The 288358-nt window shown below is 47.6% G+C and overlaps 1 protein-coding gene across 1 annotated transcript; it reads right to left on the minus strand.

Annotated features, from left to right (window-relative positions):
* Positions 1-66369: 66369 nt before the first annotated feature.
* Positions 66370-232784, minus strand: EXOSC10 (exosome component 10). Its single transcript, XM_069241235.1, has 25 exons — positions 232301-232784; positions 221329-221465; positions 218434-218557; positions 218069-218173; positions 217384-217549; positions 216359-216467; positions 216181-216256; positions 215931-216041; positions 215674-215817; positions 214650-214840; positions 208410-208566; positions 174360-174508; positions 173603-173653; positions 170000-170111; positions 168818-168868; positions 130765-130843; positions 129768-129874; positions 127755-127847; positions 126955-127029; positions 124906-125002; positions 108146-108219; positions 106945-107125; positions 105658-105719; positions 68867-68943; positions 66370-67448 (listed from the first exon to the last, which is right to left on the minus strand). The coding sequence occupies exons 1-25, from the start codon at positions 232427-232429 to the stop codon at positions 67418-67420; spliced, it is 2688 nt and encodes an 895-aa protein (XP_069097336.1). The 5' UTR covers positions 232430-232784; the 3' UTR covers positions 66370-67417.
* Between the last annotated feature and the right edge of the window lie 55574 nt (positions 232785-288358).

Below are 288358 nucleotides of genomic sequence, written 5' to 3' on the forward strand. Positions count from 1 at the left end.
AAAATTTGCAATTTTCTGAATCTGCAATGTTACCCTATGGGAGAGAAAACATTTACGGCAAACAGGTACTCCACAGCAACTTACAGAATCAATCTTCCAGACTTTAGGTGAGTGTAGGGCAGGCTCCTAGGCCACACTAACAGGTCACAATGGGCGGCACCGAAGCAGTGGGGTGCCATGGTGTAGTTCAGCGTCGGGTGCCCCACTGAAGTCAATGGGGATCGGTCCGGTCAGAAAGATGCTCCAGGTAGGGACTGGGGGACCAGTCTGGGTGAAGCAACACGGGATTCAGTTCAGTCATCTTTGGTCTTCTTCCCCTCGGTCCGGCCGGCTGGGTGCAGAGGTGTACTGGACCATGGGTTTTCATCACCTGAGGCTGTCGCAGTAGAGGGGGGCATGGAGAGAGTGGGTGCAGGCGTGGACTCGAAGTCCAGGCCGACTGAACCAACAAGTGGGCCCAGGTCTCACGAGGCTTGGGGAAATAGGGATGCCTTTGGTCCTCTTCTACTGGGTTGAGGGTGCCCAGGTGCAGAGGTGTACTGGACCATCAGGTTTCTGTCATCAGAGGTGGTCACTGTAGAGGGGGGCCTGCAGAAAGAGGCTGCCGTCAGTGACTGGGAGTTCAATCTTGCCAAACCCAAGGGTGGCCTCATCTCCGGAGGCTCACAGGACTCTGTGGGCATTGTTGACTCCCTTGGACTCGGGCTGCTGGGCTCAGGTGCAGAGGTGCTTTGATGCATTTGGTCACAGTGGTCAGAGGTTGGCTCTGGGTTTTGGTGACCTGGTGAAAAGGGGAGACAGGGCAGTGGGGCCACTGTCCTGAATGGCTTTGTGGATCCTGATGCCCCTCAAAGGTAGGTCTGCTTTGGTGCTGTTGGAGTCCGGATTGGACCACCAACAAGCCTTGGTTGCTACAAGGGGAACAATACTCCAGGTATAGGTGCAGGGAGACTCTGGGTGGAGTCAGCGTCTCAGGTTTTTGGTGAAGTGGCGGGTTGACCTTCTGGGCTCCAAACAATCTTCTCCTGGCTCGTTGGTCCCTTAGAGGGCCCAATGGCCAGTGGCATGGGCAGTGCAGGGGCCCCCAGGGGCCCCAGGACACCCGTTCCCACCAGCCTCTTCCTGGCCAGAAACAGGCTGCCAGGAAGGGGGTCAGAATCCCCAAGGCAGCGCTGCTTGCAGCGCTGCCCTGGCGGATTCTCCCAGCCGGGGGAAAACCGGCGGGAAACCGCCAGACCCGGCTGGGCGACCGCGGCTGTACCGCCGCGGTCGGAATGACGAATGAAGCACCGCCAGCCTGTTGGCGGTGCTTCCGTCATTCGCGACCCTGGCGGTCTATGACCGCCAGGGTCGGAATGAGGGCCTATGTCTGTCAATCAACAAAGACATAGTAGGTTATATTTGCTCCTACAAATATGTCCTCAATTGTAATATAATTGTTAGACCTGACAGCCTTAGAGTGGTCATCCCCCAACATTCTGCCTGCCTCCCTCCACTTTTCTGACAGTTTTTGCTGGTTTTAGGACTCTGCACACTTTACCACTGCTAACTAGTGCCAACGTGCATATGCTCTCTCCCTTAAACATGGTACCATTGTTCATCCCCAACTGGCATATTTGATTTACTTATAAGTCCCTAGTAAATTGCACAACATGTGCCCAGGGCCTGTAAATTAAATGCCACTAGTGGGCCTGCAGCACTCATTGTGCCACCCACATAAGTAGCCCCTTAACCACGTCTCAGGCCTGCCATTACCTTTGACTTGGCATCTAAAAGTACCTGCCACGCCTTAAAGTCCCCTTTTTCTACATATAAGTCACCCCTAAGGTAGGCCCTAGGTAACCAATAGGGCAGGTTGCTACGTAGGTGAAAAGCAGGACATGTACATATGTGTTTTATATGTTCTGGTAGTGAAAAACTCTTAAATTCGTTTTCCACTACTGTGAGGCCTGCTCTTTTCATAGGCTAGCATTAGGCCTGCCATCATATACTTTTTGAGTGGTAGATTCTGATCTGAAAGGGGTAACAAGGTCATACTTAGTATGGCCAGAATGGTAATAGAAAATCCTGCTTATTGGTTAGGTTGGATTTTATATTACTATTTTAGAAATGGCACTTTTAGAAAGTGAGCATTTCTCTACACTTAAAACACTCCATGTCTTACAGCCTGTCTCCAATCAACATCTGGTCTGTGCTGATTGACAGCTTTCTTGTGCATTTGACCCAGACAACCACAAACACAGGACACTCGGTCACATCTGCATTTACCTGCATACTGAATGGGTGTTCCTGGGCTGGAAGGGTAGAGGACCTGACACTTACATTTCAAAGGCCGGCAGCCTTACCTCACACAAAGGACTGATAACCCCCCCCCCCTGCCGGGACCCTGGAAGACAGGACTGGGCTGAAAGGGGAACTTGTGCACTTCAAAACCACTCTTTGAAGTCTACCCTACTTCAAAGGATTTTTGGTTACATAAACTGGGTCTCTGACCCCACCAACACATACACTTCTCAACTTGAACTCTGTCAGAAGACTTGCCTGGCTGCCCTAAAGACTTTCTGGACTGCTTTGCTGAGAAGGACTGCTGCCCTGCTTTTGCCCTGCTGGCCTCTGTCTGTGCTGGAAGGACTATGCCTTCCCTCAAAAGTGCTTTCCAAGGGCTTGGATTGAGTTTGCCTCCTGTTTTGAAGTCTCAGTGACAGCAAAGACTTCAACTACTAGCTTTTTGCTAGTACGAATGACTTCAGCGACGCCGCAGCCTGCGCCTGCTCCGTGTACCTCACTGCACGCAATGACCACAGCCTGCGATGCAAGTCCGACATTGCAGCGACTCCACTGACGTCACTCAGGGTCATCGCAACACTGCGAAGTTGACACATCACATCCTGATGGACCGGAGCCAGCGACCCCACCAGGTCAAAGTAATTGACACATCGTGGACGTTGACACATCATCTCCCCCTGCATCCGGATGGAATGACACCTCACCACCACCTGCTTCACTGCACGGAACCAACATCTCTTTCATCAGAAGCTGTAAGGGACTGACTCTGCACCGACTCCAGCGACGCCTCTTTCTGACTCCGCGCGACATCCTTGTTCTTTGTTTTTAAAAGGTACTGTACCTGGGGGTCCGTGTGACTCTGTGACCGGCACCGATGGTGTCAGATTGTTGGGAACGACTCAGTCAACAACACCGTGATAGCCCCAGTCGGTGCTTTTGTGTTTCTAGGTGCTTTCGTTGGATGTAATCTTTAAAAATTCATAACTTTGCGTGTGGACATTGGATTTTCCTTGTTTCAACAGTATTGTATTCAGATAAATATTCTCTATTGTTTCTAAACCTGTGTAGTATCTTTTTGTGGTGTTTTCATTGTGTTATGGTATAAGTTCTGCACAAATACTTTACACATTGCCTTCTAAGTTAAGCCTGACTGCTCAGTGCCAAGCTACCAGAGGGCGGGCACAGGATAATTTGGATTGTGTGTGACTTACCCTGACTAGAGTGAGGGTCCTTGCTTGGCCAGGGGGTAACCTGACTGCCAACCAAAGACCCAATTTCTAACATTGCTTTAAATTCAATTCTTCTTTCAATCGGCAGCCAGTGCAAGTCCGCTAGCACCGGACGTGCGGAGTTCCTTTTCGGCACACTTAATAATAATCATGCTGCAGCATTCTGAATTGCCTGCAGCTTTTTCTTATATAAGATATGCTGGGCTGCCCAAATACAAGGAATTACCATAGTTCAGGCATGACAGAATAAGGCCTTGGACCACCACCCTTGACATTGTAAAGGGTGCCATGTAAGCGTTTTCCTAAAGGATCTTAATAACCTAAAACATGTACCTGACACCCTTTTACACCGAGAAGCCATGGTCAGATCCTTATCCAAGATAACACCAAGGCTTTTAACTTCAAGTTTGGGGATAGGAGGTTCTCCCAAACATAGATGTTGGTCCCAAAGCAAAGAGTTGTTTCCAACCACCAACACCTCAGTTTTATCTCCAATCTTTAGGCTGCTTGCCACCATCCAGGTAGCCACCTGTTCCATGCATGTGATTAGCTTCTTAGAGGTGGGAGTTGTATTGGGTGACAAAGAGACAACAATCTGACTGTCGTCTGCGTAAGATACCATCGAAAATGTATTGGAGCAGATAATATCAGAAAGCAGACGCACGTATGTGTTGAAGAGCGTAGGGCTCAAAGAAGAACCACAGTCCAACTTATGCGTTTCTGACAAAAAAAAGGCCCTTCCCCTACTTGAAAGCTTCTATTTGTTACAAAAGATGTCAACCATTTTAAAGCAGTCCCTGAAATCCCAATTGCTTTCAGCCTGTCACTCAGAACTGTGTGACACAGTGTCAAAAGCTGCGCTCAAATCCAGAAGGATGAGCGCAACAGTCCCTCCATAGACAAGCACCCTTTTTATGTCCTTGGTTGCCAACAAGAGAGCTGTCTCCAAGCTGCATCCTTGGCAAAAGCCAATTTGTGTGTGATGCAGATTATTGGTTTCCAAAAAAATTTGAAAGTGCCATTTAAGAGTTTCTCTAGAATTTTACATATCTCTGGAAGCAGAGGAATGGGCCTGTAGTTTTCTGGTTTATCCAGATCCAAAGGCACTTCTTTCAATATGGGACAAATAACTGCATGTTTCCATGCATCAGGCACCAGGCCTAACACCAACTAGGAGTTTTACAACACCATTAAAGTGGAAATTGTGGCCTCTCCTCCTTGTAACAGAATGTTCAAATGAGCAGGACCAGGAGGTGATCCTGATTTTATTGTCCTTGCTACCTCTAAAATGTCAGATCTGCTCACCTTCGAAAATGACTCGAGAACTACGACAGGCTTCCTGGCTAGATCACTGGATTGCATTATGCCAAGGGAATCTGGTGTCACTTCAGGAGAATCATAAATCTATCTGACTTTGCCCAAAAAATAGTTTGTCAGCTGCTACTTGGGAGGAGGAGAGCTTTTTCCGGTGACTTTGGGTTTAAAAAATGAGTTGACAATCGCATAAATGTCTTTGGCATGGTGTATCGCTTGTTTGATCTTGGCCAAAAAGTCACACAATTTAGCCCTTCGGATTGCGTAGTAGTACGCTTTCACTGTTTTCTTATCAAGTTTTTTGTTTTCCTCATCTTATAGATGTCTCCATCCCCTCTCCTGTTTTTTGCATTCCTTCTTTAGTTCTCTCAGGTCAGACGAGAACAACCCAGCCCTTACTCTGGTGCATACCGCTTTACCAACTGTAGGAAGTTGGCTCTGTATGTGCTATTTCAAAGTAAGGAATAGCATGCACAGAGTCCAAGGGTTCCCCTTAGAGGTAAAATAGTGGTAAAAAGAGATAATACTAATGCTCTATTTTGTGGTAGTGTGGTCGAGCAGTAGGCTTATCCAAGGAGTAGTGTTAAGCATTTGTTGTACATACACATAGACAATAAATGAGGTACACACACTCAGAGACAAATCCAGCCAATAGGTTTTGTTATAGAAAAATATCTTTTCTTAGTTTATTTTAAGAACCACAGGTTCAAATTTAACTTGTAATATCTTGTTTGAAAGGTATTGCAGGTAAGTACATTAGGAACTTTGAATCATTTCAATTGCATGTATACTTTTCAAGTTATTCACAAATAGCTATTTTAAAAGTGGACACAGTGCAATTTTCACAGTTCCTGGGGGAGGTAAGTTTTTGTTAGTTTTACCAGGTAAGTAAGACACTTACAGGGTTCAGTTCTTGGTCCAAGGTAGCCCACCGTTGGGGGTTCAGAGCAACCCCAAAGTTACCACACCAGCAGCTCAGGGCCGGTCAGGCGCAGAGTTCAAAGTGGTGCCCAAAACGCATAGGCTTCAATGGAGAGAAGGGGGTGCCCCGGTTCCAGTCTGCCAGCAGGTAAGTACCCGCGTCTTCGGAGGGCAGACCAGGGGGGTTTTGTAGGGCACCGGGGGGGACACAAGCCCACACAGAAATTTCACCCTCAGCGGCGCGGGGGCGGCCGGGTGCAGTGTTAGAACAGGCGTCGGGTTCGCAATGGAAGTCAATGAGAGATCAAGGGATCTCTTCAGCGCTGCAGGCAGGCAAGGGGGGGGCTTCCTCGGGGAAACCTCCACTTGGGCAAGGGAGAGGGACTCCTGGGGGTCACTTCTGCAGTGAAAGTCCGGTCCTTCAGGTCCTGGAGGCTGCGGGTGCAGGGTCTTTTCCAGGCGTCGGGACTTAGGTTTCAGAGAGTCGCGGTCAGGGGAAGCCTCGGGATTCCCTCTGCAGGCGGCGCTGTGGGGGCTCAGGGGGGACAGGTTTTGGTACTCACAGTCGTAGAGTAGTCCGGGGGTCCTCCCTGAGGTGTTGGTTCTCCACCAGCCGAGTCGGGGTCGCCGGGTGCAGTGTTGCAAGTCTCACGCTTCTTGCGGGGAGATTGCAGGGTTCTTTAAAGCTGCTCCTTTGGATAAAGTTGCAGTCTTTTTGGAGCAGGACCGCTGTCCTCGGGAGTCTCTTGTCGTCGTCGAAGCAGGGCAGTCCTCAGAGGATTCAGAGGTCGCTGGTCCCTTTGGAAGGCGTCGCTGGAGCAGAGTTCTTTGGAAGGCAGGAGACAGGCCGGTGAGTTTCTGGAGCCAAGGCAGTTGTTGTCTTCTGGTCTTCCTCTGCAGGGGTTTTCAGCTAGGCAGTCCTTCTTCTTGTTGTTGCAGGAATCTAATTTTCTAGGGTTCAGGGTAGCCCTTAAATACTAAATTTAAGGGCGTGTTTAGGTCTGGGGGGTTAGTAGCCAATGGCTACTAGCCCTGAGGGTGGGTACATCCTCTTTGTGCCTCCTCCCAAGGGGAGGGGGTCACAATCCTAACCCTATTGGGGGAATCCTCCATCTGCAAGATGGAGGATTTCTAAAAGTTAGAGTCACTTCAGCTCAGGACACCTTAGGGGCTGTCCTGACTGGCCAGTGACTCCTCCTTGTTGCTTTCTTTGTTCCCTCCAGCCTTGCCGCCAAAAGTGGGGGCCGTGGCCGGAGGGGGCGGGCAACTCCACTAAGCTGCAGTGCCCTGCTGGGCTGTGACAAAGGGGTGAGCCTTTGAGGCTCACCGCCAGGTGTTACAGCTCCTGCCTGGGGGAGGTGTTAGCATCTCCACCCAGTGCAGGCTTTGTTACTGGCCTCAGAGTGACAAAGGCACTCTCCCCATGGGGCCAGCAACATGTCTCTAGTGTGGCAGGCTGCTGGAACTAGTCAGCCTACACAGACAGTCGGTTAAGTTTCAGAGGGCACCTCTAAGGTGCCCTCTGGGGTGTATTTAGCAATAAAATGTACACTGGCATCAGTGTGCATTTATTGTGCTGAGAAGTTTGATACCAAACTTCCCAGTTTTCAGTGTAGCCATTATGGTGCTGTGGAGTTCGTGTTTGACAAACTCCCAGACCATATACTCTTATGGCTACCCTGCACTTACAATGTCTAAGGCTTTGTTTAGACACTGTAGGGGTACCATGCTCATGCACTGGTACCCTCACCTATGGTATAGTGCACCCTGCCTTAGGGCTGTAAGGCCTGCTAGAGGGGTGACTGACCTATACTTGCATAGGCAGTGAGAGGCTGGCATGGCACCCTGAGGGGAGTGCCATGTCGACTTACTCGTTTTGTTCTCACTAGCACACACAAGCTGGCAAGCAGTGTGTCTGTGCTGAGTGAGAGGTCTCCAGGGTGGCATAAGACATGCTGCAGCCCTTAGAGACCTTCCTTGGCATCAGGGCCCTTGGTACTAGAAGTACCAGTTACAAGGGACTTATCTGGATGCCAGGGTCTGCCAATTGTGGATACAAAAGTACAGGTTAGGGAAAAAACACTGGTGCTGGGGCCTGGTTAGCAGGCCTCAGCACACTTTCAATTGTAAACATAGCATCAGCAAAGGCAAAAAGTCAGGGGGCAACCATGCCAAGGAGGCATTTCCTTACACAACCCCCCCCCCCAAACGAAAGAGGATGAGACTAACCTTTCCCAAGAGAGTCTTCATTTTTTAAGTGGAAGAACCTGGAAAGGCCATCTGCATTGGCATGGGCAGTCCCAGGTCTGTGTTCCACTATAAAGTCCATTCCCTGTAGGGAGATGGACCACCTCAACAGTTTAGGATTTTCACCTTTCATTTGCATCAGCCATTTGAGAGGTCTGTGGTCAGTTTGAACTAGGAAGTGAGTCCCAAAGAGGTATGGTCTCAGCTTCTTCAGGGACCAAACCACAGCAAAGGCCTCCCTCTCAATGACACTCCAACGCTGCTCCCTGGGGAGTAACCTCCTGCTAATGAAAGCAACAGGCTGGTCAAGGCCATCATCATTTGTTTGGGACAAAACTGCCCCTATCCCATGTTCAGAGGCATCTGTCTGCACAATGAACTGCTTAGAATAATCTGGAGCTTTTAGAACTGGTGCTGAGCACATTGCTTGTTTCAGGGTGTCAAAGGCCTGTTGGCATTCCACAGTCCAGTTCACTTTCTTGGGCATTTTCTTGGAGGTGAGTTCAGTGAGGGCTGTCACAATGGATCCATATCCCTTCACAAACCTCCTGTAGTACCCAGTCAAGCCAATGAATGCCCTGACTTGAGTCTGGGTTTTTGGAGCTACCCAGTCCAGAATAGTCTGGATCTTGGGTTGGAGTGGCTGAACTTGGCCTCCACCTACAAGGTGGCCCAAGTAAACCACAGTTCCCTGCCCTATCTGGCATTTGGATGCCTTGATAGAGAGGCCTGCAGATTGCCGAGCCTTCAAAACCTTCTTCAGGTGGACCAGGTGATCCTGCCAGGTGGAGCTAAAGACAGCAATATCATCAAGATAAGCTGTGCTAAAGGACTCCAAACCAGCAAGGACTTGATTCACCAACCTTTGGAAGGTGGCAGGGGCATTCTTTAAACCAAAGGGCATAACAGTAAACTGATAATGCCCATCAGGTGTGGAGAATGCTGTTTTCTCTTTTGCTCCAGGTGCCATTTTTATTTGCCAGTACCCTGCTGTCAAGTCAAAGGTACTTAAGAATTTGGCAGCACCTAATTTGTCTATGAGCTCATCAGCTCTAGGAATTGGATGGGCATCTGTCTTGGTGACAGAGTTGAGCCCTCTGTAGTCCACACAAAACCTCATCTCCTTCTTTCCATCTTTGGTGTGAGGTTTGGGGACTAAGACCACTGGGCTAGCCCAGGGGCTGTCAGAGCGCTCAATTACTCCCAATTCCAGCATCTTGTGGACTTCCACCTTGATGCTTTCCTTAACATGGTCAGACTGTCTAAAAATTTTGTTTTTGACAGGCATGCTGTCTCCTGTGTCCACATCATGGGTACACAGGTGTGTCTGACCAGGGGTTAGGGAGAAGAGTTCAGGAAACTGTTGTAGGACTCTCCTACAATCAGCTTGCTGTTGGCCAGAGAGGGTGTCTGAGTAGATCACTCCATCTACTGAGCCATCTTTTGGGTCTGATGACAGAAGATCAGGGAGAGGTTCACTCTCTGCCTCCTGATCCTCATCTGTTACCATCAACAGATTTACATCAGCCCTGTCATGGAAGAGCTTAAGGCGGTTCACATGGATCACCCTCTTGGGGCTCCTGCTTCTGCCCAGGTCCACCAGGTAGGTGACCTGACTCTTCCTTTCTAGCACTGGGTAAGGGCCACTCCATTTGTCCTGAAGTGCCCTGGGAGCCACAGGCTCCAGAACCCAGACTTTCTGCCCTGGTTGGAACTCAACCATTGCAGCCTTTTGGTCATACCAAAACTTCTGGAGCTGTTGGCTGGCCTCAAGGTTTTTGCTTGCCTTTTCCATGTACTCTGCCATTCTAGAGCGAAGGCCAAGTACATAGTCCACTATGTCTTGTTTAGGCTCATGAAGAGGTCTCTGCCAGCCTTCTTTAACAAGAGCAAGTGGTCCCCTTACAGGGTGACCAAACAGAAGTTCAAAGGGTGAGAATCCTACTCCCTTCTGTGGCACCTCTCTGTAAGCGAAAAGCAGACATGGCAAGAGGACATCCCATCTCCTTTTGAGCTTTTCTGGGAGCCCCATGATCATGCCTTTTAATGTCTTGTTGAATCTCTCAACTAAGCCATTAGTTTGTGGATGGTATGGTGTAGTGAATTTGTAAGTCACTCCACACTCATTCCACATGTGTTTTAGGTATGCTGACATGAAGTTGGTACCTCTGTCAGACACCACCTCCTTAGGGAAACCCACTCTGGTAAAGATACCAATGAGGGCCTTGGCTACTGCAGGGGCAGTAGTTGACCTAAGGGGAATAGCTTCAGGATACCTAGTAGCATGATCCACTACTACTAGGATATACATATTTCCTGAGGCTGTGGGAGGTTCTAGTGGACCAACTATGTCCACACCCACTCTTTCAAAGGGGACCCCCACCACTGGAAGTGGAATGAGGGGGGCCTTTGGATGCCCACCTGTCTTACCACTGGCTTGCCAGGTGGGGCAGGAGAGGCAAAACTCCTTAACCTTGTGGGACATATTGGGCCAGTAGAAGTGGTTGACTAACCTCTCCCACGTCTTGGTTTGTCCCAAATGCCCAGCAAGGGGAATATCATGGGCTAAGGTCAGAATAAACTCTCTGAACGACTGAGGCACTACCACTCTCCTAGTGGCACCAGGTTTGGGGTCTCTGGCCTCAGTGTACAGGAGTCCATCTTCCCAATAGACCCTATGTGTTCCATTTTTCTTGCCCTTGGACTCTTCAGCAGCTTGCTGCCTAAGGCCTTCAAGAGAGGGACAGGTTTCTTGTCCCTTACACAGCTCCTCCCTTGAGGGTCCCCCTGCGCCTAAGAGCTCAACCTGATAAGGTTCAAGCTCCAAAGGCTCAGTTCCCTCAGAGGGCAGAACTTCTTCCTGAGAAGAGAGGTTCTCTTTTTCTGACTGTGTTGCAGTTGGTTTCCCAACTGACTTTCCTTTTCTCTTGGTAGGCTGGGCCTTTCTTCCAGACTCCAGCTCTACTTTTTCACCCTGTGCCTTGCATTGTGCTCTTGTTTTTACACACACCAGTTCAGGGATACCCAGCATGGCTGCATGGGTTTTTAGTTCTACCTCAGCCCATGCTGAGGACTCCAGGTCATTTCCAAGCAGACAGTCTACTGGGATGTTTGAGGAGACCACCACCTGTTTCAGGCCATTGACCCCTCCCCATTCTAAAGTTACCATTGCCATGGGATGTGCTTTAGTCTGATTGTCAGCATTGGTGACTGTATAGGTTTTTCCAGTCAGGTATTGGCCAGGGGAAACCAGTTTCTCTGTCACCATGGTGACACTGGCACCTGTATCCCTCAGGCCCTCTACACTTGTCCCATTAATAAAGAGCTGCTGCCTGTATTTTTGCATGTTAGGCGGCCAGGCAGCTAGTGTGGCTAAATCCACCCCACCCTCAGAGACTAGAGTAGCTTCAGTGTGGACCCTGATTTGCTCTGGGCACACTGTTGATCCCACTTGGAGACTAGCCATTCCAGTGTTACCTGGATTGGAGTTTGGAGTGGAACCTTTCTTGGGACAGGCCTTGTCTCCAGTTTGGTGTCCAGGCTGATTACAGCTACGACACCAGGCCTTTTTGGGATCAAAGTTTTTACCCTTGTACCCAGGATTGTTTTGTGAAGAGGCTCTGGGCCCACCCTCCTGTGCAGGTTTTTGGGGGCCTGTAGAAGACTCTTTACTATTTTTATTTTTGGCTGTCTCACCACCTTTCCCCTGGGGAGGTTTTGTGACCCCTTTCTTTTGGTCACCCCCTGTGGAAGTTTTGGACACCCTTGTCTTGACCCAATGGTCCGCCTTCTTTCCCAATTCTTGGGGAGAAATTGGTCCTAGGTCTACCAGATGCTGATGCAGTTTATCATTGAAACAATTACTTAACAGGTGTTCTTTCACAAATAAATTGTACAGCCCATCATAATTACTTACACCACTGCCTTGAATCCAACCATCTAGTGTTTTTACTGAGTAGTCTACAAAGTCAACCCAGGTCTGGCTCGAGGATTTTTGAGCCCCCCTGAATCTAATCCTATACTCCTCAGTGGAGAATCCAAAGCCCTCAATCAGGGTACCCTTCATGAGGTCATAAGATTCTGCATCTTTTCCAGAGAGTGTGAGGAGTCTATCCCTACACTTTCCTGTGAACATTTCCCAAAGGAGAGCACCCCAGTGAGATCTGTTCACTTTTCTGGTTACACAAGCCCTCTCAAAAGCTGTGAACCATTTGGTGATGTCATCACCATCTTCATATTTAGTTACAATCCCTTTAGGGATTTTCAACATGTCAGGAGAATCTCTGACCCTATTTATGTTGCTGCCACCATTGATGGGTCCTAGGCCCATCTCTTGTCTTTCCCTTTCTATGGCTAGGATCTGTCTTTCCAAAGCCAATCTTTTGGCCATCCTGGCTAACTGGATGTCCTCTTCACTGGAGTTATCCTCAGTGATTTCAGAGTTGTTGGTCCCTCCTGTGAGGGAACCTGCATCTCTGACTATTATTTGTGGAGTCAGGGCTTGAGAAGCCCTGTTCTCCCTAAGTAGGACTGGAGGGGGGGAATTTCCCTCCAAGTCACTATCTTCATCCTCTGTGTTGCCATCCTCAGAGGGGTTGGCTTTTTCAAACTCTGCCAAAAGCTCCTGGAGCTGTACTTTGGTAGGTTTGGAGCCCATTGTTATTTTCTTTAGTTTACAGAGTGACCTTAGCTCTCTCATCTGTAGATGGAGGTAAGGTGTGGTGTCGAGTTCCACCACATTCACATCTGTGCTAGACATTATGCTTCTAAAAGTTGGAATACTTTTTAAGAAAATAAAACTGGTTCTAGAATCTAATTCAAACTTTTAACAAACTTTTAAACTCTAAAAGAAATGCTAACAGGGACTAACACAAGGCCCTAGCAGGACTTTAAAGAATTTAGAAAACTTTTCAAATTGCAAAAATCAATTTCTAATGACAATTTTGGAATTTGTCGTGTGATCAGGTATTGGCTGAGTAGTCCAGCAAATGCAAAGTCTTGTACCCCACCGCTGATCCACCAATGTAGGAAGTTGGCTCTGTATGTGCTATTTCAAAGTAATGAATAGCATGCACAGAGTCCAAGGGTTCCCCTTAGAGGTAAAATAGTGGTAAAAAGAGATAATACTAATGCTCTATTTTGTGGTAGTGTGGTCGAGCAGTAGGCTTATCCAAGGAGTAGTGTTAAGCATTTGTTGTACATACACATAGACAATAAATGAGGTACACACACTCAGAGACAAATCCAGCCAATAGGTTTTGTTATAGAAAAATATCTTTTCTTAGTTTATTTTAAGAACCACAGGTTCAAATTTAACTTGTAATATCTTGTTTGAAAGGTATTGCAGGTAAGTACATTAGGAACTTTGAATCATTTCAATTGCATGTATACTTTTCAAGTTATTCACAAATAGCTATTTTAAAAGTGGACACAGTGCAATTTTCACAGTTCCTGGGGGAGGTAAGTTTTTGTTAGTTTTACCAGGTAAGTAAGACACTTACAGGGTTCAGTTCTTGGTCCAAGGTAGCCCACCGTTGGGGGTTCAGAGCAACCCCAAAGTTACCACACCAGCAGCTCAGGGCCGGTCAGGCGCAGAGTTCAAAGTGGTGCCCAAAACACATAGGCTTCAATGGAGAGAAGGGGGTGCCCCGGTTCCAGTCTGCCAGCAGGTAAGTACCCGCGTCTTCGGAGGGCAGACCAGGGGGGTTTTGTAGGGCATCGGGGGGGACACAAGCCCACACAGAAATTTCACCCTCAGCGGCGCGGGGGCGGCCGGGTGCAGTGTTAGAACAGGCGTCGGGTTCGCAATGGAAGTCAATGAGAGATCAAGGGATCTCTTCAGCGCTGCAGGCAGGCAAGGGGGGGGCTTCCTCGGGGAAACCTCCACTTGGGCAAGGGAGAGGGACTCCTGGGGGTCACTTCTGCAGTGAAAGTCCGGTCCTTCAGGTCCTGGGGGCTGCGGGTGCAGGGTCTTTTCCAGGCGTCGGGACTTAGGTTTCAGAGAGTCGCGGTCAGGGGAAGCCTCGGGATTCCCTCTGCAGGCGGCGCTGTGGGGGCTCAGGGGGGACAGGTTTTGGTACTCACAGTCGTAGAGTAGTCCGGGGGTCCTCCCTGAGGTGTTGGTTCTCCACCAGCCGAGTCGGGGTCGCCGGGTGCAGTGTTGCAAGTCTCACGCTTCTTGCGGGGAGATTGCAGGGTTCTTTAAAGCTGCTCCTTTGGATAAAGTTGCAGTCTTTTTGGAGCAGGTCCGCTGTCCTCGGGAGTTTCTTGTCGTCGTCGAAGCAGGGCAGTCCTCAGAGGATTCAGAGGTCGCTGGTCCCTTTGGAAGGCGTCGCTGGAGCAGAGTTCTTTGGAAGGCAGGAGACAGGCCGGTGAGTTTCTGGAGCCAAGGCAGTTGTTGTCTTCTGGTCTTCCTCTGCAGGGGTTTTCAGCTAGGCAGTCCTTCTTCTTGTTGTTGCAGGAATCTAATTTTCTAGGGTTCAGGGTAGCCCTTAAATACTAAATTTAAGGGCGTGTTTAGGTCTGGGGGGTTAGTAGCCAATGGCTACTAGCCCTGAGGGTGGGTACACCCTCTTTGTGCCTCCTCCCAAGGGGAGGGGGTCACAATCCTAACCCTATTGGGGGAATCCTCCATCTGCAAGATGGAGGATTTCTAAAAGTTAGAGTCACTTCAGCTCAGGACACCTTAGGGGCTGTCCTGACTGGCCAGTGACTCCTCCTTGTTGCTTTCTTTGTTCCCTCCAGCCTTGCCGCCAAAAGTGGGGGCCGTGGCCGGAGGGGGCGGGCAACTCCACTAAGCTGGAGTGCCCTGCTGGGCTGTGACAAAGGGGTGAGCCTTTGAGGCTCACCGCCAGGTGTTACAGCTCCTGCCTGGGGGAGGTGTTAGCATCTCCACCCAGTGCAGGCTTTGTTACTGGCCTCAGAGTGACAAAGGCACTCTCCCCATGGGGCCAGCAACATGTCTCTAGTGTGGCAGGCTGCTGGAACTAGTCAGCCTACACAGACAGTCGGTTAAGTTTCAGGGGGCACCTCAAAGGTGCCCTCTGGGGTGTATTTTGCAATAAAATGTACACTGGCATCAGTGTGCATTTATTGTGCTGAGAAGTTTGATACCAAACTTCCCAGTTTTCAGTGTAGCCATTATGGTGCTGTGGAGTTCGTGTTTGACAAACTCCCAGACCATATACTCTTATGGCTACCCTGCACTTACAATGTCTAAGGCTTTGTTTAGACACTGTAGGGGTACCATGCTCATGCACTGGTACCCTCACCTATGGTATAGTGCACCCTGCCTTAGGGCTGTAAGGCCTGCTAGAGGGGTGACTGACCTATACTTGCATAGGCAGTGAGAGGCTGGCATGGCACCCTGAGGGGAGTGCCATGTCGACTTACTCGTTTTGTTCTCACTAGCACACACAAGCTGGCAAGCAGTGTGTCTGTGCTGAGTGAGAGGTCTCCAGGGTGGCATAAGACATGCTGCAGCCCTTAGAGACCTTCCTTGGCATCAGGGCCCTTGGTACTAGAAGTACCAGTTACAAGGGACTTATCTGGATGCCAGGGTCTGCCAATTGTGGATACAAAAGTACAGGTTAGGGAAAGAACACTGGTGCTGGGGCCTGGTTAGCAGGCCTCAGCACACTTTCAATTGTAAACATAGCATCAGCAAAGGCAAAAAGTCAGGGGGCAACCATGCCAAGGAGGCATTTCCTTACACCAACTTTTAGAGAGACCAGCTTTCCAGCTGTTGATTCTATCCATTCCCTAAATACAAGATAGGATTCGCAAACATCACTATCACGTTTAGGGACACATTAACTCAGAGCTCATTGCCAGCTCAGTATGTCCAGATTCACCCATTGCCTCAATGGTTTTCCAAGGACTTTGTCAATTTTAGAAGTTGTAATTTTACGGATGGAGACCTGCACTAACAAGTTGATCAGACCATAATGTTGGTAAGGGAATAGAAACCTTCATAGTCGAAATGTTTAAAAATATAGGATCCAAGAGATGACCTTTACGGTGAGTAACATGGTTCACCAACTGTATGAACTGTAAAGCCAATAGATCTTGGCTAAGATCCTTAGCAAGTGTACTCATCTATCATCAAAATGAATATTTAGGTCCCCTAATAACGTAAAGTTGCCAAAAGCAAGACTATGTGCAGCTACAGTTTCAGATAAGTCCTGTACAAATGTTGCTGCAGGCTCTGGAGGTTGATATAGAAGCACCCTACCTTAGGGCTATAAGGCCTGCTGTAGGGGTGACTTACAAATATTTACAAATATTACAGGCAGTGTTAGGGGTATATAGCATGCAAGCGTTTTAGAACACCTTGTCATGCAGCCTGCAGTGGTAGTCTGTATGAGTTTAGTGCTGGGTCCCTTAGAGTGGCACAAGTTATGCTGCAGCTCTTAGGAGACCCTCTTTAGTGCTATGCCCTATGCCCTAGGTACCAGAGGTACCACTTACTAGGGACTTTCAGAGGTGCTAAAGGCCTGATCACTTGGGGATCAAGTGACCAGTTGTCTGGTTTTTGGGGAAGAAACACTGGCACTGGGGATCTGGTTAGCATGAACCCAGTGCACTTCAGTCAAAGTTGCATCAAATACCAGAAACAAAAATGTAGGAGGGGCTACTGCAAACAAAACCCAGTTTCCTACATCTGGTTGTTGGAAAACCTGCTCTGGGTTTATTGTGGGTACTTGAGAAGAGCCCTAAAAAGACCGGACCTTCTCTCTCTTGTATGCAGCACAAACACGTGGACTCCAAGGGCCAGATGTATTAAAGCATTTTGCATTCGCAAACGTGCGAATGCCCGTTTGCGAATACAAAATGCTATTTCAGAATGTATCAAATACATTCTGAACGCAATTTTAAGGAATCGTTAAAATAGCGATTCCTTAAAATTGCGACCCTGTTTAGAGAGTCGCAAATTGCGACTCTCTAAATTAGAAATCGCAAATAAGGATTCCTTATTTGCGATTCCTTAGCACATGTATGAAGCAATTCCTAAATGCGATTTTGGCATTTAGGAATCGCTAATTACCACCAAGTTGAACTTGGTGGTAACCATGTGCAAAATTAAAAAATGCATTTAAAATGCATTTTTAAATTGTACATGTAAAGCAGACATGCCCTTTTGGCATGTGTGCACCTTACATGTCCCCCCAATTTTTTTTGGGGTGCAGCAGAGGGGGCCTTAGGCCCCCAGCACCCTGGGGTTTTGCATTTCCAAAATTGTGATTTCTGGTTCAGAAATCGCAATTTCAGAAATGCAAAAAATTCGCAGATATGGGCCCATAGGTGCAAATGGGGCCGGTATCGCAATTTGCGAATCGATAATAGCATTTGCGATTTTTAAGAAATCGCTATTACCGATTCGCAAATGTGATACATGGCACTTTGCGAGTCGGAAATAGTGATTTCTTAAAAATCGCTATTTCCGAATCGCAAATGGCCTTGATGATCCATCTGGCCCCAAGTGTCATAAGGCTAACTAAAGCTATAGGAACACAAGTTACAAGAGGTCTTTTCCTGCAGCTACCCAGGTGACCAGTGGCAACTGGGCCCTGCTGATGGCCTCTGCCTAAAACCCTAGGAGTCTCTAAGTGCCTTGCCTGCGGTCCTAGGGGCTTTGTAGTGTACTACTGTGGTGGATTGGGACTTAAAGACTAAGGCGGTCATTACAACATTGGCGTTAAAAGCCACTTACCGCCGTGCAGAAGACCGCCAACACACCGCCACGGCCGCGGAAATCCACCACAGCTATTATGACCCACAGCACGGAATCCGCCAAAATTCAGACACCCACACAAGTCCGCCACACCAAAGGTCAGTGATAAACTGGCGAAAACAAAACCTCCACCGTCACGCCAACAGAAATACGCCCACACTATCACGACCCACAAATCCACACGGCGGTCTTTCAACCGTGGTATTCCATTGGCGGTACACACCGCCGTGCTCAAAATACACACACATCTCCAAAACACAGCCGCATTGGACAATTCCAAATACACACACCTGATACACATACACACACCACTCCCACACATCCAATACAATATAAGACACACACCCACATCACCCACAAACCCTTACGACCACAAATCACCAACGAAAGCCAGAGAGAGACACCACCAGCAACAACACTAGCATCCACAGGCACACAACACCATCACCCACATAACTTCCACGCACCTCACACAACACCCCACTACATATCAGCACACTTATCACCACACACACCACCCCACACATCACCTACACCACCCCATGGCACGGCAAAGACAACCCAGGTTCTCAGAGGAGGAGCTCAGGGTCATGGTGGAGGAAATCGTCCGGGTAGTGCCACAGCTATTTAGAGCACAGGTGCGGCACACCTCCATAGCTAGGAAGATGGAGCTATGGCGAAGAATAGTGGACAGGGTCAACGCAGTGGGACAACACCCAAGAAATCGGGAGGACATCAGGAAGAGGTGGAACGACCTACTGGGGAAGGTGCGTTCCGTGGTCTCCAGACACCACCTGGCGGTTCAGCGGACTGGCGGCGGACCCCCACCTCCTCCCCCATAACTAACAACATGGGAGGAGCAGGTCTTGGCAATTCTGCATCCTGAGGGCCTCGCAGGAGTAGGTGGAGGAATGGACTCTGGTAAGTCAAATCTTAACTATTACATCCCCCACCCTACCTGCATGCCATCACATACCCCACCCTTACCCTCACCCCCATCACTCCTACTCCTCACAAATGTCCCAACATCACAAACCCCACATCCCAACACCAAGCCCTGCATGCAACACCAAAGCATGGACATCCATCACTAAAGCATGCCCACTGCAAATACCCATACACCCCCCTAAACCATCATCACACAAGGTCCCACACAGGAATGCAAGCACTGGGGTACACAGTCACCCACCCATTGCACACCTTGACACACACAGATGCAATAATCATGCCTTTATACCGCTGCAGGACCCCTACCCAACGTCACCGCACAGGAGGGTCCACACATGTCCACACCACCAACAGAAGAGGCCCACAGTGATGACAGCACCTCTGTCCAACTGGATCTAGATGACCAGCCCGGCCCATCGGGGACCTCGGGACAGTCGGTTCCTCACACCCAGTCACAAGCCACTACAGAGCTTCCCCCCTCTGGAAACAACAGCACAGCACCCACCCAGCGGGCCCATACCTACGTCCCCAGGACACGTCAATCAGCAGTGTGTCCACCACTACAGGGAACCCAGGCTAACCCACCACCCCAACAACAACAGGGACCTGGGTTCAGTGGTAATGGGCACACGGTCCAGGGGACGGAGGCCCAGGAACACAGGGGAACTGTGAGGGCTGCTGTGCGACAAGGGGCGGACAGGCCCAGGGAACCCACTCTCCACGAGGCCCTCTCCTCCATCATTGGAGCCTATCACCACTCCCAGGAGACGATGGCAACGGTACTGGCCAAGTTTCAGGAGACCCAGCGCCTGCAGGAGGAACAGTATATGGGCTCCAGGGAGGAACTCAGAACCATCAATTCCACCCTGGGCATTATTGTAAGGGTGCTGGAGGAAGTACTCAACACCAGGAGAGACACTGTGGCACAACAAGGGGCCCCTGACACTAGCATGGACGATGAACTGCCCACCACCTCCGCCGGTGCTAGTGGACAGGACGCCCCGCCACAGGACCACCACACCAGCACCCCACCCCCTGCAGAGGGAGAACCACCTCGCAAACGGTCCCTGAGATCCAGGAACAAGACAGAGAACGATGCCAAGACCCCCACCAAGAAATGAGACCACCCTGATTGTCATCCTACTGTCCCACTTTGTCACCCTGTCCATACTTAAACTGCCCCAGCTCCACTTCCTATGCCCATATGGTCAATGCACCTGTGAGACTAATAGACTGGACTCTGCCATGGACATTCCTCCGCCATCACCCCTTACCATTTTGCTACCCCCTCCAGTTTTGAGCACTAAAATAAACACCCTTAAAGCACAAAACAATCTGGAGTCTGTCTGTGATTTCGGAATACTGTATTAGCAATAACTGTGGCAAAAAGCTCTTACATTTGTAATGTCAACATATCTATGTCACACAGCTCTAGTCCATGAGGAATCAAAGCAGATGTCACACTGTGGGACCCAGATCTGTGAAATCGTAAGGGAAAGTGACAACTCAGTGACCATACACTGGGTGAAAAAGACAGACAGTAGAGAGGCAGTAGTGTTTAAGTACATGTAGTAGGCAGGTTTGTATCCTTACCTGTGTTTCACTGGAAATATTGCTTGATCACAGAGTCCCTGTTGTCCATGTCTTCTTCCTCTGCTTCCTCGTCTTCACTGTCCACAGGCTCCACAGCTGCAACAACACTGCCATCTGGACCATCCTCCTGCTGAAAGGGCACCTGTCGTCGCAAAGCCAAGTTGTGAAGCATACAGCAGGCCACAATGATCTGGCATACCTTCTTTGGTGAGTAGAATAGGGATCCACCTGTCATATGGAGGCACCTGAACCTGGCCTTCAGGAGGCCGAAGGTCCGCTTGATCACCCTCCTAGTTCGCCCATGGGCTTCATTGTAGTGTTCCTCTGCCCTTGTCCTGGGATTCCTCACTGGGGTCAGTAGCCATGACAGGTTGGGGTAACCAGAGTCACCTGCAAATGGCGAGGGACAACTGTTAGACATATACTAACCTGTAGGGATATCCCCAGGTCCAGACAACCATTCCCACTGTCTTCCTACCAGGTGCTCACCTAATAGCCACACATGGTGCCTCTGGAGTCGCCCCATCACATAAGGGATGCTGCTATTCCGCAGGATGCAAGCGTCATGCACTGAGCCAGGGAACATGGCATTCACATGGGAGATGTACTGGTCTGCCAAACATACCATCTGTACATTCATCAAATGATAACTCTTCCTGTTTCTGTACACCTGTTCACTCCTGTGGGGGGGGGACCAAAGCCACAAGGGTCCCATCAATGGCACCTATGATGTTGGGGATATGTCCCAGGGCATAGAAATCACCTTTCACTGTAGGCAAATCCTCAACCTGAGGGAAAACGATGTAGCTCCGCATGTGTTTCAGCAGGGCAGACAACACTCTGGACAACACGTTGGAAAACATAGGCTGGGACATCCCTGATGCTATGGCCACTGTTGTTTGAAATGACCCACTTGCAAGGAAATGGAGCACTGACAGCACCTGCACTTGAGGGGGGATTTCTGTGGGATGGCGGATAGCTGACATCAGGTCTAGCTCCAACTGGGTACACAGTTCCTGGATTGTGGCACGGTCAAGCCTGTATGTGATTATAACATGTCTTTCCTCCATTGTCGACAGGTCCACCAACGGTCGGTACACCGGAGGATGCCGCCATCTCCTCACATGTCTCAGCGGGCGGTACCTATGAAGGACAACAGCGAGCACAGAGTCAAACAACTCAGTGGTACGTACCCACAGCTTACACAGAACACCATTCATACTAAAAAAGTGGCCTGTATGTGTGTTGAGTATAGGCCTAGGTATGTGTGACGCAGTTGAAAATGAAGCCATGTGGGCCCCTGAAATGGCGGCTGCCTGACCTCTAAAGTGGGACAATGGGATGTGAGGTAACTGCGCTGGCGTTGTACACCGTCACGGTAGGCGGTCGAAGACTGCGGCGCAATGGTGCATTGGTTAACATTGGACCCTATGGGTCCCAGGAGCCAATGGCGATGTACGCCGGCGGTGACGGTACGCAGCGCCGCGGACGTTACCGCCATTTTCTATCTGTACAATCACTCGATACCTGATCTTCCACAGGAGAGGACCTACACTGCAAGTGCTGCTGTGACCTCGGTCTGGAAGAGACAATAGCTCGAGTGTCTGGGGAAAGGGCCCCTGCCTTCACATTGGAGGAGTTGGAGAAACTCGTGGACGGGGTCCTCCCCCAGTACACGCTACTCTACGGTCCTCCAGACAAACAGGTAAGTACACTGGGAACATGATGAATGGGCTATGCCTGTGTGAAGAGGGGTGGATGTAAGAAGGAAGGGGGGAGAGTGCGGCATGCATGAAACGACGGTGAGTGCATGTGCCACATGGCAATGGTAGGGATGGGGGCCAATCACTTTGACGGTGCAGTTGGTAATTACTTTCTCTTTCCCCTGTACAAATCATGTAGATCAGCGCCCACCAGAAAAAACATATTTGGCGTGCCATCGCCAAGGACGTCCGGACCCTGGGGGTCTACCACAGACGGAGCACCCACTGACGGAAAAGATGGGAGGACATTCGCTGCTGGAGCAAGAAGACGGCGGAGGCTCAGCTGGGGATGGCCTCCCAACGTGGGAGGGGTGCCCGTCGCACCATGACCCCCCTGATGTTCAGGATCCTGGCGGTGGCGTACCCGGAGTTGGATGGGCACTTGAGGGCATCACAGCAGCCACAAGGGGGTGAGTACACTTGCATTCTGCTGCTTTGCGTGCAGTGGAGGGGTCTGGGTGGGGGAGGTGGGCTGTGGGTTTCCCTAGGCCAGGGCGAGTTGTGTAGGCAAGGTCCCTCCGTAAGGCAGGCCACGTGGCACCCCATCCCACCTCTGTAGAGTGACAACTACACCTAGTCATGCCCCTGTGCCATCTATGTGTGCAGATGTCGTCCATAGCCTAGTAGGCCATTTCCCAGGGATTGAACAGTGGAGCCCAAGAGCGCGGCATAGTGCAGGGGGCTTCTGTGTCTGTCGTGTCCGCCAACGGTAGCGGTAATGCATGCACTCAACATGTCTTTCTTCTGTCGTCCCCCCCCCTTTTTGTGGTCTCCCTGTTCTTGTGTGCATTAGCATCATCAGGCAGAGGAGCAGTGGCACCGGAGCACCAGGGGGCTGCATCCTTCATGGCCATGGAGGGCCACACTATGGAATCGGACTTCACCAGTGGGACGGAGGGCGAGGGGAGCTCCACAGCAGGTACAGGAGCTGAGACCAGTGACACGGACTCGTCCTCTGATGGGAGCTCCCTTGTGGTGGCGGCAACATCTGTGCCACCCCCATCTACAGGTACAGCCGCCACCCCCCTTCCAGCAACGCCCTCCCAGCAGCCCCTCAGCCTTCGCCCCGTGCCCACTCACCCGGAAGGGTGGGCATCACCTTCGCCCCAGGCACCTCAGGCCCTGCCCCAGTCACACCTGCTGCCCTCAGTGAGGAGGCCATTGACCTCCTCAGGTCCCTCACTGTTGGGCAGTCTACCATTTTGAATGCCATCCAGGGTGTAGAAAGGCAGTTGCAACAAACCAATGCATTCCTGGAGGGCATTCATTCTGGTCAGGCGGCCCTTCAGCAAGCTTTTCAGACTCTGGCCTCAGCACTGATGGCAGGCCATTGTCCCTGTGTCTAGCCTCCCCCCTCCAACTTCCTCCACCCAGACCCAATCCCCTGTACCTCAGCCTATCCCAAGCACACCTACAGACCAGCATGCACACATGTCAACACACAAGGGAAGCTCAGGCAAACATAAGCACCACACATCCCACAGGCACTCACGCAAGCATCACACACATGCAGACATACCAACATCCACTGCCTCCACTGTGTCCCCCTCCTCCTCGTCTCCCTCCTCCCTCCCTGTCTCATCTACACTCACACCTGCATGCACTACCTCTACAGCCACTACGTCCCTCTCCAGCACACCCACCACCACACCCTGCTCATGTGCAGTCACCACCCCCACTACCATTCACACTTCCCCTGTGTCCTCTCCCAGTGTGTCTGTGACGCCCCCTCCCAAGATACACAAACGCAGGCACACACCCACCCAACAGCCATCCACCTTCACCCAAAGTCACCAAACGAACACCTCCTACAACCACCACCTCTTCTTCCACTCCAAAACCCCCTCCAGCTACCCGTCCCAGTGTGTCCAAAAAACTTTTCCTGTCCAATCTTGACCTCTTTCCCACACCTCCTCCACCCCGTCCGTCTCATAGGGCCCGAACTAGCCCCTCAGCCACAACATCTCAGGGACTAGTGGTGCCTGTAGTCACCGGAATCTGGGGTGCACCGGCCACCAGGGCAGCCAGTGTGGCGTGGAGCCACAACACAGACAGTCCCCCACCTGTGAAGCATCAGAAGTTGTCCAGTGCCCGGCGGGAGAGGGGGAAGACTCCAGCCACCAAAGCCGTTCCCAGGAGTCCTGGTGGAAGTGTGGAGTCAGCTGTGATACCTTCCAAGGTGGGGAAGGGCCACAAGAAACCCGGCAAGTCTGGGAAGAGCAGCACGGCGGAGAAGACCGCCATCATCCCCGCTGCCCAGGAGGCCACCGCCAGCACCAGCCCAGCTGCCCAGGAGGCCACCGCCAGCACCAGCCCAGCTGCCCAAGAGGCCCCCGCCAGCACAAGCCCAGCTGCCCAGGAGGCCACCGCCAGCACAAGCCCAGCTGCCCAGGAGGCCACTGCCAGCACAAGCCCAGCTGCCCAGGAGGCCATCGCCAGCACCAGCCCAACTGCCCAGGAGGCCACCGCCAGCACCAGCCCAGCTGGGCCATGAAGGACCGCCAGCACAAGCCCTGCTGGGCCGTCAAGGACCGCCAGCAAAATCCCCGCTGGGCCATGAAGGACCGCCAGCAAAAGCCCCGCTGGGCCATGAAGGACCGCCAGCAAAAGCCACGCTGGGCCATGACGGTCCACCAGCAGCTGAGTCCCTGCAATGGAGACCGCCGCCTCAAGCACCGCTGAACAGGGCACCGCCGTCTCAAGCACTGCTGAACAGGGCACCGCCATCTCAAGCACCGCAGAACAGGGCACCGCCGTCTCTAGCACCGCTGAACAGGGCACCGCCGTCTCTAGCACCGCTGAACAGGGCACCGCCGTCTCAAGCAGCGCTGGCCCATGAGCGCCAAGGGCACTGATGCTACTGAGTCCATCACTGGGTGAATCAAGCACTCTGGGCACCATGCCCCCTCCAGAACCAATGGAGAATCACATCCACTACCTCTGTCCTTGGCAGGATAAAGCACTCTGGGCACAAGGCCCCCTCCAGAACCAGTGGAGAGATACATCCACTACCTCTGTCCTTGGCAGGATAAAGCACTCTGGGCACAAGGCCCCCTCCAGAACCAGTGGAGAGATCCATCCACTACCTCAGTCCTTGGCAAGTTGAAGCACTCTGGGCACCATGCCCCCTCTAGAACAAGTGGAGACTGTTATCCACTTGAGAGACTGTGGCTTTGCACTCCTCAGGATTGAACAGTGGGCAAGCCACCCACTGTAGAGACTTGAGAGACTGTGGCTTTGCACTCCCCAGGATTGAACAGTGGGCAAACCACCCACTGTAGAGACTTGAGAGACTGTGGCATTGCACTCCCCAGGATGGAACAGTGGGCATGTGGCCCCCTCGTGGATTTGGCGTCGTGCACTCAAGCAGCTGAGGTGCCCCCCCTTTCCCTCCCCCTGAGGTGCCTGTTTAGTTGCTCTCTGATGCCCCTGCAGAGTTCTCTCCGTCATGGTCGGGGATCTTGTGTGGGCCTCGCCCATACCGTGTGGTCCCAGTGTTCCACGGACTTAATTGGAGCACTACCTGGACTACTATGCTTGGTATATATTTTGTAAATGGTGTATATATATATTTCTGCCTACTTGATTTTAATATATTACAATGGTTACACTCTGTAAGGAAATGCCTCCTTGGCATGGTTGCCCCCTGACTTTTTGCCTTTGCTGATGCTATGTTTACAATTGAAAGTGTGCTGAGGTCTGCTAACCAGGCCCCAGCACCAGTGTTCTTTCCCTAACCTGTACTTTTGTATCCACAATTGGCAGACCCTGGCATCCAGATAAGTCCCTTGTAACTGGTACTTCTAGTACCAAGGGCCCTGATGCCAAGGAAGGTCTCTAAGGGCTGCAGCATGTCTTATGCCACCCTGGAGACCTCTCACTCAGCACAGACACACTGCTTGCCAGCTTGTGTGTGCTAGTGAGGACAAAACGAGTAAGTCGACATGGCACTCCCCTCAGGGTGCCATGCCAGCCTCTCACTGCCTATGCAGTATAGGTAAGACACCCCTCTAGCAGGCCTTACAGCCCTAAGGCAGGGTGCACTATACCATAGGTGAGGGTACCAGTGCATGAGCATGGTACCCCTACAGTGTCTAAACAAAACCTTAGACATTGTAAGTGCAGGGTAGCCATAAGAGTATATGGTCTGGGAGTCTGTCAAACACGAACTCCACAGCACCATAATGGCTACACTGAAAACTGGGAAGTTTGGTATCAAACTTCTCAGCACAATAAATGCACACTGATGCCAGTGTACATTTTATTGTAAAATACACCACAGAGGGCACCTTAGAGGTGCCCCCTGAAACTTAACCGACTATCTGTGTAGGCTGACTAGTTTTAGCAGCCTGCCACAAACCGAGACATGTTGCTGGCCCCATGGGGAGAGTGCCTTTGTCACTCTGAGGCCAGTAACAAAGCCTGCACTGGGTGGAGATGCTAACACCTCTCCCAGGCCGGAATTGTCACACCTGGCGGTGAGCCTCAAAGGCTCACCTCCTTTGTGCCAACCCAGCAGGACACTCCAGCTAGTGGAGTTGCCCGCCCCCTCCGGCCAGGCCCCACTTTTGGCGGCAAGGCCGGAGAAAATAATGAGAATAACAAGGAGGAGTCACTGGCCAGTCAGGACAGCCCCTAAGGTGTCCTGAGCTGAGGTGACTCTAACTTTTAGAAATCCTCCATCTTGCAGATGGAGGATTCCCCCAATAGGGTTAGGATTGTGATCCCCTCCCCTTGGGAGGAGGCACAAAGAGGGTGTACCCACCCTCAGGGCTAGTAGCCATTGGCTACTAACCCCCCAGACCTAAACACGCCCTTAAATTTAGTATTTAAGGGCTACCCTGAACCCTAGAAAATTAGATTCCTGCAACTACAAGAAGAAGGACTGCCCAGCTGAAAACCCCTGCAGCGGAAGACCAGAAGACGACAACTGCCTTGGCTCCAGAAACTCACCGGCCTGTCTCCTGCCTTCCAAAGATCCTGCTCCAGCGACGCCTTCCAAAGGGACCAGCGACCTCGACATCCTCTGAGGACTGCCCCTGCTTCGAAAAGACAAGAAACTCCCGAGGACAGCGGACCTGCTCCAAGAAAAGCTGCAACTTTGTTTCCAGCAACTTTAAAGAACCCTGCAAGCTCCCCGCAAGAAGCGTGAGACTTGCAACACTGCACCCGGCGACCCCGACTCGGCTGGTGGCGATCCAACACCTCAGGAGGGACCCCAGGACTACTCTGATACTGTGAGTACCAAAACCTGTCCCCCCTGAGCCCCCACAGCGCCGCCTGCAGAGGGAATCCCGAGGCTTCCCCTGACCGCGACTCGTTGAACCTAAAGTCCCGACGCCTGGGAGAGACCCTGCACCCGCAGCCCCCAGGACCTGAAGGACCGGACTTTCACTGGAGAAGTGACCCCCAGGAGTCCCTCTCCCTTGCCCAAGTGGAGGTTTCCCCGAGGAATCCCCCCCTTGCCTGCCTGCAGCGCTGAAGAGATCCCGAGATCTCTCATAGACTAACATTGAAAACCCGACGCTTGTTTCTACACTGCACCCGGCCGCCCCCGCGCTGCTGAGGGTGAAATTTCTGTGTGGGCTTGTGTCCCCCCCGGTGCCCTACAAAACCCCCCTGGTCTGCCCTCCGAAGACGCGGGTACTTACCTGCAAGCAGACCGGAACCGGGGCACCCCCTTCTCTCCATTCTAGCCTATGTGTTTTGGGCACCACTTTGAACTCTGCACCTGACCGGCCCTGAGCTGCTGGTGTGGTGACTTTGGGGTTGCTCTGAACCCCCAACGGTGGGCTACCTTGGACCAAGAACTGAACCCTGTAAGTGTCCTACTTACCTGGTAAAACTAACCAAAACTTACCTCCCCCAGGAACTGTGAAAATTGCACTGTGTCCACCTTTAAAACAGCTATTTGGGAATAACTTGAAAAGTATACATGCAATTTTTATGATTTGAAGTTCCTAAAGTACTTACCTGCAATACCTTTCGAATGAGATATTACATGTAGAATTTGAACCTGTGGTTCTTAAAATAAACTAAGAAAAGATATTTTTCTATATAAAAACCTATTGGCTGGATTTGTCTCTGAGTGTGTGTACCTCATTTATTGTCTATGTGTATGTACAACAAATGCTTAACACTACTCCTTGGATAAGCCTACTGCTCGACCACACTACCACAAAATAGAGCATTAGTATTATCTATTTTTACCACTATTTTACCTCTAAGGGGAACCCTTGGACTCTGTGCATGCTATTCCTTACTTTGAAATAGCACATACAGAGCCAACTTCCTACATTGGTGGATCAGCGGTGGGGTACAAGACTTTGCATTTGCTGGACTACTCAGCCAATACCTGATCACACGACAAATTCCAAAATTGTCATTAGAAATCGATTTTTGCAATTTGAAAAGTTTTCTAAATTCTTAAAAGACCTGCTAGGGCCTTGTGTTAGATCCTGTTTAGCATTTCTTTTAGAGTTTAAAAGTTTGTTAAAAGTTTGAATTAGATTCTAGAATCAGTTTTAGTTTCTTAAAAAGTATTCCAACTTTTAGAAGCATAATGTCTAGCACAGATGTGAATGTGGTGGAACTCGACACCACACCTTACCTCCATCTACAGATGAGAGAGCTAAGGTCACTCTGTAAACTAAAGAAAATAACAATGGGCCCCAAACCTACCAAAATACAGCTCCAGGAGCTTTTGGCAGAGTTTGAAAAGGCCAACCCCTCTGAGGGTGGCAACTCAGAGGAAGAGGATAGTGACTTGGAGGACAATTCCCCCCTACCAATCCTATCTAGGGAGAACAGGGTCCCTCAAACCCTGACTCCTAAAATAATAGTCAGAGATGCTGGTTCCCTCACAGGAGAGACCAACACCTCTGAAATCACTGAGGATAGCCCCAGTGAAGAGGACATCCAGTTAGCCAGGATGGCCAAAAGATTGGCTTTGGAAAGACAGATCCTAGCCATAGAGAGGGAAAGACAAGAGATGGGCCTAGGACCCATCAATGGTGGCAGCAACATAAATAGGGTCAGAGATTCTCCTGACATGTTGAAAATCCCTAAAGGGATTGTAACTAAATATGAAGATGGTGATGACATCACCAAATGGTTCACCGCTTTTGAGAGGGCTTGTGTAACCAGAAAAGTGAACAAATCTCACTGGGGTGCTCTCCTTTGGGAAATGTTCACAGGAAAGTGTAGGGATAGACTCCTCACACTCTCTGGACAAGATGCAGAATCTTATGACCTCATGAAGGGTACCCTGATTGAGGGCTTTGGATTCTCCACTGAGGAGTACAGGATTAGGTTCAGGGGGGCTCAAAAATCCTCGAGCCAGACCTGGGTTGACTTTGTTGACTACTCAGTGAAAACACTAGATGGTTGGATTCAAGGCAGTGGTGTAAGTAATTATGATGGGCTGTACAATTTATTTGTGAAGGAACACCTGTTAAGTAATTGTTTCAATGATAAACTGCATCAGCATCTGGTAGACCTAGGACCAATTTCTCCCCAAGAATTGGGAAAGAAGGCGGACCATTGGGTCAAGACAAGGGTGTCCAAGACTTCAACAGGGGGTGACCAAAAGAAAGGGGTCACAAAGACTCCCCAGCAGAAGGGTGATGAGACAACCAAAACTAAAAATAGTAAAGAGTCTTCTACAGGCCCCCAAAAACCTGCACAGGAGGGTGGGCCCAGAGCCTCTTCACAAAACAATGGGTACAAGGGTAAAAACTTTGATCCCAAAAAGGCCTGGTGTCATAGCTGTAAACAGCATGGACACCAAACTGGAGACAAGGCCTGTCCCAAGAAAGGTTCCACTCCAAACTCCCATCCAGGTAACACTGGTATGGCTAGTCTCCAAGTGGGATCAACAGTGTGCCCAGAGCAAATCAGGGTCCACACTGAAGCTACTCTAGTTTCTGAGGGTGGGGTGGATTTAGCCACACTAGCTGTCTGGCCGCCTAACATGCAAAAATACAGACAGCAACTCTTAATTAATGGGACTAGAATAGAGGGCCTGAGGGATACAGGTGCCAGTGTCACCATGGTGACAGAGAAACTGGTTTCCCCTGGCCAATACCTGACTGGAAAAACCTACACAGTCACCAACGCTGACAATCAGAGAAAAGTACATCCCATGGCAATGGTTACTTTAGAATGGGGAGGGGTCAATGGCCTGAAACAGGTGGTGGTCTCCTCAAATATCCCAGTGGACTGTCTGCTTGGAAATGACCTGGAGTCCTCAGCATGGGCTGAGGTAGAGCTAAAAACCCATGCAGCAATGCTGGGTATCCCTGAACTGGTGTGTGTGAAAACAAGAGCACAGTGCAAGGCACAGGGTGAAAAAGTAGAGCTGGAGTCTGGAAAAATGGCCCAGCCTACCAAGAGAACAGGAAAGTCAGTTGGGAAACCAACTGCAACACAGCAAAAGAAAGGGAACCTCTCTTCTCAGGAAGAAGTTCTGCCCTCTGAGGGAACTGAGCCTTTGGAGCTTGAACCTTATCAGGTTGAGCTCTTAGGCCCAGGGGGACCCTCAAGGGAAGAGCTGTGTAAGGGACAAGAAACCTGTCCCTCTCTTGAAGGCCTTAGGCAGCAAGCTGCTGAAGAGTCCAAAGGCAAGAAAAATGGAACACATAGGGTCTATTGGGAAGATGGGCTCCTGTACACTGAGGCCAGAGACCCCAAACCTGGTGCCACTAGGAGAGTGGTAGTGCCTCAGCTGTTCAGAGAGTTCATCCTAACATTGGCCCATGACATTCCCCTTGCTGGACATTTGGGACAAACCAAGACGTGGGAGAGGTTAGTCAACCACTTCTACTGGCCCAATATGTCCAACATGGTTAAGGAGTTTTGCCTCTCCTGCCCCACCTGTCAAGCCAGTGGTAAGACAGGTGGGCATCCAAAGGCCCCCCTCATTCCACTTCCAGTGGTGGGGGTGCCCTTTGAAAGAGTGGGTGTGGACATAGTTGGTCCACTGGAACCTCCCACAGCCTCAGGAAATATGTATATCCTGGTAGTAGTGGATCATGCTACCAGGTATCCTGAAGCTATTCCCCTTAGGTCGACTACTGCCCCTGCAGTAGCCAAGGCCCTCATTGGTATCTTTACCAGAGTGGGTTTCCCTAAGGAGGTGGTGTCTGACAGAGGTACCAACTTCATGTCAGCATACCTAAAGCACATGTGGAATGAGTGTGGAGTGACTTATAAATTCACTACACCATACCATCCACAAACTAATGGCTTGGTTGAGAGATTCAACAAGACATTAAAAGGCATGATCATGGGGCTCCCAGAAAAGCTCAAAAGGAGATGGGATGTCCTCTTGCCATGTCTGCTTTTCGCTTACAGAGAGGTGCCACAGAAGGGAGTAGGATTCTCACCCTTTGAACTTCTGTTTGGTCATCCTGTAAGGGGACCACTTGCCCTTGTTAAAGAAGGCTGGGAGAGACCTCTCCATGAGCCTAAACAGGACATAGTGGACTATGTACTTGGCCTTCGCTCTAGAATGGCAGAGTACATGGAAAAGGCAACCAAAAACCTTGAGGCCAGCCAACAGCTCCAGAAGTTTTGGTATGACCAAAAGGCTGCACTGGTTGAGTTCCAACCAGGGCAGAAAGTCTGGGTTCTGGAGCCTGTGGCTCCCAGGGCACTCCAGGACAAATGGAGTGGCCCTTACCCAGTACTAGAGAGGAAGAGTCAGGTCACCTACTTGGTGGACCTGGGCACAAGCAGGAGCCCCAAGAGGGTGATCCATGTGAACCGCCTTAAGCTCTTCCATGACAGGGCTGATGTGAATCTGTTGATGGTAACAGATGAGGATCAGGAGGCAGAGAGTGAACCTCTCCCTGATCTTCTGTCATCAGACCCAAAAGATGGCACAGTAGATGGAGTGATCTACTCAGACACCCTCTCTGGCCAACAGCAAGCTGATTGTAGGAGAGTCCTACAACAGTTTCCTGAACTCTTCTCCTTAACCCCTGGTCAGACACACCTGTGTACCCATGATGTGGACACAGGAGACAGCATGCCTGTCAAGAACAAAATCTTTAGACAATCTGACCATGTTAAGGAAAGCATCAAGGTGGAAGTCCACAAGATGCTGGAATTGGGAGTAATTGAGCGCTCTGACAGCCCCTGGGCTAGCCCAGTGGTCTTAGTCCCCAAACCTCACACCAAAGATGGAAAGAAAGAGATGAGGTTTTGTGTGGACTACAGAGGGCTCAATTCTGTCACCAAGACAGATGCCCATCCAATTCCAAGAGCTGATGAGCTCATTGATAAATTAGGTGCTGCCAAATTTCTCAGTACCTTTGACTTGACAGCAGGGTACTGGCAAATAAAAATGGCACCTGGAGCAAAAGAAAAGACAGCATTCTCCACACCTGATGGGCATTATCAGTTTACTGTTATGCCCTTTGGTTTAAAGAATGCCCCTGCCACCTTCCAAAGGTTGGTGAATCAAGTCCTTGCTGGCTTGGAGTCCTTTAGCACAGCTTATCTTGATGATATTGCTGTCTTTAGCTCCACCTGGCAGGATCACCTGGTCCACCTGAAGAAGGTTTTGAAGGCTCTGCAATCTGCAGGCCTCTCTATCAAGGCATCCAAATGCCAGATAGGGCAGGGAACTGTGGTTTACTTGGGACACCTTGTAGGTGGAGGCCAAGTTCAGCCACTCCAACCCAAGATCCAGACTATTCTGGACTGGGTAGCTCCAAAAACCCAGACTCAAGTCAGGGCATTCCTTGGCTTGACTGGGTATTACAGGAGGTTTGTGAAGGGATATGGATCCATTGTGACAGCCCTCACTGAACTCACCTCCAAGAAAATGCCCAAGAAAGTGAACTGGACTGTGGAATGCCAACAGGCCTTTGACACCCTGAAACAGGCAATGTGCTCAGCACCAGTTCTCAAAGCTCCAGATTATTCTAAGCAGTTCATTGTGCAGACTGATGCCTCTGAACATGGGATAGGGGCAGTTTTGTCCCAAACAAATGATGATGGCCTTGACCAGCCTGTTGCTTTCATTAGCAGGAGGTTACTCCCCAGGGAGCAGCGTTGGAGTGCCATTGAGAGGGAGGCCTTTGCTGTGGTTTGGTCCCTGAAGAAGCTGAGACCATACCTCTTTGGGACTCACTTCCTAGTTCAAACTGACCACAGACCTCTCAAATGGCTGATGCAAATGAAAGGTGAAAATCCTAAACTGTTGAGGTGGTCCATCTCCCTACAGGGAATGGACTTTATAGTGGAACACAGACCTGGGACTGCCCATGCCAATGCAGATGGCCTTTCCAGGTTCTTCCACTTAGAAAATGAAGACTCTCTTGGGAAAGGTTAGTCTCATCCTCTTTCGTTTGGGGGGGGGTTGTGTAAGGAAATGCCTCCTTGGCATGGTTGCCCCCTGACTTTTTGCCTTTGCTGATGCTATGTTTACAATTGAAAGTGTGCTGAGGTCTGCTAACCAGGCCCCAGCACCAGTGTTCTTTCCCTAACCTGTACTTTTGTATCCACAATTGGCAGACCCTGGCATCCAGATAAGTCCCTTGTAACTGGTACTTCTAGTACCAAGGGCCCTGATGCCAAGGAAGGTCTCTAAGGGCTGCAGCATGTCTTATGCCACCCTGGAGACCCTCACTCAGCACAGACACACTGCTTGCCAGCTTGTGTGTGCTAGTGAGGACAAAACGAGTAAGTCGACATGGCACTCCCCTCAGGGTGCCATGCCAGCCTCTCACTGCCTATGCAGTATAGGTAAGACACCCCTCTAGCAGGCCTTACAGCCCTAAGGCAGGGTGCACTGTACCATAGGTGAGGGTACCAGTGCATGAGCATGGTACCCCTACAGTGTCTAAACAAAACCTTAGACATTGTAAGTGCAGGGTAGCCATAAGAGTATATGGTCTGGGAGTCTGTCAAACACGAACTCCACAGCACCATAATGGCTACACTGAAAACTGGGAAGTTTGGTATCAAACTTCTCAGCACAATAAATGCACACTGATGCCAGTGTACATTTTATTGTAAAATACACCACAGAGGGCACCTTAGAGGTGCCCCCTGAAACTTAACCGACTATCTGTGTAGGCTGACTAGTTTTAGCAGCCTGCCACAAACCGAGACATGTTGCTGGCCCCATGGGGAGAGTGCCTTTGTCACTCTGAGGCCAGTAACAAAGCCTGCACTGGGTGGAGATGCTAACACCTCTCCCAGGCCGGAATTGTCACACCTGGCGGTGAGCCTCAAAGGCTCACCTCCTTTGTGCCAACCCAGCAGGACACTCCAGCTAGTGGAGTTGCCCGCCCCCTCCGGCCAGGCCCCACTTTTGGCGGCAAGGCCGGAGAAAATAATGAGAATAACAAGGAGGAGTCACTGGCCAGTCAGGACAGCCCCTAAGGTGTCCTGAGCTGAGGTGACTCTAACTTTTAGAAATCCTCCATCTTGCAGATGGAGGATTCCCCCAATAGGGTTAGGATTGTGACCCCCTCCCCTTGGGAGGAGGCACAAAGAGGGTGTACCCACCCTCAGGGCTAGTAGCCATTGGCTACTAACCCCCCAGACCTAAACACGCCCTTAAATTTAGTATTTAAGGGCTACCCTGAACCCTAGAAAATTAGATTCCTGCAACTACAAGAAGAAGGACTGCCCAGCTGAAAACCCCTGCAGCGGAAGACCAGAAGACGACAACTGCCTTGGCTCCAGAAACTCACCGGCCTGTCTCCTGCCTTCCAAAGATCCTGCTCCAGCGACGCCTTCCAAAGGGACCAGCGACCTCGACATCCTCTGAGGACTGCCCCTGCTTCGAAAAGACAAGAAACTCCCGAGGACAGCGGACCTGCTCCAAGAAAAGCTGCAACTTTGTTTCCAGCAACTTTAAAGAACCCTGCAAGCTCCCCGCAAGAAGCGTGAGACTTGCAACACTGCACCCGGCGACCCCGACTCGGCTGGTGGCGATCCAACACCTCAGGAGGGACCCCAGGACTACTCTGATACTGTGAGTACCAAAACCTGTCCCCCCTGAGCCCCCACAGCGCCGCCTGCAGAGGGAATCCCGAGGCTTCCCCTGACCGCGACTCGTTGAACCTAAAGTCCCGACGCCTGGGAGAGACCCTGCACCCGCAGCCCCCAGGACCTGAAGGACCGGACTTTCACTGGAGAAGTGACCCCCAGGAGTCCCTCTCCCTTGCCCAAGTGGAGGTTTCCCCGAGGAATCCCCCCCTTGCCTGCCTGCAGCGCTGAAGAGATCCCGAGATCTCTCATAGACTAACATTGAAAACCCGACGCTTGTTTCTACACTGCACCCGGCCGCCCCCGCGCTGCTGAGGGTGAAATTTCTGTGTGGGCTTGTGTCCCCCCCGGTGCCCTACAAAACCCCCCTGGTCTGCCCTCCGAAGACGCGGGTACTTACCTGCAAGCAGACCGGAACCGGGGCACCCCCTTCTCTCCATTCTAGCCTATGTGTTTTGGGCACCACTTTGAACTCTGCACCTGACCGGCCCTGAGCTGCTGGTGTGGTGACTTTGGGGTTGCTCTGAACCCCCAACGGTGGGCTACCTTGGACCAAGAACTGAACCCTGTAAGTGTCCTACTTACCTGGTAAAACTAACCAAAACTTACCTCCCCCAGGAACTGTGAAAATTGCACTAAGTGTCCACCTTTAAAACAGCTATTTGGGAATAACTTGAAAAGTATACATGCAATTTTTATGATTTGAAGTTCCTAAAGTACTTACCTGCAATACCTTTCGAATGAGATATTACATGTAGAATTTGAACCTGTGGTTCTTAAAATAAACTAAGAAAAGATATTTTTCTATATAAAAACCTATTGGCTGGATTTGTCTCTGAGTGTGTGTACCTCATTTATTGTCTATGTGTATGTACAACAAATGCTTAACACTACTCCTTGGATAAGCCTACTGCTCGACCACACTACCACAAAATAGAGCATTAGTATTATCTATTTTTACCACTATTTTACCTCTAAGGGGAACCCTTGGACTCTGTGCATGCTATTCCTTACTTTGAAATAGCACATACAGAGCCAACTTCCTACACACTCATTTTCTATTGTCTTTGCATTCTTCCGGGGGGTTGGGGGGGTGTAACTGTGATGTATTAATATGCGTTAGTGTATGTGTTGAAGTGGGTGGGGGTGGGGGTGTTGCGTGTTGCGTGTGTGTGTCCCTGTTTTTTCCCTCCCCCCTCCCCTGTGTCGTAGGTGCAGTACTCACCGTGGTCTTCGCCGCCGGCGTTCGTGCTCCTGGTAGAGGAGCAGGAAGACTATCGCAGGTAGAATTTGGAGTTCCGGCTCCATGGTGTCCTCGTTCCTCGTGGGGTGTGTAGAGGTGAGCGTTTTCCCTTCGGAATTCCTGTTTCTGCCGCGTTTTTATCCGCGGTGAATCCGCCCCGGAAAAGGTGTCGAATTGGCCTGTCATAATAGTGTGGGCGGTACGTTGTCTCCCGCCTGTCTGTTGGCGGTGACCGCTGCGCTGTTTGTTTATACCGCCGTGGCGGTCTGAGTGTTATAGGCGCTGTCTTTGTTGGCGGTTTCCGCCACGGTCGTAATTGCAAATTTGTTACTGCCGGCCTGTTGGCGGTCTTACCGCCGCTTTAACACCGTCCGCCAGGGTTGTAATGACCACATAAATACAGAAGGTGAAGTCTTTGATCAGGACGAATCTGGCTGGTGTTTCTGATAAGCATTCCATCACAGTCAGCCCCACATTTGCTCCTAGCTTGCAGTCTACTACGACCATTGACTATCATTTTCACTTTATGCTTCTTGGCGCTATTCTTAACTAAAAAAACTTCTTATCTCTGGTTCTAATATTGGATATTTGTCATTTTGGTGTCATTTTGTTTATTAAATGTTACTCTGTTTTACAAATTCATTTTTGCCTTTTTATTGTTTTGTATTTCAACTATACTACTGTTAGGGGTATTGCATAATTGCTTTCCACATTACCCTAAGTTAAGGCTGTTTGCTCTGTGCCATTGAGTTCAGATTAGGTAGGTGAGTTTAAGAGTTCACTCTTACAAGGCTTGTGTTGATGAGGTGGTTGGCCAGCCATACCCAAAATAATAATCCAGTTTCTTCGATTGGTGGCAGCAGTGTGATCGAAGGCGTGAGTTTCGCACTACCACCCAGTGATTTAGGTTAAAATCAAAAATCAAAAATCCCTTAGCTAATTTGACATCAAAAACAACTTTATATTTTTTCATTGACTTCTGATTCTTATTTAGTCATTTTTCTATTTTTCCTAAATTTCATCTCTATCATCCAGTTTTGCACCTGTGATTTTTGGAAGAACGGCAGTGGATCAGAGCAGCTTTGGGAGCCTTAGTATGACAGATCTGAGGAGGATGTGCAAGGAGAGAGGGCTGAGGCAAGTGAAGGAGACCGAGAAAAGGGACTACCAGATTTCCCTCAGAGATTGGGTGGCAGTATGGATGCTTCAGTCCACCCCATAGGAACAAGTGGATGAGGAGGAGGTGGAAGAAATAAGGAAATAAGAGGAAGATGACTATACAGAGGGTTCATTACTAGAGGATGACATCCCCAAGGGAACAGCTTCATCTGCCTTGTCCAGAAGAGGGAGCAGTGTTTGATCCAATTAGAGAGGGACGACGGACAAGTGAAGAGGACTCTCAAATTGCAGCTGGCCACCTTGGCTATAACTGTGGAGAAGAAGGTAGCTGCACCCATGGCCCTGAAGGAGATGAATTTGCTGGCCAATGAGAGGAGCCAGACCTCCGAGTCCAGTGATGATGGTGACAGCAACAGTAAGAAAATGACGCAGCATGGCACCACAAGCCAGCTTGCTGCGCCACTCTGAGCCATTAGAAAAGTGCAGGGATGTGTTGTATTTACAGCAATACATCGCATCCCTGTAGTTTCCTCTGCGCTGCCGCAAGGGTGCCTGCAATGCAGGGAGGATTGTTTATATGCATAAGGGTAACTATAGTTTGTGCACTCGTCATGCGCTGCTACTTATCTCAGATATTATTGCACTTATGACAGCTTTTATAAGATCAATAAAAATATCAATGAAACATTAGGAGTCAAATTATTGAAGAAAAAAATAAGCATGGCGGGGGCGCAAGTTATATTGACTTGAAATAACTAACTATAACTGGTGAATTTTTATGGTTTTGCGCAAGTAAATTCGGAACCTAACTATAATGTCTCTGTAAATATTGTTTTTTTCTGTGAAAATATGTATGGAAAATTTCTCTTACCCAGTGTACATCTGTTCGTGGCATGTAGTGCTGCAGATTCACATGCTTTACAGAAGTTCACCATCTAGTGTTGGGCTTGGAGTGTTGAAAGTTGTTTTTCTTCAAAGAAGCTTTTTGAATCACAAGATTGAGTGACTCCTCCTCTCAGTGATAGTGCGCTTGGGCATTGAGTCCTTTGTTAGATTGTTTTCCTGCAGAAGGGTGAAGTAGGAGTGAAGAATTGTATATGTACATATATATAGTATGTAAAGAAGATGTCCATGCAATGTATATACATATTTACATAAGAAAGTACCACAATGGCTACAGGCTTCCGGGGAGGAGAGCGGGCACATGTGAATCTGCAGCACTACATGCCACTAACAGATGTACACTGGGTAAGTGACATTTTCCATTGGATGGTGTGTGTAGCTGCAGATACACATGCTTTGCATAGACTGAAAATCAGTCCATTCCTAAAATAAGCGGTGGCTAGCCTATAGGAGCTGGAGTAGTTTGAAATAGTGTTTTAAGCACTACTTGGCCAACATTTGCTTGTTGGTAAGATAGCACATCCACATAGTAGTGTTTAGTAAATGTGTGTGGTGTGGACCATGTGCCTGCTGTGCATATGTCTACCATTGGTATATTTCCTAAGAATGCCATTGAAGCTCCTTTTTTTCTAGTAGAATGTGCTTTAGGAGTTACTAATAGTTGCCCTTCAGCTGTAATATAGCAAGTTTGAATACACTTTACTATGCATCTGGCCAATCCTTGTTTTGAAATAGGATTACCCTTATGAGGCTGTTAAAAAGCCACAAAAAGTTGTTTAGATTTTCTAAAACCTTCTGTTCTGTCTATATAATACATGAGAGCTCTTTTGAGATCAAGAGTGTGGAGAGCTCTTTCAGCAACTGAATTTGGATGTGGAAAGAAGACTGGCAGTTCCACTGACTGATTGATGTGAAATGGTGAAACCACTTTGGGTAGAAATTTTGGATTTGTCCTAGGTACTATTTTGTGTTTGTGATTTTAGAAGAAAGGTTCTTCTAAAGTGAATGCTTGATTTTCACTAACTCTCTATAAGGAAGTAATTGCTACCAGGAAAGCAAGTTTACATGCGAGAAATTGAAGAGCGCAAGAATGCATGGGTTCAAATGGTGGACACATAAGCCTTGTGGGAACAATGTTAAGATTCCAGGCAGGAGCTGGTGGGGCTCTAGGTGGAATAATTCTTTAAGGCCTTCCATAAAAGCTTTTATGACAGGAATTCTAAATAGAGAGGTATGCTGTCTGTTTTGGAGGCAGGCTGATATTGCTCTTAGATGAATTTTATTAGACAAATATGCAAGGTTTGCTTTCTGTAAGTAAAGCAAATAAACAATATCCTGTACTGATGCTTTAAGTGGATCAATGTTTTTAGGTTGACAGTAGTATACAAAACATTTCCATTTGGCTGCATAGCACTGTCTAGTTATAGGTTTGCGTGCTTCTTTTAGAATGTTCATACATTCTGATAGAAGCTGTAGATATCAAAATTCTATGACCACAGGAGACAAATCACTAGGTTGAGCACACTGGGATTGGCATGTCTGATTTGACCTTTGTGCTGAGTTAATAGGTCTGGTCTATTTGGAAGTTTGTGATGTGTTACTACAGACAGATCCAACAGTGTTGTGTACCAGAGTTGAAGTGCCCATGTGAGTATGATAGTGGGGGAGGTGTAACTGATTTTGTTGACCAGAAATGGAGTTAGTGGAAGAGGGGGAGAAAGCATAAGCAAATATCCGTGACCAATTGATCCATAGAGTATTGCTCTTGGAACGAAGGTGTGGGTCCTCGGATGTGAACTTTGGGCATTTTGCATTTTCGCTTGTTGCGAAAAAGGCTATGGGGGTCATTCTGACTCCCGCTGGCCGCGGTAACCGCAGGGCCGGCGGGAGCCGCCGAATGACCGCACCGCGGTCAAATGACCGCGGCGGCCATTCTGGCTTTCCCGCTGGGCTGGCGGGCGACCGCCAGAAGGCCGCCCGCCAGCCCAGCGGGAAAGCGCCTTCAACGAGGAAGCCGGCTCCGAATGGAGCCGGCGGAGTTGAAGGCGTGCGACGGGTGCAGTTGCACCCGTCGCGAATTTCAGTGTCTGCTTGGCAGACACTGAAATTCTCAGTGGGCCCCAGGGGCCCCACGACACCCCATACCGCCATCCTGTTCCTGGCGGCCAAAACCGCCAGGAACAGGATGGCGGTATGGGGGTCGGAATCCCCATGGCGGCGCAGCAAGCTGCGCCGCCATGGAGGATTCCCATGGGCAGCGGAAAACCGGCGGTACACCGCCGGTTTTCCGTTTCTGACCGCGGCTGTACCGCCGCGGTCAGAATGCCCAAGGGAGCACCGCCAGTCTGTTGGCGGTGCTCCCGCGGTCCCCGGCCCTGGCGGTCAAGGACCGCCAGGGTCGGAATGACCCCCTATGTCTGCTGTTCCCCACATTTGAAAGTACTGCTAAATTACTTGTGGGTGAATCTCTCATTCGTGTGTTTGTTGCTGCGTCCTGCTTAAGAGGTCCGTTAGTTGGTTGTGTATCATTGGAATATACTCTGCTAGTAGGTGAATGCGATTGTGAATTGCCCATTTCCAAATTGTCTGTGCTAGAAGGGACAATTGGGATGAGTGTTCGCCCCCTCTCCTGTTTTGACAGATAACACATTGTTGTCATGTTTTCTGTTCTTAATAACACTGTCTTGTGCGTGATCTGTGGTTGGAATGCTTTGAGTGCTAGGAACACTGCTAACACTTCCAAGTAGTTTAAGTAGTAAATTTGCTGGACTGAGTCCCATTCTCCCTGTATAATAAGATTGTTGAGATGGGATCCCCAACCTGTCACTGATGCATCTGTGGTGATTATGGTCTGTGGCACAGGGTCCTGAAATGGCCACCCTTTTGATAAGTTGGTGTGATTCCACCATTGCAGAGAGCTGTAAGTCTGGCAATCCTACTACACTAGATCGTGAAGTTGACCCTGTGCCTGAGACCATTGTTGTAGGTGTCTCATATTGAGACATTGATTGGGTACTATTACTTTGCACAATGCCATCATTCCCAATAGCTTCATGATAAACCTTACTGTGTATGTTTGATTGTATTGCAGGTGTGCTATGAGCTTGTGGAAAGCTTGAATTCTCTGTGGGTTTGGGTACGACTAATGCTGACTGTTCAGAATTGCACCCAGATATGATTGTATTTGTGCTGGTTGGAGATGAGATTTTGGGTAATTGATTGTGAACCCCTGACTGTGTAGAGTATCGATTGTGTATTGTGTATGCTGTTGACAGGTTTGAATGGTGCTGGCTTTTATGAGCCAATCATCCAGATAGGGAAAGATATATATGTTGCCTTCTGAGGTATGCTGCAACCACTGCAAGGCATTTGGTGGATACCCTTGGTGCAGTTGTTACTCCAAAGGGTAGCTCTTTGAACTGGTAATGCTTGCCTGCTATCACAAACCTTAGATATTTGCGATGTGCTGGATGTATGGGACTATGGAAATAAGCATCTTTTAAATCTAAGCTGTCACGTAGTCCTGTTTTTGTAGGTGATAATTGTGCCTCATATGTGGGTGATGGTAGTGGAGGTGGTGTGGAAGGAGGAACAGGAGAATAGGGTGGTGAAGGCTGTTTCTGCGTTGAAGTCTATCCCTGTTGTTTGTGCTTGAAGACCTTCTTTGATGGAGGTGCATCTTTTGAAATGTCTCTAAATGTCAATTTCCTTTTAAAGGACGTTGGAGGGGAGGCAATTATTCTTCCTGTGTCCTTCTGAATAATTATCTTTCTTTGTTTGGCGTCCATCACCGATAAAATAAGTTGAATGTCTATGGACTCCTGGGTAGAAGTAGTGTCTTTAATACCCATGGCTCTCGACGCCGCAGTTTTATGTATTGGTCGAACTGAAAGTGCTGACTCCGAACATGGTATAATTCTTTTCAGCTCTGAAGATGGTGCTGTTCTTTTTGGCTCTGAAGATGTGCTTTCAGATTTTCGGCTTGACTCCAAGATTGGTGTAGGAGTCTGTTTGGTTGAAGCCGAATGCACCTTAGTCTTAAATCTCGGTGCCGGACCCGAAGGTTGGTCATCCAGGCTTTCTTTTCAAATCTGATCATGGCCTGAAGGCAGTGGAGGATCAACGACCAGTTCTGGAGTATTTTTAGTCACTTTTGTGTGGTGTGATGGGCAGTTATACTCACGTACTGCACCCAGGCACGTAGTGGCTGTTGTCATCTGAATGTTCTTTGGAGCCAGCGTCTTGGACAGAAAAGACTACCCCTTGCCGAACTTCTTCTTGGGCATGTTCTTCACCGAAAATGTCAGGTGTGTCTTCTATTGATTTTGACGCCATCGCGAGACGACGAGCTCTACGGTCCCGAAGAGTCTTCTCAGATCGAAAAGATCTGCAGGCGTCACAATTGTCTTCTTGATGGTCTGGAGGTAGACAAAGATTGCACACAGAATGCTGATCGTGTATGGAAATTTAGCGTGACACCGAGGTCAGATTCGAAACGGAGTTCGTTCCATCAAACTCACATGGAAGTAGGCCCTTAAAGGACGTTGCCCATGTAAGGTCCCCAGTGGTCTAAATCAGATCGAGTATAGATGGAAACATGATCGAAAACAATAACGACTACAGAATTGAGACTCACTGGATCAAGAGGAAACACATTCGAACCAGACCGCGGAAAGAAAACAATCTTACAAAGGACTCGATGCCCATGCGCACCGAGAGGAGGAGTCACTCGATCTCGTGACTCGAAAAAGCTTCTTTGAAGAAACACAACTTGTAACACTCCGAGCCCAACACTAGATGGCGAACTTATGCAAAGCATGTGTATCTGCAGCTACACATGCCATCGAACATAATTTATTTCTAAAGAAAGAGAAAATGTCACTTACCCAGTAGACATCTGTTTGTGGCATGTAGTGCTGCAGATTCACATGCTTTGCATAAGTCCGCCATCTAGTGTTGGGCCCAGAGTGTTGCAAGTTGTTTTTCTTCAACAAAGGTTTTCGAGTCACAACATCTCGCTACTCCTCCTCTCGGTGATAGTGCGCATTAGCATCGAGTCCTTTGCTAGATTGTTTTCCCGCAGGAGGCTGAAGTAAAGAGTGTACAAATGTATATATATATATATATATATATATATATATATATATATATATATATATATATATACTGTATATATATATGGGAAATCTCACTTACCCAGTGTACATCTGTCCTTGGCATGTTCCGCTGCAGATTCACATGCTGTGCATATACTTCTGCCATCTAGTGTTGGGCTCGGAGTGTTACAAGTTGTTTTTCTTCGAAGAAGTGTTTTCGAGTCACAGGATCGAGTGACTCCTCCTCTTCAGCTCCGTTGCGCATGGACATCGACTCCATGTTAGATTGTTTTTCTGCAGAGGGTAAGGTAGGAGTGATAGAGTATAAAGAAAAGAGATGTCCATGCTAATGGAATGTTATATATATATATATATATACATATGTACAAATGTTTGTTAACTTAAATGGCTACAGGCTGCTGGGGAGGTGGGTGGGTGCATGTGAATCTGCAGTGGAACATGCCATGAACAAATGTACACTGGGTAAGTGACATTTTCCGATCAATGGCATGTGTAGCTGCAGACACACATGCTGCGCATAGACTACAAAGCAGTTAGTCCTCCCATAAAAGCTGTGGTTAGCCTGTAGGAGTTGAAGTTGTTTGAAAAAATGTTCTGAGTATAGCTTGACCTACTGTGGCTTGCTGTGTTGCTAAAACATCTACACAGTAGTGTTTAGTAAATGTATGTGGTGCCGACCAAGTAGCTGCTTTACATATTTCAGCCATTGGTATGTTTCCTAAAAAAGCCATTGTAGCACCTTTCTTCCTTGTGGAATGTGCTTTAGGAGTAACCAAGAGTTGTCTTTTGGCTTTAACATAGCATGTTTGGATGCATCTTACTATCCATCTTGCTAATCCTTGTTTTGAAATGGGGTTACTAGTATAAGGTTTTTGAAAAGCTACAAACAGCTGTTTAGGTTTTCTGAATGGTTTTGTTCTATCTGTATAGTACATTAGTGCTCTTTTAATTTCTAATGTATGTAGAGCTCTTCCTGTCACAGAATCTGGCTGTGGGAGGAAGACTGGCAGTTCCACTGTTTGATTGATATGAAAAGGTGATACCACTTTTGGAAGAAATGTGGGGTTAGTTCGTAGTACGACTTTATGTTTGTGTACTTGTATGAACGGTTCTTCAATAGTGAAAGCTTGAATTTCACTGACTCTTCGCAATGATGTAATTGCGATTAGGAAGGCAACTTTCCATGATAAGAATTGCATTTGACATGAGTGCATTGTGTCAACATCAGGACAGTGCGCGCTCTACGGGCAACATAATGCAATAAACTAACTCTTGTGAAGTGTAATAATTTATGCATTATGTATTAATGCAGTATGTTAACCTTTTGCATTGCAGAGATTCATGTTGAAACATCATTAATGCTGTTTGCAATGTATTGCGTATTTTCAAGGCTTTGCTGCAGTATTACAGGGTGTGGTTAGGGTGTGGTCCCTATTCTAAGCCTTTCTAGAATCCCTTCCTGCAGTCTGGCTGGGTGTGGCACGTGGGTGGGGCCTGGGTCTATTTAAGGGACCCAGCCCAGCTCCACGTGCTAACTATTCAGAGGTCCCGGTGCGGAGCAGCAGCATTTTCCTGAGCTCCTGTTCCGAAGGCCTACCTGGGATTTCTAGGCCCTGTCTTCATTTCCTTTGGTGATCTTCAAGCAGGGCGGTAAGGCGGAGGTCGGGTTAGGCCCCCAACTCCGTTTTCAGAAATACTCGAGTTTTGGGCCTTTTGGTTACATCGTGTGTGCAATGGTTTTCTTGGCATTTAACTCCTGCAGTTCGGATCGGCAGTGTGCACGATCGTATCTTGGCATTTAACTCTTGATGGTTGAATCAGCAACAGAGTACTCAATTTATTCTTGGCATTTAACTCTTGCAGTTCGGATCGGCAGTGTGTGCGATCGTATTTTGGCATTTAAACCTTGATGGTTGAATTGGCAACAGTGTGCACGATTCATTCTTGGCATTTAACTTTCACAGTTCGGATCGGCAGTGTGCGCGATCGTATTCTGGCATTTAAACCTTGATGGTTGAATCGGCAACAGTGTGCACGATTCATTCTTGGCATTCAACTTTCACAGTTCGGATCGGCAGTGTGCGCAATCGTATTCTGGCATTTAAACTTTGATGGTTGAATCGGCAACAGTGTACACGATTCATTCTTGGCATTTAACTTTCACAGATCGGATCGGCAGAGTGCGCAATCGTATCCTGGCATTTAAACCTTGATGGTTGAATCGGCAGCAGTGTGCACGATTCATTCTAGGCATTTAACTTTCACAGTTCGGATCGCCAGAGTGCGCAATCGTATCCTGGCATTTAAACCTTAGTGGTAGATTCGGCAGCAGTGTGCGCGATTCATTCTTGGCATTTAACTTTCACAGTTCGAATCGGCAGAGTGCGCGATTGTATCCTGGCATTGAAACCTTGGTGGTTGAATCGGCAGCAGTGTGCGCAATTCATTTTTGGCATTTAATGCTTGTAGTTCAGATCGGCAGTGTGTGCGATCATGTTTTGACATTTGAACTATGATGAACGAATCGGCAGCAGTGTGTGCGATTCATTTTTGGCAATTAAAACTTGCAACTCAGATCAGCAGAGTGCGCGATCGTATTTTGACATTTGGATCCTGATGGTTGAATCAATTGTAGAGTGTGAAAGTCATTTTTGGCATTTAACCCTTGTGTTTCAGATCGGCAGAAAGCATGATCCTTTCTAGACATTGAAATCTTGATGCACAGTTTTGATATTTAAAGTGTATAATAATTCTTAAGCAATTGAATCTTGAAGATCTAGACAAAGTGTGTCCTTGCAGTATCATTCATGAGCTTATCACAGTTTATTCCTAAAAACCAATGTGTTCATTGATTATTGTTATAGTGTGCCTTTGCCGTATCATTCATGAACCTAATTCATATTGTTCCTGAAAACAAATGTGTTTATTGATCACTGTTATTAAGTAGTTTCTAGTCAAAGAATAACTTGAGTTAGTTCAAGGTTCAGAGCCTCAGATTGTATTCTAAAGAAACACTCATATGAAAGCTTGCATAATCCTTATTTATTTTCCAGTTACTCTGAGCTAATAAGGTTATGATATATAAAGGCTCTTGATCATTCATGGTATCAGTCCATAACTATCCTGAACAAAGCTTATGAAAGTCAAAGTGTATAATCTGATTATTGTGTTCTTAACTTTTCCTTCCACAGGTCTCCTTCCACGCTGTTCCCAACCTAAAACCCCTTCCCCCACTTGGCCATTCTTTAACTCTATGCTATAACGGCTAGTAGAGTTTGGAGCTGCCAAGAGGTGGACATATTGGGAACAGGTGCAAACACTGAGGGTCCAGACTCCCTGACACATAGGTTCAAATGGTGGACCCAAAAGTCGAGTAAGCACTATGTTTAAATTCCAAAAAGGAACTGGAGGAGTCCTAGGTGGAATGATGCGTTTTAAGCCTTCCATGAAGGCTTTAATAACAGGTACTCTAAATAAAGAGCTGTGCTGAACATTTTGCAAATATGCTGAAATTGCAGTAAGATGTATTTTTATGGAAGAAAATGCTAAATTAGATTTTTGTAAATTAAGTAAATAGCATACAATATCTTGTATTGATGCTGTAAGAGGGGCAATCTGTTTAGATTGGCAATAATATACAAATCTTTTCTATTTGTTAGCCTAGCATTGACTAGTAGTGGGTTTTCTTGCTTGTTTAATCACTTCCATACATTCTGATGGTAGCGGTAAATACCCAAACTCTATGACCTCAGGAGCCAAATTGCCAGATTGAGTGTGTTGGGATTTGGGTGTCTGATCTGTCCTTTGTTTTGTGTCAACAGGTCAGGTCTGTTTGGTAGTTTGGAGTGTGGTATTACTGATAGGTCTAATAATGTTGTGTACCACAGTTGACAAGCCCACGTTTGCGCTATGAGTATCATATTGAGTGTGTTTTGATGCAATTTGTTGACTACAAATGGAATGAGTGGGAGAGGGGGGAAAAGCATAAGCAAATATCCCTGACCAATTCATCCATAGAGCATTGCCCTTGGATAGGGGATGTGGGTGCCTGGAAGCGAAGTTTTGGCATTTTGCGTTTTCGCTTGTGGCAAACAGATCTATGTTTGGTGTTCCCTATTGTCAAAAGTATTTTTGAAGTACTTGAGGGTGAATCTCCCACTCGTGTGTTTGTTGATGATTTCTGCTGAGAACATCTGCTAGTTGGTTGTGTATCCCTGGAATGTTTTGTGCTACCAGGTGAATTTGGTTGTGTATGGCCCATTTCCAGTTTTTTTGCGCTAGGAGGGAGAGTTGGGACGAATGAGTCACTCTGCTTGTTTAGGTAATACATGGTGGTCATGTTGTCTGTTTTGATTAAGACATTCTTTTGTTTGAGAAGGGGTTGAAAAGCTTTGAGTGCTAGGGAGACAGCTAACAGCTCTAAGTGATTTATGTGTAGCTGTTTGTGTTTGGCATTCCATTGTCCTTGGATGTTGTGAAAGTTGAGGTGAGCTCCCCAGCCAATCATTGATGCATCTGTTGTAATTATGGTCTGAGGCACAGGGTCTTGAAAAGGCCGCCCCTTGCTTAGATTTGTGGAATTCCACCACTGAAGGGACATGTATGTTTGGCTGTCTATCAACACTAGATCTTGAAGTTGACCGTGTGGCTGTGACCATTGTTGTGCAAGGCACTGTTGTAAGGGCCACATGTTTAGTCTTGCATGTGGGACGATTACAATACATGACGCCATCATCCCTAATAATTTCATGACAAATCTGACTGTGTACTGTTGACCTGTGTGTATCTGTGCGATTATATTTTGGAATGCTTGTATTCTTTGCGTGTTTGGACTTGCTAGTGCTTTTTGAGTATTTAGAATTGCACCTAAATATTGTTGTATTTGCGACTTTTGGTAATTTATTGAGAACACTATTGTGTGCAGGGTTTGTATTACGTAATGCGCATGGTTTTGACATTGCGTATGACTGTTTGATTTTATCAGCCAATCGTCTAGATATGGAAAGACATGTATATGTTGTCTTCTTAGAAAGGCTGCGACTACCGCTAGGCACTTTGTGAATACCCTTGGAGCTGTTGTTATTCCAAAGGGTAACACTTTGAACTGATAGTGCTTTCCTTGAATGACAAACCTGAGATATTTTCTGTGCGCAGGGTGGATGTGTATATGAAAATACGCATCCTTGAGGTCTAATGTTGCCATGAAATCGTGTTTTTGGAGTAGTGGGATAACATCCTGGAGAGTTACCATGTGAAAGTGTTCTGACAAGATGTTAAGGTTGAGGGTCCTGAGATCTAATATTGGCCTTAGGGTGCCATCCTTTTTGGGAATCAGGAAGTACAGTGAATAAACTCCCGTCCCTACTTGATTTTGTGGCACTGGTTCTATTGCTTGTTTGAGTAATAGAGATTTTACTTTTTCCTGTAACAGACTGATGTGTTCTGTGGATAGTTTGTGTGGTTTTGGTGGAATGTTTGGGGGAGTTTGTATCAATTCTAGGCAATAACCATTGCGGATAATTGATAGTACCCAATTGTTTGTGGGAATGTTTTGCCAATTGGTGTGGAACTTTTTTTTGTCTTCCTCCCACAGGGGAAGTGTGGAGGGGAATGAAACAAGTCACTGTTTAGTGTGTTGTGAGGCTTTTTTAGGTGTTTGACATTTCCCCCTACCTCTGGGGTACTGCCCTTGATATGTGCTCTTAAAGCCACCTCGTTGTTATTGAGGTTGGTAGGCTGGTTTTGGCTGCGATGTGGATGCCTCTGCAGTTTGAGCCCTAAATCCACCTCTAAACTGAGGTTTCCGAAAAGATCCCCTGTATTGTGTGGTGTTTTTGCGGTGTCTGAATCCTTACGCAATTTTTCAATTGCAGTGTCCACTTCTGGGCCAAAAAGTTGTTTTTTGTTGAACAGCATATTCAACACCACTTGTTGGATTTCGGGTTTGAACCCGAAGGACCTGAGCCATGCATGCCCCCTGATTGTTACAGCAGTGTTGACGCTCCTGGCAGCTGTGTCTGCTGAGTCTAGGGCAGACCTAATCTGATTATTGGTGATGGCTTGCCCTCCCTCCATTATCTGCTGTGCCCTCTTTTGATGTTCCTTGGGGAGATGCTAAATTATATCTTTCATCTCATCCCAATGGGCCCTGTCGTATCTAGCCAACAACGCCTGTGAGTTGGCTATTCTCCATTGGTTGGCTGCCTGGGATGCTACCCTCTTTCCTGCAGCATCAAATTTTTTACTCTCTTTGTCTGGTGGGGGTGCATCACCTGACAACTGTGAGTTTGCCCTCTTTCTGGCAGCGCTTACCACAGCTGAGTCTGGAGGGAGTTGCTGAGTTATATAGACAGGATCAGAGGAAGGTGGCTTGTATTTTTTTCTACTCTGGGAGTTATTAGTCTTGCTTTGACAGGCTCGCTAAATATTTGATCAGCATGTTTTAGCATGCCCGGGAGCATAGGGAGCGACTTGTATGTTGTATGCACGGAGGAGAGTGTATCAAACAAAAACTCGTCCTCCAACGGTTCAGTGTGCATAGTGACACTATGGTATGCTGCAGCCCTAGCTAAAACTTGATTGTACCCTGTACTATCCTCAGGTGGTGAAGGCTTAGAGGGATAGCAAACAGGGTCATTGTCGGGAATGAGGTCTGTATCATAAAGATCACATCGGTGTACATTGTCTTGCTGCGAGTCATACAAATGTGATGGTGACTGCATTTGTGTAGGACTGGTAGTAGGAGAGATATACAGGTGTGGAGAGTGAGGAGGAGAAAATTGAGGAGGTGGTGGTCTCTCCTTTGTCTTTGGCACTTTGGCTGGTGGCTGTGCAGTTTCCAATTTCTCCTGAAAAGCTAATTTCCTCTTAGGTTTTAGAGGAGGTGCTGCTAAGATTCTGCCAGTTTCTTTATGGATATGAATCCTGGCTTGCTTTTCGTCCATTACTTCCAGTATTGGCTGTATTTGGGAGTCCTCCTCAGAAGTTTTATGGCTATTAGTGATTTAGAAAGTCCATGCTCCTCGGTGTAACCTGCTCTTTTCGGCTCAGAAGCTGGCTTTTTCGGTATCAAAAATAATGGCTTTGTGGATGGTCTCAGAGTCGAAAGGGATTTCCGAAATTTTGACTTGGAAGAGCGGCGTTTGCTCGAGTCGGAGCTTTTGGTCACTGGGTGTCTTCTTTCGGGTCGAGCCATGGCCTTCTGGCAGTGGCGTCCCCAAGGCCTTATATTTCTATTTAGGTAGTACAGGGGCAGGCGTACTCATGTGCTGTCCTGCCGTGACCGGTCTGTCTTCCTCTGATTTCTGGTGGGAGTCGGATCCTCGAACGGAGACTGCGGTCTGCATGATCTCTTCCTCTTTGACGTTGAGATGTTCGGAGCTTTTTGACGCAATCTCGAGCCTTCGTGCTCTTCTGTCCCGAAGTGTCTTTTTGGATCGAAAGGATCGGCAGGCCTTGCAATTTTCTTCCCGATGATCTGGGGAAAGGCAAATATTACAGACGAGGTGTTGGTCGGTACAAGGGATTTGGCGTGGCACGAGGACAGAATCGGAATGGAGTCCGATCCATGAGGCTTCCACGTGGTCGGCCCGACCAGGCCTGAGTTGGGTGCGCACGCCCCGAAGGGCGAGTAGAGAGGTCTCTTCCGACGGTACCAAAGTGTCGATAGAAGATTTCACCTGGATCGATACAATACCGACGAAAAATGAAGCGTTTTCAGAGTTTTCCGACTTGAACTATCAGAGCAAAAGAAAACACGTCCGAACCTGATGGCGGAAAGAAAACAATGTAACATGAAGTCGATGCCCATGCGCAATGGAGCCGAAGGGGAGGAGTCACTCGATCCTGTGACTCGAAAACACTTCTTCGAAGAAAAACAACTTGTAACACTCCAAGCCCAACACTAGATGGCAGAAGTATATGCACAGCATGTGTATCTGCAGCTACACATGCCATCGAACATATATATATAGGTCGCCCCTAAGGGGCATGTTAATCGACCCCAACGATTACAATCGGATTGTATGTGAGACTGGAAAAGCCCTATTGAGAACTATACTGACATTTATAGAAGGAAGAGAGAAGTTCAGATAGTACCAAACCGAGCTCTATCGGAGTGAGAGAAAACACCTCTGAACCATACGGCGAAAAGAAAACAATCTAACAAAGGACTCAATGCCCATGCACACTATCACTGAGAGGAGGAGTCACTCGATCTTGTGACTTGAAAACCTTCTTAGAAGAAAAACAACATGTAACACTCCGTGCCCAACACTAGATGGCGGACTTATGCAAAGCATGTGTATCTGCAGCTACGTATGCCATCGAACACACACATATATATATATATATGTATATATATATATATATGGTAAATGTCACTTACCCAATGTACATCTGTTAGTGGCTTGTTCCGCTGCAGATTCACATGCTATGCATAGTCTGCCATCTAGTGTTGGGCTCGGAGTGTTACAAGTTGTTTTTCTTCGAAGAAGTGTTTTCGAGTCACAGGATCGAGTCTCCTCCTCTGCGTCTCCATTGCGCAGGGGCATCGACTCCATATTAGATTGTTTTTCCGCAGATTCCATGCAAATGGAATATATATATATATGTATATATATATATATATATATATATATATATATATATAAATATAACAAACCAAGGCCCTTTCAGGGTTAGAGTGACGCATAAATTATGCAAAAAACAAAGGCGAACTCTGGGAAGTTCCCAATTTTAGGTGGAGAGCTGCTCTAGTAAGGAGCACCCTGCGACACCAGCGACACTCTAGATTTCCTCACCTCAAATGTCTGCTTATCTAGCAAAGTTTTTAAGCATAGGATCAGCACAGTGCTATCCTCGCTGAGCTAGATAGTGACAAAGTCTTTTGCCATTTGTACAGCAAAATCTTTAAGCATAGGATTGACACAGTGTCATCCTCGCCGAGCTGTAAAATGACAAAAGCCATTTACCACTCAAGGCACAGTATTACAGCTTTGGACTGGTCAAATACCGTCCAAGCAAACCTGGAATGAGTAAAGCAACCCCTGACACGTGTTTTGCTCTCATTAGAGCTCTTCAGAGGGGTATAGCTTTGTCCAGACACAAGGGAGCACCCAGTATAAGTCAAACCTGGACCCTGGACCCCGCTCCTCCCCCCATCCTCTCGCGAGTTTCAGATATTGTTGTACCTCCCCTCACAGAAATACTGAATCGTTCCCTATCGTTAGGTCTTCTACCCCCTCTTTTTAAGCCTGCCATTATTAAGCCTCTGTTAAAAAAACAGAAATTGGACCCATCTCTGCTGGAGAATTATAGACCCATTGCTCTTCTCCCTATTTCAACAAAAATTTTGGAGAAACACGTTAATCACCAATTAACCAGCTACTTAGAGACCCATGAACTCCTCCACCCCACCCAAATGGGTTTTAGAGCCCATCATAGCACAGAGTCAGCCCTCCTTGCAGTGAATGAGTCAGCCAGGCAGCTTTTGGACCAAGGGTCCCATGTGGCCATGATTCTGCTTGATCTCAGCGCTGCTTTTGATACAGTGGACCACAACCTTCTCTGCCGCAGGCTCTCAGAATTGGGGATAGGAGGCCTGGCATTGTCCTGGCTGTCCACTTTTGTCAAAGGCAGATCTTTTCAAGTCCTGGATCGAGCCTACTTCTCTGACATTTTTCCTTTGACTTGTGGAGTTCCTCAGGGCTCTTCTTTGAGCCCAACTCTTTTTAATGTCTATTTATCCCCGCTGGCTAAGGTGATCGCTCCCTACAATTTGTCTTTGGTCACCTACGCCGACGATACTCAACTTGTGGTGTCCCTATCCAGCTCCGGGGACTCGTCGGCAGCTAACCTCTCGTGCTGTATGAAAGACATTGGAGCTTGGATGGTCCAGTCTAAGCTCAAATTCAATGACAGAAAGTCAGAAGTAATCGTACTAGGCAATTCCCCCCCAGCTCTTTCGCTTCCGCTGTACTCTGAGGCTTTCAATAATCTTCCTCCCCCTAAGGACCAGGTAAAAAGCTTTGGTTTCTGGGTGGATTCTCGTCTGACCATGGATTATCAAGCAAAAAGAGTCTCCTCTATATGCTTTGGCATCTTAAGAGTTCTTAGGAAAATCTCGATTCTTCTTCCCCCTATGGCCAGAAGAATCCTCGTTCAAACTCTTATCCTCTCCCGGTTGGATTATGGGAACTCACTTTTTCTCAGCGCCCCGGCTTATGTTATAAAAAGGCTACACAGTCCAGAACGCAGCCGCCCGGCTTCTTGTCAATCTTCCCAGACATGTATCCGCTAAACCTGCTCTTTCCTCGCTTCATTGGCTCCCTTTCAAGCAACGTACCTATTTTAAGGCCCTATGCATTGTTCATAGAGCTCTTCAACATAAGGGCCCAATGTTCTTTAGAAAGCGGCTATGTCTTTATGTTCCTTCTCGAAGTCTGAGGTCCTCCTCCTCCTCTCGTCTTGTGACCATCTTGAGGTCCAAGAGAGCTTGGGGGGCCAACTCCTTCCTTACCAAGGCCGCCCGTCTTTGGAATGATCTTCCTTCCGATCTACGTCAGGAACATTCAGAACTACTTTTTAGGAAAAAACTCAAGACCATTCTTTTCTGTAGGTAGCGCTCTCAACTCTCCTAGTGACAGCACCGGTCAGGTTAGGTTAGGTTAGCTCTGGGATGCCTTCGGGTCACTACGCGCTTTATAAATTCTTAAACTAAACTAAACTAAACCAAGGCCCTTTCAGGGTTAGAGTGATGCATAAATTAGGCAAAAAACAAAGGAGAACTCTGGGAAGTTCCCAATTTTAGGTGGAGAGCTGCTCTAGTAAGGAGCACCCTGCAACACCAGTGACACTCTAGATTTGCTCACCTCAAATGTAAGTATAAGTTTGAGTTTGTTTTGACGCAGTTTGTTGACTAGAAAAGGAATGAGTGGGAGAGGGGGGGAAAAGCGTAAGCAAATATCCCTGACCAATTGATCCATAGAGCATTGCCCTTGGACTGAGTGTGTGGGTACCTGGATGCAAAGTTTTGGCATTGTGTGTTTTGGGTTGTGGCGAACAGATCTATGTTTGGTGTCCCCCACTGGCAAAAGTATTTTAGTAATACCTGGGATGTATTTCCCACCCGTGAGTTTGCTGGTGATCCAGACTGAGATTGTCCGCTAATTTATTGTGAATGCCTGGGATGTATTGCGCTATTAGGCGAATATTGTTGTGAAGTGCCCAATGCCAAATTTTTTGCGCCAGGAGCCAAAGTTGTGATGAGTGTGTTCCCCCGTTTGTTTAAGTAGTACATTGTTGTCATATTGTCTGTTTTGACATGAATGTGTTTGTGAGCTAGAAGAGGTTGAAAAGCTTTTAGTGCTAGAAAGACTGCTAGCAGCTCTAAGTGATTTATGTGTAGCTGTTTTTGCTCGTTGTCCCACTTTCCTTGTATATTGTGATTGTTGAGGTGTGCTCCCCACCCAATCATTGATGCATCTGTTGTGAGAATGGCGTGAGGCACAGGGTCTTGAAAAGGCCGCCCTTTGTTTAAATTTATGGGGTTCCACCACTGAAGAGAATAGTGTGTTTGGCAGGGTATCAACACTAGGTCTTGGAGGTGACCCTGTGCCTGCGACCATTGTTTTGCAAGGCACTGCTGTAAGGGCCGCATGTGTAATCGTGCATTTGGTACAATTCCGATAGGAGTTTCATCACAAATATGTCTGTGTAATGCTGATTTGGTTGTATTTTTGGTACCATGGTGTGGAATGCTTGTACCATTTGTGGGCTTGGACTTGCAATCGGAGAGGGAGAGAGAGAGGGAGAGAGGGAGGGAGAGAGAGAGGGAGAGAGAGGGAGAGAGAGGGGGGGAGAGAGAGAGAGAGAGAGAGATATTACGTAACATGTCAGATTTTGACACTGCTGTTGATTGTTGGCCTTTATTAGCCAATCGTCGAGATATGGGAATACATGCATGTGTTGTCTTCTTGTGTATGCCGCTACCACGGCAAGGCATTTTGTAAATACTCGGGGGCTGTTGTTATCCCGAAGGGTAATACCTTGAATTGGTAATGTTTTCCTTGTAATGCAAACCTGAGGTATTTTCTGTGAGATGGATGGATGGACGGACGGGTATATGAACATACGCATCTTTTAAGTCCAGTGTTGACATGTATTCTCCCTGTTTTAGTAATGGGACTACATCTTGTAGTGTCACCATGTGAAAGTGTTCTGATTTGATGTATAGGTTGAGAGTCCTGAGATCTAATATTGGTCTTAGTGTTTTGTCCTTTTTGGGAATAAGGAAGTACAGGGAATAGACCCCTGTTCCTTTTTGTTGATGAGGTACCAGTTCTATGGCCTGTTTTGTTAATAGTGCCTGCACCTCTGTAACAATGTTAGCTATTGCGACGGTCGTTTGTGCGCTCTTGGGGGAATATCTGGAGGAAAATGTGTGAATTCTATGCAGTAACCATGTTGGATAATTGATAGAACCCATGTGTCCGTTGTTATGTTTGACCATTGATTGTGGAACATTTCTAGCCTTCCTCCCACAGGGGATGTATGTTGGCGGAAGGTGATGGCAAAGTCACTGCTTGGTGTTAGTGCCTTGCTTGGTAGACTGGAATTTTCCCCTGGAACTTGGAAATTGCCCTCTGAAGGACCCTCGAAACCCCCCTCTCTGATACTGTGACTGGTATGAGGGCTTTGTCTGTGAGGTGGATGGTTCTGATGGCTGTGGACTGAAACCCCCCCCGATACTGCGGTTTTCTAAATGTCCCTCTGTATTGGGATGAGTAAAGCGATCCCATCGCTTTGGCTGTATTGGTGTCCTTCTTCATCTTTTCTATGGCCGTGTCCACTTGTGTGCCAAATAGCTGTTGCTGGTTGAATGGCATGTTGAGGACCGCCTGCCGAATCTCCGGTTTGAAACCTGACGATCTAAGCCATGCATGGCATCTAATTGTCACTGCAGTGTTTACTGTTCTTGCGGCAGTATCGGCTGAATCCAATGCAGACCTGATTTGATTATTGTTTATTGCTTGTCCTTCCTCTACCACTTGCTGAGCTCTTTTTTGGTATTCCTTGGGGAGATGTTGAATGATGTCGCTCATCTCATCCCAATGAGCTCTGTCATATCTTGCGAGGAGGGCCTGGGAGTTCGCTATGCGCCACTGATTCGCTGCTTGTGGCGCTACTCTCTTTCCTGCCGCGTCAAACTTTTTACTCTCCTTATCTGGAGGGGGTGCATCTCCAGATGACTGGGAGTTGGCCCGTTTTCTGGCTGCGCTGACCACTACCAAGTCAGGGGGCAGCTGCTGGGTGATAAATACCGGGTCTGATGGTGGTGCTTTATATTTCTTTTCCACCCTTGCCGTTATGGGCCTTCCCTTCACGGGCTCCTGAAAAATATTTTGGGCATGTTTAAGCATGCCTGGGAGCATGGGTAAGCTTTGATACGATGTATGCGTAGAGGACAAGGTATTAAAAAGAAAGTCGTCCTCAAGTGGTTCGGTGTGCATACTCACATTGTGGAAAGCAGCAGCCCTAGCCAAAACCTGTGTGTAGGAGGTGCTATCTTCAGGTGGAGAGGGTTTAGACGGATAGCACTCCGGGCTATTGTCTGACACAGGGTCATCATAAAGGTCCCATGCGTCTGCATCTTGACGCGACTGCACAGTGTGTGTGGGTGACTGTGCAGTGGGTGTGGCAAGAGGAGAAACAGTTCTTTGAGGAGAATGCGGAGGAGAAGGTGCTGGGGAAAACTGGCATGGCGGAGATTGCTCTCTGGGCACTTTAGCCTTTGGCTGCTCAGTGTCCGAACATGCTTGGAAAGCCAGTTTCCTTTTAAATTTAAGAGGAGGTGCTGTTTGGATTTCCCAGTATCCTTGTGGATCTGTATCCTTGTTTGTGTCTCATCAAACTCCTCCATTTGCTGAAGTTCTTACTCGAATCTGTGTCTTTCTTTCATCTGTTTTGAAAGTCCATGTTCCTCAGTATATGAGGCATTTTTCGGCTCCGAAGCCATTTTTTTCAGCACCGAAATGCCCGTGCTAATAGTAGGCCTCAGTTCCGAAAGACTCTTTTGAGGTTTCGACTCGACGTCGAACTTTTTCGGAGACGGTGTCTTTGCTCGAGTCCGAGGACCTCGACGCAGATGTGGCCTTTTTCGGTGCCGAAGGTGTTGCTTGGTCACCGCCTGATTTTTTGTGGGTAGAGCCATGGCCTTCCGGTAGTGGCGTCCCCGAGGGCTTTTGTTTAGTTTTGGACTGACTCTGGGCTTGGGTCAGGGCAGGCGTACTCACGTGCTGGCCTGCAGTGGGTGGTCGGTCTGTGTCAGAGTCGTTCGAATCGGAACCTTGGATGGAGATGGCCATCTCCTCTTCCTCGACGCGGAGGTGCTCGGTACTTTTCGACGCCATTTGCAGTCGTCTCACCCTTCGATCCCTCAAGGTCTTCTTTGAACGGAAGGACCTGCAAGCCTCGCAAGTATCTTCTCGGTGGTCCGGTGACAAACACAGATTACAGACCCGGTGTTGATCTGTGTGGGGATACTTGGCGTGGCACCGAGGGAAGAATCGGAACGGGGTCCAGTCCATGAGGCTTCGACGCTTGTTGCAGTCGGGCCCACCAGGCCCAGGATGGGCGCGGGTGCCCCGAAGGGCAACCAAAGATGTGTTTCTCAGGTGCTGAGGTGTCGATGGAAGCTAGTTTGCGATCGAAAACAATACCGACGATTTTTCGGTGAATTTAGTCTTTTTCCGAATCAAATAACCGGAGCGAAGAGGAACACGTCCGAACCGGATGGCGGAAAGAAAACAATCTAAGATGGAGTCGATGCCCATGCGAAATGGAGCCGAAAGGGAGGAGTTTTTCTTCGAAGAAGTCTTTTCGAGTCACGAGATCGAGGGACTCCTCCCCTTTCGGCTCCATTGCGCATGGGCGTCGACTCCATCTTAGATTGTTTTCCCCACAGAGGGTGAGATAGGAGTTGTGTATACAGTAATAGTGCCCATGCAATGGAGTAAATATGTATGTACATAATGTGTTTTAAAGTGATATATTTACAAATTTACAAATTTTCAAGATCAATATTTCTCAACTTAAAACGGCTACAGGCTCCTGGGGAGGTGGGAGGGCGCATGTGAATCTGCAGCGTCTCATGCCACGAACAGATGTACACTGGGTAAGTGACATTTTCCGTTCGATGGCATGTGTAGCTGCAGATACACATGCTGTACATAGACTAGTAAGCAGTTATCTCCCCAAAAGCGGTGGTTCAGCCTGTAGGAGTTGAAGTTGTTTGAAATAAAGTCTGTAGTACTGCTTGTCCTACTGTGGCTTGCTGTGTTGTTAACACATCCACGCAGTAATGTTTGGTAAATGTATGAGGCGTAGACCATGTGGCTGCCTTACATATTTCAGTCATTGGTATGTTTCCTAGAAAGGCCATCGTAGCACCTTTCTTTCTAGTTGAGTGTGCCTTTGGTGTAATAGGCAGTTCTCTTTTTGCTTTTATATAACAGGTTTGAATACATTTAACTATCCATCTGGCAATGCCTTGTTTGGATATTGGATTTCCTGTGGGAGGTTTTTGGAAAGCAATGAACAATTGTTTTGTTTTACAAAAAATGTGTTTTGTTCTATCAATGTAATACATTAGTGCCCTTTTGATGTCTAATGTATGTAATGCTCTCTCAGCTACAGAATCTGGTTCTGGAAAGAACATTGGGAGTTCCACTGTTTGGTTTAAGTGGAACGGTGCTATGACTTTAGGTAAGAACTTTGGATTTGTTCGTAGAACTACTTTATGCTTGTGTATTTGAATAAAGGGTTCTTGTATGGTAAAGGCTTGTATTTCACTTACTCTTCTTAGAGATGTGATGGGTATTAGAAATGCTACTTTCCACGTTAAGTATTGTATCTCACATGTGTGCATGGGTTCAAAAGGTGGACCCATGAGTCGTGTTAACACAATGTTGAGGTTCCACAAAGGAACTGGTGGTGTTCTTGGTGGTATAATTCTTTTCAAACCCTCCATAAATGCTTTTATGACTGGGATTCTGACTAATTAAGTTGAGTGTGAAATTTGCAGATAAGCTGAAATTGCAGTGAGATGTATTTTAATGGATGAAAAAGCTAATTTAGACTTTTGTAAGTGTAGTAGGTAGCTTACGATGTCCTTAGCAGATGCGTGTAATGGTTGAATTTGATTATTATGGCAGTAATAAACAAATCTTTTCCACTTATTTGCGTAGCAATGTCTTGTGGTTGGTGTCCTAGCTTGTTTTATGACCTCCATACATTCTTGTGTAAGGTCTAGGTGTCCGAATTCTAGGACTTCAGGTGCCAAATTGCTAGATTCAGCGATGCTGGATTTGGTTGTCTGATCTGTTGTTTGTGTTGAGTTAACAGATCTGGTCTGTTTGGCAGTTTGATTATGAGGCACTACTGAGAGGTCTAGTAGTGTTGTGTACCAAGGTTGTCTTGCCCAAGTTGGTGCTATTAGTATGAGTTTGAGTTTGTTTTGACTCAATTTGTTTACCAGATATGGAAGGAGTGGGTGAGGGGGAAAAGTGTATGCAAATATCCCTGACCAACTCATCCATAACGCATTGCCCTGAGACTGATCTTGTGGGTACCTGGATGCGAAGTTTCGGCATTTTGCGTTTTCTTTTGTTGCAAATAGGTCTATTTGTGGTGTTCCCCAACTTTGGAAGTAAGTGTTTAGTATTTGGGGGTGAATCTCCCATTCGTGGATTTGTTGGTGATCCCAAGAGAGATTGTCTGCTAACTGATTCTGAATCCCTGGAATAAACTGTGCTATTAGGCGAATGTGGTTGTGAATCGCCCAATGCCATATTCTCTGTGCCAGGAGACACAACTGTGTTGAGTGTGTTCCTCCCTGTTTGTTTAGGTAATACATCGTTGTCATGTTGTCTGTTTTGACAAGAATGTGTTTGTGGCTTATTATGGGTTGAAATGCTTTTAATGCTAGAAATACTGCCAGTAGTTCTAAGTGATTTATGTGAAACTGTCTTTGCTGAGTGTCCCATTGTCCCTGGATGCTGTGTTGATTGAGGTGTGCTCCCCACCCTATCATGGAGGCATCTGTTGTTATTACGTATTGAGTCACTGGGTCTTGGAAAGGCCGCCCTTGGTTTAAATGTATATTGTTCCACCATTGAAGCGAGGTGTATGTTTGGCGGTCTATCAACACTAGATCTAGAAGTTGACCCTGTGCCTGTGACCATTGTGATGCTAGGCACTGTTGTAAGGGCCGCATGTGCAACCTTGCGTTTGGGACAAGGGCTATGCATGAGGACATCATGCCTAGGAGTTTCATCACCATTTTGACTTGTATCTTTTGTCTTGGATATATGGCTTGTATTACATTGTGAAATGCCTGTACCCTTTGTGGACTTGGAGTGGCAATCCCTTTTGCTGTGTTGATTGTGGCCCCTAAGTATTGCTGTGTTTGACACAGCTGAAGGTGTGACTTTGTGTAGTTGATTGAGAAACCTAGTTTGTGGAGGGTTTCTATAACGTACCTTGTGTGTTATGAACACCGTTCTAGTGTGTTGTTTTTGATTAACCAATCGTCTAGGTACGGGAACACATGTATTTGTTGCCTTCTGATATGTGCGGCCACTACTGGCAGGCATTTTGTAAAAACTCTTGGCGCAGTTGTTATTCCGAATGGCAACACCTTGACTTGGTAATGTACTCCTTGGAATACAAACCTTAAGTACTTTCTGTGTGAAGGATGTATCGGTATATGGAAATATGCATCCTTTAGGTCTAGAGTTGTCATGTAGTCTTGTTGTTTGAGCAGTGGGATTACGTCCTGTAATGTCACCATGTGAAAGTGATCTGATTTGATGTAGGTATTTAACGTTCTGAGATCTAATATAGGTCTTAGAGTCTTGTCCTTTTTCGGTATGAGAAAGTACAGAGAGTAAACTCCTGTTCCTTTCTGATGAATTGGTACTAATTCTATTGCTTCTTTTTGTAGCAACGCTTGGACCTCTAGTCCTAGAAGGTCCATGTGTTGTTTTGACATAGTGTGTTTTCGGTGGGACGTTTGGAGGGAATTTGAGAAATTCTATGCAATAACCATGCTGGATAATTGCTAGGACCCAAGTGTCTGTTGTTATTTCCTCCCAATGTTTGTAAAACTTGTTCAGTCTGCCCCCCACAGGTGTTATGTGTTGGGGATTTGTGACTTGGAAGTCACTGCTTGTTTTGAGGAGTTTTGGGACTTTGGAACTTCCCTCTACTCTTTTGGAATTGTCCTCCTCTATATTGTCCCCAAAAACTTCCCCGCTGATATTGACTCTGATAAGTGGGCCTTGTTTGTGAGGTTGTGGGTTCTGTAGTTTGTTCTCGAAACCCCCCTCTAAACTGCATTTTGCGGAATGTGCCTCTGCTCTGTGGAGAGTAGAGTGCGCCCATGGCTTTGGCCGTATCAGTGTCCTTTTTAAGTTTTTCAATAGCAGTGTCCACCTCCGGCCCAAACAACTGCTGTCCGTTAAAAGGCATATTCAGCACGGCTTGTTGTATCTCCGGCTTGAATCCTGACGTACGCAGCCATGCGTGTCTCCTTATGGTTACAGCAGTATTTACTGCCCTAGCAGCTGTATCTGCTGCATCCATTGCTGACCGTATCTGATTGTTCGAGATACTTTGTCCTGTTGTGCCCTTTTCTGGAACTCTTTGGGTAAGTGTTCAATGAAATGTTGCATTTCGTCCCAATGAGCCCTATCATATCTTGCCAGCAGTGCCTGTGAGTTAGCAATGCGCCATTGGTTGGCCGCTTGTGCTGCAACCCTTTTCCCTGCGGCGTCGAACTTGCGACTCTCCTTGTCTGGAGGTGGTGCGTCTCCTGAGGTATAAGAGTTTGCTCTCTTGCGAGCTGCCCCTACTACCACAGAATCTGGTGTTATATACCAGGTCTGTTGGCGGTGGCTTGTATTTTTTCTCCACTCTTGGAGTTATGGCCCTGCCCTTCACAGGCTCCTGAAACACCTGTTTGGAGTGTTTTAGCATTCCCGGTAGCATAGGAAGGCTTTGTTATTGGCTATGAGTGGAGGATAGTGTGTTAAATAAAAAGCCATCCTCAATAGGCTCTGCATGCAGGGTGACATTATGAAATGCTGCTGCTCTTGACGCCACCTGTGTAGGCTGTACTGTCCTCAGGTGGTGACGGTCTCGCTGGGTAACAGTCTGGACTGTTGTCTGACACTGGCGCATCATAAAGATCCTATGCGTCGGGATCATCCTGACTCATTCCAGTATGAGTTGGGGACTGCATCAGTGGTGGAGTGGCTACCGGTGATGTGTGCGTTGAGCGTGGTGGAGATGGTGGCGGTGTTATTTGTCTTGCCACCTTTGCCTGTGGCTGCTTGTCTTTTTCTTGAAAGGCAAGTCTTCTTTTCATCCTAATTGGGGGAAGTGTACTTATCTTCCTTGTGTCCTTTTGGATGTGGAGCCTTCTCTGAGTGTAGTCTGGCTCCAGTGACTCTAGTTCTTGTCCGAACTTATGTCCTTTCATTTGTGAGGACAGTCCCTGTTCCTCTGTGTAGGAACCTGATTTCGGTTCCGAGGCCAGATGTTTCGGAATGGAAACTTTTTCGGCTGTCTTTTTCGGCTCCGACGACACTTTCTTTATTTTCAGTGTCCCGGTCTCTCGGTGCCGACTCGTTTGGGTGCCGCCCTCTCGGTGCCGAACTTGCTCGGACCCGCTGTCTCGGGGTCGAGTTTGCTGTGTGCCGGTATCTCGACCGGAGTTGGATGTCTTCGACACATGCGTGCCCTTTTTCGGTGCCGATGATCGGTCACCTATTTTTCGGGTTAAGCCATGGCCTGCTGGCGGTGGCGTCCCCTGGGCTTTTGCAGTCTTCTCATGAGTTTTGTGTGTCGGCGTCTTACTCACGGTTTTAGACGTCTGCTCGGGATCAACCTCGTCCGAGTCCGACTCCTCGATGGAGAAGGTTTCTTCTTCCTCCTCCAAGTGTCTTTGTCCTGTCGGCGCCATCTGCAGTCTTCTCGCTCTTCGGTCTCTTAATGTCTTCCTCGACCGAAATGCTCGACAGGCTTCACAAGTATCTTCTTTGTGTTCTGGAGACAAACACAAGTTACAGACCAGGTGCTGATCTGTATAGGGATACTTGTTGTGACATTTGGGGCAGAAGCGGAATGGGGTCCGTTCCATTAGCCTTGAAGAGACACGTGGTCGGGCCGACCAGGCCCCGACGGGGGATCGAAAAACCCCAAAGGGCCACCGGAGCTCTTCAGAAATCGGTGTTGATTTGTTGTAACTAACCCGATACTGAACGCAAACAATACCGTCGATTTTTCCGAGATTCTAACTATCTTTCTGAACCGAAACGCAGAGCGAAAAGGAACACGTCCGAACCCGATGGCGGAAAGAAAACAATCTAAGATGGAGTCGACGCCCATGCGCAATGGAGCCGAAAGGGAAGGAGTCCCTCGATCTCGTGACTCGAAAAGACTTCTTCAAAGAAAAACAACTTGTAACACTCCGAGCCCAACACTAGATGGCGGGATGTGCAAAGCATGTGTATCTGCAGCTACACATGCCATCGAACATATATATAAACACACACACTTTTGAGGTGAGCAGATTTAGAGTGTCGGTGGGGTGTTGTAGAGTGCTTCATAAAAATGGAGCTGCTCTCCACCTAAAATGTGGGAACTACCAGGAGTAAGTGTTTTTTTTACATAATTTATGTGGCACTCTAAGCCTGAAAAGGTATTGCTTTGACTTACACTGGGTGCTTCCTTGTGCCTGGACAAAGCTATACCTCTCTGACAAGCTTTAATAAAAACAAAACATGTGGCATCAGTTGCTTTTATTCATTCCAGGTTGGCTTGTATGTTATTTTACAAATCCTAATCACCATGCTAGTGGAGTCTGTCAGAGAATAGTGTAGAACGATCTGTATGCCCCATGTGTTGGCAGGCATCAGACTCTCCAAGAGGCCGTTCCAGGTAGGAACCACAGAATCACAGCTGTTTGTGCTACTGCAACCAGTAAGTATGAACATTGCTCATCCCGTGCCATGAAACCAGAGAAGTGTGAGCATGACTCATCCTATACTGCTGTGAATAAGAAGTATGACTGCAGCTCATTCCAGGATGCTGTGACCAAGAAATGGAACTGCAACTCATCCTGTGTTGCTGTGACCCAGATACTGGTGAGGTCCACTTATACCTTCACACCACAAACAGCACCCTAAAGCTGGTGTGAGGGTGAGTGACCAGTTCCACCCCATGGGGATACCGTGACTCCTAAGATACCTAAAATTCCTGGTGGATGAGCCTCTGACCTCAGCTCCTGCCAACCCCTCCCTTCCACCTTCCTCTGCAACCCCCAAAACCTCACTGGAGCTGAAGAAGGCTGCGTCTGACTGGGTAGCTCGCTCTCTCCCAGAACTAGGAGAGAAACAGCCTCACCCCTGCACTTCAGAGACCTACATTGTGATAACTTACCAAAAACTAACAAGAACTGAGATAAACTGAGTGCATTAAACTTACTAGAGGGGGATAGCCTGCAACAGAACATTGATTCATGCTGATAGAGACTCCTTTACTTACCAAGTGGGAAGAACCTCCAAGTTTAGTAAAAGAGGAGGGAACAGGAGAGATGTGGGTAGCAGACAGAGGTGCAGGAGTCCCAGTACCCAGTTCACTAAACTGTGCCTGTTCACTATTAATTGTTTAGTATTAAGTTTTTGTGTGTAATAAAGTAAAACACTGGGTTGAACAAATAGTTATTGCACTGCTAGGTGATTGAGGAGTTTTGGGCTTTAGCACCCACACACGAACCCTTAGGAGAAACTTTGACAGCCCTGCACCACTACCACACAGTCAAGTGCTGAGGAGATTGTACTTTGCCAGTTTGCAGAGCCATCCTGGAGGAACCTCCAGGACATCAGAGGCTACAAACATCAGGTTAATCGGAGGATGTAGCTTAAGAGTATATTTGGATGACCACCTAAAGCTCTACCTTACGGCTAAAACAAAAGTTGAACAGCAGCCTTAAACAAAATTTGAATGCAGGTGAAAGGGTGGGTCCCATATTATCCCATTGTGGAGTGGGTTTGAAAGAACCCAAATTTCACCTCATGTACGATCAAATGAAATCATTGTAATGTCCAGGGTAGAGCTGTCTAACTCTGGCTAAGTAACCCAGCAGACTTCGTTGATCTCTGGTGTCTTCAGATAGACAACTAAGCAAGCACAACACTGCATCGACGCCGTGCCTTCACCCATAAACTGGGCTATCATCTCAGAAGCCTAGAAATATGAATTCAGTTCCATTCGCTGTTCGGAATGGGAAAGAGGACATTTGTTGTCATCCAGAAGTGCTACTGAATACATTCTCAAGAACCTTCACCAACACTAGTAATGTTGATTTGGAACAGGAATTGCAAAATGTGAGTTATTAGCATTAAACTGTTCTGGGAGCAGCACTACAGAGGATTCCATTACACTTGACAGGTAGAAAGATGCTAGCATTGTGGAAGCCTCACAATTGTTTGGGCCTTATAGTGTGGTGAACTGACTGAATGAGGTGCAATGTTGAATGTTTGGTAATAAATGTTAAATCGTCATTGCACACACAGATTTCACAGACTGACGCGGGGAAGGCAATCATAGTTTTGCTTGGGATCATTAGTGACACAGGTAGGACATGCACACAAGTTAGAACTCTTACACTGTGGACCCTATCATCATTTAAAGCAACAGCATTATTTTAGAGAAGCCTTTCCCTATCCTGTTTGCAGTGCACACAATTCCCAACCAGGCAGGAACGAGAGAGGAGGATGGAAAGAGAAGATCAACACAGGTTTTAGGAGCGGGAATAGGTGCAGTAATCAGAGGAAATTATTTCAGAAGGTTTAAAAAAAAAGACAAATCCTAACAAGTCTGCAGTATGGAATTATTTAAAAAATAAAACATCCGTTTCAACCACTGAAAATAGTTAAACCTGTGCGTGTAGCACACATGCTTTTTTGTGTTGCTTAAGAACAGTTAACATGACTGCGACAGCAGCTTCTCTTCAGAGACAAAAGAACAGGCTTTTGTGCAAATTTAATGAGGCAGATAGGCAGCTCCTCGTCAATGGCAGGACTAGAGAACTGACATATCCCCCACAATAATAATTTTAAAAAAATCCACCTGGACTCAGTGCCCCTCCTCCCCACACTTCTCAGAGTAACCCACTGCATTTTTCATTCCTCCATTCGCCTAAGCAAAGGTAGATTTGTAACAAGGGAAGTTACCAATGAGTATAATTACTATTGTTTCTTCCATGATAGGTTAATGTATGACGCCCAACCATTTGATCACATTTCCATGAAGAACATGACAAAGCAGAAAAAAGATATTCTTTCTGAACATATTGGGCAGCATAGAACTAGAGTCATTGTGTGAATCACAGTAGATGGCCGGAGTCCACCCTTTTGAACACTTCCAAGCACTCAAAAGAGGTCAGTAATATTCCGAAAAACAGAAATTAATTTGACGTTGAAATCAACATTGTGTTAGACTGATAGCCTTGTCCTCTCAGGAGTGCTTGACCAGCACAAACTCCTTGACACAGATGATCTCTCGCCGTTTCCATCGAGCAGGACTTGCTTGGGCAACTGCTAGGCATGACACAAGAGCCTGCAAAGCTCAGTAAAAGTACATATTCATTTGTTCTGGCTGCTCGACATGCCTGTTCAAGTCAATGTGAGCGAGGGTGTGCTGGTAGGTGATTCTACACATCAGGAGAATGTGGGGTAGGGAGTTATAGGAGGGACACGATAACTGCGAACATAAAACTAATTTGATGCTAAAAAACAGAGAAGCCGGCTGCTTCCCTGGAGTGGATTTTAATTAAAAACAGAATCCAGCACAAATCCTGCAGCACCAGCAGCTCCGGAATTCTCTGCTCAGATGGTCTCATAATGTCGCCCCTTTGGTTCCAGATACTATCTCTTCGGCCAGCTGTGCTTGAAACCCCTGTGGTAAAAAAGTAAATGGGTGAGAAAACACTACCTGCAGACTTTCTTCCCAACGCAAGCAATGTTTAAAAAGCATATAGTGAACTTCCTCTTCTTACGTGAATGATATACTGATCTTACCAAACATAGGATTGCAGCTTTATTTGACCCAGTTCTCAGCCCTGCCTTGGATGTGTAGTGTTAAACGTCACCATGTGGAAAACTGCCAAATTAAATATGTATGGTTTATCCCTTTTCCTTTTGCCCTAACCCCTCAAAATCATAGTTCTGTGCGTTTGCTCTTTAACTAATGTTGGCAAACTGTCCGAAAATTCATGCCAAAATGAATTTAGACAGGAGGACCTGGGCCAGTTCTTCAGCTTTGCAGGGTAAACAAGAGCCAACATGTCAAAACTGTGTCACTTCAAGGACTGCTCCTTTTCCAGTTATTTATGGTTGTTTACTAAAGATGGAAATAGGAACTCTAGGTCGGAATATGATGCTTACAGAATAACAATGGACACGAAACATGCTTCGAGAAGTGATATCCTTCAATGCCAGAATTCACATCCCTCTAGAGCAGTCTTCAAACTTTTAAATGGGGCGCCACACCAGTTGAAAAATAAAAATCATTGGGCCCCCCCTTCAGAATTTTTCATAATGATTTTATAAAGATGGCAATGTTTAAATATGTCTAGACCTATTTAAACATTGCAGTTAAGTACTGTTACCCTTTTAAAAATGCAATAACATGCCTTTGCGTAAAACAAAGGCCTGTTATCTGTATAATGCTTCTTTTAGCCAGTTTGGCGTCCCCCCCACCCCCCTGACCACTTGAGGCCCCTCTAGGGGGGCCCGCCCCCCAGTTTGAAGACCTCTGCTCTAGAGACAGATGTCATACACAGCCTGGGAGTAATGTGCTGCCATTAGCTCATGTGCTACTCCCATCCAAGCACAGTACTAGAGAACAAATTCTCATTTAAGCCACAAACACTGGGAAGGACAGGCTAGCAAGGCATCTACTCTCTGAAGGTAACAACCCCCCGCCCCCCCACTTGTGCTCAGAAGGCATCAAGTGGGAATCTTATTTGGAACTTGCAAAATACTTCTACTACATGCATGCTTCACAGCAGTTTGTGGTTCTTTTTTCAACCAACAAATAGTATTTCCCTCCTTTTACAATCATCTGATCTTCAAGCAAAACATACCACCATAGAAATGCCATTTGCTGTATAACACTTTGGGGAACTATCTGCCACATGTAAGGGGTGGGGAGACTACAAGTGCAAGGTTCTTGTTCTTCTAGTACCAGCTTAAGAGTTTTACGCAATGGGATGGGTGGTCTTAACAGAGTTTTAAGAAAGAGGAAAATGGAGTGATTATTAGGCCATCCATGACGACCATGTCACCTTAAAGAAACCAATGCTTTAGCAGTACCTTTCTGACTTTCCTCCTGTAAATGACATGCTGCGGTTTCCGGCTGACGAGTTATGTTTTTTAGCTCCCAAAAATTTCTGTGGAAGAAAAAAAATGTAAATCAATACAACATTTATTAATGAGAGGTTTGAGATCTGCTCTTAACATGGTTTGGATGGGTACACACCAATTAGAGCAGCTTCTATTCTATGTCACTTTCCAATTCACATACAGGATAATGCTGTGATAAAAGCTTTCCCAGAGACACCACTCCTGCTAAAGGTCAGATGCACAAGGTAACACCCACACCCGCGAAAGCACCAACTTTTTAACATTGTCCAATTAATTATGGTACATGATTTTACACATACATTTTTTGTAGCAGGAATAACTGTAACATGAAGTACTTTAAAGAGAGAAAGGTGTCTTGGAGAAACCTCATTACAAAAATCATGATGCCATGGAGGATGGAGTAGTTGTAGGTGTGACGGTAATAAACAGCAAAGTGTACAGCTGGTTTTTACATAGTTATACGGTAAATGAATTGGCAGAACTACACTATACTGTTTGCGTGGTGCTGCAGGAATAGTAACCTAGGTCTCAAGATACCAATGTGAGCACCCTAGCTAATCAATCACAGTTCCTCCCCTTTGCCCACCAAAGAGAGAAAGTTGGTCATTTTAACAGCAAATTAGATTGGAGATAGTTAATAGCCATAGATTACTAAAGTCAAATACCAATACCACACCACAGATTATTATGATGAAGCTACAAGAGGGTTAGCTTATGCACAAATCAGGCTTCTCTCTGGTCAACACCACCATCCCTCAGCATCCCCCCTTTAAAATGCCTTTCTGGCGCACCCCTAGATTTTCTCTCCTGCAGCTTCTTCTATCTTCTTGCTAATGAAGGCTGTGACTACAACATCATCTGCCTTGGGGTCAAGGGAGCACTTTCCCATGGCCCCTCTGAAATGCGCAGGAATATTTTGGCATTATAAAACATAGACACTAACAGCTCTCAGCATAATGCGGAGTACCGGATGTAGGAAGTTGGCTCTGTATGTGCTATTTCAAAGTAAGGAATAGCATGCACAGAGTCCAAGGGTTCCCCTTAGAGGTAAGATAGTGGCAAAAAGAGATAATACTAATGCTCTATTTTGTGGTAGTGTGGTCGAGCAGTAGGCTTATCCAAGGAGTAGTGTTAAGCATTTGTTGCACATACACATAGACAATAAATGAGGTACACACACTCAGAGACAAATCCAGCCAATAGGTTTTTATATAGAAAAATATCTTTTCTTAGTTTATTTTAAGAACCACAGGTTCAAATTCTACATGTAATATCTCATTCGAAAGGTATTGCAGGTAAGTACTTTAGGAACTTCAAATCATCAAAATTGCATGTATACTTTTCAAGTTATTCACAAATAGCTGTTTTAAAAGTGGACACTTAGTGCAATTTTCACAGTTCCTAGGGGAGGTAAGTATTTGTTAGGTTAACCAGGTAAGTAAGACACTTACAGGGCTTAGTTCTTGGTCCAAGGTAGCCCACCGTTGGGGGTTCAGAGCAACCCCAAAGTCACCACACCAGCAGCTCAGGGCCGGTCAGGTGCAGAGTTCAAAGTGGTGCCCAAAACACATAGGCTAGAATGGAGAGAAGGGGGTGCCCCGGTTCCGGTCTGCTTGCAGGTAAGTACCCGCGTCTTCGGAGGGCAGACCAGGGGGGGTTTTGTAGGGCACCGGGGGGGACACAAGCCCACACAGAAATTTCACCATCAGCGGCGCGGGGGGGGCCGGGTGCAGTGTAGAAACAAGCGTCGGGTTCGCAGTATTAGTCTATGAGAGATCTCGGGATCTCTTCAGCGCTGCAGGCAGGAAAGGGGGGGGTTCCTCGGGGAAACCTCCACTTGGGCAAGGGAGAGGGACTCCTGGGGGTCACTTCTCCAGTGAAAGTCCGGTCCTTCAGGTCCTGGGGGCTGCGGGTGCAGGGTCTCTCCCAGGTGTCGGGACTTTGGATTCAAAGAGTCGCGGTCAGGGGAAGCCTCGGGATTCCCTCTGCAGGCGGCGCTGTGGGGGCTCAGGGGGGACAGGTTTTGGTACTCACAGTATCAGAGTAGTCCTGGGGTCCCTCCTGAGGTGTCGGTTCTCCACCAGCCGAGTCGGGGTCGCCGGGTGCAGTGTTGCAAGTCTCACGCTTCTTGCGGGGAGCTTGCAGGGTTCTTTAAAGCTGCTGGAAACAAAGTTGCAGCCTTTCTTGGAGCAGGTCCGCTGTCCTCGGGAGTTTCTTGTCTTTTCGAAGCAGGGGCAGTCCTCAGAGGATGTCGAGGTCGCTGGTCCCTTTGGAAGGCGTCGCTGGAGCAGGATCTTTGGAAGGCAGGAGACAGGCCGGTGAGTTTCTGGAGCCAAGGCAGTTGTCGTCTTCTGGTCTTCCCCTGCAGGGGTTTTCAGCTAGGCAGTCCTTCTTCTTGTAGTTGCAGGAATCTAATTTTCTAGGGTTCAGGGTAGCCCTTAAATACTAAATTTAAGGGCGTGTTTAGGTCTGGGGGGTTAGTAGCCAATGGCTACTAGCCCTGAGGGTGGGTACACCCTCTTTGTGCCTCCTCCCAAGGGGAGGGGGTCACAATCCTAACCCTATTGGGGGAATCCTCCATCTGCAAGATGGAGGATTTCTAAAAGTTAGAGTCACTTCAGCTCAGGACACCTTAGGGGCTGTCCTGACTGGCCAGTGACTCCTCCTTGTTTTTCTCATTATTTTCTCCGGCCTTGCCGCCAAAAGTGGGGCCTGGCCGGAGGGGGCGGGCAACTCCACTAGCTGGAGTGTCCTGCTGGGTTGGCACAAAGGAGGTGAACCTTTGAGGCTCACCGCCAGGTGTGACAATTCCTGCCTGGGGGAGGTGTTAGCATCTCCACCCAGTGCAGGCTTTGTTACTGGCCTCAGAGTGACAAAGGCACTCTCCCCATGGGGCCAGCAACATGTCTCGGTTTGTGGCAGGCTGCTAAAACTAGTCAGCCTACACAGATAGTCGGTTAAGTTTCAGGGGGCACCTCTAAGGTGCCCTCTGGGGTGTATTTTACAATAAAATGTACACTGGCATCAGTGTGCATTTATTGTGCTGAGAAGTTTGATACCAAACTTCCCAGTTTTCAGTGTAGCCATTATGGTGCTGTGGAGTTCGTGTTTGACAAACTCCCAGACCATATACTCTTATGGCTACCCTGCACTTACAATGTCTAAGGTTTTGTTTAGACACTGTAGGGGTACCATGCTCATGCACTGGTACCCTCACCTATGGTATAGTGCACCCTGCCTTAGGGCTGTAAGGCCTGCTAGAGGGGTGTCTTACCTATACTGCATAGGCAGTGAGAGGCTGGCATGGCACCCTGAGGGGAGTGCCATGTCGACTTACTCGTTTTGTCCTCACTAGCACACACAAGCTGGCAAGCAGGGTGTCTGTGCTGAGTGAGAGGTCTCCAGGGTGGCATAAGACATGCTGCAGCCCTTAGAGACCTTCCTTGGCATCAGGGCCCTTGGTACTAGAAGTACCAGTTACAAGGGACTTATCTGGATGCCAGGGTCTGCCAATTGTGGGTACAAAAGTACAGGTTAGGGAAAGAACACTGGTGCTGGGGCCTGGTTAGCAGGCCTCAGCACACTTTCAATTGTAAACATAGCATCAGCAGAGGCAAAAAGTCAGGGGGCAACCATGCCAAGGAGGCATTTCCTTACACAACCCCCCCCCAAACGAAAGAGGATGAGACTAACCTTTCCCAAGAGAGTCTTCATTTTCTAAGTGGAAGAACCTGGAAAGGCCATCTGCATTGGCATGGGCAGTCCCAGGTCTGTGTTCCACTATAAAGTCCATTCCCTGTAGGGAGATGGACCACCTCAACAGTTTAGGATTTTCACCTTTCATTTGCATCAGCCATTTGAGAGGTCTGTGGTCAGTTTGAACTAGGAAGTGGGTCCCAAAGAGGTATGGTCTCAGCTTCTTCAGGGACCAAACCACAGCAAAGGCCTCCCTCTCAATGGCACTCCAACGCTGCTCCCTGGGGAGTAACCTCCTGCTAATGAAAGCAACAGGCTGGTCAAGGCCATCATCATTTGTTTGGGACAAAACTGCCCCTATCCCATGTTCAGAGGCATCAGTCTGCACAATGAACTGCTTAGAATAATCTGGAGCTTTTAGAACTGGTGCTGAGCACATTGCTTGTTTCAGGGTGTCAAAGGCCTGTTGGCATTCCACAGTCCAGTTCACTTTCTTGGGCATTTTCTTGGAGGTGAGTTCAGTGAGGGCTGTCACAATGGATCCATATCCCTTCACAAACCTCCTGTAATACCCAGTCAAGCCAAGGAAGGCCCTGACTTGAGTCTGGGTTTTTGGAGCTACCCAGTCCAGAATAGTCTGGATCTTGGGTTGGAGTGGCTGAACTTGGCCTCCACCTACAAGGTGTCCCAAGTAAACCACAGTTCCCTGCCCTATCTGGCATTTGGATGCCTTGATAGAGAGGCCTGCAGATTGCAGAGCCTTCAAAACCTTCTTCAGGTGGACCAGGTGATCCTGCCAGGTGGAGCTAAAGACAGCAATATCATCAAGATAAGCTGTGCTAAAGGACTCCAAGCCAGCAAGGACTTGATTCACCAACCTTTGGAAGGTGGCAGGGGCATTCTTTAAACCAAAGGGCATAACAGTAAACTGATAATGCCCATCAGGTGTGGAGAATGCTGTTTTCTCTTTTGCTCCAGGTGCCATTTTTATTTGCCAGTACCCTGCTGTCAAGTCAAAGGTACTTAAGAATTTGGCAGCACCTAATTTGTCTATGAGCTCATCAGCTCTTGGAATTGGATGAGCATCTGTCTTGGTGACAGAATTGAGCCCTCTGTAGTCCACACAAAACCTCATCTCTTTCTTTCCATCTTTGGTGTGAGGTTTGGGGACTAAGACCACTGGGCTAGCCCAGGGGCTGTCAGAGCGCTCAATTACTCCCAATTCCAGCATCTTGTGGACTTCCACCTTGATGCTTTCCTTAACATGGTCAGATTGTCTAAAGATTTTGTTCTTGACAGGCATGCTGTCTCCTGTGTCCACATCATGGGTACACAGGTGTGTCTGACCAGGGGTTAAGGAGAAGAGTTCAGGAAACTGTTGTAGGACTCTCCTACAATCAGCTTGCTGTTGGCCAGAGAGGGTGTCTGAGTAGATCACTCCATCTACTGTGCCATCTTTTGGGTCTGATGACAGAAGATCAGGGAGAGGTTCACTCTCTGCCTCCTGATCCTCATCTGTTACCATCAACAGATTCACATCAGCCCTGTCATGGAAGAGCTTAAGGCGGTTCACATGGATCACCCTCTTGGGGCTCCTGCTTGTGCCCAGGTCCACCAGGTAGGTGACCTGACTCTTCCTTTCTAGTACTGGGTAAGGGCCACTCCATTTGTCCTGGAGTGCCCTGGGAGCCACAGGCTCCAGAACCCAGACTTTCTGCCCTGGTTGGAACTCAACCAGTGCAGCCTTTTGGTCATACCAAAACTTCTGGAGCTGTTGGCTGGCCTCAAGGTTTTTGGTTGCCTTTTCCATGTACTCTGCCATTCTAGAGCGAAGGCCAAGTACATAGTCCACTATGTCTTGTTTAGGCTCATGGAGAGGTCTCTCCCAGCCTTCTTTAACAAGAGCAAGTGGTCCCCTTACAGGATGACCAAACAGAAGTTCAAAGGGTGAGAATCCTACTCCCTTCTGTGGCACCTCTCTGTAAGCGAAAAGCAGACATGGCAAGAGGACATCCCATCTCCTTTTGAGCTTTTCTGGGAGCCCCATGATCATGCCTTTTAATGTCTTGTTGAATCTCTCAACCAAGCCATTAGTTTGTGGATGGTATGGTGTAGTGAATTTATAAGTCACTCCACACTCATTCCACATGTGCTTTAGGTATGCTGACATGAAGTTGGTACCTCTGTCAGACACCACCTCCTTAGGGAAACCCACTCTGGTAAAGATACCAATGAGGGCCTTGGCTACTGCAGGGGCAGTAGTCGACCTAAGGGGAATAGCTTCAGGATACCTGGTAGCATGATCCACTACTACCAGGATATACATATTTCCTGAGGCTGTGGGAGGTTCTAGTGGACCAACTATGTCCACACCCACTCTTTCAAAGGGGACCCCCACCACTGGAAGTGGAATGAGGGGGGCCTTTGGGTGCCCACCTGTCTTACCACTGGCTTGACAGGTGGGGCAGGAGAGGCAAAACTCCTTAACCATGTTGGACATATTGGGCCAGTAGAAGTGGTTGACTAACCTCTCCCACGTCTTGGTTTGTCCCAAATGTCCAGCAAGGGGAATGTCATGGGCCAATGTTAGGATGAACTTCCTGAACAGCTGAGGCACTACCACTCTCCTAGTGGCACCAGGTTTGGGGTCTCTGGCCTCAGTGTACAGGAGCCCATCTTCCCAATAGACCCTATGTGTTCCATTTTTCTTGCCTTTGGACTCTTCAGCAGCTTGCTGCCTAAGGCCTTCAAGAGAGGGACAGGTTTCTTGTCCCTTACACAGCTCCTCCCTTGAGGGTCCCCCTGGGCCTAAGAGCTCAACCTGATAAGGTTCAAGCTCCAAAGGCTCAGTTCCCTCAGAGGGCAGAACTTCTTCCTGAGAAGAGAGGTTCCCTTTCTTTTGCTGTGTTGTAGTTGGTTTCCCAACTGACTTTCCTGTTCTCTTGGTAGGCTGGGCCATTCTTCCAGACTCCAGCTCTACTTGTTCACCCTGTGCCTTGCATTGTGCTCTTGTTTTCACACACACCAGTTCAGGGATACCCAGCATTGCTGCATGGGTTTTTAGTTCTACCTCAGCCCATGCTGAGGACTCCAGGTCATTTCCAAGCAGACAGTCCACTGGGATATTTGAGGAGACCACCACCTGTTTCAGGCCATTGACCCCTCCCCATTCTAAAGTAACCATTGCCATGGGATGTACTTTTCTCTGATTGTCAGCGTTGGTGACTGTGTAAGTTTTTCCAGTCAGGTATTGGCCAGGGGAAACCAGTTTCTCTGTCACCATGGTGACACTGGCACCTGTATCCCTCAGGCCCTCTATTCTAGTCCCATTAATTAAGAGTTGCTGTCTGTATTTTTGCATGTTAGGCGGCCAGACAGCTAGTGTGGCTAAATCCACCCCACCCTCAGAAACTAGAGTAGCTTCAGTGTGGACCCTGATTTGCTCTGGGCACACTGTTGATCCCACTTGGAGACTAGCCATACCAGTGTTACCTGGATGGGAGTTTGGAGTGGAACCTTTCTTGGGACAGGCCTTGTCTCCAGTTTGGTGTCCATGCTGTTTACAGCTATGACACCAGGCCTTTTTGGGATCAAAGTTTTTACCCTTGTACCCATTGTTTTGTGAAGAGGCTCTGGGCCCACCCTCCTGTGCAGGTTTTTGGGGGCCTGTAGAAGACTCTTTACTATTTTTAGTTTTGGTTGTCTCATCACCCTTCCCCTGGGGAGTCTTTGTGACCCCTTTCTTTTGGTCACCCCCTGTTGAAGTCTTGGACACCCTTGTCTTGACCCAATGGTCCGCCTTCTTTCCCAATTCTTGGGGAGAAATTGGTCCTAGGTCTACCAGATGCTGATGCAGTTTATCATTGAAACAATTACTTAACAGGTGTTCTTTCACAAATAAATTGTACAGCCCATCATAATTACTTACACCACTGCCTTGAATCCAACCATCTAGTGTTTTCACTGAGTAGTCAACAAAGTCAACCCAGGTCTGGCTCGAGGATTTTTGAGCCCCCCTGAACCTAATCCTGTACTCCTCAGTGGAGAATCCAAAGCCCTCAATCAGGGTACCCTTCATGAGGTCATAAGATTCTGCATCTTTTCCAGAGAGTGTGAGGAGTCTATCCCTACACTTTCCAGTGAACATTTCCCAAAGGAGAGCACCCCAGTGAGATCTGTTCACTTTTCTGGTTACACAAGCCCTCTCAAAAGCTGTGAACCACTTGGTGATGTCATCACCATCTTCAAATTTTGTCACAATCCCTTTGGGGATTTTTAACATGTCAGGAGAATCTCTGACCCTATTTATATTGCTGCCACCATTGATGGGTCCTAGGCCCATCTCTTGTCTTTCCCTTTCTATGGCTAGGAGCTGTCTCTCTAAAGCCAATCTTTTGGCCATCCTGGCTAACAGGAGGTCATCTTCACTGAGAGCATCCTCAGTGATTTCAGAAATGTGGGACCCTCCTGTGAGGGACTCACTATTTCTGACTAACACAGTTGGAGACAGGACTTGAGGGGTCCTGTTCTCCCTATTTAGGACTGGAGGAGGGACATTGGCCTCCAAGTCACTAATTTCTTCCTCTGTGATGTCATCATCAGAGGGGTTGGCTTTTTCAAACTCTGCCAACAGCTCCTGGAGCTGAATTTTGGTAGGTCTGGAGCCAATGGTTATTTTCTTTATATTACAGAGAGACCTTAGCTCCCTCATCTTAAGATGGAGGTAAGGTGTGGTGTCGAGTTCCACCACCTGCATCTCTGTATCAGACATTATTCTGCTAAGAGTTGGAATACTTTTTAAAGAATCTAAAACTGTTTCTAGAATCTAATTTCAAACTTTTAACAAACTTTTAAACTCTAAAAGACAATGCTAAACAGGGACTTAACACACAAGGCCCTAGCAGGACTTTTAAGAATTTAGAAAAATTTCAAATTGCAAAAATGAATTTCTAATGACAATTTTGGAATTTGTCGTGTGATCAGGTATTGGCTGAGTAGTCCAGCAAATGCAAAGTCTTGTACCCCACCGCTGATCCACCAAAGTAGGAAGTTGGCTCTGTATGTGCTATTTCAAAGTAAGGAATAGCATGCACAGAGTCCAAGGGTTCCCCTTAGAGGTAAGATAGTGGCAAAAAGAGATAATACTAATGCTCTATTTTGTGGTAGTGTGGTCGAGCAGTAGGCTTATCCAAGGAGTAGTGTTAAGCATTTGTTGCACATACACATAGACAATAAATGAGGTACACACACTCAGAGACAAATCCAGCCAATAGGTTTTTATATAGAAAAATATCTTTTCTTAGTTTATTTTAAGAACCACAGGTTCAAATTCTACATGTAATATCTCATTCGAAAGGTATTGCACGTAAGTACTTTAGGAACTTCAAATCATCAAAATTGCATGTATACTTTTCAAGTTATTCACAAATAGCTGTTTTAAAAGTGGACACTTAGTGCAATTTTCACAGTTCCTAGGGGAGGTAAGTATTTGTTAGGTTAACCAGGTAAGTAAGACACTTACAGGGCTTAGTTCTTGGTCCAAGGTAGCCCACCGTTGGGGGTTCAGAGCAACCCCAAAGTCACCACACCAGCAGCTCAGGGCCGGTCAGGTGCAGAGTTCAAAGTGGTGCCCAAAACACATAGGCTAGAATGGAGAGAAGGGGGTGCCCCGGTTCCGGTCTGCTTGCAGGTAAGTACCCGCGTCTTCGGAGGGCAGACCAGGGGGGGTTTTGTAGGGCACCGGGGGGGACACAAGCCCACACAGAAATTTCACCATCAGCGGCGCGGGGGCGGCCGGGTGCAGTGTAGAAACAAGCGTCGGGTTCGCAGTGTTAGTCTATGAGAGATCTCGGGATCTCTTCAGCGCTGCAGGCAGGAAAGGGGGGGGTTCCTCGGGGAAACCTCCACTTGGGCAAGGGAGAGGGACTCCTGGGGGTCACTTCTCCAGTGAAAGTCCGGTCCTTCAGGTCCTGGGGGCTGCGGGTGCAGGGTCTCTCCCAGGTGTCGGGACTTTGGATTCAAAGAGTCGCGGTCAGGGGAAGCCTCGGGATTCCCTCTGCAGGCGGCGCTGTGGGGGCTCAGGGGGGACAGGTTTTGGTACTCACAGTATCAGAGTAGTCCTGGGGTCCCTCCTGAGGTGTCGGTTCTCCACCAGCCGAGTCGGGGTCGCCGGGTGCAGTGTTGCAAGTCTCACGCTTCTTGCGGGGAGCTTGCAGGGTTCTTTAAAGCTGCTGGAAACAAAGTTGCAGCCTTTCTTGGAGCAGGTCCGCTGTCCTCGGGAGTTTCTTGTCTTTTCGAAGCAGGGGCAGTCCTCAGAGGATGTCGAGGTCGCTGGTCCCTTTGGAAGGCGTCGCTGGAGCAGGATCTTTGGAAGGCAGGAGACAGGCCGGTGAGTTTCTGGAGCCAAGGCAGTTGTCGTCTTCTGGTCTTCCCCTGCAGGGGTTTTCAGCTAGGCAGTCCTTCTTCTTGTAGTTGCAGGAATCTAATTTTCTAGGGTTCAGGGTAGCCCTTAAATACTAAATTTAAGGGCGTGTTTAGGTCTGGGGGGTTAGTAGCCAATGGCTACTAGCCCTGAGGGTGGGTACACCCTCTTTGTGCCTCCTCCCAAGGGGAGGGGGTCACAATCCTAACCCTATTGGGGGAATCCTCCATCTGCAAGATGGAGGATTTCTAAAAGTTAGAGTCACTTCAGCTCAGGACACCTTAGGGGCTGTCCTGACTGGCCAGTGACTCCTCCTTGTTTTTCTCATTATTTTCTCCGGCCTTGCCGCCAAAAGTGGGGCCTGGCCGGAGGGGGCGGGCAACTCCACTAGCTGGAGTGTCCTGCTGGGTTGGCACAAAGGAGGTGAGCCTTTGAGGCTCACCGCCAGGTGTGACAATTCCTGCCTGGGGGAGGTGTTAGCATCTCCACCCAGTGCAGGCTTTGTTACTGGCCTCAGAGTGACAAAGGCACTCTCCCCATGGGGCCAGCAACATGTCTCGGTTTGTGGCAGGCTGCTAAAACTAGTCAGCCTACACAGATAGTCGGTTAAGTTTCAGGGGGCACCTCTAAGGTGCCCTCTGGGGTGTATTTTACAATAAAATGTACACTGGCATCAGTGTGCATTTATTGTGCTGAGAAGTTTGATACCAAACTTCCCAGTTTTCAGTGTAGCCATTATGGTGCTGTGGAGTTCGTGTTTGACAAACTCCCAGACCATATACTCTTATGGCTACCCTGCACTTACAATGTCTAAGGTTTTGTTTAGACACTGTAGGGGTACCATGCTCATGCACTGGTACCCTCACCTATGGTATAGTGCACCCTGCCTTAGGGCTGTAAGGCCTGCTAGAGGGGTGTCTTACCTATACTGCATAGGCAGTGAGAGGCTGGCATGGCACCCTGAGGGGAGTGCCATGTCGACTTACTCGTTTTGTCCTCACTAGCACACACAAGCTGGCAAGCAGGGTGTCTGTGCTGAGTGAGAGGTCTCCAGGGTGGCATAAGACATGCTGCAGCCCTTAGAGACCTTCCTTGGCATCAGGGCCCTTGGTACTAGAAGTACCAGTTACAAGGGACTTATCTGGATGCCAGGGTCTGCCAATTGTGGGTACAAAAGTACAGGTTAGGGAAAGAACACTGGTGCTGGGGCCTGGTTAGCAGGCCTCAGCACACTTTCAATTGTAAACATAGCATCAGCAGAGGCAAAAAGTCAGGGGGCAACCATGCCAAGGAGGCATTTCCTTACACCGGATATGACAAAATATTCCCAGATGTGCTATGGCTTTGGAAAAGCGCCAATTGTGACCAAATGGCGAAGGTCACTTAGAAAATGCTTCCGGGGATTGGATTAGCTACAGTTTAGAGAATTTCCTAAGAGTGTCTGCATGGCTTTCGGGAGAAAATATGCTCTGGTTTCTGCTAACAACTTCCCTACTTTTTGGAAGCCTTAAAATTTGGAACACAGAACAGTGTAATTTATTAGAAAATCCTTACGAACACTTACACACAAACCGGGTTCTTACGTCATTTGCCTGAAGAACAGAGCAGCAGCAAAGGGAGTTAAAATGGCCACTATTAACCTAGTATCTGCTACAATCAAATCTAATGGGATGGGATGGAAACTTCTCTTCATTCATACACATCCTTGACATGGGGTGGGGGACTAGACTGCTGGAAAGAGCCATTTGAGTACTGGGAAATTACACAGGGAGGGAGTTGAGAGAAGTAATGAAAACTTACTTGAAAGAGCAAATGCAGTGAAAGGGTACACAGAAGGTATTTAGGAACAGGAACAAATGTAGGAATAACGAGATGAGGAAGGAAATTAAAGCAATTGTTTATAAGCACTGGAAAAAACAATCTCTGCAAATATTTACAGGGCAAAAAACAATAACCAATCTTTAAAAACATTGGAAAACGCTGAAAAGAGCACCAGAATTCACCACAAATAGAACTGAAAAGAAGAAAGCCAATGTATGAATGCTTGTCAATTTGTTAGCAGAGCTGTGGGCAGAGAAGCAATGTTTAGTAGCATTCTATCAAGTTGCGGGTGATGCGGTGACTTTTTTTCGGGTTCTTATTGAAGCATGATGTGTCATGTAATATACCCTGAACAAAGAAGGTATGTGGCGTTTGGGCAATCCAGCATGCATGCTATGAAATGAAAATGTCACTTACCCAGTGTACATCTGTTCGTGGCATCAGTCGCAGTAGATTCGCATGTTCTGCAATAGCTCGCCATCTGGTGTTGGGCCGGAGTGTTACAAGTTGTTTTTCTTCGAAGAAGTCTTTCGAGTCACGGGACCGAGTGACTCCTCCTTTTGTCTCCATTGCGCATGGGCGTCGACTCCATCCTCGATTGTTTTTCCCCGCAGAGGGTGAGGTAGGAGTTGAATTGTAGTAATAGTGCCCATGCAATGGAGTGACTAAGTATGCACTTATTTAAGGTTGAGATGATACATATATAAATAATTGAAGGTAACTTCCAAACTGCTACAGGCTCCCGGGGAGGCGGGTGGGCACATGCGAATCTACTGCGACTGATGCCACGAACAGATGTACACTGGGTAAGTGACATTTTCAGTTCGATGGCATCTGTCGCTGTAGATACGCATGTTCTGCAATAGACTAGTAAGCAGTTATTTCCCCAAAAGCGGTGGATCAGCCTGTAGGAGTGGAAGTAGTCTGAAATAATGTCCTTAATACAGCTTGACCTACTGTGGCTTGTTGTGCGGATAACACGTCTACACAGTAGTGCTTGGTGAATGTGTGAGGCGTAGACCATGTGGCTGCCTTACATATTTCTTGCATTGGGATGTTTCCTAGAAAGGCCATGGTAGCACCTTTCTTTCTGGTTGAGTGTGCCCTTGGTGTAATGGGCAGCTGTCGTTTAGCTTTAAGGTAGCAGATTTGGATGCATTTAACTATCCATCTGGCTATACCTTGTTTTGAAATTGGGTTTCCTGCATGAGGTTTTTGAAATGCAATAAAGAGTTGTTTAGTCTTTCTGATGTTCTTTGTTCTGTCAATGTAGTACATTAATGCTCTTTTGACATCTAATGTATGTAGTGCCCTTTGAGCTACGGTATCTGGCTGTGGAAAGAACACCGGAAGTTCCACTGTTTGATTTAGATGGAACGGTGAAATAACCTTTGGCAAAAATTTAGGATTGGTCCTTAGGACGACTTTATTTTTGTGTAGTTGTATAAAAGGTTCCTGTATAGTAAACGCCTGAATCTCGCTTACTCTTCTCAGGGAAGTAATGGCGATGAGAAATGCCACCTTCCAGGTTAGGAACTGTATGTCGCAGGAGTGCATGGGTTCAAAAGGTGGACCCATAAGTCTAGTTAGGACAACATTTAGGTTCCATGAAGGAACAGGTAGTGTTCTTGGTGGTATAATTCTCCTAAGGCCCTCCATGAATGCTTTAATGACTGGTATTTTATATAGGGAAGTTGAATAGGTAGTCTGCAGGTATGCAGATATTGCTGCAAGGTGAATCTTAATGGAAGAGAAAGCTAGGTTAGATTTTTGTAAGTGAAGCAAGTAACCCACTACATGTTCTGGAGTTGTGTGTAATGGTTGTATTTGATTAATATGGCAGTAGCAAACAAACCTCTTCCATTTACTTGCATAGCAGTGCCTGGTGGATGGCCTTCTTGCTTGTTTTATGACTTCCATACATTCTTGGGTAAGTTGTAAGTGCCCGAATTCTAGGATTTCAGGAGCCAGATTGCTAGATTCAGCGATGCTGGATCTGGGTGTCTGATCTTTTGGTTGTGCTGTGTCAACAGATCTGGCCTGTTGGGCAATTTGATGCAGGGTACCACTGATAGGTCTAGCAGCGTTGTGTACCAGGGTTGCCTTGCCCAAGTTGGTGCTATCAATATGAGTTTGAGTTTGTTTTGACTGAGTTTGTTTACCAGGTAAGGAAGGAGAGGGAGAGGAGGAAAAGCGTAAGCAAATATCCCTGACCAGTTCATCCATAGGGCATTGCCTTGGGATTGTTTGTGTGGGTATCTGGATGCGAAGTTTTGGCATTTTGCGTTCTCCCTTGTCGCAAACAAGTCTATCTGAGGTGTTCCCCAGAGTTTGAAATAAGTGTTCAGTATTTGGGGGTGAATTTCCCATTCGTGGACCTGTTGGTGATCTCGAGAGAGATTGTCTGCGAGTTGATTTTGTATCCCTGGTATAAACTGTGCAATTAGGCGAATTTGGTTGTGAATTGCCCAATGCCAAATTTTTTGTGCTAACATGCTTAACTGCGTGGAGTGCGTCCCTCCCTGCTTGTTTAGATAATACATTGTTGTCATGTTGTCTGTTTTGACGAGAATGTATTTGTGAACTATTATTGGTTGGAAAGCTTTTAGTGCTTGAAAAACTGCAAGAAGTTCTAGGTGATTGATATGCAGTTTTGTTTGATGTACGTTCCATTGTCCTTGTATGCTGTGTTGATCGAGGTGTGCTCCCCACCCTGTCATGGAAGCATCTGTTGTTATTACGTATTGTGGCACTGGGTCTTGAAAAGGCCGCCCCTTGTTTAAATTTATGTTGTTCCACCACAGAAGCGAGAGGTAAGTTTGGCGGTCTATTAACACCAGATCTAGAAGGTGACCCTGTGCTTGAGACCACTGTGATGCTAGGCATTGTTGTAAGGGCCTCATGTGCAGTCTTGCGTTTGGGACAATGGCTATGCATGATGACATCATGCCTAGGAGTTGTAATACCATCTTTGCTTGTATCTTTTGTGTTGGATACATGCGTTGTATGATGGTGTTGAAATTTTGAATTCTTTGTGGACTTGGAGTGGCTACTCCTTTTGATGTGTCTATTATGGCTCCCAGGTATTGTTGTACCTTGCGTGGCCGAATCTTGGATTTTGTGAAATTGACGGTGAACCCTAGTTTGAAGAGGGTTTGTATGATATGATTTGTGTGATTTGAGCACTCTATTAACAAATGGGCCTTGATTAGCCAGTCGTCTAGATATGGGAACACATGTATTTGCTGCCTTCTGATGTGTGCAGCGACTACCGCTAGACATTTGGTAAAGACTCTTGGTGCGGTTGTTAATCCGAAAGGCAGTACCTTGAATTGGTAATGTATTCCTTTGAATACAAACCTTAGGTATTTCCTGTGCGATGGGTGAATTGGTATATGGAAATAAGCATCCTTGAGGTCTAAAGTTGCCATGTAGTCGTGCAGCTTTAGCAATGGCAATACTTCTTGTAGTGTGACCATGTGGAAGTGGTCTGATTTGATGAAAGTGTTGACTACTCTGAGGTCTAGGATTGGTCTCAGTGTTTTGTCCTTCTTTGGTATCAGAAAGTACAGTGAGTAAACTCCTGTGTTTATTTGTGTGTTTGGCACTAATTCGATTGCATTCTTTTGCAATAGTGCCTGCACTTCTATCTCTAGGAGATTGGAATGGTGTGTTGTTAAATTTTGTGCTTTTGGTGGTATGTTTGGAGGGAACTGTAGAAATTCTATGCAGTAACCATGTTGGATAATTGCTAGAACCCAAGTGTCTGTAGTGATTTTCTCCCATGCTCTGTAATAATGACCTATTCGTCCCCCCACTGGTGTTGTGTGGAGGGGGTGAGTGACATGTGAGTCACTGTTTAGTAGTAGGGGTTTTGGGGCTTTGGAATCTTCCTCTATTTCTAGGGAATTGCCCTCCTCTATATTGTCCCCGAAAACCTCCTCTATACTGTCCTTGGTAACTGGACGGTGTGGCTTGTGAGGTGCTGGCTTGTGTGCTTTGACCCCGAAACCCCCCTCGAAAGGGCGTTTTACGGAATGAGCTGTAATTCCCTCTGCTCTGCGGGGAGTAGAGTGCGCCCATGGCTTTGGCAGTGTCCGTATCTTTTTTGAGTTTCTCAATGGCTGTGTCCACTTCTGGACCGAACAGTTCTTTTTCATTAAAAGGCATATTGAGAACTGCTTGTTGAATCTCTGGTTTAAATCCAGACGTTCGGAGCCATGCATGCCTTCTGATAGTTACAGATGTATTAATTGTCCGTGCAGCTGTATCTGCAGCGTCCATGGAGGAGCGGATCTGGTTGTTGGAGATGGCCTGTCCCTCCTCAACCACTTGTTTTGCCCTATTTTGGAAGTCTTTGGGCAGATGTTCAATGAGATGTTGCATCTCGTCCCAGTGGGCTCTGTCATAGCGCGCAAGTAGTGCCTGGGAGTTCGCGATGCGCCACTGGTTTGCAGCTTGTGCTGCGACTCTTTTACCAGCTGCATCAAACTTGCGGCTTTCTTTATCTGGGGGTGGTGCATCTCCAGATGTGTGAGAGTTGGCCCTTTTCCTAGCTGCTCCTACAACAACAGAGTCTGGTGGCAGCTGTGTTGTGATGAAAGCCGGGTCTGTAGGAGGCGGCTTATACTTTTTTTCCACCCTTGGTGTGATTGCCCTACTTTTGACCGGGTCCTTAAATATGTCTTTTGCGTGCCGGAGCATACCAGGGAGCATAGGCAGGCTTTGGTAGGAGCTGTGGGTGGAGGAGAGTGTGTTGAACAGGAAATCATCCTCGACCTGTTCTGAGTGGAGGCTTACGTTGTGAAATTGTGCTGCTCTAGCCACCACCTGAGAGTACGCGGTGCTGTCTTCTGGTGGAGATGGTTTTGTAGGGTATGCCTCTGGGCTGTTATCTGACACTGGGGCGTCGTATAGGTCCCATGCGTCCTGGTCTTGGTCACCCTGGCTCATGGTGGTGTGAGCTGGGGAGTGTGATGGCGTTTGTGCTGGTGAAACGTTAATCACGGGCGGAGGAGAGGGTGGTGGTGTAACTCTTTTCACCACTTTTGGTTGTGGTGCTTGTTCCGTCTGGAACTCCAACCTTCTCTTTCTCCTAATGGGGGGAAGGGTGCTTATTTTTCCTGTCCCCTGCTGAATGAAGATACGCTTTTGCGTATGGTCCGCATCAGTTGCTTGTAGCTCTTCCTCAAACCTATGCTTCTGCATTTGGGAGGTTAGCGAGTGCTCTTCTGTATAAGAGCCTGAAGCTGGGTCGCTTGCAGTTTGTTTCGGCGTCGAAACTGTGTCTGCGTGTTTTTTCGGCTCCGAGGTGACTTTTTTCCTTTTCGGGGCCGAAACCTCTCGGCGTCGATCTGTTTCGGTGCCGCTGTCTCGGCGTCGAGCCGTGTCCACACCGGCATCTCGGTGTCGAGGCTTGTCTCCAGCACTTTCTCGGTCCCGAGAAGGCTGCGTGCCGGTGTCTCGACCGGAGTCGGACGATCTCGGCACTGTTTGGGCCTTTTTCGGTGCCGACGGTCGGTCACCGATTTTATGGGTTGAGCCATGGCCTGGTGGCAGTGGCGTCCCCTGGGCCTTGTAAATGTTTCTTTGTGTGGTTTTCGACGTCTTACTCACGGTTTGTGTATCGTCGAATCCTTCGGAGTCTGAGTCTTGGATCGAGAAGGTACCTTCCTCTTCCTGTTCCTCGAACTCCCGTCGGGCTGTCGGTGCGGACGCCATTTGAAGTCTTCTGGCTCGACGGTCTCGGAGTGTTTTTCGGGACCGGAACGCACGACAGGCCTCGCAGGTGTCTTCGCTGTGCTCAGGTGACAGGCACAGGTTGCAGACCAAGTGTTGGTCTGTGTAGGGGTATTTATTGTGGCATTTGGGGCAGAAACGGAACGGGGTCCGTTCCATCGGCGTTCTTCAGCACGCGGTCGGGCCGACCAGGCCCCGACGGAGGATCGAAAAATTACCCCGAAGGGCACCGGAGCTCTTCGATCTTCGATGCGGTGTTGAATGTAAGTATGCCGATCCCGAACGCAACAATACCGACGAAAATCTTCCGAAATTAACTATTTTTTCTGTTCCGAAACTCGGAGCGACAGGAACACGTCCGAACCCGATGGCGGAAAAAAAACAATCGAGGATGGAGTCGACGCCCATGCGCAATGGAGACAAAAGGAGGAGTCACTCGGTCCCGTGACTCGAAAGACTTCTTCGAAGAAAAACAACTTGTAACACTCCGGCCCAACACCAGATGGCGAGCTATTGCAGAACATGCGTATCTACAGCGACAGATGCCATCGAACGGTCAGTTATTATTTGCAGTGGTTAAAGGTGGAATTGCTCTTTCAAAGAGGTGTTAAAAATGGTTGAGAAAAAAAGGTAATAATGATGATTGTAATGATCAGGAATCAAAAAGCAATAGACAGGACAAGAAAGATATGACAAGAAAAGATGAGTCAGGTGATACGGTGAGAGAAAAGGGTAGGAAAACGTAATAGTGAAATTGTAGTTAAGATGACAGCACACCAACATCTTGAGTGTTACGCTTCATTTCTGGCTGCCTCAATCCTTCCGCATCTGAAGAGTGCACAAGCGTGTCCCTTCACAATAGGGTCAAAGGCTTTCTGGGCGAGCTAGATGAAAATGCTCTTTGGGGCCTGAGAGCACTGCACTGTTAAGTGACCGCCAAAGTTGACTGTAGCCCCGCAGAACCATGACAGCCACCTCTGCAACCGGCCTCTAAGCCTGCTTGATGAGGAGTATGGTGGCTTCAAGAAACAAGACAGGAGATGTATCTGTAAAAGCCCGGGAAGCTGACACCCAAGTATCAGCAGGAAAAAAGGTGTCTGAACCAAAGTGAGGAGCTGCGGAGAAAGTCCGAGCACACATTCAGCAGTCCACTGCTCCAGGGATATGCAAGTGATGCCACAGGACAGAAGCCCGGCTGCAGCTTTTCAGCAGTAGCCTGGGACATGAATGGGCCCTAGCTTGCATGAAGAGCTGAGTCCCCTCACAAAAGGGGATGTCAGACCCACAACCTTAGAACACAAGCATTTTCAATGCAACAGGTCTCGCATTTGCTCGAGTTAGAGCTATTAGCGTTGTAAAGAGGAAAAAAAAAACGCAGCGCGATCGCACTATGTAAAATGCAGCACGATCGCGCTGCGTGGAAAATAAACAGATAAAGTAGTCCAGACCCAAGGCTGAAAACATCGGGCCTCGTATGTTTTTAGTAGTTTACCGGTGCTGTGTAGGTGGGCTAAGCACAGGAAAAGGCATGACATACGCATGCCTTTCACAAATGAAAGCAAGCGGATTTTAAAAGGCAGGCCCACAAACCAATGTAAGTGACTGATGTGACATGGGCGTGGTTTGAAGCCCAAAGAGAGATTACAGAATGGACGGAGCGCTTTGCGCTCGCCCATAAAGATGACACACTGGATCACAACTTTAAAAACAATGACTCTCTGGACATGGCTCCACTGCAAGCACTGCTGCGATGCTCCTCCCTACTTCATAAGCTAATCTTCTCTAATCATTCCATGCGTCCCCCATGGGCAGACAAAAAGTGAGCATGTCAAAGAAGCTTCTCCCCAATGTGGGGGTGAGATAAGCGCACCTGGAATATTTATAGTGAGAAGCTTTTGGTGGTTACAGGACCAGTCAATCTGGAGCAAGGAAATCAGATGTGAAAAACCATTGGAGCTTAGAAACAAGCACCTGTCAGAGGCATGGCTGGAGAAGAAAAGCACATGCCTGAAACCATGAAGAGTAAAGTTAAGGGCACAATAAACAGCTATCTCTGACAAGCCATGCTACAAACAGCACTCTACTACAGCAGAGATGGTGACTAATGTGACCAAGGCTCTCACAACAGAAGATGAGAGGAATGTCTGGCAGAGTCCAAAATAGGGATTGCAAAAAACCTGAGGGACATCTCAAACCGGCACGCCGTAATAAACCAAGATGTATTTAAAATAAAAACAGATCTACATTCCCTAAATCAACAGCTGGAATCTACAAGTCAATCGGACCCTGCACCCTACTGTAGCTAGACTTGAATCTCAAACCCAATACTTACAAGATAAGAGTGAATAACTGGACAACAGGTCTCACGGGGGAAAAAAACAGAATGTGAATCCCTCACAAGGAAGTGGAAAGAACTGCCTTCTACACCTTCTTGACAGACCTGTTCAGAGAAATTGTAAAGGGTGACCAAACTACTGCCATGGGGATCAAGTGTGCAATAATGGGAAAAAGACAAAAGACCCCGGCACCAGACCTACTGATATAGAAACCAAGATATCAGACGAAAGACTGAAAGAGAATTCTCTGCTTCAGACTAGAAAAGCAAACTAAGTCATGTTTCAGAGCAACAAACTAACCCTTTACAAAATGTATCACTGACAAGTCTGCAGCGTAAACAGGAAGTTTTAGGAGCTCACCCAAGAACTTTATAAAAATCAAATTTAATGTAGATGGGTCTTTCCATCAGGCTTTCAGTTCATTTGGCAAAGTAGAAAAAGGGCAGTGCAAGATATGGTCTTTCCAGGGGCACACTCTTCAAACGAACAGGTATCAGAGGAAGACGCTGATCCGAAGCAGATCGAAAAGAAGTAGACAACTCTAGGTCCAACCCTGAAACCTCAGCGCAACAAAACAAGAAGATAAGAATCCTCCATCACAGACACTCCTGAACATGTTTATAAACTGAAGTGATACATGGCGGGAACTGTAGAAGATTGAGGTCAGACAAAGTCAATCTCAATGACAGACTGGAGTGAGTGACTGTTCCTCGACCAGTTTTGCTGTGGGTGGAGGGGGTCGGGGCTTGGAATGTGTGAACTGAGGTGCAGAGATGGAGCTGTGCCCGAGGTCCCAGTACTGGAGCGGCAGAATGTACTGACTGGAAGAACTGAGGTGCTCTGGCAGACGTGTGTGGGGTTTCTGGCACTGGCATAGCTGAGGGGCTTAGAGTGTGTGAACTGAGGTGCACTGATGGAGCTGCGCCGAGATCCCTGTACTGAAGTGGCAGAAAGCACGTACTGCACGAAGAGAGGTTCTTTGGCAGACAGCGTGTGTGGGTTTACTGGCACTGGCAAGGGCTTGGAGCGTGTGAACTGAGGTGCACTGATGGAGCTGCGCCTTAGGTCCCAGTACTGAAGCAGCAGAGAGTACTTACTGCGTGAACTGAGGCGCTTTGGCAGTCAGCATGTGTGGGGTTCCTAGCACTGGCACAGCCGAGGGATTGGAGAGTGTGAACTGAGGTACACTGATTGAGCTGCAAGTGGGATCCCAGTATGGAGCAGAAGTGGGAACTGTCTCTAATGATTGCGGAGCTCTGATAGAGTTGGTAAAACAAATCCAAGCCAAGGAAGGGTGCAAAGAGCCCACAAAGGCTAATGAGACCACGATAACAGCCTGATTTATAGCCTTGTTTACAGCTAAGCTCAGAGCAAGAATGCTCTAAAAATTAAAAGGGAAGCTTCACTGAATAGGAGCAGGAAGCAAAGTAAAACTTTTTTTTTAAAGTCCCCTACAGACTAGATAAACAGGACAAAATGTAATTATGCAGTAGTTGGTCCCTGCTCCCACACAGAAGGAGGAACAAAGAGGCATGACTGACCACTAGCAAGCAAGGATTTTTAAATGACACAAACTAACAAATGCAATAACTGGAAGCCCACAGAACAAGTATACAAGAGGTCATACGCTTACTCTCGACCTAACAACAGAGGTGCTCAAGACAGCCAGAGCTCCCTGGGCTTCACCAACTAAAGAATGAGAAAAGGACAATCTAGGGGCTCCAGGGTTAAACTTCTATCATATAACATAAATAGTTTAGTTAACAAGTTAAGAGAGGTGCAAGCCTGACAGCAGTGCTACAGTACAGGCCTGACAACCTAATGCTTTAGAAGACTCATTTGATGAACTCTAACTGTGGTAGATTTAGCAGATAAATTCGGCTTCAACTTGTTGTTTCATGATGGTTTCTCCAGGGGAATCGATATGAATGGCCATATTACTGAACCGAGAACTGCCCTTTCAGCTAGACTGGGTTTAGTGGAACCACAAAGACAGATGCAAGTTATTAGGAACACTAGGGAGATTAATAATGAAGTTTATATCGGTCTATGTCCTTCCACCATTAATAGGAGAATTTCTATGCAATGCAGGCACAGTCATTCTGGAGGTGCCACTAAGCTTCACAGTGATAGGAGGGAACTTCAGTGGGATCATGGATAAAACTTTGCGTGGGGACTGGATGGGCCTTCTTAACTTGCAGGTTTTGCAACCTCTAAGCCCTAAATTATGTTAAAGATACCAGAAAGTACACATTCTTTACTAGGGCACAAAAATCATCCACCCACCGTTTTTTTATTCCCAAAGCAGATAAAGTCAAAGTTACAGGAGTATAGATACAAACAAGAGGGTTATCAGAGTGTGCATCTGTACAACTGGTAATAGGGGACAAAAACACTAGCCTGCAGGAAATGTGGCAACTTAAGGCTTGGTGGCTTACCACGGAAGAGCTTATCAAAGCCCTTAGAGAAATGACAGAACATATTTACGGCTCAATGAGAGGTCAGTGAACTTACCAAAGACTGCTGAAAGTTTTTAAGACAGTGAGGACGGCGGGAGCTATCTTTCATCTCACAACTTAAGAGGGACAGGCGGAAGTTCGGCCGAATGGAACCTGACATTCTAGAGCTATAGGTCAGATAATGTGAGACAGAACAGGAAAAGCATCTAAACCAGTTGGATGACTCTAAAGTGCAATACTGACATTTTGATAGATGAGGCAGAAGATATAGCACAAGGTTGTGTTTAAGCATGGTAAAAAGAGGAAAATATTTCCATTCTGACTAAGTCAGACAGGAACAGGGCAGATACATACAGGACGCACAAAATTATACAGGACTAATAGTGGAATACTGAGGTGATGGCAAAAGTCCAATGTTATCATGGACTATGCAGATAGCGGCCTTAGGCAAAACTGGGCACAACTTTGAAGCTTGTAAACCATCTCCCAACAGCCACAAGCTCAGAAGACGAGAGGGAAACATTTTTGTTGAAGAAGTCCTGCAAACCATTGCACAGTTGAAATCAGGGAAATCACCTAGTTATCTTTGGTATTTTTCAAATGCTACTTACGTTTGTTGGTGCCAAACATTTTATCAATACTTACCATTTCAAGACACGAAGCTTCTCTGCTTTCCGAACTTTGGGAGGCAGTCACAAGCAATATACTTAAACCTGGTAAACCACTAGCCATCTGCAGAGCCTGCAGACCGTTCTCTAATCAACACAGAAGCAACAATTCAAGCCAAGATATTGACCAGGAAACTTATATGGGTGATCCGCTTCTGATCCATAGAGACGAACAAACGCCCAAAAGATCTACTTACCACACCATCAGGACAGTGTTCAGGGCATTAGAGTTGACGTAAAGGCTAAATGTGTCATTGCTAAGGCATAAGTGATTCCAAGAATGTATTGTACAACCTAGGTGGAATTAAATCTTTTTGGTCCTAGGTTACATGAACTTCTGCCCTCTATTTATTTCAAAGACAAGTCTGCAGTGTCACAGGCTGATGGCTCAAATGGGGGTGAATGGAGCCCTGTTGGCATCATTTCAGATTGGTCGAGTCACCTCTAGAGGATGTTCCTCTCACCACTACTAGTCAGCTGGCCATGGCAGAATGTATCCAAGGAGCCAGTAATATCATACAGTTTAGAAGTGGTCCTGGTGTAGAAGAACATGTCTCCATTTTCCTCAGTAGTCAGCTAAGATCCTAAAGTTTAAAACATTTTGAATGTATTTGGGACCACACAGGAACAAGGGTGAGCCGAACTAGAGGAAACCTATTTCTGTTGCAGAGACTAGGTGAGGTAGTAGAATGGAAAATAAAATCAAAAAACTGCTGAGGGCCACAGGGGTAGCTATGGGTGTAGGTAGCCAAAACCCACTGACCAGCGTGTGGGCAGATAATGACAAACCAATCTTAAAAGGACTGTAGTGAGATTTCCATTGTAACCCTAAACTTCTGTCAAAGCTGGGTAGGGTGGCTTGAGTGAAAACTCTGCCACTCCCACAGTTCCTACATGTTCTGCAGAAACTCTCAAACTGTATGTTCACTTTTCATATCTAACCTGTATGATTCAGGCGTTCACTTGAAATACAAGATGCCAAGCATATCTGTGGTCAAAAGCTGCCAAATTACCCTTGAAAGAGGCCTGGGAATGGTAGACATAACTACATATCATTGGGCTTCCCACCTAATTGTTATAAACTGAATATATGAGCCAAGCTTAGTTAAGTCTATGCTCGTCAAGGGACTGGTCAGGGCATTCACTGTACATTTGCCTTCGAACAGTTGGAGAGGTCCAGGAAACCTCCTTTCACACACGGCCTAGAGCAAAAAAGCAGGAGAAAATAATAAAGAAGCCCCGTGTCCCTTTGCCCGCCCATGCTAGCACAAAGGTCAACCGACAGTAAGCAATGCAAAAATCAGTGCAAGTGACTGTTAATCTGTAAAATCATCAACGTGGCTTTGACAGTTTTCACAGGTAGCCAGACTGATACGAAGAAGCAGTGACAAACTGATGTGCACTAGGCTGAAAGGGGGTCTCTATCACAGCTGGAGCCTAACCGAGTCTGCGTTCATAAATTTGACATTCCCACTGCACAGTGGGGGCTCCAGGAAGAAGACACTTGCTGGGAGTGGAAAAACACCACCATATTGGACAAGTGGGCAACAAGCCCCACCTCACAATATCAGCTGAGACGCAGGCAGCAAGCGCCAAAGTGAGAATCGTTTCAAAATGCTCAAGGTTTCTTTTACTGCTTTGCCTCAAAGGCATTTATTTCAGAGTGGACTTTTTCCCCTAAAGAGAATACAAGTTCTTCTTTTCTTCACTGGGAGCTTGGTGGTGGTGTTCCTTGCCTCCAGTGCTTACCCCCAAGATGTCAATTTCTCCTCCTTCCTCTCTTCCCCAGTTTCCTGGCCTCATAGAATTATATTCCCAGTCCAGTAAATCGATCAGCTGTTACACACTTGGAGTCTTACCATGGCCTGATCTGCTTACCTTGAGCTCGAGCCTAGATTCTCACGGCCCATGTGAGACTCCCCCAGCCAAACGCCAGCAGTGTGACCTGTTCTCAGGTATCTGGATACTTTCTTTTCTCCAAATACCCCATTCACTTTATGCTTCAGATGCTTTATGGCACTGGTCCCCAACCTTTTGACTTCTGTGGACCCACACTATCACTACTAGAACCCTACAACCTCCACTTTATCATTATTGGAATCTGGGGACCCCCAAAGAGTCATTAATAAAAGCTGGGGACCTAATATGTTAATATTTTTTTTAATGTTTTAAGCAGTCGCAGACCCCCTGAAAAGGCTTTGCTGACCCCAGGGGGTCCCCGGACCACAGGTGGGAACCACTGCCTTATGGCATAAGGCATCTGTGGCATTAACTGTAACAGATACCTCCCCTACCTTAGTACACCCCTCCATCACATTGTATTTAAGTTGGATTGTACAAAAGGTTAATCAAACAGACTTCGATTGCTTGGAATGTGTATGTTCCTGGTGATAATAAAAAAAAAAATTGTGCTTTTGGGATGGGACAGAAGCACTGGATGTGTATGTTGGGGTAATAGTGCAGAGCATGGTAAAACAAGAATGTTGGGTCTTTGGAAACGTCTAGGAGCACTGAAATTGTTCAGCATAAGCATATCCTATGCACCATATTTTCAGAACACTGCATTTTTGTTTTTGACTAGAGAAGAGTTGAAGGGGTGTCAAGAGGGCATGTGCGAGTTTTCAGTCAGTTACTGGAAAGATCTGTTAATTACACATCGCTTTATTAGCACTGAAGTAGGCACATAGAGCTATTCAATTGGTTAAACTAGCGACTGTGCCTGTTTAGTAGCCTCTGCTGGGACTACAGGATCCTAAATTCCTTAGCAGCAAAGATAGTGCATATGTGATTGGTGAAGTTAGTGAACGAGTGCCAAGTGTCCGTGGGGACAGGATGGTGGCATGTCTCTAAGCAGAAACACAGCAGCCTATTATAATGTAAAACCACCACCCTTGCACAGCTCTGCAACTCTGTAATCCCAAACCACACATACGTCCCTGTCTGTGCTCGGCTGTGCTGGAAAGATAGGCACACCTTTATAGAGAGATCTAAAACAGTCAAATGTGACAGCAGATGTATTTAAAATTCTCCTGCTTACCTCTCCCTCCAAAATCTCTTGCCATCACTCCCACTTGAGCCTGAACTTACCTTCTCTCTCGTTCGTCCTTTGGCTAAGCAAATAGCTTCATTGTACATTCCTTTGATAATTTACAAGTTTAACTGTACGTATTCGAGCTAAATAGGACGTTGAATAGTTCCATGGTGATACTGGGATGATACCGGGACAAATGGTGATGCCTGAACCTTCATACCTGGGGGTGGGCTGAAATACTTGGTTGAGAATAGTAATGAAAATGTCACTTACCCAGTGTACATCTGTTCGTGGCATCAGTCGCAGTAGATTCGCATGTTCTGCAATAGCTCGCCATCTGGTGTTGGGCCGGAGTGTTACAAGTTGTTTTTCTTCGAAGAAGTCTTTCGAGTCACGGGACCGAGTGACTCCTCCTTTTGTCTCCATTGCGCATGGGCGTCGACTCCATCTTCGATTGTTTTTCCCCGCAGAGGGTGAGGTAGGAGTTGAATTGTAGTAATAGTGCCCATGCAATGGAGTGACTAAGTATGCACCTATTTAAGGTTGAGATGATACATATATAAATAATTGAAGGTAACTTCCAAACTGCTACAGGCTCCCGGGGAGGCGGGTGGGCACATGCGAATCTACTGCGACTGATGCCACGAACAGATGTACACTGGGTAAGTGACATTTTCAGTTAGATGGCATCTGTCGCTGTAGATACGCATGTTCTGCATAGACTAGTAAGCAGTTATTTCCCCAAAAGCGGTGGATCAGCCTGTAGGAGTGGAAGTAGTCTGAAATAATGTCCTTAATACGGCTTGACCTACTGTGGCTTGTTGTGCGGATAACACGTCTACACAGTAGTGCTTGGTGAATGTGTGAGGCGTAGACCATGTGGCTGCCTTACATATTTCTTGCATTGGGATGTTTCCTAGAAAGGCCATGGTAGCACCTTTCTTTCTGGTTGAGTGTGCCCTTGGTGTAATGGGCAGCTGTCGTTTAGCTTTAAGGTAGCAGATTTGGATGCATTTAACTATCCATCTGGCTATACCTTGTTTTGAAATTGGGTTTCCTGCATGAGGTTTTTGAAATGCAATAAAGAGTTGTTTAGTCTTTCTGATGTTTTTTGTTCTGTCAATGTAATACATCAATGCTCTTTTGACATCTAATGTATGTAGTGCCCTTTCAGCTACGGTATCTGGCTGTGGAAAGAACACTGGAAGTTCCACTGTTTGATTTAGATGGAACGGTGAAATAACCTTTGGCAAAAATTTAGGATTGGTCCTTAGGACGACTTTATTTTTGTGTAGTTGTATAAAAGGTTCCTGTATAGTAAACGCCTGAATCTCGCTTACTCTTCTCAGGGAAGTAATGGCTATGAGAAATGCCACCTTCCAGGTTAGGAACTGTATGTCGCAGGAGTGCATGGGTTCAAAAGGTGGACCCATAAGTCTAGTTAGGACAACATTTAGGTTCCATGAAGGAACAGGTAGTGTTCTTGGTGGGATAATTCTCCTAAGGCCCTCCATGAATGCTTTAATGACTGGTATTTTATATAGGGAAGTTGAATAGGTAGTCTGCAGGTATGCAGATATTGCTGCAAGGTGAATCTTAATGGAAGAGAAAGCTAGGTTAGATTTTTGTAAGTGAAGCAAGTAACCCACTACATGTTCTGGAGTTGTGTGTAATGGTTGTATTTGATTAATATGGCAGTAGCAAACAAACCTCTTCCATTTACTTGCATAGCAGTGCCTGGTGGATGGCCTTCTTGCTTGTTTTATGACTTCCATACATTCTTGGGTAAGTTGTAAGTGCCCGAATTCTAGGATTTCAGGAGCCAGATTGCTAGATTCAGCGATGCTGGATCTGGGTGTCTGATCTTTTGGTTGTGCTGTGTCAACAGATCTGGCCTGTTGGGCAATTTGATGCAGGGTACCACTGATAGGTCTAGCAGCGTTGTGTACCAGGGTTGCCTTGCCCAAGTTGGTGCTATCAATATGAGTTTGAGTTTGCTTTGACTGAGTTTGTTTACCAGGTAAGGAAGGAGAGGGAGAGGAGGAAAAGCGTAAGCAAATATCCCTGACCAGTTCATCCATAGGGCATTGCCTTGGGATTGTTTGTGTGGGTATCTGGATGCGAAGTTTTGGCATTTTGCGTTCTCCCTTGTCGCAAACAAGTCTATGTGAGGTGTTCCCCAGAGTTTGAAATAAGTGTTCAGAATTTGGGGGTGAATTTCCCATTCGTGGACCTGTTGGTGATCTCGAGAGAGATTGTCTGCGAGTTGATTTTGTATCCCTGGTATAAACTGTGCAATTAGGCGAATTTGGTTGTGAATTGCCCAATGCCAAATTTTTTGTGCTAGCAGGCTTAACTGCGTGGAGTGCGTCCCCCCCTGCTTGTTTAGATAATACATTGTTGTCATGTTGTCTGTTTTGACGAGAATGTATTTGTGAACTATTATTGGTTGGAAAGCTTTTAGTGCTTGAAAAACTGCTAGAAGTTCTAGGTGATTGATATGCAGTTTTGTTTGATGTACGTTCCATTGTCCTTGTATGCTGTGTTGATCGAGGTGTGCTCCCCACCCTGTCATGGAAGCATCTGTTGTTATTACGTATTGTGGCACTGGGTCTTGGAAAGGCCGCCCCTTGTTTAAATTTATGTTGTTCCACCACAGAAGCGAGAGGTAAGTTTGGCGGTCTATTAACACCAGATCTAGAAGGTGACCCTGTGCTTGAGACCACTGTGATGCTAGGCATTGTTGTAAGGGCCTCATGTGCAGTCTTGCGTTTGGGACAATGGCCATGCATGATGACATCATGCCTAGGAGTTGTAATACCATCTTTGCCTGTATCTTTTGTGTTGGATACATGCGTTGGATGATGGTGTTGAAATTTAGAATTCTTTGTGGACTTGGAGTGGCTACTCCCTTTGATGTGTCTATTATGGCTCCTAGGTATTGTTGTACCTTGCGCGGCAGAATGTTGGATTTTGTAAAGTTGACGGTGAACCCGAGTTTGAAGAGGGTTTGTATGATCTGATTTGTGTGATTTGAGCACTGTATGAACGAATGGGCCTTGATTAGCCAGTCGTCCAAATATGGGAACACATGTATTTGCTGCCTTCTTATGTGTGCAGCGACTACCGCTAGACATTTGGTAAAGACTCTTGGTGCGGTTGTTAATCCGAAAGGCAGTACCTTGAATTGGTAATGTATTCCTTTGAATACAAACCTTAGGTATTTCCTGTGCGATGGGTGTATTGGTATATGGAAATAAGCATCCTTGAGGTCTAAAGTTGCCATGTAGTTGTGTAGTTTTAGCAATGGCAATACTTCTTGTAGTGTGACCATGTGGAAGTGGTCTGATTTGATGAAAGTGTTCACTACTCTGAGGTCTAGGATTGGTCTCAGTGTTTTGTCCTTCTTTGGTATCAGAAAGTACAGTGAGTAAACTCCTGTGTTTATTTGTGTGTTTGGCACTAATTCGATTGCATTCTTTTGCAATAGTGCCTGCACTTCTATCTCCAGGAGATTGGAATGGTGTGTTGTTAAATTTTGTGCTTTTGGTGGTATGTTTGGAGGGAATTGTAGAAATTCTATGCAATAACCATGTTGGATAATTGCTAGAACCCAAGTGTCTGTAGTGATTTCCTCCCATGCTTTGTAATAATGACCTATTCTTCCCCCCACTGGTGTTGTGTGGAGGGGGTGAGTGACCTGTGAGTCACTGTTTAGTAGTAGGGGCTTTGGGGCTTTGAAATCTTCCTCTATTTCTAGGGAATTGCCCTCCTCTATATTGTCCCCGAAAACCTCCTCTATACTGTCCCTGGTAACTGGACGGTGTGGCTTGTGAGGTGCTGGCTTGTGTGCTTTGACCTCGAAACCCCCCTCGAAAGGGCGTTTTACGGAATGTGCTGTAATTCCCTCTGCTCTGCGGGGAGTAGAGTGCGCCCATGGCTTTGGCAGTGTCCGTATCTTTTTTGAGTTTCTCAATCGCTGTGTCCACTTCTGGACCGAACAGTTCTTTTTCATTAAAAGGCATATTGAGAACTGCTTGTTGAATCTCTGGTTTAAATCCAGACGTTCGGAGCCATGCATGCCTTCTGATAGTTACAGATGTATTAATTGTCCGTGCAGCTGTATCTGCAGCGTCCATGGAGGAGCGGATCTGGTTGTTGGAAATGGTCTGTCCCTCCTCAACCACTTGTTTTGCCCTATTTTGTAAGTCCTTGGGCAGATGTTCAATGAGATGTTGCATCTCGTCCCAGTGGGCTCTGTCATAGCGCGCAAGTAGTGCCTGTGAGTTCGCGATGCGCCACTGGTTTGCAGCTTGTGCTGCGACTCTTACCAGCTGCATCGAACTTGCGGCTTTCTTTATCTGGGGGTGGTGCATCTCCAGATGTGTGAGAGTTGGCCCTTTTCCTAGCTGCTCCTACAACGACAGAGTCTGGTGGCAGCTGTGTAGTGATGAAAGCCGGGTCTGTAGGAGGCGCCTTATACTTTTTTTCCACCCTTGGTGTGATTGCCCTACTTTTGACCGGCTCCTTAAAGATGTCTTTTGCGTGCCGGAGCATACCAGGGAGCATAGGCAGGCTTTGGTAGGAGCTGTGGGTGGAGGAGAGTGTGTTGAATAAGAAATCATCCTCGACCTGTTCTGAGTGGAGGCTTACGTTGTGAAATTGTGCTGCTCTAGCCACCACTTGAGAATACGCGGTGCTGTCTTCTGGTGGAGATGGCTTTGTAGGGTATGCCTCCGGACTGTTATCTGACACTGGGGCGTCGTATAGGTCCCATGCGTCCTGATCTTGGTCACCCTGGCTCATGGTGGTGTGAGCTGGGGAGTGTGATGGAGTTTGTGCTGGTGAGACGTTAATCACAGGCGGAGGAGAGGGTGGTGGGGTAACTCTTTTCACCACTTTTGGTTGTGGTGTCTGTTCCGTCTGGAACTCCAACCTTCTCTTTCTCCTAATGGGGGGAAGGGTGCTTATTTTTCCTGTCCCCTGCTGTATGAAGATACGCTTTTGCGTATGGTCCACATCAGTTGCTTGCAGCTCTTCCTCAAACCTATGCTTCTGCATTTGGGAGGTTAGCGAGTGCTCTTCTGTATAAGAGCCTGAAGCTGGGTCGCTTGCAGTTTGTTTCGGCATCGAAACCCTGTCTGCGTGTTTTTTCGGCTCCGAGGTGACTCTTTTCTTTTTCGGGGCCGAAACCTCTCGGCGTCGATCTGTTTCGGTGCCGCTGTCTCGGCGTCGAGCCGTGTCGGCACCGGCATCTCGGTGTCGAGGCTTGTCTCCAGCACTTTCTCGGTCCCGAGAAGGCTGCGTGCCGGTGTCTCGACCGGAGTCGGACGATCTCGGCACTGTTTGGGCCTTTTTCGGTGCCGACGGGCGGTCACCGAATTTATGGGTCGAGCCATGGCCTGGTGGCAGTGGCGTCCCCTGGGCCTTGTAAATGTTCTTCTGAGTGGATTTCGACGTCTTACTCACGGTTTGTGTATCGTCGAATCCTTCGGAGTCTGAGTCTTGGATCCAGAAGGTACCTTCTTCTTCCTGTTCCTCGAACTCCCGTTGGGCTGTCGGTGCGGACGCCATCTGAAGTCTTCTGGCTCGACGGTCTCGGAGTGTTTTTCGGGACCGGAACGCACGACAGGCCTCGCAGGTGTCTTCGCTGTGCTCAGGTGACAGGCACAGGTTGCAGACCAAGTGTTGGTCTGTGTAAGGGTATTTATTGTGGCATTTGGGGCAGAAACGGAACGGGGTCCGTTCCATCGGCGTTCTTCAGCACGCGGTCGGGCCGACCAGGCCCCGACGGAGGATCGAAAAACTACCCCGAAGGGCACCGGAGCTCTTCGATCTTCGATGCGGTGTGGAATCTAAGTACGCCGATCCCGAACGCAACAATACCGACGAAAATCTTCCGAAATTAGCTAATTTTCCGTTCCGAAACTCGGAGCGACAGGAACACGTCCGAACCCGATGGCGGAAAAAAAACAATCGAAGATGGAGTCGACGCCCATGCGCAATGGAGACAAAAGGAGGAGTCACTCGGTCCCGTGACTCGAAAGACTTCTTCGAAGAAAAACAACTTGTAACACTCCGGCCCAACACCAGATGGCGAGCTATTGCAGAACATGCGTATCTACAGCGACAGATGCCATCGAACTTTTGTGTTCTAGGGCCGACTATCATCCTGGTCCCTAACGATGCTAGGGCTACCGAAAAGCACTGCATCTCAGCACCTCGCTGTGTGGATGGTTCTTATGCTGGCGATGTGGCTGGGATTTGTTTTTGTATAAAACGCATTTTATTGTTCAGGATTGTGGAATGTTTTGAAAACGTGGAATTGTCCTATAGACATAGTGCGGCAATAGACTTCCAGCCCTGCAAAGAAAACCACTTGCCCCATGTACTCTGTAAAAGTTAGAAGGGCAAGCAAGGCTACATTAGTAGTCAACTGCAACTGCCAAAGTAAATGTGCCCTCCTCAGCATCTTTGTTCTCGCAAACTCCCTTGTTATGAAGTATTCCTTGCAACGCTGTTTGCTTGCTTTCAACATTGTGCCATTTGCCTTTCCACGGAGCCATTATCACTCCCATTTATTCATCGTAGGATGCATAATCCTGCTCACAAGGTATTCACACACAACACTGCCGTGCTACACATATAGATGTACACTGGACACACTGAAATGAATACATCTATGGATACATCCACTGCCCCACCACCTCTCACTATAAATTCATTGCATCTTGCTCACTACAGGCTCTGTGCCTCTTGCCCACTTTGACTACAGGTTCTCCTCTACTCCTCCCCACTCAGGAGAGGTTTAATGCCACCTTGCTCTCCATTCTTTCATCACAGACTGTTCACTTTCTGCCTAATGCCATCCAGAAGCCCTGCACACTGCATCCACAGTAACACCAGTAGTGAATACATGTTGTAAGAAACTGCATGTGTTGAAACATGCACTGTGACCAGTGCACTGATAGAAATGCAATGATGGCACGGATGGGCAAAGCAAAAGTATGAGTTTTAAACTTGCATCTATGGACAAACACTTGCACATATAATTTTAAGGATGCCACAATGTTAATGGGCAAAACTGAGTATAAGTCAGGCCCAGGCAGAAGACAAGTGATCCGCAGGAACAGGGAAAGCATCACAACTGGAGAGATACAACGGTGGCAGAAACCACCTGATACAAAGGAGGTAGTACATAGCACAATGGGGTTTGGGGTTTATCAGGTTCAAGAAGGAAGTAGAGGGGAGCGGCTACTTACACAAAGGTCTACAATAGCTGGGCGTGTAGGATGGAGTTAACAATCAGCCAGCTTGGACAGTGCAGGTCTGAGAGCGGGTATTTGTTTCAATAGCATAACGCCTGTATCACTGAAGGGGATGTCATGAGACTCGCAGATGATACTGATGGAAAGAACAGACACTAAAAGCTGTATATTATTAAAAGGATCAACAGGCAAGATGCAAGAGAGGAGAGATGGCCGGGAATTAGGATAAGGACAGCTGGAGAGGTTCACCGCCAGAGCAAGGACTATATTCAAGAGGAATTGAGGGGGCAGTTGTCTAGCATTGGGAAAATGCACATAGGCACTGATGAAAACCTTAGTGAAAAGGCAGTGTCAAGTCCAGAAATATCGGGGGACGTGGGAGGGAAACAAGACTGATTTGGGAGCGTTTCTATTTCACTTGCCAGAGTGCAGGAAGTGACTGGACAACAGCACAAAAAAGAAAAGCAGAGGAGCTGCTCATATCTAATGGAGGCAGAATAAAAAATGGTGAGGTAGAATCAGCTAATTGGCGAGGTGGGTCAAATGTTTAAGACTTACTGCTGACAACTGCTATGATCTGCAGACTACGAGTTCAGAATCTGGCAATTAAGGTTTTGCTTCACCCTTATAAGTTTGGCAGATGGAGTACTAATAATTAAACAATGTAAGCGCTATCATTTATAGGGCAAACATGGAAGTTGATTATTAAGCACTATATATAAAACCAAATTATAGTGAGGGTTGGAAGGTGAGGAATAGGTACTGGGGAATAGCACGTCGGTACTAAGTACCACGGGTGTTTACCGGGGCTGTACAAACTGTCCTTAGAGTATAATAATCTTAACGAGAGGGAGACACAGAGGTAAAGGAACAAACTGTTTGTGATGAAGTGAAGCAGGGTAGGAAAGGGAAGAGGCAAAGTCAGAAAAGGAATATGCAGGATGGCTTACTGAGCTGAGGCTCGCCACTCAATGTGTAAGGTTGTGAATTGAAATCTAAGGAAGCAGACAGCCCTCTGAAGTCAATAAATGGAGTATCCTTAATTTGAGCATCAGTAACATCTGTTGATAGTAGCGCTTAGAAACTGAAGGGCTACATAAAAACAAGTTATTAATGAGGGGTGCCTTAAAAGAGCAGAGGGCAAAGGCACAGAGGTAGAGTTGAGAATTGTGCAAGCTCAGTGAAAGAGGAAGATCAGGGTGAGGGGTAGAAACACCGGATGTTAGCTTACAGAGAGCTATCGAGGGATACATATGTACAGATTATAGAGCGCAGTGGCTGGAGGAGTAAGGGAAATCAAATAATAACGGGCCAGTGGCAGAGTCTGTGGGTGCGTGTTGGGCACAAAGGGGTACTCCGGAGCTAAGGGACCTTCCCGAGCGATAGTTTGTGGCTTACGGACTCGAAGTAGAAAAGTGAATGGGCAAAATCCGAAGGTAGGCAAGATGGCGTAATGCATAAAACTGTCTGCTGACAACCAGTGAGGTCAGGCGTTAAAATCTCGGCGGGGCAGACTCTACCTTCCATCCTTCTAAGGTCGCTAAATAGCACTGGATTAAGCAGTAGTAAGGTCTCTTATTTATACCGCTTGAGAAGAGCGCAAGTGATGTGTGAAGCACTATAATATTAAAAAAAAGTTACAAAGGAGAACTCGGGAAGGGCTCGGATGAGTACTGTAGAAGGCGGTTGGGCAGCTGAAAGTTTAGTGAGTGGCGTGAGGAAGAGATGGGGCTTGGACCAAGCAAGTGAATAATACCAAGCAGATCTGAAGGGCTTCCGAGAAGAGCATAAACTGTTGCCCCTGAACTTCTAGCTCAAAAGGGGCAGGTGAGTATATCCTCCTCATTCCAGGCGTCCTGAATGAATCCAAACATGGGCTCATTGAGCAAAAGGGGCCCCAAGGGAACAGCCATCATCTTAAACTCGGAAGAGGTTTAAGCTCAAGCAATCTAGTTGAAGCCACTTAAGGCAGTAGAGGCAAACACCTGGGCTTGGCCTCCAGCAACCTTGTGGGGAAAACTATTTGAAATCAGACACCTCTTCTCATCTCAAAAGACCGAGCACTTAAAGAAATACAAATGGAATGTGCCTAGTGACACCAGCTCTACTTCCTACAGCTCCCCCTTCTGTTTTTAAATGTGAGATTACATCCATCAATCAAGAAGAAGCAGGAGGAACGGCATGTATGCAGAGGTTGTTGAAATAGCTTGAGATATGAGTGTATTGCTTCCCTGTGCACTGTATCCAGTCTAATGCGTAATCACCCATGAGGCTTTGATTTCATGCCCTGCTCCCTCCCGTTGCTCTCACTAGCAGACTCAATAATTTCTCACTTAGAAATTTCCTCTGACTTCTATCATAACTTATGTGACTCAATTGTTCTTCATTCTCTGGCACCTTCCTTGCCTCCAGCCGCTTTGCCTCTCCTGTGCTCACCTTCCAGTCCATCCAACCACACACCCAATGTTGCCACCCACAATGCACCACAAGCAGGTGACATACACATCAGGCTCATCCTTGGTTACCTTTGGCTGTCGCCTGCTTTCTGCTAAGCTGGTCTTGGCTCTACCCATTCCCCTCCCTCCTTCCAGCATTCTAGGGCAGCCCTAGGCTAGCAGGACGGGTCATACAACCAATTTAAAATGGTACGTTATCAATTGCCCATGGTATCTTAAAGAAGAACCAACAATGCTATTTATAGTACTTCAAAATAAACCAAAAATCTTAAAAGAGCAAAGGGAACGCATGTGTGTCAATGGCAAAGGGAAGAGAAATAAGCCAATGAGAATGGGAGCAGCTGAAGGGTATCCAAGGACAGGTATCTGGAGGAAGTGGCGTCCCTACATACTCTGTAACTGGCTCATCACCCGAGGTCAGAGTGCCAGGTGTCATGAGCACAGTAGGTGCTCCAACTGCGTAATTAGGTACTGTCAGAGCAGTTTCGCCATTGCCTTAAAAGTGGATAATGTTGTGTCAGCATGGGACATTTTGTAAACACTAAGAAGTGCCCACAAACGAAGTAAGATGGTTGCCTACCTGCCTGAGGCTGCAACAGAAAAAGAAAAGACGTCTGCTCTATTTGCACTGCCTGAGCTCTATGGAGATTTTGATACCGCAGGCATGCACATCGTGCTGTATCTATTCTCATAACTTTGCACTTTTGGAAAACTGAGAGATTTAACATGCATGCCATATTGGTATCATGAGAAGGTCTTCCCTGCGTGACACTTTGGGAACTGCCAGAGTTGAGGTGATCTCTGCAATGTACATCTTGCTGAGTACTGGTGAAATCTACACTTACCTTGCCTGTGGGAGCCTGGTTGTTGGGATCAAACGGGGTCTGCTTCTTGGATGCACTGCCACCTTAGAAAGAAAAAGAAGGGGATCTTTGTCACCAAATGTACAGTAAGGCAAACATAAAGATCAAGCAGTCACGTATGCATGCACATGGTATTTGTATAGTGAACATATAGCCACTGAACAGTGTCAAAGGCAAAGATATAGTCAACCAGTGATAGGAGAGAGAACTGGAATCACAAGAGTACTGGTAAAGCATGAGGATGTAGGGTTCTTTAAAGAGGTGTGCCTTCAGCTCTTTCTTAAATTGTGATGGCTTTGGATATAATGCAACTGGCTTTAAAGATGGTGTAAGACATCAAGGTCAGGATGGAGATGATGTGGTTACATCTCTCCAGGTCGTGAATGAGACGTGCTGCAGCACATAACATGCAATCAAGGAGAGCCATTGTTGAGTCTGGAGTATTTGAAGAAAGTTGTTGCCACCATTCAGATGTGAGAATACAAGGGTTTGAATAGTAGTTCACTTTCTGGGAGAAAGAGTTTGATTTTCGTTAGCAGAGAGGGCTGGTACCATGCTCTCTGTGTTTCCTTGGCAATGTGTTTCTGGAAGGGAAGGATGGTTTACAGGGTGAATGCAAGTGACTCGGAAATGCGAGCTGACTCGATCCAGGTCTGTTATTCAGCCAGGTTTGTATTAATTATTATTATTTTTTGTATTTGGCAAATAACAGGAATTCAGTCTTAAGCTTCACACAGGCACTGGATAGACAGGTCTGGATGAGGTTCATGCAGTGTTTGATGTGATGATGGCAGTCTGGAACGGATGGGACTCAAAGTTGTACATCATGGGCACATCTGTGAATTTTAATGCTGTTAACAAGGACAAGAGCCCTAATGGCTCGATATAGGTAGAGGTTGGAGATGATGGGGACAAGCTGAATCAATGAGAGCTTGCAGAGGTGATAGTGATCTTCTAGGAACCAGAGTGATAGTTTGAACAAACTGGTGCTGGTTGAATAGGGAGGAGGAGAAAGAGTGAAGCACAATACCAATGGATCCCATTTAAGACTTCCCGGGGGTGGATAAGGGTGCGAAGGTTCGACTGTATTGTAGCCGGTGACCGGTCTAGCAAAAACAAGAGCCAGAGATCATCTTTATTCTGCAATCAGTAAGGTACCACTCCGATCTGTAAGGCAGCCGTAACTCTGACACATTCAAAGGCATTCACTCTCAGGGCACAGGAGAGTCAGTCAATGTATGTGGGTAAGATGCACACCTACACCCTTACCTGCAAAAGCCTTGAAGTCAGACTTGCTGTAGTCAAACGGTGTGAACTCTTTGGGTGGCACGCGCTCCTCTTGCTCTGGTTGCAATGCCTCAGAACCTTTTGACCGTTTTTTCCCTGGTTTTGGAGTTTCTGTCCCAGGCTCACTCGCCATGCGTTCCCTTTTCTTGTTCGAGTTCTCTTCCTGTGAGACATAACGATGAAACAAGCTGAGTTATGAGGGGCTCAGTTGTAAGTTTACCTAAATGCTCGATTCTCTGCGTGTAATTCTAGGTTTTAACTGCTCTAATAGCACAATAAATACGCAAAAATCTGCGCCGTGTGGGGGCGAGATTGGGACAGCGTAATAAGATTTGGGGCAACAATAACAACGTGGCAATGTCTAACATCTTGTATGGGCAGACAGAATGGTGAAGTAGTTACCCCTAGTGATCAAATGATGGCCCAGCTGCGGTTTTGAGGGTGTAGCCGTGCAGCACAGGCCCAGTAAATATATAGACAGATTCAGGGTTGTCGAAATAGCAATTTCCGACCTGTATTTGCATATTTTTACTACTGTTAAAAACTAACCGTCACATAATGGGGAATAACTGCAAATCCATTTTGTCCATTTGCTGATCCCAATGCTGTGTGGTTTTAACCACACATTCAGCACCTGCTTATAGCAGGTGCTAAATGTCTGCAGGAGAGGGGTGCGGAGGGAGGGGGCAAGAGGATGTTGCTGGGCAGGGGAGACCATTACATACCCCCCTGTGCCTTGGAAGGGTTCTGGGCTGCACTACAAGTTGATTCTATCATCCAGATTTGTGGGCCATTATCACCTGGTCCATTGCTCCCACACCCGGGAAATCAGGGTGTGAGAACATCAGGCCACTCATGATTAAGCAAAGGTAATTTTCACTAGATAATTCCACTCTAATCAACACGTAATTATAACAAAAGTGTTGGTTTGTCTCTGCCACAGGAGAGAACATGGACAAGGGAGTACACAGAAAGCATGATCATAAAGACCCATAACTCTAGGAGTTTAACAAGCACTCTGCAGCAATTAAGCTCTGAGTCAAGAAAGACTTGCAGAATTCTGGTATTTTGACTTTTCGAAGTATAGAGCATTTGCTAGGATACTATGGTGCAGGGCTGTGGATGCCGCATGTCTCTGACTTGGCACCACGGACAAAGGAAGTTACTACATAGTGTTACCTACCATTGCTTGCTGACGGACTGGAATGATGGCCTCTGCTGCAGTCTGGTATTTTGCTTCAGTTTGCATCCGTGCAGCTGAAATACATTGTATAACTATTAACGAAGCTCAGTGATCATCATTTTCTCGGTGGATCTATAAATCCGATGGAACAGGATTACTCCTCCTGGGAGGATGCCAATTCCAAACCTGCACCCACGTTCATCATTCTGAATTATGTTGCTCAGCTACCAACACAGCACAGAAAAGATGGGTATCCAAAACGTCCTGGCCAAATCATAGAGATTATTCTGCAATGACTCCCCTTACAACTGAGTAGGAAACACCGCGCTGCCTGTTCAACTCAAACCCCCCCCACCCCCAAAAAAAAGAGCTCCATCACATACATACCATCTTTAAAAAAAAAAAACTTAGCAGACACCTCCCTCTGCCTCCTCCACCATCAACTTTACCTTCCCCTTGGACCCAGCAAGTTCACAATACACCCCTAGATCTGAGCTCCTGACCCCCCCCCCCCCCACCCCCACCCACCCTGTCTTCCTCTCACCCTGCAACCTACTCCAGTCAAATTAACTTACCTTTCGTTGATACGGCCTTCTGGATATTTTCCAAAAACCTAGTCAGATTGCTTTTACCTGCACACAGCTCCCCGACCCTCTCCCTTTACCATCCCAACCTCCTTTCTTACAAGTCACTTCCCACTATCAATCTCTCATTCACTGTATTCCTCACCTCACACCTTCCTCTTGTATACATAGCTTTTAGTGTCACCCACTCATGCCACTCCCTTTATGTTAATAATACAATAGCAAATGCTCCACAACACAGCTGACAACTCTACCGCACACCCCTTTAAGAAACATCAGCAAAGGTATGCCTCACCATCCCACAATTCTAGTCTCAAAACCTGCAATGCACCCCTCCTAAAATCATACTCCACACATCACTGCGCCATATTTATCCATCAACGAGCACCCAAAGCTTCTCCAAAATCCTAACGCTCCTGCTCTTCTACTCCCAGCGTCCAAACCAAATGAAAACAAACACATGCGAGCCACAGAGGCGAAACAAAGGCCCCTGCGGTGCCTGGAAAGGGGAGGTGGGCGAGCTCCAGTGGGCCCCTCAGCACAGTACACTGTGCACAGGTTGTGGGCCCCTGACTTGGTCCAGCGGGGAGGGGCCCTCCTCCAGGGACTTTGCAGGGGCCCACCTCAAGTTTCGTTACGCCACTGGCATCCCAGCTGACACCCTATTCTGGTACTGTGAAATTTAAAGATAAAACATTTACAATATAAGTGTAATGCTAGCCGATTAGCACTACCAGCTTGAACAAGAGTCAGGCTTGCTACCAGCCCCCCTCTTTCAACTACACAAGCATGCCAACTGAGAGCCTGATATAACTGAAGAGAACCTGTCAAGGTAGTCAACTATCTGTTGTGTCACTGACTAGGATCAACGATAATATTACAAACTAAAAAAATACACACGGAAGTTCACAAGTTATAGGTAACTGAAGTAGTCCCAACTCGCCCTGTAAAGTAAGTAGAACTTGTGCCCCCGCCATGTAGGTGTTGTCCTAAATTATGTTATTTCAAATGTCAGTGATGTTAGCAATGCGGTCATTGAACAGGTCATAAGTGATGCAATCTGTGAGTATAAGCAGTGTATGGCGAGGACATGCATTATAGTTACTTCAGGGGGCAAATTACAGTTACTTCATTTAACTATAACTTGTGAATTTCAGTGTTTTTAGTTTAAAATGTTATGTTTTCAGTGACATTTTCACCTAACTATAACATAAGTGTAACCTTTGTTTTTTCAGTGATTTTTTTTTTACTATATCCAACTATAACTGCCACTATAACCTTTGCTTTTTCCAGTGAATTTCTAGAATGTTTTAATGAGAAGTCACCACAACATATACAACTGGTCTACTGGCTTTGTCAAGGGGCTACTACATCAAAATACAGGACAAGCCTATTGGTTTTGTCAGTCAGGACATCAAGTCAGGAGATCATTACAATATATATATCTGACAATAAACATTTAAGTAAAGCATTTGTAATCAAAACATTAAACATGTGTTGGAGTATTTCTTTAGCACTTCTTAAGCCACATAAAATAGTCATAAGACCAACCCCAAAGGGTATAAGTGTATTGCCAGGCTGAAGAGGAAAAACTCTTGCTCTGGGAATGCTGAGAAATTTTATCAGCATTTCCTGGGACTATGTATGTAGACCCCAGGAAACATACAGTAGTTTCTGAAAATTATTTTGTTTTGGGGGGGGGTGGGGTTGCACCCCCTGAAACCCCACCCCTCAACATTTAAATACATTTTTGGTGGGTGTCCTGGTCCCAGCAAAGACACCCACAGCTTGTTTTCTTTTTTGGGGGGCTGCAGGGGAGCCCTAGGGCCACCACTGACTCCCCTGCCCAAATTTTTCTTCAGTGAGTACCCCAGGGCACACACATCCTTTTCTCTAGTTAAAGGCTAATGCGGGAGGCCCCTGTCCCCTGCGGCCCCACTGCCATCACCCATCCCAGGTGTGGCGGGAGCCGGCTTGAGTAGACTGCTCTCGCCCGGCAGGATCAGCTTTGGTTTTTGCTCCCACCGGGTGAGAGCAATCTTGTATTTTCTGCCTGTGTGGACAGGGAGTTGAAAAGCTCCCTACCTGAGCTCTCTCAGGTAAGGAACAAGTGTTCCGGGGATAGGGTAGGACCTACTGGACACTTGGTCAGGGCCCTGGTGTCCCTACAGCCATACAATGGGAAAGGAGTGCACACCCTCCCCAAATATATGTTTAGGGGTCCTGGGGCCTTTAGATGGCACGGAGAAAGACCCTCCCACACCAAGCCTAGCATGGCAGGGTATCGCTATATCTTTGTTGATGTTGAGTCACCCAATCAGATATTATCTATTCATATATTGGGTCAGCGGATCCTCCGCAAAGTGAAATAATTCATACATTTTGGAGGATTAATTTCTCTAAAACTACTGAACATATTTCCACCAAAAAAGCATGCTTTCTGGGTAAAGATCTGTCTGCCAAATTAGGTAAACTTCCGTTTAGGCATTTTGGCTGTAGCTGTGTCTAATTCTTCAATAGAAAATTGCATGGGGAAAACTTGTTTTGGGACCCCTACTATTTCTCAGCCCCCGGCTTTACAAATCACCCCGAAACATTCCAGGAAGGAGCAGAGGTGGATGAGAATATTCTTGGGGAAAGTTTTGTTAACAGTCGTCAAACGACGTCTGTAGGAAGTTGGCTCTGTATGTGCTATTTCAAAGTAAGGAATAGCATGCACAGAGTCCAAGGGTTCCCCTTAGAGGTAAGATAGTGGCAAAAATAGATAATACTAATGCTCTATTTTGTGGTAGTGTGGTCGAGCAGTAGGCTTATCAAAGGAGTAGTGTTAAGCATTTGTTGTACATACTCACAGGCAATAAATGAGGAACACACACTCAGAGACAAATCCAGCCACTAGGTTTTGTTATAGAAATATATAATTTCTTAGTTTATTTTAAGAACCACAGGTTCAAATTCTACATGTAATATCTCATTTGAAAGGTATTGCAGGTAAGTACTTTAGGAACTTTGAATCATTACATTCGCATGTATATTTTTTACATAAAACACAATAAGCTGTTTTAAAAGTGGACACAGTGCAATTTTCACAGTTCCTGGGGGAGGTAAGTTTTTGTTAGTTTTGTCAGGTAAGTAAATCACTTACAAGTCTCAGGTTTGGGTCCAAGGTAGCCCACCGTTGGGGGTTCAGAGCAACCCCAAAGTTACCACACCAGCAGCTCAGGGCCGGTCAGGTGCAGAGGTCAAAGAGGTGCCCAAAACGCATAGGCTTCAATGGAGAGAAGGGGGTGCCCCGGTTCCGGTCTGCCAGCAGGTAAGTACCCCGCGTCTTCGGAGGGCAGACCAGGGGGGTTTTGTAGGGCACCGGGGGGGGGGACACAGGTCAGCACAAAAAGTACACCCTCAGCAGCGCGGGGGCGGCCGGGTGCAGTGTGCAAACACGCGTCGGGTTTGTAATGGTTTTCAATGAGAGATCAAGGGATCTCTTCAGCGTCGCAGGCAGGCAAGGGGGGGGCTCCTCGGGGTAGCCACCACCTGGGCAAGGGAGAGGGCCACCTGGGGGTCACTCCTGCACAGGAGTTCCGTTTCTTTAGGTGCTGGGGGCTGCGGGTGCAGAGTCTTTTCCAGCCGTCGGGAAATGGAGTTCAGGCAGTCGCGGTCAGGGTGAGCCTCGGGATTCCCTCTGCAGGCGTCGCTGTGGGGGCTCAGGGGGGACAACTTTGGTTACTCACAGTCGTAGAGTCGCCGGAGGGTCCTCCCTGAAGCGTTGTTTCTCCACCAGTCGAGTCGGGGTCGCCGGGTGCAGTGTTGCAAGTCTCACGCTTCTTGCGGGGAGTTGCAGGGGTCTTTAAATCTGCTACTTGAAACAAAGTTGCAGTTCTTTTGGAGCAGGGCCGCTGTCCTCGGGAGTTTCTTGTCTTTCTCGAAGCAGGGCAGTCCTCAGAGGATTCAGAGGTCGCTGGTCCCTTGGAAAGCGTCGCTGGAGCAGGTTTCTTTGGAAGGCAGGAGCCAGGCCGGTAAGTCTGGAGCCAAAGCAGTTGGTGTCTTCTGTTCTTCCTCTGCAGGGGTTTTTCAGCTCAGCAGTCCTCTTCTTCTTGTAGTTTCAGGAATCTCAAGTTTTAGGTTCAGGGGAGCCCTTAAATACTAAATTTAAGGGCGTGTTTTAGGTCTGGGGGGTTAGTAGCCAATGGCTACTAGCCCTGAGGGTGGGTACACCCTCTTTGTGCCTCCTCCCAAGGGGAGGGGGTCACATCCCTAATCCTATTGGGGGAATCCTCCATCTGCAGGATGGAGGATTTCTAAAAGTTAGAGTTACCTCAGCTCAGGACACCTTAGGGGCTGTCCTGACTGGCCAGTGACTCCTCCTTGTTGTTTTCTTTGTTTCCTCCAGCCTTGCCGCCAAAAGTGGGGCCGTGGCCGGAGGGGGCGGGCAACTCCACTAAGCTGGAGTGTCCTGTGGTGCTGTGACAAAGGGGTGAGCCTTTGAGGCTCACCGCCAGGTGTTACAGCTCCTGCCTGGGGGAGGTGTTAGCATCTCCACCCAGTGCAGGCTTTGTTACTGGCCTCAGAGTGACAAAGGCACTCTTCCCCATGGGGCCAGCAACATGTCTCTAGTGTGGCAGGCTGCTGGAACCAGTCAGCCTACACAGATAGTCGGTTAAGGTTTCAGGGGGCACCTCTAAGGTGCCCTCTGGGGTGTAGTTTACAATAAAATGTACACTGGCATCAGTGTGCATTTATTGTGCTGAGAAGTTTGATACCAAACTTCCCAGTTTTCAGTGTAGCCATTATGGTGCTGTGGAGTTCGTGTAAAACAGACTCCCAGACCATATACTCTTATGGCTACCCTGCACTTACAATGTCTAAGGTATTGCTTAGACACTGTAGGGGCACAGTGCTCATGCACTGGTGCCCTCACCTATGGTATAGTGCACCCTGCCTTAGGGCTGTAAGGCCTACTAGAGGGGTGACTTATCTATACCTGCATAGGCAGTGAGAGGCTGGCATGGCACCCTGAGGGGAGTGCCATGTCGACTTACTCGTTTTGTTCTCACCAGCACACACAAGCTGGCAAGCAGTGTGTCTGTGCTGAGTGAGGGGTCTCCAGGGTGGCATAAGACATGCTGCAGCCCTTAGAGACCTTCCTTGGCATCAGGGCCCTTGGTACCAGGGGAACCACTTACAAGGGACTTATCTGGATGCCAGGGTGTGCCAATTGTGGAATCAAAAGTACAGGTTAGGGAAAGAACACTGGTGCTGGGGCCTGGTTAGCAAGCCTCAGCACACTTTCAATTCAAAACATAGCATCAGCAAAGGCAAAAAGTCAGGGGGGTAACCATGCCAAGGAGGCATTTCCTTACAACGTCCAAGTCATAAGCAAGCCAAAAAATCAATTTCCTATGGAAACATGCTTCTAACTAGACCTACCTAGTGGCTATTGCCACTGGGTAATTACAATCATCATGAAAACTGTCTCCTCAAAACAGTATCAACAAAAACAGGTCTAATATCTTGCCTCCCTTAACACTATTTTCTTCACCATAACTCAGGAAGGCAACCAGAGTTTACTATGCCCAAGGATATTACAACTGTTGAGTCATCTGCAATTGATGCCTGCCAGACAACCACCATTTGGCCAAACTTAATAGACCCTCCGTTAGGAAGAAATATCAAGAAGCATTGACAAAGCCAATAGGTCTCACCCACTCAAGAGCTATTGGCTTTGGCAATGCGTTTTTGCCATGTTGTACAACAGTATGGCTGTTGTTCAACTGTTAGTGGTGTTGAGTGTCCTAGAGTGGAGTGGCGTTGTTGTGTGTGGGGGGGAGAGAGGGGTAGAGTGTTGTAGACTGGATGTGTTGGAGTAGGGGGAACAGAGCATCGCAAAGCTGAGTAGAAGGGAGTAGAATTCAATGCTTCAGTGGCAGAGTGCTGTAGAGTGCAGTAGCGTGGAACAGGGTGGAGTGGATTGAGGTAGCAGGCGGTTTAGATTGGGGTGGATTGGGTTGGGATACAGTGGGTTAGACTGAGTGGGTGGACTAGATGGGTGGATTGGTTGGAGTGGGGTGGATTGAAATGGGGTGAAGTGGATTAAATTGGTTTGGGGTAGGTGGACTGAATTGGAGAGAGAGGACTAGGGTGAGGTGGACTGGATTAGAGAAGAGTGGTATGGAGTGGGATGAATTAGAGTGGGGTGTATTGGAGTGGATTGAGCGGGGTGGACTGGACTGGAGAGGCTGGATTGGACTGAAGTGGGGTGGATTGGAGTGGGGTGTATCAGATTGGGGTTGAGTGGGGGTAGATTTCAGTAGAGTGGAGTAGATTGGATTGCAGTGGCTTGGGGTGGATTGGAGAGGGGAGGGGTGAACTATGGTGGTTTAGATTGGAGTGGGGTGGATTTGATTCGGGGTGGGTTGGTTTGGGTTGGTGTGGAATGCATTTGTCTGGGTAGACTGCATTGAGGTGGGGTGAAATGGATTGAGTGGGGTCTATTGGACTGAAGTGGGGTAGAATAAAGTGAGGTGGAATGAAGTGGAATGGAGTCTGGTGAATTGGAGTGGATTGGATTTACATGGGGTGGTGTGGATTGGCGTGGAGTAGATTGGATTGCAGTGGAGTGGTGAAGGAAAGTGGCCCTTTGTTACATGGCCAACCCCCACTTTTTGTCTGTATTCAATACTTTTGACTGAAAGTGCACTGGGTTCCTGCTCCCCAGTGCTGGATCTCTTTCCATAAAACTGCAATTGGTCTCCAACTGGCAGTACCTTTGGCCACCTTATACGTCCGTAGTAAATGGTACCCCTGGTACCTAGGGCATGGGTACCAAAGAGGGTCCCAAAGGGCTACAGCATGTATTGTGCCACACTCAGGGACACCTCACCTAGCACATGCAGTCTGCCACTACAGGCTGGGTGCCTTGGTGCAGCTAAAAGTGAAAACACAACATGGCAGAGATCCTGTGTGCCATGTCCCCTAAACACTGCATGCAATATATGTAAGTTACCCCTAGAGCAGGCCTTACAGCCCTAAGGCAGGGTGCATTATATTACATGTGAGGACATATCTGCAAGAGCAGATATGCCCCCTGCTATGTCTTTGTTGATTCTCTGTCATAGTGAGTGGACAGGGAAGTCATTTTAAGTACATGTGCTGGACATTGTTCAATAAAAGTTCCCCAGCTACACAATGGTTTCATTGGAAACAGGTATTATGGTATCAAACATCTTGTATTAATAAACCCTTACTGATGCCAGTGATGGATTTATTAATACATACACGCAGAGGGGACTTAGAGGTTCCCTTCTGAAAACCTACCAACTACAAGTGTGTTGACTGACTAGTTTTTGCCACCCTGCCACCACCAGACATAATTCTCACCCCCTAGGGCAGTGGTCTCCAAACTTTTTAATGCAGCCACCCCCCGCCTCCCCAGAAGCTGGAAAATAAAAATCATTGGGCTCCCCTCAGAATTTTTCACATATATTTTATAAAGATGACATTGTTTGAATACGTCTAGGCCTATTTAAACATTGCAGTTAAGTACTGTTACCTTTTTTTTAAATGCAATAACATGCTTCTGCTTAAAACAAAGGCCTGTTATCTGTATAATTCTTCTTTTGGCCAGAGTCTGGTGCCCCCCTTGGATCAGTTGGGGCCCTCCTAGGGGGGCCCACACCATAGTTTGAAGACCTCTGCCGTAGGGTGACAGCTTGTGCTCTCGGGCGGTCAGAAACAAAGCCTGCCCTGTGAGAGGTGTTTACACACCCTACCCAACAGGATGGCCTGTGAATCTTCATTCCAAAGCAGAGAACTTCAAAGAAGCCCAACACCCCTGCTATGCAGATCTGGCTCCTCTCAAAGGAGAGATGTTAACCCCCCTACCCCGGGGCCAGTTATGCACCGGGACAGGTGGGAAATTTAAGATTTAGGTAGGTGTGTCCAACCCCAAGATGAGCTGCGTGATGTGGACACAACATTTAGAAATCTGCCATCTTGGTGATGGCAGAATTAGGAACTCTGGGACAGGGTTATGTCCACTTCCAACAGGGGGTATAGTGACCTCAGGGTTAAGGAGCCCATTGACTACTACCCTACACTCCCGTAAGTGCCCATAAATTCAGCATTTATGGGAGCCCTGGCATCAAGAAACCAGATTCCTGCTGACCTACGAAGGATAATCAAGAGCCGTAAAAGCAAAGCCTGAGGAAGAAGCACCTAACTTGGCCCCAGCCCTGACGGCCTGTCTGCTGTTCCCGACAATGTGCGCCAAAGTCGACTCGTCCTGCAAGCTGCTCTGCCTCCAAAAGCATGGGAGAAATACCTACCTTCAACAAAGACCCAGGAATTCCTGTGGATAAGCGGAGCTGCTTTCCTGCGTCTTGTAGGCACCCCAAGAGAACTGCATGGACTCCGGACCATGAAAACCCAATACCTGAAAGCACCATTACACCCGTGTCACCTAGCCCGAGCTGAAGCGGGCCAGCTGTGCCAATGTGGTCCGCCAGCCCTCCAGAGACAAAGCTCACCTTGGACTTGCCCACTGTGGACTCAGCCACGCCACTTGCAGTCTCTGCCTGCAGGCCCCCCTCAACCGTGAATGCTCTTGGTGCAGAAAACCTGACGCCTCAGGTCACATCTGCACCCATCGCCCGTGGCCTGTGGAGAAGAGGACTGAAGGTGTCTCTCCGTCGCTGAGCATCTCAAGACTTGATCCCACCTGTTGGTTCCCATTTGACTCGACTCCCTGTCCAGATCTGTAGCCTCTTTTCAACTGGACCAATCCCCATTGGCTAACATTGGGCATCCGACCCCATACTACACCTCTGGACCCGGCCGCCCCAGTGCCACCCAGTGTGACCTGTTGGTGTGGTTCTGACCCCTGCCCAATACTTACCTTAAGTTCAGGAGGTTGGTACCATAAGTCACTGTACTGTACCTGTTTGCCATATTTGTTTTTCCTCCACAGGACAACACTGGAGCTTCCAAAAACTGCAGTGTACACCTTTCAAAATTGTAAAGATTTTTCTTGTAAAACGTAACTACCTGACCGTATCGATTCTGGTGCCTAAACATATATAGAGGTCCTTGTTATTTTTGCAAATTGGTATGGATCTCCTTATTGAGTCACGCGTCTCATTTATTGACCGTGTGTAAGGAAATGCCTCCTTGGCATGGTTGCCCCCTGACTTTTTGCCTTTGCTGATGCTATGTTTACAATTGAAAGTGTGCTGAGGCCTGCTAACCAGGCCCCAGCACCAGTGTTCTTCCCCTAACCTGTACTTTTGTATCCACAATTGGCAGACCCTGGCATCCAGATAAGTCCCTTGTAACTGGTACTTCTAGTACCAAGGGCCCTGATGCCAAGGAAGGTCTCTAAGGGCTGCAGCATGTCTTATGCCACCCTGGAGACCTCTCACTCAGCACAGACACACTGCTTGCCAGCTTGTGTGTGCTAGTGAGAACAAAACGAGTAAGTCGACATGGCACTCCCCTCAGGGTGCCATGCCAGCCTCACACTGCCTATGCAAGTATAGGTCAGTCACCCCTCTAGCAGGCCTTACAGCCCTAAGGCAGGGTGCACTATACCATAGGTGAGGGTACCAGTGCATGAGCATGGTACCCCTACAGTGTCTAAACAAAACCTTAGACATTGTAAGTGCAGGGTAGCCATAAGAGTATATGGTCTGGGAGTCTGTCAAACACGAACTCCACAGCACCATAATGGCTACACTGAAAACTGGGAAGTTTGGTATCAAACTTCTCAGCCCAATAAATGCACACTGATGCCAGTGTACATTTTATTGCAAAATACACCACAGAGGGCACCTTAGAGGTGCCCCCTGAAACTTAACCGACTGTCTGTGTAGGCTGACTAGTTCCAGCAGCCTGCCACACTGAGACATGTTGCTGGCCCCATGGGGAGAGTGCCTTTGTCACTCTGAGGCCAGTAACAAAGCCTGCACTGGGTGGAGATGCTAACACCTCCCCCAGGCAGGAGCTGTAACACCTGGCGGTGAGCCTCAAAGGCTCACCCCTTTGTCACAGCCCAGCAGGGCACTCCAGCTTAGTGGAGTTGCCCGCCCCCTCCGGCCACGGCCCCCACTTTTGGCGGCAAGGCTGGAGGGAACAAAGAAAGCAACAAGGAGGAGTCACTGGCCAGTCAGGACAGCCCCTAAGGTGTCCTGAGCTGAGGTGACTCTGACTTCTAGAAATCCTCCATCTTGCAGATGGAGGATTCCCCCAATAGGGTTAGGATTGTGACCCCCTCCCCTTGGGAGGAGGCACAAAGAGGGTGTACCCACCCTCAGGGCTAGTAGCCATTGGCTACTAACCCCCCAGACCTAAACACGCCCTTAAATTTAGTATTTAAGGGCTACCCTGAACCCTAGAAAATTAGATTCCTGCAAACTACAAGAAGAAGGACTGCCTAGCTGAAAACCCCTGCAGAGGAAGACCAGAAGACGACAACTGCCTTGGCTCCAGAAACTCACCGGCCTGTCTCCTGCCTTCCAAAGAACTCTGCTCCAGCGACGCCTTCCAAGGGACCAGCGACCTCTGAATCCTCTGAGGACTGCCCTGCTTCGAAAAAGACAAGAAACTCCCGAGGACAGCGGACCTGCTCCAAAAAGACTGCAACTTTGTTTCGAGGAGCAGCTTTAAAGACCCTGCAATCTCCCCGCAAGAAGCGTGAGACTTGCAACACTGCACCCGGCGACCCCGACTCGGCTGGTGGAGAACCCACACCTCAGGGAGGACCCCCGGACTACTCTCCGACTGTGAGTACCAAAACCTGTCCCCCCTGAGCCCCCACAGCGCCGCCTGCAGAGGGAATCCCGAGGCTTCCCCTGACTGCGACTCTCTGAAACCTAAGTCCCGACGCCTGGAAAGGACCCTGCACCCGCAGCCCCCAGGACCTGAAGGACCGGACTTTCACTGGAGAAGTGACCCCCAGGAGTCCCTCTCCCTTGCCCAAGTGGAGGTTTCCCCGAGGAAGCCCCCCCCTTGCCTGCCTGCAGCGCTGAAGAGATCCGTTGATCTCTCATAGACTAACATTGCAAACCCGACGCTTGTTTCTACACTGCACCCGGCCGCCCCCGCGCTGCTGAGGGTGAAATTTCTGTGTGGGCTTGTGTCCCCCCCGGTGCCCTACAAAACCCCCCTGGTCTGCCCTCCGAAGACGCGGGTACTTACCTGCAAGCAGAACGGAACCGGGGCACCCCCTTCTCTCCATTATAGCCTATGCGTTTTGGGCACCACTTGGAACTCTGCACCTGACCGGCCCTGAGCTGCTGGTGTGGTAACTTTGGGGTTGCTCTGAACCCCCAACGGTGGGCTACCTTGGACCAAGAACTGAACCCTGTAAGTGACTTACTTACCTGGTAAAACTAACAAAAACTTACCTCCCCCAGGAACTGTGAAAATTGCACTAAGTGTCCACTTTTGAAATAGCTATTTGTGAATAACTTGAAAAGTATACATGCAATTGAAATGATTCAAAGTTCCTAATGTACTTACCTGCAATACCTTTCAAACAAGATATTACATGTTAAATTTGAACCTGTGGTTCTTAAAATAAACTAAGAAAATATATTTTTCTATAACAAAACCTATTGGCTGGATTTGTCTCTGAGTGTGTGTACCTCATTTATTGTCTATGTGTATGTACAACAAATGCTTAACACTACTCCTTGGATAAGCCTACTGCTCGACCACACTACCACAAAATAGAGCATTAGTATTATCTCTTTTTACCACTATTTTACCTCTAAGGGGAACCCTTGGACTCTGTGCATGCTATTCCTTACTTTGAAATAGCACATACAGAGCCAACTTCCTACACCGTGTATTTGCAGAGGTCTCACACTCCTCTCTGACAAGCGTAAGTCTGCCTGACCACACTTCTCCCTAAAAAGAGCACCTTGGGATTGCTAGAGCAAGCCCTTATCCACTAGTAAGGGAACCTCCTGGACTCTGCACAGTATACCTCCTTTTGGAATACTATATAGGAGAGACTGCTTCCTACAGTGGATTGGAGTGGAATGATGTGGATTGGAGTGTGTGGGGTGCAGTGAACTGGATTGTGTGGGGTGGGGTGGACTGGAGAGGAGTGGGGTAGATTGGATTTGGCTGGATTGGGGTGACTAGGTTTGGTGTGGGGTGGATTAGATTGGTGTGTGGTGGACTGAAGTGGGGTGGTGTAGATTAGATTGGGGTGGGGTAGATTGGAGTAGGTGGGCAGACTGGACTGCAGTGGAGTGGAGTGGATTAGACTGGTGGATTGGGTGGGTTAGAGTGGACTGGGATAGACTGGAATGGATTGGAGTGAGGTGGATTGTATTGAGGTGGGGTGAATTCGGTGTGGTGAAATTGAGTGGGGAAGATTGGACTTGAGTGGGATGGGATAGAAAGGAGTGGGGTGAAATGGAGTGAGTGGGGGGGATTGGTTTTCGTTTGACTGGGGTGGATTGGGTCGGAATTGGGGTGAGATTATCAGGACTAGGTAGGGTGGGCTGGATTGAGATGGATCGGAATGGAGTGGGGTAGAATGGAGTGGGGTAGAATGGAGTGGGGTAGAATGGAGTGGGGTAGAATGGAGTGGGGTAGAATGGTTTCGGGTGAGGTGGACTGGATTGGGGTGGGGTGGATGGAGCGGAGCAGATTGGAGTGGGACAGACTGTTTTGGTTTGGAATGGGCAGATTGGATTGGTGCAAATTGTTTTGGATTGGAATGGGCTGATTGGAGTGAGGCAGATTGTTTTGGATTGAAGAGGGCAGATTGTTTTGGATTGGAGTGGCGCACATTGTCTTGGAGTGGATTGGAGTGGGGTGGACTGAACTGGGGTGGGGTGGATTGGGTGTAGTGTGGGGTTGAGTGGAGTAGGGTGGATTGGAGTGGGATGCATTGCATTGAGCTGGTTTGGACTGGAGTGGGGTGAAATTGAGTGGCGTGGATTGGACGGGAGTGGGGTGGACTGGACGGGAGTGGGGTGGAGTGGAGTGGACGGGAATGGAGTGGATTGGACGGGAGTGAGGGAAATTGGATGGTTGTTTTGGTTTGGAGTGGGCAGATTGGAGTGGTGCAAATTGTTTTGGATTGGAGTGGGCTGATTGGAGTGAGGCAGATCGTTTTGGATTGAAGAGGGCAGATTGTCTTGGATTGGAGTAGAGTGGGGTGGACTGAACTGGGGTGGGGTGGATTGGGTGTAGTGTGGGGTTAATTGGAGTGGAGTAGGGTGGATTGGAGTAGAGTGGGGTGGGGTGGATTGGGTGTAGTGTGGGGTTAATTGGAGTAGAGTAGGGTGGATTGGACTGGAGTGGGGTGAAATTGAATGGGGTGGATTGGACTGGGGTGGATTGGACGGGAGTGGGGTGGACAGGACGGGAGTGGGGTAAATTGGACGGGAGTGGGGGGAAATTGGACGGGAGTGGGGGGAAATTGGACGGGAGTGGGGGGAAATTGGACGGGAGTGGGGGAATGTTGGTCTGGAGTGGGGGAATGTTGGTCTGGAGTGGGGGAATGTTGGTCTGGAGTGGGGGAATGTTGGTCTGGAGTGGGGGAATGTTGGTCTGGAGTGGGGGAATGTTGGTCTGGAGTGGGGGAATGTTGGTCTGGAGTGGGGAGGGGTGGAAAGTAGTGGGGTGGATTGGATTGAGGTGGATTGCATTGAAGTGGGGTGATGTGGGGAGGATTGGAGAGGAGCGGATTGGAGTGGGAGGGATTGTTTTGGATTGGAGTGGGGAAGACTGGAGCAGGGCAGATTGTTTTGGAGTGCAGTGGAGCAGATTATTTTGGATTTGAGTGGGGATGATTGAAGTGGGGCTCAATGTTCTGGATTGGAGCAGACTGGCGTGGGTCAGATTATTCTTGAGTCGAGGGGGGCAGATTGTTTTGCACTGGAGTGGGGGCAGATTGTTTTGCACTGGAGTGGGGGCAGATTGTTTTGCACTGGAGTGGGGGCAGATTGTTTTGCACTGGAGTGGGGGCAGATTGTTTTGCACTGGAGTGGGGGCAGATTGTTTTGCACTGGAGTGGGGGCAGATTGTTTTGCACTGGAGTGGGGGCAGATTGTTTTGCACTGGAGTGGGGGCAGATTGTTTTGCACTGGAGTGGGGGCAGATTGTTTTCGATTGGAGTGGGGCAGATTGTGGTGGATTGGAGTGGGGTGGGGTGGACTGGGGAGGGAGTGGGTGGATTGGAACATGGTGAGGTGGATTGGACTGGAGTAAGGTGAGGTGAATTGGATTGAAGTGGTGTACATTGGATTGGTGTGGGTGGACTGGAGTAGGTGAGGTGGATTTGAGTGGGGCACACTGGAGTGGGGCAGATTAATTTGGATTGGAGTGGGGCAGATTAATTTGGATTGGAGTGGGGCAGATTAATTTGGATTGGAGTGGGGCAGATTAATTTGGATTGGAGCGGGGCAGAATGTTTGGATTGGAGTGGGGCAGAATGTTTGAATTGGAGTGGGGCAGAATGTTTGAATTGGAGTGGGGCAGAATGTTTGAATTCGAGTGGGGCAGAATGTTTTGAATTGGAGTGGGGCAGAATGTTTTGAATTGGAGTGGGGCAGAATGTTTTGAATTGGAGTGGGGCAGAATGTTTTGAATTGGAGTGGGGCAGAATGTTTTGAATTAGAGTGGGGCAGAATGTTTTGAATTAGAGTGGGGCAGAATGTTTTGCATTGGAGTGGGGCAAGTAGAGTGGGGTAGATTGGGAGGATTGGAGTATGGTGGATTTTATTGTGGCGAGTGGTTTGGATTGGAGTGGGGTATATTGGATTGGTCTGAGGTGGACTGGGTTGAGTGGGGTGGATTGAGCTATACTGCACGATTACATGTTAAAGCGTAATTTCAGAAATTACACATAAGAAACAATGTTACCATGCAATATTTAGAACAAGATAATCGTCATGCTTTGAAAACAGAACCCACAAGCAAAAACAAAAGAAAACACGAGTGTAAAGTGAGAAAAGAAGCCTTGGCAATATAAAAGTTAACTATAGAAAAAAAATCTTTTCACTTTTATCTGCCCTGCTAGACACGTTTTTGCCACTCATAAGCCTTGCACTAAAAAGAAACAAAATAGTACCTCAATCACATAGGGAGCAGTGGATGGACACTAATTATGTTGACTCAATCAGTGCTTGGTCCCTGCTCAACACAGGAATGGAAATGATGCTTGGCAGGCAGTGATAAATTACAAGACTTTAAATAAGAGTGGCAGGCAAGCCAAGAAATGATAAACGGGTAGGCTCCAAGCCCTTACTGCTTACAAGAGTGTCTCGCAAGCAAGACGCATGCGCTAGCACATGCTCTCACCAACTTAACCCTAAAAAAGGATGCTCATCGATTAAAGATCGAGATAATAAACTGACACTGTGGGTAGGCCTGTACCTAAGAAGCCCCTTTACTGTCTACTATGACCTACAACATGCTTAGAGGCAACCAAATAGACATCGCTTTGGTGCTTGCCAAACATAACATTGCTATGACCTGAAAGTTGTCGACACCCCCAATGGTTAGATTGTGGCTCCAAGATTTGAAGAAATTGGTTATATATTGAAATAGATGCACTATCCTGGGATTGCAAAGCGAGGACCTTGCTTCTCTAAGTGGGATCGATATCTATAAGAAGTGGAAGAGAAATCAGACGACAGGCTGCACAGAGGGCAAGGTCCGTGCTTCCATACTGGGGGTATTAGATAATTTTTACTGGGTGGATGCCACGAACCCTAAGGACACCATGAGACATTGCATGCTACCAAGGTGAAGGAGTATTGCACCTCTTTATGTTTTTGCAACCTCAAAAGTTTCATCCTTATGTTCGACCAACTCTGCTTGATACAGTGCCCCAATTATTCAGTGTTGCCTGATTTGTTTTTTCATGATTGTTACAGCATGGTTATAAGCTGCATCCTTTTGGTAAACATTTTGCAAAATGTTGCTTGCACATCTTTGTATATTGCATACACCCTCCTTTCTATGTAATTGTGTGCTGATGATCATAATTTGAGTTTTATTGGTGCATTTCCACTCTGAAAGACATGCTGGAGGGGTGCATTTGACAGCTGGCTGCCAACATTTAACATAGCATTCTAAATTGGGCATTTATCTGAAAGTTGTTACAATGCCAGACACCTCCAACTACACCCAGAAAAAAAAGACACCTCTCCTTACCCATCTTCTGCTGTTGTGCTCTCTGCCTTGCCTCCTCTTTTGCAGAGGCTTCTTTTTTGAGCTGTGCTTGGCTGACCAACTTCCACCGGTGACTTATCTATGAGGAGGAAATTGGGTAAGAGAGTATCTCTGCACTGCATTGATAAAACAGTTCCCAGGACAGAATAACATAGAAATGAATTGCTATAGCAAAGTGACACCACAGTAGAGAACCACCATACACAGCGAACAGGTTTAACAGATGCATTTATTCAGTTAACAGCGGTCAGTCAACATATTTGAACATCTGTGCAGGCCCTTATAACAGACTGACAGAGCAGAACATTTACACAATGCTCCAAAACAGGAGTTTTGGAGTGCTCTCACGCAGTAGACCAACAAAGGGTAGAGATTGGGAGAGGAGGCTGATGCAGGAAGAACTGAAACAGAAGTGTAACACAATGTATGGATAAAGCAAAGCAGCAACATATAAAGCAAGTACACAACAGAATGACACCTTGAAATGCATAAAGAATTAACTGCCTTCACGCAAAATATTGACAGTATTAGAGTCAAAATACCTTCACAGTAATCCACTGAGAGAGCACACCACATAAGAACACACTAAGGTACAACTATCCAAAGCAAGAATATGGGTAAGTTCCTTCATAAAACGTTATATGACAGAGCACTAGTGCACAACATTCATAAAAGATTTTATGACAGAGCATTATTGCACAATGGAGTGGATTAGAATAGGACCAGCAATTAATTCAATGACTTGGCAGCTCTGCCATTGACAGGCAACGGATTGCTGACAGCGGTGGGACCCAATGGACTTCGTACAATTGCTGGGGCCATGGAAGAGAGGTAAGAGACACACACACATTCTACCTTAGCCATATGTGTACCCCCCCACTGCACAAAACAGTCAAACAATAACCCACTGCCATTCCAACACAACATAACCCGTACATGCCGAAAACATACATTAACATACATCCATGACACAAAATACACACACCATTGAAACTGCACCCACAAACCACAAACAATACAACTAAACACACTGTTACACACACATGCACAACTACACACATTACAACATTCGCCACACAACCCAACTCACCTGAATGTGTCACACGATAACAACAGTCTCACATGCAAGTGACACACATACAGACAACCACATCACCCACCACAGCTCCCTCCACCTCAACAAGCCAATTGCATCACATTGCATACACATATATTAACTCACAGACAACTCACAGCACAACATGACAGGTCCCCTGGCAATATGCACACATGGACACAGTTGAAAGGTGTTAATGTACAGTCATTGTGGTTCTAGCATTCATTTGGCAATGAATACTGGTACCATAATGACAGTTGTGTATGTGTGCGATATGTGTTGTGTAAGAGTGTCCCCATCTGTGTCTGATCCACTTGTGTCCCCCCCACATATGCATGTCACTAGGATTTAAAAAAAAATTACTTTGCCATGGATATGCCTGCAGTGGCCCGACCTCCCGTACAGTGCTCACCCAACGTACCCTGGCAATGCAGCATCCCTTCCTTTGTGCCCAGTGCTAGTTGGGTGGTGGTAGTAGGGAGGGAGAGGCAATAGGGGGTGGTTCATGTTTTATTTGAAGATCAGTGGCAGCATTGACGGCAGTTGGTGTCATGTCGTTTCCAGTCGAAGATGGGGGTGGAATGGGGAAAATCCATCAGTTTCATCCCCTTCCTCCCCTCCAATCCACCACCCCAGACAAAGGTTGGACAGACACTTTTTTCTTGGCAGTAAGGCACATCCAAATCTGCAAGGCAGGTAGGGTGTCTGGGTTACCGTACGCATCCCCTTTTCCCTCTCCCACCGTCGGCACCGGCGGTATTTCTTGGCATAGACAGCCCTGCAAATGCAGGCTTTCGTCTACAAGGCCACCAACATCTAAATACAGTGGTGGACTGTCACAGCGGCGGACGAGTTTCCAGTCAAACAGTCAATGGCAGGACTGTTACTGCCAAGACCTAAATCAGTACGTTTCTCATTTAAATTGATCCACTCACCTCAAAGATCTTAGTCGAAGGGTCAAACTTAGCAGCCTGTGATATGTGAGCACTGGTCTCCTGTTGTGGAAGATACTGAAGAACAAAGGGAAGACATTAAAATTAACCTCAACTTGAGTACAATTGCCTGTGGCATCGGAATGTAAGCTCACTAAAGGTCACAGGGCAAGGTCAACGTGAAGCAAGAAAAGCACTCAAAACACATCTCATGCAAGTCCACAGCGGTGAGAAGCACTAACTGGAAGATACTGTGTGAAAAAAAAATATTTTTTTTAAAAAACGCAGAAAAAAATAAATAGTGCAAGTGTTCCTCATGAAGCACCAAAACCGGAGCACAGTGAGGCAAGGAGGAGATTTTGCACCACGCCCATTAACCATTAAGTACAATGAAAGAATCACTGCCAATCGCACTTCACCTGTATGCAAATGACTGAAAGCAATATAGCGAAGTGTAATTAAACATAATAGGTTAAGTAAGCACTGAAGACAAAGTGAATAAACAATGCTTATGGGGTGAATAGACACAATGCTTTGAGCAAGCAGAAATGTGGTACCATCAAGGAAATGTTACAGAAGTAACAGATTAGACAGGAACTTTTGTGGATTTCTTTTATCATTAGGATCTTTCTTAGGCACTTGACCGATCGTCAAATATATATGACCAAGATATTCCCTAGGACATGCTTCAAAAACACCTTCCATCTTGTTCTCTCTAGTTAAGTTGAGTGTATAAAAGCAGCTACCAAAACATGGCAAAAGGCATGTACCTTTGAATGTTCATGTACTGAAAAACAACTCACCATTCTGAAAGGGTTCTCAAAGGATTCCATTATACTCCTAGCCTTCTTCTGGGCCACAGTTATGTCCACCTTCTCTTCAACCTCTTCGGAATCCTGGAACAAAAACAATTTTGACTATCTCCTAGATGAAGGACATACTTAGAAGTAATCACACATTTTTACTTTCAAGTTATCTAAGGTGAATGTTTGTAACTTATAAGAACGGGCAAATGAATTTACTAACTTTACAAGTACATTACTCTGTAGAGAAATGTTTGTAGCTCATGAAGACTCAGGAAAATGTACTCTGTGCAACTAATTTGGCAGATTCAGCACCTAGCATTAAAGACTTCTATTAAATGTTGCAGTGACACCTGGCAGGTCACAATCATTATTTTTGCAAGTTCATTCTCCCTGTCCGATAAGTAAAAGCCAAAGCCTATGCTGCGTGGACTCATGAAATGGCAATCACAGGAAATGTAATATGATAACATATGCTTATTGAGTAATTTATTTCGATATAATTAGGGCATACAAAGATGGAATGTAAAATTAAACACTCAAGAATGACAGAATAAAGCCAATAGAATAACACATAGGATAAACTCAATTAGCTTTAAAACCATTACAACATGTTTACAGTCCTTTATACTCAAAAGCATCTTTAAACGCAGCTCTCAAAAATGTCAACCAGAATAAATACATGGCAAATTTAATGTCACCAAGGTAATGAAAGCAGCTGTACACTTTCCAAGAATAACTGAATGTAACACTGGGCACAGAACCAAGCACCTGGACCCCAAAAATGAGAGAAAAAAATCTAACTTCCATACAAATCTACCCAGATTAAAAAAAACACAAAAAACACACAAAAAACAATTGCATTTGCAGAAGAAGCAAGTTTCTCTGGGGCCCAGACAGCAAAGTTCTGTAAAAAAAACAAAATCCTACTGTTAAAGGTTCTCTTGAACACAGGAAGACAAACGAAAAGGACATTCTGGACAGAAAGGGACTAGTACTAAGATTAACAACTGCATTTGCACATCAGAGCAACAAGTGAGCTTTGTGTTTGCAGAGCTGAACACTCACCAAATAAACGCAAGGAGTTGCAGCAACAACGCTAAACCTATTGGTATAGTATGAAACCAACCACCTACAGTCAAACATGTTTTGGTTTGCAAAGAATGAACAGAATTAATGAAATGAATAATAGCTGTGAGGCAGTCAATTCATAGCTGTCTATTAACAAGAGTCAGCACTCCTGCATGTTGTTCTGGATAACGTTAGAAGGAAATTGTAAATTAACATTTTGCAGGGCTGGAGGTAAGCTGGGCACAATTTATAACCATAATAAACATACCTTAATGGTGCCAAATATCTAACGAATTTGCTTATTGATGGCAAATTCAGACAACGGTATGTGTGACCAGAAGCTCCCTCCACTGTAATTGATGGCCTTGAGGCCCCGAAGGGACCATTTTGAACCCAGAGCATTCTCGGAAATGAATACTAGTAGTCTGCTTTCTAGGACACACTACTGGAGATTACTTTGACATATTTTATGTAAATTTCGATTTTTCATCATTTCTCTTTTCTGTTTTTCAATTGTTTATTAGTTCTATTTACAAACCACATACGAAATGCTTGTGTTGAGTTCAAATCACAAATAGCTTTTAGCCTGTGAGAAAGCAAACAGCTATCAATAAAAGGCAGATCTGGCTCTTTTTGGGAGCCTAGAAGGGACACAAGGGTTTAAAAGTATATGATTAAGATTTATAAACAACACTAGCTCTGATCAGGCAGATTGATGGCTCAAACTGAATAGGATTCCTTTTTGCAAGGAAGCTGCTCTAACAGCGGCACCCTGGTTTTAGTTAATCATCTGTTCCCTTACATGTTAACAAACCATAGGTCACAAACACCTCTGGCTACAGGTTGTGTTTCAAGTACACGCCCTGCACTAACTGTATCTGTGGCCCACCCTCAGTGTCTCATGCAAGATTTTTGATGCACCCCAAACCCGGAAGTACTCACACTGAATATGCTGATGCAGGCCCGGGCAAATAAGGAGCTGGACGGCGGAGCCTTCTCCTTCTCTTCCTCAGAAAACAGACTTCCCCGCTTCAGAAGTAGTGCTGGTTCTAAAAACAGACAAAGTGTGTCAGCTCCCTGATTTTTTGCCAATCCTCCTCTTGGCAACTCACAGAGAATCTTTCTAGTGCTATTATTATCTCCGTCTTCGCTTGACATCCCAAACAACCCCTCCCAACCACAAGCTCGTACTGCATGCTGCTCTCCTACAATATCGACCGCGGATGTCATCTGTACATTAAAAACTCTGTTTTCAAATGTAATTTTGCTACGGATTCTCAAACTTAGTCCTCACAGCCAACCAGTAGTCCACCACATCAGTCTTCCAATGGCATCTCAACACTGATCTATGTCCTCACACGGCACTACAACTGTGGTCTCAAACGTCATCCTGACACATCATAGCATCAGTCCTGGAGTGGCACTCTTCCACCGAACGCTCGGACTAGGTCCTCGTGTATCACCCAGCTAATACTGAAAACAGTACTTACATGCTAACTTGACACATTCAAGTCCCCAATGCAGCCCACTGTCATCAGCATCCTACAAACTGTCACGACGTGGAACTGTGTTACTGCCACAAACCCCGGCATCCCAGCAGAGGTTCAGCATCTCCGTTTTCACACTGCAGTCACATGGAACTATCACTTTGCCCCCAATGTAGTATCCTGTTCCTAATACCATAATAGAGCCATGGCCTTTCTTTACGACACTTGGAATGATTAGCGCCTTTTTAGGCTTCTTTGAACTTACTTTCTATACAGCCACGGTTAGAAAATCCCACGGCTGGGCTATCCTCTGAAAAAACCCACAGTTACACCAGCTGATCTCAGTTATCCCCATTTCCTACACAACTTCAAATGATTATTTGCCAAAGCTGCCAATATCCACGTACTTGTCATCTCTGTTGAAGTTAAAACATCAGTTTATGCTGTTGTACCTGAGCTAGGGGGATTTTGGGCTTCATAGAAAGCTGCCTGGGATCCATCATGAGGGCCAAACAAAAGAGACTCGTTCCTCTGAAGCAAAAAGAGAGGAAAGAGGTGTTGTTATAGAAGTCACATAATAAAATGAAGCAGCCAAGCCATGTGCACGGGGGGGTGGGGGGGGGGGAGGGGGGGAGCGAGCGGCTCAGCAACAGCTGGGTAAGACAACAGTAGGCAGTCCTAACTGTTTTACAACTGCAGACAACTCTGCTTCCAAAAATGGTTTCTGCAGCGAGTTAACATATAGACCTCAATTGTTTGCTTAAATACGAGCCATACTATGGGGCATATCTCTCCAAACAACAATTAAAATTGGCATAAATACAGCTATTGAGTTGTAGGAAGTTGGCTCTGTATGTGCTATTTCAAAGTAAGGAATAGCATGCACAGAGTCCAAGGGTTCCCCTTAGAGGTAAGATAGTGGCAAAAAGACATAATACTAATGCTCTATTTTGTGGTAGTGTGGTCGAGCAGTAGGCTTATCAAAGGAGTAGTGTTAAGCATTTGTTGTACATACACCCAGGCAATAAATGAGGAACACACACTCAGAGACAAATCCAGCCAATAGGTTTTGTTATAGAATGAAAATGTCACTTACCCAGTGTACATCTGTTCGTGGCATCAGTCGCTGGAGATTCACATGTTCTGCATAGCTCGCCATCTGGTGTTGGGTCGGAGTGTTACAAGTTGTTTTTCTTCGAAGAAGTCTTTCGAGTCACGGGACCGAGTGACTCCTCCTTTTGTCTCCATTGCGCATGGGCGTCGACTCGATCTTCGATTGTTTTCCCCGCAGAGGGTGAGGTAGGAGTTGTGTTGTAGTAATAGTGCCCATGCAATGGAGTGACTAAGTATGTACCTATTTAAGGCTAAAATAATATATATACAAATATACAAGGTTGAAGCTAACTTCCGAATTGCTACAGGCTCCCGGGGAGGTGGGTGGGCACATGTGAATCTCCAGCGACTGATGCCACGAACAGATGTACACTGGGTAAGTGACATTTTCAGTTCGATGGCATCTGTCGCTGTAGATACACATGTTCTGCATAGACTAGTAAGCAGTTATCTCCCCAAAAGCGGTGGTTCAGCCTGTAGGAATGGAAGTGGTTTGAAATAACGTTCTTAACACGGCTTGACCTACTGTGGCTTGCTGTGCGGATAGCACGTCTACACAGTAGTGCTTGGTGAACGTGTGTGGCGTAGACCATGTGGCTGCCTTACATATTTCTTGCATTAGGATGTTTCCTAGAAAGGCCATGGTAGCACCTTTCTTTCTGGTTGAGTGTGCCTTTGGTGTAATGGGCAGTTGTCGTTTTGCTTTAAGGTAGCAGATTTGGATGCATTTAACTATCCATCTGGCTATACCTTGTTTTGATATTGGGTTTCCTGCATGAGGTTTTTGGAATGCAATAAATAGTTGTTTAGTGTAGGAAGTTGGCTCTGTATGTGCTATTTCAAAGTAAGGAATAGCATGCACAGAGTCCAAGGGTTCCCCTTAGAGGTAAAATAGTGGTAAAAAAAATAGATAATACTAATGCTCTATTTTGTGGTAGTGTGGTCGAGCAGTAGGCTTATCCAAGGAGTAGTGTTAAGCATTTGTTGTACATACACATAGACAATAAATGAGGTACACACACTCAGAGACAAATCCAGCCAATAGGTTTTTGTATAGAAAAATATCTTTTCTTAGTTTATTTTAAGAACCACAGGTTCAAATTCTACATGTAATATCTCATTCGAAAGGTATTGCAGGTAAGTACTTTAGGAACTTCAAATCATAAAAATTGCATGTATACTTTACAAGTTATTGACAAATAGCTGTTTTAAAAGTGGACACTTAGTGCAATTTTCACAGTTCCTGGGGGAGGTAAGTTTTTGTTAGTTTTACCAGGTAAGTAAGACACTTACAGGGCTTAGTTCTTGGTCCAAGGTAGCCCACCGTTGGGGGTTCAGAGCAACCCCAAAGTCACCACACCAGCAGCTCAGGGCCGGTCAGGTGCAGAGTTCAAAGTGGTGCCCAAAACACATAGGCTAGAATGGAGAGAAGGGGGTGCCCCGGTTCCGGTCTGCTTGCAGGTAAGTACCCGCGTCTTCGGAGGGCAGACCAGGGGGGTTTTGTAGGGCACCGGGGGGGACACAAGTCCACACAGAAATTTCACCCTCAGCAGCGCGGGGGCGGCCGGGTGCAGTGTAGGAACAGGCGTCGGGTTCGCAATGTTAGTCTATGAGAGATCTCGGGATCTCTTCAGCGCTGCAGGCAGGCAAGGGGGGGATTCCTCGGGGAAACCTCCACTTGGGCAAGGGAGAGGGACTCCTGGGGGTCACTTCTCCAGTGAAAGTCCGGTCCTTCAGGTCCTGGGGGCTGCGGGTGCAGGGTCTCTCCCAGGCGTCGGGACTTTAGGTTCAAAGAGTCGCGGTCAGGGGAAGCCTCGGGATTCCCTCTGCAGGCGGCGCTGTGGGGGCTCAGGGGGGACAGGTTTTGGTACTCACAGTATCAGAGTAGTCCTGGGGTCCCTCCTGAGGTGTTGGATCGCCACCAGCCGAGTCGGGGTCGCCGGGTGCAGTGTTGCAAGTCTCACGCTTCTTGCGGGGAGCTTGCAGGGTTCTTTAAAGCTGCTGGAAACAAAGTTGCAGCTTTTCTTGGAGCAGGTCCGCTGTCCTCGGGAGTTTCTTGTCTTTTCGAAGTAGGGGCAGTCCTCAGAGGATGTCGAGGTCGCTGGTCCCTTTGGAAGGCGTCGCTGGAGCAGGATCTTTGGAAGGCAGGAGACAGGCCGGTGAGTTTCTGGAGCCAAGGCAGTTGTCGTCTTCTGGTCTTCCTCTGCAGGGGTTTTTCAGCTAGGCAGTCCTTCTTCTTGTAGTTGCAGGAATCTAATTTTCTAGGGTTCAGGGTAGCCCTTAAATACTAAATTTAAGGGCGGTTTTAGGTCTGGGGGGTTAGTAGCCAATGGCTACTAGCCCTGAGGGTGGGTACACCCTCTTTGTGCCTCCTCCCAAGGGGAGGGGGTCACAATCCTAACCCTATTGGGGGAATCCTCCATCTGCAAGATGGAGGATTTCTAAAAGTTAGAGTCACTTCAGCTCAGGACACCTTAGGGGCTGTCCTGACTGGTCAGTGACTCCTCCTTGTTTTTCTCATTATCTTCTCCGGCCTTGCCGCCAAAAGTGGGGCCTGGCCGGAGGGGGCGGGCAACTCCACTAGCTGGAGTGTCCTGCTGGGTTGGCACAAAGGAGGTGAGCCTTTGAGGCTCACCGCCAGGTGTGACAATTCCTGCCTGGGGGAGGTGTTAGCATCTCCACCCAGTGCAGGCTTTGTTACTGGCCTCAGAGTGACAAAGGCACTCTCCCCATGGGGCCAGCAACATGTCTCGGTTTGTGGCAGGCTGCTAAAACTAGTCAGCCTACACAGATAGTCGGTTAAGTTTCAGGGGGCACCTCTAAGGTGCCCTCTGTGGTGTATTTTACAATAAAATGTACACTGGCATCAGTGTGCATTTATTGTGCTGAGAAGTTTGATACCAAACTTCCCAGTTTTCAGTGTAGCCATTATGGTGCTGTGGAGTTCGTGCTTGACAAACTCCCAGACCATATACTCTTATGGCTACCCTGCACTTACAATGTCTAAGGTTTTGTTTAGACACTGTAGGGGTACCATGCTCATGCACTGGTACCCTCACCTATGGTATAGTGCACCCTGCCTTAGGGCTGTAAGGCCTGCTAGAGGGGTGTCTTACCTATACTGCATAGGCAGTGAGAGGCTGGCATGGCACCCTGAGGGGAGTGCCATGTCGACTTACTCGTTTTGTCCTCACTAGCACACACAAGCTGGCAAGCAGGGTGTCTGTGCTGAGTGAGAGGTCTCCAGGGTGGCATAAGACATGCTGCAGCCCTTAGAGACCTTCCTTGGCATCAGGGCCCTTGGTACTAGAAGTACCAGTTACAAGGGACTTATCTGAATGCCAGGGTGTGCCAATTGTGGATACAATGGAACATTTTAGGTGAAGGAACACTGGTGCTGGGGCCTGGTTAGCAGGGTCCCAGCACACTTCTCAGTCAAGTCAGCATCAGTATCAGGCAAAAAGTGGGGGGTAACTGCAACAGGGAGCCATTTCTTTACACAAGCCCCCCCCAGCCCACAGGCCAGGAGACTCAGCCAACGCTGGAAGAGTCTTCCTAGTCTGTCAGGCGAGGAAGAGTAGAGGAAATGGCTGGTTTGTTGCAGGGCCTACTCTGCCTTACATCCTCCTGTTCAGGTCATTCCCTCTGGGGAACTGACCCACTTCCACAGTGATAGGACCTAGTCTGAACTGCCTCTTGTCTGTGCTTTTTATGTCTTCACCCATTCTCTCTATTTTGAGGTCAGAGGTATCCACCTCTGCTAATCTTATCTTAGCCAGGGTCACCCCTAGCTTACCCAAAGAGGTTACCCAGAGCTGGAGTAACCCCACCATGACCAACAGGGTCAGGGGGCCTAACTTGTTATTTGGCATGGGGTCAGACCACCATGCCAAGGATAGTGCAGCCATAAAGGCTAACACCCAGCAGAGGCCACTGACAGCTGTCAGTGCCCAGAACCACACCTTTAGCTCTTCACCTAAAAGGGAAGGGGCTAAGTTACAGGCTTCTTTGGGTTCAGTTTGCCTGTCTGCTGTATTAGAGTGGGGGGTTACCACATCTTGTAGTAAACACCCTTCTTCCACTCTTTCTTCTGTTAGCTGAGGAGCCACCCACTCAGGTTTAACAGTTGCCTGACTAGCCAGGACTTCTTGTGGGTCAGGTTGGACTTTATCAGGGCCATTTTTGGAGTTCTCCCCTACTGGAGCAGAATCTCCTTGGCTTGCTGTAACCTTGGCTAAAGGTTGTCCACCCTTCCTACTCTGTTTTCTTTTCTTCTTCTTCTGGGGTCTGCTTGCATTTACTGCAGAGGCAGGACTTCCAGAATCCTTGGGAGAGGACTGGCCCTGGACCAGTTCTTCTCTTAGGCTCTGACTAACCTCTGGGTAGTCATTTCCAAGGAGACAATCAAGGGGGAGGTCTGTACTGACTACCACCCTTCTCCAGCTAAAAGTTCCACCCACTTCTAGGGGCACAAGAGCCACAGGCCTATTAGTGACCCTGTCTGGGCTAACTCTTACTCTGGCCATCTCACCTGGGATGTACTGGTTTGAGAGCACCAGCCTGTCATGCACAATAGTGTGACTGGCACAAGTGTCTCTCAGGGCAGTGGCTGGGATTCCATTCACCTGTAGGTGGTGGAAGTGTCTACTTCCCTCTGGAATCTCCAACTCACCTGTTGGGCCCATTTTCCAGTTGAAAGCTATGAAGACCTCCTCATCTGAGGAGTCATCTCCAATGGCTACACTGGTTACCCCTGGAATTTTGTTCTGGGGTTTGTTTTTGGGACAAGAAGTGTCCTTGGTGTGGTGCCCAGACTGTTTACAGTTGTGGCACCATGCCTTAGTGGCATCCCAGTTCTTACCCTGGTACCCACCTTTGTTTTGGGTTGTGTCTTGGGGCCCACCCACCTGTTCTGGTTTTTGGGGGCCTACAGAGGACTCTTTTTCTTTTTTTCTAGTGTCACCCACTTTCTCCTGGGGAGTTTTTGTAACCCCTTTCTTTTGGTCACCCCCAGTGGAAGTTTTGGTTACCCTAGTCTTGACCCAGTGGTCTGCCTTCTTTCCCAATTCTTGGGGAGAAATTGGACCTAGGTCTACCAGATACTGATGCAACTTTTCATTGAAGCAGTTACTTAAAATGTGTTCTTTCATAAACAAATTATAAAGCCCAACATAGTCACACACTTCATTTCCAGTTAACCAACCATCTAGTGTTTTTACTGAGTAGTCTACAAAATCAACCCAGGTCTGGCTCGAGGATTTTTGAGCCCCCCTGAACCTAATTCTATACTCCTCAGTGGAGAATCCAAAGCCCTCAATCAGGGTACCCTTCATGAGGTCATAAGATTCTGCATCTTTTCCAGAGAGTGTGAGGAGTCTATCCCTACACTTTCCAGTGAACATTTCCCAAAGGAGAGCACCCCAGTGAGATCTGTTCACTTTTCTGGTTACACAAGCCCTCTCAAAAGCTGTGAACCATTTGGTGATGTCATCACCATCTTCATATTTTGTTACAATCCCTTTGGGGATTTTTAGGATGTCAGGAGAATCTCTGACCCTATTTAAGTTGCTGCCACCATTGATGGGTCCTAGGCCCATCTCTTGTCTTTCCCTCTCTATGGCTAGGATCTGTCTTTCCAAAGCCAATCTTTTGGCCATCCTGGCTAACTGGATGTCCTCTTCACTGGGGCTATCCTCAGTGATTTCAGAGGTGTTGGTCTCTCCTGTGAGGGAACCAGCATCTCTGACTATTATTTTAGGAGTCAGGGTTTGAGGGACCCTGTTCTCCCTAGATAGGACTGGTAGGGGGGAATTGTCCTCCAAGTCACTATCCTCTTCCTCTGAGTTGCCACCCTCAGAGGGGTTGGCCTTTTCAAACTCTGCCAAAAGCTCCTGGAGCTGTATTTTGGTAGGTTTGGGGCCCATTGTTATTTTCTTTATTTTACAGAGTGACCTTAGCTCCCTCATCTTAAGATGGAGGTAAGGTGTGGTGTCGAGTTCCACCACAGTCACATCTGTGCTAGACATTTTGCTTCTAAAAGTTGGAATACTTTTTAAGAATCTACAACTGGTTCTAGAATCTAATTCAAACTTTTACAAACTTTTAAACTCTAAAAGAAATGCTAAACAGGATCTAACACAAGGCCCTAGCAGGTCTTTTAAGAATTTAGAAAACTTTTCAAATTGCAAAAATCAATTCCTAATGACAATTTTGGAATTTGTCGTGTGATCAGGTATTGGCTGAGTAGTCCAGCAAATGCAAAGTCTTGTACCCCACCGCTGATCCACCAATGTAGGAAGTTGGCTCTGTATGTGCTATTTCAAAGTAAGGAATAGCATGCACAGAGTCCAAGGGTTCCCCTTAGAGGTAAAATAGTGGTAAAAAGAGATAATACTAATGCTCTATTTTGTGGTAGTGTGGTCGAGCAGTAGGCTTATCCAAGGAGTAGTGTTAAGCATTTGTTGTACATACACATAGACAATAAATGAGGTACACACACTCAGAGACAAATCCAGCCAATAGGTTTTTGTATAGAAAAATATCTTTTCTTAGTTTATTTTAAGAACCACAGGTTCAAATTCTACATGTAATATCTCATTCGAAAGGTATTGCAGGTAAGTACTTTAGGAACTTCAAATCATAAAAATTGCATGTATACTTTACAAGTTATTGACAAATAGCTGTTTTAAAAGTGGACACTTAGTGCAATTTTCACAGTTCCTGGGGGAGGTAAGTTTTTGTTAGTTTTACCAGGTAAGTAAGACACTTACAGGGCTTAGTTCTTGGTCCAAGGTAGCCCACCGTTGGGGGTTCAGAGCAACCCCAAAGTCACCACACCAGCAGCTCAGGGCCGGTCAGGTGCAGAGTTCAAAGTGGTGCCCAAAACACATAGGCTAGAATGGAGAGAAGGGGGTGCCCCGGTTCCGGTCTGCTTGCAGGTAAGTACCCGCGTCTTCGGAGGGCAGACCAGGGGGGTTTTGTAGGGCACCGGGGGGGACACAAGTCCACACAGAAATTTCACCCTCAGCAGCGCGGGGGCGGCCGGGTGCAGTGTAGGAACAGGCGTCGGGTTCGCAATGTTAGTCTATGAGAGATCTCGGGATCTCTTCAGCGCTGCAGGCAGGCAAGGGGGGGATTCCTCGGGGAAACCTCCACTTGGGCAAGGGAGAGGGACTCCTGGGGGTCACTTCTCCAGTGAAAGTCCGGTCCTTCAGGTCCTGGGGGCTGCGGGTGCAGGGTCTCTCCCAGGCGTCGGGACTTTAGGTTCAAAGAGTCGCGGTCAGGGGAAGCCTCGGGATTCCCTCTGCAGGCGGCGCTGTGGGGGCTCAGGGGGGACAGGTTTTGGTACTCACAGTATCAGAGTAGTCCTGGGGTCCCTCCTGAGGTGTTGGATCGCCACCAGCCGAGTCGGGGTCGCCGGGTGCAGTGTTGCAAGTCTCACGCTTCTTGCGGGGAGCTTGCAGGGTTCTTTAAAGCTGCTGGAAACAAAGTTGCAGCTTTTCTTGGAGCAGGTCCGCTGTCCTCGGGAGTTTCTTGTCTTTTCGAAGTAGGGGCAGTCCTCAGAGGATGTCGAGGTCGCTGGTCCCTTTGGAAGGCGTCGCTGGAGCAGGATCTTTGGAAGGCAGGAGACAGGCCGGTGAGTTTCTGGAGACAAGGCAGTTGTCGTCTTCTGGTCTTCCTCTGCAGGGGTTTTTCAGCTAGGCAGTCCTTCTTCTTGTAGTTGCAGGAATCTAATTTTCTAGGGTTCAGGGTAGCCCTTAAATACTAAATTTAAGGGCGGTTTTAGGTCTGGGGGGTTAGTAGCCAATGGCTACTAGCCCTGAGGGTGGGTACACCCTCTTTGTGCCTCCTCCCAAGGGGAGGGGGTCACAATCCTAACCCTATTGGGGGAATCCTCCATCTGCAAGATGGAGGATTTCTAAAAGTTAGAGTCACTTCAGCTCAGGACACCTTAGGGGCTGTCCTGACTGGTCAGTGACTCCTCCTTGTTTTTCTCATTATCTTCTCCGGCCTTGCCGCCAAAAGTGGGGCCTGGCCGGAGGGGGCGGGCAACTCCACTAGCTGGAGTGTCCTGCTGGGTTGGCACAAAGGAGGTGAGCCTTTGAGGCTCACCGCCAGGTGTGACAATTCCTGCCTGGGGGAGGTGTTAGCATCTCCACCCAGTGCAGGCTTTGTTACTGGCCTCAGAGTGACAAAGGCACTCTCCCCATGGGGCCAGCAACATGTCTCGGTTTGTGGCAGGCTGCTAAAACTAGTCAGCCTACACAGATAGTCGGTTAAGTTTCAGGGGGCACCTCTAAGGTGCCCTCTGTGGTGTATTTTACAATAAAATGTACACTGGCATCAGTGTGCATTTATTGTGCTGAGAAGTTTGATACCAAACTTCCCAGTTTTCAGTGTAGCCATTATGGTGCTGTGGAGTTCGTGCTTGACAAACTCCCAGACCATATACTCTTATGGCTACCCTGCACTTACAATGTCTAAGGTTTTGTTTAGACACTGTAGGGGTACCATGCTCATGCACTGGTACCCTCACCTATGGTATAGTGCACCCTGCCTTAGGGCTGTAAGGCCTGCTAGAGGGGTGTCTTACCTATACTGCATAGGCAGTGAGAGGCTGGCATGGCACCCTGAGGGGAGTGCCATGTCGACTTACTCGTTTTGTCCTCACTAGCACACACAAGCTGGCAAGCAGGGTGTCTGTGCTGAGTGAGAGGTCTCCAGGGTGGCATAAGACATGCTGCAGCCCTTAGAGACCTTCCTTGGCATCAGGGCCCTTGGTACTAGAAGTACCAGTTACAAGGGACTTATCTGAATGCCAGGGTGTGCCAATTGTGGATACAATGGTACATTTTAGGTGAAGGAACACTGGTGCTGGGGCCTGGTTAGCAGGGTCCCAGCACACTTCTCAGTCAAGTCAGCATCAGTATCAGGCAAAAAGTGGGGGGTAACTGCAACAGGGAGCCATTTCTTTACATTTAGTCTTTCTGATGTTTTTCGTTCTGTCAATGTAGTACATTAATGCTCTTTTGACATCTAATGTATGTAGTGCCCTCTCAGCTACGGAATCTGGCTGTGGGAAGAACACTGGTAGTTCCACTGTTTGATTTAGGTGGAACGGTGAAATAACCTTTGGTAAAAATTTAGGATTAGTCCTTAGGACGACTTTATTTTTGTGTATTTGTATAAAAGGTTCTTGTATTGTAAACGCCTGAATTTCGCTTACTCTTCTTAGAGATGTAATGGCGATGAGAAATGCAACCTTCCAGGTGAGGAACTGTATTTCGCAAGAGTGCATGGGTTCAAAAGGTGGACCCATGAGTCTTGTTAAGACAACATTTAAGTTCCATGAAGGAACAGGTGGTGTTCTTGGTGGTATAATTCTTTTAAGCCCTTCCATGAATGCTTTAATGACTGGTATCCTATATAGGGAAGTTGAATAGGTAGTCTGCAGGTATGCAGATATTGCCGCAAGGTGTATTTTAATGGAAGAGAAGGCTAGGCTAGATTTCTGTAAGTGAAGCAAGTAACCCACTACATCCTTTGGAGTTGCGTGTATAGGTAGGATCGGATTATGATGGCAGTAACAGACAAACCTCTTCCATTTACTTGCATAGCAGTGCCTAGTGGACGGCCTTCTGGCTTGCTTTATGACTTCCATACATTCTTGGGTAAGTTGTAAGTGTCCGAATTCTAGGATTTCAGGAGCCAGATTGCTAGATTCAGCGATGCTGGATCTGGATGCCTGACCTGTCGGTTGTGTTGTGTTAACAGATCCGGCCTGTTGGGCAATTTGATGTGGGGTACTACTGATAGGTCTAGCAGTGTTGTGTACCAGGGTTGCCTTGCCCAAGTTGGTGCTATTAAAATGAGTTTGAGTTTGTTTTGACTCAATTTGTTTACCAGATAAGGAAGGAGAGGGAGAGGAGGAAAAGCGTAGGCAAATATCCCTGACCAGTTCATCCATAGGGCATTGCCTTGGGACTGCCTGTGTGGGTATCTGGATGCGAAGTTTTGGCATTTTGCGTTCTCTCTTGTTGCAAACAAGTCTATTTGAGGTGTTCCCCAGAGTCTGAAGTAACTCTAAGGTTTAGAACTTGGGGGTGAATTTCCCATTCGTGGACTTGTTGGTGATCTCGAGAGAGATTGTCTGCAAGTTGATTCTGGATCCCTGGAATGAACTGCGCTATTAGGCGAATGTGGTTGTGAATTGCCCATCGCCATATTTTCTGTGCTAGAAGACTCAACTGCGTTGAGTGTGTCCCCCCCCGGTTTGTTTAGATAATACATAGTTGTCATGTTGTCTGTTTTGACAAGAATGTATTTGTGAGTTATAATTGGTTGGAAAGCCCGCAATGCGTGAAAAACTGCTAGCATTTCTAGGTGATTTATGTGCAGTTTTGTTTGATGTACGTTCCATTGTCCTTGTATGCTGTGTTGATCGAGGTGTGCTCCCCACCCTGTCATGGAAGCATCTGTTGTTATTACGTATTGTGGCACTGGGTCTTGGAATGGCCGCTGTAGGAAGTTGGCTCTGTATGTGCTATTTCAAAGTAAGGAATAGCATGCACAGAGTCCAAGGGTTCCCCTTAGAGGTAAAATAGTGGTAAAAATAGATAATACTAATGCTCTATTTTGTGGTAGTGTGGTCGAGCAGTAGGCTTATCCAAGGAGTAGTGTTAAGCACTTGTTGTACATACACATAGACAATAAATGAGGTACACACACTCAGAGACAAATCCAGCCAATAGGTTTTTATATAGAAAAATATCTTTTCTTAGTTTATTTTAAGAACCACAGGTTCAAATTCTACATGTAATATCTCATTCGAAAGGTATTGCAGGTAAGTACTTTAGGAACTTCAAATCATCAAAATTGCATGTATACTTTTCAAGTTATTCACAAATAGCTGTTTTAAAAGTGGACACTTAGTGCAATTTTCACAGTTCCTAGGGGAGGTAAGTATTTGTTAGGTTAACCAGGTAAGTAAGACACTTACAGGGCTTAGTTCTTGGTCCAAGGTAGCCCACCGTTGGGGGTTCAGAGCAACCCCAAAGTCACCACACCAGCAGCTCAGGGCCGGTCAGGTGCAGAGTTCAAAGTGGTGCCCAAAACACATAGGCTAGAATGGAGAGAAGGGGGTGCCCCGGTTCCGGTCTGCTTGCAGGTAAGTACCCGCGTCTTCGGAGGGCAGACCAGGGGGGGTTTTGTAGGGCACCGGGGGGGACACAAGCCCACACAGAAATTTCACCCTCAGCAGCGCGGGGGCGGCCGGGTGCAGTGTAGAAACAAGCGTCGGGTTTGTAATGGAAGTCAATGGGAGATCTAGGGATCTCTTCAGCGCTGCAGGCAGGCAAGGGGGGGGTTCCTCGGGGAAACCTCCACTTGGTCAAGGGAGAGGGACTCCTGGGGGTCACTCCTCCAGTGAAAGTCCGGTCCTTCCGGTCCTGGGGGCTGCGGGTGCAGGGTCTCTCCCAGGTGTCGGGACTTAGGATTCAAAGAGTCGCGGTCAGGGGAAGCCTCGGGATTCCCTCTGCAGGCGGCGCTGTGGGGGCTCAGGGGGGACAGGTTTTTGTACTCACAGTCTTAGAGTAGTCCTGGGGTCCCTCCTGAGGTGTTGGATCGCCACCAGCCGAGTCGGGGTCGCCGGGTGCAGTGTTGCAAGTCTCACGCTTCTTGCGGGGAGCTTGCAGGGTTCTTTAAAGCTGCTGGAAACAAAGTTGCAGCTTGTCTTGGAGCAGGTCCGCTGTCCTCGGGAGTTTCTTGTCTTTTCGAAGCAGGGGCAGTCCTCAGAGGATGTCGAGGTCGCTGGTCCCTTTGGAAGGCGTCGCTGGAGCAGGATCTTTGGAAGGCAGGAGACAGGCCGGTGAGTTTCTGGAGCCAAGGCAGTTGTCGTCTTCTGGTCTTCCTCTGCAGGGGTTTTTCAGCTAGGCAGTCCTTCTTCTTGTAGTTGCAGGAATCTAATTTTCTAGGGTTCAGGGTAGCCCTTAAATACTAAATTTAAGGGCGTGTTTAGGTCTGGGGGGTTAGTAGCCAATGGCTACTAGCCCTGAGGGTGGGTACACCCTCTTTGTGCCTCCTCCCAAGGGGAGGGGGACACAATCCTAACCCTATTGGGGGAATCCTCCATCTGCAAGATGGAGGATTTCTAAAAGTTAGAGTCACTTCAGCTCAGGACACCTTAGGGGCCGTCCTGACTGGCCAGTGACTCCTCCTTGTTGCTTTCTTTGTTCCCTCCAGCCTTGCCGCCAAAAGTGGGGGCCGTGGCCGGAGGGGGCGGGCAACTCCACTAAGCTGGAGTGCCCTGCTGGGCTGTGACAAAGGGGTGAGCCTTTGAGGCTCACCGCCAGGTGTCACAGCTCCTGCCTGGGGGAGGTGTTAGCATCTCCACCCAGTGCAGGCTTTGTTACTGGCCTCAGAGTGACAAAGGCACTCTCCCCATGGGGCCAGCAACATGTCTCTGGTGTGGCAGGCTGCTGGAACTAGTCAGCCTACACAGACAGTCGGTTAAGTTTCAGGGGGCACCTCTAAGGTGCCCTCTGTGGTGTATTTTACAATAAAATGTACACTGGCATCAGTGTGCATTTATTGTGCTGAGAAGTTTGATACCAAACTTCCCAGTTTTCAGTGTAGCCATTATGGTGCTGTGGAGTTCGTGTTTGACAAACTCCCAGACCATATACTCTTATGGCTACCCTGCACTTACAATGTCTAAGGTTTTGTTTAGACACTGTAGGGGTACCATGCTCATGCACTGGTACCCTCACCTATGGTATAGTGCACCCTGCCTTAGGGCTGTAAGGCCTGCTAGAGGGGTGTCTTACCTATACTGCATAGGCAGTGAGAGGCTGGCATGGCACCCTGAGGGGAGTGCCATGTCGACTTACTCGTTTTGTCCTCACTAGCACACACAAGCTGGCAAGCAGTGTGTCTGTGCTGAGTGAGAGGTCTCCAGGGTGGCATAAGACATGCTGCAGCCCTTAGAGACCTTCCTTGGCATCAGGGCCCTTGGTACTAGAAGTACCAGTTACAAGGGACTTATCTGGATGCCAGGGTCTGCCAATTGTGGATACAAAAGTACAGGTTAGGGAAAGAACACTGGTGCTGGGGCCTGGTTAGCAGGCCTCAGCCCACTTTCAATTGTAAACATAGCATCAGCAAAGGCAAAAAGTCAGGGGGCAACCATGCCAAGGAGGCATTTCCTTACACAACCCCCCCCCCAAACGAAAGAGGATGAGACTAACCTTTCCCAAGAGAGTCTTCATTTTCTAAGTGGAAGAACCTGGAAAGGCCATCTGCATTGGCATGGGCAGTCCCAGGTCTGTGTTCCACTATAAAGTCCATTCTTCCCTGTAGGGAGATGGACCACCTCAACAGTTTAGGATTTTCACCTTTCATTTGCATCAGCCATTTGAGAGGTCTGTGGTCAGTTTGAACTAGGAAGTGAGTCCCAAAGAGGTATGGTCTCAGCTTCTTCAGGGACCAAACCACAGCAAAGGCCTCCCTCTCAATGGCACTCCAACGCTGCTCCCTGGGGAGTAACCTCCTGCTAATGAAAGCAACAGGCTGGTCAAGGCCATCATCATTTGTTTGGGACAAAACTGCCCCTATCCCATGTTCAGAGGCATCAGTCTGCACAATGAACTGCTTAGAATAATCTGGAGCTTTTAGAACTGGTGCTGAGCACATTGCTTGTTTCAGGGTGTCAAAGGCCTGTTGGCATTCCACAGTCCAGTTCACTTTCTTGGGCATTTTCTTGGAGGTGAGTTCAGTGAGGGCTGTCACAATGGATCCATATCCCTTCACAAACCTCCTGTAATACCCAGTCAAGCCAAGGAATGCCCTGACTTGAGTCTGGGTTTTTGGAGCTACCCAGTCCAGAATAGTCTGGATCTTGGGTTGGAGTGGCTGAACTTGGCCTCCACCTACAAGGTGGCCCAAGTAAACCACAGTTCCCTGCCCTATCTGGCATTTGGATGCCTTGATAGAGAGGCCTGCAGATTGCAGGGCCTTCAAAACCTTCTTCAGGTGGACCAGGTGATCCTGCCAGGTGGAGCTAAAGACAGCAATATCATCAAGATAAGCTGTGCTAAAGGACTCCAAGCCAGCAAGGACTTGATTCACCAACCTTTGGAAGGTGGCAGGGGCATTCTTTAAACCAAAGGGCATAACAGTAAACTGGTAATGCCCATCAGGTGCTGTTTTCTCTTTTGCTCCAGGTGCCATTTTTATTTGCCAGTACCCTGCTGTCAAGTCAAAGGTACTTAAGAATTTGGCAGCACCTAATTTGTCTATGAGCTCATCAGCTCTTGGAATTGGATGAGCATCTGTCTTGGTGACAGAATTGAGCCCCCTGTAGTCCACTGTAAGGAAATGCCTCCTTGGCATGGTTACCCCCTGACTTTTTGCCTTTGCTGATGCTATGTTTACAATTGAAAGTGTGCTGAGGCCTGCTAACCAGGCCCCAGCACCAGTGTTCTTTCCCTAACCTGTACTTTTGTATCCACAATTGGCAGACCCTGGCATCCAGATAAGTCCCTTGTAACTGGTACTTCTAGTACCAAGGGCCCTGATGCCAAGGAAGGTCTCTAAGGGCTGCAGCATGTCTTATGCCACCCTGGAGACCTCTCACTCAGCACAGACACACTGCTTGCCAGCTTGTGTGTGCTAGTGAGGACAAAACGAGTAAGTCGACATGGCACTCCCCTCAGGGTGCCATGCCAGCCTCTCACTGCCTATGCAGTATAGGTAAGACACCCCTCTAGCAGGCCTTACAGCCCTAAGGCAGGGTGCACTATACCATAGGTGAGGGTACCAGTGCATGAGCATGGTACCCCTACAGTGTCTAAACAAAACCTTAGACATTGTAAGTGCAGGGTAGCCATAAGAGTATATGGTCTGGGAGTTTGTCAAACACGAACTCCACAGCACCATAATGGCTACACTGAAAACTGGGAAGTTTGGTATCAAACTTCTCAGCACAATAAATGCACCCTGATGCCAGTGTACATTTTATTGTAAAATACACCCCAGAGGGCACCTTAGAGGTGCCCCCTGAAACTTAACCGACTATCTGTGTAGGCTGACTAGTTTTAGCAGCCTGCCACAAACCGAGACATGTTGCTGGCCCCATGGGGAGAGTGCCTTTGTCACTCTGAGGCCAGTAACAAAGCCTGCACTGGGTGGAGATGCTAACACCTCCCCCAGGCAGGAATTGTCACACCTGGCGGTGAGCCTCAAAGGCTCACCTCCTTTGTGCCAACCCAGCAGGACACTCCAGCTAGTGGAGTTGCCCGCCCCCTCCGGCCAGGCCCCACTTTTGGCGGCAAGGCCGGAGAAAATAATGAGAAAAACAAGGAGGAGTCACTGGCCAGTCAGGACAGCCCCTAAGGTGTCCTGAGCTGAGGTGACTCTGACTTTTAGAAATCCTCCATCTTGCAGATGGAGGATTCCCCCAATAGGGTTAGGATTGTGACCCCCTCCCCTTGGGAGGAGGCACAAAGAGGGTGTACCCACCCTCAGGGCTAGTAGCCATTGGCTACTAACCCCCCAGACCTAAACACGCCCTTAAATTTAGTATTTAAGGGCTACCCTGAACCCTAGAAAACTAGATTCCTGCAACTACAAGAAGAAGGACTGCCCAGCTGAAAACCCCTGCAGCGGAAGACCAGAAGACGACAACTGCCTTGGCTCCAGAAACTCACCGGCCTGTCTCCTGCCTTCCAAAGATCCTGCTCCAGCGACGCCTTCCGAAGGGACCAGCGACCTCGACATCCTCTGAGGACTGCCCCTGCTTCGAAAAGACAAGAAACTCCCGAGGACAGCGGACCTGCTCCAAGAAAAGCTGCAACTTTGTTTCCAGCAGCTTTAAAGAACCCTGCAAGCTCCCCGCAAGAAGCGTGAGACTTGCAACACTGCACCCGGCGACCCCGACTCGGCTGGTGGCGATCCAACACCTCAGGAGGGACCCCAGGACTACTCTGATACTGTGAGTACCAAAACCTGTCCCCCCTGAGCCCCCACAGCGCCGCCTGCAGAGGGAATCCCGAGGCTTCCCCTGACCGCGACTCTTTGAACCTAAAGTCCCGACGCCTGGGAGAGACCCTGCACCCGCAGCCCCCAGGACCTGAAGGACCGGACTTTCACTGGAGAAGTGACCCCCAGGAGTCCCTCTCCCTTGCCCAAGTGGAGGTTTCCCCGAAGAATCCCCCCCTTGCCTGCCTGCAGCGCTGAAGAGATCCCGAGATCTCTCATAGACTAACATTGCGAACCCGACGCTTGTTTCTACACTGCACCCGGCCGCCCCCGCGCCGCTGAGGGTGAAATTTCTGTGTGGGCTTGTGTCCCCCCCGGTGCCCTACAAAACCCCCCTGGTCTGCCCTCCGAAGACACGGGTACTTACCTGCAAGCAGACCGGAACCGGGGCACCCCCTTCTCTCCATTCTAGTCTATGCGTTTTGGGCACCACTTGGAATTCTGCACCTGACCGGCCCTGAGCTGCTGGTGTGGTGACTTTGGGGTGGCTCTGAACCCCCAACGGTGGGCTACCTTGGACCAAGAACTAAGCCCTGTAAGTGTCTTACTTACCTGGTTAACCTAACAAATACTTACCTCCCCTAGGAACTGTGAAAATTGCACTAAGTGTCCACTTTTAAAACAGCTATTTGTCCATAACTTGAAAAGTATACATGCAATTTTGATGATTTGAAGTTCCTAAAGTACTTACCTGCAATACCTTTCGAATGAGATATTACATGTAGAATTTGAACCTGTGGTTCTTAAAATAAACTAAGAAAAGATATTTTTCTATATAAAAACCTATTGGCTGGATTTGTCTCTGAGTGTGTGTACCTCATTTATTGTCTATGTGTATGTACAACAAATGCTTAACACTACTCCTTGGATAAGCCTACTGCTCGACCACACTACCACAAAATAGAGCATTAGTATTATCTATTTTTACCACTATTTTACCTCTAAGGGGAACCCTTGGACTCTGTGCATGCTATTCCTTACTTTGAAATAGCACATACAGAGCCAACTTCCTACATTGGTGGATCAGCGGTGGGGTACAAGACTTTGCATTTGCTGGACTACTCAGCCAATACCTGATCACACGACAAATTCCAAAATTGTCATTAGAAATTGATTTTTGCAATTTGAAAAGTTTTCTAAATTCTTAAAAGACCTGCTAGGGCCTTGTGTTAGATCCTGTTTAGCATTTCTTTTAGAGTTTAAAAGTTTGTAAAAGTTTGAATTAGATTCTAGAACCAGTTGTAGATTCTTAAAAAGTATTCCAACTTTTAGAAGCAAAATGTCTAGCACAGATGTGACTGTGGTGGAACTCGACACCACACCTTACCTCCATCTTAAGATGAGGGAGCTAAGGTCACTCTGTAAAATAAAGAAAATAACAATGGGCCCCAAACCTACCAAAATACAGCTCCAGGAGCTTTTGGCAGAGTTTGAAAAGGCCAACCCCTCTGAGGGTGGCAACTCAGAGGAAGAGGATAGTGACTTGGAGGACAATTCCCCCCTACCAGTCCTATCTAAGGAGAACAGGGTCCCTCAAACCCTGACTCCAAAAATAATAGTCAGAGATGCTGGTTCCCTCACAGGAGAGACCAACACCTCTGAAATCACTGAGGATAGCCCCAGTGAAGAGGACATCCAGTTAGCCAGGATGGCCAAAAGATTGGCTTTGGAAAGACAGATCCTAGCCATAGAGAGGGAAAGACAAGAGATGGGCCTAGGACCCATCAATGGTGGCAGCAACATAAATAGGGTCAGAGATTCTCCTGACATGTTGAAAATCCCTAAAGGGATTGTAACTAAATATGAAGATGGTGATGACATCACCAAATGGTTCACAGCTTTTGAGAGGGCTTGTGTAACCAGAAAAGTGAACAGATCTCACTGGGGTGCTCTCCTTTGGGAAATGTTCACAGGAAAGTGTAGGGATAGACTCCTCACACTCTCTGGACCAGAGGCAGAATCTTATGACCTCATGAAGGGTACCCTGATTGAGGGCTTTGGATTCTCCACTGAGGAGTACAGGATTAGGTTCAGGGGGGCTCAAAAATCCTCGAGCCAGACCTGGGTTGACTTTGTTGACTACTCAGTGAAAACACTAGATGGTTGGATTCAAGGCAGTGGTGTAAGTAATTATGATGGGCTGTACAATTTATTTGTGAAAGAACACCTGTTAAGTAATTGTTTCAATGATAAACTGCATCAGCATCTGGTAGACCTAGGACCAATTTCTCCCCAAGAATTGGGAAAGAAGGCGGACCATTGGGTCAAGACAAGGGTGTCCAAGACTTCAACAGGGGGTGACCAAAAGAAAGGGGTCACAAAGACTCCCCAGGGGAAGGGTGATGAGACAACCAAAACTAAAAATAGTAAAGAGTCTTCTACAGGCCCCCAAAAACCTGCACAGGAGGGTGGGCCCAGAGCCTCTTCACAAAACAATGGGTACAAGGGTAAAAACTTTGATCCCAAAAAGGCCTGGTGTCATAGCTGTAAACAGCATGGACACCAAACTGGAGACAAGGCCTGTCCCAAGAAAGGTTCCACTCCAAACTCCCATCCAGGTAACACTGGTATGGCTAGTCTCCAAGTGGGATCAACAGTGTGCCCAGAGCAAATCAGGGTCCACACTGAAGCTACTCTAGTTTCTGAGGGTGGGGTGGATTTAGCCACACTAGCTGTCTGGCCGCCTAACATGCAAAAATACAGACAGCAACTCTTAATTAATGGGACTAGAATAGAGGGCCTGAGGGATACAGGTGCCAGTGTCACCATGGTGACAGAGAAACTGGTTTCCCCTGGCCAATACCTGACTGGAAAAACTTACACAGTCACCAACGCTGACAATCAGAGAAAAGTACATCCCATGGCAATGGTTACTTTAGAATGGGGAGGGGTCAATGGCCTGAAACAGGTGGTGGTCTCCTCAAATATCCCAGTGGACTGTCTGCTTGGAAATGACCTGGAGTCCTCAGCATGGGCTGAGGTAGAACTAAAAACCCATGCAGCAATGCTGGGTATCCCTGAACTGGTGTGTGTGAAAACAAGAGCACAGTGCAAGGCACAGGGTGAACAAGTAGAGCTGGAGTCTGGAAGAATGGCCCAGCCTACCAAGAGAACAGGAAAGTCAGTTGGGAAACCAACTGCAACACAGCAAAAGAAAGGGAACCTCTCTTCTCAGGAAGAAGTTCTGCCCTCTGAGGGAACTGAGCCTTTGGAGCTTGAACCTTATCAGGTTGAGCTCTTAGGCCCAGGGGGACCCTCAAGGGAGGAGCTGTGTAAGGGACAAGAAACCTGTCCCTCTCTTGAAGGCCTTAGGCAGCAAGCTGCTGAAGAGTCCAAGGGCAAGAAAAATGGAACACATAGGGTCTATTGGGAAGATGGACTCCTGTACACTGAGGCCAGAGACCCCAAACCTGGTGCCACTAGGAGAGTGGTAGTGCCTCAGCTGTTCAGAGAGTTCATCCTAACATTGGCCCATGACATTCCCCTTGCTGGACATTTGGGACAAACCAAGACGTGGGAGAGGTTAGTCAACCACTTCTACTGGCCCAATATGTCCAACATGGTTAAGGAGTTTTGCCTCTCCTGCCCCACCTGTCAAGCCAGTGGTAAGACAGGTGGGCATCCAAAGGCCCCCCTCATTCCACTTCCAGTGGTGGGGGTTCCCTTTGAAAGAGTGGGTGTGGACATAGTTGGTCCACTAGAACCTCCCACAGCCTCAGGAAATATGTATATCCTGGTAGTAGTGGATCATGCTACCAGGTATCCTGAAGCTATTCCCCTTAGGTCGACTACTGCCCCTGCAGTAGCCAAGGCCCTCATTGGTATCTTTACCAGAGTGGGTTTCCCTAAGGAGGTGGTGTCTGACAGAGGTACCAACTTCATGTCAGCATACCTAAAGCACATGTGGAATGAGTGTGGAGTGACTTATAAATTCACTACACCATACCATCCACAAACTAATGGCTTGGTTGAGAGATTCAACAAGACATTAAAAGGCATGATCATGGGGCTCCCAGAAAAACTCAAAAGGAGATGGGATGTCCTCTTGCCATGCCTGCTTTTCGCTTACAGAGAGGTGCCACAGAAGGGAGTAGGATTCTCACCCTTTGAACTTCTGTTTGGTCATCCTGTAAGGGGACCACTTGCCCTTGTTAAAGAAGGCTGGGAGAGACCTCTCCACGAGCCTAAACAGGACATAGTGGACTATGTACTTGGCCTTCGCTCTAGAATGGCAGAGTAAATGGAAAAGGCAACCAAAAACCTTGAGGCCAGCCAACAGCTCCAGAAGTTTTGGTATGACCAAAAGGCTGCACTGGTTGAGTTCCAACCAGGGCAGAAAGTCTGGGTTCTGGAGCCTGTGGCTCCCAGGGCACTCCAGGACAAATGGAGTGGCCCTTACCCAGTACTAGAGAGGAAGAGTCAGGTCACCTACTTGGTGGACCTGGGCACAAGCAGGAGCCCCAAGAGGGTGATCCATGTGAACCGCCTTAAGCTCTTCCATGACAGGGCTGATGTGAATCTGTTGATGGTAACAGATGAGGATCAGGAGGCAGAGAGTGAACCTCTCCCTGATCTTCTGTCATCAGACCCAAAAGATGGCACAGTAGACGGAGTGATCTACTCAGACACCCTCTCTGGCCAACAGCAAGCTGATTGTAGGAGAGTCCTACAACAGTTTCCTGAACTCTTCTCCTTAACCCCTGGTCAGACACACCTGTGTACCCATGATGTGGACACAGGAGACAGCATGCCTGTCAAGAACAAAATCTTTAGACAGTCTGACCATGTTAAGGAAAGCATCAAGGTGGAAGTCCACAAGATGCTGGAATTGGGAGTAATTGAGCGCTCTGACAGCCCCTGGGCTAGCCCAGTGGTCTTAGTCCCCAAACCTCACACCAAAGATGGAAAGAAAGAGATGAGGTTTTGTGTGGACTACAGAGGGCTCAATTCTGTCACCAAGACAGATGCCCATCCAATTCCAAGAGCTGATGAGCTCATTGATAAATTAGGTGCTGCCAAATTTCTAAGTACCTTTGACTTGACAGCAGGGTACTGGCAAATAAAAATGGCACCTGGAGCAAAAGAAAAGACAGCATTCTCCACACCTGATGGGCATTATCAGTTTACTGTTATGCCCTTTGGTTTAAAGAATGCCCCTGCCACCTTCCAAAGGTTGGTGAATCAAGTCCTTGCTGGCTTGGAGTCCTTTAGCACAGCTTATCTTGATGATATTGCTGTCTTTAGCTCTACCTGGCAGGATCACCTGGTCCACCTGAGGAAGGTTTTGAAGGCTCTGCAATATGCAGGCCTCTCTATCAAGGCATCCAAATGCCAGATAGGGCAGGGAACTGTGGTTTACTTGGGACACCTTGTAGGTGGAGGCCAAGTTCAGCCACTCCAACCCAAGATCCAGACTATTCTGGACTGGGTAGCTCCAAAAACCCAGACTCAAGTCAGGGCATTCCTTGGCTTGACTGGGTACTACAGGAGGTTTGTGAAGGGATATGGATCCATTGTGACAGCCCTCACTGAACTCACCTCCTAGAAAATGCCCAAGAAAGTGAACTGGACTGTGGAATGCCAACAGGCCTTTGACACCCTGAAACAGGCAATGTGCTCAGCACCAGTTCTAAAAGCTCCAGATTATTCTAAGCAGTTCATTGTGCAGACTGATGCCTCTGAACATGGGATAGGGGCAGTTTTGTCCCAAACAAATGATGATGGCCTTGACCAGCCTGTTGCTTTCATTAGCAGGAGGTTACTCCCCAGGGAGCAGCGTTGGAGTGCCATTGAGAGGGAGGCCTTTGCTGTGGTTTGGTCCCTGAAGAAGCTGAGACCATACCTCTTTGGGACTCACTTCCTAGTTCAAACTGACCACAGACCTCTCAAATGGCTGATGCAAATGAAAGGTGAAAATCCTAAACTGTTGAGGTGGTCCATCTCCCTACAGGGAATGGACTTTATAGTGGAACACAGACCTGGGACTGCCCATGCCAATGCAGATGGCCTTTCCAGGTTCTTCCACTTAGAAAATGAAGACTCTCTTGGGAAAGGTTAGTCTCATCCTCTTTCGTTTGGGGGGGGGGTTGTGTAAGGAAATGCCTCCTTGGCATGGTTACCCCCTGACTTTTTGCCTTTGCTGATGCTATGTTTACAATTGAAACTGTGTTGAGGCCTGCTAACCAGGCCCCAGCACCAGTGTTCTTTCCCTAACCTGTACTTTTGTATCCACAATTGGCAGACCCTGGCATCCAGATAAGTCCCTTGTAACTGGTACTTCTAGTACCAAGGGCCCTGATGCCAAGGAAGGTCTCTAAGGGCTGCAGCATGTCTTATGCCACCCTGGAGACCTCTCACTCAGCACAGACACACTGCTTGCCAGCTTGTGTGTGCTAGTGAGGACAAAACGAGTAAGTCGACATGGCACTCCCCTCAGGGTGCCATGCCAGCCTCTCACTGCCTATGCAGTATAGGTAAGACACCCCTCTAGCAGGCCTTACAGCCCTAAGGCAGGGTGCACTATACCATAGGTGAGGGTACCAGTGCATGAGCATGGTACCCCTACAGTGTCTAAACAAAACCTTTGACATTGTAAGTGCAGGGTAGCCATAAGAGTATATGGTCTGGGAGTTTGTCAAACACGAACTCCACAGCACCATAATGGCTACACTGAAAACTGGGAAGTTTGGTATCAAACTTCTCAGCACAATAAATGCACACTGATGCCAGTGTACATTTTATTGTAAAATACACCCCAGAGGGCACCTTAGAGGTGCCCCCTGAAACTTAACCGACTATCTGTGTAGGCTGACTAGTTTTAGCAGCCTGCCACAAACCGAGACATGTTGCTGGCCCCATGGGGAGAGTGCCTTTGTCACTCTGAGGCCAGTAACAAAGCCTGCACTGGGTGGAGATGCTAACACCTCCCCCAGGCAGGAATTGTCACACCTGGCGGTGAGCCTCAAAGGCTCACCTCCTTTGTGCCAACCCAGCAGGACACTCCAGCTAGTGGAGTTGCCCGCCGCCTCCGGCCAGGCCCCACTTTTGGCGGCAAGGCCGGAGAAAATAATGAGAAAAACAAGGAGGAGTCACTGGCCAGTCAGGACAGCCCCTAAGGTGTCCTGAGCTGAGGTGACTCTGACTTTTAGAAATCCTCCATCTTGCAGATGGAGGATTCCCCCAATAGGGTTAGGATTGTGACCCCCTCCCCTTGGGAGGAGGCACAAAGAGGGTGTACCCACCCTCAGGGCTAGTAGCCATTGGCTACTAACCCCCCAGACCTAAACACGCCCTTAAATTTAGTATTTAAGGGCTACCCTGAACCCTAGAAAACTAGATTCCTGCAACTACAAGAAGAAGGACTGCCCAGCTGAAAACCCCTGCAGCGGAAGACCAGAAGACGACAACTGCCTTGGCTCCAGAAACTCACCGGCCTGTCTCCTGCCTTCCAAAGATCCTGCTCCAGCGACGCCTTCCGAAGGGACCAGCGACCTCGACATCCTCTGAGGACTGCCCCTGCTTCGAAAAGACAAGAAACTCCCGAGGACAGCGGACCTGCTCCAAGAAAAGCTGCAACTTTGTTTCCAGCAGCTTTAAAGAACCCTGCAAGCTCCCCGCAAGAAGCGTGAGACTTGCAACACTGCACCCGGCGACCCCGACTCGGCTGGTGGCGATCCAACACCTCAGGAGGGACCCCAGGACTACTCTGATACTGTGAGTACCAAAACCTGTCCCCCCTGAGCCCCCACAGCGCCGCCTGCAGAGGGAATCCCGAGGCTTCCCCTGACCGCGACTCTTTGAACCTAAAGTCCCGACGCCTGGGAGAGACCCTGCACCCGCAGCCCCCAGGACCTGAAGGACCGGACTTTCACTGGAGAAGTGACCCCCAGGAGTCCCTCTCCCTTGCCCAAGTGGAGGTTTCCCCGAGGAATCCCCCCCTTGCCTGCCTGCAGCGCTGAAGAGATCCAGAGATCTCTCATAGACTAACATTGCGAACCCGACGCTTGTTTCTACACTGCACCCGGCCGCCCCCGCGCCGCTGAGGGTGAAATTTCTGTGTGGGCTTGTGTCCCCCCCGGTGCCCTACAAAACCCCCCTGGTCTGCCCTCCGAAGACGCGGGTACTTACCTGCAAGCAGACCGGAACCGGGGCACCCCCTTCTCTCCATTCTAGTCTATGCGTTTTGGGCACCACTTGGAATTCTGCACCTGACCGGCCCTGAGCTGCTGGTGTGGTGACTTTGGGGTGGTTCTGAACCCCCAACGGTGGGCTACCTTGGACCAAGAACTAAGCCCTGTAAGTGTCTTACTTACCTGGTTAACCTAACAAATACTTACCTCCCCTAGGAACTGTGAAAATTGCACTAAGTGTCCACTTTTAAAACAGCTATTTGTCCATAACTTGAAAAGTATACATGCAATTTTGATGATTTGAAGTTCCTAAAGTACTTACCTGCAATACCTTTCGAATGAGATATTACATGTAGAATTTGAACCTGTGGTTCTTAAAATAAACTAAGAAAAGATATTTTTCTATATAAAAACCTATTGGCTGGATTTGTCTCTGAGTGTGTGTACCTCATTTATTGTCTATGTGTATGTACAACAAATGCTTAACACTACTCCTTGGATAAGCCTACTGCTCGACCACACTACCACAAAATAGAGCATTAGTATTATCTATTTTTACCACTATTTTACCTCTAAGGGGAACCCTTGGACTCTGTGCATGCTATTCCTTACTTTGAAATAGCACATACAGAGCCAACTTCCTACATCCACACAAAACCTCATCTCTTTCTTTCCATCTTTGGTGTGAGGTTTGGGGACTAAGACCACTGGGCTAGCCCAGGGGCTGTCAGAGCGCTCAATTACTCCCAATTCCAGCATCTTGTGGACTTCCACCTTGATGCTTTCCTTAACATGGTCAGACTGTCTAAAGATTTTGTTTTTGACAGGCATGCTGTCTCCTGTGTCCACATCATGGGTACACAGGTGTGTCTGACCAGGGGTTAAGGAGAAGAGTTCAGGAAACTGTTGTAGGACTCTCCTACAATCAGCTTGCTGTTGGCCAGAGAGGGTGTCTGAGTAGATCACTCCATCCACTGTGCCATCTTTTGGGTCTGATGACAGAAGATCAGGGAGAGGTTCACTCTCTGCCTCCTGATCCTCATCTGTTACCATCAACAGATTCACATCAGCCCTGTCATGGAAGAGCTTAAGGCGGTTCACATGGATCACCCTCTTGGGGCTCCTGCTTGTGCCCAGGTCCACCAGGTAGGTGACCTGACTCTTCCTTTCTAGCACTGGGTAAGGGCCACTCCATTTGTCCTGGAGTGCCCTGGGAGCCACAGGCTCCAGAACCCAGACTTTCTGCCCTGGTTGGAACTCAACCAGTGCAGCCTTTTGGTCATACCAAAACTTCTGGAGCTGTTGGCTGGCCTCAAGGTTTTTGGTTGCCTTTTCCATGTACTCTGCCATTCTAGAGCGAAGGCCAAGTACATAGTCCACTATGTCCTGTTTAGGCTCATGGAGAGGTCTCTCCCAGCCTTCTTTAACAAGGGCAAGTGGTCCCCTTACAGGATGACCAAACAGAAGTTCAAAGGGTGAGAATCCTACTCCCTTCTGTGGCACCTCTCTGTAAGCGAAAAGCAGACATGGCAAGAGGACATCCCATCTCCTTTTGAGTTTTTCTGGGAGCCCCATGATCATGCCTTTTAATGTCTTGTTGAATCTCTCAACCAAGCCATTAGTTTGTGGATGGTATGGTGTAGTGAATTTATAAGTCACTCCACACTCATTCCACATGTGCTTTAGGTATGCTGACATGAAGTTGGTACCTCTGTCAGACACCACCTCCTTAGGGAAACCCACTCTGGTAAAGATACCAATGAGGGCCTTGGCTACTGCAGGGGCAGTAGTCGACCTAAGGGGAATAGCTTCAGGATACCTGGTAGCATGATCCACTACTACCAGGATATACATATTTCCTGAGGCTGTGGGAGGTTCCAGTGGACCAACTATGTCCACACCCACTCTTTCAAAGGGAACCCCCACCACTGGAAGTGGAATGAGGGGGGCCTTTGGATGTCCACCTGTCTTACCACTGGCTTGACAGGTGGGGCAGGAGAGGCAAAACTCCTTAACCATGTTGGACATATTGAGCCAGTAGAAGTGGTTGACTAATCTCTCCCACGTCTTGGTTTGTCCCAAATGTCCAGCAAGGGGAATGTCATGGGCCAATGTTAGGATGAACTTCCTGAACAGCTGAGGCACTACCACTCTCCTAGTGGCACCAGGTTTGGGGTCTCTGGCCTCAGTGTACAGGAGTCCATCTTCCCAATAGACCCTATGCGTTCCATTTTTCTTGCCTTTGGACTCTTCAGCAGCTTGCTGCCTAAGGCCTTCAAGAGAGGGACAGGTTTCTTGTCCCTTACACAGCTCCTCCCTTGAGGGTCCCCCTGGGCCTAAGAGCTCAACCTGATAAGGTTCAAGCTCCAAAGGCTCAGTTCCCTCAGAGGGCAGAACTTCTTCCTGAGAAGAGAGGTTCCCTTTCTTTTGCTGTGTTGTAGTTGGTTTCCCAACTGACTTTCCTGTTCTCTTGGTAGGCTGGGCCATTCTTCCAGACTCCAGCTCTACTTGTTCACCCTGTGCCTTGCATTGTGCTCTTGTTTTCACACACACCAGTTCAGGGATACCCAGCATTGCTGCATGGGTTTTTAGTTCTACCTCAGCCCATGCTGAGGACTCCAGGTCATTTCCAAGCAGACAGTCCACTGGGATATTTGAGGAGACCACCACCTGTTTCAGGCCATTGACCCCTCCCCATTCTAAAGTAACCATTGCCATGGGATGTACTTTTCTCTGATTGTCAGCGTTGGTGACTGTGTAAGTTTTTCCAGTCAGGTATTGGCCAGGGGAAACCAGTTTCTCTGTCACCATGGTGACACTGGCACCTGTATCCCTCAGGCCCTCTATTCTAGTCCCATTAATTAAGAGTTGCTGTCTGTATTTTTGCATGTTAGGCGGCCAGACAGCTAGTGTGGCTAAATCCACCCCACCCTCAGAAACTAGAGTAGCTTCAGTGTGGACCCTGATTTGCTCTGGGCACACTGTTGATCCCACTTGGAGACTAGCCATACCAGTGTTACCTGGATGGGAGTTTGGAGTGGAACCTTTCTTGGGACAGGCCTTGTCTCCAGTTTGGTGTCCATGCTGTTTACAGCTATGACACCAGGCCTTTTTGGGATCAAAGTTTTTACCCTTGTACCCATTGTTTTGTGAAGAGGCTCTGGGCCCACCCTCCTGTGCAGGTTTTTGGGGGCCTGTAGAAGACTCTTTACTATTTTTAGTTTTGGTTGTCTCATCACCCTTCCCCTGGGGAGTCTTTGTGACCCCTTTCTTTTGGTCACCCCCTGTTGAAGTCTTGGACACCCTTGTCTTGACCCAATGGTCCGCCTTCTTTCCCAATTCTTGGGGAGAAATTGGTCCTAGGTCTACCAGATGCTGATGCAGTTTATCATTGAAACAATTACTTAACAGGTGTTCTTTCACAAATAAATTGTACAGCCCATCATAATTACTTACACCACTGCCTTGAATCCAACCATCTAGTGTTTTCACTGAGTAGTCAACAAAGTCAACCCAGGTCTGGCTCGAGGATTTTTGAGCCCCCCTGAACCTAATCCTGTACTCCTCAGTGGAGAATCCAAAGCCCTCAATCAGGGTACCCTTCATGAGGTCATAAGATTCTGCATCTTTTCCAGAGAGTGTGAGGAGTCTATCCCTACACTTTCCAGTGAACATTTCCCAAAGGAGAGCACCCCAGTGAGATCTGTTCACTTTTCTGGTTACACAAGCCCTCTCAAAAGCTGTGAACCATTTGGTGATGTCATCACCATCTTCATATTTTGTCACAATCCCTTTGGGGATTTTTAACATGTCAGGAGAATCTCTGACCCTATTTATATTGCTGCCACCATTGATGGGTCCTAGGCCCATCTCTTGGTTTTCCCTTTCTATGGCTAGGAGCTGTCTCTCTAAAGCCAATCTTCTGGCCATCCTGGCTAACAGGAGGTCATCTTCACTGAGAGCATCCTCAGTGATTTCAGAAATGTGGGACCCTCCTGTGAGGGACTCACTATTTCTGACTAACACAGTTGGAGACAGGACTTGAGGGGTCCCGTTCTCCCTATTTAGGACTGGAGGAGGGACATTGGCCTCCAAGTCACTAATTTCTTCCTCTGTGAGGTCATCATCAGAGGGGTTGGCTTTTTCAAACTCTGCCAACAGCTCCTGGAGCTGAATTTTGGTAGGTCTGGAGCCAATGGTTATTTTTTTGATATTACAGAGAGACCTTAGCTCCCTCATCTTAAGATGGAGGTAAGGTGTTGTGTCGAGTTCCACCACCTGCATCTCTGTATCAGACATTATTCTGCTAAGAGTTGGAATACTTTTTTAAGAATCTAAAACTGTTTCTAGGATCTAATTCAAACTTTTAACAAACTTTTAAACTCTAAAAAGACAATGCTAAACAGGGACTTAACACACAAGGCCCTAGCAGGACTTTTAAGAATTTAGAAAAATTTCAAATTGCAAAAATCAATTTCTAATGACAATTTTGGAATTTGTCGTGTGATCAGGTATTGGCTGAGTAGTCCAGCAAATGCAAAGTCTTGTACCCCACCGCTGATCCACCAATGTAGGAAGTTGGCTCTGTATGTGCTATTTCAAAGTAAGGAATAGCATGCACAGAGTCCAAGGGTTCCCCTTAGAGGTAAAATAGTGGTAAAAATAGATAATACTAATGCTCTATTTTGTGGTAGTGTGGTCGAGCAGTAGGCTTATCCAAGGAGTAGTGTTAAGCACTTGTTGTACATACACATAGACAATAAATGAGGTACACACACTCAGAGACAAATCCAGCCAATAGGTTTTTATATAGAAAAATATATTTTCTTAGTTTATTTTAAGAACCACAGGTTCAAATTCTACATGTAATATCTCATTCGAAAGGTATTGCAGGTAAGTACTTTAGGAACTTCAAATCATCAAAATTGCATGTATACTTTTCAAGTTATTCACAAATAGCTGTTTTAAAAGTGGACACTTAGTGCAATTTTCACAGTTCCTAGGGGAGGTAAGTATTTGTTAGGTTAACCAGGTAAGTAAGACACTTACAGGGCTTAGTTCTTGGTCCAAGGTAGCCCACCGTTGGGGGTTCAGAGCAACCCCAAAGTCACCACACCAGCAGCTCAGGGCCGGTCAGGTGCAGAGTTCAAAGTGGTGCCCAAAACACATAGGCTAGAATGGAGAGAAGGGGGTGCCCCGGTTCCGGTCTGCTTGCAGGTAAGTACCCGCGTCTTCGGAGGGCAGACCAGGGGGGGTTTTGTAGGGCACCGGGGGGGACACAAGCCCACACAGAAATTTCACCCTCAGCAGCGCGGGGGCGGCCGGGTGCAGTGTAGAAACAAGAGTCGGGTTTGTAATGGAAGTCAATGGGAGATCTAGGGATCTCTTCAGCGCTGCAGGCAGGCAAGGGGGGGGTTCCTCGGGGAAACCTCCACTTGGTCAAGGGAGAGGGACTCCTGGGGGTCACTCCTCCAGTGAAAGTCCGGTCCTTCCGGTCCTGGGGGCTGCGGGTGCAGGGTCTCTCCCAGGTGTCGGGACTTAGGATTCAAAGAGTCGCGGTCAGGGGAAGCCTCGGGATTCCCTCTGCAGGCGGCGCTGTGGGGGCTCAGGGGGGACAGGTTTTTGTACTCACAGTCTTAGAGTAGTCCTGGGGTCCCTCCTGAGGTGTTGGATCGCCACCAGCCGAGTCGGGGTCGCCGGGTGCAGTGTTGCAAGTCTCACGCTTCTTGCGGGGAGCTTGCAGGGTTCTTTAAAGCTGCTGGAAACAAAGTTGCAGCTTGTCTTGGAGCAGGTCCGCTGTCCTCGGGAGTTTCTTGTCTTTTCGAAGCAGGGGCAGTCCTCAGAGGATGTCGAGGTCGCTGGTCCCTTTGGAAGGCGTCGCTGGAGCAGGATCTTTGGAAGGCAGGAGACAGGCCGGTGAGTTTCTGGAGCCAAGGCAGTTGTCGTCTTCTGGTCTTCCTCTGCAGGGGTTTTTCAGCTAGGCAGTCCTTCTTCTTGTAGTTGCAGGAATCTAATTTTCTAGGGTTCAGGGTAGCCCTTAAATACTAAATTTAAGGGCGTGTTTAGGTCTGGGGGGTTAGTAGCCAATGGCTACTAGCCCTGAGGGTGGGTACACCCTCTTTGTGCCTCCTCCCAAGGGGAGGGGGACACAATCCTAACCCTATTGGGGGAATCCTCCATCTGCAAGATGGAGGATTTCTAAAAGTTAGAGTCACTTCAGCTCAGGACACCTTAGGGGCTGTCCTGACTGGCCAGTGACTCCTCCTTGTTGCTTTCTTTGTTCCCTCCAGCCTTGCCGCCAAAAGTGGGGGCCGTGGCCGGAGGGGGCGGGCAACTCCACTAAGCTGGAGTGCCCTGCTGGGCTGTGACAAAGGGGTGAGCCTTTGAGGCTCACCGCCAGGTGTCACAGCTCCTGCCTGGGGGAGGTGTTAGCATCTCCACCCAGTGCAGGCTTTGTTACTGGCCTCAGAGTGACAAAGGCACTCTCCCCATGGGGCCAGCAACATGTCTCTGGTGTGGCAGGCTGCTGGAACTAGTCAGCCTACACAGACAGTCGGTTAAGTTTCAGGGGGCACCTCTAAGGTGCCCTCTGTGGTGTATTTTACAATAAAATGTACACTGGCATCAGTGTGCATTTATTGTGCTGAGAAGTTTGATACCAAACTTCCCAGTTTTCAGTGTAGCCATTATGGTGCTGTGGAGTTCGTGTTTGACAAACTCCCAGACCATATACTCTTATGGCTACCCTGCACTTACAATGTCTAAGGTTTTGTTTAGACACTGTAGGGGTACCATGCTCATGCACTGGTACCCTCACCTATGGTATAGTGCACCCTGTCTTAGGGCTGTAAGGCCTGCTAGACGGGTGTCTTACCTATACTGCATAGGCAGTGAGATGCTGGCATGGCACCCTGAGGGGAGTGCCATGTCGACTTACTCGTTTTGTCCTCACTAGCACACACAAGCTGGCAAGCAGTGTGTCTGTGCTGAGTGAGAGGTCTCCAGGGTGGCATAAGACATGCTGCAGCCCTTAGAGACCTTCCTTGGCATCAGGGCCCTTGGTACTAGAAGTACCAGTTACAAGGGACTTATCTGGATGCCAGGGTCTGCCAATTGTGGATACAAAAGTACAGGTTAGGGAAAGAACACTGGTGCTGGGGCCTGGTTAGCAGGCCTCAGCCCACTTTCAATTGTAAACATAGCATCAGCAAAGGCAAAAAGTCAGGGGGCAACCATGCCAAGGAGGCATTTCCTTACAGCCGCCCTTTGTTTAAATTTATACTGTTCCACCATAGAAGCGAGAGGTAAGTTTGGCGGTCTATCAACACCAGATCTAGAAGGTGACCCTGTGCTTGTGACCATTGTGATGCTAGGCACTGTTGTAAGGGCCTCATGTGTAGTCTTGCGTTCGGGACAATGGCTATGCATGAAGACATCATGCCTAGGAGTTGTAATATCATCTTTGCTTGTATTGTTTGCATTGGATACATGCGTTGTATGATCTTGTTGAAATTTTGAATTCTTTGTGGACTTGGAGTGGCTACTCCTTTTGTTGTGTCTATTATGGCTCCCAGGTATTGTTGTACTTTGCACGGCAAAATGTTGGATTTTGCAAAGTTGACGGTGAAACCTAGTTTGTAAAGGGTTTGTATGATTTGATTTGTGTGTTGTAAGCACTTTGTTAGTGAATTGGTTTTGATTAGCCAATCGTCTAGATACGGAAGACTCTTGGTGCGGTTGTTAAACCAAAAGGCAATACTTTGAATTGGTAATGTATTCCTTTGAATACGAACCGTAGGTATTTTCTGTGAGATGGATGTATTGGTATATGGAAATACGCGTCCTTGAGGTCTAAGGTTGTCATGTAGTCCTGTAGTTTTAGCAATGGTAACACCTCTTGTAGCGTGACCATGTGAAAGTGGTCTGATTTGATGTAGGTGTTTAGTATTCTGAGGTCTAGGATTGGTCTCAGTGTTTTGTCCTTTTTTGGTATTAAGAAGTACAGTGAATAGACTCCTGTGTTTTTCTGTGTGATTGGTACTAATTCGATTGCATTCTTTTGCAATAGTGCTTGAACTTCTATTTCCAGAAGGTCGGAATGTTGTTTTGACAATTTCTGTGCTTTTGGTGGTATGTTTGGAGGGAATTGTAGGAATTCTATGCAATAACCATGTTGGATAATTGCTAAGACCCAAGTGTCTGTAGTTATTTCCTCCCATGCTTTGTAATAATGACCTATTCTTCCCCCCACTGGTGTTGTGTGGAGGGGGTGAGTGACATCTGAGTCACTGCTTGGTTGTAGGGGTTTTGGGGCTTTGAAATTTCCCTCTATTCCTAGGGAATTGCCCTCCTCTGTATTGGCCCCGAAAGCCTCCCCTGTACTGTCCCTGGTAGCTGGACGGTGTTGCCTGCGAGGTGCTGGCTTGTGTGGCCTGACCCCGAAACCCCCCTCGAAAGGGTGTCTTGCGGAAGGTGCTGTAGGTTCCTCTGCTCTGCGGGGAGTAGAGTGCGCCCATGGCCTTAGCAGTGTCAGTGTCTTTTTTAAGTTTTTCGATTGCCGTGTTCACTTCTGGTCCGAACAGTTGTTTTTCGTTGAATGGCATATTGAGCACTGCCTGCTGTATCTCTGGTTTGAACCCAGACGTTCTTAGCCATGCGTGCCTTCTAATGGTCACAGATGTATTAATTGTTCTTGCAGCTGTGTCTGCTGCGTCCATAGAAGATCGTATCTGGTTATTAGATATGTTCTGTCCTTCCTCAACCACCTGCTTTGCCCTTTTTTGAAGTTCCTTGGGTAGATGCTCGATGAGGCGTTGCATCTCATCCCAATGGGTTCTGTCATAGCGCGCAAGTAGTGCTTGAGAGTTAGCGATGCGCCACTGGTTTGCAGCTTGTACTGCGACTCTTTTCCCAGCTGCATCGAACTTGCGGCTCTCTTTATCTGGGGGTGGTGCGTCCCCAGATGTGTGGGAGTTGGCTCTCTTCCAAGCTGCTCCCACTACGACGGAATCTGATGGCAGCTGTGTGGTGATGAAAACAGGGTCTGTAGGAGGTGCTTTATATTTCTTGTCCACCCTTGGCGTTATTGCCCTACTTTTGACCGGCTCCTTGAAGATTTCCTTTGCGTGCCGAAGCATACCTGGCAGCATAGGCAGGCTTTGGTAGGAGCTGTGGGTGGAGGAGAGGGTGTTGAATAAAAAGTCATCCTCGACTTGTTCTGAGTGGAGGTTTACGTTGTGGAATTGTGCTGCTCTAGCCACCACTTGAGAATATGCTGTGCTGTCTTCAGGTGGTGAGGGCTTTGTTGGATATGCCTCCGGACTGTTGTCCGACACTGGGGCGTCATAAGTCCCAAGCGTCTTGATCCTGGTCACCTTGGCTCATGGTGGTGTGAGCCGGGGAATGTGACGGAGTTTGCGTTGGTGAGACGTTAAGTACAGGTGGAGGAGAGGGTGGCGGAGTCACCTTTTTCACCATTTTTGTTTGTGGCGCCTGTTCTGTTTGAAACTCCAGTCTCCTTTTTCTCCTAATAGGGGGAAGGGTGCTTATTCTTCCTGTTCCCTGCTGTATGAAAATAAGTTTTTGCGTATGGTCCACTTCGGTGGATTGCAGCTCTTCCTCAAACCTATGCTTTCGCATCTGAGAGGACAGTGATTGCTCCTCTGTATAAGAGCCTGGACCTGGGTCGGTTACGGGTTGTTTCGGCACCGAAACCCTGCCTGTATCTTTTTTCGGCTCCGAGGTGGCTTTTTTCTTTTTAGGAGTCGAAACCTCTCGGCGTCGATCTTCGTCGGTGCCGCTGTCTCGGCTTCGAGCCATTTCTACACATCTCGGTGTCATTGCTTCTCTCCAGCACTTTCTCGATCCCGAGAAGGCTGCGTGCTGGTGTCTCGACTGGAGTCGGACGATCTCGGCACTGTTTTGGCCTTTTTCGGTGCCGATGGTCGGTCACCGAACTTATGGGTGGAGCCATGGCCTGGTGGAAGTGGCGTCCCCTGGGCCTTGTCACTTTTTTTATGTGTTGTTTTCAACGTCTTACTCACGGTTCTTTGATCGTTGAATTCCTCGGAGTCCGATTCGTGGATCGAAAAGGTTTCTTCTTCCTCTCGTTCCTCGAACTCTCGGTGCGCTGTCGGCGTGGACGCCATCTGAAGTCTCCTGGCTCGACGGTCACGGAGTGTCTTTCGGGACCGGAACGCGCAACAGGCTTCGCAAGTCTCTTCACTGTGCTCAGGTGACAGGCACAGGTTACAGACCAAATGTTGGTCTGTATACGGGTATTTGTTGTGGCATTTGGGACAAAAACGGAACGGGGTCCGTTCCATCGGCGGTGTTGGACACGCGGTCGGGCCGACCAGGCCCAGACGGGGGCTCGAAAACTACCCCGAAGGGCACCGGAGCGCGTCGATCCTCGATGCGGTGTTGAATCTAACTACGCCGATCCCGAACGCAACAATACCGACGAAAATCTTCCGAAATCTACTAACTTTCCGTTCCGAAATTCGGAGCGACAGGAACACGTCCGAACCCGATGGCGGAAAGAAAACAATCGAAGATGGAGTCGACGCCCATGCGCAATGGAGACAAAAGGAGGAGTCACTCGGTCCCGTGACTCGAAAGACTTCTTCGAAGAAAAACAACTTGTAACACTCCGACCCAACACCAGATGGCGAGCTATGCAGAACATGTGTATCTACAGCGACAGATGCCATTGAACAAATATATTTTCTTAGTTTATTTTAAGAACCACAGGTTCAAATTCTACATGTAATATCTCATTTGAAAGGTATTGCAGGTAAGTACTTTAGGAACTTTGAATCATTACATTAGCATTTATACTTTTTACATAAAACACAAATAGCTGTTTTAAAAGTGGACACAGTGCAATTTTCACTGTTCCTGGGGGAGGTAAAGTAATGTTAGTTTTAACAGGTAAGTAAGTCACTTACAGGTTTCAGTTTTGGGTCCAAGGTAGCCCACCGTTGGGGGTTCAGAGCAACCCCAAAGTTATCACACCAGCAGCTCAGGGCCGGTCAGGTGCAAAGGTCAATGAGGTGCCCAAACCACATAGGCTATAATGGAGAGAAGGGGGTGCCCCGGTTCCAGTCTGCCAGCAGGTAAGTACCCGCGTCTTCGGAGGGCAGACCAGGGGGGTTTTGTAGGGCACCGGGGGGGACACGAGTCAGCACAAAAAGTACACCCTCAGCAGCACGGGGGTGGCCGGGTGCAGTGTGTAAACACGCGTCGGGTTTCCAATAGTTTCCTATGGGAGACCAAGGGGTCTCTTCAGCGATGCAGGCAAGGGGGGGGGGGGCTCCTCGGGGTAGCCACCACCTGGGCAAGGGAGAGGGCCTCCTGGGGGTCACTCCTACACAGGAGTTCCGTTCCTTTAGGTGCTGGGGGCTGCGGGTGTAAGGTCTTTTCCAGCCGTCGGGAAATGAGTTCAGGCAGTCGCGGTCAGGGGGAGCCTCGGGATTCCCTCTGCAGGCGTCGCTGTGGGGGCTCAGGGGGGACAACTTTGGTTACTCACAGTCTTGGAGTCACCGGAGGGTCCTCCCTGTAGCGTTGTTTCTTCACCAGTCGAGTCGGGGTCGCCGGGTGCAGTGTTGCAAGTCTCACGCTTCTTGCGGGGAGTTGCAGGGGTCTTTAAATCTGCTCCTTGAAACAAAGTTGCAGTTCTTTTGGAGCAGTGCCGCTGTCCTCGGGAGTTTCTTGTCTTTCGTGAAGCAGGGCAGTCCTCAGAGGATTCAGAGGTCGCTGGTCCCTTGGAAAGCGCCGCTGGAGCAGGTTTCTTTGGAAGGCAGGAGACAGGCCGGTGAGTCTGGGGCCAAAGCAGTTGGTGTCTTCTGTTCTTCCTCTGCAGGGGTTTGTCAGCTCAGCAGTCCTCTTCTTCTTGTAGTTTCAGGAATCTAAATTCTTAGGTTCAGGGGAGCCCTTGAATACTAAATTTAAGGGCGTGTTTAGGTCTGGGGGGTTAGTAGCCAATGGCTACTAGCCCTGAGGGTGGGTACACCCTCTTTGTGCCTCCTCCCAAGGGGAGGGGGTCACAATCCTATCCCTATTGGGGGAATCCTCCATCTGCAAGATGGAGGATTTCTAAAAGTCAGAGTCACCTCAGCTCAGGACACCTTGGGGGCTGTCCTGACTGGTCAGTGACTCCTCCTTGTTTTTCTCATTATCTCTCCTGGACTTGCCGCCAAAAGTGGGGGCTGTATCCAGGGGGCGGGCATCTCCACTAGCTGGAGTGCCCTGTGGCATTGTAACACAAAGCTTGAGCCTTTGAAGCTCACTGCTAGGTGTTACAGTTCCTGCAGGGGGGAGGTGTGAAGCACCTCCACCCAGAGCAGGCTTTGTTTCTGTCCTCAGAGAGCACAAAGGCTCTCACTGCATGAGGTCAGAAACTCGTCTCTCAGCAGCAGGCTGGCACAGACCAGTCAGTCCTGCACTGAACAATTGGGTAAAATACAGGGGGCATCTCTAAGAGGTCCTCTGTGTGCATTTTTTAATAAATCCAACACTGGCATCAGTGTGGGTTTATTATTCTGAGAAGTTTGATAGTAAACTTCCCAGTATTCAGTGTAGCCATTATGGAGCTGTGGAGTTCGTTTTTGACAGACTCCCAGCCCATATACTCTTATGGCTACCCTGCACTTACAATGTCTAAGGTTTTGCTTAGACACAGTAGGGGCATAGTGCTCATGCTCACTTACCTATGCCACAGGCAGTGGGAGGTTGGCATGGCACCCCGAGTGGAGTGCCATGTCGATTTAGTCATTTTCTCCCCACCAGCACACACAAGCTGGCAAGCAGTGTGTCTGTGCTGAGTGAGGGGTCCCTAGGGTGGCATAGGTCATGCTGCAGCCCTTAGAGACCTTCCCTGGCATCAGGGCCCTTGGTACCAGGGGTACCAGTTACAAGGGACTTACCTGGGTGCCAGGGTTGTGCCAATTGTGGAGACAATGGTACATTTTAGGTGAAAGAACACTGGTGCTGGGGCCTGGTTAGCAGGGTCCCAGCACACTTCTCAGTCAAGTCAGCATCATTATCAGGCAAAAAGTGGGGGGTAACTGCAACAGTGAGTCATTTCTTTACATGAGTGAAATGTGTACTTGTCCATAACAAGAAATCACTGAAGTAGTAATACATTGTACAGAACTATTCATGCTCAGGGGTTTAGAAAAAGCAAAATAAGGAGGTGCAGAGCCCTGCAAAAGGGGGTAATTCCTACCTCAGTATCTTGCACTGGTCCTCTCTTCTTCACACTGCTCTGAATTTCAGACTGTTGGGTTTGAAAACATTTAAGGAGAATTAGTCAGTTATCATCAGCTTAGAAATGCAAACAATGGACACTTCTCACCCCAAAACCTTCAAATCCCAAGATAGGGTGACTTTGGGGCACTGCTGCAGTCACTCATCTCTGCATGTCAGGCCAAAGGAGACAAAGCAGGTCAGCTCCAAGAAAGAGTGAATGAAGAAAGTGCTGGGGATATGAAAACAAGCCAAGCCTGAAGCTGGCAGCTGCAAGGACTGAGTAAAGGAAGAGCGGGCACACAGACACTGGCAGTGAGAGGAAGAGAGATAGTATAGGAAGAGTGGTTAGGTGTTGGATAGAAGTCGAGGGCATACCGGGAGGTGTGGTGGTGGTAGCCAAGGGCACAAGAAGAGTGATGGAATGACAGAGAAAGATGTTAGTGGTGCAGCGGAACGGGGTATGGAAGGGGAAAGCGCGAAAAATTTAATGTGGAGCACGAGTAGGTGTGGGAGAGAAAGTGTAATGCGGTTTAAGTAGGAGGCAGTTTACCAGTCATGGAGTAACAACTTCGCTTAAGTAGTAAGAGAGGTGGATTAATGATAGGGGCGTGCGAATGATGAGGACAAGAGAGTTTAGGATTTAGAAGCAGTGGGGCGATTCGTTGTAGAAAGAGAGCAAGGGAAAGGAAGAGAGAAATGTGGCTCCAAGGTTAGCAGAGTGAGAGTCCCAGCTCTGTGGGACGGTGTTATGTATATCGATATCAAACTTTCATGTGCTGCAGAATCAACAACGAAAGTCTCAAAAGGTCTGGCAAGACAAACTCATCAAGGGTTGTTTTGGATCCTAGTGTTAAATTTACTGTACATGTTTGCCTGTGTTTTCACTTGTGGATGGTCTACTGTAAACAATTTCATCAACCACCACAAGCAAAATATTTTTGAAGAGATTTCTACAAAAACTCCTTCAAAGCATTCAGCTCCCTACTGCCGTGATAAGATTTCCTTTGTGTTTAAGCTTCAGGGCCACCTTTGTATTCCTGCTTTGGAGCCACCATACTGCACATAGTGTATGTTAAGGGCTGTGGTCAATATTCTCTATATCATGGAGGTGTGCGGCCGGGACCACCATCTTCATACTCTGCCATTGTATGTGTCTCACCTTGAGCAGAGGCATCTCACGGGCCTGCAGGATGAGCAGGTGCAGTTCGTTGATCTGTTGTCGCACAAGAGGTGGTATGGGATTGCAGCAAGCAATGATTCCCTGGGGTTCCCTGCAACAGACAAGAGATTTTGCTACAAACATCTCCACATTCCCCTCCGTTACTTCTGCTGTGCACTCCACTTCCTAGTGCTCTGTACACATATGTCCCCTCCTAATCTCAGGTGGTTGCATCCACATCGTACGCAGACGACCTATGGACCGCAGATTATGTTTATGAGGACCAACAATGATCAAGCAAGCCTATGCAGTTGAAGATGGGAGGGTAAAATTAGCTAATGGTCTTTGCCTCATGAGGCTTGTAGCCACATTTTTTCTAAATGTGGTGATGTCTCGAAGAAATACTTACCCTGTGGTACAACTGTGATCATTACAACCTGGATTCATCTTCAAATAATAAGGACAACCATAAGTGTCTTCTGAAGCTGCAGTTTGTGGATATTAAAGGGATGCATTACTTATAGTAAACAAGGAGCAAACAAAGTCTAAGGAACGCACTTTGAGTATCTAGCCTGGTAGGGTAGTAAAGTCCAAATGCTGCAGAACGTGCACCTTTTCTTTGTTGATAAACTAGTAAAGAACAGGCGTTTCTCCTGCCTTATACCTTACAAAATACACGTTTTCTAAACCATAAGGAAGTTTAACCCCTGCTGCCCAGACCTGTCAAAATCACCCTTTTGACATTAAGTAGGTCACCTCTAAGCGCACAATGCTGCCGATAAGGTAGGGTGCATAATGTTTAATTGTGGAACATGCGTGGTATTAGCAATGGAAAGTTTCTCAAGTAGCTAGGCCCAAAAAGTATTGTTAATGGTCAGGCTGTAGCTGGCACAAAGGAAAAGTCAAAGTATGGGTTTACACTTTTGTCTATAAGGTTTGACCTGTGCAAGCTAAAGACTCCATTCAAAGTCTTATTTCTATATTTAATAAAAAGCCGATCTATTGGTAGAGTCAATTGTCTTTTTATATATTTTGGAAATGTAACTTTTACAAAGCCCCCCGTTTCTTGCTTGGAAGGATAAGTTGCATTCTCTCTCTAGCAGTCGCTCAGCCTGAACTTGGCCTGAATTAGGTGTGAAAACTGCTCAGAGAGCAAAAACAATGGGCTGAGAGAGGGGAGATGTCTTCCCCCAGTTGGAGTGGGCACAGGAAGTTAATTGCCCTGCTCCAAGCAAACGTAAGGTGAAACTTGGAAAGGTCTCAACTAGGGTCCAACTAGTCCAGGCTTCTCCAACGAGTAGCTCATGAGCTACTGGGAGCTCTCCAGATACCTTTAGGAAGCTTTTCAGTGTGTGTAGCCACCCTAATAAATCAAAAGCTTTTGCTTGGATCAATTAATATATGTAAACTAAAATTGAAAAGAATGTATCTGAGACTAAAGCATGTATAATTTCAGAACTCATAAGCTTATGTTAGGAGAAAGTTGATTACATTTCCAAAACATCTATGCATCTGATATTGATTGATAAATCATGTGGCGTTGGGGAGACTTATTACTAACATCATTACCTCAGTGCCAGAAGCACTGCTGCTATCGCTGTTGAGGCACTGCAAGTTTGCAAAGCCTTTTTTCCATTATTGCTGAAAACTCTGCCTGATACAACAACGTTTATAAGGCAGTCCCTAATGTAATCTTGTTTAATGTGGTCAGTTATACATAATTAATAATATTAGCAACTCAGGATGATTTTCATTGAACACAAGTAGCCCTTACTGCAGAAAACTTTGGGAATCCCGGGCCTAGTCAGACAGCCACCAAACCCAGTGGGAGGAAAGCTACCCACAGAACCATTTTTGAGTGACCACAGTGAACAGGACTGTTCATTACCTTGACCACACTGGGGAGGACATTTACAGACTCAGCACTAATGTAGAACAAATTCCCTATCTTGGATTTTGAGAGACGGGAGCACTGTGGGATTGACTGAAAGAAGGTAAAAAGAACTTCTGAAAAAGCGGGTTGGGCTGCCCACAGTAACTTATCTTCCATTGATTAGGTAATGCCCAGCAGTCACCCCACACACTAACTGAAGCCAGGCGTAAATGTGGCACCCCAAATTACCATCCTCAGAACACTTTATGGACCTGCAAAAGAGTAAGTGAGGCCTGGACCTGTCTGTGACCCAAGATTAGCTCTGAAGGACAGAACAACCTGCTGTACCCAACACAAAGAAGTGGATTCCAAAGGTCAGTGTGCTGACCACCTATGTGACTACAGGGGCACAAAAAGCTGCAAGCGGTCTTCTCAGTTTTCCAAATGCAATGCACCTGGACTAGACCTTGCTGTTGGCCTGTCTGCAACTCTAGGAGTCTCCCAATGTCCTCCCAGGGGGGCGGGGGGGAGGCGCGACACCTTAGAAGTGTACTCCTGTGGTTGTTTGGGTACCAGGAGAAAGTTTGGAAACTTTGGGGGGAAAAAAGTTCCTCCAGAATTTCAGTTCATCCTCATCCCGGTCAAGGCTCCCAGCACCTTAAAAAAAAAAAAAGTCAGTCTCATTCTGCATCGGAACTTTAAACAAATTAGCAGACAGAAATCTTCAACGCTCAAGGAGGACCAATCTGCTACAAGTACACAGCCTTCGGTTCCAAGAAAGTGGTCTGCTCAGGAAGGATTTTTCTTCTGAAAAAGTGACAAAGTCCCTTTCTGCGTTAGGACTTCGTAATTTTTCATTTGTTTTTTTTATTTTCAGAGTTTCATTGGAATCAATCCATTGGCGCTTTGTTGTTTTTGGCACTATTTTCACTTAAATCTTTAAAACAAATTCACATCTCTGGTTCTCCTCATTGAAATTTTGTTCTTTTGGTCATATTTTACTCATTACATGTTTCTCTTTATTTTAAAACTCGTTGTGGAATTTTATTGTATTTTGTGTGACCTTTTCTACTATGCATGCCTGCACTGCCTACTTTATACGTTGCCTTTGATTTAAGCCTGACTGCTTCATGTCACATTACCAGGGATTGAGCACATGTTTATTTTATTTAATTTGTGTGACATCTAGCAGGATGGGGACTTATCCTTTAAGGTGGGCACTTGTCCACCCCAAATAGTAAATCATTTTCCCATAACCACAAAAACGTGAATAAAAGCCCAATCACACATATGCCTAAAATTAGTGACCCATTTATAGGAAGGTTAGCATCTTATCCAGTGGCTCGGGCTGTGTGTGGGCATGGACAGTCTATGAAGGCTGCAGGCACAATACACACCGTTGTTTTGGATATGTTGTAAAGTGACAGTCTCAATGAATGAAACCAAATGAATATACTGAGGTTTGTAAAAGCAGTCTTATAAAGCGCTGCAGGTATTGACCACACTTCCATCACTCAGCAACCAGTTACTTGTGGGCAGGGATGGGGTATTAATGCCACAGTAACTTAGATCAGCCACCTCCCTGTACAGCCTAAAGTATTTAAATGATAGCAAACAACAAAGACAATTACAAACTTTTTACAGACTTGATTAAAGACAGGTGAGTATCATGCTACCTCACAGAAATCTTTTCATAGTTCCTACTGGTTTGGGAGGACAAACGTACTCACTTGGGGAGCTCTTCTGAGATCTTCAGCATCATGTGGTTTGGCAGGACATAGCTGAAGGAAGAAAAGAGAAGGTCACTCACAGAAATACTAGTGCAAATGTTTTTTAGCCAGATTATGTCATACGGGCAGAGCCATGATGGATGCACAAGCTCCAAACATACTTACTCCTCTTCAAGTTAGAACAGCAGTTTAGAAGGTTCACTAGACTCTGCATCTTAATAACGAAAAAAGACTGGACAGGCCCCTGGGAGAGAATTAAACCCTGCCTTTGCTGACTTGCATAGTGCTATATGTTAAACCAAAGTAAATTTTTCACACACTGAAGTATCCTCCCACCATAAATGACTATAAAATCAAAGTGTCCAGGTCCATGTACTCCCTGAAACACTCAACACACAATCACTAAACCCACAACACATGACAAGAGTTCTTTTGCAGGACAGTAGTTTTATGCAGTCTGTCAGACTATAGGTTGACGGGCTGCAGGGAGTAAACCTACTCATTCGGATTCACATTCTGTGATAACGCACAATAAGCCCACACCCAAATTAATGAATGTATGCTAACTGTGTTTGTGCATCTACAATTCAGACACTGCTGTTGTCGTGTTATGGCGAGTTAGAAGACTATCATATCACTTCATACAAAGAGAAACCAGACATAGGTACTTTTTTCAATCACTCCATTATGTTGTATCAATACTTCTTCCATTCCAGAAAGAGAAGAACCAAGTGCCATTTTCCCTAAATGTGCTTACCCAGGGCTCTCATCTTCCTGACGGGCCAACTTGTCTCTCCAGGCATAGATAAGACGGAAAGCAGTGAGCTGCTGAGTATTGAGATGCCTCTTTTGCTTCCGGTACAACTCCAGGTAGGAGTCTTCACTGAAAATAGGCTTTGTAAATTTCTGAAAAGAGATAGGATGTGTTTAGGTAATTGAGAGAGAGAGAGAGAGAGAGAATCAAAAACTAATTGTGCAGACATATGGTTCCATTAAAATGGGAATGATGGGAAAATGAATAAGGAGAATGGGAAGAAGAAATGTTTATTTTATTTCATGTTTTATAACCTGCTCATACAAATAAAGAACACTACAGAGCACAGGATAAACCTTGAGAATAAGGTAAGAGTAATTTTGTGCAAATGAAACATCACTGTGGGTTAGCGTTGCATTAGCAGAGGTGGGAAAACTGAAGAGCCTACAGCAAAGGAACATCTGTATTAGCAAACTAGGGGCCATAGGGAAAGGGAATAGACTGTTATCCTTCAAGACAATTCAGAAGGAGTACTAAATGGCTGACTCTCAAGTCTACTGCTGCATTCAAATCGGATACTTGCTTGTGTCCCATACAACTGTGGATATGAACACATAATAATCGTTGCTACTAGAGGACAGACACCTTTCTGAAGCCCTCCCCAAAAATCCATCTCCCTGATCTATAGGGGGCAAAAAAATCTCCTGATCCCCACAGAATGAGAGCTAGGAGAATTAGAGGATGAAGAGTGGGAGGATGCCCTTACCCAGTGGGAAGTGACATTCGGACAAGGATGCAGCCTCTTTCAGCTGTGGATACTACACAAGTCCTGCTATGCAAAATACACACTATTGAGATTTGGGAAGACGGATACTGACAGATGAGCAGGAAGATGCAGTCAAAGGAGTACCTTCACACTTACACCTATCCCTGGGTAGACAGTTTGTGGGACGGGGTATGAGAATACTTAAAACATGTGAATGTACGCAAATAAAAGGACAAGACCAAATTACTACTGCTCAATATCTGGGAAGACTGGGAAATGCACAGGTATACCAAAATAGTCCACAACTTAGATCTAATTGTGGCAAGGAGAAATATCGCCAGACAGTGGGGCGCGGCAACTCCCACTACACATTCCAGAATAATGAGACAGCGAAAAAGATGAAATGCCTTTGCACTCATATGCCCTGAAATGCACAACAAGATCACAAAGTTTAATACAGATTGCCGAACAATGTAGGTTAAGTATTTTTCGGTTACATGCTATTTACCCATTAGTTTGTGGATCATACAAAGAAAAAAAAACTGCATGCTGCACACTCTGCTGTGCCATCCATCCAGAAACCCAGATTTAACTGTGAATAATTACAACTGTAAACTTTAGACAGTCAGGAAGATAAACAATGAAGAGCAACTGCCTACGTCAAGCAAGACAACAGATGTCCCAGGATTGAAAAGTAATCTAGAGCTGCTAATACAGAAACATACTCCAAAGAATGGATAAGAGTGGTTATGAAAACCAGAAGGAAGGCACGCCATATATTGGGCTTTTTGTGATTAAGAACCCAAATCTTCAATAGGGACAAAAATAACTAACAAAGTGCCTTGACTGACCAAGGTAGTGTTTTCTACCATGACAAAGCATTTGCATTTCTATTTTGAGAACAATGATATATTCAAGCTAAAATAAGGAAAAATTTGTTGGCACGCTAACACTGATCTGTCAGTCCACCTAGAAAGCAAACTCCTGTAGTCAGTTAACACAGTCAATGGGTACTTGGAAAAAAACTGCTGTGTTTCAGAGTGCTTCAGTTGCTGGAAATTTCTTCTCAAAAAGTGAATATGATTTTCAGAAGTGTTGATTTCTGTGAAAATGGCCAGCAGAACGAGCATGTCATTTTTTGAAAGCTTAATGTGAAATAACATTTTAACAGATTTGGTGTACTGGGGCAGGAATAGTAGTCAATATTTTGAGAAAGGGAAATGTCTTTACAGAAATGCTGTCCTAAGTAACAGCAAGTGATAATTCAGGAGACACATGCTTAGGTTATGATTTTCATAATGCTGCCATTAAATTGGCAAAGCTAAGAAATCTTTGTATGTCTTTAAGTGATTGAGAGAAAAGGCAATCCTTTAACCACCAGATACCAGTCTGAGAAGCTTTGTTTGTAACGTTGTAGTGATCCACCACTACCCAACTCTCAAACTAGAAGGAGCATTGTAACGGTCTATCTACAGCGTGGGACTTTACATACCATATATATATATATATATATATATATATATATATATACACACACACATGAGATCAAGACCTGTTTAAGGTTGAAACGCGTTGGGTGGTGGAAGCACTGTTTATGAAACGATAATAAAAGGCTAGAATAAGAACATCCTGGAGTGCGATGGCTTACTTAGTTTTGGTCGCTAACTCCTTCATCGGCACCAGCAGTAAGAGGGCGCAATTTATATGCGGCCATTTGGTGATAGATATATATGGAAAATGTCACTTACCCAGTGTACATCTGTTCGTAGCATGAGACGCTGCAGATTCACATGCTGTGCATATCCCGCCATCTAGTGTTGGGCTCGGAGTGTTACAAGTTGTTTTTCTTCGAAGAAGTCTTTTCGAGTCACAAGATCGAGGGACTCCTCCCCTTTTGGCTCCATTGCGCATGGGCATCGACTCCATCTAAGATTGTTTTCCCAGCAGAGGGTGAGGTAGGAGTTGTGTATATAGTAATAGTGCCCATGCAATGGAGTAAGTATGTATGTACATAATGTGACTAATAGTGATATATTTACAAATTTACAAGTTTTATTTTTATCAACTTATAACGGCTACAGGCTCCAGGGGAGGTGGGAGGGTGCATGTGAATCTGCAGCGTCTCATGCCACGAACAGATGTACACTGGGTAAGTGACATTTTCCGTTTGATGGCATGTGTAGCTGCAGATACACATGCTGTGCATAGACTAGTAAGCAGTTATCTCTCCAATAGCAGTGGTTTAGCCTGTAGGAGTTGAAGTTGTTTGAAATAATGTTCGTAATACTGCCTGTCCTACTGTGGCTTGTGTTGTTAACACATCCACACAGTAATGTTTAGTGAATGTATGAGGCGTAGACCATGTGGTTGACTTGCAGATTTCTGTCATTGGTATATTCCCTAGAAAGGCCATGGTGGCGCCTTTCTTTCTAGTGGAGTGTGCCTTTGGTGTAATAGGTAGTTCTCTCTTTGCTTTAATATAACAGGTTTGAATACACTTAACTATCCATCTAGCAATGCCTTGTTTGGATATTGGATTTCCTGCATGAGGTTTTTGGAAAGCTACAAACAATTGTTTTGTTTTGCGAATTGTTTGGTTCTATCAATGTAATACATTAGTGCTCTTTTTATGTCTAATGTATGTAATGCTCTTTCAGCTACAGTCTGGTTCTGGAAAAAACACTGGGAGTTCCACTGTTTGGTTTAAGTGGAACGGTGATATAACTTTTGGCAAAAATTTAGGATTTGTGCGTAAAACCACTTTATGTTTGTGTATTTGTATAAAGGGTTCCTGTATGGTAAAAGCTTGTATTTCACTTACTCTTCTGAGAGATGTGATAGCTATTAGGAAAGCTACTTTCCAAGTTAAGTATTGCATTTCACACGAGTGCATGGGTTCGAATGGTGGACTCATGAGTCGTGTTAATACAATATTGAGGTTCCACAAAGGAACTGGTGGTGTTCTTGGTGGAATGATCCTTTTTAGACCCTCCATAAATGCTTTTATGACTGGGATTCTAAATAGTGAAGTTGAATGTGTAATTTGCAGATAGGCAGAAATTGCTGTGAGATGTATTTTAATGGATGAAAAAGCTAACTTAGACTTTTGTAAGTGTAGTAAGTAGCTTACAATGTTTTTCGCGGACGCGTGTAATGGTTGAATTTGATTATTATGATAGTAATAAACAAATCGTTTCCATTTATTTGCGTAGCAATGTCTTGTAGTAGGTTTTCTAGCCTGTTTGATGACCTCCATACATTCTTGTGTAAGGTCTAGATGTCCGAATTCTAAGACTTCAGGAGCCAGATTGCTAGATTGAGCGATGCTGGATTCGGGTGTCTGATCTGTTGTTTGTGTTGAGTTAACAGATCTGGTTTGTTTGGTAGTTTGATATGAGGCTCTACTGACAGGTCTAGTAGTGTTGTGTACCAAGGTTGTCGTGCCCAAGTTGGTGCTAATAGTATTAGTTGGAGTTTGTTTTGACTCAATTTGTTTACTAGATACGGAAGGAGTGGGAGAGGGGGAAAAGCGTAAGCAAATATACCTGACCAACTCATCCATAATGCATTGCCCTTGGAGTGAGGCTGTGGGTACCTGGATGCGAAGTTTTGGCATTTTGCGTTTTCTTTTGTTGCGAATAGGTCTATTTGCGGTGTTCCCCATTTTAGGAAGTAGGTCTGTAGTATCTGGGGAAGAATTTCCCATTCGTGGATTTGTTGGTGATCTCGACTGAGATTGTCTGCCAACCGGTTTTGAATTCCTGGGCTGTATTGCGCTATTAGGCGAATGTAATTGTGAATCGCCCAATGCCAAATCTTCTGTGCTAAGAGACACAGTTGTGATGAGTGTGTCCCTCCCTGTTTGTTTAGGTAATACATTGTTGTCATGTTGTCTGTTTTGACAAGAATGTGTTTGTGGGCTATTAGTGGTTGAAATGCTTTCAACGCTAGAAACACTGCTAGTACTTCTAGTTGATTTATATGAAGTTGTTTCTGCTGAGTGTCCCATTGTCCCTGGATGCTGTGTTGGTTGAGGTGTGCTCCCCACCCTACCATGGAAGCATCTGTTGTGATCACGTATTGAGGCACTGGGTCTTGGAAAGGCCGCCCTTGGTTTAAATTTACAGGATTCCACCACTGAAGCGAGGTGTGTGTTTGGCGGTCTATCAACACTAGATCTTGAAGTTGACCCTGTGCTTGTGTCCATTGTGTTGCTAGGCACTGTTGTAAGGGCCGCATGTGTAATCTTGCGTTTGGGACAATGGCTATGCATGAGGACATCATGCCTAATAGTTTCATCACTAATTTTACCTGATACTTTTGGTTTGGGTGCATGCTTTGTATTACGTTTTGGAATGCTTGTACCCTTTGTGGACTTGGAGTGGCAATCCCTTTTTATGTGTTGATTGTTGCTCCTAAGTATTGTTGTATTTGACACAGCTGTAAGTGTGATTTTTGGTAGTTTAGTGAGAACCCTAGTTTGTGAAGGGTTTCTATGATGTATTTTGTGTGCTGAAGACACTGTTCCTGAGTGTTGGTTTTGATTAACCAATCGTCTAGATACGGGAATACGTGTATGTGCTGTCTTCTGATATGTGCAGCTACTACTGCGAGGCATTTTGTAAATACCCTTGGTGCTGTTGTTATCCCGAATGGTAACACTTTGAATTGGTAATGTACTCCTTGGATTACAAACCTTAAGTATTTCCTGTGGGAAGGATGTATAGGTATATGGAGGTAAGCATCCTTGAGGTCTAATGTTGACATGTAGTTTTGTTGTTTGAGCAATGGAATTACGTCTTGAAGTGTCACCATGTTAAAGTGATCTGATTTGATGTAAAGATTTAGTGTTCTGAGATCTAATATGGGGTTCAGAGTTTTGTCCTTTTTTGGTATTAGGAAATACAGGGAGTAGACACCTGTTCCTTTCTGATGTTTGGGTACTAGTTCTATTGCCTCTTTTTGTAATAATGCTTGGACTTCCAGTTGTAATAGATCCAAGTGTTGTTTGGACATGTTGTGTGTCCTTGGAGGCACATTTGGTGGTAATTGTATGAATTCTATGCAATAACCATGTTGGATAATGGCTAGGACCCACAAGTCTGTTGTTATTTCCTCCAAATGTTTGTAATAATCTGTGAGTCTCCCCCCCACTGGTGTTATGTGTTGGGGATTTGTGACACGGAAGTCACTGTTTAGTTTGAGGGGTCTTTGGAACTTTCCTCTGGTTTTAGGGAACTGTCCACCTCTGTATTGTCCCCAAAAGCCTCCTCTTTGATACTGGCCCTGGTATGTGGGTCTGGCTTGTGAGGTTGAGGGTTCTGTGCTTTGGGCCCGAAACCCCCCTCTAAATTATGTCTTCCTAAATGTGCCTCTGCTCTGTGGGGAGTAGAGCGCGCCCATGGCCTTGGCCGTATCAGTGTCCTTCTTCAGCTTCTCTATAGCTGTGTCCACCTCCGGCCCAAACAACTGCTGTCCATTAAAAGGCATATTAAGCACAGCCTGTTGGATCTCTGGCTTAAATCCGGAGGTGCGTAGCCATGCGTGTCTCCGAATAGTGACCGCTGTATTCACAGTTCTTGCGGCTGTGTCCGCTGCGTCCATTGCCGATCGTATCTGGTTGTTGGAGATACTTTGGCCCTCCTCCACCACTTGTTGTGCACGCTTTTGAAACTCCTTGGGAAGATGTTCTATGAAGTGCTGCATTTCATCCTAATGCGCTCTGTCATATCTTGACAATAAAGCCTGTGAATTGGCAATGCGCCATTGATTGGCTGCCTGTGCTGCAACTCTTTTCCCCGCTGCATCAAACTTTCGACTTTCTTTGTCGGGTGGTGGAGCATCACCAGAGGTGTGTGAATTAGTCCTTTTACGTGCTGCGCCTACTACTACTGAGTCAGGTGTCAGCTGTTGCGTGATGTACACTGGGTCTGTAGGGGGAGGCTTGTACTTTTTCTCCACCCTAGGTATGATGGCTCTGCCTTTGACGGGCCCTTGAAATACTTGTTTCGCGTGTTTCAACATCCCTGGTAACATTGGAAGACTTTGGTACTGACTGTGTGTTGACGACACAGTATTAAATAAAAAGTAATCATCAATGGGTTCAGCGTGCAGTGCCACATTGTGAAAAGAAGCTGCTCTGGACACCACCTGCGTGTAAGACTTTGGTCGGAGCCGGTATCTCGATGTCGAGTTTGGTCAGAGCCAGGTTCTTGGTGTCGAGTATACCCTGAAACCTTAACCAACTACCCGTGTAGGCTGACTGGGTTTAGCAGCCTGCCACACTCGAGACATGTTGCTGGCCACATGGGGAGAGTGCCTTTGTCACTCTGTGGCTAGTAAAGCCTGTACTGGGTGGAGAGGCTTATCACCTCCCCCTTGCAGGAGCTGTAACACCTGGCGGTGAGCCTCAAAGGCTCACCCCCTTTGTTACAGCACCACAGGGCACTCCAGCTAGTGGAGTTGCCCGCCCCCTCCGGCCACGGCCCCACTTTTGGCTGCAAGGTCAGAGGAGATAATGAGAAAAACAAGGAGGAGTCACTGGCCAGTCAGGACAGCCCCTAAGGTGTCCTGAGCTGAGGTGACTCTGACTTTTAGAAATCCTCCATCTTGCAGATGGAGGATTCCCCCAATAGGGATAGGAATGTGACCCCCTCCCCTTGGGAGGAGGCACAAAGAGGGTGTACCCACCCTCAGGGCTAGTAGCCATTGGCTACGAACCCCCCAGACCTAAACACGCCCTTAAATTTAGTATTTAAGGGCTCCCTTGAACCTAGGAACTTAGATTCCTGCAACCTAAGAAGAAGAGGACTGCTAAGCTGAAAAACCCTGCAGAGAAGACGGAGACACCAACTGCTTTGGCCCCAGCTCCACCGGCCTGTCTCCCCCACTTCTAAAGACACTGCTCCAGCAATGCTTTCCCCAGGGACCAGCGACCTCTGAATCCTCAGAGGACTGCCCTGCTCTAGAAGGACCAAGAACTCCCGAGGACAGCAGCTCTGTTCACCCAAGACTGCAACTTTGTTTCCAAAGGAGCAACTTTAAAACAACTGCGTTTCCCGCCGGAAGCGTGAGACTTGCTACTCTGCACCCGACGCCCCCAGCTCGACTTGTGGAGAAACAACACTTCAGGGAGGACTCCCCGGCGACTGCGAGACCGTGAGTAGCCAGAGTTGCCCCCCCCTGAGCCCCCACAGCGACGCCTGCAGAGGGAATCCCGAGGCTCCCCCTGACCGTGACTGCCTGCTTCCCAGATCCCGATGCCTGGTAAAGACTCTGCACCCGCAGCCCCCAGGACCTGAAAGATCAGAACTCCAGTGCAGGAGTGACCCCCAGGAGGCCCTCTCCCTTGCCCAGGTGGTGGCTACCCCGAGGAGCCCCCCCTTGCCTGCATCGCTGAAGAGATCCCTTGGTCTCTGTAGGAAGTTGGCTCTGTATGTGCTATTTCAAAGTAAGGAATAGCATGCACAGAGTCCAAGGGTTCCCCTTAGAGGTAAAATAGTGGTAAAAAGAGATAATACTAATGCTCTATTTTGTGGTAGTGTGGTCGAGCAGTAGGCTTATCCAAGGAGTAGTGTTAAGCATTTGTTGTACGTACACATAGACAATAAATGAGGTACACACACTCAGAGACAAATCCAGCCAATAGGTTTTTGTATAGAAAAATATCTTTTCTTAGTTTATTTTAAGAACCACAGGTTCAAATTTTACATGTAATATCTCATTCGAAAGGTATTGCAGGTAAGTACTTTAGGAACTTCAAATCATCAAAATTGCATGTATACTTTTCAAGTTATTGACAAATAGCTGTTTTAAAAGTGGACACTTAGTGCAATTTTCACAGTTCCTAGGGGAGGTAAGTATTTGTTAGGTTAACCAGGTAAGTAAGACACTTACAGGGCTCAGGTCTTGGTCCAAGGTAGCCCACCGTTGGGGGTTCAGAGCAACCCCAAAGTCACCACACCAGCAGCTCAGGGCCGGTCAGGTGCAGAGTTCAAAGTGGTGCCCAAAACACATAGGCTAGAATGGAGAGAAGGGGGTGCCCCGGTTCCGGTCTGCTTGCAGGTAAGTACCCGCGTCTTCGGAGGGCAGACCAGGGGGGTTTTGTAGGGCACCTGGGGGGACACAAGCCCACACAGAAATTTCACCCTCAGCGGCGCGGGGGCGGCCGGGTGCAGTGTAGGAACAGGCGTCGGGTTCGCAATGTTAGTCTATGAGAGATCTCGGGATCTCTTCAGCGCTGCAGGCAGGCAAGGGGGGGATTCCTCGGGGAAACCTCCACTTGGGTAAGGGAGAGGGACTCCTGGGGGTCACTTCTCCAGTGAAAGTCCGGTCCTTCAGGTCCTGGGGGCTGCGGGTGCAGGGTCTCTCCCAGGCGTCGGGACTTTAGGTTCAAAGAGTCGCGGTCAGGGGAAGCCTCGGGATTCCCTCTGCAGGCGGCGCTGTGGGGGCTCAGGGGGGACAGGTTTTGGTACTCACAGTATCAGAGTAGTCCTGGGGTCCCTCCTGAGGTGTCGGATCTCCACCAGCCGAGTCGGGGTCGCCGGGTGCAGTGTTGCAAGTCTCACGCTTCTTGCGGGGAGCTTGCAGGGTTCTTTAAAGCTGCTGGAAACAAAGTTGCAGCTTTTCTTGGAGCAGGTCCGCTGTCCTCGGGAGTTTCTTGTCTTTTCGAAGCAGGGGCAGTCCTCAGAGGATGTCGAGGTCGCTGGTCCCTTTGGAAGGTGTCGCTGGAGCAGGATCTTTGGAAGGCAGGAGACAGGCCGGTGAGTTTCTGGAGCCAAGGCAGTTGTCGTCTTCTGGTCTTCCGCTGCAGGGGTTTTCAGCTAGGCAGTCCTTCTTCTTGTAGTTGCAGGAATCTAATTTTCTAGGGTTCAGGGTAGCCCTTAAATACTAAATTTAAGGGCGTGTTTAGGTCTGGGGGGTTAGTAGCCAATGGCTACTAGCCCTGAGGGTGGGTACACCCTCGTTGTGCCTCCTCCCAAGGGGAGGGGGTCACAATCCTAACCCTATTGGGGGAATCCTCCATCTGCAAGATGGAGGATTTCTAAAAGTCAGAGTCACCTCAGCTCAGGACACCTTAGGGGCTGTCCTGACTGGCCAGTGACTCCTCCTTGTTTTTCTCATTATTTTCTCCGGCCTTGCCGCCAAAAGTGGGGTCTGGCCGGAGGGGGCGGGCAACTCCACTAGCTGGAGTGTCCTGCTGGGTTGGCACAAAGGAGGTGAGCCTTTGAGGCTCACCGCCAGGTGTGACAATTCCTGCCTGGGGGAGGTGTTAGCATCTCCACCCAGTGCAGGCTTTGTTACTGGCCTCAGAGTGACAAAGGCACTCTCCCCATGGGGCCAGCAACATGTCTCGGTTTGTGGCAGGCTGCTAAAACTAGTCAGCCTACACAGATAGTCGGTTAAGTTTCAGGGGGCACCTCTAAGGTGCCCTCTGGGGTGTATTTTACAATAAAATGTACACTGGCATCAGTGTGCATTTATTGTGCTGAGAAGTTTGATACCAAACTTCCCAGTTTTCAGTGTAGCCATTATGGTGCTGTGGAGTTCGTGTAAAACAGACTCCCAGACCATATACTCTTATGGCTACCCTGCACTTACAATGTCTAAGGTTTTGGTTAGACACTGTAGGGGTACCATGCTCATGCACTGGTACCCTCACCTATGGTATAGTGCACCCTGCCTTAGGGCTGTAAGGCCTGCTAGAGGGGTGTCTTACCTATACTGCATAGGCAGTGAGAGGCTGGCATGGCACCCTGAGGGGAGTGCCATGTCGACTTACTCGTTTTGTTCTCACTAGCACACACAAGCTGGCAAGCAGTGTGTCTGTGCTGAGTGAGAGGTCTCCAGGGTGGCATAAGACATGCTGCAGCCCTTAGAGACCTTCCTTGGCATCAGGGCCCTTGGTACTAGAAGTACCAGTTACAAGGGACTTATCTGGATGCCAGGGTCTGCCAATTGTGGATACAAAAGTACAGGTTAGGGAAAGAACACTGGTGCTGGGGCCTGGTTAGCAGGCCTCAGCACACTTTCAATTGTAAACATAGCATCAGCAAAGGCAAAAAGTCAGGGGGCAACCATGCCAAGGAGGCATTTCCTTACACAACCCCCCCCCAAACGAAAGAGGATGAGACTAACCTTTCCCAAGAGAGTCTTCATTTTCTAAGTGGAAGAACCTGGAAAGGCCATCTGCATTGGCATGGGCAGTCCCAGGTCTGTGTTCCACTATAAAGTCCATTCCCTGTAGGGAGATGGACCACCTCAACAGTTTAGGATTTTCACCTTTCATTTGCATCAGCCATTTGAGAGGTCTGTGGTCAGTTTGAACTAGGAAGTGAGTCCCAAAGAGGTATGGTCTCAGCTTCTTCAGGGACCAAACCACAGCAAAGGCCTCCCTCTCAATGGCACTCCAACGCTGCTCCCTGGGGAGTAACCTCCTGCTAATGAAAGCAACAGGCTGGTCAAGGCCATCATCATTTGTTTGGGACAAAACTGCCCCTATCCCATGTTCAGAGGCATCAGTCTGCACAATGAACTGCTTAGAATAATCTGGAGCTTTGAGAACTGGTGCTGAGCACATTGCTTGTTTCAGGGTGTCAAAAGCCTGTTGGCATTCCACAGTCCAGTTCACTTTCTTGGGCATTTTCTTGGAGGTGAGTTCAGTGAGGGCTGTCACAATGGATCCATATCCCTTCACAAACCTCCTGTAATATCCAGTCAAGCCAAGGAATGCCCTGACTTGAGTCTGGGTTTTTGGAGCTACCCAGTCCAGAATAGTCTGGATCTTGGGTTGGAGTGGCTGAACTTGGCCTCCACCTACAAGGTGTCCCAAGTAAACCACAGTTCCCTGCCCTATCTGGCATTTGGATGCCTTGATAGAGAGGCCTGCAGATTGCAGAGCCTTCACAACCTTCCTCAGGTGGACCAGGTGATCCTGCCAGGTGGAGCTAAAGACAGCAATATCATCAAGATAAGCTGTGCTAAAGGACTCCAAGCCAGCAAGGACTTGATTCACCAACCTTTGGAAGGTGGCAGGGGCATTCTTTAAACCAAAGGGCATAACAGTAAACTGATAATGCCCATCAGGTGTGGAGAATGCTGTCTTTTCTTTTGCTCCAGGTGCCATTTTTATTTGCCAGTACCCTGCTGTCAAGTCAAAGGTACTTAGAAATTTGGCAGCACCTAATTTATCAATGAGCTCATCAGCTCTTGGAATTGGATGGGCATCTGTCTTGGTGACAGAATTGAGCCCTCTGTAGTCCACACAAAACCTCATCTCTTTCTTTCCATCTTTGGTGTGAGGTTTGGGGACTAAGACCACTGGGCTAGCCCAGGGGCTGTCAGAGCGCTCAATTACTCCCAATTCCAGCATCTTGTGGACTTCCACCTTGATGCTTTCCTTAACATGGTCAGACTGTCTAAAGATTTTGTTCTTGACAGGCATGCTGTCTCCTGTGTCCACATCATGGGTACACAGGTGTGTCTGACCAGGGGTTAAGGAGAAGAGTTCAGGAAACTGTTGTAGGACTCTCCTACAATCAGCTTGCTGTTGGCCAGAGAGGGTGTCTGAGTAGATCACTCCATCTACTGTACCATCTTTTGGGTCTGATGACAGAAGATCAGGGAGAGGTTCACTCTCTGCCTCCTGATCCTCATCTGTTACCATCAACAGATTGACATCAGCCCTGTCGTGGAAGAGCTTAAGGCGGTTTACATGGATCACCCTCTTGGGGCTCCTGCTTGTGCCCAGGTCCACCAAGTAGGTGACCTGACTCTTCCTCTCTAGTACTGGGTAAGGGCCACTCCATTTGTCCTGGAGTGCCCTGGGAGCCACAGGCTCCAGAACCCAGACTTTCTGCCCTGGTTGGAACTCAACCAGTGCAGCCTTTTGGTCATACCAAAACTTCTGGAGCTGTTGGCTGGCCTCAAGGTTTTTGGTTGCCTTTTCCATGTACTCTGCCATTCTAGAGCGAAGGCCAAGTACATAGTCCACTATGTCCTGTTTAGGCTCATGGAGAGGTCTCTCCCAGCCTTCTTTAACAAGGGCAAGTGGTCCCCTTACAGGATGACCAAACAGAAGTTCAAAGGGTGAGAATCCTACTCCCTTCTGTGGCACCTCTCTGTAAGCGAAAAGCAGGCATGGCAAGAGGACATCCCATCTCCTTTTGAGTTTTTCTGGGAGCCCCATGATCATGCCCTTTAATGTCTTGTTGAATCTCTCAACTAAGCCATTAGTTTGTGGATGGTATGGTGTAGTGAATTTATAAGTCACCCCACACTCATTCCACATGTGCTTTAGGTATGCTGACATGAAGTTGGTACCTCTGTCAGACACCACCTCCTTAGGGAAACCCACTCTGGTAAAGATACCAATGAGGGCCTTGGCTACTGCAGGGGCAGTAGTCGACCTAAGGGGAATAGCTTCAGGATACCTGGTAGCATGATCCACTACTACCAGGATATACATATTTCCTGAGGCTGTGGGAGGTTCTAGTGGACCAACTATGTCCACACCCACCCTTTCAAAGGGAACCCCCACCACTGGAAGTGGAATGAGGGGGGCCTTTGGAGGCCCACCTGTCTTACCACTGGCTTGACAGGTGGGGCAGGAGAGGCAAAACTCCTTAACCATGTTGGACATATTGGGCCAGTAGAAGTGGTTGACTAACCTCTCCCACGTCTTGGTTTGTCCCAAATGTCCAGCAAGGGGAATGTCATGGGCCAATGTTAGGATGAACTTCCTGAACAGCTGAGGCACTACCACTCTCCTAGTGGCACCAGGTTTGGGGTCTCTGGCCTCAGTGTACAGGAGTCCATCTTCCCAATAGACCCTATGCGTTCCATTTTTCTTGCCTTTGGACTCTTCAGCAGCTTGCTGCCTAAGGCCTTCAAGAGAGGGACAGGTTTCTTGTCCCTTACACAGCTCCTCCCTTGAGGGTCCCCCTGGGCCTAAGAGCTCAACCTGATAAGGTTCAAGCTCCAAAGGCTCAGTTCCCTCAGAGGGCAGAACTTCTTCCTGAGAAGAGAGGTTCCCTTTCTTTTGCTGTGTTGCAGTTGGTTTCCCAACTGACTTTCCTGTTCTCTTGGTAGGCTGGGCCATTCTTCCAGACTCCAGCTCTACTTGTTCACCCTGTGCCTTGCATTGTGCTCTTGTTTTCACACACACCAGTTCAGGGATACCCAGCATTGCTGCATGGGTTTTTAGCTCTACCTCAGCCCATGCTGAGGACTCCAGGTCATTTCCAAGCAGACAGTCCACTGGGATATTTGAGGAGACCACCACCTGTTTCAGGCCATTGACCCCTCCCCATTCTAAAGTAACCATTGCCATGGGATGTACTTTTCTCTGATTGTCAGCGTTGGTGACTGTGTAAGTTTTTCCAGTCAGGTATTGGCCAGGGGAAACCAGTTTCTCTGTCACCATGGTGACACTGGCACCTGTATCCCTCAGGCCCTCTATTCTAGTCCCATTAATTAAGAGTTGCTGTCTGTATTTTTGCATGTTAGGCGGCCAGACAGCTAGTGTGGCTAAATCCACCCCACCCTCAGAAACTAGAGTAGCTTCAGTGTGGACCCTGATTTGCTCTGGGCACACTGTTGATCCCACTTGGAGACTAGCCATACCAGTGTTACCTGGATGGGAGTTTGGAGTGGAACCTTTCTTGGGACAGGCCTTGTCTCCAGTTTGGTGTCCATGCTGTTTACAGCTATGACGCCAGGCCTTTTTGGGATCAAAGTTTTTACCCTTGTACCCATTGTTTTGTGAAGAGGCTCTGGGCCCACCCTCCTGTGCAGGTTTTTGGGGGCCTGTAGAAGACTCTTTACTATTTTTAGTTTTGGTTGTCTCATCACCCTTCCCCTGGGGAGTCTTTGTGACCCCTTTCTTTTGGTCACCCCCTGTTGAAGTCTTGGACACCCTTGTCTTGACCCAATGGTCCGCCTTCTTTCCCAATTCTTGGGGAGAAATTGGTCCTAGGTCTACCAGATGCTGATGCAGTTTATCATTGAAACAATTACTTAACAGGTGTTCTTTCACAAATAAATTGTACAGCCCATCATAATTACTTACACCACTGCCTTGAATCCAACCATCTAGTGTTTTCACTGAGTAGTCTACAAAGTCAACCCAGGTCTGGCTCGAGGATTTTTGAGCCCCCCTGAATCTAATCCTATACTCCTCAGTGGAGAATCCAAAGCCCTCAATCAGGGTACCCTTCATGAGGTCATAAGATTCTGCATCTTGTCCAGAGAGTGTGAGGAGTCTATCCCTACACTTTCCTGTGAACATTTCCCAAAGGAGAGCACCCCAGTGAGATCTGTTCACTTTTCTGGTTACACAAGCCCTCTCAAAAGCTGTGAACCATTTGGTGATGTCATCACCATCTTCATATTTAGTTACAATCCCTTTAGGGATTTTCAACATGTCAGGAGAATCTCTGACCCTATTTATGTTGCTGCCACCATTGATGGGTCCTAGGCCCATCTCTTGTCTTTCCCTCTCTATGGCTAGGATCTGTCTTTCCAAAGCCAATCTTTTGGCCATCCTGGCTAACTGGATGTCCTCTTCACTGGGGCTATCCTCAGTGATTTCAGAGGTGTTGGTCTCTCCTGTGAGGGAACCAGCATCTCTGACTATTATTTTAGGAGTCAGGGTTTGAGGGACCCTGTTCTCCCTAGATAGGACTGGTAGGGGGGAATTTTCCTCCAAGTCACTATCCTCTTCCTCTGAGTTGCCACCCTCAGAGGGGTTGGCCTTTTCAAACTCTGCCAAAAGCTCCTGGAGCTGTATTTTGGTAGGTTTGGGGCCCATTGTTATTTTCTTTATTTTACAGAGTGACCTTAGCTCCCTCATCTTAAGATGGAGGTAAGGTGTGGTGTCGAGTTCCACCACAGTCACATCTGTGCTAGACATTTTGCTTCTAAAAGTTGGAATACTTTTTAAGAATCTACAACTGGTTCTAGAATCTAATTCAAACTTTTACAAACTTTTAAACTCTAAAAGAAATGCTAAACAGGATCTAACACAAGGCCCTAGCAGGTCTTTTAAGAATTTAGAAAACTTTTCAAATTGCAAAAATCAATTTCTAATGACAATTTTTGAATTTGTCGTGTGATCAGGAATTGGCTGAGTAGTCCAGCAAATGCAAAGTCTTGTACCCCACCGCTGATCCACCAATGTAGGAAGTTGGCTCTGTATGTGCTATTTCAAAGTAAGGAATAGCATGCACAGAGTCCAAGGGTTCCCCTTAGAGGTAAAATAGTGGTAAAAAGAGATAATACTAATGCTCTATTTTGTGGTAGTGTGGTCGAGCAGTAGGCTTATCCAAGGAGTAGTGTTAAGCATTTGTTGTACGTACACATAGACAATAAATGAGGTACACACACTCAGAGACAAATCCAGCCAATAGGTTTTTGTATAGAAAAATATCTTTTCTTAGTTTATTTTAAGAACCACAGGTTCAAATTTTACATGTAATATCTCATTCGAAAGGTATTGCAGGTAAGTACTTTAGGAACTTCAAATCATCAAAATTGCATGTATACTTTTCAAGTTATTGACAAATAGCTGTTTTAAAAGTGGACACTTAGTGCAATTTTCACAGTTCCTAGGGGAGGTAAGTATTTGTTAGGTTAACCAGGTAAGTAAGACACTTACAGGGCTCAGGTCTTGGTCCAAGGTAGCCCACCGTTGGGGGTTCAGAGCAACCCCAAAGTCACCACACCAGCAGCTCAGGGCCGGTCAGGTGCAGAGTTCAAAGTGGTGCCCAAAACACATAGGCTAGAATGGAGAGAAGGGGGTGCCCCGGTTCCGGTCTGCTTGCAGGTAAGTACCCGCGTCTTCGGAGGGCAGACCAGGGGGGTTTTGTAGGGCACCGGGGGGGACACAAGCCCACACAGAAATTTCACCCTCAGCAGCGCGGGGGCGGCCGGGTGCAGTGTAGGAACAGGCGTCGGGTTCGCAATGTTAGTCTATGAGAGATCTCGGGATCTCTTCAGCGCTGCAGGCAGGCAAGGGGGGGATTCCTCGGGGAAACCTCCACTTGGGTAAGGGAGAGGGACTCCTGGGGGTCACTTCTCCAGTGAAAGTCCGGTCCTTCAGGTCCTGGGGGCTGCGGGTGCAGGGTCTCTCCCAGGCGTCGGGACTTTAGGTTCAAAGAGTCGCGGTCAGGGGAAGCCTCGGGATTCCCTCTGCAGGCGGCGCTGTGGGGGCTCAGGGGGGACAGGTTTTGGTACTCACAGTATCAGAGTAGTCCTGGGGTCCCTCCTGAGGTGTCGGATCTCCACCAGCCGAGTCGGGGTCGCCGGGTGCAGTGTTGCAAGTCTCACGCTTCTTGCGGGGAGCTTGCAGGGTTCTTTAAAGCTGCTGGAAACAAAGTTGCAGCTTTTCTTGGAGCAGGTCCGCTGTCCTCGGGAGTTTCTTGTCTTTTCGAAGCAGGGGCAGTCCTCAGAGGATGTCGAGGTCGCTGGTCCCTTTGGAAGGTGTCGCTGGAGCAGGATCTTTGGAAGGCAGGAGACAGGCCGGTGAGTTTCTGGAGCCAAGGCAGTTGTCGTCTTCTGGTCTTCCGCTGCAGGGGTTTTCAGCTAGGCAGTCCTTCTTCTTGTAGTTGCAGGAATCTAATTTTCTAGGGTTCAGGGTAGCCCTTAAATACTAAATTTAAGGGCGTGTTTAGGTCTGGGGGGTTAGTAGCCAATGGCTACTAGCCCTGAGGGTGGGTACACCCTCGTTGTGCCTCCTCCCAAGGGGAGGGGGTCACAATCCTAACCCTATTGGGGGAATCCTCCATCTGCAAGATGGAGGATTTCTAAAAGTCAGAGTCACCTCAGCTCAGGACACCTTAGGGGCTGTCCTGACTGGCCAGTGACTCCTCCTTGTTTTTCTCATTATTTTCTCCGGCCTTGCCGCCAAAAGTGGGGCCTGGCCGGAGGGGGCGGGCAACTCCACTAGCTGGAGTGTCCTGCTGGGTTGGCACAAAGGAGGTGAGCCTTTGAGGCTCACCGCCAGGTGTGACAATTCCTGCCTGGGGGAGGTGTTAGCATCTCCACCCAGTGCAGGCTTTGTTACTGGCCTCAGAGTGACAAAGGCACTCTCCCCATGGGGCCAGCAACATGTCTCGGTTTGTGGCAGGCTGCTAAAACTAGTCAGCCTACACAGATAGTCGGTTAAGTTTCAGGGGGCACCTCTAAGGTGCCCTCTGGGGTGTATTTTACAATAAAATGTACACTGGCATCAGTGTGCATTTATTGTGCTGAGAAGTTTGATACCAAACTTCCCAGTTTTCAGTGTAGCCATTATGGTGCTGTGGAGTTCGTGTTTGACAAACTCCCAGACCATATACTCTTATGGCTACCCTGCACTTACAATGTCTAAGGTTTTGGTTAGACACTGTAGGGGTACCATGCTCATGCACTGGTATCCTCACCTATGGTATAGTGCACCCTGCCTTAGGGCTGTAAGGCCTGCTAGAGGGGTGTCTTACCTATACTGCATAGGCAGTGAGAGGCTGGCATGGCACCCTGAGGGGAGTGCCATGTCGACTTACTCGTTTTGTTCTCACTAGCACACACAAGCTGGCAAGCAGTGTGTCTGTGCTGAGTGAGAGGTCTCCAGGGTGGCATAAGACATGCTGCAGCCCTTAGAGACCTTCCTTGGCATCAGGGCCCTTGGTACTAGAAGTACCAGTTACAAGGGACTTATCTGGATGCCAGGGTCTGCCAATTGTGGATACAAAAGTACAGGTTAGGGAAAGAACACTGGTGCTGGGGCCTGGTTAGCAGGCCTCAGCACACTTTCAATTGTAAACATAGCATCAGCAAAGGCAAAAAGTCAGGGGGCAACCATGCCAAGGAGGCATTTCCTTACAGTCTCCCATTGATTTACATTGGAAACCCGACGCGTGTTTGCACACTGCACCCGGCCGCCCCCGTGCTGCTGAGGGTGTACTTTCTGTGCTAACTTGTGTCCTCCCTGGTGCCCTACAAAACCACCCTGGTCTGCCCTCCGAAGACGCGGGTACTTACCTGCTGGCAGACTGGAACCGAGGCACCCCCTTCTCCATTGAAGCCTATGCGTTTTGGGCACCACTTTGAATTCTGCACCTGACCGGCCCTGAGCTGCTGGTGTGGTAACTTTGGGGTTGCTCTGAACCCCCAATGGTGGGCTACTTTGCACCCAAACTTGAACCCCGTAGGTGGTTTACTTACTTGCAAGAACTAACAAACTCTTACTCCCCCTAGGAACTGTGAAAATTGCAGTCAAGTTTTAAAATAGCTATATGTGATTTATTTGAAAAGTATATATGCTATTGTGATTATTCAAAGTTCCTAAAGTACTTACCTGCAATACATTTCATTTGAAGTATTACATGTAAAATTTGAACCGGTGGTTCTTAAAATAAACTAAGAAAATATATTTTTTTCTATACAAAAACCTATTGGCCTGGAATTGTCTCAGAGTGTGTGTTCCTCATTTATTGCCTGTGTGTGTACAAGAAATGCTTAACACTACTCCTTTGATAAGCCTACTGCTCGACCACACTACCACAAAATAGAGCATTAGTATTATCTCTTTTTGCCACTATCTTACCTCTAAGGGGAACCCTTGGACTCTGCATACTATTCCTTACTTTGAAATAGTGCATACAGAGCCAACTTCCTACAATGGGGTAGTGGCTTGTTTGGAACTTGCCTCTGGTTCTAAAGTATTGGCCTCTGTAAGACCCTCTAAATGCCCCACTCTGGTACTGCTGCGGATGTTGCCCTTGTTTTGTCTGGGAGGTAGAAGCCTCAGTTGATTGTGGTTTGAATCCTCCTCTGAATTGTTGTCTGCGAAAAGAGGCTCTATATGGTGTTGTGTATAATGCTCCCATTGCTTTAGCAGTGTCTGAGTCTTTCGCCTTGAGACACTACCGGGTGAGTAGCGCACTTAATAAATTTGTTGATTGATTGATTGATTGATTTCCTCAGTTTTTCTATGGCTGTATTGACTTCAGGGCCAAACAAATGCTTTTTATTAAAAGGCATCTTTAGCACTGCCTGCTGGATTTCCGGTTGAAAACCAGTGGGACTTAGCCATGCATGTCTACGTATAGTGATAGCAGTATTGAAACTTCTAGCTGCTGTATCTGCAGCGTCAAGGGCAGACCGTATTTGATTATTGCTTATGGCTTGACCTTGTTCCACAATTTGCTGTGCCCTTTTTTGGTGTTCCTTTGGGAGGTGCTGTAGGAGTTCCTGCATCTCATCGAAGTGGGCTCTATCGTACCTTGCTGGCAAGTCTTGCGAGCTTGCAATTCGCCATTGGCTGGCAGCCTGTGTGGCTACCCTCTTGCCAGCAGCATCGAACTTCCTACTCTCCTTGTCAGGGGGAGGAGCATCCCCTGATGGCTGGCTATTAGCCCGTTTTCTAGCCACACTTACTACCACTGAGTCTGGAGGAACTTGGTGGGTAATATAATCAGGGTCTGTAGGAGCAGGTTTATAGTTTTTATCAATACGTGGAGTTATGACTCTAGCTTTGACTGGCTCACTAAATATTTGAATTGCATGTTTAACAATGCCAGGTAGCATAGGAAGGCATTGATCTTTTGAGTGTGTGGAGGATAGAGCGTTTAACAGAAAATCCTCTTCTAGGGGCTCAGTGTGCATAAGCACCCCGTACTACGCTGCTGCCCTGGAAACAACCTGCGTACATGCAGTAGTGTACTCTGGTAGTGAAGGCTTAGAAGGGTATAAATCAGGGTCACTGTCAGGAATAGGATCTGGGTCGTAGAGATCCCAAGGATCAACTGTATCACCATGTGGATATTGCGAATGAGTTGGTGAAGGCGAAAAAGAAAGTTGTGGTGAATGAGTGGGAGAAGTATGGGCAGGTACTGGCTTCTCCTTCTGTTTATAAATTTTTGCTGGCGGTGGAGCAGCGTCTAAATATTCTTGAAAGGCCAGCATACTTTTGGTTTGTAGAGGAGGTGCAGTAATTATTCTGCCAGTCTCTTTATGGATGTGAATCCTTGATTGTCTTTCATCCATAACCTCAAGGATAGGTTGAATCTCAGTGTCCTCATCAGAAGGTCTATAAGACTGTTCATGAAGTGATTTTGAGCTCTGTTTAAGATGGATCGAAAGTCCTTGCTCTTCTGAATAAGATTTTTTCAGCTCCGAAGATGGTAGTTTTTTCGGTCCCGAAAATGCAGCCTGTTGTTTTGGCTCCGAAGCAGGGTATTGAGGATTCGACACCGAGAAGTGAGGACACTTGCTCAAGTCCAAAGTAATACTCTTAATGGATTTACTCAGCTCTGATACTGACGGAGGAGTGGCCTTTTTCGATGCCGAACCCGAAGGTCGGTCGACAAGAGTCTTTTTTCGGCTCTCTGGCAGTGGTGTACCCAAGGCCTTTGATGATTTTTTATAAGTGGGCATAGGGGCAGACATACTCACGTGCTGACCAGCAGTGATAGGCCAATCTTCTGATAATTCTTGTTCGGAGTCGGTGTCTCTGATGGAAACCGCTGTCTGCGTCTGTTCTTCCTCCATGATGTCGAGATGTTCCGTACTCTTCGACACCGTTTCTAATCTTCTGGCTCTCCGATCACGAGGGGTCTTCTTGGATCGACAGGTTTCAGAATCTTCTTCTTTGTGATGGAGAGAAAGACACAGATTACAAACAAGGTGTTGGTCTGTGTAGGGACATTTTGATTGGTATTGAGGACAAAACTGAAATGGAGTCCGATCCATCAGGCTTCAACGAGGTAGGCCCAAACAGGCCCGAGTCAGGCTCACGAACTCAGAAGGGCAAAAGTTAGTTTCCAACTGTACTATCGGTTCGAGGCTAGGTGGAAATGCGATTAAAACAATACTGAATATGAAGGGAGTTTTCTAAAGTTGTCCGATTCGAAATCTCGGAGAGAGAGGAAACACATCCGAACCAGACAGCGGAAAGAAAAGAATCTAAAAATGGAGTTGATGACCATGCGCAGTATGACTGAGAGGAGTCACTCGATCCCATGGCTCCGAAAAGACTTCTTTGAAGAAAAACAACTTGTAACACTCCGAGCCCAACACTAGATGGCGGAATGTGCACAGCATGTGTAGTGGCCCTGTGAATCTTGTTGCGCACTGGAAGTTTCGGGGTAGGGAAGTGGAATTCCTATCGCCGATGCGAGGGATATATTGTTTGGGGTCAAGGGCAACAAGTTTTCCTATTTATTTTGTCCTTGGGACAAGTAGGCCCAACTCCCTGCAGCACAAACCCTTTGGCTGCCAGTTTACAGAGAAGGAAAGCATCTGCAGTTGAGGTAATAAGTGTGTCCATAGGTTAATGCTGTTCAATAATGAAAAGCCTTCATTATTAGTGTGACCGCTGTAAATAAATGTTTTAAGGTCACACTGCACTACTGACAGGGATTCCAGTTAAAAAAAAATAAAAAAAAAATAAATATTGTACACACGTTTGAAATGTTTAACAATATGAGGCTAAGAATAATGCTTCCAGAATGCTCTCTGATTAGATGCAAATGTTTGCAGAAGTGTGATGATTCTTTGCTTTCAAAATAAAATGTTCAGAGAAAGACGCAAGTAGGAAAAAAAGCATTTTGCTACTATGAAAATTTAGGTGCTACTTTTTTGAAGCGTCATTTAGTAAAATGTGTGGATGCATGCTAGTATTTCCCAAAAATATTTCTAATGGAAAATCAGGATAGCACTTTATTTTTAATTTTTTTTTTGTTTCAATTCTTTATTAATTTTGAAAACAGATATACATAAAGTGCATATTAGGATAGCCATTTTCAACAACATTATGGAAAGCATGAAACTAAACAAGCACTGGCAAAGCCAACCAATACCTTTTTTTGTGAGTCCTTTGGTTTTGTCAATGATTATCTTGTGTTTACATGGCTTTTGCACCATTTGTTGTGGGAGCTGGCAAGCCCTCACCATTGTAACAAACATTGTCAAAAAGAAATAAAAAAATTTTTGTCTCAAAAACCACACACTGCCACTAGTGGTGTAACAAAGGCCCTGCCGCCCACCTCCAGGGTGGTGGCCCACAGCACAGCACCTGCACTGAGTGAATCTGGAGGGGAGGGCTCCATGTTCTTTGCAGGGGATCCCCCTCCAGTTTTGTTATGCCACTGATTGCCACAGTAGGTCCTGGCACTGAACAAAACTACTTTGTGTGCCAATATGCTCCTTGTGGAAGAGCAGAATGTGATCACTCAAAGAAAAGCCAGCCGATAGAGAGAGAAATAGTAGTTTAATAAAAACAAAGTGTCTTCGTTAATGACAGACCTAATTAGGGACCCAATTCTTAAAGAAAGTCACAAAAGTGCACCTATAGGTCTTTGAATTAGTGGCTTTCATGAATTCACAAACACTTCCAGAAGTAGAACAGGAAATCGTACTCCTAGAAAATATTTGTGAACTCTATTTTAGCACAAGCAAATATGCATGTGTAGATTTGCTCATGTGCAAATATTTCGAGTGTTTACAAGTTCACTTTCCCTCCAACCACTTTTTTTCCAACCCTTGAAGAACTTCTACCATTGTCAGGAGTAAATTTGAGATCTTTCTCATTATGGGAAAAGATTAGAGAAGAGCTGGTGAAAATCCTTAAAACACGCAAGTTAGTAGGTTTGTAGACTCAAAGGCATTCAATCCCTGGAACTAATGCTTCCTACTCCCTCCAGCCCCAGTATGTAGATCTGTGGAAAGGTGGTAAAATAATGAAATTGCTATAGTAAGGATTGAAATGGCAAGTATGCAAGCCCTACTATAGTTGTAGTCCTGGCATAATCAGAGAGGCTATTATCAGAGCTCCTACATAATGAGACTGCTGCCATAATTTGTCGCCGCACTATATGGTGCCAAAGGGAGAAGTAGATTTTTTGTTTTTACAGGAGAAGTAGATTTAAGAAGCAACCTGTCCCATGGACAAATAGATATTTTATTAAATTCCACACCCCTGTTTGAGGTGATCCGTCAAGCAGGGGCCGAGAAAAAGGGGGCTAAAAAAAGTTGCGTTCCCCATGTCAATTCACATAGGACCTGTCAACACATCTACAGCCCGAACCACAGGACGGAATTACACCAAATTTGGCAGAAAGCTAGCTGGTGGAACACAGATTGTGCTATTTGTTATTTTATGTAATAAGTTCAGTAGTTTAGTAGATATATAAGGACAAATACACCTGTATCTCTCTGGCCACGAATACTTCACGATATTTGCAAATTTTCACTAATACACAAGAAAAAGAAGTGCTCTAATTGGCTCACCATGCCCAGACTAGAATGTTTTTTTCTCACGGGACACGCTCCCTGGGGGTGAAAATTCCAAATGAGTGGCATAAGGGATCAGGGTGAAGGTACCCTGACCCCAGGGGTGTGACATACATGTTTTAGGGGCAAATTATTGGTTTAATCATTTTGTATCAAAGCCCATGGTATTTGCGAAAATCTGCAAATTTCCGTTGTAGGAAGTTGGCTCTGTATGTACTATTTCAAAGTAAGAAATAGCATGTGCGGAGTCCAAGGGTTCCCCTTAGAGGTAAGATAGTGGCAATAAGAGATAATTCTAATGCTCTATTGTGTGGTACTGTGGTCGAGTAGTAGGCTTATCAGAGGGTAGTGTTAAGCATTTGTTGTACACACACAGGCAATAAATGGGGAACACACACTCAAAGACAATTCCAGGCCAATAGGTTTTTATATAGAAAAATATATTTTCTTAGTTTATTTTAAGAACCACAGGTTCAAGATTTACAAACAATACTTTAAATGAAAGGTATTCCACTTAGGAACTTTAGGAACTTTGAATTAGCAAAATAGCATATACAGTTTTCACACAAATGGCAATAAGCTATTATAAACCTAGACACTTAGTGCAATTTTCAACAGTTCCTGGGGGAGGTAAGTGTTTGTTAGTTTTGCAGGTAAGTAAACCACCTACAGGGTTCAAAGTTGGGTCCAAGGTATCCCACCGTTGGGGGTTCAGAGCAACCCCAAAGTTACCACACCAGCAGCTCAGGGCCGGTCAGGTGCAGAGGTCAAAGTGGTGCCCAAAACGCATAGGCTTCAATGGAGAAGGGGGTGCCCCGGTTCCAGTCTGCCAGCAGGTAAGTACCCGTGTCTTCGGAGGGCAGACCAGGGGGGTTTTGTAGGGCACCGGGGGGGGACACACAAGTCAGCACAAAAAGTACACCCTCAGCGGCCGGGTGCAGTGTGCAAACAGGCGTCGGGTTTGCAATGTAGTTCAATGGGAGACCTAGGGGTGTCTTCAGCGATGCAGGCAGGCAAGGGGGGGGGGGGGGCTCCTCGGGGTAGCCACCACCTGGGCAAGGGAGAGGGCCACCTGGGGGCCGCTCCTACACTGGAGGTCGGATCCTTCAGGTCCTGGGGGCTGCGGGTGCAGTGTCCTTACCAGGCGTCGGGTTCTTAGAAGCAGGCAGTCGCGGTCAGGGGGAGCCTCTGGATTCCCTCTGCAGGCGTCGCTGTGGGGGCTCAGGGGGGTCAACTCTGGCTACTCGCAGGCTTGCAGTCACCGGGGAGTCCTCCCTGTAGCGTTGGTTCTCCACAAGTCGAGCCGGGGGTGTTGGGTGCAGAGTGCCAAGTCTCACACTTCCGGCGGGAAACGTGTTTTCAAAAGTTGCTTCTTTGTTGCAAAGTTGCAGTCTTTGTGGAACAGAGCCGCTGTCCTCTGGAGTTCTTGGTCCTTTTAGATGCAGGGTAGTCCTCGGAGGCTTCAGAGGTCGCTGGACCCTGTGGAACGCGTCGCTGCAGCAGTTCTCTTGAAGTGGGGAGACAGGCCGGTAGAGCTGGGGCCAAAGCAGTTGGTGTCTCAGTCTTCTCGGCAGGTTTTTCAGCTCAGCAGTCCTCCTTCGTCTTAGGCTGCAGGAATCTGATTTCCTAGGTTCTCGGAGCCCCTAAATACTGAATTTAGGGGGGTGTTTAGGTCTGGGAGGGCAGTAGCCAATGGCTACTTTCCTTGAGGGTGGCTACACTCTCTTTGTGCTTCCTCCCTGAGGGGAGGGGGGGCAAATCCCTATTCCTATGGGGGGAATCCTCCAAAATCAAGATGGAGGATTTCTAAAGACAGGGGGTCACCTCAGCTCAGGACACCTTAGGGGCTGTCCTGACTGGTGGGCGGCGACTCCTTGTTTTTCTCATTATCTCTCCTGGACTTGCCGCCAAAAGTGGGAGCTGTGTCCAGGGGGCGGGCAACTCCACTAGCTGGAGTGCCCTGGGGCATTGTAACACGAAGCCTGAGCCTGAGCCTTTGAGGCTCACTGCTAGGTGTTACAGTTCCTGCAGGGGGGAGGTGTGAAGCACCTCCACCCAGAGCAGGCTTTTGTTTCTGTCCTCAGAGAGCACAAAGGCCCTCACCACATGGGGTCAGAAACTCGTCTCTCAGCAGCAGGCTGGCACAGACCAGTCAGTCCTGAGCTGAACAATTGGGTAAAATACAGGGGGCATCTCTAAGATGCCCTCTGTGTGCACTTTTTAATAAATCCAACACTGGCATCAGTGTGAGTTTATTATTCTGAGAAGTTTGATACCAAACTTCCCAGTATTCAGTGTAGCCATTATGGAGCTGTGGAGTTCGTTTTTGACAGACTCCCAGACCATATTCTCTTATGGCTACCCTGCACTTACAATGTCTAAGGTTTTGCTTAGACACTGTAGGGGCATAGTGCTCATGCAACTATGCCCTCACCTGTGGTATAGTGCACCCTGCCTTAGGGCTGTCACGCCTGCTAGAGGGGTGACTTACCTATGCCACAGGCAGTGTGAGGATGGCATGGCACCCTGAGGGGAGTGCCATGTCGACTTAGTAATTTTCTCCCCACCAGCACACACAAGCTGGCAAGCAGTGTGTCTGTGCTGAGTGAGGGGTCCTTAGGGTGGCATAAGACGTGCTGCAGCCCTGAGAGACCTTCCCTGGCATCAGGGCCCTTGGTACCAGGGGTACCAGTTACAAGGGACTTACCTGGGTGCCAGGGTTGTGCCAATTGTGGAGACAATGGTACATTTTAGGTGAAAGAACACTGGTGCTGGGGCCTGGTTAGCAGGGTCCCAGCACACTTCTCAGTCAAGTCAGCATCAGTATCAGGCAAAAAGTGGGGGGTAATTGCAACAGGGAGCTATTTCCTTACATCCGTGAATTATTCAAACAATATTCGTGATTATGAAAAATTTGACCGAAAAACCACAGACTCATTCATACACTAATTAATTCACTCAGAGACTCAGGCGCCCACTCAGACACTAATGCACCCACTCACACTCTCACACCCACTTTCAGACCCAGACACTCACGCACCCAGTCACACCACATCCACTAAAAGAGACAGGCCCTGTGGTCAACATGAACTGTGCACCGCCAAACAGGCGTGGGGGTTGGGTGGTTATAAGGGCTTGGCTGCAAAGTAACATACTAAAGTAAAACCCACCCTTGTTGTGTTGCTTGCTGTTGCCTAGCAATGTTTGACTTCTACTGAAGATCTCTCTGGCTCAGCTTGACCTGTTCAGCACAGTCTGATCATGCACTCCTGCAAAAACCGAGGCCAAAGGTATGAACTACACGGTTGTTGGCTGACGTAGCATCCAGCTTGCCCAAGCCTAGTCAAATAGCAGTCCCCCCCTCGAACAGCAACTCATACACTGCTGGGATTTCTAGTGCACTACGTATTGCCAGTGATCAAACATTTCCAGGCTGGATAAAAACTGGATTTCTTGAGACCCTTGTGCTGTGGCTTGTGTGAGACTATGACCAGGAATGTGAGAAGAGATATTATGCCCTGACAAATGACAGATCTGTACAAAACCCAACTGACTGAAGACCTGCAAGGAAGACAGCTTAAAGAACCAAGCAGGTCCCACTGGAAATGTGGAGGTTTCGCTGATCATGCTGAGGCTGTGATACCTACAAGGCACAATTTAGCACATTGAAGGTGAAAATAAAGGCATGAATGGAAGAAATGTAAGGTTCACAATGAGTGCCGCATACAAGGGCTGAAAAGCCAGCAGCCAAAGTTTGAGAAACAGTGATGGATTGTGTTAAGGCAACTGGCAGAGTCAGAAGTTCAAAATGTGTGCAAATGCCTCATGTGTGTATCCGAAAAAACCCTCTAACTCTTTGAGAATTGTACTTAATGCAATAGGATTAGGATCCTTGGCCTGCCCGTCCTAAGAGGTGATGAGAATATATTGTCAGAGGTACTACATTTCTTCTTTGTTTTATTTAGGCCCACACTTTCAAAATAAGTATTGTTAAAGGCAACTGAATATGGAGAGGATGGGAGCTCAGGTTAACAGCTGGCTCACCTGGTTGCACATACTGATTAACAATGGAAAGGGGGAAAGCATAAATTAGTTCAATACTAGGCTTTACTATTTATGCAAAATACAGTGCTCTCCAGAAAGCAAAGTAGGTCCTTCCTAGAATGATATTTGAAAAGCTTATTCTGACTCTCACCCGGTAAATAGTGTGAGGCTGTGAGTGAGGAAACAGCAGAATCGTCTCCATTTTTACTGAATGCCAAGTGGACATACACCTTCCCTATTTTCTGTAAAAGTCACCAAACCTAGGGACTGAAAAAAGGGTTCTCTATATTGGTGCATTTAAAAGATGACCTGGACTAGTAGTGTCAGTTCCCAAGGATCCCCAGGATCCATTAAAAAAGGGTGGCAGGCCAAACAAAGGCACCATTGATCCCTCCAAGGCTGACTTTAGGTGCATAGAAGAGATCACCTCTATTTCACTTGAGGATGGAGTTTGTAGGGCAACCCAGAAAGAGAGAGGCTGTTTTAAAGCACACTTTAGCTAGGTTGCTAATGACTGTTCAGTCTACAAGTTCAGCGAGTTTCATACCTGAAGCTTGGTAAGTGCTGTAGATATTTACTTTAGAGTAGAACTGAACATAATTGGACCCTTTAGCCAATATCCTCTTGGATACGAAAGCTGTTAAAAAAAAAAAAATAAAAAAAAAAACATGCTCTTTGCACATGTTGTATTAGTGTGGTGTTTTGTGCTTTAAATAGGCTTATATTTTCCTCAACGGAGATGGTTTAGATGATACAGCTATCATGTATTGTGAATCAAGTGATCTGAATGTCAACAGTGAGAACACTGCCACGGTGCTGCAAAGCACATTTTGTTTTTTTAACACCCTTGAGAGACAGGAGCACAGCAACCACTCAGCCATCTTAAAACATCCTAGAGCAAGGAAACATCGCACTGGCCAGACATGCTGTGTGGGGATAAAAGTGCAGTGTGCAACAGTGTAGCTAGGTCGCCTTTATTTTTGAGGATAGTTTTGGTGGAAGCTCAGTCTCAGGTTTTTGCCGAGTCTATAAAGCATTTATTGAACAAATGTTAAACTGTGCATCACAGAGTAGACTGGCGTGGATTCCTTTACATCGGCATAGGAGATAAACTCCCCTGGGAATGCAAGATGCAGATTTATACCTTGATGCAGAAGTTTCTGGACTCAATCACAATCGCATGAATAAATTCTCACCAGAAACACAAGCAGGTGGTTGGCGACACCTGATTGTGTTCACACACTGTCATCAAAATGTAAAACCATGTGGTCGTTTTCAGTTGAGCATGCTACACTTGAGTATCATTCCTGGTGTGAAGGTGCCTCTCAGCTTGGAGATTGGCAGATACAGCATGAGCAACAAAACATAGGTTACGAGTTAGCATACTCAAGCATCGTGTTTTAACAACGTGTATTAAACATGTTAAACATTTTGCATTTTAAAAAGCAAGTGCACATTAGTTCAGCGATGTTGGTTGTGATATCAAAGAGCTAAGATTGGCCTCAGAGCTCTTTGACTTTAATAAAAATTAAAACAACCAATTAAGATAGTAAGTTTAGTTTTAAAAAATAGCAAAGTCTCCCTTTCAGCCACTTTTAACTTTAGTGATTGTGAAAAGTATTTTCTGAATGGCTGAATGAGGTTATGTATGATCTTGAATGCTCTGTGAATAGGCGTGCATTTCTAAACAAGAGGACTTCATATGTCACACACATGCAACCACAAAGTTAAAGGACTCTAAAGGACTCAACATCTGTAGTCTTTAGTGGTACCTCTTTATGACTCCTTTAAGGAGACAATAACAGTTAAAAATGATGTGCGACAGCATATAAATTAAGGCTTCCACAACTTTGTTACTCATGCTCATGGCTTCCTGATACCTGGCTGTCAGGGACCTGGGGGGTGGAGCTAGAGAAGATTCTGGACTTGAGGGGTCCAGAGACAGTGGGCTCGTTCAGACAACTGGGACGGTTGGGGTAGGGGATGCCTGGGGAGTGGGGTTAGGGGATGCCAGTGGGGGGGGGTGGGGGTGGTTAGGGGATGCTGCGGGGGAGTTAAGGAGACAAAGAGGTAGTGAGAATGATGGGGGTTTGGAGACTAAAGAATTTTAATTTTGGTGCACTTCTGATGGTTTGCTCACTTGTAATGTAAATTAGTGGGAGCAACAGTTGTTTTTGTGTTGCATCACTCATGGCTGGAAGACACAAACCTCACAATGATATTAGTGATCTGTTTTTATAGAGGCTTAGTGTCATGCTTCTATGAGCTGATGAATGGCGTTGATCCAATTAATCGGTACTCTGTTTTGCAGGTGGGCACTGGAAGAGATCTGTACAAGACCAGCCAGATACAACTGTTGAGAATTTTATTTTGGCATGTATGTGGGTGTTCTGTGAGAGAAAGTCATTTGAACACACTTGGAATTCCAAAGAGTTGGGCTACTGGATGGGGGGGGCTTTGCTATTTAGGTTTTAATTTCTGAAATGTTAATATCTGAGCACTAATGGTTTGAACAGGTCTCTGCCCTTTTGAGTGGAGATGGCACTAGATGAATGATTTGGTACTGAACAGTACGTTTTGTATCAGAGGTGGTGGTCTGGTCACTAACTGCGCTTAGTAGTACTGATGCTTATTAGTATTATCATTATACAGTTGTTTAAAAAGCTGCTCTCGGTCCACGTCCTGAATACTGATTTGTCTTTCTTGGTCCATCGGCCCTCAACCCACTCACTTATTTTCTTTCTTTATTCATTGGTTTTATTGTGGAAGCTGCTCTTCTTTTACTTTACATACTGCTCTTCGTACCCAAAGAGGTGCAGTGGCAAAAGCCGCTTGCCGTACTTGGAAACGGCGCACGGGTGGTTGGAGGCGCAGTGAACAAGCAATATCTTATTATTGTGATTTTTCTCTTTTCAAACTGAAGACCAGGGTCCTTCCTGCTTTGTTTACCATGCACTTTTTGTGTGTTAGGGGTATAGAGCAGGCTGGATGAGGCACGGCTGGGTTGTCCGCCTGGACAATCCAGAAGCTCACCACAGAACAACAAGTGCACATTGTGTGACACTAGCTATACTGAGCAAACACACAGAAGAGTGTATATATTTGTAGATAAAGGATTCCTGTTTCTTTCAAATGGTTTCTGTCTTGTCAACCTATCTGCTTGGGAGACCGGGCACCTTACAGAGAACAAAACAGTCTATTTGAAAGAGAATGAGGGCCTTCTCAGGTGTGAGGGGAGCCTCAGGGTATCTGGGCGGAAGGAAGGTCTGCTAAAGCAGAGTCGAGACTTGAAGGATTGGGGACACAGCTGCATCTAGAAGACACTGACCACATCGGTTTAGGGTGGTTTGCTTTTTCTAGTGTCTCTCCAGGCTGTTTGGCAGACACAGCCTTTGTCCAGAGTGATGTTCCTCTCAGCAGGATAGTCTCCATCCTGAACATCCCACAGCAAAGCCACAAGGAGGTGTGAACTTTCTGTACCTGGATATCAAGAGCCACACAGACATTGATCAGGAAAACAGACAAAAGGCCGGCCTCTTCTAAAGGACACTTCCCGCTCTCAAGGATAAAGACTGCAGTTCCACCCTTCATCCCCATCATCTACCAAGTGACAATTCTACAGAAAGAATTACCAGCAGCCCCTCTCAGCCAAAGGATCTTGTAAGCGCTATAAAAAGTGCAATTACAATCCGATTACAGTCTCTTCCAATCACCAGTAAAAGGAGATGACTAACCGGTTAATGTGTTTGTACTTAAAGAGATGCGATTGTCTATCAAGAGTCCTGGCAGCAAGGGTATGGGCACAGTTCTGGCTGACCTGGGAGATCCCAGAAAACAGGACATACTGTCCAGATGGCAACCAGTAGGCAGCACTAAATTGTGATCAATCAATCAATAAATTTGTTGAGCACGCTACTCACCCGGTAGGGTCTTAAGGTGCGGGGGTGGGGTGCTGCTGCTCGAAGAGCCAGGTCTTGAGGCGCTTTCTGAAGGAGGACCTGGGTCTTGCGTAGGCTGGTGGGGAGGGAGTTCCAGGCTTTGGCGGCGTGGTGGGAGAAGGACCTGCTGCCGGATGTGGTGCAGTGAATGAGAGGAACTGTTGAGAGGGCAAGGTCGGCGGAGCAGAGCTGGCGTGTCGGGATGTGAAAGTTAGGTCGATCGTTGAGGTAGGCCGGTCCGGTGTCAGGGAGGGCTTTGTGAGCGTGGATTAGGATTTTGAAGATGATCCTTTTGTTGATGGATAGCCAGTGCAGAGTTCTGAGGTGGGCGGAGATGTGTTTGTGGCGAGGGTGGTTGAGGATGAGACGTGCTAAGGCGTCCTGGACGCTGGAGTTTTCTCTGGAGCTTGGCTGTGGTTCCCACGTAGAGGGCGTTGCCTTAGTCCAGTCTGCTGATGACGAGGGCGTGGGTGACCGTTTTTCTGGTTTCTACGGAAATCCACTTGAAGATCTTGCAGAGCATACGAAGGGTGTTGAAGCATGCGGACGAGATGGCGTTAACTTGCTGAGTCACTGAGAGAGAAGAGTCTAGTAAGAAGCCGAGATTGCGTGCATGGGTTGTGGGAGTCGGATGCGGCCACCAGGAGTCGCCCCATGCTGATTTGTTGGTTCCGAAGAGGATAATCTCATTTTTTTCTGAGTTCAGCTTGAGGTGGCTTGCTGTCATCCAGTTAGCGATGGCGAGAAGTCCGGTGTGGAGGTTGACCTTGGCGGTTGCGGGGTTCCTTGTAAGGGAGAGGATGAGCTGTGTGTTGTCAGCGTAGGAAATGATGTTAAGGCCGTGGGGTCGGGCGATGTTGGTGAGCGGAGACATGTAGATATTGAAGAGGGTGGGGCTGAGTGACGATCCCTGGGGGACTCCGCATATGGTCTTGGTGGCCTTTGACCGGAACGAGGGGAGGCGAACTCTTTGTGTTCTTTTGGAGAGGAAGGAGGTGAGCCAGACCAGGGCTTTGTGGCGAATTCCAGCGTTGAAGAGGCATGTGCAAAGGGTTTGGTGGCATACGGTGTCGAAGGCTGCGGAGAGGTTGAGGGCAACCGTTTCACTGTCCATAGCACAAAAGATCCATCTGCTTCCAGAGATGAGCCGCAGTACCTTAAAAGGTAGGCATGATTTACAAGTCATAAAAACAGGATCCGATCTCTAAGGGGATATTAAGTGCAGGATGCAAGAGTCCCAGGAACCCTCAGGCAGCAAGAGAACATCTACAAGCAAACAAGTACACTGGAGAACAAGGACTGGACACATTTATTTGACCCTCTTTTTCGGACCGACATGAATTACTGACCCATAAACTGGCTGTGGGGGTTAAATGTTAACTGTTTATTTGTAACGAAGACTTGATGCAGAAACTGTAATTTAAACAAGTGAAGGTGATACAAGCCTAATGGTGTTTTCTACTGCCCACTCTTTCTATTCTACATTCACTATACCTATACATGTTTCAAGTCACAGTCTTAAGAGACAGAGTACCTTTTTAAGACTGGTGATAAGGGGATTCTACACGTTAAAACATGTAAACCAGGGTGCTTTTCAGATTATGATATGGCTACAAAGTCTGTTGTAGTTCACTGCATAGAATTTACTGATGTAAGCTGCAGCCAGTGTCTGATGACCTTTTGACCACATAAAACGATCTAAACCTATCTCCAATCTTACGAGATCTTGTCACCCACTTAAAAGGCAATGCTCACTCAACAGGAGTCTCTGATTTAGGTAAATAATGTAAATTAAAATCTGGAGATTCATTTCCGGGGTTGTACATGATTAAAACTTCAAAACAGTAGAAAGAAGGTGTTTTCTAAACTGGATCCTCTTAGTAAAAAAAGGCACCGTTTGCAGGTGTACAGTGCTAGCTGCAGGGATACAGCACTCCATGCTGGTATTCCCATCAGTCTGTGAAAATGTCCCAGTTGATGACCATGTTCTGTTCCTTAGCTCACTCTCAGCACACTGTGATCATCTTTGCTTACCTTCAGACACAGATCTTTACTCCTTTGCCACACTGCCTGAAGCAGGTTGGGCTGCTCGTTGCCACACTCCAAGAGTGCTAAACGCATTTTGTCATAGATATACAGAAGGTAATGGGTGTCAGCTCGCGCATACTCCAACATTTCTTCCGGCAAAGGCCTGAAAACATGAGAAACATTATCACCGCATGATCAGGTAAGCAAAACTCCACACCATGTTCTAGTGGTGAAACAACTACCCCAAACACAAGCTCAGATTTGCCCTCCACAATGCCCCTGTTCCAATCACTTACTTAAGACATCCCACACAATCGTTCATCAAAACCTCACCAAAGAGTTTCCACTGAAAAGGTCTTCCCCCACAGAATGGTCCCCAAACCTAGACTTCAGTTTGATCCAACATGTACTCCAATGAACCCTACCAAACACCCATCACAAGTCTATCCAATGCTCCCTCCGCAAACTCTATACAATTCTCCTCTTCAAAAGTCCTGATGAAAGAAACGCTTTCTTCGGACAAAAGTACTTTGTATGGCTTATGCCATCATCCCATGTTCCTTTTTCCTGCCATATGTTTTTCCCTCACTGGAATCACCCATCTGTGATTATTCTGGATTTACCCCACATTTCAAAGCTGTTCCTCCTCAACACAGACTAGCTTTGAAAAAAATAAAGTACACCAAGTGCTCTAACCTTTGCTATATTGCCACAAGCAGTGTCGGTGGTGGGCGAGGCGGCAGATTACAGTCCACGTCTAATGAACCTGCATCTTTATGGAGAGGCTACAGGCTCTCCTAGTCAAATATCCACCAATCAGCTATAACTTGGTCAATAACCTATCCTCGTGTGAAATTGTTGCATGAAGGTGGTTGAGAACACTGGGCCATCAATGGAGAATGCATTGGGGTAAGTGTTTACTGCCTCCATTGTGTAGGGCAGGTTTCCTCTCACTCAGTGAAGTACCATACCCTCATCCATCCCTTTGCCTGGGTTACTTTGCACCCAACTAGGTCAGTTTATAGCTGTATCAGTCTGACTTGGATACACATTATCCTGGTTAATCTATGATAACTTTCACCTAGAACCTGTGAAACCCTGCTTAAAGGAATTAGACGAACTTCCTCCTAATAGGAAGATTTTGAATTCTGAAAAAGGCATCTCTTTGCTTGGCGGTCTGACTTCACATCTGACTTCACATCAGTATCTTCAGAGTTTGAAAAATATTTGCAGTCTGGCCCAACTACATTGCCTGAAAAACTAAGAGACTACACAACTGTGTACAGCAAACATTTACCAGCAACAGAACAACTTCTGGTAACTGTTCTCTGGCAGGCTGGAGAAAAGCAGAGAATTTCTTAAGACCACTGCTACAGAGACCAGTGTGGGAGAAGAAGAGGTAGTCAAAGAGTGTCTGGATACCTACACATGGTCCAATTCAGTAACTGGCCATCATAGAGGCAACTTAAAAAGACTGAACCAATTAAGAGTTACTAGAATCCTGCAGCCCTGCTGACTTGGATAAAGCCAAGGAGCATGACATTGCCAGGTTTGTGAAGCTACAGGGGTGGTTTATTCTTGTAGGATGTACCCAAAACACGATATTGTCCCAGGGACCCTACCTGCAAGGTTCCGGCCCCAGAGAGATACCAAATGCTTTCCTATAGACCCATGCCTCTAGAGTCGAGTTCAACTGGCCGGAGCTGGTTGTCCATTTTCACCGACTGTTCAATAATTGTTTTAGCCACTATGATTTCACAAATATTTTGCAGTTTGGAGCTTGGTTGCCCCATCCTGAATGCCTAGCACCCATAAAACAAGACTCGCAGAAACTAGCCCTGGCTTTGATTCGGTGACCCTAGTCCTGAGCCCCCACTTCAAAAACTGGTAGACAAGTTAACACCTTCACTAGCATCTGCTTGAACTGTGGGTACCAACTACTGCATGCCAGGTAGGTATTTGCCTTTGCCACTGGACGAGTGATACTCTAGAACCACTCATTTGCTTGTTTTGAGAGCACCCACTTCTTAGGGAGCTGGTAGTTTTAGATCACTTTACTAGAAACTCTGAGAGGGTTCCACCTGTAAATTAAAGTCCCATTTGTTTACGTAAGAAGTTGCACTGGCTGGGCATCGGGATTATTGAGTACAGAGTTTTTAGCCAGAGAAACCAACTAGCAGTCCGACTGTTCTACTTCCCTACCCAAGGAAGTCAAGTAGCTAAAGGCACTGGCTAACCAAATTTCATGGATGAGTATTCTGCCCCCTGGCAAAAAGTGCAGCATTTCTCAATCCTACCCTGCACTTCTTTCACTTGCAAAGCCTGGCTATCACTCCCCCATGCAAGCCCTACCTAACATTTTTCCATGCAAGACACATCCATTACACTCCTTACAATTTCTACCTTAAGCACCCATATAAGTGCCAATCAACAGTCCACCCCACCAGCTGTACTGAATGCTTACCCAAAACAAGTCCTACTCGGAAACATCCTGACAGATCCCACACCAATGTACCCTGCAAAACATTCACAAGGTCTACTGGACACCTTCATTAGGCCTTCAAAATATGCCTGCTCAAGGTCTGTGACAAAAAGTATTTTCTAACCAAGGTCCCCAAAAAGCCTTCTCAAACCCCTCCTCCAAGGCTTCGCAAGAATTCCCTCAGTCAGCAGTGTAATGCTTCCTAGCTGGATTTGCACTAATCTAATACCTTTACATACATATAAATAAATGTTTTCAAAAGCCTGCTTACAACCCTTTACAAAGACCAGCAAGCCTCCTCAAAGACGACCAACAAGCCTTCACGCAGATAACCGAAAGCGATCTCAACAATGACCAAAAGTCTCTACAAGCCTTTTCAAAGACCCTAGATTCTCTTCACACAAGCCTTCATGAAACTTACCCATAAGATTCACCCAGCACTCGCCCAACCCTTCCTGAAAATCACAAACCTCCCTCACCCAAGTGTTTCACAACTGCCATTGTCATGAACACTCAACACCTCTAGCGTGAACCGCTGTCCAATACTCCATTATACAAGCTATCCAAAACATTCTTCCACAGATCCTCTCCTAATCCTCCAAAATAGTGTTTTCCACAACTTTCACAGATAATCCTCAAGACCCACAAACAGACATTCTCCAATACACAATAAAAGCCTACATAACAGCCAGGACATAAAAGTCTTCCTTAAGACTGCCCCAGTACCTAGGAAGTATCGCCAATAAAAATTTATTATTTTCCTCCAGATAAGCTTTTTCTGCACAAGGATTTCACAGTACTGTCACACATGTCCTTTGCCAAAATGCCAACACAGAAGCACAAAAGCAAACCTTACCCCAACGGCCCCCATTAAAATCTTCAACACCCCTGTAAAGAAATGTCTCCCTGTTGCAGTTACACCCCCACTTTTTGCCTGATACTGATGCTGACTTGACTTAGAAGTGTGCTGGGACCCTGCTAACCAGGCCCCAGCACCAGTGTTCTTTCACCTAAAATGTACCATTGTCTCCACAATTGGCACAACCCTGGCACCCAGGTAAGTCCCTTGTAACTGGTACCCCTGGTACCAAAGGCCCTGATGCCAGGGAAGGTCTCTAAGGGCTGCAGCATGTCTTATGCCACCCTAGGGACCCCTCACTCAGCACAGACACACTGCTTGCCAGCTTGTGTGTGCTGGTGGGGAGAAAATGACTAAGGCGACATAGCACTCCCCTCAGGGTGCCATGCCAACCTTACACTGCCTGTGGCATAGGTAAGTCATCCCTCTAGCAGGCCTTACAGCCCTAAGGCAGGGTGCACTATACCACAGGTGAGGGCATAGGTGCATGAGCACTATGCCCCTACAGTGTCTAAGCAAAACCTTAGACATTGTAAGTGCAGGGTAGCCATAAGAGTATATGGTCTAGGAGTCTGTCAAAAACGAACTCCACAGCTCCATAATAGCTACACTGAATACTGGGAAGTTTGGTATCAAACTTCTCAGAATAATAAACCCACACTGATGCCAGTGTTGGATTTATTAAAAAATGCACACAGAGGGCATCTTAGAGATGCCCCCTGTATTTTACCCAATTGTTCAGTGCAGGACTGACTGGTCTGTGCCAGCCTGCTGCTGAGAGATGAGTTTCTGACCCCATGAGGTGAGAGCCTTTGTACTCTCGGAGGACAGAAACAAAGCCTGCTCTGGGTGGAGGTGCTTCACACCTCCCCCCTGCAGGAACTGTAACACCTAGCAGTGAGCCTCAAAGGCTGAGGCTTCGTGTTACAATGCCCCAGGGCACTCCAGCTAGTGGAGATGCCCGCCCCCTGGACACAGCCCCCAATTTTGGCGGCAAGTCCAGGAGAGATAATGAGAAAAACAAGGAGGAGTCACTGGCCAGTCAGGACAGCCCCTAAGGTGTCCTGAGCTGAGGTGACTCTGACTTTTAGAAATCCTCCATCTTGCAGATGGAGGATTCCCCCAATAGGATTAGGGATGTGCCCCCCTCCCCTCAGGGAGGAGGCACAAAGAGGGTGTAGCCACCCTCCGGGCTTGTAGCCATTGGCTACTAACCCCCCAGACCTAAACACACCCCTAAATTCAGTATTTAGGGGCTCCCCAGAACCTAGGAAACTAGATTCCTGCAACCTAAGACGAAGAAGGACTGCTGAGCTGAAAACCCTGCAGAGAAGACGGAGACACCAACTGCTTTGGCCCCAGCTCTACCGGCCTGTCTTCCCCACTTCTAAAGACACTGCTCCAGCGACGCGTTCCACAGGGTCCAGCGACCTCTGAAGCCTCAGAGGACTACCCTGCATCTAGAAGGACCAAGAACTCCCGAGGACAGCGTCTCTGCTCCACAAAGACTGCAACTTTGCAACAAAGAAGCAACTTTGAAACAACACACGTTTCCCGCCGGAAGCGTGAGACTTTGCACTCTGCACCCGACGCTCCCGGCTCGACTTGTGGAGAACAAACACCACAGGGAGGACTCCCCGGCGACTACGAGACCGTGAGTAGCCAGAGTTGAACCCCCTGAGCCCCCACAGCGACGCCTGCAGAGGGAATCCCGAGGCTCCCCCTGACCGCGACTGCCTGCTTCAAAGACCCGACGCCTGGTAAAGACACTGCACCCGCAGCCCCCAGGACCTGAAGGATCCGATCTCCAGTGCAGGAGCGACCCCCAAGTGGCCCTCTCCCTTGCCCAGGTGGTGGTTACCCCGAGGAGGCCCCCCCCCCTTGCCTGCATCGCTAGGGTGTACTTTATGTGGACTTGTGTCCCCCCCGGTGCCCTACAAAACCCCCCTGGTCTGCCCTCCGAAGACGCGGGTACTTACCTGTTGGCAGACTGGAACCGGGGCATCCCCTTTGACCTCTGCACCTGATCGGCCCTGAGCTGCTGGTGTGGTAACTTTGGGGTTGCTCTGAACCCCCAACAGTGGGCTACCTTGGACCCAAACTTGAACCCCGTAGGTGGTTTACTTACCTGCAAAAACTAAAACACTTACCTCCCCCAGGAACTGTTGAAAATTGCACTGTCTCTAGTTTTAAAATAGCTATATGTCATTTGTGTGAAAACTGTATATGCTATTTTGCTAATTCAAAGTTCCTAAAGTTCCTACATGAAATACCTTTCATTTGAAGTATTACTTGTAAATCCTGAACCTGTGGTTCTTAAAATAAACTAAGAAAATATATTTTTCTATACAAAAACCTATTGGCCTGGAATTGTCTCAGACTGTGTTCCTCATTTTTTGCCTGTGTGTGTACAACAAATGCTTAACACTAATCCTCTGATAAGCCTACTGCTCGACCACACTACCACAAAATAGAGCATTAGAATTATCTCTTTTTGCCACTATCTTACCTCTAAGGGGAACCCTTGGACTCTGTGCATACTATTCCTTACTTTGGAATAGTACATACAGAGCCAACTTCCTACAACCCCAACATGAAATCTTCACTATCATAACAGCCAATGGACTACAAATCACAAATAATTCACCCCCCACAGGCAAGACCCGACAGAATCACAAAAATCTCCTAAATAGCAGGCCACACTTCTGTAACATTTTCCAGTCGCGCTCACACACAAGCTTTTCCAAATCATCCACACACAAACCTTCACCAACTGGCTGCCCAAAATAATGCCTGTATTGTCATGCACACAAGTCTTTCCAACCATAACTTGAGCGTTTTGTTATTCTAACTTGGCCTATCCCTACAGGATTATCATCCGCATCAAAGGTCTTTGGTATTTTACCGGATCCTCCAATCAGCCAGCTGGTATCTCTTGTCAGACTGCACATCGCAGTACAGCTTCAAGAGGTGATCCAGTGAATTACGTCCAAGATTCAGAGCTCGGGCAGCCTGGTGTGTATCAAACATATTCACCAGGTAGAGACCAAAGTCCTTCTGAAGCCACTCCACATCAGAATCAGCTCCATGCAATACCTTAAAGGTGAAGAGAAATATTATACAAGGTGTGTTAAGGAACAGAAAATCACATTAAAGCTCAGAAAGTTAAAGTGGGAAATTTACTGGTGGAACGAGAGGGAGCGAGAGAGAATTTCATCTACTCCAATTATCTCTAAAATACTCTTGTGGCAACTTCGAGTTATCTAAGTGCCCAAAGTACGGCTATTGACAGTAGAATGACTATAGTATAACCGTTTCATCTATTATTACTAGTTGTACAGATACCACTACTTCAGGTTCTAGAGGTAAGGTACGAAACGCTAGCTCTGCTCACAGAACTCATTCCATGACTACTTCAAAAGTTATTACTTCTACTGGTACCATTAATAGATGGCATAGTACTATTACTACAAGGACTTTGCAAGTAATTCAGAAATCACCGCTAGTACTACTACTAGAAGTGCCACTTCTAGTGATACAATCTATAATACTAACGTGTGCTACCCTGATTGGTTCCATTAGTATTTATTAATACCAGGGGACTCAAATTAACCCTTCATACTTTACCTTTTTCAAACTTTTTCACAAGGTCAATGAAAATGTAACTTTATACAAGTTGCTCAGTGTATGGATTATTCTAGGAAAGTGACCCAATGTAAAAGTCAACAAATTTTAAATGAATGACTTGGCCCTATACACTTCATGGTAGTATATCAAATGGGGGGTACACAATTGTTAGGCAAGAGGACAAGGGAGAGACTAGAAAATGGATGGGAAGTAAAGGTCATACAGTTGGAATTCAGAGGTACATAATGATCTAGGAAGAAACTAAGGAATCAGAGGAAGGACAAAGAGCGTAAATAGCTAACCTTCACAACGCCTGGATCTGTGAAACTCTCGTTCAAGATATAGAGGTCGCTGCGGAGTTCCAAGGTGTCAATAATGAAATCTTCAGAGCGTGTGGAGATTTGCATCAGGCAAGTGAGTCCCAGAAAGCTCCGGTAGGAATGATGCTGCAGAAGATGGAGAGCAAAGATGAGAACAGAAATCAGATTGCACATGTACAAACAGTTGTTAGTCACAACAGTGCATGGGGGTGTAAAAGGGGGGGAGGGAAAAGACTCACTTCCAGATCCAGTGCAAATTCAGAGCAGCCCAACAACTTTTCGTTCAGTTCAACCAGATCATCAAGGGTGGAGATGTAGTGGCATGGTGTCTGCTCCAAAGGCTGGTACATCTGCAGAGGGTAACAGTGGCATGAGGCATGCTCTTAAAATGATATCTCAGCATCCCTTGCCCAAACATGTAGACTAACTAGGAGATATATCTCATAATTTGAAAATTACCTCTACCACTATAACATGTAAGTCTCTCACCTGAACCTGGGGCTTTTGAAGCAGAGATTCTGCTGTTCTGAAGTGATCCAGCTCATACTGATAAGGATGGCAGAACCTAGAAGGGATACAATGTTCATCAGGGATGCCGATTACACCCACCCGCAAACTCATTTGAAACCCTGCAGTCACAAGATACTCCTTTCATGAATTTCCTTACATTTCCTGCTCATCACGCTGCAGTCTCTGCTGATGGATGAAGTCAGCCAATGCTGGCGGTACATCAAGGTCCTCCGGTCGCTTTTGCTGCTGTCTGCGGTTTACCAACACTAGTGTAGGGAAAAGGAGACAAACTCTGGATATGTATTGCAAAGGAAGAGGAATGTAGTGCGTGCAGAAATGTAACATACCTAAAAAGAGCGAGGAAGATGTGGCCTAATAACTTACATAATGGTACACTGACGAGAGTGCAGACTTGTAAATTACGTTACATGGACACTTTTTTCTTTTTTAAGCACACATTAAATCAATAATATCTAACTGGCCTGCTCTATTTGCCATTTGACAGCCAGAATCCTCTCAACCAAAAGTGAAGCTTCTCCTTTATAAAACAACAGGCAGTCTTTTGATTTAAAACAATTTGAGCTAGCGCCAATAAACAAGTGCCACACGTGACTATTCAACCTGCCAAGGAGCTTCTAATCACACCAGTAAATAACTTGGTAAACCTCCTGCAACAAAATGGAGTTCCACAAGAAACCAGGGTGTACTTTCTGAGTCTACCCTTAAGGAGTAAATCTAACTGGCATGCAGAGATTACAACAACAATTTGACTTAGCCAGCAATGGAAGCATTATAAATTATTAAACACTCTCAAATGCTGAAGTCAGTTCCTCAATCCGTGTCTAAATATAGAAAGGGGGCCAGTCTCCTTTCCACAGAGTGCAGAGATGAGGATCCAGACCTCAAGGGACCCTGCTGGCACAACATTAAAGGCTAGCTGTCCCTCAACATGGTCTCTTACATGAGCTCTCCATAACGGATTTTCATGCAGCACAGGTTTGAAAAAGTCCTACACGGCAAATGCTACACAACACATCAATGCGAAATTCCACCCACATTTAGGAAGTTTGATTTAATAGCCTCTTACATCACATTTTCAACTGCCAGCATAACATTGTTAGTTTTGCAGATGGAAGTCTGTTAGGATGAAATTAACACTGAAAGACCTAATGTGAAACTTACCTGCAGGGAGAGGCTTCTGGGCATTTGGCTTGATGAAAAGTTTGGGTACAAAAGGAGTGTTGGTGTTGTCAACTTTCTCTTTGAACTTGAGCTGAGGCCTTAGTATGTTCTTAGCATGAAGCAGGCGAAAAGTGGCAGACTTTGTGCGTTTTTGGGATCCTCCCCCCTAAGGGAAAAATAGGAACATTGCTCTAGTAATATAATAGGTAGAATATTTACACTAGCTTCCAACACTCGACATGTAATGCTATTAACACATTTAATGCAATCAGTGTGGGTTGACTTAGATAGGAAACCCCATTTATTTCACTTTAGGAGCAGCTTTAACTTTGGTGAGAATGTGATTTAAGGTCTTCTAGAGAAGCAAACAGCATGGCATAGCCATCAAGGTTTTCTATGAACCCATCTTCCAATTCAGCAATGAGGTTAACCCACAGCTTAACCTATGTTGAAACCAGAGTGCTCAAGTTCACTTTGCATTTTCACACATACTACCCAACCCCGCCCCCTCAAAATACCAACAGGCCAGACCAGGCAGAAAAAAGGTAGAGAATGGCAACTTGTCAAAATAATGGAGAGCTTCATGTAGTAAAGAACACCAGCTGAAATACACAATGCCATACACATCCAAACCCTTGAAAACACTTCATGTGCAGTAAGACATGCTGGTAGTACCAATGCTTACCTTCCTATTCCAGCTAGACACAATGGTTTTTGGAGCCTGCAGGCCAGCAGGGAGAATGGGCTCTTGGTTCTTAACAACTCCAGACGCTTCATCTAGTAGAATACCCTAGTGAAACATGGCAATTAATGTACGAGTTGTTTAAAAGCAAGATATTTTGCTGCAAATGGGGGCCAGTGTAACTATGAGTCTTGTACATAGTGCTGCATCAATGTTTTCACTTAAAAATTGGAAAGTCATCAATTTGAGATAGTATCCATTCAGTCTCTTCTTCCAGAGGGAGACCAGCAGGCCACAGAAGAGGTCCAAACAGTTTTAACCACTATAACACACAGTCAGATCAGGCAGCAAGTGAAATGTAAACTCACCACTCTTTCAAGAATGGCATCATTAGCATCAACCAGCAGGTCAAATTTGTCCTCTAACTCTGTAACTTTACTGCGATCCTTGATGTGACTGCGACAGCCATGGTACTGCATCACCCTGCTCATACTGTGTGCAGAAATAAAAATTGATCAAGCAAGGTTTAAATAACATAATATTATTAATAAGCATAACCACCAAGAAAAGGGATACCCTTTCAAAACAATAATTGGCATAGTCAATAGATATAACCTCTAGGACCTTATAAAGGTGTTTAGCCATGCAGCACATTATCGAGGATGGTACAACATCTACTGTTACTTCACGAGAAGTAGACTAAAATGACCACACCTAACCAACACGCTGAAAAAAATGAGTAAAAACTGTGGCAACTTTTAAGGAATAATAAATGGTATTACCGGACTCAGTCATAAGCTGTAAACAGTTTTTCTACTGGCCTTTGTAACTACTTTTTGAACTAAATATCGCTGTGTGCTTTATGTTTTTTTGTATTACAACACTAGAAACCATGAGGTACAGGAAGAAAAACAAAGTACATGTCCCACTGATAAGCACACCTTACACAAAAACATGAAAAACAAAACAAATAGTTGAACAGAAAGCCCCTCTTCCACATAAACACCATGTGTAATAGACAAGTGAGAAAAGACTCATTTCTTAGAACACAGCTCTAAGATGTGTCATTCCCGCCGGCTGAACCCCACACCCGATCCCACTTCCCGAGTTTCACAGGTAATGGCCACCACTTGCCGCAACCTCGCTTGCGTAAATGACAGGACAGTGACGGAATGTATCCGAAGGAGTGAACACTTTGCTTTGTACGGAGTGCTTTCTGTTAGTCTGGCTGCTTTGTAGAAATGCAAATAACACCTGCTAATATGCCTGAATCTTATAATCCATACTGTATGTCCTTCAGATGGATAGAATGTTGTGTGTTGGACCTGCTGGGAATGTGACCCGTGATCAGCACCCGATTAAGGAATCACTCCCCTATTTTGCTGTGAAATGAGATGTAAAACTGGTGTGGCCCCCGAACAGTGAGGAGCCGAAGCCGAATATGAACATGAGCCCTGTGACAAATAAAATAAAATGAACTAAACAGACAAGCGCCTAGAAGGCAGGAAAGCACTGAAAGCAATACAGAAAGGTGTCACAGATTGGCTGCCACAATAAGAGGTCAGTCCCGCTGCAACAGGCATTTTGACGAGCACTGCAACTCCACTCAGCTCCGTTCGGATAACTTGGCTCTAAATTAAAGTGCATGAAAGCGGGTGGAGCACTGAAGCCAGGATTTAAAGGTGCAGGCATTTCAAAGAAGTGATTTATGTAAATAATAACCAGCCTTTCGTCATAGAATCGGGTGACGTCACATTTAAGCTAATGAAACACGGTCTCGTTGTGACAGATATGAAATGGGAAGCATGTTACGGAAGTTTCGGATCCTGCGCTGCCCTGCATTACAGATTGTGCAATTTAAAAAAGTTGTCTGTAGCAGGAGGCAATATTTAAAAATGAAACCAAATACCACTTTAATACTAAAAGCTGAGGCGCACCGAATGAAGCGGCCCTGTGCCTTTATTTTATTAACACGGCGCTGCTTAACGCCCGCTGCGCTTCACGAAACATGAAGGTGGCGGCCATGAAGCGGGCGCCGTGCTGATTAAAGATGCGCTTGTGCTGGAGTGAAGCCCAACATAACTACAATCCAAACATAAATAACTAAAAGAGTAAGCACACATGTAACAGAGCTATCTCCCTGGGAGGCTCCAAAACACCAAAAAAGGGACTAATAAGCGTATTCACCAAACAAAAAGCAGGCATTAACGAAGGGCAGTAACATGAACCACTGAAAAAGATGGGAGTTGCTCAACCCGCACATTCTAGAGTGCGTGTGCTAATTAGGCGAGACCTAAACAGCAGTCCTGAAACTGTCATGTCCCCAATTAGTTAAGATGAAGGAACGTAAAAGTATTTCTGCTGAAACCCACTAAAAGTCAAAGACTTTGCAAAGAGAACACTCTTATGGTAGACTACAAAAAATATGTGGCTCAAAAGCGATTTCACAAAAGTACTCTGCAAGTGACACCGTCCATGGAATTCTTTGTATAATCACAAAACTCAACAGAACAGATGGCGATGAGAATGCATGGCACTAAGGAGCAGATTAGGTGAGAGAGCCTTTTCGAAGCAAATTCTTCTATGATTGTAGAATTCCCAGCTTCAACCTCACCTGGACGCCCAATATTACAGATTAATGCACTGTGGAGACCTCCCCCCCCCACCCCTTTTCCATATGCTTCTTTTATTAAAAAAAAAAAAAAAAGCACCACAATTCAAAACAGGTGCCTCAATCGTATTCCTCTTCCCTGCTGGATTTGAATGAGTCTATCATTTTACTGCTGGGGTGTAAAACAATCTATCTTTTGAGCAAATCACATTTTATGGCTATAAGAATACGAAATAGGTGATAGCTTGGACAAGATACATTTTTGCAATTTAGATACTGGGCGAGCTAAATTCCTCATGCGTTAGAGCTAAGTGTACCCTGGAACACAGGACATATAAATAAAGAGTTGAGAATATAACCCACGAATGAGATAAAAGCACTGACTAATATCAAGGATTAAAGTAATGTTTGTCTTCATCAAAACAATAGGTACCTCTTATGCTAAACACTACAGGAATCATTTCTTCAATTTCTCCCAACAGCAGACAACACCCAAAGGAACTCATGACGTATATTATAATAGGACACTGATGTCTGCCTTTGCCTGTGTTTCTAAGGAGCTATTGTGATTTGTATTTTGTTTTGTCCAGCATATAACAACATGCCCTTCATAGTAAGGAACAAGTTTACTATAATCCACTTCAATACCTACCAGTGGAGCAGGCGATCTCCTTGTGTTTCGCAGAATGCACGGAAGCCAGGAAAGCTGAGATAGAAATCATACTCATCACCGCACGGTGGAATCCCACTAGAAGCTTTTGTTGCAGCCACCACTGTGCCAAGAGCATACTGTGAAGATAAGACATGAAGATGGTGGGAGTGACAAGGAACTTCTTATTTCTGACACCATTTATACAACCTTTTTTTTTTTTTAGCAGAGGTAAGGTTTACCTATATTACCAGTTACTTTCTTTTGAAATTACTGTATTACCTGTTTAATAGCATGGTGCATTGCTCTTAATGGTGGCAGAGGTGTTTTTGTCTTAGAAAAGATTAAGGGAAACTCCAAACAACACTTTTCCAATAAACAGACAGTAAAGGCAAGATCCATCTTCACTAGAGACATGGGTTTTGTTAACCCTCTCTATAAATAAAAATCATACTGACCTAAGTGACATACTTAACAACTTCATAAAGTGAACATTTGAGGGACTGAGCAGTGACAGTACCTATGTCAAAAACACACTGCAACTGGGTACTGACTTTGGTATAAATTAAAAGGATTCACAAGATAGGTCTGCAAGAGCAGTGGCATTTGAAGCTCAATGGTACCGAGATACTGCTTCATAAAGTGATGGCCTGGAAGGATGACAATCTAAGCTACAGTTGGGCGTCATATAGTATAATCATTCACAAATAGATCACCTTGCGTCTCTGTGAATACACACTGAATACCATAAGGGATCAAAGGAATCTCTGGAACTCTTGAAACACGTAGCTTCCCAACCCATCAAACAGGCCTCGCATGTCAAAGTATTGCTGTTTTGATGTAAAGACTGGACCACAAAGAATTGATCTGCCCTCTCAAGGTGGTACGTTCTATGAGCGGATCACTCTGGTACATTAGATATTAGGAGGGCAGATCATGTTTGACCACAGTTTTCCAGAAGGTCACAAACTATGTTTTTATTTTCTAAGAAACCGCCTACCTAGGTTTCAAAACATATGACAATGCACCTTCACACAACAGAACCCAGGTATCTACTCCCACTTCTGTGCCCAGAATCCACCTTAGTGTTGTGCTTACATGGAGCAATCTTACAAAAGATATCACAATTAAGCTTTCTCAGCCTTATACCACAATTACAACAGACATCTCTTCACACTCCTGTGCCATAAATACACCTGGAAGCTACTCTTAAATGTTACAATCTCAACAGAAGACATAACATTTAGCTATCTCAATTCTGTGCCAATACTGTTAAACCAGATCACCAGAGCTTTGAATCAGATTGTTTGGCAACAGGCAATATAAAATAGCCTATAACACAGCACCTAACAGACCCCCACAAAGCCTGAATAAGGCTCCTTATCTTTTTCAGGTACCCTGACCATATCATTAATCGTCACATACTCACACACAGAAGCCATTCTCATGCTGAATAATTGCTGCAGGCCAATGGAGCCTGGCATCAAATAAGCAAATAATGGGGCAAACGTATTGGCAAATTATTAAGGGGTCCATGTCTGGATCACAACCTAAATGGTGGTATCTTCTCTGCTGGGCATAACCCTATACGACGACACTGGACAAAGGACATATTCTGGGCACAGTATCAGTAGATTCAATTCACCATATAACACTCACTGGAGAAAGGAGGACATGAGTCACTAGTGAAAGTAAGCAGCTCAACAAAGTATGTTTAATAGAGAGTTTCATTCATGTAGTATTGGACAACAGTCTGAAAGTGCATCAGCATTGTTGCTTTTCGACCAATGATCTAGTGTTTTATCTCTAAAAGAAACTACGCCATACATCATAAGGTTAGGAATTTTACACTTATACATTCAGTTAAAGGTGTTTGTCACAGGCACCGCCGCAATTAAAGTTTCATAAATAATCCTTGAAAAGTATCAAGCAAGTGCCAGAAAGGCGCATCGCTACTAAATAAATGCATGAATATACGTCTGCACTAGGAGTTAAACGGTATGTGCTGTCACAAAGTCAGTCCAGTCCCATGCAGTGTTTTCGGAGACATCTTCTATTGCTCCAGACCTGCAGAAATAAGGGGTATCGCCAACAATATGCTGTACTATCAGACCATCAAGGCAGAATTTTGATAGTCAGTATAAAGAGACCTGTAGCATGGACAAAAGTGCTGATGTAAAACACTGAACATGTAAAGGTTTGACAAGGTTGTAGGAAGTTGGCTCTGTATGCACTATTTCAAAGTAAGGAATAGTATGCACAGAGTCCAAGGGTTCCCCTTAGAGGTAAGATAGTGGCAAAAAGAGATAATACTAATGCTCCATTTTGTGGTAGTGTGGTCGAGCATTAGGCTTATCAAAGGAGTAGTGTTAAGCATGTGTTGTACATACACACAGGTAATAAATGAGGAACACACACTCAGAGACAATTCCAGGCCAATAGGTTTTTGTATAGAAAAATATATTTTCTTAGTTTATTTTAAGAACCACTGGTTCAAATTCTACATGTAATACTTTGCATGAAAGGTATTGCAGGTAAGTACTTTAGGAACTTGGAATAATCACAATAGCATATATACTTTTCAAATAAAACACATATAGCTATTTTAAAACTAGACACCGTGCAATTTTCACAGTTCCTAGGGGAGGTAAGTAATTGTTAGTTCTTAACAGGTAAGTAAACCACCTACGGGGTTCAAGTTTGGGTCCAAGGTAGCCCACCGTTGGGGGTTCAGAGCAACCCCAAAGTTACCACACCAGCAGCTCAGGGCCGGTCAGGTTCAGAGTTCAAAGTGGTGCCCAAAACACATAGGCTTCAATGGAGAAGGGGGTGCCCCGGTTCCAGTCTGCCAGCAGGTAAGTACCCGCGTCTTCGGAGGGCAGACCAGGGGGGTTTTGTAGGGCACCGGGGGGGACACAAGTTAGCACAGAAAGTACACCCTCAGCAGCACGGGGGCGGCCGGGTGCAGTGTGCAAACACACTTCGGGTTTGTCGTTGAAATCAATGGGAGACCAAGGGGTCTCTTCAGCGATGCAGGCAGGCAAGGGGGGGGGGGGCTCCTCGGGGTAGCCACCACCTGGGCAAGGGAGAGGGCCTCCTGGGGTCACTCCTGCACTGGAGTTCCGATCCTTCAGGTCCTGGGGGCTGCAGGTGCAGGGTCTTTTCCAGGCGTCGGGATCTGCGAGTCAGGCAGTCGCGGTCAGGGGGAGCCTCGGGATTCCCTCTGCAGGCATCGCTGTGGGGGCTCAGGGGGGACAACTTTGGTTACTCACAGTCTCGGAGTCGCCGGGGGGGTCCTCCCTGAAGTGTTGTTTCTCCACCAGTCGAGTCGGGGTCACCGGGTGCAGGGTTACAAGTCTCACGCTTCTGGCGGGAAACGCTGTTGTCTTTAAGTTGCTCCTTTGGAAACAAAGTTGCAGTCTTGGGTGAACAGGGCAGCTGTTTTTTGGGAGTTTCTTGGTCCTTTTAGAGCAGGGCAGTCCTCTGAGGATTCAGAGGACGCTGGTCCTGGGGAAAGCGTCGCTGGAGCAGTTTTCTTCCGAAGGGGGGAGACAGGCCGGTAGAGCTGGGGCCAAGGCAGTTGGTGTCTCCGTCTTCTCTGCAGGGTTTTTCAGCTCAGCAGTCCTCTTCTTCTTAGGTTGCAGGAATCTGAGTTCCTAGGTTCTGGGGAGCCCCTAAATACTGAATTTAGGGGTGTGTTTAGGTCTGGGAGGGCAGTAGCCAATGGCTACTGTCCTTGAGGGTGGCTACACCCTCTTTGTGCCTCCTCCCTGAGGGGAGGGGGCACATCCCTAATCCTATTGGGGGAATCCTCCATCTGCAAGATGGAGGATTTCTAAAAGTCAGTCACCTCGGCTCAGGACACCTTAGGGGCTGTCCTGACTGGCCAGTGACTCCTCCTTGTTTTTCTCATTATCTCTCCTGGACTTGCCGCCAAAAGTGGGGGCTGTGTCCAGGGGGCGGGCATCTCCACTAGCTGGAGTGCCCTGGGGCATTGTAACACGAAGCCTGAGCCTTTGAGGCTCACTGCTAGGTGTTACAGTTCCTGCAGGGGGGAGGTGTGAAGCACCTCCACCCAGAGCAGGCTTTTGTTTCTGTCCCCAGAGAGCACAAAGGCTCTCACCACATGGGGTCAGAAACTCGTCTCTCAGCAGCAGGCTGGCACAGACCAGTCAGTCCTGCACTGAACAATTGGGTAAAATACAGGGGGCATCTCTAAGATGCCCTCTGTGCCCATTTTTTAATAAATCCAACACTGGCATCAGTGTGGGTTTATTATTCTGAGAAGTTTGATACCAAACTTCCCAGTATTCAGTGTAGCCATTATGGAGCTGTGGAGTTCGTTTTTGACAGACTCCCAGACCATATATTCTTATGGCTACCCTGCACTTACAATGTCTAAGGTTTTGCTTAGACACTGTAGGGGCATAGTGCTCATGCACCTATGCCCTCACCTGTGGTATAGTACACCCTGCCTTAGGGCTGTAAGGCCTACTAGAGGGGTGACTTACTTATGCCACAGGCAGTGTGAGGTTGGCATGGCACCCTGAGGGGAGTGCCATGTCGACTTAGTCATTTTCTCCCCACCAGCACACACAAGCTGGCAAGCAGTGTGTCTGTGCTGAGTGAGGGGTCCCTAGGGTGGCATAAGACATGCTGCAGCCCTTAGAGACCTTCCCTGGCATCAGGGCCCTTGGTACCAGGGGTACCAGTTACAAGGGACTTACCAGGGTGCCAGGGTTGTGCCAATTGTGGAGACAATGGTACATTTTAGGTGAAAGAACACTGGTGCTGGGGCCTGGTTACCAGGGTCCCAGCACACTTCTTAGTCAAGTCAGCATCAGTATCAGGCAAAAAGTGGGGGGTAACTGCAACAGGGAGCCATTTATTTACAAAAGTTGTTTATTTTTGGGGAAATATGGTTAGTGCATTCAATCATGCATTTGGAACACTAAAGTGTTTTACTGTTGGCAGCTGTACAATGCTTACGCTGCTGGCTTCTTAGTCAGGGAAGGACAGAGACAGCTCGGACCTCTCACAACTAAACAGAAATAAGCCATATGATGCTAAAGTCTGTACGAATAATGTAAGTTATAAAGTACAGGCTGCCTAGAGTGGTACCCTATTTTTTTATTTATTTATATACAAAAGTACACTGTTCCAGAACGGGGAAAGTCCACAGGGGCACTCCTAAGTAGAAGCAAATGCCCTCACACATCCAATTGGATGTTATGCTTCCTCATCGGGCATGCTTCATCATCGGGCTTGCCAGTCTGGCAAGTTAAAAATGTTACGTCAATCCTACGGTATACAGCTTCCTATGGAGCTGGTCCTCAATGTCGGATGGTCTCCTCAATATACGACTAAATCTGCGTATGGGTTTTCTATGAGCAAGTGATTGGAGAATCCTGACTTACCACTTCATTTTTTTATGTGGTTTTCTTTTGTAATACTGAGGAGAAGCATTTCTCTTCGTCAGTTGGTCCTGGTGAAGCGTCACTGGATCTGTATGGACCCCCCAGACGTGAAACATGTTGACCTAGAGTAGGGGATGACTGTCACCCCTAAATGATAAGTGTTGAGAGAGTGATTGAGCATTATCTCTTTTTCACTCCTATACGATTTTTTATTCTTGACCAAGACCCTTTCCTTTCCAATAAATCTGTTGTCCATGGGTAGGGTTTTGAGACAATTTTAATTCCTCTTTTTCTGCTCTCCCACTGTCTGCTTATATGTAGGTGGAAATGCTGCCTCATAGCTTATACCACGGCACATATTGTTGATAAGAAGATTTCCGGCAATGTGCCCACTCTATGGGGTGCCCGTCAGACATTGAAGCGCCAGTCTGACGAGGAGCAAGCCCGATGATGAAGCATGACATCCGATTTGATGTGCGAGGGCATTTGCTTCTACTTAGGAGTGCCCCTGTGGGCTTTCCCCGTTCTGGAACGGTGTACTTTTGTATATAAGTATTACAGATTGGGAGGCTGTACACTGGGCCAATAATCTCCCAGTCCCTCTTGTTGTAGTATACCCTATTTTGTATACAGATGCATGAAATGCAAGGATGAATCTTTAAGTTGAAAGCATGTTCTTCACTAAAATGCTGTTAAAGTTCAAGTCAACTGAACCGTGAACACAATCTGTTAATTCACAGGCTTTAACAGCATGTTTTTTGTCTTTGTTTCCTCACATAACTACACAGGAGCAGCCAACACGTTTCACTCATGGATTCAGATGGGAGTCAAAGAGAACTTTAAGGCTGAAGCGGGAACCGCCAGAAGACCGTACCGCGGTCAAAAGACCGCGGCGGTCATTCTGGGTTTCCCGCTGGGCTGGCGGGCGACCGCCAAAAGGCCACCCGCCAGCCCAGCGGGGAAACACCCTTCCACGAGGAAGCCGGCTCCGAATGGAGCCGGTGGAGTGGAAGGGGTGCGACGGGTGCAGTAGCACCCGTCGCGAATTGCAGTGTCTGCTAAGCAGACACTGAAATTCTAAGTGGGGCCCTCTTACGGGGGCCCCACGACACCCCATACCGCCATCCTGTTCCTGGCGGCCGAAACCGCCAGGAACAGGATGGCGGTCGCAATCCCCATGGCGGCGCAGCAAGCTGCGCCGCCATGGAGGATTCCTCTGGGCAGCGGAAAGTCGGCGGTAGACCGCCGACTTTCCGTTTCTGGCCGCGGCTGTACCGCCGCGGTCAGAATGCCCAAAGGAGCACCGCCAGCCTGTTGGCGGTGCTCCCGCGGACCCCGGCCCTGGCGGTTTTTACCGCCAGGGTAGGAATCACCCCCTTAGACTTGTGGCTAATGAGGTGAGCAATCATCAGACAAACACTGGGGTGTCACATCATCTTGGGTTCCCCCATTTTAATCATTAGCTTTATTTTATCATCTTTCAGTGACCAGCTTAAAACTTTATCATTCACGTCTTAGCTCAGAACAATGAAGTATTTATTCACCTGTCACCTAAGGTTACTGTAGTGTATCCTTTCGCGTTGACTCAAGTGCTTGCATTAAACTGCATGAGACGGAACAACTATAAGCCTCCATTTCAGTTCCTGAAGGTCTGTTCTGTGCGTCTCACTCCAATATGCTAAAGCTATCTGCATTAGCGTATTATACCGACCTGTTGGTTTTCCCAATGCTTGTTGATCTTGAAGTGACCCAACTCTCACTCAAGCTCCTACCACAGCTCAAGATTACATTTACCTCATCTCTGCAGTGCTGAAACTCCCACCCCAACAAGCGTATCATGCCCTTACATATCCCCATCACATTGCCCCAACCCACTCATCCACTCTGCATACAAATTGACTGACTTACACCCAAGACTGAGCTACAGAGCTTCCTGAAAGTTGAGGTCCCACAACGCCAAAGTTGGTACTTCCAAGCCACTGAATATACTCTTTTGGTTGGCTCAATCTTCTATTTACTATCACAATACTATGAGGATACTACCTCCTAGATGTTAATCATAGCCTGTTAACACCAGAGCTCTAGCATCATATTGTCTTTCAGGCAAAAATATATTAAGAACACTGGCAAAGCCTACAAATCTGGAGCTTTCTGTCAGCCTTTGTCAATGTTGGCTTTGTTATGGTTTTTGAACAACTTTTTTTGTTGAGGGGGACCTAATGGGCACTCAACAAACTATAAAAAAAAATAAAAAATAAAGATTATTTGGCTAAAAGCAAAACATTGTTTTGCTTTCATAACACACACACTTGTAGTAGTGCTTGACACTGAAATTAACTTGTATGTGGGTGTGCTCCTTGTGAAAGAGAAGAATGTTGTAAGTGACAATGACTTTAGTCATGGCTTAAGTAGGCTGACATGCTATAGCATAAGTACTCACAAAAATGTTACTGAGGGGCCAAAAAGTTTGGTCTGCGATGTGACCGAGGGCTGCATCAATGCCAGCAGAGGGACGGTCAGGTATGGTGGTTCAAAGTAGGTGTAAGGGAAGTGAAACATATACATCAAATGGCTGAATTGCACAATGTTAACCCATAAAACCTGGGATTAATCCCAGCTTCCCCACTTGGCCAACTTGTGTGATCCTAGGCAATTGTTTTATTGGTCTTTCCCTCCCTTTTCTTCATTATTATATATAAGAGGACCTCGAAATATAGGACGTCAGGATGCGTGCTGTACAAAACCTTCTCCTCTGTTTGCTTCAATAAACTATAATTCTGTTCATATATAATAGGAACTCAGGCCACTCAAAGGGTGCACATAACAACGGACTTGCCTCTTAGTTTGCTATTGACACTGTTGTCAGGGTGGAAGGAAGAATGAATGTTTCTAAATGTATTTCTGAAAACGATCATTTAAAAAAAAAAAAAAAAGTATCAATGCACTGATATAATCTGAATTACCAAGGTGAAATGGTTCTGCATGTTAATGAAATACGCTTTTTGAATTTTGAAGAGACGTCATGTTTTTACACTTTTCCTGCAAGTTTTCTTTAAAAATAAAGGTGTCCTACAGTTAAGCGGTGCAGGACAAAATAGTTACATCGTTTCTTTAACTTCAATGAACCATTAATAAATGCTTGCCTGTTTATTAAACATGTTTTTAATGTTAGTGCCGAGTAAATACAGACTAGTGCTGCTTTTGACCAGGGGGCCACGTTCAAAGGTCAGGAGGGCTGCATGCAAAGGTAAGGAAAGCCTCATACAGTTCCTGGGCTGTGCTTTGAGTACTGTGTTATAGCGTGTATTTGTATGGGGTGGAAGAAAGACATGAACGACAACTGACCAATGGAAAAGGAGGGCTGGATGAAAGACCTTGCAAGTAAGTATATTATTATATGTATAATCTTGCTTGAATCAAAAGGTCTCGACTAATGAAAATCTGAATAGTCTCACCTACGAGGACATGCCAATGAGAAATCAATTCCTATGTAATATGTCTCTACTCCCTTTCACTATCTTCCTCACTTACTGTCATACCTACTCTTCCAACCCTTTCCTCCACGTATATATACTTCTCTCATCCTTTTCAGTTTATTTCCCAGCACCACCCACTTACACTTCCCCTCTGAAACTTTCTGTTAGGCCACACAGCCATTATTTCTTACCTCTCCAGTTTCCTTCAGAGACTAAACGGCACCCCTACCGTCTTTTTCTACTTGTCTCCTTGTCACTCCCTCATTGCCTCCGAGTACCTTCCACATTCACTCTATACCTCCCCACCAATTGTTCTTTTCTTTTTCACACACCCACGGCACTCCTTTTCTTACTCATACACCAGTATGATTGTCCTCGCGTATACTGCATGCTTCCTCCTTTCTCTTGTACAATTTTATCCTGCCTTATGTTTGGAATGGGCTGTCCTGAATACTGCACTACTGAGCCTGATTTGCAAAGAGTTGGCACAGTAGACATTAAAAAATGGTTGACTGGAATGCAACCCAGAGTAGTTACCTGGAACTACCATCATCTATTGGTTTGTCTTAGCAGGATCGGCAAGACACTAAAATCCGGCACATACAGTGCATTCTAGCACACTCTCCCAGGTAGCAGCCATTGCTGTCAGAGCTATTATCAATCTGAGACGTTTTAAGGCTGTTGGGGCCTCTTATAGGGCCAGCTCTGTTGTGCAAAAAGCTATACCCTGATGACCTTGAATAATTCTTAGAGTGTTTAAATACCGTTTCCCTTTCATTTATTTTTTATGTGGGTGATGTGTGTCTATTACAGACATTTAGCAGGGAAATGTGTCATGCAGTGTTCATAAAAAAGTTTTTTTTAGATCAAAATAGGGCCTCGAATATGAGAAATGAGAGTGAGTCACAGATATGTGCAGTAATTATAGTGATCTGCTGCTGTGTTATAATATTGAAAACACGTCACTATCTCTGAATATTAGACGTCAACACGTTTACAATTTGGACCAGTGTGCCTGTGCACGGTCAGTGACCTGGCCAAAAAGGGCATGAAAGATGTGAAATCGGGTCATAAATCCAAAACAGTTCCGAAAAGAGCACCCCAAAATACATTTGGCCCAGAGCCCTTAAAGTCCTTAAGAAGTCTCTGTTATCAATCACTCTTTGGCATCAGGAGTATCAGTGAAGGGTTTCTATATAAAAATGTTTCTTTAAACAAACAGTAGCAATATAACTAATTCTTCAAACTATAAACCAATATACAATGGGCAATTCTTAGGCAGAATTCTAGGAAAGATATATCTTCAGGTAAGTATCAGCATTCATGGAAGGAAACACCAATGTCTAGGATTGCTCATCTGGATTAAAATCTGCTCTCTGCACGAAAGCCACCTTGATTGCAAGGAGGGACGGTACCAAATGTGCCGCTGATTCAAATGGAATTGCAGCACCTCTGCTTTAAGATCTCGCCTCTGACACGGATTTAGTTATCACCCACGTATATGGTTGAACACCCTACGCTGTTAAGTTCAGTAAGATATTATTGCATGGTACTGTTCTGCACCGGATTGTATCTTTCCTCTTTGAGAGCTCTTTGACACTTATTTCCTGCCTTCTGCACAGCACAGCTCCCCTCCACGATCAGGGTTTCTCAAGTTCTCTATTGTCCCACTCCACTTCCAATTGTGCCTCGGCCTTTCCCCTGCCCTCAACTCCTCCAACTAAGCCAAAAACAAGTAAACAATTCTAAAGTTCAAAACACATTAGATGGCGGCTCCCGTACCAGCGCCCAATGCCTCTGTGTCACTGACAACTGGATGTAAACTCAAAAGCACAATCTACATTTTTGGAACATTCAGGGTAATGGTTCAATCCCTAAATCAACTGGCCACCAGATATAGGGCCACCCGAATCATCCTAATTCAGGAGTAATCATGATGAACTTCAAAACTTCCCTTGTCGAACACATACATCAAGTTATCAAAGGGACTTTTTACATCGTGCGATTCCTACATCAAACATCTGCTATCGCTTAACACCTTTCTTGTCTCGACAATTCAATAATTTATGCCACATTGCAGACCTTGACAAATGAATCGGCATCCTTATACCCAGGAAAGAGCCCGTCGACCTGGGGGATCGCGGCAGCCTCCTCGCTATCACTACCAACCGACTCCATCCTCCTCGTCTCCACTTCGCCGGGCGCCGCCATATTTCGTCGCGAGATTCTCGCGAGAACTGATCTTCATTAGAGTAACATTTCGCAGGGGCGAGCAGAGTTAGAGGTAAAGGACTGGTTCTATCGTTATCGACGTCCTCCTTTGATAGCGTGAAAGACTAACCCCGATGCGTCACTGTGAGCTCTGTCATCAGCAGGGATGTCACTGCCTACACAGTGTTTCATTTTTTTCCCAGTTAAGTGTAATTTGAGGCGTAATAGAACCAGTGTGAGTAATGAAAAAGTGAGTAAACACGTTTATGAGTTGTTAGCCAAAACTTGGTCTCTTAAATCTACTGTACTGAAGAGCCCGAAAAAGCTCCCAATCAAAGATGGCCGCCGCTCAGTTAACGTGGAGGTAGGAGTAGAACTGCAGCAGCAACGCCCAGCTATCAACAGTGCTGTTTCTGGACAGCCCACCACCAGCTCAAATTGAGTCGATAGCTGTGAAAGTACTCTTGGTCTGCTTTGAGAAAGGAAAGTACTACTTAAGCAGATGTCTTAATTAGACATTTTTAATGTGTGATTATGTATTTTGAATAATGGATTATGTAGAAAATGAATAACGTAGAACAATAATGTACACATTTGAAATTGTGAACTCCAAGAATGGCCGCCAGTGTTCCCAAAATATATTAAATAAATGACTTAAACTTATGAAATATTGAAAATGTATTAGTTTATTGTAGTAATATGTCATACGGAGAGTTATAAACTTTGTTCCTGTTTATTAATTTTGCATGCGAATCTGGGAGACCGAGAAAGAGGAAGCAAAAGGGTTATCAGTGAAAATCTGTAAGGTTTCTGAAGCGATTGTGTTACCTTTCCCGTTGTAAACCAGCAGATTTGTTTATGGTTATTGTTTTTTGATTAGTGCTCACAATAATTTGCATTAGTTTTGAGTGGATTGGAGGGGGCATGGCTTGGCGCTCATGGAGTGAGCAGCCACGAGGAAGAGCTCCGGCCCGGGACCTCTGTTAAAAACCCACCCTGACTGCGCTGCCTGAAGCATCAGCAGCAATTCCCGCCAGGAGAGGCTCAAGAGTACCGGGGGCGAGCACCAGGAGGGTTCCAGCTCCGGGGGCGAAAGAACAGGGTCCGGAGGACGGCGATCTAGCCGAAAGCACACTGCCTGACCCCAAAATGGCAGCCGTGCTCTTCTAAAAAGAACTCTGCCCTCCCGGACGGTCTCTCATCACACGGATGCCCGGTGAGTGGAGAGGCTTTCACTAAGGCTGCCGAGGCCGGGGCGGCCCCTGAGCAAGGAGAAGCGCTGCAGGGGAACTGAGGCGCTGGAGGCTGGAGACTGCCTGTCCCTAAAATGGCGGCCGCGCCGGGGACTGACAGCTAGGTGGGAGGCCCTTTTTTATTCGGCGAGGAGAGGCTGGGACCAATTTCGATCCAGCAGCGCATATCAGGACCAGCGAGCTAGCGTTGACGGACTACTGCGACCCCGGAGGGTCATGGGAGTCGCTTTGGCTGCGGGGGAGTGTGGGGTGAACAGCCTGCATCCTAGGGCTACGTGGGGCCCTTTAGAGAAACGTCCTCCCCCCACAATCGCCGGGAGGCGAGCCCTGCAATGCTCGAGGACTTTGAATGCCTGTATGCGGCCCTGAGAGGGACTGGGGCCGGAGCGGACATCTGATCAGGCTAAGCGCCCTGAATTGCCTCACTCGAAAGTGGGGCGAAGAGGTGAGCAGCGCAGTCTAGCTATACAACACTAGATTGGGGCGGCCTGTGACACAGACTTAAACATAGCGACCCTCTCTCCCCTACAGGATGGGCAAGACTGGGAAGAGGAAGGATGCGGCGGGCGAGACAGATGTACAACAGGCCAGTTCCCCATCCTTCCCTGCTGAGACACCGTGGGCTTGCGCGGACAAGGACCTACCTGGGGGCCCCTCGCTAAGTAATATTATGCAACTCATCACATTTACCAGGGAGAGCCTTGAAACAAAGATCGACTCGCTGGTGGGTGACCTAGGCCTGCTCCGGGACGACCAACGTCGCCTTGTGGAGAGGGTAACGACAATGGAGCTGGCGCTGGGCACCATCAAACCCGGGCTGACGGAGGCGGAGGTCCGAATCACTAAGCTGGAGAAGCAAACTGAAGTTCTCATGGCCCGAGCTGAAGATGCAGAAAACAGGTCCAGAAGAAATAACATCCGCACAATAGGCCTCCCTGAACAAATCAGTCAGCGTAACCTCCCTGAGTTCTTGGAGCGTTGGCTCGCTGAGGCTGTCGCGCTGGAGGGCCTTTCGCACTTTGTCGCCCTTGAGAGGGCGCACAGGGTCCCGGGGAGGGCCCCTCCTCTGGGGGCTGTGCCTCGACAGGTGATAGCTCGCCTACTGCACTACTGGGACCGGGACCACATTCTGACCCAGGCCAGAAAGGCTGGAGAAACAAAGTTTGAAAATTCCCTTGTCCGTATCTTTCCTGACTTTTCCAGAGAGGTGCAGAAGCAAAGAGCAACGCACTTGGAAATCAAGAAGCCCCTCCAGCAACTGAACATCTCCTATGCAGTGTTGTTCCCTATTACGCTGAGGGTGGCAGATGGCAGGGGGGTGCGATTCTTTTGCACACCACAAGAGGCGAGAGACTGGCTGGAGGAGCGTGGGGACCCAATGGGGAGGGCACCCGAGATCCCAGACCCCGCAGCAGACGCCGAGATGCGAAGGGACATAGGCGGAGAACTGTAGCGCCCACGCAGAAGGAAGTACAAGCGGAGAGAAGCTGAGCCGCGGTGGCGGTGGCCTCCTTTAGCTGGGGGGGGGGGTGACAGCCCACGCTCGTCTGGCACGACGAGGGGAACCGAAGGTTTGGGCTCTGAGGCGGAGTCGGCGGTATCAGCTGCAACAAGCCTGGAACTAACTGCAGTGACACCAGGCACCTCGGACTGCATCATAGGATGGCTTACCCTGGCAATTGGTATTTGATATCCAAACTTTCACTCGGTCATCAGACCCGTGGCTCCAGCGATTTGCGAGGCATGCAGCAATACATTTAAACTAGCTCCGGGCAGCAGGCTTGATTCCTTGGAGGGCTCAAGAGATCTTACCTGCCTGCCCACCTAGAATCGATTCATGTTTGACACAGTTTGGATGGGGAACAGTTCCGCCTCCTGTCCTGGGGAAGGGAAGTTAAGGGTGTTCTGGTTGTTTATAGAGGGAAATGTTTTCAGCTTTGCCTGTGATGTGGCAGCACCCATGAAAAGCACTGGTCTAGGTCACCTGGTCGGGTGGCAGTTGCGCAGAGGGGGGTGGTCAGAGGGCTTTCGCAATGAGTGACCTGCAGGGATATAAGGTAATCTCCTGGAATATAAGAGGGACACACAACATGGCCAAGCGGTACAAGGTATATTCGTATTTACGCAGAAGAGGGGCACACATAGTAATGTTGCAGGAGACTCATCTGATGGCTGCTGAGGGCACAGCACTGCAAAGGAGGTGGAGGGGCCAACTATTCTACACTACTTACTCAGCATATGCAAGGGGATACCTTGATATGGATCAGGACGGGGGTCCAGTTCCAGGTCACTAACACATTAATAGACCCTGGTGGACGATATGTATTGATCACTGGCCGCCTGGGCGGATGAGATATAACACTGATTAATGTATATGCTCTTAACATTGACCAGGGAGCGTTTCTCAACAAATTATCAGCCATACTAGCACCTCACATGCTGCACTCAGCACTGATTTGGGGGGGGACTTTAATTGCGTGGCTAACCCTAGCTTAGACAGATCCCACCCACCACTGTGGGAATCCCCAGTCAATGCGCTCACTAGAAGGTTCACAGATTGGCAGGCAGAGTGGCATCTGGTAGACATATGGAAAACTCTTAACCCTGTGGCCAGGTAATATTCCCATTACTCTGCTGCCCATGATCTTCACGTGCGGCTTGACACTTTCCTGAGCACACCAGAGGTGCACGCACAGGCGCAAGGGGTAGAATATCTGGGCAAAACCATTTCTGATCATAACCCGTTCCTATTGCACTTGTCATGGGTACGAGCTGCAACGTGCATACCTTTCTGGAGGCTTAAGCCCGACTCACTGACGGACCCCGCTTTCCGAGAGCAGATGACAGCCTGGAGTAGGATTACTTATGTAAGGTCCTCGCTCACATGGGCCTCAGAGAAGGCTTTATTAGATGAACAAGACTGCTCTATGCAGACCCCAAGGCAAGGGTTAGAATGGGCACATTCATTTCGGCGCAGTACTCAGTTGGCAGGGGCACCAGACAGGGGTGTCCGTTGTCCCCACTGCTGTTCGCTCTGGCGATGGAGCTGATGGCCACTCAGGCCAGGACAGCTGCCTGGTACCAAGGATTGGTCAGGTGCAGTCAGCGACATGTCATCGCGCTGTATGCGGACGACCTCCTCTTATTCTTACAAAATACTGGCCTGGAAAAGGAGGGAGCACAGGCTCTACTGGCACGCTTCGGACAGTTGTCGGGATTACGAGTCACCTGGCAAAAATCAATTTTATTCCTGATGGCGGCGGGTGCTGCACCCCCAGCGGAGTTGGGTGGACTGACATGGGAACCACATTGCATCAAATGCGTAGGGGTGAGGATATTTCACTCCCAATCAGACATTCTAGATGGCTACATCGCAAGAGCGGTGGGGGCCCTGAGATCGAGCTTTGGTTTTTGCCGATCGCTCCCGTTATCAGTGGCCGGACAGGTTTCCCTCCTCAAGATGGTGGTGCTGCCCCAGCTGCTGTACTATTTAGCGGCGTTGCCTCTCTGGGTGCCGCGCACCTTGTTCAAAGAGCCTGACACGGCGATCACCACGTTTATCTGGGTAGGTGCAGAGCGGCATTGCCGACACTGAAAAACCCTGTGCGGGGGGCAGCCTGGCAGTGCCCGATTTCAAAGCTTACTACCTCACAGAACAGATGCAATGGTTGGTGAGGTGGATGGGGGACGGCAGAGCTGGGGAGAATGTAGAGGGCCTGGTGGCTCCCCCATGCTGCTGAGCTGGCGGGAATCCTCTTTAATGCCACAGGGAGAGGACCGACAATGCCTATTGAACCCACCGTTATCCGTAAGTGCTGGAAGCGATGCCTCCACAGAGCGGGATTGAACATGCCGTATTCTCCTGATGTACCATTGTCCTTGCCTCGCTGGCTGCCTGGGGTGGGAGAGAGGAGGGGCCTGCTTACATGGATTGAGGCAGGGGTTACGCGGATAGGGGAGTTATACAGGGGGGGCAATTTACTACCCTTCGAGGTCTTTCGGCAAGAACATGACCTCCCGCAGGGCCATTTCCTACTACACCGGGCTCTCACCCGATCAGTTGGGTGACATTGGGGGAACGGGGGCTACCGAACCTCATCTACATGGCCTCAGCAATTAATTGCTGACTACAGGGTGCACACATAAAGCAGTCACCAGACTCTACAGGGTGATTGGGGTAGAGGAGAGGACTCCCCTGTTAGGACTGAAGCAGAAATGGGAGCAAGATATGGGGATGCAGATACCAGACACAGACTGGGAACGCATTCTAGAAAGAATGCCCAAGGTGTCCAGAAATGGTAGGTTCCAGCTCATACAGTTTCATGTACTCCACAGAGCTTATCTCACCCCACTTAGATTACGAGATCAGTTTGGAATAAGAGATTCAAAATGCCCCCGCTGCGATATGGGGGCAGCGGATTTCTTCCATAAGCTGTGGTCCTGTCCCCGGCTAGAATCTTACTGGGAAACAGTGGTTGCGGAGGTGGCTAACATCACCAAGATGCAGATTGCCCGCACGCCTGCTAGATGCATACTTCATTGGTTCCCACATACACCTGAGAATAAGGCCACTAGTAGATTTCAAGACCTTGTGTTCATATTAGCCAAGAGAGAACTGATGAGGAACTGGAAGACCTTGGGGGTCCGCGGCTCCGAGACTGGCAAAGAGAGCTAAGGAAATGGGCAGAAAGTGAGGGAACAGCGTCATAAACAGAGCTAAGAAGGGGTCCCCTGAGATGAAGGAGGCTTGGGATCAGATTTTTAGGGCACTGCAGAGAGAGCACTCGGACCCAGGCAGGGATGCCCCCACACAGGCTGATACACCTGTAGATCAATACCCTCACTGAGGTCTATTGCACAGCACTAAACACGAACAGAGCAGATCCCCGAGCAAGGCAATCGGGACACTCCACGTAGCTATCACAGCTGGGCAGGACCAGGCACGACCAGACAGGATATGTAGTCACCACAGGGCACAAGCTGAGGGGGGAGGGAGCGGATTAGTTACACATAGGTTGAGTAATATACACTTTCAATAGATAAGCACAGTCTCAATTATCAAACGCATCTCGACCTCGCTATTACACGCACTTCAGGCGAGTGCATCGCACCAGCCTGCCTATTACACTGGCTGAAGAGATACTAACCCTAATGTAATTGTAGGAAGTTGGCTCTGTATGTGCTATTTCAAAGTAAGGAATAGCATGCACAGAGTCCAAGGGTTCCCCTTAGAGGTAAAATAGTGGTAAAAATAGATAATACTAATGCTCTATTTTGTGGTAGTGTGGTCGAGCAGTAGGCTTATCCAAGGAGTAGTGTTAAGCATTTGTTGTACATACACATAGACAATAAATGAGGTACACACACTCAGAGACAAATCCAGCCAATAGGTTTTTATATAGAAAAATATATTTTCTTAGTTTATTTTAAGAACCACAGGTTCAAATTCTACATGTAATATCTCATTCGAAAGGTATTGCAGGTAAGTACTTTAGGAACTTCAAATCATCAAAATTGCATGTATACTTTTCAAGTTATTCACAAATAGCTGTTTTAAAAGTGGACACTTAGTGCAATTTTCACAGTTCCTAGGGGAGGTAAGTATTTGTTAGGTTAACCAGGTAAGTAAGACACTTACAGGGCTTAGTTCTTGGTCCAAGGTAGCCCACCGTTGGGGGTTCAGAGCAACCCCAAAGTCACCACACCAGCAGCTCAGGGCCGGTCAGGTGCAGAGTTCAAAGTGGTGCCCAAAACACATAGGCTAGAATGGAGAGAAGGGGGTGCCCCGGTTCCGGTCTGCTTGCAGGTAAGTACCCGCGTCTTCGGAGGGCAGACCAGGGGGGTTTTGTAGGGCACCGGGGGGGACACAAGTCCACACAGAAATTTCACCCTCAGCGGCGCGGGGGCGGCCGGGTGCAGTGTAGAAACAAGCGTCGGGTTCGCAGTGTTAGTCTATGAGAGATCTCGGGATCTCTTCAGCGCTGCAGGCAGGCAAGGGGGGGGTTCCTCTGGGAAACCTCCACTTGATCAAGGGAGAGGGACTCCTGGGGGTCACTCCTCCAGTGAAAGTCCGGTCCTTCAGGTCCTGGGGGCTGCGGGTGCAGAGTCTCTCCCAGGTGTCGGGACTTTGGATTCAAAGAGTCGCGGTCAGGGGAAGCCTCGGGATTCCCTCTGCAGGCGGCGCTGTGGGGGCTCAGGGGGGACAGGTTTTTGTACTCACAGTCTTAGAGTAGTCCTGGGGTCCCTCCTGAGGTGTCGGATCTCCACCAGCCGAGTCGGGGTCGCCGGGTGCAGTGTTGCAAGTCTCACGCTTCTTGCGGGGAGCTTGCAGGGTTCTTTCAAGGCTGCTGGAAACAAAGTTGCAGCCTTTCTTGGAGCAGGTCCGCTGTCCTCGGGAGTTTCTTGTCTTTTCGAAGCAGGGGCAGTCCTCAGAGGATGTCGAGGTCGCTGGTCCCTTTGGAAGGCGTCGCTGGAGCAGGATCTTTGGAAGGCAGGAGACAGGCCGGTGAGTTTCTGGAGCCAAGGCAGTTGTCGTCTTCTGGTCTTCCTCTGCAGGGGTTTTCAGCTAGGCAGTCCTTCTTCTTGTAGTTGCAGGAATCTAATCTTCTAGGGTTCAGGGTAGCCCTTAAATACTAAATTTAAGGGCGTGTTTAGGTCTGGGGGGTTAGTAGCCAATGGCTACTAGCCCTGAGGGTGGGTACACCCTCTTTGTGCCTCCTCCCAAGGGGAGGGGGTCACAATCCTAACCCTATTGGGGGAATCCTCCATCTGCAAGATGGAGGATTTCTAAAAGTTAGAGTCACTTCAGCTCAGGACACCTTAGGGGCTGTCCTGACTGGCCAGTGACTCCTCCTTGTTTTTCTCATTATTTTCTCCGGCCTTGCCGCCAAAAGTGGGGCCTGGCCGGAGGGGGCGGGCAACTCCACTAGCTGGAGTGTCCTGCTGGGTTGGCACAAAGGAGGTGAGCCTTTGAGGCTCACCGCCAGGTGTGACAATTCCTGCCTGGGGGAGGTGTTAGCATCTCCACCCAGTGCAGGCTTTGTTACTGGCCTCAGAGTGACAAAGGCACTCTCCCCATGGGGCCAGCAACATGTCTCGGTTTGTGGCAGGCTGCTAAAACTAGTCAGCCTACACAGATAGTCGGTTAAGTTTCAGGGGGCACCTCTAAGGTGCCCTCTGTGGTGTATTTTACAATAAAATGTACACTGGCATCAGTGTGCATTTATTGTGCTGAGAAGTTTGATACCAAACTTCCCAGTTTTCAGTGTAGCCATTATGGTGCTGTGGAGTTCGTGTAAAACAGACTCCCAGACCATATACTCTTATGGCTACCCTGCACTTACAATGTCTAAGGTTTTGTTTAGACACTGTAGGGGCACAGTGCTCATGCACTGGTACCCTCACCTATGGTATAGTGCACCCTGCCTTAGGGCTGTAAGGCCTGCTAGAGGGGTGTCTTACCTATACTGCATAGGCAGTGAGAGGCTGGCATGGCACCCTGAGGGGAGTGCCATGTCGACTTACTCATTTTGTTCTCACTAGCACACACAGGCTTGTAAGCAGTGTGTCTGTGCTGAGTGAGGGGTCTCTAGGGTGGCATAAGACATGCTGCAGCCCTTAGAGACCTTCCTTGGCATCAGGGCCCTTGGTACTAGAAGTACCAGTTACAAGGGACTTATCTGAATGCCAGGGTGTGCCAATTGTGGATACAATGGTACATTTTAGGTGAAGGAACACTGGTGCTGGGGCCTGGTTAGCAGGGTCCCAGCACTCTTCTCAGTCAAGTCAGCATCAGTATCAGGCAAAAAGTGGGGGGGTAACTGCAACAGGGAGCCATTTCTTTACACAAGCCCCCCCCAGCCCACAGGCCAGGAGACTCAGCCAACCCTGGAAGAGTCTTCCTAGTCTGTCAGGCGAGGAAGAGTAGAGGAAATGGCTGGTTTGTTGCAGGGCCTACTCTGCCTTACATCCTCCTGTTCAGGTCATTCCCTCTGGGGAACTGACCCACTTCCACAGTGATAGGACCTAGTCTGAACTGCCTCTTGTCTGTGCTTTTTATGTCTTCACCCATTCTCTCTATTTTGAGGTCAGAGGTATCCACCTCTGCTAATCTGATCTTAGCCAGGGTCACCCCTAGCTTACCCAAAGAGGTTACCCAGAGCTGGAGTAACCCCACCATGACCAACAGGGTCAGGGGGCCTAACTTGTTATTTGGCATGGGGTCAGACCACCATGCCAAGGATAGTGCAGCCATAAAGGCTAACACCCAGCAGAGGCCACTGACAGCTGTCAGTGCCCAGAACCACACCTTTAGCTCTTCACCTAAAAGGGAAGGGGCTAAGTTACAGGCTTCTTTGGGTTCAGGTTGCCTGTCTGCTGTATTGGAGTGGGGGGTTACCACATCTTGTAGTAAACACCCTTCTTCCACTCTTTCTTCTGTTAGCTGAGGAGCCACCCACTCAGGTTTAACAGTTGCCTGACTAGCCAGGACTTCTTGTGGGTCAGGTTGGACTTTATCAGGGCCATTGTTGGAGTTCTCCCCTACTGGAGCAGAATCTCCTTGGCTTGCTGTAACCTTGGCTAAAGGTTGTCCACCCTTCCTACTCTGTTTTCTTTTCTTCTTCTTCTGGGGCCTGCTTGCATTTACTGCAGAGGCAGGGCTTCCAGAATCCTTGGGAGAGGACTGGCACTGGACCAGTTCCTCTCTTGGGCTCTGACTAACCTCTGGGTAGTCATTTCCAAGGAGACAATCAAGGGGGAGGTCTGTGCTGACTACTACCCTTCTCCAGCTAAGAGTGCCACCCACTTCTATGGGCACTAAAGCCACAGGCCTCTTAGTGACCCTGTCTAGGCTAACTCTTACCCTGGCAGTCTCACCTGGGATGTACTGGTTTGAGAGCACCAGCCTGTCATGCACAATAGTGTGACTGGCACAAGTGTCTCTCAGGGCAGTGGTTGGGATTCCATTCACCAGTAGGTGGTGGAAGTGTCTACTTCCCTCTAGAATCTCCAACTCACCTGTTGGGCCTTGTTTCCAGTTGAAGGCTAGGAAGACCTCCTCATCTGAGGAGTCATCTCCCATGGCTACACTGGTTACCCCTGGAATTTTGTTCTGGGGTTTGTTTTTGGGACAAGAAGTGTCCTTGGTGTGGTGCCCAGACTGTTTACAGTTGTGGCACCATGCCTTAGTGGCATCCCAGTTCTTACCCTGGTACCCCCCTTTGTTTTGGGTTGTGTCTTGGGGCCCACCCACCTGTTCTGGTTTTTGGGGGCCTACAGAGAACTCTTTTTCTTTGTTTCTAGTGTCACCCACTTTCTCCTGGGGAGTTTTTGTAACCCCTTTCTTTTGGTCACCCCCAGTGGAAGTTTTGGTTACCCTAGTCTTGACCCAGTGGTCTGCCTTCTTTCCCAATTCTTGGGGAGAAATTGGACCTAGGTCTACCAGATACTGATGCAACTTTTCATTGAAGCAGTTACTTAAAATGTGTTCTTTCATAAACAAATTATAAAGCCCAACATAGTCACACACTTCATTTCCAGTTAACCAACCATCTAGTGTTTTTACTGAGTAGTCTACAAAATCAACCCAGGTCTGGCTCGAGGATTTTTGAGCCCCCCTGAATCTAATTCTATACTCCTCAGTGGAGAATCCAAAGCCCTCAATCAGGGTACCCTTCATGAGGTCATAAGATTCTGCATCTTTTCCAGAGAGTGTGAGGAGTCTATCCCTACACTTTCCAGTGAACATTTCCCAAAGGAGAGCACCCCAGTGAGATCTGTTCACTTTTCTGGTTACACAAGCCCTCTCAAAAGCTGTGAACCATTTGGTGATGTCATCACCATCTTCATATTTTGTTACAATCCCTTTGGGGATTTTTAGGATGTCAGGAGAATCTCTGACCCTATTTAAGTTGCTGCCACCATTGATGGGACCTAGGCCCATCTCTTTTCTTTCCCTCTCTATGGCTAGGATCTGTCTTTCCAAAGCCAATCTTTTGGCCATCCTGGCTAACTGGATGTCCTCTTCACTGGGGCTATCCTCAGTGATTTCAGAGGTGTTGGTCTCTCCTGTGAGGGAACCAGCATCTCTGACTATTATTTTAGGAGTCAGGGTTTGAGGGACCCTGTCCTCCCTAGATAGGACTGGTAGGGGGGAATTTTCCTCCAAGTCACTATCCTCTTCCTCTGAGTTGCCACCCTCAGAGGGGTTGGCCTTTTCAAACTCTGCCAAAAGCTCCTGGAGCTGTATTTTGGTAGGTTTGGGGCCCATTGTTATTTTCTTTATTTTACAGAGTGACCTTAGCTCCCTCATCTTAAGATGGAGGTAAGGTGTGGTGTCGAGTTCCACCACAGTCACATCTGTGCTAGACATTTTGCTTCTAAAAGTTGGAATACTTTTTAAGAATCTACAACTGGTTCTAGAATCTAATTCAAACTTTTACAAACTTTTAAACTCTAAAAGAGATGCTAAACAGGATCTAACACAAGGCCCTAGCAGGTCTTTTAAGAATTTAGAAAACTTTTCAAATTGCAAAAATCAATTTCTAATGACAATTTTGGAATTTGTCGTGTGATCAGGTATTGGCTGAGTAGTCCAGCAAATGCAAAGTCTTGTACCCCACCGCTGATCCACCAATGTAGGAAGTTGGCTCTGTATGTGCTATTTCAAAGTAAGGAATAGCATGCACAGAGTCCAAGGGTTCCCCTTAGAGGTAAAATAGTGGTAAAAATAGATAATACTAATGCTCTATTTTGTGGTAGTGTGGTCGAGCAGTAGGCTTATCCAAGGAGTAGTGTTAAGCATTTGTTGTACATACACATAGACAATAAATGAGGTACACACACTCAGAGACAAATCCAGCCAATAGGTTTTTATATAGAAAAATATCTTTTCTTAGTTTATTTTAAGAACCACAGGTTCAAATTCTACATGTAATATCTCATTCGAAAAGTATTGCAGGTAAGTACTTTAGGAACTTCAAATCATCAAAATTGCATGTATACTTTTCAAGTTATTCACAAATAGCTGTTTTAAAAGTGGACACTTAGTGCAATTTTCACAGTTCCTAGGGGAGGTAAGTATTTGTTAGGTTAACCAGGTAAGTAAGACACTTACAGGGCTTAGTTCTTGGTCCAAGGTAGCCCACCGTTGGGGGTTCAGAGCAACCCCAAAGTCACCACACCAGCAGCTCAGGGCCGGTCAGGTGCAGAGTTCAAAGTGGTGCCCAAAACACATAGGCTAGAATGGAGAGAAGGGGGTGCCCCGGTTCCGGTCTGCTTGCAGGTAAGTACCCGCGTCTTCGGAGGGCAGACCAGGGGGGTTTTGTAGGGCACCGGGGGGGACACAAGTCCACACAGAAATTTCACCCTCAGCGGCGCGGGGGCGGCCGGGTGCAGTGTAGAAACAAGCGTCGGGTTCGCAGTGTTAGTCTATGAGAGATCTCGGGATCTCTTCAGCGCTGCAGGCAGGCAAGGGGGGGGTTCCTCTGGGAAACCTCCACTTGATCAAGGGAGAGGGACTCCTGGGGGTCACTCCTCCAGTGAAAGTCCGGTCCTTCAGGTCCTGGGGGCTGCGGGTGCAGAGTCTCTCCCAGGTGTCGGGACTTTGGATTCAAAGAGTCGCGGTCAGGGGAAGCCTCGGGATTCCCTCTGCAGGCGGCGCTGTGGGGGCTCAGGGGGGACAGGTTTTTGTACTCACAGTCTTAGAGTAGTCCTGGGGTCCCTCCTGAGGTGTCGGATCTCCACCAGCCGAGTCGGGGTCGCCGGGTGCAGTGTTGCAAGTCTCACGCTTCTTGCGGGGAGCTTGCAGGGTTCTTTCAAGGCTGCTGGAAACAAAGTTGCAGCCTTTCTTGGAGCAGGTCCGCTGTCCTCGGGAGTTTCTTGTCTTTTCGAAGCAGGGGCAGTCCTCAGAGGATGTCGAGGTCGCTGGTCCCTTTGGAAGGCGTCGCTGGAGCAGGATCTTTGGAAGGCAGGAGACAGGCCGGTGAGTTTCTGGAGCCAAGGCAGTTGTCGTCTTCTGGTCTTCCTCTGCAGGGGTTTTCAGCTAGGCAGTCCTTCTTCTTGTAGTTGCAGGAATCTAATCTTCTAGGGTTCAGGGTAGCCCTTAAATACTAAATTTAAGGGCGTGTTTAGGTCTGGGGGGTTAGTAGCCAATGGCTACTAGCCCTGAGGGTGGGTACACCCTCTTTGTGCCTCCTCCCAAGGGGAGGGGGTCACAATCCTAACCCTATTGGGGGAATCCTCCATCTGCAAGATGGAGGATTTCTAAAAGTTAGAGTCACTTCAGCTCAGGACACCTTAGGCGCTGTCCTGACTGGCCAGTGACTCCTCCTTGTTTTTCTCATTATTTTCTCCGGCCTTGCCGCCAAAAGTGGGGCCTGGCCGGAGGGGGCGGGCAACTCCACTAGCTGGAGTGTCCTGCTGGGTTGGCACAAAGGAGGTGAGCCTTTGAGGCTCACCGCCAGGTGTGACAATTCCTGCCTGGGGGAGGTGTTAGCATCTCCACCCAGTGCAGGCTTTGTTACTGGCCTCAGAGTGACAAAGGCACTCTCCCCATGGGGCCAGCAACATGTCTCGGTTTGTGGCAGGCTGCTAAAACTAGTCAGCCTACACAGATAGTCGGTTAAGTTTCAGGGGGCACCTCTAAGGTGCCCTCTGTGGTGTATTTTACAATAAAATGTACACTGGCATCAGTGTGCATTTATTGTGCTGAGAAGTTTGATACCAAACTTCCCAGTTTTCAGTGTAGCCATTATGGTGCTGTGGAGTTCGTGTAAAACAGACTCCCAGACCATATACTCTTATGGCTACCCTGCACTTACAATGTCTAAGGTTTTGTTTAGACACTGTAGGGGCACAGTGCTCATGCACTGGTACCCTCACCTATGGTATAGTGCACCCTGCCTTAGGGCTGTAAGGCCTGCTAGAGGGGTGTCTTACCTATACTGCATAGGCAGTGAGAGGCTGGCATGGCACCCTGAGGGGAGTGCCATGTCGACTTACTCATTTTGTTCTCACTAGCACACACAGGCTTGTAAGCAGTGTGTCTGTGCTGAGTGAGGGGTCTCTAGGGTGGCATAAGACATGCTGCAGCCCTTAGAGACCTTCCTTGGCATCAGGGCCCTTGGTACTAGAAGTACCAGTTACAAGGGACTTATCTGAATGCCAGGGTGTGCCAATTGTGGATACAATGGTACATTTTAGGTGAAGGAACACTGGTGCTGGGGCCTGGTTAGCAGGGTCCCAGCACTCTTCTCAGTCAAGTCAGCATCAGTATCAGGCAAAAAGTGGGGGGGTAACTGCAACAGGGAGCCATTTCTTTACAGTAATCTACTGAGGTAGATGGTAATTATCACCCTTGAACAAGTGTACTGTTGCCAACTATGTTTGTTGCTATGTGAAAGAGAAAATGACTGTTGTTGATACTATTGAGATGCAAAGTGAGAAATCAAGGACTAATCTGCTCGTTGATGTCTGTATTTGTCATTACAGCTTTTCGTTAATAAAATCTGTTTACAAAAAAAAATTATAGTTTTGAGTGGATTGGAGTTTAGGAGGACGAGCCACAAGACTGTCAGCCGCAGTACGTGTGAGTGTGACGTCATTGGAGCCGCGCTGGGATAGTTCGGTTAGTGAGAAGGGTCGCACACAGATTGGCAGCCGTCCATGAGAGGCAATTGGTTGGAAACGTGGGTGAAAGGAATCTTTGGAGTAAAAGTAATTTCCTGATTTGATTTTGAATACACCAAAAGTAGAAAAGATGAAGTTTTTCAAGGCATTGAAGAGTGCCCTAAGGGGAGATACGTACATTAGAGGGAGTGTAGGGGAGCCTACACCACCGGAGGGTACACCGCTTATATTGTAATGGAAGAGAGAGGTGTTGCGCTATGACTTTGGTTAAAGCAATGGTGCAAATTGACAGAAAAAAATGGAAATTTGGCATTTCCCGAGAATGGGACGTTCAATTTGAGGATTTTGGAGCAATTGCGGATGGCGCTATATGAATCAAAGCCCCTTCCTAGACCAGCACAGTTTGAGGCGTTAGCAGTTTGGGAGCTGGTAGCTAGACAGCAACAGCAAATGAAATTCAAGAACAGAATAAGAAGGGTAGAAAAGTCTTTAGCGGAAGGGAGATGAGATTGGGAACAGAAGAAATGGGGGTCAGTGACATTGTAGAATGTTAAATTATTTCCTGCCATTACACAGGAGGATGAGACAGTAGGAAAGAAAGCGACTAGAAAAATTAATAAGAGTCCGACTGGGAGTAAGGAAGCTAAAAGGTCTTCCATAGTGGAGGAGGAATCAGATGCTGAGGATCTTGTTATGCAGATATTGAGAGACCGACCCCCACCGTATGGGTGTGTGAGGGTGTTCCGAGTGCTAGTGGTCATCCAACAACACCAGGACAGTGAATCCAGTACAGGTTAATGCTGGCCAGATACGGAGTGTGGTGCAGGGTAGTCCCAATGTGTTGACTACTCCAGTAGTTCAGGCACAGATGCATCCGCCGCCGGTACAGAGAATTTATCCTGATGTGCCGATTCTAGAGACAACTTCGAACTTAGTGGTGCCTACGGAGCAAGTGGTTCTGAGACCACTGTTGGTTCAGACTGAGCCGACTCCGATTTTGCTGCCCTAGGCACAGCCGCAGGGGATGCTGAGGTTTACGCCAATGACAGGGACACAGTCAGACTTGACTCTGGTAATGAATCACAGTATGGGAGTTACTGTCCCACAGTGTACAGGTGCCAGAGCAGCCCCAGATGCAATATCGCTGCCGATTACTGTTGGTCCAGCGGTACCATTATTTGTGCAGAAGAAGCCAATTGTGAATGAGCAAGGAGTAATGTCTCAGAGTTTAATGAGGAGGGGAACAAATGAACAAGTTCAGGTAGTCTCTTCCGTGGGTCAGACTTTTGATGGATCAAGGTCATTGTTAGATCTCGGTTCACTTGTCACACTTCCCGATGCTGTGAATGGACCAAGTGCAGGTTAGAGCTTGAAGCTATTGACACCGCAAACACCAGGTGCAGTGGTACAGCAGGTGCCACTGGTGAATGCGAGTAACATTTTGTTACAGGGATTGACAGCACAGCAGTTGACTGAATGGTTAGACAAGCTGAATACTCCACAGACTGCTTCCAAGGGTGAGGAGCAGGTCAATTGTGTCAGATTGAGCATGGAAGCAGGTGAACTAGTTGAAGGAACAATGGGGTGAATAGGTTAGAATCCTACACGAAAGCAGAGTTGAGATACTTATGCCAGAGAATCACAAGAGAGGTGGGCAAGGTGCACAAGAGATTAGCTGAGTTGGCAGAGAAGCATAGCATAGAAATTGAGAAAATAAAGCATTTGAAGAGAAGCTACAGATTAGATTTTGAGGCAAAAGATTTTGAGCACATGAGGTCAGCCGGAATGAAGGTGCACCTTAAAGAACTATTGCAGAGTGCTCAGGTTTGGGGAGCATTAGAGAAGTGGGAAGGCAGATGGGTAAAGAAAAGAGGTAAAAAGAAACAAGATTCTTTAGAGGTGATTGAGAATGTGCAACAGGATAAGGATCCGGGGAAGATTTTACCAATGAGGGAAATTCCAGGGGAAACTTTTGTTCACGTTCCTTGGAGTAGGGGTGATATTCTGTCATTCATGAATGATTATCTAAAATTGAGGGAGAAGCCAGTAGAGTAGTATCAGCAGACAGACAGGTTCGTGAAGCTCTCCAAATGTCTGAGGGAAGACTTGAACACCTTTCTGGAAATAATGGTTCCAGCTGATTTGTAGGTTGAATGTAAGAGAGCTGTAGATTGGCCGACAAGTGAGCCAGAGAGAGATAAGAATACAGCTGCACCATCTCCTGAGCTAATGACAAACTACTTTAAGGTGATTGAGTTCCTGAAGACGAGGATTTCGCCCCAAAAAATTGATTGGCAGAGAATTGACAGGACAGTACAAAAAGTAAAGGAGTTGATACATGCGTACTATGAGAGATTGTTGAAGGCATTCAAGGAGTACAGTGGCAAGGAAGCGATTCAGCCAAAAGACATGTTGCATTTTGTGTTCAGATTTGTGGAAGGACTGAGATCTGAAATAGGTCAGATGTTTGTCATTTGATTTGCAGGCAAGAAAAGCCGATTGATGAGGTGTTGCAGTATGCGAAATACCGTAGTGACGAGATTGAGTTGAAACAGAAAAAGTTGAAAGAGAAAGCGATGGTGATGCAGATTAATACAGCTCAAACAGGAGTACAGGGAACTTTTGTGCAACAGATGACGCAGCAACAAGGAAATGTCATCTTTCAGCCTCAGATGAGAGGTAGGGGTCGTGGAGGCAATATAAATTGTGGTCCGGATTTGAATTCGGTAGTGGTTCAGAATGATGTGCAGGGGATGAAGAAGTTGTTGCCGTGTCACATTTGCGGAGCCGTGGGACACTGGAAGCGGGAGTGTCCGATGATGGTTCAGAAGGGTATTGTTCAGCAAAGTAATGATGTCAATACATTTCAAAATGTGAGAGGACCGAGGTTAAGGGGTCCTAATCCAAATTTCCAGAATAATGATAATCATATGCCGAATTTTTAGCCCATGCAGCAGGTGCAAATGCCATATGCACAAGTGTTGCAGTTGCAACCAGTGCAGCAGCAGGTTCCCATGGTCCCTAGACAGCAAATGCAGATACCTCGAGCCCCGACGGAACAGCAACAGATGATGCTTACTCAACAGGTCATAGGTCAGAGACAAGACAGAAGTAGTTAAGCAGTGCACCAATTTCCGTTACACAGTGAGAATGAAATAAATGGTGAATGGATGAGTGATAGTTCAGATGAGGAGCCAGGTGTGCTTGGAACTTCTTTAGAAGTAGATCAGAGAGGACCTTATGTGAGGGGAAAGGTAATGGGACACAGAGTCTCATTTTTGGTGGACACAGGAGCTACACGCTTTACAGTAAGAAGTGCAGAGATCCCAAATTTGCCCCTTTCAGGAAGAACAGTTCAGGTTGTAGGGGTTTAGAATCCGTATTTTACAAACCCGATTACAGATCCTGTGCAAGTTGAGTTTGGCAATTTTCAGGGACTGCATAAATTTGTAGCCTGCAATTCGAGTACAGTATCCCTACTCGGAAGGGACTTGTTGTGTAAAACAAGGTGTTTAATTACTTGTTCGAATGATGGAATTGAGATCCAGACAAATAGTGATGTTGAGGAAGATCCAGCTCCCGAGCGTGAAAATACAAATGAGGAGTAACCCTTGATTGAGTTTTTCCCGATGTTCACAGTGAGAGAGCTTCATTCCGATTTGCAGGAAACAAAAGAACGTGTGGGATTTGACAGGGAAAGAAGTGGGTTTGATCAAGGAAGTGGAACAGATTAAGGTTAGCTTGAAGCCGAGTGCAGCTTCCACAGTATGACATGATACAAGATGGCCTGATGAAAGTGGCTCAGATAATTGCAGATTTCGTGAAGCAGGGAGTTTTAAAAGAGGTGTTGAGCAGCCCATATAATTCACCAATAATGGGTTTGAAGAAGCCATGTGGAAAGGTTTGAATTATTCAGGATTTGAGAAAAATAAATTACATTGTGGTTAAGTGTTGTCCCGTAGTGCCCAATCCAGCTGTAATAATGTTCCAGATTCCATGTGATGCAGAATGGTTCACAGTGGTTGATTTGATCTTGAAAAATAATTTGGAGTCATTAGAGTTACCCTTTCAATCGACTTTGGTACAGTACATTGATGACTTATTGATTGCATCCAAGACAAGGAATGAGTGTAAGTATGACTTGATTGCCCTGTTGAATCATTTGGGAAAGCATGGTCATAAAGTGTCCCCACTGAAATCGCAGTACTGTCAAAAAGTAGTGAAGTATTTGGGTCACCAGATTGAGAAAGGGTTGAGGAAAATATCCAGAGAGAAGATCACCATGATACTGCAGATAAGTTCCCCGACTTCACAGGGAGATGTCAGGATGTTCCTGGAAATGATGGGCTATTGTCGCCAATGGATCCCTAATTTTTCAGAGATTTCAAAACCTTTGCTGAAGCTGACTCATAAGGATGTCACTGATCAAATTGCGCTGGATTAGGATCAGATGAAAGCGTTCACTGAGTTGAGAGAAAGTTTGTGCAGGGCTCCAGCGTTGGGTATGCCTGACTACACAAAACCTTTCACCTTGTTTTGTGATGAGCGTGATGCATGTTCATTGTCTGCCTTGACTCAGGTCCATGGAGGTGCTCATCGCCCAGTGGCATATTTTTCAACTACTTTGGACCAAGTTGCAGCAGCCTTACCAGGTTGTTTGCGTGCAGTTGCCACAGTTGGTCAGAGTCTTTTACAGTGTGAAGGAGTAGTGATGGGATATCCCTTGACTGTAATGGTCCCTCACTCGATTGAGATTTTACTGACAAGGATGAAAACCCAATACTTGATTGATGCTAGGTTAACTAGGTATGAGACGAGTATTTTGGGTGCACCTAATGGGACACTAAAAAGATGTATAGTGCTGCACCCAGCAACTTTACTTCCAAGTAATACTACTGAAATTGAAAAAGAGGAAGATGTTGAACATGATTGTATCGAAGTAACTGAGTTGTGCACAAAACCGAGACCTGAAATTAGAGATACTCGATTGGAAGAAAATGGCCAAATTGTTTTTGTTGATGGTTCTTGTCTGAGAGACAACACTGCGACACTGATGGCAGGATATGCTGTGTGCAAAATTACAGGTACCTTAGAAGCTTCCTGGCTTTGAGGAGTGTATTCTGCGCAAGTACCAGAATAGGTAGCTCTTACTAGGGCGTGCCATGTTTCTGCTCGATTGAGTGTCACTATCTACACGGATAGTCAATATGGATTCGGAATAGTTCACGATTTTGGTCAATTATGGTCGCAGAAAGATTTCATGACCCCTACTGGTTCACCAGTGAGAAATGGTGAGAGAATAAAGGAGTTGTTGTATGGGATCCAATTGCCTGAAGAAATTGCCATGGTGAAATGCAGTGCACATCTAAAGTCGCAGGACTACGTGTCACTAGGGAATGGATATGCGGATCAAGTCACAAGGTTTTGCGCTTTGAACTGTATATCGTTCAAACACAAGTGGGAATTGTTACCTGAAGAAGACCCTACATGTACAAGCTTTGCATTAAAAGTGATTGATACATTAGAAGAGTTAAAAACTCTGCAGAGTAATGTCAACAAAGAAGAGAAACAGTCATGGCAGAAAATGAAATGTGTACAATGACAGGATGAGTGTGGGTATCTGAGGAGGGTCAGAAGGTATTGCCAAATAGTCTGTTAACTCAGATGGCGAGGTACTATCATGGTCAGGCACACATTGGGTGGGATGCCATGGTTCGTCTGTTCAAAATTGATTGGTTTAACCCCAAGTTTAGACAAGCAGCTGAAGCAGTATGCCATTGCTGTGTCATTCATCAGCAATTAAATGCGGGGAAAGGAACCATGGATAATTTGAGCCACATTGGAAGAGCAGGAGGTCCATTCAGCAGAATGCAATTGGATTTCATTGAGATGCCTGCATGTGGAGACTTGAGATATGTGTTGGTGATTGTGTGCATCTTTAGTCACTGGACTGAAGCGTACCCTACATGATAACCTCGCAGTAGCGAAACTGTTGCTCAGGGAACTGATACCATGCTTTGGATTTCCTATCTCTTTAGAATCAGATAGGGTAACACACTTCAATAATGAGGTGATCAAACTATTGTGTGCAGCATTGAACATTGAGGAAAAGTTGCATTGTAGTTACCGCCCTGAAGCATCAGGACTAGTGGAGCAGATGAATGGTACTCTAAAGTCAAGAATTGCAGAAATATGTGCAGCTACGAATCTGAAATGGCCTGATGCATTGCCTTTGGTGTTGATGTCAATGAGAAATACACCTGACAGGAAGACAGAATTGTCACCCCATGAGATCCTCTTGGGCCGAGCAATGAGGTTGTCAGCAGTTCCAGCCAATGCACTTGTCAACATTACAGATGATATGGTGTTGGATTACTTCAAGGGTCTGGCTGATGTAGTCGGCTCTTTCTCTCAGCAGGTGGAGGCCACCACACTGCCACCAATCCATGTTCCAGGGCACAAACTAAGAGCTGGTTACTGGGTTGTTGTCTGGAAGCACGTGCGTAAGACGTGTTTGGAGCCTCGTTTGAGGGGACAGTACCAAGTGATCCTAATGACTACGACAGCTGAAGGGTGCTGGGATCCCGAGCTGGATTCACGCGAGTCACACAAAGAAAGTAGCATGTCCACTGGATCATGAAGAAGCGTTGTTGAGAGTGCCAACAACTGTGAGACAAATTACAGTACCAGAACAGGAAAAGGAACAAAGAGGAACTGAAGCTGAGCTTGTTGAGGATGGTTCCATCACTCCTGTGAGAGACGAGGGTGGAGACCTCCAGGAGGGTGCTGGGGAGCCTATCTCAACTGACATAGCAGTAGAGCCCAGTACGGAGAGGGCTCTCCCAGAAGCAGACAATTCCTAGAGACAAACAGGGCAAGTGCCAGACCAAGAAGGGGAAGGAGTTGAGCTGGATCAAAGTCAAAGTGATCCGACTCCTCCTGAGCCTGTTGCAGGTCCATCAAGAGAAAACACCACGGAGAAAGAAAAAGAAAAAGATTCGAGTTCAGCCCTGAAGAGAATATTGACGGAAGGTTAAAAAAAGGAGACGAGTGGCCTGAATCGCAAGTAGAGAAAAGGAAAGAGGTGATTGTCGATCAAACAATAGAGGAAGAAGTAGATACTAAAAGGAAAGAAGAACTAAGTGAAGGAGAGCTGAATGGTGATTGAAAGTTGAAAAGAAAGAGAATGGCAGGTCATGAATGGGCGTATACAACTACAAATGAATGGCAACAAGAGTTTATGTCTTTTTGTTTTGATTTGGAAGTTTCAAGTCAATATTTTGAACAGACCTGAAGAAGATCAAGGAGCTGAAATTGTTGAAACAATCTGAGAAAAGTTTGAGAAAGGGACTGTTGAAAGTAACCGGAAAAGACATTGATAACCTGATTTCGACAAGCTGCTAACTGATTTTGACAAGGAAGAAGGGTTCCTGGAATTGGAACTGAACTGAGTTGTCTATTTTTTATTTTTGCTGCATGTTTTCGAGCTACTTCTGCTTTCTGATTCTTTACAGATCAAGGCTGATTTTGATAAGCAAGTTAGAGATGCTAGGCACCGTAAATATATGAGCATTGGGTTGGCAATTGTGTGTGGGATTTTGTTTATAGTGTTGATTGTGAGACTGTCTGTTCTTGATGCGAGAGGAGACAACCATACTTCTGCCCTAGAGACTACCATACTAACGGCTTTTGAGACGTTTAAGCTAGATGAGAAGTGTTGGACCTGGCTTTTTGACAGGGACATCCCCAAACTTTTTGCCTCCTTCCTCCTATTTTTTCTGACCTGCTGTTGTTGGCTTTTGACCTCTGAGCACTTTACCACTGCTAACCAGTGCTAAAGTGCATATGCTCTCTGTGTAAATTGTACTATTGATTGGTTTATCCATGATTGACTATTTAATCTACCTATAAGTCCCTATTAGAGTGCACTACATGTGCCTAGGGCCTGTAGATTAAATGCTACTAGTGGGCCTGCAGCACTGGTTGTGCCACCCACCTCAGTAGCCCCTTAACCTTGTCTCAGGCCTGCCATTGCAAGGCCTGTGGGTGCAGTTTCACTGCCACTTCGACTTGGCATTTAAAAGTACTTGCCAAGCCTAGAACTCCCCTTTTTCTACATATAAGTCATCCCTAATGTGTGCCCTAGGTAACCCCTAGAGCAGGGTGCTGTGTAGGTAAAAGGCAGGACATGTACCTGTGTAGTTATATGTCCTGGTAGTGTAAAACTCCTAAATTCGTTTTTACACTACTGTGAGGCCTGCTCCCTTCATAGGCTAACATTGGGGCTGCCCTCATACACTGTTGAAGTGGCAGCTGCTGATCTGAAAGGAGCAGGAAGGTCATATTTAGTATGGCCAGAATGGTAATATAAAGTCCTGCTGACTGGTGAAGTCGGATTTAATATTACTATTCTAGAAATGCCACTTTTAGAAAGTGAGCATTTCTTTGCACTAAAAACTTGTTGTGCCCTTCAATCCACGTCTGGCTAGGTTTAGTTGACAGCTCCTTGTGCATTCACTCAGACACACCCCAAACACAGGGTACTCAGCCTCACTTGCATACATCTGCATTTTGAATGGGTCTTCCTGGGCTGGGAGGGTGGAGGGCCTGCCCTCACACAAAGGACTGCCACACCCCCTACTGGGACTCTGGCAGACAGGATTGAGCTGAAAGGGAACTTGGTGCATTTCTTAGAGACTCTTTGAAATCACCCCCACTTCAAAGGCACAACTTAGTATAAAACAGGGCCTCTGCCCTACCTCATCAGACACTTGCTGGAGAAGAAACCGGAACCAGAAACTACATCCTGCCAAGAAGAACTGCCTGGCTGCTCAAAGGACTCACCTGTCTGCTTTCTACAAAGGACTGCTGTCTTGCTGTTGCCCTGCTGCCTTGCTGAACTCTTGTCTGGCTGTGAAAGTGCTCTCCAAGGGCTTGGATAGAGCTTGCCTCCTGTTCCTTGAAGTCTCAGGACCAAAAAGACTTCTTCCTTTCACTTGGACGCTCCGTGCGCCGAAACTTTCGACGCACAGCTTGTTTCGCGGCGAGAAAAACGCCGCACACCGACGCTGATCGACGCGACGCCCTCGGGGCGATCGAGACTTCGACGCACAACCTCGCAAGGACAAAGCCGCTCGACTTTCCAGGAGAAATCGACGCAACGCCCACCGTGAGTGCGAAACTTTGACGCACGGCCTCGCAAGGACAACGCCGCCCGACTTCCAAGGAGAAATCGACGCGACGCCTGCCGTGAGACCAAACTTTCAACGCACGGCCTCGCAAGGACAACGCCGCCCGACTTCCAAGGAGAAATCGACGCGACGCCTACCGTGAGATCGAAACTTCGACGCGCAGCCCCGCAGAACGACGCGCAGCCGGAAAACAAGCAGGAGAATCCACGCACAGACCCGGGACATCTGGTAATCCCCGCGATCCACAAAAAGAGACTGTCGGCGCGCCGGAAAACGACGCCCGACTTCCCCGCGTGGAAAAGACCGACGCAAGTCTGTGTGTGCTGAGGAGAAATCGACGCACACACCCCTTTTTCCACGCATCTCTTCTCCTGTGGCCCTCTGAGGAGATTTTCCACCAGAAACCAGGTACTTTGTGCTTGAAAGACACTGTATTGCATTCTAAGGACTTAAGACACTCTATATCACTTCCCTGTGATATTTCTACAATTTTCCATTGCAACTTTATTCTTTTTGACCTACAATTATCCTGATAAATATTATATATTTTTCTAAACACTGTGTGGTGTATTTTTGTGGTGCTATATGGTGGTATTGTATGATTTATTGCACAAATACTTTACACATTGCCTTCTAAGTTAAGCCTGACTGCTCGTGCCAAGCTACCAGAGGGTGGGCACAGGATAATCTTGGATAGTGTGTGACTTACCCTGACTAGAGTGAGGGCTTTTGCTTGGACAGGAGGTAACCTGACTGCCAACCAAAAACCCCATTTCTAACATTGGTGATCAGCGGTGAGGATAGGACTTGTGTTTGTGCAGTGACATACAGTAGCTAAGTATTTCACTACCTACCCACAGTTGAAGGTCAACTTGATTTTGTATCTCTTTTTTGACTTTTGGTCTCTGATGTCCTCCTGGATATACTATTGATATTTTGGACTTTGGATTTTGGTTTTTGCTGGTAAGATCCTATCAGAATGGGATCGCTTACCTACTTATTCTTTTTGCCTACTGACCACCTCACTAAGGCTGACCTAAGGAAGCTTTGCAGAGAATGTGGCCTTCCTGTAGCAAAGAGATCTACTAAAGCAGAGATGCTACGTGCCTACATAGTCTGGGAGGAAGACAGATGGGCAGAGAGAGAGGCAGCAAGAAACCAAATGACTAAGTACCCCTCAGAGGAGGAGGAGGACGACTCAGATGAGGAAAGAGACCCAGTGAAAAAAGAATGGCTCATGGCTCAAGCACGGTGGATGGAAGAGCTAGATGAGTTTATTGAAAGGGCTGAGGCAGCAAGTCTCTTAGCCCTGGAAGAAGAAAAGATTGCAGCTCAAGAGCTGAGCTGTAAAGAGCTGAAACTGGAGGCCGGAAGGGCTGAGTCCAGTTCAGATGGTGGCAGCAAAAATCTTGCATCTAGTACTGCTGAAGAAGGGCACAAGCCCAGAGATGTGGTACCCAACTTGAAGAAGAGAGTTGACACACCCCAGGCGGTTCAAGGGTATGAGGTAGTTCCCGTTATGCACAGGGTCCCTGAGAAGGATTGGGGAACTGGCACAGGGAGTCATATTCCTACTGGGGGGAGGGACACTTTACTGACTCTAGCAGAGAGTGACAGAGAAAAGGGTTCCCCCCTGGTGGACGTCCTGGATATAGAGTGTAGAGACATCCCAGAAGAGTTTGGGTTGAGGGTCAGGGACAGACAGATACTGTCTCACCAGTCTCAGGAGGGTGAAGTAGAGTGCTTTTCCAAGGTTGAGTTACTAGGTGGTTGGGTGAAGGGTACTGTGGTTAATACATGTGAAGGGCAGAGTGATGTAATTGCTGGAGAGCATATGTCTAGTCCTTATTTTCCAGAGCTACGCCAACACCAGGTGGAGTGTGAGTTCTCTGACCCAAGGGGACTTACAGTGGAGGCAGACTTTTGGGTGAGTACCAGAGAGTCTGAAGAGGCATTTGGGGGTGCTCCTGAAGGGAGTGGTCTAGGTGGTTCCCGACCAAGTGAGGTGGGAGAGGATTGTAGTGTCCCAGGTAGGTCTCAGAGCCTAACCTGTACCGTAGGGCCACCTTTTGAGGGAAGCCCCGCAGTGTCAGAAGAACTTGGGGGGATGACTGTAGACAGCATCCCAACAGTTCTGGTGTCTGGCAGTACCACTCCTAGTGAGGGGGTGCAGAAGTCCAGACATAGGGTTGAGAGGGGGTGGCAGACCCCAGTGGAGGATCTTGAAAGTCAGGGGTCAGCTCTGAGAGCAGAGCCCCCCAGGAATGACCCAGGTGAGACCGTTTCTGGTTTGGGGGAAACCCAGACTCTGCCGGATGGGCAGAGGTCGGGAGACCTGCGCCAACCAGACTCTTGTGTGGCCCTTGGGGACGGCGTGTCCCTTGTGGGGGGTGAGAGTGCCCCCCAGAAAGTCCTGGCGTGCCAGGCAGTTGTCCAACCTCAGGGTGTCGACTCTGGGTTGGACATCCAGGTTCAGAGGTTAAACTCTGACCTGGTGGGGGGTAGGTGTGCCCCCCAGAAAGTCCTGGCGTGCCAGGCAATTGTTCAACCTCAGGGTGGTGACTCTGGGTTGGATACCCAGGTTCAGAGGTCAAACTTTGACCTGGTGGGGGGTAGATGTGCCCCCCAGAAAGTCCTGGAATGCCAGGCAATGGCTCAACCTCAGGGTGGTGACTCTGGGTTGGCTTACCAGGTGAAGAGGTCAAACTCTGACCTGGTGGGAGGTAGGTGTGCCTCCCAGGAAGTCCTGGGGTGCCAGGCAATTGCCCAACCTCAGGGTGGTGACTCTGGGTTGGCTAACCCGGTTCAGAGGTCAAACTCTGACCTGGTGGGGGGTAGGTGTGCCCCCCAGAAAGTCCTGGTATACCAGGCAATGGTTCAACCTCAGGGTGGTGACCCTGGGTTGGAGAACCAGGCTCAGAGGTTAAACTCTGACCTGGTGGGAGGTAGGTGTGCCTCCCTGAAAGTCCTGGCCTGCCAGGCAATGGTTCAACCTCAGGGTGGTGACTCTGGGTTGGATATCCAGGTTCAGAGGTTAACCTCTGACCTGGTGGGGGGTAGGTGTGTCCCCCAGAAAGCCCTGGTGTACCAGGCAGTTGTCCAACCTCAGGATGGTGACCCTAGGTTGGAGAACCAGGTTCAGGGGTTAAACTCTGACCTGGTGGAGGGTCAGTGTGCCCTCCAGGAAGTCCTGGCGTGCCAGGCGATTGTTCTACTTCAGGGTGGTAACTCTGAGTTGAATGGCCCAGTTCAGAGGTTAAACTCTGACCTGGTGGAGGGTCAGTGTGCCCTCCAGAAAGTCCTGGCGTGCCAGGCAATTGTTCAACCTCAGAGTGCTGACTCTGGGTTGGATACCCAGGTTCAGAGGTTAAACTCTGACCTGGTGGGAGGTAGGTGTGCCTCCCAAGAAGCCCTGCTGTGCCAGGCAATTGTCCAACCTCAGGGTGTTGACTCTGGGTTGGATGACCAGGTTCAGAGGTTAAACTCTGACCTGGTGGGGGGTAGGTGTGCCCCCCAGAAAGTCCTGGCGTGCCAGGCAATTGCCCAACCTCAGGGTGGTGACCCTGGGTTGGGGAACCAGGCTCAGAGGTTAAACTCTGACCTGGTGGGAGGTAGGTGTGCCTCCCAGAAAGTCCTGGTGCGCCAGGCAACTGTTCAACTTCAGGGTGGTGACTCTGAGTTGAATGGTCAGGTGCAGAGGTTAAACTCTGACCTGGTGGAGGGTCAGTGTGCCCTCCAGGAAGTCCTGGCGTGCCAGGCAATTGTTCAACTTCAGGGTGGTGACTCTGAGTTGAATGGGCAGGTGCAGAGGTTAAACTCTGACCTGGTGGGGGGTAGGCGTGCCCCCCAGGAAGTCCTGGTTTGCCAGGCGGTGATCCAGTCTGAGGGTACAGACCCTGGGCTGGAAGACCAGGTTCAGGGTGTCCCCCTGGACCTGGAGGGAGGGGCTACTGATAACAGTGCCCCTACCATGTTGTCTTCTGAGGAGGCCACTCCTAGTTGGAGGGTGCTGGACCCCAGAAGGGAGGGCAGGGGGAGGGAAGCCTCACCCCGGGCCCTAGTCCCACCTGAAGGTACAGACCCCAGGTTGGAGGGCCAGTGGCAGGTTAACAGCCCTGCACTGGTGGAGGAATGGTACAGGGCGACTTCTGTAAGCCCCCTGGCCATGTTGGACTCTGGGGGTACCGCTCCAGGAAGGAGGGTACAAAGCCCCAGAGGGGAGGACCAGGTTCAGGCTGTCATCCCTGACCTGGTGGAAGGGAGAGTGGTTAAAGGGTGCCCAGCACCTGGGGCTACCGCCCCCCACTCTCCACAGCCACAGTGGTTGGAGAGCTTTGAGAGGCCTGGGGCCTGGCTCTCATCCCTGGCAGCTGTCAGTAATCACTGTGGCTTGCTGTCCGGGTGGACAGAGTTATCCCTGGGGAGGGGACAAGTGTCACACCCCAGGGGTAGAGTGGGCAACACCACTATGTTGGTCATGGGGGTACTATCCTGCTCCTGGGATACATCTGTGAGCAAAGTAAGGTTAGGTGCTGCACAGATGGGATCCGCAGGAAAGGAGAAAGGTTCCCCATGGATGGGCTTAGTGGGCCCTGAGAGTATGGACAGAGGGATCCAATTGGAGTCAGGAAGGCGAAGAACTGGAGCATGCCCCTGCTGTTGTGGGCCTGGGTCCTTGTTCTGTCGCCTCAAACAGGGAAGTACATCAGGATAGTGATTGTTCTCCCCTGGCTTTAGGCTGGTGGGGGGTCATGTTGGACCTGGCTTTTTGACAGGGACATCCCCAAACTTTTTGCCTCCTTCCTCCTATTTTTTCTGACCTGCTGTTGTTGGCTTTTGACCTCTGAGCACTTTACCACTGCTAACCAGTGCTAAAGTGCATATGCTCTCTGTGTAAATTGTACTATTGATTGGTTTATCCATGATTGACTATTTAATCTACCTATAAGTCCCTATTAGAGTGCACTACATGTGCCTAGGGCCTGTAGATTAAATGCTACTAGTGGGCCTGCAGCACTGGTTGTGCCACCCACCTCAGTAGCCCCTTAACCTTGTCTCAGGCCTGCCATTGCAAGGCCTGTGGGTGCAGTTTCACTGCCACTTCGACTTGGCATTTAAAAGTACTTGCCAAGCCTAGAACTCCCCTTTTTCTACATATAAGTCATCCCTAATGTGTGCCCTAGGTAACCCCTAGAGCAGGGTGCTGTGTAGGTAAAAGGCAGGACATGTACCTGTGTAGTTATATGTCCTGGTAGTGTAAAACTCCTAAATTCGTTTTTACACTACTGTGAGGCCTGCTCCCTTCATAGGCTAACATTGGGGCTGCCCTCATACACTGTTGAAGTGGCAGCTGCTGATCTGAAAGGAGCAGGAAGGTCATATTTAGTATGGCCAGAATGGTAATATAAAGTCCTGCTGACTGGTGAAGTCGGATTTAATATTACTATTCTAGAAATGCCACTTTTAGAAAGTGAGCATTTCTTTGCACTAAAAACTTGTTGTGCCCTTCAATCCACGTCTGGCTAGGTTTAGTTGACAGCTCCTTGTGCATTCACTCAGACACACCCCAAACACAGGGTACTCAGCCTCACTTGCATACATCTGCATTTTGAATGGGTCTTCCTGGGCTGGGAGGGTGGAGGGCCTGCCCTCACACAAAGGACTGCCACACCCCCTACTGGGACTCTGGCAGACAGGATTGAGCTGAAAGGGAACTTGGTGCATTTCTTAGAGACTCTTTGAAATCACCCCCACTTCAAAGGCACAACTTAGTATAAAACAGGGCCTCTGCCCTACCTCATCAGACACTTGCTGGAGAAGAAACCGGAACCAGAAACTACATCCTGCCAAGAAGAACTGCCTGGCTGCTCAAAGGACTCACCTGTCTGCTTTCTACAAAGGACTGCTGTCTTGCTGTTGCCCTGCTGCCTTGCTGAACTCTTGTCTGGCTGTGAAAGTGCTCTCCAAGGGCTTGGATAGAGCTTGCCTCCTGTTCCTTGAAGTCTCAGGACCAAAAAGACTTCTTCCTTTCACTTGGACGCTCCGTGCGCCGAAACTTTCGACGCACAGCTTGTTTCGCGGCGAGAAAAACGCCGCACACCGACGCTGATCGACGCGACGCCCTCGGGGCGATCGAGACTTCGACGCACAACCTCGCAAGGACAAAGCCGCTCGACTTTCCAGGAGAAATCGACGCAACGCCCACCGTGAGTGCGAAACTTTGACGCACGGCCTCGCAAGGACAACGCCGCCCGACTTCCAAGGAGAAATCGACGCGACGCCTGCCGTGAGACCAAACTTTCAACGCACGGCCTCGCAAGGACAACGCCGCCCGACTTCCAAGGAGAAATCGACGCGACGCCTACCGTGAGATCGAAACTTCGACGCGCAGCCCCGCAGAACGACGCGCAGCCGGAAAACAAGCAGGAGAATCCACGCACAGACCCGGGACATCTGGTAATCCCCGCGATCCACAAAAAGAGACTGTCGGCGCGCCGGAAAACGACGCCCGACTTCCCCGCGTGGAAAAGACCGACGCAAGTCTGTGTGTGCTGAGGAGAAATCGACGCACACACCCCTTTTTCCACGCATCTCTTCTCCTGTGGCCCTCTGAGGAGATTTTCCACCAGAAACCAGGTACTTTGTGCTTGAAAGACACTGTATTGCATTCTAAGGACTTAAGACACTCTATATCACTTCCCTGTGATATTTCTACAATTTTCCATTGCAACTTTATTCTTTTTGACCTACAATTATCCTGATAAATATTATATATTTTTCTAAACACTGTGTGGTGTATTTTTGTGGTGCTATATGGTGGTATTGTATGATTTATTGCACAAATACTTTACACATTGCCTTCTAAGTTAAGCCTGACTGCTCGTGCCAAGCTACCAGAGGGTGGGCACAGGATAATCTTGGATAGTGTGTGACTTACCCTGACTAGAGTGAGGGCTTTTGCTTGGACAGGAGGTAACCTGACTGCCAACCAAAAACCCCATTTCTAACATTGGTGATCAGCGGTGAGGATAGGACTTGTGTTTGTGCAGTGACATACAGTAGCTAAGTATTTCACTACCTACCCACAGTTGAAGGTCAACTTGATTTTGTATCTCTTTTTTGACTTTTGGTCTCTGATGTCCTCCTGGATATACTATTGATATTTTGGACTTTGGATTTTGGTTTTTGCTGGTAAGATCCTATCAGAATGGGATCGCTTACCTACTTATTCTTTTTGCCTACTGACCACCTCACTAAGGCTGACCTAAGGAAGCTTTGCAGAGAATGTGGCCTTCCTGTAGCAAAGAGATCTACTAAAGCAGAGATGCTACGTGCCTACATAGTCTGGGAGGAAGACAGATGGGCAGAGAGAGAGGCAGCAAGAAACCAAATGACTAAGTACCCCTCAGAGGAGGAGGAGGACGACTCAGATGAGGAAAGAGACCCAGTGAAAAAAGAATGGCTCATGGCTCAAGCACGGTGGATGGAAGAGCTAGATGAGTTTATTGAAAGGGCTGAGGCAGCAAGTCTCTTAGCCCTGGAAGAAGAAAAGATTGCAGCTCAAGAGCTGAGCTGTAAAGAGCTGAAACTGGAGGCCGGAAGGGCTGAGTCCAGTTCAGATGGTGGCAGCAAAAATCTTGCATCTAGTACTGCTGAAGAAGGGCACAAGCCCAGAGATGTGGTACCCAACTTGAAGAAGAGAGTTGACACACCCCAGGCGGTTCAAGGGTATGAGGTAGTTCCCGTTATGCACAGGGTCCCTGAGAAGGATTGGGGAACTGGCACAGGGAGTCATATTCCTACTGGGGGGAGGGACACTTTACTGACTCTAGCAGAGAGTGACAGAGAAAAGGGTTCCCCCCTGGTGGACGTCCTGGATATAGAGTGTAGAGACATCCCAGAAGAGTTTGGGTTGAGGGTCAGGGACAGACAGATACTGTCTCACCAGTCTCAGGAGGGTGAAGTAGAGTGCTTTTCCAAGGTTGAGTTACTAGGTGGTTGGGTGAAGGGTACTGTGGTTAATACATGTGAAGGGCAGAGTGATGTAATTGCTGGAGAGCATATGTCTAGTCCTTATTTTCCAGAGCTACGCCAACACCAGGTGGAGTGTGAGTTCTCTGACCCAAGGGGACTTACAGTGGAGGCAGACTTTTGGGTGAGTACCAGAGAGTCTGAAGAGGCATTTGGGGGTGCTCCTGAAGGGAGTGGTCTAGGTGGTTCCCGACCAAGTGAGGTGGGAGAGGATTGTAGTGTCCCAGGTAGGTCTCAGAGCCTAACCTGTACCGTAGGGCCACCTTTTGAGGGAAGCCCCGCAGTGTCAGAAGAACTTGGGGGGATGACTGTAGACAGCATCCCAACAGTTCTGGTGTCTGGCAGTACCACTCCTAGTGAGGGGGTGCAGAAGTCCAGACATAGGGTTGAGAGGGGGTGGCAGACCCCAGTGGAGGATCTTGAAAGTCAGGGGTCAGCTCTGAGAGCAGAGCCCCCCAGGAATGACCCAGGTGAGACCGTTTCTGGTTTGGGGGAAACCCAGACTCTGCCGGATGGGCAGAGGTCGGGAGACCTGCGCCAACCAGACTCTTGTGTGGCCCTTGGGGACGGCGTGTCCCTTGTGGGGGGTGAGAGTGCCCCCCAGAAAGTCCTGGCGTGCCAGGCAGTTGTCCAACCTCAGGGTGTCGACTCTGGGTTGGACATCCAGGTTCAGAGGTTAAACTCTGACCTGGTGGGGGGTAGGTGTGCCCCCCAGAAAGTCCTGGCGTGCCAGGCAATTGTTCAACCTCAGGGTGGTGACTCTGGGTTGGATACCCAGGTTCAGAGGTCAAACTTTGACCTGGTGGGGGGTAGATGTGCCCCCCAGAAAGTCCTGGAATGCCAGGCAATGGCTCAACCTCAGGGTGGTGACTCTGGGTTGGCTTACCAGGTGAAGAGGTCAAACTCTGACCTGGTGGGAGGTAGGTGTGCCTCCCAGGAAGTCCTGGGGTGCCAGGCAATTGCCCAACCTCAGGGTGGTGACTCTGGGTTGGCTAACCCGGTTCAGAGGTCAAACTCTGACCTGGTGGGGGGTAGGTGTGCCCCCCAGAAAGTCCTGGTATACCAGGCAATGGTTCAACCTCAGGGTGGTGACCCTGGGTTGGAGAACCAGGCTCAGAGGTTAAACTCTGACCTGGTGGGAGGTAGGTGTGCCTCCCTGAAAGTCCTGGCCTGCCAGGCAATGGTTCAACCTCAGGGTGGTGACTCTGGGTTGGATATCCAGGTTCAGAGGTTAACCTCTGACCTGGTGGGGGGTAGGTGTGCCCCCCAGAAAGCCCTGGTGTACCAGGCAGTTGTCCAACCTCAGGATGGTGACCCTAGGTTGGAGAACCAGGTTCAGGGGTTAAACTCTGACCTGGTGGAGGGTCAGTGTGCCCTCCAGGAAGTCCTGGCGTGCCAGGCGATTGTTCTACTTCAGGGTGGTAACTCTGAGTTGAATGGCCCAGTTCAGAGGTTAAACTCTGACCTGGTGGAGGGTCAGTGTGCCCTCCAGAAAGTCCTGGCGTGCCAGGCAATTGTTCAACCTCAGAGTGCTGACTCTGGGTTGGATACCCAGGTTCAGAGGTTAAACTCTGACCTGGTGGGAGGTAGGTGTGCCTCCCAAGAAGCCCTGCTGTGCCAGGCAATTGTCCAACCTCAGGGTGTTGACTCTGGGTTGGATGACCAGGTTCAGAGGTTAAACTCTGACCTGGTGGGGGGTAGGTGTGCCCCCCAGAAAGTCCTGGCGTGCCAGGCAATTGCCCAACCTCAGGGTGGTGACCCTGGGTTGGGGAACCAGGCTCAGAGGTTAAACTCTGACCTGGTGGGAGGTAGGTGTGCCTCCCAGAAAGTCCTGGTGCGCCAGGCAACTGTTCAACTTCAGGGTGGTGACTCTGAGTTGAATGGTCAGGTGCAGAGGTTAAACTCTGACCTGGTGGAGGGTCAGTGTGCCCTCCAGGAAGTCCTGGCGTGCCAGGCAATTGTTCAACTTCAGGGTGGTGACTCTGAGTTGAATGGGCAGGTGCAGAGGTTAAACTCTGACCTGGTGGGGGGTAGGCGTGCCCCCCAGGAAGTCCTGGTTTGCCAGGCGGTGATCCAGTCTGAGGGTACAGACCCTGGGCTGGAAGACCAGGTTCAGGGTGTCCCCCTGGACCTGGAGGGAGGGGCTACTGATAACAGTGCCCCTACCATGTTGTCTTCTGAGGAGGCCACTCCTAGTTGGAGGGTGCTGGACCCCAGAAGGGAGGGCAGGGGGAGGGAAGCCTCACCCCGGGCCCTAGTCCCACCTGAAGGTACAGACCCCAGGTTGGAGGGCCAGTGGCAGGTTAACAGCCCTGCACTGGTGGAGGAATGGTACAGGGCGACTTCTGTAAGCCCCCTGGCCATGTTGGACTCTGGGGGTACCGCTCCAGGAAGGAGGGTACAAAGCCCCAGAGGGGAGGACCAGGTTCAGGCTGTCATCCCTGACCTGGTGGAAGGGAGAGTGGTTAAAGGGTGCCCAGCACCTGGGGCTACCGCCCCCCACTCTCCACAGCCACAGTGGTTGGAGAGCTTTGAGAGGCCTGGGGCCTGGCTCTCATCCCTGGCAGCTGTCAGTAATCACTGTGGCTTGCTGTCCGGGTGGACAGAGTTATCCCTGGGGAGGGGACAAGTGTCACACCCCAGGGGTAGAGTGGGCAACACCACTATGTTGGTCATGGGGGTACTATCCTGCTCCTGGGATACATCTGTGAGCAAAGTAAGGTTAGGTGCTGCACAGATGGGATCCGCAGGAAAGGAGAAAGGTTCCCCATGGATGGGCTTAGTGGGCCCTGAGAGTATGGACAGAGGGATCCAATTGGAGTCAGGAAGGCGAAGAACTGGAGCATGCCCCTGCTGTTGTGGGCCTGGGTCCTTGTTCTGTCGCCTCAAACAGGGAAGTACATCAGGATAGTGATTGTTCTCCCCTGGCTTTAGGCTGGTGGGGGGTCATGTTGGACCTGGCTTTTTGACAGGGACATCCCCAAACTTTTTGCCTCCTTCCTCCTATTTTTTCTGACCTGCTGTTGTTGGCTTTTGACCTCTGAGCACTTTACCACTGCTAACCAGTGCTAAAGTGCATATGCTCTCTGTGTAAATTGTACTATTGATTGGTTTATCCATGATTGACTATTTAATCTACCTATAAGTCCCTATTAGAGTGCACTACATGTGCCTAGGGCCTGTAGATTAAATGCTACTAGTGGGCCTGCAGCACTGGTTGTGCCACCCACCTCAGTAGCCCCTTAACCTTGTCTCAGGCCTGCCATTGCAAGGCCTGTGGGTGCAGTTTCACTGCCACTTCGACTTGGCATTTAAAAGTACTTGCCAAGCCTAGAACTCCCCTTTTTCTACATATAAGTCATCCCTAATGTGTGCCCTAGGTAACCCCTAGAGCAGGGTGCTGTGTAGGTAAAAGGCAGGACATGTACCTGTGTAGTTATATGTCCTGGTAGTGTAAAACTCCTAAATTCGTTTTTACACTACTGTGAGGCCTGCTCCCTTCATAGGCTAACATTGGGGCTGCCCTCATACACTGTTGAAGTGGCAGCTGCTGATCTGAAAGGAGCAGGAAGGTCATATTTAGTATGGCCAGAATGGTAATATAAAGTCCTGCTGACTGGTGAAGTCGGATTTAATATTACTATTCTAGAAATGCCACTTTTAGAAAGTGAGCATTTCTTTGCACTAAAAACTTGTTGTGCCCTTCAATCCACGTCTGGCTAGGTTTAGTTGACAGCTCCTTGTGCATTCACTCAGACACACCCCAAACACAGGGTACTCAGCCTCACTTGCATACATCTGCATTTTGAATGGGTCTTCCTGGGCTGGGAGGGTGGAGGGCCTGCCCTCACACAAAGGACTGCCACACCCCCTACTGGGACTCTGGCAGACAGGATTGAGCTGAAAGGGAACTTGGTGCATTTCTTAGAGACTCTTTGAAATCACCCCCACTTCAAAGGCACAACTTAGTATAAAACAGGGCCTCTGCCCTACCTCATCAGACACTTGCTGGAGAAGAAACCGGAACCAGAAACTACATCCTGCCAAGAAGAACTGCCTGGCTGCTCAAAGGACTCACCTGTCTGCTTTCTACAAAGGACTGCTGTCTTGCTGTTGCCCTGCTGCCTTGCTGAACTCTTGTCTGGCTGTGAAAGTGCTCTCCAAGGGCTTGGATAGAGCTTGCCTCCTGTTCCTTGAAGTCTCAGGACCAAAAAGACTTCTTCCTTTCACTTGGACGCTCCGTGCGCCGAAACTTTCGACGCACAGCTTGTTTCGCGGCGAGAAAAACGCCGCACACCGACGCTGATCGACGCGACGCCCTCGGGGCGATCGAGACTTCGACGCACAACCTCGCAAGGACAAAGCCGCTCGACTTTCCAGGAGAAATCGACGCAACGCCCACCGTGAGTGCGAAACTTTGACGCACGGCCTCGCAAGGACAACGCCGCCCGACTTCCAAGGAGAAATCGACGCGACGCCTGCCGTGAGACCAAACTTTCAACGCACGGCCTCGCAAGGACAACGCCGCCCGACTTCCAAGGAGAAATCGACGCGACGCCTACCGTGAGATCGAAACTTCGACGCGCAGCCCCGCATAACGACGCGCAGCCGGAAAACAAGCAGGAGAATCCACGCACAGACCCGGGACATCTGGTAATCCCCGCGATCCACAAAAAGAGACTGTCGGCGCGCCGGAAAACGACGCCCGACTTCCCCGCGTGGAAAAGACCGACGCAAGTCTGTGTGTGCTGAGGAGAAATCGACGCACACACCCCTTTTTCCACGCATCTCTTCTCCTGTGGCCCTCTGAGGAGATTTTCCACCAGAAACCAGGTACTTTGTGCTTGAAAGACACTGTATTGCATTCTAAGGACTTAAGACACTCTATATCACTTCCCTGTGATATTTCTACAATTTTCCATTGCAACTTTATTCTTTTTGACCTACAATTATCCTGATAAATATTATATTTTTTTCTAAACACTGTGTGGTGTATTTTTGTGGTGCTATATGGTGGTATTGTATGATTTATTGCACAAATACTTTACACATTGCCTTCTAAGTTAAGCCTGACTGCTCGTGCCAAGCTACCAGAGGGTGGGCACAGGATAATCTTGGATAGTGTGTGACTTACCCTGACTAGAGTGAGGGCTTTTGCTTGGACAGGAGGTAACCTGACTGCCAACCAAAAACCCCATTTCTAACAAGAAGTATTTGCATGATTATACTAATGCACAAGGAGAACTTTCTTCTAATGTTTTCTATCACTTGTTGAGTGAGTATGTTGAGACAATGGATGCAAAGGATTGTCTTGTGTGTACGCAGATTCCTTCATCAGTCGAGGAAGGAGTCACTTATCATAGTCTTCCATTAACACATGGAATAAGTTGTAGTCTGCTACTAACAAGGTTTTATAATTAGGAGTATATTCAGTATTTATACTCCAATGATGACCTCGTCTTCTCGTTTGTTCCTATTATTAGATATTTGAGTAGAATAGCTAAGGATAATGACATAGCATTGGTCATAGGAATCTTTGAACCTACGCTAACGTTTGGGACAGCTTACGCTCACAAGAATAACCTAACATGCTTGCTTACACCCTTAGAGAAGAGCTTCTTAGATCATACTGATGACAGGAGAAAGGCGCTAAATGAGAAATTAGAAAAAGGCCTAAAGAAAAGGACTTACAATTATGATTATGCTTATAGTGCAATTAAGGCACAAGGGAAATGAGCTTTAGATGCATTACACGTAGGGAAGCTGTGTATATATAGGCCAAAGTCGCGCTCTGACACTTTATTTGTGGGTACGAGTGAGCATGTGTTTTTGTTTCAGAGTAAATGGAAATTTATGTTGAATGGGCAGGACCCTGCGATTCCGGGATATATTATATCTGTGGACTTAATGCTTATTACCGTCTTCCAAGAGGATGGTATAGGACATGCTGTTTAGGGGTAGTATTCCGAAAGATTTATCAGATAGAGGATTTGAAAAAGTTTCCGAAAGTGACTGAATTACATCATAAGAGACAGAGGAGGGAGTCCTCTTCTGTAATAGTGGTAGATATATTTGGTGCAGTGATTCCTTCAGTGCGAGTCATCCTGCACTCGATCAAGATTCGAAAGTTGTCTACTATTGTGAATAACATGCTGACAAATTTTTCAGGGTCAATACTCCTGATAGATACTGAATTGGCTGCGGATAGAGCTATGACTCTCCAAAATCGTCTTGCTTTAGACATTCTTTTAGCAAAAGATGGCGGAGTCTGTAAAATGATTCATTCTAGGCATTGTAGCTCTTACATTCCTAACAATAGTAAAGAGATAAGAGACTTAGGGCCAGATGTAGCAACCCTTTTGCGAGTCGCAAACGGCGAAAATCGCCGTTTGCGACTCGCAAACGTGGGTTTGCAATGCACAAATGCATATTGCGACTCGCAAATAGGAAGGGGTGTTCCCTTCCTATTTGCGACTCGCAATGGTATGCAATACCATTTGCAACCGCATATGCGGTCGCAAATGGCATCGCAGTTACCATCCACTTCAAGTGGATGGTAACACAATCGCAGTTTGTGATTGCACCCAAAAATAGTTTTTCAGGGCAGGGAGTGGTCCAAGGGACCACTCCCTGCCCTGAAAAAACCGAAACAAAAGGTTTCGGATTTTTTTTAAATGCAGCTCGTTTTCCCTTAGGGAAAACGGGCTACATTTAAAAAAAAAAAACCTGCTTTATTGAGCAGCAGGTCGCTAACATGGAGGCCTGCTGACGTCAGCAGGCCTCCATGTTAGCGAGTGCCCATAGTCGCTATGGGGCCGCAATTTGCGACCCACCTCATTAATATTAATGAGGTGGGTCTTTGCGACCCCATAGCGACTTGCAGAAGGTGTCTGAGACAACTTTCTGCATCCCAAATTGCGACTTGCAATTTGCGAGTCGCAGAGACTCGCAAATTGCAAATCGCAATTTGTTTTTTTCGTACATCTGGCCCTTACTTACTAATCTGACTAACGCAAGTAGTGATTTGAAGGAGTGGAAAGAACCAGGGGCCATATTTATACTTTTTGACGCACAACTGCGCCAACGCAGTTGTGCGCCAAAATTTTTACTGCCGGCTAACGCCATTCCAACGCACCATGCGGGCGCCTTATTTATGGAATGACGTTACCCGGCGCTGTGGAGTGGTCCGCGTAAAAAAATATGACACGCACCAGGCAGCGCCGGCTTATGGGAAAATGGGGGTTGTGCGTCAAAAAATGGTGCAAGTCAGGTCTGAGGCAAAAATCGGGTCTCACACCTGACTTGCGCCATTTTCTTTGACGCACAATCCCCATTGACATGACTACTGTCATAGCAAAGACAGGAGTCATGCCCCCTTGCCCAATGGCCATGCCCAGGGGACTTATGTTCCCTGGGCATGGTCACTGGGCATAGTGGCATGTAGGGGGGCCCAAATCAGGCCCCCCTATGCCACTTAAAAAATAAAAAAATATATACTTACCAGAACTTACCTTTCCTTCCCTGGGATGGGTCCCTCCATCCTTGGGTGTCCTCCTGGGGTGGGCAAGGGTGGCAGGGGGTGTCCCTGGGGGCATGGGAGGGCACCTCTGGGCTCCTTCCAAGCCCACAGGTCCCTTAATGCCTGCCGTGACCCAGGCGTTAAAAAATGGCGCCCATCAGGCTGTTTTTTAAGGCCCGCCCCCTCCTGTGCGTCAAAATGACGCCAGAGTATAAATAAGGCGCCCAGGCCTTAAAGTCATTTTTTGGAAGGGAACACCTACCTTGCATATAATTAACGCAAGGCAGGTTCCCCCTTCCAAAAAATTACGCACATGGTGGGATTTTGACGTCCGCGGGGTCGGGCGTCAAAGTATAAATATGGGGCAGGGCTTGCGCCGAATGTGTGTCAAAATTTTTGACGCACATTCGGCGCAAGCAGAGTATAAATATGCCCCCAGGTGTTTGGGAGAAGGTTGGTAAAGGGTTTGCTTCAGTGGGAAATTGGCTTAATAGTATTTGGGATGGGGTGCTGTTGAAAATTATACAGGGAATACTAATTGTTATGGGTTGTCTATTAGGAATATGGGGATTATGTAAATTGTGCAAAAGAATTCAATTGAAAGGGTCTAAGAAGAATCAGAGGAGGGAAGAAAAGAAAAGGGAAATAATCTATAGGGAAAATTCAAGGAGAACACAAAATATTGAAGAAATAGAGTTGTAACAATTGTGGGTGGTTAAATTGGTGTGATGACAGATTTAGTCATCAGAGGAGGGAATGCTGAAGCAGATGTCTTAATTAGAAATTTGTAATGCATGATTATGTATTTTGAATAATGAATTATGTAGAAAATGAATGACATTGAAAAATAATCTACACATTTGAAATTGTGACCTTGAAGAATGGCCAACAGTGTTCACGAAATGTATTAAATAAATGACTAAAACTTAGGAAATATTGAAAATGTATTAGATTAATGCAGCAGTATGTCATATTGAGAGTTATAAGCTATGTGCTTGCTTATTAGTTGTAGGCCTTAACTTAGCGAGTGTCCTGACCTAGTTTTTGCCAGGCCTCATGCAGAAGCTGTATTTCTTAGCGTTAAATAGAAAATGCTGACAGAGTGAACTAGCTGTGAAATGCTCATTGTTTTAATAAAATGCTTAGCAGAAGCTTTCCATGAGGACCAACTAACAGAAGACAGTATCCTTAAAAATGTATCATACTGTATGTAATGTGTGCTAGATTTACTTTCCCAGGACGTGAACAATGAAGACACTGACTGGAGAAGAAGATGCAACAAAATTGATACCTGACGAGCCCGAGGATGAGAACATCGTAAAGGGAACCAATCAACGTTGTGAGAAAGAAGAAATATTAGAATTCATAGATTTGGGATAATAATATCATTGGATAGAGTAATAACGTACGATTAACTGAACAATTGGAAATTAGGGGATAGTTTGGGTGTCTTTGATATAACAACGTGACAGAGGGAAAAGGATGGGAGACCATTATTGTTTCCTATACTGGAGCTATGGTAAGATCATTTTAAACGAGTCAAAAGGTTCAGCCCCCCTTGTAAGTTTACTTATTAAGGACCGACGCGTTAACAGTACCAACATTCTAATGTGTTCCGTTCATTAATTGAAGGCAAGTATTAGTACTTGATTCTGGTAAGTTGTTGCTTATTTGTGCCAGCCCCTGCCTACATGCCAACATTGTAAAAAAAACAATCGGGATAAGGAATTTCCTCCATCAACTTGTAGTAAAAGAGAGGCAATCTTGGGTGGGAAACAGCCAAAATAAAGCCACGAATTGCTTCAAAAATTCAAGAGAGACCCGCCTGAATCAGGTCTGTTTGCATGTATGCCCTTAGGTTTAGGCTTGTGTGAATAAAGGGCACAGCGCGTTTCCAGCGACCTGTCCAAGAAGGAAATCGGCATCAAACTCTCAACTTTGAACATTCAAGACCAACAAGCAAGGTGACAACGCATTCATAGCGGCCAAGGTTGCAGATACTTTTGTGTGACATTTTCATAATTTTAGTGTAATTATGATTGACATTTCAATGACAGAGTGACACTTTCTCGTGAGCAAAATCAAGCAATGGAGATGAGGGAAACATATAAATAACATGAATTACACTCAATTGAACAACGAGAAACTCCAAGAAGATCTTAAAACTGCTGCTAAGTACCAATATTTAAAAAACACTTAGGCCCTCATTATGACATAGGCGGTAAATGCCGCCTACCGCCACAGCAACGGCCGCCACAAGACTGTCGCCGTGGCTACCTACCATCCGCCATATTATGACCGTAGCTAAAATTCCACCATAAGGATGGCAGGATTACGGCTACGTCATGGTGGCCGATGGCAGTAAGGTGGCGCTGCTTGCCATAGACCGTATTATGATCCATGATATGCCTGGCGGTGTTCTGCCAGCAGCAGCGCCGCGTCCCACCTCCTGCTAGAGGACCCCCTGCAAGCAGGTAATTCGGGTGCTCCGACAGGGGAGGGTGTGTGTGTTGTGTGTGTGTGTTAGGTTGTGTCTATGTTTCAGTGTGCGTGCATGCAGGTGTGGTGCGTTTAGAATGCATGTGTGCATGAATGGATGTGAGTGTGCGTATAAGTTGTGATGTGTTAATGCGTGTGTGCTTGTATGTATGTCAGTGTGTGTGGATGTGTGTGTGCATGTATGCATGCGTGCGTGAATGTAGGTATGCATGTGTATATGCATGTGTATGTCTGTGCGTGTAGGTATGTGTATGTCGTGGGGAGGTCAGAAGGGGGAGAGGGAGGGGGAGGGGTAGAGAGGACCCTGGGGAGAGGTAAGGGGGTGGGGTAGACCCCTATCAGTGTGAGGGAAGGAATTCCCTGGCACTCATAGTGCCTACCGCCATGGTTTTCGTGGCGGTAAAAAGGCCATGGAAACCATGGCGGTGGGCAGGGTCATATTACCGTGGGCGGCCTTGTGACGGCCGCCAGACTGGAGACTGTAATCTCCAGCCCGGCGGTCGTTACCGCCGTGGCGGTTTGTGTGGTACTTTGGTGGTTTGGCTTTTGCCAAACCGCCAATATCATAATATGGCGGTATGTACCGCCAGCCTTTTGGTGGTATTACCGCCGAGGTCATAATGACCCCCTTAGGCCCTCATTACAACCCTGGCGGTTGGTGTTAAAGTGGCGGTAATACCGCCAACAGGCTGCCGTTAACTAGCACCAAAATATGACCATGGCGGTGAGAACTCCCATAGACAGCCACTTTACCACATCGACCGCCAGGGCGGAAACAACAGGCACCACAGCGGTAGCCGCCAACAGCCAAGCGGAAGTCAATGTTCCGCACACCATATTAAGACACATCAATCCACCACCTTTTCCGGGGAGGTACCAACGACATCAAAAGCCTGGCAGAAACTGAGCTCAGAAGGGAAAGGAATCACCTTTGGAGACACAGGGAACAACAACGCCGCCATGGAGCCCGAGCTTTAAATATTCCCTATGATATTCTACGTCCGACTCCACCACAAACACCAACGACGGCAAAGACAACCACAGTGAGTACAGCCGCCTAGCACACAGGGGAGGGAGGGAGGAAAAAGAGAGTGACACACACACTCAACACACACACACCCACCCCAACACCATACACACAGTCAGCTGCAGTAAGGAAACATTTTTACTCCGTGCCCCTGAGGAATAATGCAAGGACTACAGGAATGTGCAAAAGTGAGTGTAATAATACAACACAGTAGAATTTTTTTTTTTTACTCTAATGGTATATACATATGTACAGTTCAAGGGACACTGCCAAGTCCTCATTGTGGGTGGGCCACAGGGCCACAGGCCAAAGTCCAAAGCCCCACTTGTCACCTGCAACAACACAGAGAGAACACTGCAGGGGCATCAGTTGGAAAATAGGCAAGCACCTCAGGGGGATGGGGAACAGGGGGCACCTCAGCAGGCAGATGGAACAAGACCACTGGTTCTAGTGGGGGCAACATGCCCTGTGCTTGGTCCTGGGGAGTGCAAGGCCACAGTCTCTCAAGTGGGTGTCTTCCCCACTGGTTCTGGAGGGGGCAACATGCCCTGTGCTTGGTCCTGGGGAGTGCAAGGCCACAGTCTCTCAAGTGGGTGTACCCTGTGCTTGGTCCTGGGAAGTGCAAGGCCACAGTCTCTCAAGTGGGTGTCTTCCCCACTGGTTCTGGAGGGGGCAACATGCCCTGTGCTTGGTCCTGGGGAATGCAAGGCCACAGTCTCTCAAGTGGGTGTCTTCCCCACTGGTTCTGGAGGGGGCAACATGCCCTGTGCTTGGTCCTGGGGAGTGCAAGGCCACAGTCTCTCAAGTGGGTGACTTGCCCACTTGCTCGGGTGAGGACAACATGCCTATTGCTCTGTCCTGGGGAGTGCAAGGCCACAGTCTCTCAAGTGGGTGACTTGCCCACTTGCTCTATAGGGGGCAACATGCCCTGTGCTTGGTCCTGGGGAGTGCAAAGCCACAGTCTCTCAAGTGGGTGACTTGCCCACTTGCTCTGGAGGGGGCAACATGCCCATTGCTCTGTCCTGGGGAGTGCATAGCCACAGTCTCTCAAGTGGGTGTCTTGCCCACTTGCTCTGGAGGGGCATCGTGCCCTGTGCTTCTGATCCTGGGGAGGCTGCGTTTGGTGGGTGTCTTACTCACTGGTTCTGGAGGGGGCATCATGCCCTGTGCTCTTGATCCTGGGAGGCTGGGTGGGTGGGTGTCTTACCACTGGTTCTGGAAGGGGCATCGTGCCCTGTGCTTCTGATCCTGGGAGGCTGGGTTTGGTGGGTGTCTTACTCACTGGTTCTAGAGGGGGCATCATGCCCTGTGCTCTTGATCCTGGGGAGGTTGGGGTGGGTGGGTGTCTTACCCACTGGTTCTGGAGGGGACATTGTGCCCTGTGCTTCTGCTCCTGAGGAGGCTGGGGTTGGTGGGTATCTTATCCACTGGTTCTGGAGGGGGCATTGTGCCGCCCTGTGCTTCTGATCCTGGGGAGACTGGTGTTGGTGGGTGTCTTAACCACTGGTTCTGGAGGGGGCATTGTGCCCTGTGCTCTTGATCCTGGGGAGGCTAGGGTCGGTGGGAGTCTTACCCACTGGTTCTGGAGGGGTCATCGTGCCCTGTGCTTCTGCTCCTGGGGAGGCTGGGGTTGGTGGGTGTCTTACCCACTGTCTCTGAAGGGGCATCGTGCCATGGGGGCCTGATCCTGGGGAGGCTGGGGTTGGTGGGTGTCTTACTCATTGGTTTTGGAGGGGACAACATGCCCTGTGCTTCTGATCCTGGGGAGTGCAAGGTCACAGTCTCTCAGATGGGTGTCATATCCACAGGATTTACAGGGGGCAGGCCGCACAGCAGCCCATGGAGGCAGGACTACATACCGTCTGCCAGCTGTGACAGCTGCTCAGTGGTGGAAGTGGTGCTGCTGCTGGTGGTGGTGGGGGGAGGCTCCAGCCCATCCCCTGCAGCTTCAGATGGCTGCCCACTGCTGGTGGTGGTGGTGCTGCTGCTGCTGCTCGTAGGGGGAAGCTCCAGCCCATCCCCTGCAGCCTCGGACGGCTGCCCACTGCTGGTGGTGGTGGTGCTGCTGATGATGGTGGTGATGGTGGGGGGAGGCTCCAGCCCATCCCCTGCAGCCTCAGATGGCTGCACAATCATGGTTGGTGGTGGGGGCTCCATCTGAGTCCCTGCACCAAGCCCCTTGTCCTTCCTGCCTGCAGGTGCAGGCCCCTTGCCCTTCCTGGCAGCACTTGGGGCAGGCTCCTTGCACGTCCGGGCAGCACTTGGGGCAGGCTATTTGCCCTTCTTGGCAGCAACTGGGGCAGGCACACTTTCTTTGAGGCTGGCTGGTGCCCTGGATCTTTTCCCACCACGAGTGGGTGTGGAGACTGCTGGGCCTGTGGACTGGGTGGCTGAGGTGCTTGCCTGGGTTTTGCAACCCTGGTTAGACGTGAAGGATGGGGGGGTAGGGAAAAGCTCTGTGGTGGAGAGGAAAAGCTTCTTAGGGACATTGGGGTGGGAAGAGGGAGAAGGTTTGGGAGTGGAGGAAGAGGGAGTGGTTGTACGTGGTGTCTGTCTGCTGTGTTTGGGTGCAGCTGCATGGGCTGGATGCTGTTGTGAGGTGGATGGCTGTTGGGTGTCTGAGTGCTTACGTTTTTGTACCTTGGGAGGGGGGAGTGACAGACATAGTGGGAGAGGACACAGGGGACGTGTGCATGGCTGTTGTGGAGGTGTCTGCCAGTGAGGTGTGTGTTCTGCTAGATGTGGTGGTGATGCTGGTAGTGGATGAGGATGTAGTGCATGCAGGTGTGAGTGTAGACACAACTGGGAGGTAGGTGGAGGAGGAGGAGGGGGACACAGTGGAGGGAGTGGATGATGGTATGTCTGCATATGGATGGTGTTTGTGTGAGTGCCTGTGGGATGATGTGTGGTGCTTGTGTTTGCCTGTGCCACTCTTGTGTGTTGTCTTGTGTGCATGCTCATCTGCCTGTGTGCTTGGGATAGGTTGGGGTTGAGTGGAATGGGATTGGAAAGAGGAAGATGGAGGGGGAGGGTGGAAACAGGGACAATGGCTGCCATCAGAGGGGAGGCCAGAGCCTGGATTGCTGTCTGTTGGGCCGCCAAGCCAGTGTGAATGCCCTCCAGAAATGCATTTGTCTGTTGCATTTGGGCTGCCAGCCCCTGGATGGCATTCACAATGGTTGACTGCCCTAAAGAGATGAATCTCAGGAGGTCAATAGCCTCCTCACTGGGGGCAGCTGCGCTCACTGGGGCAGGGCCTGAGGTGCCTGGGGCAAAGGAGATGCCCACCCTCCTGGGTGAGCGGGCACGGGACACACAGTGAGGGGCTGCTGGAAGGGCGGTGCTGGTAGGGGGGGGTGGCGTCTATACCTGTTGATGCGGTGGGCACAGAGGTGTGTATGCTCCTGTTTCCGTCGTGGAGCTCCCCTCCCCCTCCGTCCCACTGGTGGCTTCAGACTCCGTTGCTTCACCCTCCAGGGTCATGTGGGTTGCAGCTCAGGGGGGGGAAGACAGAAGAAACACATGTTCAGTGCATGCAACACCACTACCGTTGGCGGACACAACAGACAGGGAGCAGCCCAATGCACTAAGCCATGCACTAACAGTTCTTAGCAAATTCACATGCCCATGGGGGCGTACATCGTCATTGGCTCCCATAGGGCCCAATGTTAACCAATGCTGAATTGCGCCGCCTTCTTCGACCGCCCACCGTGACGGTGTACTACGCCAGTGCAGTTACCTCATTTCCCCTTGTCCCACCTTACAGGTCAGGCAGCTGCCATTTCAGGGGGCCACATGGCATGGAAAAAAACTGCGTCACACCTATTTAGGCCTGGAATATGGACAGATACAAGCACATTGCAAATTTCCAACGTTTTAACAAATAACACATTGTGATACCTAAGTGTTGGATGACCCTCTGCTCGCTGTTCTCGTCCATAGGGCACGTCTGCTGGGGCAGGTGATGAGATGGCAGCATCCTCCAGTGTACAGACCCCTGGTGGACCTGTCGACAATGGAAGAGAGACACAACATTATCACATATAGACTTGATTGTGCAACAATCCTGGAACTGTGTGCCCAGTTGGAGCCAGACCTGATTTCAGCTATCCGCCATCCCACAGGAATCCCCCCTCTAGTTCAGGTTCTGTCTGTACTCCATTTCCTGGCCAGTGGGTCTTTTCAAACAACAGTGGCCATGGCATCAGGGATGTCCCAGCCAATGTTCTCTAACGTGTTGTCCAGTGTTATCTGCCCTGCGGAAACACATGCGCAGCTACATTGTTTTCCCTCAGGCGGAGGATTTTCCCACAGTGAAAGGTGACTTCTATGCCCTGGGACATATCCCCAACATCATTGGTGCCATTGATGGTACATATGTGGCATTTGTCCCCGCCCCCCGCAGGAATGAACAGGTGTACAGAAACCGGAAAAGTTACCATTCACTGAATGTGCAGATGGTGTGTTTGGCAGACCAGTACATCTCCCATGTGAATGCCAAGTATCCTGGCTCGGTGCATGACGCTTACATTTTGTGGAATAGCAGCATCCCTTATGTGATGGGGCAACTCCAGAGGCACCGTGTGTGGCTAATAGGTAAGCCCAAGGTCTCAACACAGTTGACATAGGTGTCTGGGTATGGGGTGGTCCCTAAGGGTTAGTGTCTGTCTAACAGTTGTCCCTCGACATGTGCAGGTGACTCTGGTTACCCCAACCTGTCATGGCTACTGACCCCAGGGAGGAATCCCAGGATAAGGGCAGAGGAACGCTACAATGAGGCACATGGGCGAACTAGGAGGATTATAGGACGCACCTACGGCCTCCTGAAGGCCAGATTCCGGTGCCTCCATCTTACAGGTGGCTCCCTATACTACTCACCAAAGAAGGTGTGCCAGATAATCGTTGCCTGCTGTATGTTGCACAACCTGGCTTTGTGACGCCAGGTGCCTTTTCTGCAGGAGGATGGGCCAGATGGTGGTCTTGTGGCAGCTGTGGAGCCTGTGGACAGTGAAGAAGAGGAGACAGAAGAAGAAGATGTCGACAACCGAAACAACATCATCATGCAATACTTCCAGTGACACACAGGTAAGTTGATGTAACTGCTTCCCACATCTCATACTGTTGTTGGAGCTAGCATAAGTCTGTCATTTTCACTCAGTGTATGGACCCTGACTTGTTACTTTGCCTTTCCATTTCACAGATCTGGGTCCCACTTTGTGCCCTCTGCTATGTTTACTGCTGGCCTGCAGCTGTGTTACATTGGTATGTGAACAAGTACATTGACATTGCTATATTCCAGATGTTTTGCAATTACACATTTGTGAAAGAACAGACTGACTCCAGATTGTTTTGTGATTCAAGTGTGTTTATTTATGTGCAAATAAATGGAGGGGTGTGTGAAATGGGCTGGGGTGATGGTGGAGGAATGTTCATGGCAGAGTCCAGTTTATTTGTTTCACAGGTGCATTGTCCAATGGGGCATAGGAAGTGGAGCAATGGCAGATTAAGGTGGACAGGGTGTCAAAGTGGGACAGAAGGGTGACATTCAGGGGAGTCTAATTTCCTGGCGGGGGTCCTGGCAATGTTCTCTGTCTTGTTCCTGGATCTCAGGGACCGTTTGCGGGGTGGTTCTCCTTCTGCAGGGGGTGGGGTGCTGGTAGCCTGTTGTTCCTGTGGCGGTGCCTCCTTTCCACTAGCGCCGGCGGAGGTGGAGGGCTGTTCATCGTCCAGGCTAGTGTCAGGGGCCCGTTGGTGTGCCACTGTGTCCCACCTGGTGTTGACAAGGTCTGCCAGCACCCCTGCAATGGTGACCAGGGTGGTGTTGATGGACTTAGAGTGCTCCCTGATCCCCAGATAGTGTTCCTCCGGCAGCCTCTGGGTCTCCTGAAACTTGGCCAGTACCGTGCCCATGGTCTCCTGGGAATGGTGGTAAGGTCCCATGATGTTGGAGAGTGCCTCGTGGAGAGTGGGTTCCCTGGGCCTGTCCTCCCCCTGTCGCACAGCAGTCCTCATAGCTTCCCTGTTATCCTGTGCCTCTGTTCCCTGAACCGTGTGCCCACTGCCACTGCCCTCAGGTCCCTGATCGTCCTGTGTTAGTGGGTTTGCCTGGGTTCCCTGTAGTGGTGGACACACTGCTGATTGACATGTCCTGGGGACAGAGGGATAGGCCCGCTAGGTGGGTGCTGTGGTGGTGTTTCCTGAGGGGGGAGGTTCAGTGGTGGTTTGTGACTGTGTCAGGGGAACCGACTGTCCCGAGCTCCCTGATGGGCCAGGCTGGTCATCTTGATCCAGGCGTGCAGAGCTGCTGTTGTCACTGTGGGCCTCTTCTGTGGGGGGACTGGATATGTCTGGCACCTCCTGTCTGGTGACGTTGGGTAGGGGTCCTGTTGAGGTGTGTATGCATAATCTTAGTATCTGTGTGTGCCATCTTGTGCAATGGTTGAGTTAACCTCTACTCCTGTGCTTGCATTATTGCCGTGGCCCTTGTGTGATTGGTGATTTTGGGGCATGAGTGAGTCTCTCTACTGGACATGCTTTGGTGATGGGTGTCCATGCATTGGTGTTACATGCAGGGCTTGATTTTGGGATGTGTGGGTTGTGGTAGTGGGGTATCTGTGGGGTGTTGGGTGTGAGGGTGAGGGTGGGAGTATGTGATGGCATGCAGGTGGGGTGGGGGGATAAAGTAGTTAAGATATGACATACCAGAGTCCAGTCCTCCTGCTACTCCTGCGAGGCCCTCAGGATGCATGATCGCTCCTCCCATGTTGTTAGTTGTGGGGGAGGAGGTGGGGGTCCACCGCTAGTCCTCTGTACAGCAATCTGGTGTCTGGATACCACGGAATGTACCTTCCCCGTAGGTCGTTCCACCTCTTTCTGATGTCATCGCGTGTTCTTGGATGCTGTCCCACTGCGTTGACCCTGTCCACGACTCTCCGCCAGAGCTCCATCTTCCTAGCAATGGATGTCTGCTGCACCTGTGATGCGAATAGCTGTGGCTCTACCCGTATGATTTCCTCCACCATGACCCTGAGCTCCTCCTCAGAAAACCTGGGGTGTCTTTGAGCTGCCATGATGTGGTGTGGGTGATGTGTGAGGTGCTGTCTGTTGTGATGTGTGAGGGGATGTGTTGGTGTGTGTTGTTTGAGGTGCGTGGATGTTGTATAAGTGATGGTGTTGTGTGTCTGTGGATGCTGGTGTTGTGTTAGCTAATCTCTCTCTCCGGCCTTCTTTCAAAATGTTGGTTGTAAGGGTTTGTGGGTGGGTGCTTTATATTGGATTGGGTGTGTGGGTGTGGTGTGTGTATGTGTATCAGGTGTGTGTATTTCAAATTGTCCAATGTGGTTGTGTTTTGTAAATGTGTGTGTGTTTTGAGCGCGGCGGTGTGTACCGCCAATGGATTACCGTGGTTGAAAGACCGCCGCGTTGATTCGTGGGTCGTGATAGTGTGGGCGTATTCCTGTTGGCGTGACGGTGTGGGTTTTGGTATTGCCAGTTTATCACTGACCTTTGGTGTTGCGGCTTGTGTGGGTGTCTGTATTGTGGCGGATTCCGAGCTGTGAGTCGTAATACCTGTAGCGGAATTCCGCAGCCGCAACGGTATGTTGGTGGTCTTCAGCAAGGCGGAAAGCGTGATTTACCGCCAGGGTTGTAATGGGGGCCTAAGTCTTGTGTTACCCGTCTCCGACCCTACAGCTGCTCAGTTTTCACATAGCTTATAAGTGATATTTCCATGGTTTCAGTTCACATAAAGTGGCATTCAATTGTGAAGTGTGTGACACTTCAAGTGATACTTTTTCATTAGTAAAACCAAGCAATGATTTGCATGGGAAGAGATACATTTAAGTAATGACACCTTTTGAGCAATGACAGGTTCTAAAAAATATCTTGAAACTGCTGTAAAACACTTGAAATGGAGAAATGGAAGGTCACTAACCTACAGCCACCTTCCACAATGATCATAGCCTTCATGATGAAGTCTGGAATAATGCTGAATACTCATCTAGTATTGATATGCCCTGTCTCCTCTGTGTACTACCCTTGTTTTGTGGTACAAAAACAATACAAAAAAGTAAAAATAATATTTCCATTAAGATCTCTCCAGTGATAGAGGTTTATTTACATTTTAGCACGCTTGCTGTAGTAGGAAATTGAGATTTTACAGTAGTCAATAGATTGCGTTGTGAATGTAAGTATGCTACCATTAAATAAAAAAAATTCTAGCATTCAAGTCAAGAATTTTGTCAGTTCTATTAAGGACGCTGCAGCGAGTATTATGCTTCTCTTGCTATGCTTTAATTTTTCCAGCAACCAATCAAAACAAAAGTTGAAAACGCTACACTTCCCATGAACATAATAGCATCACATGGCCAAACATGGAGCCAACCAGCCCTATATAAACTTAATGAGACAAATAAACCTTCGCTTTCTTACTGTAAAACAGTCTCAAAATCCTGTAACAACAGGATCAAATCTGATAAATGGAACTCAAACTCCAAATGGGGTGCTGCACCGGAATGGAGCCAAGGTCCCGGATACTTCAGATTGCTGCTCCTGACTGGACCAACTCCAAGAGACTGGAAGTAGTAGAAAACAACGCACCTCAGGCAACACCCAGGAAGAAAAGCCAGGATCACTTGTCCTCATTACCTAGGGCAGAAATAATACCGAAGTAGTAAACACTGATCTGATAAAACCTTCAAGACCCTAATAAATTGTCATCAGGTAGGGAAAGAAGGAAACACTCAAATAAAACATCTGCAAGTGAAAAACAGCACCAAAAATACATTTCAACCAATAAGAAATCATGAATTTATTAAAAGCAATGCAACAATGAAACAGACCAAACGGGTGGGATAATCCTCGCTTCCGTGTCCTTAATAGAATTGAAGAATTCTTGACACAAATACTAGAATTTTTTAATGTTATGTCAGGACTGGAGGCTCTGATTATGCTAGTTTAAAGCTGAGCTACTACTATTTAAGCAACATCAAAAATAGGTTTATAGTAAAATGACAAACGTGGACTCAGATTACCAACCAGCCACTTTTAGAATGTCCTTAAGGCGTGAGCCCAATGAAAAGGACGTAGAAGCCAATGCACCTCTGGCAGAATGAGCACAAAATGTGGAGTTGTCAATACCTGCTTCAGTCAGAAGCCATCTGAACCATCTAGCCACTGTAGCTGAGGAAACTGGGTGGAAAGGTTTCTGTAATGAGATCCACACTTGCCCCCCCCCCCATGTCAGTACAAAATTCAGCAGTACTCACCCTTTACTCCTTTAAAAAACTGCACCATGCATAATTTAGAAATATCAGGGAAACTAGGGAAGGAAACCGTCCTAGTATTACACTTGATACGACGCGTAATGGAAAAAGTTACTCCTTCAGGAGAAAAACACTACACACCAAATCCAAGGCTTTTGTGGCAGAAACCCGTTTACCGGAAACTAAGCACAAGAGCATGGTAAGCTTAGCAGCTATTGCTTTTTAGAAAGATATCAAATTGCAGGTCAAGAGTCTCAAAAACGCAAAAAAATATTCCCATCCCATAAAAAGGAATATCTAGCTTGAGGAGGATGACTCAAGCAAATGGCCCGCAAGAGTTTGCACACGATAGGGAGCTCACCTACAGTCTTACCGTCAATAGGCAAATGAACCGCAGAAATGGCTGACCATAGTGGTCCACTGATCTATAAGCCATACCAGATGCAGCTAACGAAGAAAAAAAAGTTAAAATCAAAGAGCAATCTGCTGAAAAGGGGTCAGCACCCCATTCTCTGCACGAATTACACCAGTGCTTCCAGGCTGAGTTGTAGAGCTTGTGAGTGCCCGAGGACCAGGCCTAAGAGATGAATTCATCAGACTCTTGCCAAAGTCCTGGGAGACTCCATCTCTCCCTGAAACTTTTCACGCCACCAGAGAGGTGATCCGACTAAACAAGAAGATGAGGAAGGCCCAAGGGATCTAGAACTAGATTCCATTGTGATAGCAGAAGGATCGGGGAGGAACAACTCACTCAAGAGCCACAGGAAACCAGGCCTGTGCTTTCCACAGTTGAGTCATTAGAATCAGATCCATCCTCTGATGAGCTTGAGCCCAATCCTGGGGATCATCATGAAGGGAGGGAAGGCATACCCCAGAAACAGAGACCAATTCTGCAGAAATGCACTGGTCGCTAGAGCCTCCGGATCCGGATGCCAGCTGAAAAACTGATTTAGCTGACAGTTGAGTAGGGAGGCAAAGAGATAGATCGAGAAAGGACCCAAATGGCGATAGAGAGGATGGAAGACTTTTGGATGTAGTCTCCAATCACTGAAGTCTCGAAGGTGACGAAACTGCCAATTCGCTACTGAATTGTTGCGACCCAGGAGATATTCCGCTATTACCGATATCCGGTGTTGAAGGCAAAAATGGCAGAAATTCTTGGCAACCTCCACCAGAATGCAGGACTTTGTCCCACTTAACCTGTTGACATATCTCACTGCGGAGCTGTTGTCCATCCAAAGGAGGATACAACAGTCTGACTTCTCTGGGGAGAGGCCGCGGGTCGCAAAAGAGCCTGGCAACAGTTCCAAGCAATTGATATGTAGGGCCAGCTCTGGTCTGGACCAACAACCTCCTGTGGAAGTCGGGCTGCAGCGGGCTCCCCAACCCCAATGGCTGGCATCAGACTCGATCACTATCTTCGGAGATGATCCAAAGATCGCTCTGCCATTACAGGCATCTATATGCTTCTGGCTCCAGAGAATCTCCGTTCTGGCCCCCTGGGGACAGGGGAATTATGTCTGAGTAACTGAGGCCCTTCTGGAGGTGAGATATTTTGAGGCGCTAAGGAACCAGATAGTGAAGGGGACCCCGAAAGATAGCTTGTATTGAGGAGTACCTCAGACCCACCATCCGTGCTATGCATCTCAACGATACCGTCTGTTTGTCCAACATCGATCTCAGTTCCTTCTTGATGTTGCAGATCTTGAGAGGGGGAAGAATTAATTGTGCTGGAACGGAATTCACCTTAAACCACAGGAATTCCATCCGCTGTGAAGGGGTCAGAATGGACTTCTGACTGTTGACAATGAACCTCAAGTCCTGGAGGAGAGAGAGAGCCCATTCCAGGTGAGTAAGTATTAGAATAGGACACTGAGCGATGATGATAATGTTGTCCAGATAAATTATCAGACAAACCCCTCTGGCTCAAAGAGATTATGCAGTCGGTCATGTCACAGCATTTTTGTGAAACACCACGGGCCAAGGACAGGTTGAAGGGAAGGACCTTGCATTTGAAGCAACGCCCCATCCAAAGAAATTGTAGAAACCATTGGTGAGGTGGAAAAATAGAAGTGGTCAAATAAGCATCTTTTAAATCTATTCTGACCATCCAATCTCCTTCTTGTAGGATATCTCCCAACAAGTGGATGCCCTCCATCTTGAAGTGGCGATAAAAGTCCACCCATTGAAGTCTTTCAAATTTCGGACCAGGCGGGATCCACCATCCTTCTTTTCCACTAGGAAAATAGGGCTGAGGAAACCATGAGGATGAGGAAGAACTTCCACTATGGCTCCCTTGGCTATGAAGTAGGTCTGACACTTCTGAGGAGATAAGCTCCTGATCTTGTTGGGAAGAATACATCTCGGGCGGAGCAAACCTTTCAACTGGGGAGTCATAAAACCCCAATTTGAAACCCTGTATTGCTTCCAGAACCCAGGGGTCTTGTGTAATTTTTTGCCAGTTGTAAAGGAAAAACCCGGTTCTTCCCCTCAAAATGACATCTGATATCGAAATTAGGCTCGCCTGTAGAACCAAAGTGATACGAGACTTGGAAGCCTGTGGACCTTCCTCTTCGGAGCAGTTGTGAACAGCTTGAGGTCAGGATATATGGAAGGTTGAGTAGGAGTAGGAATCCTGATAACCTCCTCTGTATTGTTACTAATAGCCTCGATGAGGACCTTGGTGGAAATTTGGAAATTACGGCCAAAGGCTCGCCCTCTAAAGCATCCAGCCCTGCTAAAAAGTGGACGAAGGATCTTCATAATGGACACCTGCTCCTTGTCCAGATTGGCATATGTTGCTGCAAATTTAGATAATTCCTTAAGAAAAAGGGTGCCAGAAATAATCCTTGTGCCACGGGACCTGTCTCAGACATGGCAAGGTTGGCCAACTTCGGGTCCATCTTAATAAGAATAGAACACCGTTACACACTGGAAATAGTGCAGTTGGCGTTTCCCAGAACACACATGGCCCGAGAGGCCCAGCCCACTAGTACTTTGGGGTTAATACATGCCCCAGATTCCTGGGCGTGAAAACCTTTGTACATGTGTCAGAGGCCCAGCGATGCCAAGAAGCTTGTCCTAACATCTACGCCATGTACAATCAGTGACCGTTTTAGGGTCCTTTGAGAAGTGTTTTAGGTAGGTTACCGGAGTAAGGTTTATCTATGGTGTTTCGGTAACCTTGGAAAGGAGGTCAGGTCTAAGGCACTCGGACTGCATCCGGCCAAGATCTGATCTCTTTATCAAAGCTGTGACGTATGTGGGCCTGGATGTATTCCACCACCTTGGACAGAGAGGTCCAAGAGGACGACACAATATCCTCAGGTTCAAACGTGAGGACCATAGGAGCATTCAGGTCCACCTGAGAGTGTCAGGACTTTTTCTTGTGCTTGCCGGGAGGGGGATCATCCCCTTAATCAGGGCTTTGGGATGAAGATGAAGACCCTGAGTCTTCCTGAGAACTTGCTTTGGGGTCAGTAGTGGCGGTACTATAGTCATCGTCCTTAGTTAACAA

Source organism: Pleurodeles waltl, chromosome 6 (assembly GCF_031143425.1).
Source record: "Pleurodeles waltl isolate 20211129_DDA chromosome 6, aPleWal1.hap1.20221129, whole genome shotgun sequence".
NCBI lineage: Eukaryota > Metazoa > Chordata > Amphibia > Caudata > Salamandridae > Pleurodeles > Pleurodeles waltl.

Coding starts and splice junctions, on each gene's coding strand:
- EXOSC10 (XM_069241235.1), bottom strand. CDS start 232,429: ATGGCGGCGCCCGGCGAAGTGGAGACGAGGAGGATGGAGTCGGTTGGT. Junction 218,558..221,328: donor GGAGATCGCCTGCTCCACTG/GTAGGTATTGAA, acceptor TTCTGCACACAG/TATGAGCAGGGTGATGCAGT. Junction 215,818..215,930: donor AATTTGCACTGGATCTGGAA/GTGAGTCTTTTC, acceptor CATCTTCTGCAG/CATCATTCCTACCGGAGCTT.